Consider the following 282,077-nt stretch of genomic DNA (forward strand, 5'->3'; position numbering starts at 1 on the left):
CACAGGAAAGAGATCAATACATGAACACCTTTTCTAATGTATTTAGAAAGAAAAGGAAGTTACAAATGTTACTGCAGTGAGCCACCATGCTACTTTTTTTAATTTTTCCTTTTTCTTTTTTTTTCCTATTGGCAGGAATTATGTGTAGGCGTGAATGGAACTTCCTGTGGGATGTGTTTTATGTCAGCTTTATGATTACCCTCTATGGTATTCCAGGAGGGGAAAGGCACCTATACTTACACATACTGTCAGATAATCTTATAGTAATTCTGTCTATCTTTTCACAAGGATTATAATGGTAGTTGAATACTTAAATGACAAAGCACTTTACAAAGAAAATGTTACACTATCCCCATTTTAGGTGCACTGATTGTTTATACTAATCAACAAAACATGCCCAGACTCACTGTTGGGCCCACACTGATAGGCATGGAGCAGTTTGTGTTCGCTGTGTTTCCCTCCAAAGTGGAATGGCTGCCATCTGCACATCTATTGGGAACGTCCTGGGGTTGTGCTAACTGCTGAGCAGCTCTGCCAGTTGGCTTCAACAAAACCAGTGCCAAAGATTATGTCAACTGTTTATAGAAGATTGAATTCCAATGCCCTGGAACATCCCCTCACAGTGTTCCATTTATGCTATAAATACAGAAATAGAGAAAGACAGTGCTTTTCCCAAGGTTGCATAGGATGCTATAAGCCTTAATATTGGGAGATTCCTTGGACGATGCAGTTCTATAGGCCACAGTAGAGTAAATACACCACAGATCTTGTGGGTGTGTCTGAGTTTTAGCGTAGAGGTGCTAGTGCTGTCCCTTCTCTTCACACAAAGACTTTTTTTTCATTTTATTTCTTCAGTCTTTTCATAGTCTGGAAGCATACAGTAAGCAAAATAAACTCTTGGATTGGAAGCAGCTGAATTATACCAGGGCTAAATTTGTGTTGCTATATGAACCACCTTTTAGAAAAGGGGATTTGCTGAACTGTCCTGTGGCAGTGGATAACCAGCTAAGCTCCAAGGCATGAAGCACACTATTTGAAGCAGTCTGGAAGATTTAGAATATTTGTTTAGTTTGGGTTCACTTAAAATTTCATTTGATTCCAGTTGTAATTCCTATTCCAATAAATCAAGGCACTTAAATGCTATTGTGACATAATGCTTTTAGGTACCTGCTTTACTAGCAAATTTCAGAGAGATTCAGAATGCTTGAAATGGGATTTTGATGAAATATAGGTACCTTAGCTTCAGAATGCAATGCAAAATACCTTTTCTTGAGCATAGCCTTAATCTTAAGAACCTAAATCCCCTATGCATGCAGGAAATTAAGGGAATGCACACTTAAAGGCATGGGTAAACTTTTAGCATGGAGAGCATTAAAATCCACCACGTTTCAGTCTGTTTTTGCCTATATGTCTAGCTCTGAGTTCACCACAAAGCACTGCAGCTGCCATCATGAGAATGTGGCCCTTAATGGCAGTGACACTTCTGCTTGCCACTGAAAATGAGCTTTAGCTTTGGGAAGCACCTAGATCCAATGCTCTGCTCACCCCAAGGGCATTCAAACCCACAGTTTTCATTAATATTTATATTCCCTAACCACCAGGGCTGGGGCTGTCAAAAGGAGAGCTGGGCGCAGACAGGAACACAGATCTGGAGCAGGAAGAGAGAAAGCCTGAGGGTTTATCTGGGTGGGTGAGGAGGGAGCATTTAGAAATCTCCCATTTTGTGGCAAGTGCACCTGCCAGTCACTGAATTATCACATAACGGAAATCCTCACCTATGCCTTCTGTGTCTGCTTTGGTAAAAGCAGTACTCAGCTCAGCCTAGGTGTCTCCCTTAGGAGAAGACTCTGAACTTCAAGATAATAAAGAAATGCAGGAAAGAGGAGAGGGTCAGGAGCTCCGACTGCACCTTGTGATTTTTATTCAATGCACAGGAGCACTGCATCACCTGAGGAGATGTCCTACACCATCCGCTGATTGTACCAGGAGCCAACCCACCTAATTCTAATGCTGTTAGTCACTGTAAAGGCCATGGGTACTTCTTTTAGGGATGTGTGGTCTATGGTGGATGCTGAAATGTGGCATCTCAAGGTGACCCCATGCTTTCCTCTAGGTACTTTAATGTCATGCAGCTGGAACAGGGGCCTAGCACTTCTGTTGTGCCCTGAAACGTTTTATGAGTTGCCATACATTATATTTCTACAGCACCAAAAGAGAAGTGTGCTGCTGTGAAGTAATACGTAGTGGTGGTCCAGCTGAGATCTTCAGCTTACAACTGACTCCTTTGGAGAACAGAAGATCTGTGGCTGCTCTGATATTATGCCATGAAGGCAGCTGCTGATTCTCTTTTCTGACGTGAGTCAAAGGTACAGAGCTAGTTTCATTTAATTTTAATTAAAGGTGTAGACTTTGTGTAATTGCTGGAAAAAAATAATGAATGTCTTGAGACGTTATATTATTTTCTGACTTTATTTGCCTTCTCCTTCCACAGACATGCATGTACATGTTCACATAAATACCCAGGTGCATCTCTTCAGTGTGCCTCAGTAGGCTGCACCTCACTATTTACATCAGGCTTTGGACTAAAAAAGTCCTGAAGGACAATAATTCCACTGAAATATCTCCACCAAGCCCTTACAGCAGTGTAGGACAAATGATTTCATCTCTCTCTGGATGCTCCAGAAAAAAAAAAAAAAAGAAGAAAAAAAAAAGACTGAATTCTTTTTGTCAAGACTTGTGCCCTTCTATCTGCTGGGACAATGCCCAAGACCATGTAGGATCTGTCCCAATTTAAGTTATAGGGAAGCTCAAACAGAAATGACAGATAATATAATCTTGAGAACATCAGGTGTTATTCTCCATTCAGGTCTGTGGATGTGTTTATGTGTTTGGTACTTCTGCAAGTTGGTTGATTTATTATGCTTATTGTGGTATCTGTCTTCTTAATTGGGTGCTAAAAGGCAAACAAGATTAGATTAAGCTAGAAGTTACTGAAGTATGATTTGTTGAACTTAAAGTGAATTAACAAGCATATGACTGCTGATTCTAATGGCAAGAGCTTTTTGTTTCTGCTTCTCTGTCATCAGTGCAGTTGGAATACTGAATTCTGTTCTTCAGCTGTAAGTGTGTGACTGAAAGGGTGCAGTCGGATGGTCAGAACTTTGGTTTGGTGTCTTTGTGTTGGTTTAGGCAAACTGTTTCCGAGCCTAAAGGAAAAAAGTCAGTAGAACAAATGAAAAATGACAATTATTTTCTTCTGTACAGAAACACTCTCCCCAGAGGACTATTTGCATTCAATACTTCAGTTTCATTGGTTTTTCTTGAAGAAATGGTCTGTAAATCTCTATCTTATACTTCTGGCTATTTTGTGCCTGATAAATCCTTGAATGAATCTATCAGAAACATATTGGCACATTTAAAGAAAAGGTCTGGAGAGAGCTAGGAAACAGATGTGTGTTAGCTGGAGTAACAGACAGTATACAGCATGCAAAGCACAGATAATGGTGATTAAAGTCCCATGCAGAGGATGCAGGGGTCCACAGCTTCAGCAGCCTATTGAGTCCTTACACCATACTCATCAGCTGAACTCAAGTAATCCTTTGCCCTAATCACACAGGATAACTTCCACTTCTTCCAAACTTCTAGAACATCACTGACGCCAGCAGCCAGAGCCTGTTTACTTCCCTTGTCTATGCACACGTAAAAATATGCTGCTAGTGGATCCTTGAGTTTGCAGTTTGGGCTCCTCGCTGCTTCCCAGCTCAATCTCTCTACTATCTTGTCAGGATCTTGGCAAGGGGCTGCTTCAAAAGCTGCTGTGCATTTGCAGGGCTTCAGATTCCTTCTGATTTTTATCTTACTCTGTGGACAAACTTGCCCAGTCATTAAAAACTAACCTTTTTCACAGGCTGTGTGATCTAGAAGTGTGGAACAGCCGCTACAGTCTAAGTACAGCTAATCCTGCTGCAAGGTAAACCTTTGGGCTAGCTAATTTCCTGAGGCTCCTCTTGATTCTTTCATCCATGGCCTTCTGGTCAGCTACAAAAACATGTGTAGGGGAAAAACACCATTCTGTGCTTTACATAATGACAGTTGTGCAGAAGGATGCTAGTTCCAGCTCCAGAAGTATGGGAAAAGAAGCATTACAGATGCAATCTGCAGAAACCAGAGATTAGCTATTCAATTACCTCCTGGTCTAAATGGTTCTATTAATAAATTCTGCTAATTAATACCAGCTGAGAATCTGGTCTCCAAAGTTTTCATCTGCATTAAGTTCTCAGGGGTGGGATATATTCTGGGAAGGACATGATCTGGATTTGTGGTAGCATGCCTGAGTGATCTGACTGGTCTCAGTACACAGCCATGTTTTCATCTCCAGAAGCTTACTCTTCACATACTGGATTCCATTTTTTTTTCATCTTTTCAGCTTAAGATGTACTTTCTCCTTGCCACCAAATCCTTTATTGGGATAAACTTCTGTTACTGTCAGTGTAGACTTGGGATTGTCACTGAAGTGTCACTGTTGGGGTCTGGCATCCAAGATAGTCAGTGTGTGACACCACCTTCTTGGAAAGTATGCAGTTAAGTAGGACCTGGCCATGAAACATTTTCTTATACAGAAGTCAGCCTGACAGCTTGCTTGGGAGGCAAGGAAGCCAGAGGCAGCTGAAACTTTGGAACTCCACGCTGTTATCCATCCTTTTTCAGTATACCCACGATGACATACAAAAAATACAAGTTTTATGCAGACTTTATTCTCTCACTCTTTTCTCTTTGCAAGGTCATTCCTAGCGTATTAGCTAGCTGTTTAACCAGCTCTTTTTACTCTGAAATGCCAAACTGTGCAAAATGTTGAGAAAAATATGACTGTCCCTTGCTACTAACAGTATGTACGGGGATAAGATCTTCTTAACAGTGTAGGGTTGAGGAGTCATAGTTTATATGGGATAACTAAGGCCTGATTGCCAGGGGACTAGAACAAACTGAAATAAACTGAGGGAGTTTTCAAGATATTTTAGATGAATCTGCATGGAGATGCATGCATTTTTATGTCCTTTTGCTAAAAGTCATAGTCAAAATGTCAACAGTGGTGGGACTGTTTGCTCAGCCATTTCATTTAAAAGCTGGTAAACTGAGATGTATCTCAGTGCAGTTGTTTAAAGATAAATGTTGTTAAAGAAACCCAGAGCTGACTGTTTTATTAGGAGCTCTGCTCGTATTATTGTCCTGCCTTATTTGAAGTCTGCATGTTCTGCCTCATTATTGTTTGACATTATCTGAAGAGAACACTATGAGTGATGTATAGTCTCTACTTAACAAAGTGCAACAAAGAAAATAGTATCTGGGCAAAATCACTCTTATATTTCTTTATCACTTGACCACGTGGGAAACAATACATTAATTTCACAGCAAGGAAGGAAAATACTCTCTTCTCAGTACATTTCAGATTTTTCTTGTCTAAATAAAAAGTTTATAGATTATCCAATAGCAGAAATGCTCAAAGGTTCTATTCTGTTTTGCTCTAGTTGTAACATTCAGGCTCATAAAAAGATGAAGTGAAAATTGTGTGGGTTTTGTTTGTTTGTTTGTTTTGTTTTTTGTTGTTGTTGTTTTTCTTGGAATTCACCAAATGTTAGAAAGGCTTGTGCTAATAGAAAGTCCTATTGATTTAGGAAACATCAGCCAGCTAAACACATGTGCAGTAGTTTCGAAGGGCTAACCAGTCTTAAATTGTTCTGCCCAGCCATTTTGAGTTCTACTGCATGCAATATGCACAATATACACACAGCTTGAGAATCAGAAATGTGTACAGCATTCCAAATGAAAGGATGTGATATCACTGTTAGCATGGATCTGTTTCCTGGAAGGAATGCGACTCCATCAAGGGCCAAGAGGTGCTTGAAAGCAGGTTCATCATTTGTTCTCCAAACTGTTGCATCAACAGCTGGTAGGAGAGCCATGTATCTGCAAAATGGCAGAGAGGCAGGCATGAGCTTTTCTATTCCAGTTGCTGGGAGGTTTTGCTGGCCACTTAGCTCTCTTATAGGCCATATTTCCATTTATTACGCTCTTTCTGAGAGCCTTTTTCTCTAGCTGCTGGCCTGCATCTTCTTGTAGTGTAGCTGTTATTTTCCTGAATGTTGGTGAAGATTTGGAGTAGGATGGGGAGAAGGGAGAACAAACTCATTACAGTGAGGGTTTTACTGCCTCCCTCACAGTTTCAGAGAGCCCAAGTTATGTGCAGAGCAAGCTGGAGTTAGTTAAAGATCTGAGTCTTGTCTCTCCAAAATGCTTACTTGGTACAGGAAAGAGACTTGCTTCCTGAAGTATAGGAAACAGTCTGTGAGTCGGTCTTGTGTCCACTGGAGAAAAGATCTTGCAGAAAAATCCTTCCCACAGCCTCCATTCAGCAGATCCTACTCCCTTTCCAGCTGCTAGAAAGGGGAACAGGCAGCAGCCAAGACAAGAAACCTCTGGGGGTGCCTTGGCTAAGGGAAGAGCAGACTGAGCTCAGTGCGGCTGGGGCAGTGGAGAAACATGGACTGTGACAATTACTATCCCCTACCCTGGTGCTCTGTTGTGGGACATGCACATTGTCTGTCCAGGCTGCACCCTTACAAAACGCCCAGCCCCGGGCTCCTCCAGTGCTGGGGAGGCTGGCGGTGTGCTAACCATGCTAACCACCGGCGCCTGCTGTCTTGGCTCTTCTCTACACTGCTTGTGCCTCACGCCTGCCTGCCTCCCTGAGGGGCAGAGTGAGAAGGGCCTCCCTGGTGCACCAGTGTTGTACTTATTTGCAGAGCTGGCTAAATGCATGGTATGTTCATCAGCTGCTTTCTCACAAGCAAGCCACTCCCAGCAAGCTGCAAACCCTTAAATTCTGCTCCTTGTCTGCTCATCTGCCTACATGCCCTAATCAATAGGCACCATCCTTTCTTTAAGCATCAACAAGTTGATACAGAGCCTCCTTGCTCACTGAACGTAGCACTCGTGCCACACAGGCATGCTCTTGCCTGGCATGGAGTTTACACAAGAACTTTCCCACGCTGTCTACTTCCAAATGCAGTATGTGGAAAGCAAACTCTATCCACACGCCCTTACACTCCCCAGAAACAGACTCTCTCTGCAGCAGAGATCTGCTGGGGAGGCAATAATGAAATTAAAGCCCTGGTGGAGAAAAGCAATGCTTCTTCTGCAGTGTTATCTTCTGTGGGATGGTGGCCAAGCAGTACAGAGGAAGTTGTTAAATTTATGTTGTGCACGTAATCAAGAGCTCTTCAATCTAGGAGGAGTTCATGTCCTCCTAGCCTAGATAGAGAACAATTTATGGAGGATGAGGAAAGATAATCTTGTTAATTGTCTTTTAATAATTCTTACTGTTTCATCTCTATCTGAGATATTTGACTAAGCCCCTAGGGCTCTGAGTTTCATGAGGCTACAGGTTCTGTCAGGAAGGATGCACAGTCCCTGCTCCATGGGAGACCTCCATGGGAGAGCTCATGATCTGACTCCTTGTTTTGTTTCTTCTGCTTTAGGCTGCCTGCATGTGCATCAGGAGCATCAGAGTGGAGTACAGAAGGGAAACGAGCACCAGCTCTCCTCTTTTTTTCCAATCTTGCTCATATATCAGGTACATAGATTGGTTGGACATAAAAACCATGATGAAGGAAAGAGAAAGGAAAAACTGGAAATGGGATGAAATACACAGGAATTTGTTCAGGGTAGGACATGCCAAATTAACATAGTGACTTTTTTTTCTAAGATAACTGACCTTTTCAGACAAGGCAAATGAAGTCAGTCCATCCTAAGAGGTTGAAGTAATACTGGAAAAGTGAAGATACAGAAGAAATGGGAATTTTAAAGTGAGGAGAGCACTGACAAAAAGAAAGATAATGGTGGGTTATAATGAAATGAGAACAAACACACCAGAAGCAATTACTGGTAGAAATCCTCCAGGGCTGGACTTGGACTTTATTTAATATTTCATTCCCAGCTGTGGCACAAGAAGCCAAAAGAGGACAGTGGCATTAATTGATGAAGCAGTGTTAAGTATTGTCAGTAACGGAGCAGGTGAGATGCTACCCACAGAGAACTTGTTGGTTTGAGCAATAAGCAGTGGTGAGTAGCAAAATAAGTTAGGTGAAATGCAATGGGGAAGAGGGTAGGCCCCGATCTGAGGTTTTCTAATAAGTTCTCTTATAAGCTAGCTTCTCCCCTGCTGGAAACAGAGGTTTAGTGGGGAAAAGATCTATGTGTTAAAACTCAGATGCAACCAAGATTTGGGACACCTTGTCCCTCCCCTCCACTCACAGGCTGTTACAGCAGTAGCTGTGGCTCAGGCCTTTGCTGACATGTCACCTTCCCCGTTGGGTGCCACAAATGAGGAAGAAACTCTAGCCAGGTATGACAGTTGGCTTTTTGTCAGTTCCTTCTTCCAATGCATGGAGATGGAGCAGTGGTAAAGGCTCAAAGCTGGCTGTGTAAGGGGGAAGATGTTCAGTTCTTGGGCACTGTTTGCTACAAAACAGCCATTTCCTGTGGGGAAGAGATGACTGGATGGATGGGAGTATGCTGTGTGTTGTGATCTGGAACACAAGCTGCGTCATGCTGTATTAGTCAGTCATGGCATGACTATGAGCCACCAGTATATGGGAAGCATAGTTCTAGCATGTTACAAAATATAAGACAGCAACAGAGAGAAGGTGGGTTTCATGGCCTGGTACAGGAATTCTATCAGATTGATCTGATAGAATGTGTTCATTATTGATTTGTTTAAAATGCAGAGAGGGGCATCATGAATGAGCAAGAGATGGAGAAGCCATTGTAAGAGGACATTCAAAAGTGTTATGCTTGTTTCACTTAGCAGGAAGAGTTGAAAGGAAATGTGATGTCTGCCCATCAAAGAGTCTGGGCATCTGCAGTCCGGATGGAGGTGAAATAAAACCGAAAGTAAAAGACAGATAAGGACAGTCACACAGATAAATCAATGCTTCAGAATAGCAGATGTGGAGCCCCATAGGATTGCTTTTTAATAAAACAGTGCGGCAAGCAACTTAAAATGTTTTAAATGGAGATTAATTTGTTCATGAGAGTTTGTACTTCAGCTCATAGCTGAAGATAGGGCTCAGGACAGAGGTCCCTTCCTGCCATTCATACTCTGGCTCTTTGTGAGTTGCTATTATTTCCAGTTGTGCATGTTGTTGAAGATGTGAGATTTCAAATGAACAGGTCTCATGGCTGACCTCAGGTAAAATGGAGGAATATTCCTCTCTTCCTCAGACACCAGAATCATTAGGAATATCACAGAGACAAGGAGGAGATCATGCATCTCCCATTTTAATGTCACTGAAAGAAGCCACATGGCCATTAATTCATAAATTCTATACCAAGTTCAGCCAGTGCATTGCTTGGACATGTGTACATATGTACCCATGTACATGTGCAAGACTGGTAATGGCCAGGACACACTGGATTGCCATTTCAGCAATTTCAGTAAACTGGCACTTAAGAAATAGAAGGAGCATACCATGTTTTTTTTTCCATACCAATACTTGCACATGTTCGCTCTGGTGCTTCCTAAGTCCCATTTTGGCCAGAGCGTGTATGTATCTTTGTGTACATACATCTTCACACAGTTAGTTGTATTTACATGTACAGATAGCTACAGTTAATGTGAGAGTGAGAAGAAGATGCTTAGGTTCAAATACAGACACACTTATTTTACATGTTGATGTTATAGGACATTATATTTCCAAGAATTATACTGCCTCCCCATCTGGAGAGACACAGGATGGGCTGGAAGAGCTGGGTTTTCCCCAGAATTACAGATTGCAGCCACTCTTGTATTCCCTGGATACTTTTGTCAGTCACAGGCCTACCTGCTCCTCTTTGGTGGGTACCTTTTTTTCATTCCTTCTGGAGCTGCAACCCTGGAAATTGTGCTGTGAAGATAGCATGATGGACAAGTGCAGCAAAGAATAGGAAAAGGTGTATGTGCTTATGTGATTATATCCTTACAGATCTTAATAAGACCCAACTTTCAAGTAAACATGTCAAATCCACAGTGTGATACATAATTATGCCACACACACAAAAAAAAAAAAAAAAAAGAAAAGAAAAGAAAAGAAAAAACACTCCATTGTTTAATTTAAGGAGCTTACTTAAGCTGCGTCCACACTTGCCAGGCTTTGTTGTATCATTGTAGCTAGCTATAATAGTAGATGGACAATTCCTAGCACACAGAGTAGAGATCCTGTTTTCTAGGGCTGGCATCAGTTTTCCAACCTCTTCCAGACAAATCATAATATTTCCACTGCTCCAGTGCAGCTGCTTGTACAGCTGTCAGAGACATCTCTGTGAGCCCCCAGTTCTCACCATGCCATCCCTAAATGAAGATGAACTGTAATAAGGACATTTGCCTCAGTGAGATGTACTACTAAATCTAATAGATGGTATTCACAAGCCATGGTATTCACACCTGCAGAAGCAATAAAGCTTTTACAATTACTTGCATCAAATTTTGAAAAATTAGGGTGGGCTAACTTTTTTCCTCTTTCTGCCTGTCTTGGTAACCCTTTAACTTTTCTGGCTGACAATATAAAACCCAGATAAGTAGAAATGCAGATGAAACAGCCCGAGGCAGCATAGAAGCACTTCAGCTTGGAGAGGCAGATGTTGTCAGGGCTGTGAGAGAGCCATGTAGGAGGAAGTTGGGAGCAGTCTCTAATGAGAAGATGCTACCAGGCATCTTATCATGCACATGCATCTGGGTATGTGCACGTGTGTTCGCCTGTATGTGCATGCAGCAGAACTCACTTGTGCCTGTGTAAGAACAGCTAGCAGACCAAGGCTGGCATTTGCACAGATTGGACAGAGTTCAAGAATATTGTTTACATAACTTAATTATTTTGCCAATACTTTATGGATCCTCTCAACTGGGAATGGCATTTCCAACTAGCTCAAGTTTGCTACACACAGTATATGTGTGACTTGTTCCCCCAAGATTTTAGCTGGAGCACAGAAAGAGGCAAGGTGAAAAGAGAAATTATATGATGAGAGACACTTTCCTACCACTCTGTAATTCTTCTGGTGGGACAGGAGCTATGAAAGACAGCATGTACATCTATGGTCTTTATTATTTAAGTTCACCAGGATTTTGGTAACTTCAACCCATAGCTTCTTTCAGCACATATTACAACTCTTCTCCCCAGAAATTCTTTCAAATAGATTCCCATTTATCTCCTTCCTCTGCTGCAGGAGGTGCTCAGGCTATCTTCACACAACTCCTACACAGACTGTGGAGAATATTTACAAGCACTCTCTCTCACACATCTTAGTGCATGCTCAGCTCTTGTTTTTTTTTTTATTGTAGGAGGTTACTATTTTGGGGAACTATTTAAGTAGCTCCCAATAGGCTTTGCTCTAGCTCAAACTACATCTTATATGTTGTGGGCAGGCTTGAAACATAACTGATACGACAATGCAAAATGACTGTGAACTTTACATTCTCAAGGACACACTGACCAGGGCTGTTCATTTCAGAGCTGATTGTGGGAGCAACTTGACTATAGTTTCCTGACACTCCAACAGGCAAGAAGAGGGCTTGAACACCTGTGAGTGTGTATGCTAGGAATACTGTTTCAAAATATATAAACTTATATTCAAGAGTCTGAATATTTATTTCTGAGCCATAAACTGTCAAAAAGCCTTAGGCAATCCGCTTTCCGTTTCCTATTTGTAAAATTTGCAGTCTTTCTGGGTTAGTGGGACACATTTGGATGTTGTGATGGTGCCCATGTATTTCCCAGAAAGTTATTAGGATGCAAAAACACAATGCCATGATGCAAAAATACAACGCCATGATGTTACCTTTCCTGCCAGGACAAAGTGTGATGGGCAGGAGCACCAGAGCTGTGTCCTGATTGCTTTTGCAGACAGCAGTTTTTTGTATTTATAGCTCCATCAAAATGCACTTAGGTAACGTATACTTTATGTATATACATGCTTCAACTAAAATTCCCAGTGATTAGATAGAACGTTATTTTTCTATTCTCAGTGGCATCTGAACCTGTGATGGAAGCACGCCATTACTGCTCTGAGTGTGGCCATTGTGATGCAATGCTCCTCCCGTAGGAACTCAGTGCAGACTCACACATCTTACACAAGCCACTGAGGTGGTGTTGAATGTAATGATTTATGACCACTGTTCAGCCCGCCTGAACTCCCTGGGTGAATGAGTGACCTTGAGTTACTGGATTTTGGACTCTCTTGCCAGTTCCTTGAACTGTCCCTCAGATAAAGTTTATTGTGAGTATGTGTCTTACCCAATCCAGAGGCAGAAAAATGTGTTTAGCTAACTAGCTGCAAGATATTCTTGACATTTTTTTCATTGCTTGACTGAAGCAAAATATGACCTTAAAAGCATTAGTAAATACTGAAGTTTTCATGTAAACATATCAGATATACATCTGTGTTTTCCTTGTTCTCTACTGATAATAGAGTAGTTGTAGAAGGAAGGCATGTGCGTACCTTCCACTCTGTGGGCTCCTTTTCATCCTTTCAGCAGTGGCCTTTATCTACCAAGAAGTCTTTCAGAGAGCTTCTTACAAAGAAAGGAGACAGGGCACAGAGGTTTGGAGAATCTTAGTGCTGAACTTAGAATCACTGAATCATAGCATCCTAGAATCACTGACGTTGGAAAAGACCTCTAAGATCATCCAGTCCAACTGTCCACCCATCACCAGTATTTCCCACAAAACCATGTCCTTCAGTACAACATCTAAATGTTTCTTGAACACCTCCAGGCACAGTGACTCCACCACCTCTCTGAGCAGCCCGTTCCAGCACCTGACCACTCTCTCAGAGAAGAATTATTTCCTAATTTCCAACTTGAATCTTCTCTGGCACAGCTTGAAGCCATTCCCTCTAGTCTTATCACTAGTCACAGAAGAGAAGAGGCCAACTCCCACCACATTACAACGTCCCTTTGGATAGTTTTAGAGAGCAATAAGGTCAACCCTGAGCCTCCTTTTCTCCAGGTTGAACAATATCTGTTCCCTCAGACAATTTATCTCAGCAGATAACTTTTGACAGATTTGTGAAATTGGTCTAGGAGGACCAACCACAAATATAGTACTGTAATTTGATTTGTGGCCAGATTTACCTAGATTCAGAGCAAGTTAGAAACGTGCTTTAAAAATGTATAGAAATGTTTGGATGTTGGAATTTTCCTTAATGTGAACAGAAGTGATGTGTGAAGACTCAGCAGGAGGAATAAGAAGCAATGAGAGAAGTGCTGAGAGATTAACTTCTAGGTGATATCATGTGAAGAAACAGACCACAGAGCCAAAGGCATCCAAAGTCTGTGGTCACCTTGCACTAACACAAGCTATAATAGGTACAAAATTCACTACTTAGTATGTCCTGCTCCAAAGGTAATTGTAGTACTCTGAATGAAGCAGGATAAACATGATATTCTGCAGGATAATCCCAAATGTGATAGTAATAGTGGAATATTAGCCAAAGGCTCTGAATCATGGGAAAGCAGAGTAGGGTAAGAAGAACAGGGATTAGGTAAGAATCCCAAGTTGGTACTTGGTATATCTCTTAATTTTCACCAAAGAGCTCAATACTAGGTCAAAGAGGGTTTATGCTATTCACAGAATCACAGAATCACTAAGGTTGGAAAAGACCTATAAGATCATCCAGTCCAACCATCCACCTATCACCAATGGTTCTCGCTAAACCATATCCCTCAACACAACATCCAAACATTCCTTGAACACCTCCAGGGAAGGGGATTCCACCACCTCCCTGGGCAGCCCATTCCAGTGCCTGACCACCCTTTCAGAGAAGTAGTATTTCCTAATATCCAGCCTGAATCTTCCCTGGCGCAGCTTGAAACCATTCCCTCTAGTCCTATCACCAGTTACATGAGAGAAGAGGCCGACCCCCAGCTCACTACAACCTCCCTTCAGGTAGTTATAGAGAGCAATAAGGTCTCCCCTGAGCCTCCTCTTCTCCAGACTGAACAATCCCAGCTCCCTCAGCCGCTCCTCATAAGGCCTGTGCTCCAGACCCCTCACCAGCTTTGTTGCCCTTCTTTGAACCCACTCCAGGGCCTCAATGTCTTTCTTGCAGTGAGGGGCCCAGAACTGGACACAGTACTCAAGGTGTGGCCTCACCAGAGCTGAGTACAGGGGAACAATTACTTCCCTACTCCTGCTGGTCACACTACTTCTGATACAAGCCAGGATGCCATTGGCCTTCTTGGCCACCCAGGCACACTGCTGGCTCATGTTTAGCCGAGCGTCAACCAACACCCCCAGGTCCATTTCCTCTACACAGTCTTCTAGCCACTCCACCCCAAGCCTGTAGCGTTGCTTGGGGTTGCTGTGGCCAAAGTGTAGGACCCGGCATTTGGTCTTATTAAACCTCATCCCATTGGCTTCAACCCAACTATCCAGCCTGTCCAGATCCCTCTGTAGGACCTCGCTACCCCCAGGCAGATCAACACTTCCAGCCAACTTGGTGTCATCTGCAAACTTACTGAGGGTGTACTCAATGCTCTCATCCAGGTCATCAATAAAGATATTGAAAAGGACAGGCCCCAGCACTGACCCCCGGGGAACACCACTCGTGACCAGTCGCCAGCTGGATTTAGCTCCATTGACCACCACTCTCTGGACCCGGCGGTCCAGCCAGTTCCTTACCCAGCCAAGAGTGTACCTGTCCAAGCCACAGACTGCCAGCTTCTGCAGGAGAATACTGTGGGAGACAGTGTCAAAGGCCTTGCTGAAGTCTAGGTAGACTACATCAACAGCCTTTCCCTCATCCACCAGGCGGGTCACTAGATCATAGAAGGAGATCAGGTTGGTCAAGCAGGACCTACCCTTCGTGAACCCATGCTGGCTAGGCCTGATCCCCCAGTTGTCCAGCACTTGCCGCGTGATCTCCCTCAAGACAATCTGTTCCATAGCCTTCCCTGGCACTGAGGTCAGGCTAACAGGCCTGTAGTTCCCCAGGTTCTCCTTACAGCTCTTCTTGTAGATGGGAGTCACATTGGCAAGCCTCCAGTCTTCTGGTACTTCACCAGTCAACAAGGAGCGTTGATAGATGATGGAAAGCGGCTCGGCTATCACCTCCGCCAGTTCCCTCATCACTCTCGGGTGAATCTCATCCAGCCCCATGGACTTGTGACAGTCCAGTTAGAGTACCAGGTCTCTGACTGTTTCCTTCTGAATCGTGGGTGGTTTAGTCTGCTCCACAGCCGAGACTACCAGGTCAAAAAGTGGAGTACCCTGAGGATAACTGGTCTGACTTTTAAAGACAGACGTAAAGAAGGCATTCAGGACCTCTGCCTTTTCCTTATCCTCAGTAGTCACATTCCCAGCCTCATCCAGTAAAGAATGGAGATTCTCCTTAGTCCTCCTCTTACTGTTGATATATTTGTAAAAGGGTTTCTTGTTTCTTTTTATCCCAGCAGCCAGGTTGAGTTCGAGCTGGGCTTTTGCCTTTCTGATTTTCTCCCTGCACATCTTAACAACTTCTCTGTACTCTTTCTGAGTTGCCCGTCCCTTCTACCACAGGAGGTAGATTCTCTTTTTCTCCCGGAGCCTCAAGAATAGTTCCCTATTCATCCATGCTGGTCTCCTTCCCTGCCGGCTCATTTTGCAGCTCAGGGGGACAGCCCGCTCCTGCGCCTGTAAGACTACCTTCTTGAAGAGCAACCATTTGTCTTGGACCCCTTTACTTTCTAAGACTGAATCCCAGGGGACTCCCCCTACTAGTCTTCTAAACAATTAAAAGTCCGCCCTCCGGAAGTCCAAGGTAACAGTTTTGCTGTTCTTCCTCCTGGCTCCACCAAGAATCGAGAACTCCACCATCTCATGGTCACTCTGTCCAAGACAGCCCCTGACCTCCACATCTTCCACCAGACCTTCTCTGTTTGTGAACAGCAGGTCTAGCAGGGCAGCTCCTCTCGTAGGCTCTCTCACCAGCTGCATCAGAAAGTTATCCTCCATACATTCCAGAAACCTCCTAGACTGCTTCTTCTGCTCTGCGTTGTATTCCCAGCATATGTCAGGGAAGTTGAAGTCCCCCATGAGGACAAGGGCTGGCGATCTCACAGCTTCTGCCAGCTGCTCGTAGAACACCTCATCTGTCTCTTCATCCTGGTTCGGTGGTCTATAGCAGACGCCCACCAATATGTCTGCCTTGTCAGCCCTTCCCCTGATCTTTACCCATAGGGATTCAACCTTATCATTCCCAGCCACAAGCTCAGTAACATCAAAGCACTCTCTAACATACAGAGCCACACCACCACCCCTTCTTCCTTGCCTATCCTTCCTGAAGAGCTTGTAGCCATCCATTGCAGCACTCCAGTCATGGGAGCAGTCCCACCATGTTTCTGTAATGGCGACTAGGTAGGTCATAGCTTGCCTGCCGCACCATGGCTTCCAACTCTTCTTGTTTGTTGCCCATGCTGCGTGCATTGGTGTAGATGCACTTCAGCCGAGCCCCTCGCCTCATCCCTAATCCCATTGCTGCTCCCCCAGGCTCATCTCTAGCAGGCCTGGTTTTATCCCCTACCCCCTTCATATCTAGTTTAAAGCCCTCTCTACAAGTCCTGCCAGCTCTTGGGCAAGGATCCGTTTCCCCCTTCGAGACAGGTGAGACCCATCAGCAGACCCCAGGCCAGGTGCCGAGTAGACCGCCCCATGATCAAAGAACCCAAAATTCTTGCTTTTGCACCAGCCTTTCAGCCACGTGTTTATAAGGTGTGTTCTTCTGGTCATCTCAGCATCCTTCCCTGCCACTGTAGGAATACAGGCAAATACTACCTGTACGCCTGCTCCTTCAACTAACCTCTCCAGTCTCCTAAAGTCATTTTTCATAGTCCTCGGGCTTCCATCAGTGACCTCATCACTGCCAGAATTGATATTGATATACTGGGGGCTCTAGCACCACCAAAGCTCACACTTTCAGGCATACTCTATTGCTGAGGTGGAAATCGGGGAGCCTTCAGAAAATGAGCTAAGAGTTTGTCCTTTGGGTGCTGCTACTTGAGTCTTTACCCACAGCATTCCAGATCCTCCGAGCTGCCACAACAGCTCGATATCAAGCCGGAGTTCATGACCTGGCAGCTGATGCCACGTGCTACAGAGCAGTGTGACAAGCATGCTGGTTGTATAGAGTGTGTCCATGAATGTGAAACTCAAACAACCTCTTGACCCACAATCCACCTATGTTTCAATCCACTCCACTCAATCAGATAGAAACCGCTTGCAGCTATGCAAATAGTCCATCCTACCTGTCTTGCTGGCCCTCACTCTGCCTGACCTAATTAGTGTGGTGAGTAAATAGAAGAATGAGGTCAAATACAGGTCTGGATTTTCCTTGAAATGGCTCCAGATAGGGCCACACTATGCTTGATGCTGTGGTGACCAAAGAGCCTGCTCAGGGACCAGTGCCTGCAGCTCCCAGAGACCAGATGAACCAGAAGGGGCTGGAATAGTTATCAGCACCTGGAACCTTGGGCTGAGGGTTAAAATGAATAAAATACTATCTTTATCCACCGATCTATATAGCAATCAGTATTTCCCCTTGTTTGAGCTCTGGACTTGTGCTCACGCATTCCTTTGCTTCAGATGCATTTCCAGGGCAAATTACAACAGCATCTGACATAGCAGGGGTTTTTTAGCATTGCAGCGGGCGCCAGGCGAATTTTTCTCTAAGTATTAAGTCAAGACAGTCTGCTCGGGAGGCAGGCAAGCCCGGTCAAGTTCTCATATACTCTTTCTATGGTATGCAGCCAAACTGTGAAGTTTTCCAAGTATTTTAATGAGAGTGTTTCAGACTTTTTTATTAACTTTTAATGCCTCTTCTGGCAGTTCTAGCTGCTTTGCTACGGGAAAGGCCAAGCAACTCTCCTGTACCACTCCAGATAAATAGGACTTAACCACAAATTAACACATATATCTTGTACTGCTTCTGAAGGTAAAGGCTCCAGGATCTGTCAGTGATATGCTGTTTGCAGTGTAAAGTTGTGGTTTTGCTCTGTAAAGCCCCAGTCGGCTGTGGATGTAGGAAAAAGGGCTCCTTCCTAAATGCCTGGGCACTGGAGGCAACTCGGCGAAATGCAGGGGCTGCAGCTTCATTTGATGGGCTTGTATGAATGGGACTGGGGAGCAGACTGCACTTTGGGGAAGTGGAGTAGGGTGGCAGGGAGGGAAAGAAGAGATCAGAGGATAGGCACAGAGCATGGGAAGGAAACACCAAGGCTCCATCCTGCTCTTTGCCAGTCTGCTTCTGAATTAGGAGATGGGAGAAAGGTTTCAGCAGTTGTGAAGTTGAAGGGTCCATAAGACACTGACCTGCTTCTTTCGGAAATCTGTTTCCAGATCCCTTTTGGTAGCAAACTTTAAAACTGGGATCAACATTCATATTTCTGTATAAAAGAGCCTATTCTGATCCAGGCCTTTAATTACTCCCATTTTACTTAGGAAGCAACAAGGATATAACATCTACTTCCCCAGAACACCCAAGCCAGACCTCTAGACATTATTTCAACACATACTTCCAACAGAGACAGGTCGGGCTAGAGGTATGTGCATCCGGTGAGTCTTGAGTTTTGTTTAGCTGAATGTGGGAGGTTTTGTAATAATGAAAAACCAGGCACACGTAAATGCAGACAGACCATTGCTTCACTGTCATCTATTGCTTTGACCCTGATACTCTCTGCCTGGCTTCCCCCAGCAGGATGGCATGTGACTTGTAGGTTGATCAAAGAAACCTGACTGCAATGAAGCAAAAAGCTGCACAAAGAAGCTGCTTTCTCAGTTGCACAGTGCATAGAGAATAATTCTGGATTTACGCAGTGATTTGGCTTTATTCTTTGGTAAAGATGAAGTCACACAGGTCTCGCAGATATAATTACCAATATGAAGTTCTGCTTATTCTGCTACAAACCTTTCCCACACTGGAGGATAACTAAGCTGGACTAGTCTAAGGCACCTTCTTCCTACAATCACTTTATCTGCCTAGGCTTTTACCTATGGAAATCACCTACTTATCTGAGATGGTTATACAGAAATCAAGTCCATGAGCAGCACTTAAGCACATGTTTTTATGATAGCCATATCCACCCACAAGATGCTCCTGTGGTTTCTCAACAACAGCACTAATAATGACATGACAATTTTCCAGGTGATACAAGCGCTTCATGGGAAGCACTCACATCTGATACTGGCACCTGAAGTAACTCTTGCCCTCTGCATTGTGCATTGTAGGGCTGCTTAGCAGCAGTTCTGGCCTCTTGTGGTGTGGCTTATATGCAGGAGCTGACCGCCTTTCAGAAACCTGTTCATCTACAGTGCCAGCACAGAGATGCTGGACTTGCTCTGGATTTGAACCAACTTGGCTGAAGGACAGCAAGGCCCACTACCATTTCAGTCTTTTCATACCTGTGTCCTAGATACAAAATCTTCTCTTGGTACTCTGCACATGAGAAACACCAAACAAATGGGCTGTCCTGCTATCTGCTCCTTGCCTTCTTCTGGAGCGACACAAAAACAGAGTGGTATCTCAATTTCGTGTGGCAACTGGGAGAGATTCCTGGAGGCTGGAGGAAAGCAAATGTCACTCCTATCTTCAGTAAAGGTGAGGAGGGCCCAGGAACTGTGGGACAGTCAGCCTCACCTCAGTGCCTAGAATGGTGATGGAACAACTACTGAAATCACTTTTTGAAACTGTTTCCAGGCATGTGAAGGTCAGGGAGGTGATTGGGAGTAGTCAGTATGGATTTACGATGGGAAAGTCATGCTTGACCAACCTGATAGCCTCCTACCGTAACGCAAGTTTGCAGTTCTCAGAAACTGGAAGGAGTGGCTGATGCCCCAGCTGGCTGTGCTGCCCTTCAGAGCAACATGGACCACTCCAGAGAGCTCAGCGCTCTCCCAACTTCCATACCTGCAGAGAGGAATGGAAGAGGATGCCAGTGCTAGAGTGCTTGCTTGCTGTGTTTTGTCTTTGTGTGCGTCGAGCAAGTAACAAAGCTCTAAGAGGATTTTCCAGTGGGGCCCTTGAAGGATTTTGAAGAGTTTGTTTTTTTCTGTTCTCGGCTTATCTTGAAAAATCAGTCCTTCTTCCTGGATATTCAATACTTTGATAGATAACACAGGTGTAGATATAAGTATGGACAGTCATCATGTTTTCTCTTCACTTGCCAACTTGCATGCAAGACTTGTAGTAGTTCCTCATGCAGGAAATCATTAACGCCAGCTCCTTAAACAGCAAACTTACGTGACCAAAGTTGCCCGCAATTGTTCACCTTTGATTTCAGTATTTAAAGTGGAGCATTTATGGGTTCTCTCATTTCCTGCCCCATGTCTCTGCTACAATTACAGGCACATTGGCTGCACTGCTCCTGGCCAGCTGCAAGCATGGCAGGTCTCTAACAGCATTGTTAGCAGGACATGAAGATGGAGTCATTGGGATCACTGGTTTGTGAGATGCTGCTGTCCAATGAAATGTGTGGAAGTGCAACATTGGTAGATTTTTCCCCCCTCTAGCTAGCTACTTCTAAAGTTCTGGCACAGGCAGAAGAAGTTATAAAGCATTATAACAATGATCACCAAGAATATGAAGTGCAGCACTTTATTTGAAAGAAATTAAAACCGAATAGAAAAAAATAAAATCATTTCATAGAGCACAGATAATAAAACAGTATAAATTAATGATACATCAGCTGTGGTCACTTCCTGAGTATCGAATCTGGTGGCGAGGTTTATACAGCAATGTCAAAGCAATATCATTAAATATTTTACCAGTATTAAAGTGCTTGGAAAAATGTGTAGGTTTTGATTTGTAGGTTGCCTTTATTTGTTTATATTGCTACAACCAGAATTTTCTATATTTATTTATTTTTTAATGATATAGCAGTTGCACAACTTGCAGTCCCCATTGTGTTACCCCTGCTGTCATCCAGGTAGACATGGGGGTTTCTTTCCACATCTAACCTGTCTAATGGGCAGAACCAGCCTGATATTTCTGCACGTCATGAAGGGCTGGATGTGCACCTTTATCTCTGTAATATCACAACATTGTTATGTTTAACATAACTTACAGCTGCTTTACAAAACTCCCATGATGACACCTGGATTTGCCACGTAACTTGTCCAGGGACTGTGAGAGGACAATTGCAACAAATCTGTTTCCACGAGTGCTCTCTCTTACTGTAGGTCAGCTGATTTTTACCCAGTTACCTCTTCCATTTTCTCTTCTTAAAAATATGTTTTCAAACCAGCCATTGTTTCAGGAACTCCTGCCATTTGCCACTGCAGTGTTCTGCTCCACTGTCAGAATTCACATCAGTGAATTCAGGCCTCTCTGAGGTGCCTGGGAATGCCATGCTCTTCTACATGCTTCTTCAAACTGATCTTCTGAAGAGCTTTAAGACTTCCCAGGAAAGGATTTCAGGCTGACTGGATGTAGCCATCACTTGCCCTCGGGTGGCTTTCCCCCAGCAATGGCTTTTAGTTATGTTTTCCAGTCCTAAGGAATTTCTCTTGAAATTCTGAAAAGGTTTGCTAAAGCATCTCTAATTTCTTTGCCCATTTCCTTCAGCATGCCTGCATGTAGTCTTTCCTTTTTTCCGCTTTTATGGATCTCAAGCTTTTTATTAACTATTCCTGATCTTATCTCCTGGTTTCATAATTCCTCATCATTTGCTCTCAGTAACCAGATCCTTGCCTAAGAAATTATCTGTTCTCTTGTAGGCAGAGATGCAAAGTGTTAATATTTTCTTTGCCCTTATCGTTTCTCCCCAATTACTCTTTAACATCTTTATAAAAGAAAATGCCCTCTCTGTCATCTTCATTTCTTTTCCCTGCTTTCTTTTTCAGATGATCCAGCCTGATCTAAATATAGTGCAACACACTGGTGTCTCCCCCATTCAGTGTGTTCAGCTGTGACTGAGTGCCTTATTGCTCCACTGCGAAGTGCATTGGCAGAGGCTGCTCGCACATGGCCATGATGAGGCACTCCCAGATCTCCGGCCAATGTGTGTGAAGCTCACTGGGGTTTTTCAACTCAGTGCTTGTGAGACCAAAGCAACCAAGGCCTCCTTGAAAACGTGTTGCCCACCTCTGCTTTTCTCCTTGCTCTTGCCAGCTATTTGTTCAACTGGGCTACGAATCCTGGGAGCCTGAGGCAGGTCCTGCAGGGCTTGGGGCACCGGGGCTGGGGGACAGCCTGCTGAGAAGCACCACCTCTGGGCAACAGTTAACCACCCTCTCCATGAAGTAAATTTTCTTAACATCCCATCTAAACCTCTGCTGATGCAACATAAGGCTGTTGCCTGGCATCCTGTCACTTATCACCTGAGAAAAGAGATCCAACAACCTCCTTACTGCAGCCTCCTGCTGGGTGATGAGATCTCCCCTCATCTCTTTTCCTCTGGACTGAGCAGCCTTAGTTCCCTCAGCCACTCCTCCTAAGTCTTACTAAATGAAACAAAGGCCTGTGCAGTTATGTAATTGTGCACGTGTACATGCATGGGCTGTGTGTCAAGGGATGTCTGGAAGCCACTGGCTGACTCCATCAGGTGCCACACATATTATACAATCATAGAATTACAGAATTGTAGAATCTCAGAATGATTTGGGTTGGAAGGGACCTTAAAGTTCACCCAGTTCCAACCCCTTGACATGGGCAGGAATATCTCCTACCAGACCAGGGCCCATCCAACCTGGCCTTAATGCCTCCAGGGATGGGGCACCCGCAGCTCCTCTGGGCAACCCGTGACCTCATTACCCAAATATCATTAACTCCCTTTTTTATTTTGCAAAAGTAAGCAAGCTGAGAGAGAAAACAAATGCACTTCCCAAAATGTGGCAGCAGTGGCCACAGACGCTTGCCATTTATCACTCATCAGAGGGCAGACATGGGGTAATGGTTTTCAAAGTGTCCCTGCCTCACAGAAGCCTCCAGCTGGCACTTACTCCTGGCAGCCAGATCGATTATTAACAACGCAAAGCCCACAGGAGGTCAGGTTTGCTGTGCAGCTGGGGGCTGCTTTCAGAAGGTTTGTCACTTGGCTGGGTTTTGGTGGGTTTTCACATGGGAAGAGACAACGTCTGACGCCAGTTGCAGCAGCCACGTGGGAAGTCCTCAAGCAGAAGGTGCTACAGCCCAGTGCTCTTCATAGCGGCTGCCACAGCTATGGCAATAGCAGAGCACGCGGATGCCCAGCAGGGAGATGTGGAGCAGCACTGTGGGGCTCCTGTGGGTCTGATGCTGCTTGCGAGGAGCTGGGGAACAGCAGAGCTTACGGGGGGCGAGAGGGAGTGGGAGCTATGCTGCAGCATGCCAAATCCTGCTCTGCATAATAAGAAGGAAAATTGGCAGACAGGAAAATGCCTGTGAGCAATGGAGGGAGGGGGCTAAGCTGTCACGGGGTAGGGGGGGGGACGACATGATGCTATGCAGAACTATTTCCAGAATAGCTCTACATGTGTCTCCAGGAGTGGCAGCTCCCTCAGCCCATCTGCCCCACCTCAGGCTCTTCTCCACAGGCTGTAGCTCCAGATCAGGGCTGCTCCTGCAGCGGTATCCATGGGCTGCAGCTCCTTCACACCACATCCACTGCTGCACCGCGGGCTCCTCCATGGCTGCAGGTGGAGATGTGCTGTATGCAATGCCTGTGGGCTGCAGGGGGATGGCCTGCTCTTCCATGGGCCTCCCCTGGGTTGCAGGGAGCTGCTGCTCTGTGTCTGGAGCACCTGCTGGAACAGCTGGGATGCGATACTCACTTGGCTTCCAGGTGCCTGAGATACACCACGTAGGCTTGAGGATGAGTGGCTGGAAGACTGTGAAGAGGAAAGGGACCTGGGGATGTTGGTTGATGCTCAGCTGAACATGAGCCAACAGTGTGCCCAGGTGGCCAAGAGGGACAATGGCATCCTGGCCTACATTAGAAATAGTGCGGCCAGCAGGAGCAGGGAGGTGATCATACCTCTGTACTCAGCACTGGTGAGGCCGCACCTTGAGTACCGTGTTCAGTTTTGGGCCCCTCACTACAGGAAAGACATTGAGGCCCTGGAACGTGTCCAGAGAAGGGCAACGAAACTGGTGAGGAGTCTGGAGCACAAGTCTTATGAGAAGCGGCTGAGGGAGCTGGGATTGTTCAGTCTGGAGAAGAGGAGGCTCAGGGGAGACCTCATTGCACTCTACAACTCCCTGAAGGGAGGCTGTGATGAGGCGGGGTTTGGCCTCTTCTCCCAGGTAACAAACAGGACCCTTGGAAATGGCCACAAGTTGTACCAGAGGAGGCTTAGGTTAGACATAAGAAAGAACTTTTTCTCTCAGAGGGTGGTCAGGCACTGGAATGAAGCCTTGATGTCCTGGCAGGCTTCACACCTGTGCATGCAAATGCCCATCATTAACCTATAGAATCACAGAATCACAAGGTTGGAAAGGACCCGTAAGATCACCTAGTCCAACTGCCCTCCCATTACCATTGCTACCACAAGCACTAAACCATATCTCGTAGCTCCTCATCCAGGCGCCTCTTGAACACTGCCAGGGACGGTGATTCCAACACCTCCCTGGGCAGCCATTCCAGTGCCTGACCACCCTCTGAGAGAAAAACCTGACACAAAGCACACCACGGTGCCAGGGCCTAACAGTGAGTGCTTGCAGGGATGGGTGTGGATGGATCCCACAGCTGTTCTGTAGCTGACACGCATCCCATTCACATAACGTGCTGCAGCCAAAGTCATCTCCTGCACTGAAGAGCCCAAGGGTGACAAAGACAACACACCTTTATGGCCAGGAGGCCTGTGCTACCTGGCAGCAGCTGGGAGCTCCCTGTCTCCTGGCCAAAGGAACTCCGCAAACAGGCAGACACCTGCATGCTGTTGGCAGCTGGCAGCTTGCAGAGCATGGACATGGCCAGGGAAAGGGCTGGAAGGGAAGGGGTTGCTGGGGAAGGAGCTTTCAGCAGGGTAGCAAAGGCCAACACTGCATCGGTGCATTTCTAAGCAAATCCAGCACAGAAACTCAGCATGCTCTGGACCATTGAGGCCTTGTAGGAGTATGTGAAAGTAAAGAGGTGCTGAAAAGCACTGTGGTTCACAAGGGGGGCCTGTGTGCAGAATTCCTGTCAGCCAGGCAGAACTATATGATGCACCATGGCTGATAAATGGCCCCACAACCACGACCTGAGGCTCAGACATGCCTTCACGCAGCTGCTGATGCTGCTCATCCTGCAGCTGCGGGAAAGCGAGATCTGAGAGATAGGATCCAGGAGGGAAGATGTACAGTCAGACTCTGTGCTGACTTCATGATGAGATGACACTGGCACAGCGGGAACTGTCACCTGTGATACTGCTGTTCAAGAGAAAACTGAAAACAAGCCTGCTCAGCTTGTTGCAAGCTAAAGTTGTACTCACTGGGGCTTTACAGTTTTGCAAAGTCAGATGTAGCAAGAAGCTTACCTCACTGAAGAACTACAGTGGAGTTATGGAGGAAGCCATTCTGGACCAGACGTCCTCCAGAAGAGGTCCCTTCCAGCCTTAACCATCCTGTGAAACACGCTACAGGGGGTCCCACTGATTATAGCCCAGGCCAAGGTACAAACATGGCTGCTGCCAAGTGATAGCCAGAGCAACCTGATCTAGCTAAAGGGGTCCCTGTTCATTGCAGGGGATTTGGACTAGATGATGTGATATATGGGAGGAGGCCCCAGCAGACCACCTGGCCCTGGTCAAGTTCAGCAGTGCTGTGTTCTTGTTGCTCCCACATCATGGGGTTGGGAGATGGACAAGAAGAGCCAGACTGGATGGCCATAGCTCAGGCACAGGCTCTTCCTTCCACTATGGGAGAAGTCAGCAATAAGTGCACTTTCTCAGGTGACAGCAACTAAACACAAATCCTCACCACCCTTTTACCTGGAGCTATTTACTCATCTTGAAGCACTGTGCTAACACAGCCTGCTGCCAAAACCCAGCTCCTCCTCCATCTCCCAGTGGGGAGAAACACAGTCCTTGGTCTTACCCTGACATTTCCTGAGAAAACAATCATTCTTCCACTGCTGACTAAATCTGTTAGCAGCTGCCATCTCCATGACCCTGAACAGGACATAAGAACAGGGAGGGGACAGGGAGGGATGGAGCAGACAAAAAGGCTACAGCAGCTTTGGGAAAGTGAGATGGGATGCCAGAACCTGTCCTTTCTGCAGCTTATGGAGCCTATGGCTGTTTTCAGAGCTCCCTGAGCAGCACTGGCTGTACAGGGCCTTCTTGAACCCTATGTGACCACTTATTGAATTAACCACAGCAGTTTGTTTTACATCACCTGTGCATCCGACCCAACTTATCTAACAAGCTCTACAAAGCTATTGCACTGCCAGCAATAAAAGTGATGGGCACCCATGTCTTTCACAGGTTGAGTTTAAACAAGGCTGGTGATGGATTTTACAGCTTTCAAATTGCTTCTGTGTACTTGTAAATAAGTGTCAGGCATAGCATTAATTGTTTAGGGCTGTTTTTTGTTTTACACCGCTGTAAAGCTGTGACTTAATGCAGAGCAGTCCTTTCCTCCAGGATTCTGGCTGTGCTCCTGGGCATAAGGAGAGATGGGCTGCAAAGATTTAGTGCCAAATTATTTACAAAACCTGTCTGAAAAGAGCTGACATTTCACTAAGTGTATTTGAATAATTAGTTCATGAATTAAAACCTCTCAGGATTTTTTTTCACACTGAAAAAAAAACATTATAAACAATAAAAACATTCTTTAAAATCATCCAGCCCGTGATCTGGGGAAAAGATGACATATTCTCAAAGTGACTTTCATAGCTTAGCTTAGCTTAGCTTAGCTTAGCTTAGCTTCTCAGCTGTACAACTCATGGGGCTTCATTCTGCCTTTCACAGAGTGCACTGATAAAGACCATGAGAAGCTTAATGGGGTACTCAGAACAAACACAGCTGAGATGGTTAGCATGTTTTCCATTTCATAGTTTTAAGGCTTGATTTATGCAACAGCACCTGAAAAAGGGGAGGAGGGGGATGATGGAGGTGTTCACCAGTGTCATGTTACCATTGGCTTGGGATGGAGGGTGAACCTGATAATCCCACAATGTGTGCCTGTGGGTGCCTGCGACATTGGGTGCACCTGGTTTACAGCCCAGGAGCTCTCCTTATATAACTGTCCTTCACAGCTGCCTTGGGGTAAGTGCTGGGGTTGGCACAGGCTTCGGAGGACCTGGAACATAAATCTCTGTAAAGAAGCACACGGATTTTCCTCTTCCAAATATTTGCTATCCCCTGAGTGAGCTGACTGTGCAAAACTCATCCTTAAGAGTTTGCTGCCTTGGGCAAGTGTCCTCCTTCAAATGAGTGCAGTGAGATATTCCAAGACCAGTTGAAATTTCTTCTCAAACCCAGTGGGCTGCATAGGACCTCAAATATCTTCTCTGCCTGTGCGGTCTGTCTGTGGGGATGTGCTGTAGTTTCACAGATAACTGCAGCTATGGAGGGAGGTTGTAGTTAAAAGTCTGCCATGACTTCTGTCAGCTATTGAAGAAAACAGGCTGGGACATGTCAGGTGTCTGCTCAGGCCTTGCAGGAGGCTTTCATCCTGTGCTGCTCAAGTAAGACAAACTATGAGATCACTGGTTGCTAAACACTTGATGTGATTTCCCAAGGTTTGCCTCCATGGTAAGTACTCTGGTAATTTGGGTAGTGTTGACAGAAGCACTGAATGTTACCCAAAGCACTTAGTGATTTCTTTTTAATGCTAGCTCCAGCAGAAAAATGGTAAGAAGTTCACCTCTCCTTCATGGCATTGTTATGCTTCTAATGGTCCACAGAAATCCACCTTCATGTCCCATAGCTATCACTCAGCCTGGGCTGCCCTATTGCTCCTCTTCCAGCTCTAAGGACAGGATGAGAACAACCAGATTCCTGGACAGGATCATGTAGCTGCCAGCCCGAGTGAACTGTGTTGAACTATGCTCTGTTTCTTCAGCAGCCACAGTTTCAGCAGCCTGGGAATGGATCAAACTCATGACCCTAATTCTTGGTCTCCTCCGCCTTTACATCTTTTATGTTAATATTTTTGTCTTTTAGCTTAATATTTGAAAGTGATTTCAAATTGCATTTTAATACAGTATTCTGAGAGTGGAGCAGTGAGATCTTCTAAAAAAAATACATATATCATTTATTTTTTCCTTTGTGACAAAGGAGTCTTTTCATTTATAAACCCATACTTTGGAGACTCCATATTGTCTTGTATTTGCTCTCAAGGAAAACCCTCTATTAAACTTCCCTGTGTAACTGTTTGTAGTACTGTTTGCCAAAAGGCTCACATTGGCACGCATCTGTTCCAGGATCAGCTTCCCAGTTGCTGCTGGGGAGGAGGACTCAAAACCTGGCCAGTAAATGCTCAACGACCCCATGGACTTCTGCACTTGTAGAGGAGGAAACATCACAGCTGCTGGGGCACCCATAGTGAAAAAGGCTTAGGGACTCTGGAAAGAATCATTAGCATCATTATGATTGGAAAAGACCACTGAGGTCATCTAGTCCAACCATCAACCCATTGCCAACAGTTCCACTGATCCATATCCTTAAGAAGAGCTTGGAAGGAGAAAGAAACACACATAGTGGTGGTTACCAGAAGTATAAGTACCTATAAACTGCCCTTTCCATTTTAATGATGAACGAACAGGCATTAATTGGTGATAATTGTCATCCAGCTTTACACTTTCATACAGGGTTACATACATTGCTTATAGTCAGAAGGAACATTTATGAAAGCATTATTGATAATTATGTAATAAAACTTCTTAGCTGCTGGCGTTTTTACAAAATTTTGCATTGAATATTACTCTCATGCAACACAAAGGTTGTGTCTGTGTGCAGTGTGTGTGCAGGGCATGTGGTGGTAGAGAGGGAAGGAGTACTGATGGCAGTGCTGATCCCCTGTACCTTCCTTTTGCTGGGACAACAGACCCAAACAGCACAACTATTATGAACACCTACACAATTTTCAAAGTGAGAAGGGGCTCATTGGCTTCCATTTGACAACGTGTGATGCTGATAAGCACACACATCTTTGGAGGACTCAGGGACCTGCCACTTTAAAAGGAAGCTCAGGCTCAGGTTATGCTGAGGTGTTACTGAGTTCGTCTGTCCTAGGATTTTGTTTAAATTAAGTAATTGCGGAAGTTGGCAGAAAGCAGCCACGGGGGGTGGAGTTGCACAAGAACCCATCTGTGTGTTTACTTGGGTGTGGGGACTCGTGTTTGCTCTTTATTTCATAGAATTGAAAAGATTTAATAAATTATGCGTGTCACTTGGAGTAACAAATCCTCTACAACTTGAACTCTTCCATCACAAACTATTCCTTGGGAAGGCATTACTCCTTCACATTGATCTATCCCGACCTGAAGGAGAGGCTGTGCTTTTGTGACCATCTCATGGATGCTTCTCATCCCCCATAACCTCTGTTACTCCTGGAAAGGAAGGAACCCACTGAGCCAGTGTATTGGTTTATTGGTTTATTTCCCACAAACGCTTGCCATCAATAGCTGGGCTGCAGGCAAACAGCACACTGTTTGCTTTGTCCCTACAAGCCTTGTGTGAGACACGTTCTGCATGTTAGGATTTAATCACTGATGGCAGTGTATTGGTTTTGTTATACACATAGCTTCTCTCTTCTGTTTCTCTTTTCATAGAATCATAGAGTTATAGAATCATTCAGGTTGGAAAAGACTTCGAAGATCATCCAATCCAACACCTACCACCAATACTGCCCACTGACCACATTCCTCAGTGCCACATGTACACGTCTCTTGAACACCTCCAGGGATGGTGACTCGACCACCTCCCTGGGCAGCCTGTGCCAATGCACTACCTCTTTTTTTGAGAACTGTTTACTAATATCCAACCTGAACCTTCCCTGGTGCAACATGAGGCCATCACCTCTCATTCTATCCCTGTTACTCTGGAGAAGAGGCTGACCCCCACTTCACCACAACCTCCTTTTGGCAGCTGTAGAGTACAATAAGGTCTCCCCTGAGCCTCCTCTTCTGAACAATGCCAGTTCCCTCAGTCACTCCCCATAAGACTTGTGCTCCAAACCCTTGACAGCTTTGTTGACCTTCTTGGGATACATCCCAGGTCCTTGCTGTCCTTCTTGTTGCAAGGCACCCCAAAATGAACACAGTACTCAAGGTTTTCTACTACCGATGCTGGTACATAATTAAGCATACATGAGTTACCTTATTCACTGAAATAAAACAACCGATGCTGCAGAAAATCTGCTGTCACACTCCCCGTGTGCCCTGAAAGAGTGGTGGTTCTGACAGCTGGGAGCTGCCAAAACAGAAGCTGCTCAAGCAGATGCTCCTGGAGGGCTCATGTACCTACCAAGCTCCAGGCAGTGCTGGCAGGGCCTCCCCTCCATGATGCATTTCAAGCCTCTACACTCCCATTCCCACTACTCCTCCCAGGGATCTCTTCCAGTAACTTTCTCATCTTCTAGTTGGAGGCCATCTATTCTTTACCACCTTCAATGTGTTAAGGTTGGTACTGTCCTGTGCTACCAGTGCCCTTTAATTGAAATTGTTCTGTTTGATTCCTGGTAGCCACTTCCTTGAGGAATACCTCCTCCACTCTGCACTGAGCAGACCCAGGACTCCTATGGCTGACTTCCTGTGCTCTCAGTCTTCTTGGGGGCCTTTCCCATTACCCATGAGCCTGCTGCCATGAGGCCATGCCCACAAGACCCACCACCCGTTCTGCAGCACCCCCTTCATCTCCTCTGCCTGGAGGTGCCTTTTATCGGTGTCCAGTTGTTTCTCACTGCCATGCCTGCAGACCTCGCTGCCCAGCCACCACCTCCTGCTGAGGAGCTCCCAGACCTCTACAAACTTTGTACTAACACACCCATTTCTGCCATTCCACTTCTCCAGTTTCATGTGCCACCCAAAATATCTAGTTCTGCCAAATGAAATGCCATTCATGGTCCAGATTACATCTAGGAAGCGACTCTCCTGTAGATGCATTCCTGGTAGCTTGTTTCCTCCCCAGTAATCACAAAATCACCAAAATTGGAAAAGAACTCTAAGATCATTCGATCCAACCGTCCACCTACTGCCAATATTTTCCCCACTAAACAACATCCTTTAATACAACATCTAAACATTTCCTGAACAACTACAGGGACAGTGACTTCCCCACCTCCCTCGGGAGCCCGTTCCAATACCTCACCACTCTTTCGGAGGAGAATTTTTTCCTAATATCCAACCTGAATCTCCCCTAGCGCAACTTGAGGCCGTTCCTTCTTGTCCTATCACTAGTGATGTGGGAAAATGTAATCACAGAATCATTAAGGTTGGAAAAGATCTCCAGTTAATGTTGGGATCTCAGGGCAAACCAGAGTCAGAAGGTAGAAAATGTGGCTCATGTCCATAAATATGAAAGCAGATTGGACAAATATTGTATTTTTATCTATTGTTACTGTCACATGTAGCAGAAGTATTTTGGCTACAAAGTTCTTAATCTGTAAGTCTCAGACTATTTCAGAAAACTTCTTCACAAAGAGCTGAAGTCTGGTGATTGCCAACTCAACCCAAAGTCCTTCCACGCAGATCGCTTTGTGTCCTTACTCTGACCAGACCTATGGTTGTATGAAATGATCACTGAACCACCTGCTCTCCTCAGGTCCCCAGAACAGCTCAAAAAGCTGCTGAGAACTGGGAGTTGTTTGCAAGGCACTGGGAAGAGGGAGAGGCCAACGAGTGTTCAGTACCGCTCCACTCAGCTGCCACCCACTGCAGAGTGAGAAGGACTGCAGAAAATAGCAACAGCCACTGTGGGTTCAGTTATGAATCATGGGAGGGACCTTTCTGTATCTGGTGACTCGGTGCTATGGCGACAAAAGCTCCACAAACACTTCACAGAGAGTAAGGTCATGTGTTTTCTGTTACTTCTCACGTAGGGTAGTGCTGCCTGGGAATAACCTGTGGCGGTGAATTCCTTTGAGTTGGTCCTTTTTCAACACTGCTCTTCTAGAATATGTTTTGCTGGGGTGAGTCTCTCACCCTATTTCAGATGTCATCTCTGATCCACTTTATCTGGTGGCTCCTTATTGCTAGTTACCTATGAACAACACAGCCCTTGTCATATTCTCTGGAGTCCCCATATCCGCCCTGAAGTAGCGTCAAACTTTGTACAGAGCCTAAATAGCAGCTGGAGCCACCGTGCCTTGTAACATGCAGGGGCTGACTCACTGCAAGCTTCATGCACGGGTGGGATGATGGCCCTTCATGTCAGTGTGTACTTCCAAACAGGACAAGAGGTCACTATGACCGCACAGCTGAAGTGAGAAGGGTGACTCCCAAACTATCCTCTTCTTCACCCCTTTAGGTGTCCATGTAGAAAAGCATTTGGCACACTGGCTGTTCTTCCAATCTTTCCAAATTCTTCATATCACATTTGTTCCTGAGTCACCTTTAATCAATGCCACTCTTCAAATGTTTACAACGGCTCTGGCGGCTGTGCTGATATAGCAGAGAGCAGCAGTAACCAAATGGAAAGATTAAATTCCTTGTGTTCACACTCCTAAAAAAAATGAAGGGTGAAGAAATGCTCTTTCATTGCCCCCGAGGTTGGTCTCTCTACAAGTACATTTCCCATTTCCAGACACCAGAGGAGCACAGAGTTCAGTGCTGACCACAGCTCAGCCTCTCCATGCAGCTCTCTTTGACATTAACAAGGGGTGCTACTGGGACAAAGTGATTTTTCTAGGTAACAGTCACATCCTGCAGACATTCAAACAAACAAACAAAAACCATAATGCTCTGGATGTCAAAAGTAGAAAGGAGTTCAACTGGCGATCAGACAACTTGGCAAAACACGCTGACTTAGAGGTTCGAAATGTCAAGGTGGATTCAAGCTCCAGCTGAGGAAGTCTGGGGCAGACTAGGAGATGTGGGGAAGGGAATGGCACTGTTCACTTCTTGCCTCGGTGCCTGGATGCCTTTTATTTTCTTTCCCTCATCAACACAGTTGACATGATGACTTAGGCCCCTTTCTGGAGCAAGCGCACCATGCATTTAATACAGCTCTTCATGTGCATGCATGGTCAATTTTCACTCCCTACACCTTTATCCACATTGCCCCCAGCCCGCCTGCCCCACAGTTACATGATGAGGGGAGGTGAGGGGCTGGGATGCTATCAGTACGGCACACTGGTGGGTGCAGGGTCCCCACAGGTGGTGCTGGGTGGTGTCAGCAGGGGGGGCCTCCTGTTAAACTCTGCTGGCATTGGGTTGAGGATAGCAGCATCAGTCCTTGCCTCGGTGCTACTGTGATGCTTGCTTGTGGTATGAGGAGCTTGGGAGAAGTAATACGAACCCTGCTGTTGTGTCAGACTTAATGACCACTTATTGGCCCATGCACTGTTGAGCAAAGAGACTCCCTCTTAATGAAGGTCAGAGTAAATAACAGTGTACAAATGATGTTTAATGGCTCAAAGTGATGCTGAGTCCTTTAAGATCAAGGTAAATGGTCGCTAATTATACTTGGATTTCTTCTTGCTCAAATGAGATTGACCAGTACACCACGAATCAAGTCCTTTCAGCCAGAGAAGATATTTATAAGTAAAAAATACACAATTTTTATTGAAAATGAAAAAAAAATACTTTGTCATCTTTGTGAAATAAAGGTTACAATGAAAGACTGTGTGGATAAATAAATACAGATCAGTAATATGCATGTAACTAGTAACTTACTATCTGTGTCTCCTCTGGCTAGGAAGATGGGACACACTACTCTAATTCTGCAGGTGGAACTACAGAGACCAGGAAGAAGGATGTGGCTTCTCCAGTCACACAATGGCTTGCTTGTCAAGTACGAAACACCTGAGTGGAAATACACAAACACAAAAGCCTGTTCATAAATGGGAATAAAATGCAAAAAGAATCAGCAAATTTTTCTGTTCCTATAACAGAAGGGTTACCTGTTGTGAGGATGAAGTATCAAATGTTGTATAACACCTGCCACATCCTTGACAGTCACCATCACTTATCACGCTGGTTCCCCCTGGGGGACACTGGGGGGGCTGTCGGCAGAAGCTGGAATCGGGGCTGTTTGTCAAGGAACGGTTTTATTTGATAAACTCGTTGGCACTTGGATTCCTGCTAATGGCAGAACTGAGGAATGAGCACATCAGCAGCGTAACCGTTTCTAAGCTGACTGCCAAATGGTTTCCCCGTTTTGCATTTATACTGTGCCAAGGGAGCTTCTCAGACCTGCTATAAGCCCTTCCTTTACTCTCCTATTGCTGGACCATGAAAAAAAGAGGCAGCTGCTTCCCCCAGTCTCTTTGTCAGCTCGCCTTCTATCCCACTATTTACCTTACTTCTTTACCTTGCAAACAGCTCACCTCTCGGAGCCTGAGCTAAGCCCAGCCCTTTTGTGCCCTGCAGTCATCGCTCCATCTTTAGGGGAAAGCTGATTCCCAGGAATGCTGTGCATGCACATACCTATCTGGGCGCTGCACCCACACCTGCCCACCCGCTAACCCAGCGCCCGCTGGCCCTCGCAGCCACATTCCAGCCAGCAGAGCGATTGCTCGCTAATTGTTACCTGTCAAACAGGTAAATGAGGCTCTTGGGCCAAGTCCAAACAAGCACATATTCCCACCAAATCCTAAATTTGCAAAACTTTAACCTTTCTGCAGCCCCACTGATTTTCACTGAGACTGATCAGAAAGTATGACGGGTGGAAAAAAAGCTCAGCGTTCGGCTATTTGTTGTGACGAAGCTCTCCTACACGTCGATACCTGCAGCAGGGCATAGCAGGCACCCAATGCACACAGTGTTTGCGACGGCTCCCACACCACGCGAGCGGCCTTCCAAGATCACAGCATGCTATGCTGATCCCAAAACGGCATCTGGATGGCGAAGGGATTAACATCTACAAACTCTAGGGGCTGGAAAAGTGAGTGTGCATGCAGCCTGGAGCCACGTGGGAGGGCTGCGAACTGGCATTTCCTGCTCCATGCACCCAGTTCAGACTTGCTCTGCTGACTGCAGCAAGAGGGTCTGTGCTCCCGGGCGCAGGCAGCGGCCTGTTACGGTCGCACAGTCTGTGAAGATGGCTGATGTTAGCTTCCTGAAAGGCCACAGAGGGAAAACGGTGCCAACCAAGCTGCTTCCGCCTAACGCTCACTCCCCGTGTCTACCTCTGCAGAACAGACGTTGCCCCGCAGCAGCATTCACAAGGAGGCAGCCTGCTCTTGTGGTAATATATTTCACGTGCATCCACGTCAAAGTGCATTAAAAGAAAACCCCACAGCTACAAATCCCATTAAAAACAGTGCAGGTGTCACTGCTTTTCTGTGCCCCCCTCTTGCAGGCTCCTGGCTCGGACTGCAGGCTCTCTGTGACCAGGGCCGTGGTACCACACATCCCCACACACGTGACACCACCTGACGGCACTTCTGAGCCCGTAACGTGACAGCTTCACCTGCGTGGTGCATTGAGTCCCTCAGCTGTCAGGGCCTACCCGACAAAGAGAGAGGGGAGAGTAAGTGGTAGAAACCAGTTGTTATTGGTAATAACAGAAACATGATCTCCCCAGCAAGATGGTAATCTTTCCCCACAAAGGCTGCAGATACCTCCATGGTACACCTGATTCTGACCCGTCTCTCACCTCAACTTTATCCCAGTTATTCCAGAATGCTTGGATCTCCCAGGCATTGCTTCAGACTGTAGGCGAATTCTACATTGGAAGTAACCTGGCAAAAGCAGTCATTACGCCACTGGAAAAGCAAATGGGTTTTTAGACTTTATTTGAAGATGCATTTAAATATATGTTTTTCAACTTAACAGAAGCTCTGGAATGAGAACTGTTTTTTGGAACAGGCTAATGCTTTGAACTGATTTTTATTTTTTCTTAGCTGACATGAGAACAGCTGTACTTGCACAGCTTCAGCTCATCCCAGCACCTTCCCTAAATGACACAAGATTTGCTCAGAGGAGATCCTGAGAGTTACAGCTGTGGTACCAGGTTTGAAGGAGCTGAGCTGAGCTCTGGGCTCCTGCAGACCCAGTGTGTCACCCACAGATTCCTACAGAAATTAGGAACTCCTCTGCAGTTTCTTCTCTATGATTCTCTCCTTCTTTTTGATTTGGGATTCCTCCTTTTTCAAATCACAGCGGGATTAAGCAAGCTGTCTGATCTGCTCCTTGCTCCTTGCCAGGCTCTGGCACAGAGTGCCTTCCAGCCTGCAGCCCTGTCACTGGGTTCCTATGCTGCATGGGTTGCTGCACTCTGTATCTTCAAGCTTCTACTGTCCAGGAGTGCCTGAAATCATTACTAATGGTTCCCGAAGGTATTTTGCTTAAGATAAAAGGGAAGATACCTTAAAAGATACAAAGCACTTCTGCTTAAAAAACACTGTGTGAAAGCTGACAGCTGTATTATTACTAATACCCACCTAGAACCAGTTAGAAATAGCTTGGCCAAAAAATATTATTCCTGTTTTGACAAACGTACTGAACGATGAGCATGATTTCAGGAATCTGCTGCTCCACAAAGGCTATTAGGACTCCTAGAGCAGCTGGGTTCTCTGGGCTGCCCTGCAAGATGGGCAGCTTATCCACAGCAGAGGTGGCTGCCCAGGGCTGTTGTCTCTCTTTTCCCTAAGGATTTTGTGAGGGAGCAAAATAGTTTGAAGTCTGAGGTTTCTTTCAGACCTGTAGAAGAACTTCTATGCCTAAAAGTCTGTTTGCTTTTCCCAATCTTCTTCCCAGATCATTACTTCTACAACATAGCTGCTATATGAAGGGGGTCCTCTTCCTTTGTTAGCTCTCATTGGGGAGACTGTGGATGACTGTGAGGGTTGGCCTCTTCTCCCATGTAATAGTGACAGGACAAGAGGTAATGGCCTTAAGTTGTACTGGAGAGTGGGGATCCAGATTGGATATGAAGACAAATTTCTTCTCAGAAAGAGTGGTGAGGCAGTGGCACAGGCTGCCCAGGGAGGTGGTGGAGTCACTGTCCCTGAAAGTGGTGGAAGAACCGTGGAGATGTGGCACTGAAGGACATGGTCAGCGGGCATGGGTTGGCTGTAGGACTGGATGATCTCAGTGGTCCCTTCCAACCTAAACGATTCTATGATTTAGCTTTTTCTCAGCAGCTGAAGAAGAGAGTTAGCTGTCTGGAAGGCTGGTCAACTGGAGGATTAAGGAAACCAGGCTACAAGTGCCCATCTGCTGATTGCCAGAAGAGCTGACTTAGGCCATCAGCCCACGCACTGCAAGTTACTGCCTACCAGCATGGGTTCTTCACATTACCCACTTCTGACTCCAGCTTGTGCAAAACAGCATTACTCAGAGCTGGTAACACAGGAAAAAAAAGCTTTCTAGCTCCTCTAAAGCTCACAAGTGAACCTCCCTGCTATTGCTACTTGGTGTCTTTGTGAAGTGCAATACCGGTTGATTTAATTGAGAGGGTGTGTAACTGTAAATACAGCTTTAAATTGTTGTTTAAGATTTGAAAAAGCAAATGTGAGGACAAGAAAACATGCTCTTCCAGAAAGTTCCAAAACCAGCATTCCCGAATGAAAGTATGAATGAAGGATTCTCACCAGTGGAAAATAATTGAGCAAAATAGATGCAACCCTCATTAAACAAAGCCCTGATTAGTTCAGTGGTGCCAGTGATGCAACTGATTTGTACCATTTTGCAAATCTTTCTTTTTCCACAGGTCGAGCCCTTGGGTTCACGTAACACAGGCAAGTTATTTGAAGAACTCTTTGATTCTTCAGTTGTACACCAAGGAACAGCTTGAGAGGGAACTACTGGGATGCTGACAGACGGATTGTATGTTTTTTAAATGTCATGATTCTAAAGCACCGTGCAAGGAAGGGGCTGTGACTGCCTGTGTGCACTCACTGCAGAGTCCAAAGCAGGGTTTGAGGCTCAGGGTCTGCAGACTGTGTTCTCTCACCTGCTGCAAACACAACATGAAAGAGGTAAAAAGTCATAAAACAAAACTTGTGCATGTGTTAAAAAGGGATGGGAAAGAGAACTCAGGCCTCAAACACCTTTATGTTTGCTGTGGCTAAAGACACAGCAAGCATCTCTGACACTGCTTCTGTGCATTATGGGGGACTTCGTTACATTGCTAACACTATGTTATCTTCCTACCATCACACTGCCTGCTGCCCACAGCAGTTTCTTTACTGCTGGTATCAAGGGCAAGAACTGATTAGACGGGCAGAGGTGCCTGTGCTCGGGGGTGAGATAGTTCCTAGCCACTAATTAGCCGCTAATCCCGTGCACCGAGGTTCCCACAGACCGTGAGGGCTTCCTTGGGTGACTTTTCAATTAGCATCATAACACCCCGAGCTTTGAATGCTTTGTGTATATTTATCTTTGCTTGCCATTGTCAGGGCCAACGAACGGGAATTAAACCAATTTAAGAGCATCTGTCTATTATTTGGCAGCTATTAGCCTAAATTGACATAATCCTCCTCCCTGCTGAGAGATAGATACATTTATATTAACCTCGGTGTGACTTGCTAGGATTATTCCACAGAACATGCGAGAAATCGTACAGATACCGCTAGGAAAGTGGAATTTTATCACGTACAGGAGACAAGTGCCCTTATAGCACCGCTAGCGGCAGCAAGCTGGGCCGGCCGAGGCAGGCAAGCGTTGCTACTGGCTACTGCCCCATCGCTGCTGGAATGTTAACGACTGCTTTGTCATACCGAGGGCACCTAACAGCCATCCCACCCAGCTCAATAGGCACCGCAGCCCAACTCCGTTCAACGCAGCCCAGGGCTGCGGCCGGTGCAATTCCCTGCATTAATGGGCACTCTCTGAGCAGAGGCACTTCAAAGCACCCTCCTCAGGCTCAAAAGGCTCTCCCCATCTCAGTACGATGGGCTGTTTACACTGAGTTAATTGTCGTGTGTGTAACTGGCCTGAGAAGATGCTCAGATAACCTCGGTCTGCCTTCCCCTCTCTCAGCCTTGTTTGGAAGTTCTGGAACCCAAAGGGAACAACAGAGAGGAAATCATGCCTACCTGCCCCCATCTTGCCAGGCTGGGTTCTGAGGGCCAAAGCATCTTCTTTAACCCCAGGCACAGCCGACAGAGCTTGAGCCAGCCTTGCAATCACTTCCAAAGCTCAGAACAGTGATGCAGTGCAAAGGGCAACTCAGAACGACCGACATTCTTCATAGCACTGTCATAAAAACCAGGAACGTCTCCTATACACACATCTCTTGAAGGAAAGATGGCCATTTAACCTGCAATGTAGAAAATACCTTCTTGATTGGACAGCTGCTCTCATTCATAGACTTCCATGAAACTCGGTGGCTTCACTGGGACTACGGCAATGCAGTGCTGTGCACCTGCAGAAATTCACTGCTACTCCAGCCACTGGAGGAGGCTGACAGGCTCAAAGAAACAACTGCTGCAAGAGCTGTGGGTGATGCTATGTCTCTGCAATGCCAAGAGACATCACACGAGGCAGCCACATGTCAGACTCCAAGAGAAGAACTGGGCTGGGCGAATGCTGCAATTAATTTCTCATGCTTACACCTGTAAGGCTTTCATTCATCCCAAACAGAAAAGACTGCTTTTCGTGAGCTTTCACAACTGCTAAAACTCAAAGCTAAAACTGAGTTACTGCAAAAAGAGGTGAGTCTGCCTACAACTCCTGTTCTCTTGCTTTTGTTGTTTCCATCACTCCCACAGTTTGGGAATGGAGTTTTACAGGGTCAAACCAGCCCACTTACTTCCCTGAAAACTAACCCTATTGAAAGCAAAGACAAAACAGCTGTCTGGAGGGTGAAAGAGCAAGGTTGCTGATCTGACAGAAGAGGAAAGAAATGCCTTATCTAGGGTAAGGAGAAAGCTCCTTTGGGCAGTCACATATTCTTCCACTAAGCTAAGTCAACCAGTGGCAACTGGAATGCTTTCAACCTGTTAGACCTCCCAGAAAAACCCATGCTTTGTTCAACTTCATTGTAAGAAGGGGGGTTGAAGCATATTGTTACCAAGACATTCTCATCCCTTACCTTACAAACAAGGTTGCAGGACAGCCAGGATGACAGGACCTTCTGACATTCTTCTATGTGCTGCTTTTTTCTCAAGTTGCTGCATGTTCATTACTGTGACCTTGAGGCTATCAGGGAAATCCCCATTACTTCCTGCTCCACTGTGCTGTGATGCCAAGCTCAGTGCTCACTGCCTACACTTCATACAGGAGAGAAATAAAGATGAGAAAGTAAAACCTTGGTGGGGATGGACTCCATTCTGCCTGGGTTAAGACCTTTCCTTGAAGCCAACTACAACATTGCATCATCAGCTGTCCTGTGTAAATACTGGTGTCAGCTCAGAGTTATCCGTGCAACCTTTAAATTCAACCTGTGTAGCACAGAGGCTAAATCAATTGCTCTGATAAGACAAGATGAAGGCATTTGCATTTAAAATCCTACATTTCACATGTGGGTTGTCTATTTAGTGAGCACTGTTCATTCTGAATTCTTTCCCTTTGCACTCTATCTTTGTCTTTGCTATTGATTTAAGCTAAAAAGGGCAAGGCCAGGCTGAAAAAGGCACTATGCACTCTCTGAGGCATTGTCTGGGAGGCTACAGGAGGCTGAGGCAGTGCTTTCAGAGAGCAGTCAGTTAGGGCTAAGGATCTACAAGGCACTCAATGCTCTGGCGCTACTTTGTCAAAACATGTAGGCTCTGCCTGTACAGTTTAAAAATAAATGCATTCTAAACTGAAGAACTTGCTGGTTTCATGGGAATGCAGGCATACTTTTGAGGAGTTGGGCTGAAGCATTTAGCAAACTACCTGTCTGCTTCTGGCACCAGCCTGAGAGATGGGCAAGGGCTAATAAATTCCTAGTTCTGCAGATTCTTCACAAAACCTTTGGCAAAGTGTGTTGCTCAAAAATCTCACGTACAAAATGGAGAGGTGCTGTACCTACCTCCTCATATCTGCCTTGTGCTCCTCCTTTGAGAGCTCCACAGGTCAGGAACTGTCATGGACAGCTGGTATCTGGGTCAGAACTTGAGCAACTTCACCAAAGCTTGAGCAACTTCATCCTGATACCAACCCTTGTCTCTGCCCCAGGGCACAGAGCCTGGAGGCTGTCAGTCTGGCCTCCCTCTCATACAGGTTTACTGGAATGACACAGCCAAAGCGTATGAGTTTTGCCTCCCTTTCCAGGCAGCTCAACTGTGGTATTAATTAGGAGTGATTTATACTCCCAGCAATGGTAAAGCAGAGCTTGTCTTCCCCGGAGAAGTTCTAGTAATGAGAGCGAAGTTTACAGTGAAATAAAGAGCAACACACATATCTTACTCCCTCCCTACCCTGCAGGGCTATTGCTCATGTGTGGGAGCTCAAGAAAAAAGTACTAAAGAAACGTAAATGTAAATCTGCTTGCTTTGCCCCTCACACCCAAGCACACCATATAAACAAACAGCCATTGCCAGATACTCTGTTTTCTAGTCAAATAAAGAGAAACAAATACTCAGCATCTCTGTGGCTGGAGCCATACAAAACTTCTTCACCTTGCTTAGGAAGAAGCTAAGATTTCCATCCACTTGGGAAAAAGGAAAAGAAATAAAAATGTAAAGAAAAAACACAGCTGTTGTAAATCCTGCTATTAAAAAAGGGACTCAGAGAAACAAAGGTAAGGTTAAAAATCAGCATATGCCACAGTCATGGGACGCAGCCAAAGGAGACTGAATAAGCTCCTAACTCCAATCTGTTAAAATACAATATGAAAATCAATACTGGGTTGGGCAGCATAATAATGCACACAGGTAACAGTGATAGTGTGAAAGCAAAATCAGGTACAAAAGAACTTGGGACCTGCATGTCTCAGTATGCTCCACGAGCCCAGCTCCCAGTCTGTCTCTCCCAGCACAACAGCACAGGACAGGACAGAGCAGTCAGCACACCTCCCTGCCTGGCAGGGCAGCTCCACCAGCAGAAATCTACTTTCACAGCAGAGACTTAGCAGTGATAAAGCAGGCTTGTAGGTGCATGCAGGGCATGTGCGCTGTACAAACATGGTATTGCTGAGATGCTGCGCCTGATAGCGCAGGCTGATGGAGTGACTGCACGGATCTACAACTGGGGGCTTCCCCATGCTACAACCTGAGCGATCCTGAGGCTCCTGAGCAATGAAGAACCAAACCCAGACAGCAGAGAAGGACAAAGATTATGCTGATAAGCTCTAAGCCTACACTGCCCCAAAGCCTGATGGAGTAACACTACATACTCACAATACTGCCTTTATATTTCTGAACAAGATCAGTGGGACTGCTTTCTTCTGAAATACTGCTCTATTTCAAAAAAGAATGGCAGCAAATAGCAGAAGGACTTATGCCTATCCGTAAAGGTGCTTTAACAGGAACAGAGACACGTGGCCTAGTGACCCTTCCATAGAACAAGGCACAGCAGAGATCTCTTGGCTCCAGCAGGGGCTCCTTTTGTGCCAGCAGACCATCCTCTTTGCCCTCTGCCACAGGGACAACTGAGCAGCAGCCTCAGGGCGATCAGCCTCCCCTCTTCTCAGCAAGCCTGGAAAGCTGCCTTTTCCATTCCCTGTGATTCTTTAAGCACCTTGCTACTTGATTAAGGCATCAATTTATTTTGAGGAAGAAACACATTGCTTCTAAGCAAATCCAAAACTTTGTTTCCAGCTCCCATTACCCTGATCCGAAGTGTTTCTGTGGAATCTCTGTGCTGAATTTACTCTAGTTCCCGAATGTGGGAAAAGTAAACAAGCAATTGTTTATATGCCATCCTTCACCTTCTGCGCATTGGAACACCAGAGCCTATTTTAGGACATACTGTTACAGTAAGAAGAGATGCACTCTTCATCAGCTTTTGACGGCCTCTTATTGCAGGCTGGGGTGACAGATCTGTGGAGCTTCTCTGTTTTTTAAAAACACTCAACTGATGCAGAGACATATGAAGCTCTCAGAGATGTGATCAACATGTGAAAACCTATTTCAGATTCCTTTCAAATGATGCTCTGCAAATCATAATGATTCAAGACAGACTGATGAGGGCTAGGAGCAGAAGCCCCAGCAGGCAATGCAGAGTGCCATTCCTGCTCCCCTGTGAGAGCTCTTCAGCCAGGAGCAACCATTCATCCAATTGTTTGTTCAACTGTGTCATTGAAAAAAAGAAAAAGAAGCTTTTAATTATGAAAATAAAGATGGCTTTCAAAGTACTACTGCTGACAGCCAACCAAAAAAACCCAACCCCACAACAAACTACGAGTGTTCAATGAGTAATTCAAGGGAAAAAAAAAAAAAAAGGATAGACAACTATTAGGACAATTTTCTTCTGACATTCCTCAGGAACTCTTCACAACATAAACAAACTATAAGCATTTCATCTTTCTCCCCAAATAGCTCAAGTCAGGATTACTCAAGATGTGTCTGTGAAGCTGCAGATTTGTTCTGTGATGATGGAGAGATCCTGGTGACTACCACAAGAAGTGAGACAAAGCATCACAAAAATGCACTCGATATTCTTCTCAGAGATCAGGTTATTTATGTCCCACAGCTCTACCCCATTGTGACACAGTATCCATTTCAGCTTAATTAAGGTATTTATAAGTCCCAGGTCCCACAGCACATCAAGCTGTCTTCTAGAGATGTTTTCTTATTCTTTTTCAGGCAGAGTTTTTCACTAAAAGCAAAACCACAGCCATTAGGTGACCTAACCGTAGTTTCCCCTTGTCTCAAAACGCTTGGCTGAATCACTGGAAAATACTATCAGAGATCAAAGCATCTGCAGAAAAGTTATCCCTGTGTATTACATTCTGTTGAATTGGTTTCAAACCGGTGAGTAATCTTTATGAAATGGATTGGTACTGCTAATCAAGAAGCTAATATTCCAATCTATTGTCAGACTTAGCTACCTCCTCAGACGTCTCCATGTCTCAACCCAGAAAGGAGTGCCACACTCTGAGGTATTTTCACCACTAAAAATGATTTCTGTTTTAAGTTGAAACAAGGTTCTGTGAGCAATACTGCCTAAGACAGGCATTGCAGATATGTAGGCTATTTACATAATAACTCTGGCATCTTTCAGAATCATGAACTCTACACTCATAATGAGCAAATAAAGCCCCCCCTTTTCTTCTTACATGGTTCCGTGTTGCTCTGAGGGCTGTATAAGACATGCAGATCAGCATTTCAGATAGAAGTGGCACGTGTAGCCCGATGCCTTGCACTGTGGCCAGAAGTGCTTGATCTTAGAATCATAGAATGGCCTGGGTTGAAAAGGACCTCAAAGACAATCTAGTTTCAACTCTTCTGCCCTGGGCAGGGTCACCAACCACTAGACCAGGTTGCCCAGAGCCACATGTTCCATGGTCCTCTGTGCTGCTCAACTGCTGTTGCCATGCATGATGTGAAGGCATTGGAGAGCTCCAGGTTCTTATAGAGATCCCAGCTGAGCTGTCTGGGAAGCACAACAGGCAGTTTCCAGGCAGCAGGTAGTTGCCACTAGTCACAGAGCCTTCCATTCTGATGGCACTTCCATAGTTTCATTGTGAAACAATACAAGTAACCCATTGTTACGATTTTGGTTACTTAGGATTACTTTCTTTACGTTAAATGTTAATAGTGTAGCATAATCCATTATCAGAACATACAAATGATCCATTTGGAGTATAGGGGAGCTGCGCTAAAATCTATTTATTTTCCATTATGTGATGGCGTCGTTGAAGTCAGTTGAAGATCAAGGTCTATACAAATTCCAGTAAATATAGTTTCATATAGAAGATAACTACAAAGGGAGGGCTATGGAGAGGATTAACAGTAAATGCATTACAAAATTAGTAGGTAGGTGGTTGGCTTTGAACTTACTGCAAGAGAGCATTTTATATCAACAGCCATCAATGACAGAGAAACACACAAATAAAAATACGTGGTAATCACTGCCTACTGCAAACACTTGTTTTCAAACATCTGCGCTGTCACTGAGCTGCCTTACAACGCTGTTTTGACATAAATACTTCTCTAACATCTTTTATCACACAGACTTCTTTTAATAGTCTTCTGAAAGATATTTTAGGTACTTACTGCAATTAGTAAGCTGAGCTGAACCTTGTTTGTGCACCCTACTTCCTCTGCCCAGTGCTGGCAAGTCCAAACAGCGCTGATGCTGGCTGCTATGGAACACATCACGTAAACACGAGGTAGATGGTTGAATTCTACACTGAATCCTTACAATAACAAGCAAAAAAAAAAAAAACCAAAAAAAAACAAAAAAACACACACCCTCCTAGCTTCTATACATAGAAGTAAACAGCATGAAAAAAATGACCTGCTCTTTTAGATTGTTCCTGTACACTCCAAAGACAACTCCTAGACTTATAAAAATATATTGCATGACCATTTTATTGTTGGCCTACACAGCCTTTATTCTACGAGAAGCAAGACTGGCCTGGCCTGAAATAATATTAGATGATTTTTTCAGTGACTAACAGATTATGGAGCTCATGAAGAATGAGCACTGGGCTGGATGAGACAGGACCTGTTTGACCTGCTCAGCTGGACGCTCACAATTGAATTCCAGTTTGCAGTCTGGAACAAAATGCTCATCCAGAAAATGATGAGCCCAATACCTACTATCTACTTAAAATAATTTTCAGGGTATATTTTTCACCTAAGCAAGTCTCAACTAAATAAGCTGTCATCTTCAACAACGTCAAACCAAGAGTTCATTACTGCATTTTCCACTTCTGTTCCTTACTTTGACCTTGAACACTTCTGCAGCCACTGAGCAGTAATTCAGTCTCCCAACTGCTACATTGGAAGCAATCTCTCCTGAGAGCAAGCTGCTAAAGGCGGTTTTGTAGTTGACCCAGTACTAGAACAACAAATTCCATTGCAGTCTGAGTTACAGTTTGGGCTTGGTCCAGGACTGCAGATGGCATCAAATGCTGTTTTCTTCCCTGCAAAATCATACATCAGTAGAACTTGGGGAAGTTGACATTTTCAAAAGTGTTCATCACTGATCTTCCTTTCCTTTTTCCTATACATTTCATAGAGGGAAAAAAAAAAAAAAAAAAAGTGAAAGCCACACATCCAAACGTTTCCCTTAATTTCAAAAAAGTAAAAAGGGAAAGAGGATACCTGAATTGAGGTTAATCCTATTTACAGCACTCAATTAGGGTAGCCTTTTCAGGTCTCAAAAGCCTCTTTCAACATAATATCAATATTTGTGAATGAAATCTTATCATTTCTGCAGTTAGCAGTAAGGTTTCATTAATTTAAACTGTGATAGGACTCCCATTATTCCTGCAGAACAGCTCACAATACCTCATGATAATATGCCTGGGAGGCTCAACTTGTTTTAAGATGACATAGTAATTCTTTATACAAAACAACAGCACTATTTGTAGAGAAAAAATTACTCCTCTTCTCTTCTTTGCTTTGCAAAGTCTTATAGCTTCCTCAAAACATATTCTACAAACTGACTTATACAGGCATTGTCATGAATAACAGCCTACAAACTGAGAAGTTCAATACCAGTATCTGCTGTCCACAATTCAGGCCACATTAGCAACTTTTGATGGGATTTACAGATTGCATAATGATTCTTCTTTCCTGTGACTGAAAATGAAGGAAGGCTAAGTAATACTTTGTGCTCAGTCCAAGCATCATTAATCTAGCTAAACTACATTTCTAATTCTGTTAAGTTAAAAACATAACGGGGAATCTGGCAGAGGGATTGGAACAGATGATCTTTTGAGGTCCCTTCCAATTCCTGACATTCTGTGATTCTGTGATCCTCACGGGACTACACCTGAGCTGACTTAAAACTGAGCTATACTGATTTGGCTTTATTTGGTTAGTTACCATGAATATAGGTAAGAGCTGAGAAATAGTAACAATCGTTTGTGCCTGACTGTGATCCAGTAATATCAAAGACTTTAAGGCGTCAACCTTGATTTCCACTGCACTGAAAGAGGATCAGATCTCCAGAACGCAATTCTATGTGGTTACAGACACATATGCATAGACAAACATACAGAGGTTGCTCTGAAAGTAATGCGTCCTATTTATTTCCACGGAAACTACAACACAGAATAACACTATTTGATAGAGCAAATTCCCAGCTACAAAACACTATTTTTCAACACAGCCACCACCCTTAGCTGATTCACATGGAATGAGCTGGTTGAGGCACTCTTCATTTTGTGGGCTGACAGCTGTGCATGGCCATCCAGAATGTGGCTTTCATGTCATTGCTGCCACTACTGAAACGCACCACCCGCCGCCTCCCTGTGCTCACATCCGCTGTCAGCAGGTGCCATTTTTCCTGCATGGAGGAATTTAATTCCACACCTCTGCTTCATATGGACTTTCATGTCAGACACCATTTGTCAGATTGCCCTTCTACTGCTATCTGTCACGTAGCAAAAACACGTAACGGATGTTGGTGGGAAAGTTCAGCCTCTACTGCCATACCAACATCCACATCTGATGCTGTGGGCCAACAAAACAAAACAAAACCAGAGAATCAAAAATAGGAGGCATTACTTTTGGAGCAGCCCCCACACTTGGTTATACAGATGCTTGTTTCCGTGGGCACCTTTCCGCTGTGTCCTCACCAGCAGAAGCAAAAGGTAGAAAAATCCCTCTGCTAGGCCACTAAAAATTCATTCAGCTACTTAACCTTCCCGCAAAGGTCACCATGCGATATAACGGCCTATTTTCCCTACACGCAGCACTATTCGTAAGGCAGAGGGAAGCCCGGGAAGATTCCCGAGGTGAGGAGCTGGGCGGGGTGCCGACCTGCCCCGCCGGGGGGACGGGGATCGAGCGCAGGCGCTTCCTTTCTTCTCTGGCTTCCGAGCTGACCCGAGGAGCCCTCGTCCTACACTTTCCCACCATTGGGTGACAGCCGCCGCCCCCAGAGCTCCATCCGTCCTTTTGGACATCGTGGCGCAGCGCGCGGTTGTTCCGCAGCTCCGCGGTGCTGAGCGCCGTGCGGGCGCCGTGCAGCTGCTGCGGGCGGCCGCGCCTCGACCGCCCGCGCTCAGACCGCGCAGCGACGGGAGCGGCACCGCCAAGCCCAGCCGCTCCCGGCTGAGACGGAACCGTCGGAAAAAGCCGACCGGCACAAAACCCCTCCAAACCGGCAACAAACGCCCCGTCCAACGAGGAGCCCGGCTGCCGACCGCTCCCCGAAGGCCGCGGCGCCCGCGGGGCCGTTCGTCGGCAGCCACCGAGCGGCCGCCACCTGCCCGAGTCCCGCCGCCCCGTCACGCCCGGCCGCCCGCGAGGCCTCCCCTCGGCCTCGGCCGTGCCGCCTGCCGGGGGGCCGCCACCCGAGCGCCAGCGCGGCGCCGGCCCTCCCCTCGCTCTCTCCCTTCGCTCGGCGGCGGCCCCGCGGTGCCTCCCGGCGCGGCGCGGCGCGGCGCGTTACCTGGAGCTCGGCGGCGCCGTACCTGCGCGCCTCTTCCAATGGCAGCGCACCTGCCGCCCGCCCCGCCCAATCAGCGCGCGGCTCGGCCCTCTGCCCCGCTCCTTTAGTGAAAGAATCCGACGCCGCTCGGAAAGTTACCTGCGCGCGCCCGGCCCGGCCGCTCTCCGCGCCGCTCCCCACATGCGAGGGGGAGGGGGCTGGGGCCGTACCTGCGCGGCGCTGCGCTGCCCCGGCGGCGGAGCGGGGCCAGGGGGGCACGGCAAGCAGAATTACCTGTAGCTCTGGTTCTGCCGCGCCGGGCGTTCGCGCGCACCTTCACCTGCACAGACCTGAAAGTCCAGTTCCACCGGGGAGACCGAGCGCCGGGAAAGGGGAGCGAGTTCATTGGAGCAAACATGTCACAAGAGACGGACAAGTAAGTGCGCCCGGCGCGGCCCGACCGGTTGGATGTGTTCCGCCGGGCCGAGCAACGCGCGGCGCCCGCCGCTCCGCAGCGTGCGGATCCGGTTTGGTTTGTTTCGTTTCTGCCTGACTTTGGTCTTCTTTCGGGGGACGGTCTTCTCCCCCTCGCCTCCCCCCACCTCGAGGATCTCCACGCAAGGCTGCGGGCGCCGAAGGCACGGCCGTGCGCTGCCGCCCCGCACGGAGCACGAGGCGCCGCCGGCCCCGCGCCCTGCCGAGCCGTGCCCAGCCGTGCCCGCGCCCTCGGCGCTCGCGAGAGCCGCCGGCCCGGCCTCGTGCCCGGCGGCCCCCGCTTTGTTCTTCCCCGTAAGGCCGCTGCCAGGGGACGCCCCGAGGCCCAGGCGCAGGAATGCGGCGCGGGCCATCTTGGTTGGGTGCGGGCGTCGGGCGGGTAACGGGCGGAAGATGGAGGCGGGAGGTAACGGGAGGGAAGATGGAGGCCGGGCACGGCGGGACGGCCGCTCGCTGCCGCCGGTCCGGCCGCGGAAGGTGCGAGGCGCTCCCGCCGCCTGCCCGAAGGGCCTTTGTGGCGCGGGAGGCGGAGAGGAGGGGCCTGCGGCGGGGCGAGGTGGGGAAGGGCGCGGGGCCGCCTGCGGGGACGGCGGGGTTACTGGCGGAGAGCGGCAGCGGGGCCGGCCGCTGTGCCACGGCGGCGGGGCGAGCTCGGCCGCGGCCTCCTCGAAGGTGGCCGCTGGCGTGAAGCGAGGCCGAATGGCGTCGGGAGCTGGGAAGGGAGCTTGGAGCTCCGTGAGCGGCGGCGGGAACGAACGCCTGCGGAGGCCCCGGTGAGGGCCGCGGTGATTGAAGTGCGAGGCGGGGAACGAGGACGGAGCTCCGAGGGCTGCCGCGGGGCGGGGAGGATCCGGGTGCGCCGAGAGCTGCGGGGCACGGACGCACATCCCTATGGGCGCAGCCCGGAGCTGTGGGAAGCTGCAGCAAGGCCTCACTCACGCGCGAGACTACAGGAATGAGGGCGAAAGTGCTTTTCCTCTGGGCCTCGACCGCAGCCGGCCCCAGGGCTGCCCTTCGTTGCGCAGCATGGCGTGGATGTAAGCTGCAGATGGTAACACCGGTCCCTCTGTTCTCGCTCCCCCGATGGTGTCACCACCGAAGGGACCCGCAGACAGCAGCACTGCCTCTGTGCGGGCGGGCCCGCGCTCTGCCTCTGGTTGGTTGGAGAGCTTGAGAAAACTTAGAGGTGAGGGTTTGGGAAGGAAATCAAAAGTAAAGAAATCCCCTGAGCTCTTTGTATACAAGTGTAATGTGAGAAGACAAATAGATGCATTTTTAGAAAGATGACCGAGTGGAATGAGGAATTAGATTAAACTGAGATGGTGCATGGGTAGGTTTTTTTTTTTTTTTAAGGCTCTTATACCCTATGGAAACCTAATCCAGGGAGTATGACATTGTGCTCCTTCACATGGCCCATTCTTTATGTAAAAACAAACCTTCCCTACAGACAAGGCTGGACAGGGAAGTCGATTACTTAAAGGTCAGTTGATTTGTCAGTGTTGGGCATGTTTTCGTGCGGTTTGTGCTTGTAAAGCACTGCGGCAGGCAAGTGGTCGGCGAGGGACACAGAAGGCAGGAAGGGCCGTTGCAGTGCTGCCTGCATCATCCTCTTTAAGTGAGAGAGGTGGTGGTGGGGTGAGAATGCTAAAGAGCAGGTCACTGGATTCTAATGCTAACTGAGGGGGCTTGGAAGGGGAGATTATCCCTAAGATACTGTGCATATCTCCCATCTTTCCCCTTAGCTGTGCTGCTTAAGCTGGGTCTTGCCTGCTTTCTTCCTTAAACTCCTATCAGTTAGAGGAGATAAGACATGGTTTCACATGCATTTCTCAGAGGTAGTACTGACTTAAGCAGGCTGTGACCACTTGCTGCTGCCTCCCTTTGCCTCCCCCCCACCTCCCCAGCGATGTGAGTAGAGATGTTTGTGCAGCAGCAGAGCTGGCTAAGGGAGTGCTGGGCCAGCATAGCCTGGCCTGCCATTGGCAGATATTTTTGACTTCTTTTTGACCAGCTTCTTGTCGGTCTGGCTACATCATGCCATCCAGTGATGTTCTAGGGCATCAGAGGGAGGGCAGGCAAATGACTGGAGCTAAAGACAGAGCTGCTTAAGCTAGAAGCTCTGCAGAAGGAAATGTGGTTCTGCCTTTCTGTGAGTGTTCTGGAGACCCATGTGGCTGCCCGTTGTTACCCATTTCTCAGAGCTATTGCAAGGGAGCTTTGAGTTGGCAGGGCCAGGGAGCATCCTCTTGGCAAGGTGTCTGCATTCTTGGGTTCATGACTGCATTTGCAAGCTGAAGGTTGTGCTTGCTGTAGTGTGCAGAAACCATTAATCCCTCCAGAACGCAGCGAGAACTAATTTGGTGACCTTGGTACTTGTGAGATTTAACGGGGTGCTGGATTGCCGCTAGCCCTGTGAATGAGGAGCAACCCCACAGAGCTGTCCTATCTGTTCCCAGTCTTGGGTGAGTGGCAAGTCCCTCAGCGGCTGGCACTGATGCTGCATGATGAGTGGGGTTGGAAGCAAGCCTGAGCGTGCTGACCTTGTGGCTTCAGCCCCAGCTGGTCAGGCTGCAACATCTCCAGGATGCAGAGAAGCGACTGAGGACAGGGGGCAGATGGCGTTGGGGTGTGATCAGACCAATCATGTGAAAGAAGGCTGGGGGCAGCCCAGGTCTGCACTGAGCGTGTCCATGTGGGCAAATAACTGGGGAGGGTGATGCTGAATGTGGAAATAAGTTCAGACCTGCTCCCATGTGTCATTGGAAACATGTTCCCATCCTGCTTGCTGCTTGGCAGCGTGACTGAAGTCCATCTTGGACTCTTAACAGAGTAATTTTGTTCTGGTTTTGTGTTTCTTCCTGGATGTAGTTGCTACCTTCGTACTATTTAGCTTAAGCATACAGTACTGTAACAGCAAAGGGCATTTATGGTTTTCTGTGTGATTCTGGGAATTATACTTAATTCTTTCTTTGAGGGCCAAACCTATTCCCATCAACTCATGAGGAATAGCAATTAGGTTACAGACTGCTAATTTTTTTTTTTTTTTTTCCCACTGCTGAGAGTCTGGATAGAGAATCTATTGAGATGAGTTTTCCAGTGTTAATCATCAAGGAATGAATGGAGAAATGAGAATTTAGAAGTGTTAAAAGCTTGTACTTTTCAGATATCAGACTTGTTCTCATGGATATTCCCCATGAAATAACCTCTTTGCAGAGAAAGTGGAAAGTCAGCATGCAGAACATTGCAGAACTTAAAACCACAGCTTAGCTGAGTGGAGTAGGGGTACGAAATGGTTATTCAGTCCTGTAACACAGGGGTCCCTCAGTGGTGAGACTGGCTTGGGATCAGAACAGGAGGGAGAAGGGGGTGTTCCCAGGTCACTTCCCTGGCTGCAGTGGTCACATAACCTCCTCCTTGGGCTGGGATCAGTAGGGACATCGTTCTTGGTTTGCGGGGACATGTGAAGGGGAAATAATATTAACCCAGCTGACACTTGTTGTCAAAAATTTTCACAAATATTAATCCAGTGCAGACCATGATGGTTCCCAGAAGTATTTTTTTTTCTGTGATTACAGATCAACCAATTAACTTACCTTTCTTGCACATGCACGAAAAAATGTTTTGAAATGCTGATTAGGAATTAATCACAGGATGAATTTTCACCTGCTTTCTAATCAGTGATTGGGACAGTAGTAGCTAATTGAAAGGAATGGACTAGTTGGCTCGGATGGCCCAGTGTACAGGGATGCTGTCCTGTTCCTTAATAGCACCAGCTTCATAAAGAAGAGAACTGTTGCTTATGAAATATTTAACCACTGAAACCCTATTAAGTGCATGTGAACTGAGGAGAAGTCAAATATTGCAACATACAGGTAAGCTGAGAATGTCTCCAACCTGAAGATTACACATCTGCATAGTTCTGTTCATTTTCTAGTAGTTTGAGACAATGGTGTATTTCATATTTCTGTATTTTATTTGCTCTGTAAAGTATACTTTTGAGTTTACTTTTTTGTATTGTGGGTAATCTTGCCTCCTAGGATTGTTCAGCTGTTGAATTTGTTTTCTTTCTGGCCATGTAAAAGATTTTGTATTCTGAAAATCTAGCGATCTGTGCTGTCAGTGCAGCGATTCCATTTCCATTAACTCCCATGGGGGTAATGAATGAGTCAGGGCTGCAGGGTCAGTGGGCAGGTTAAACTGTGGCAGGTCAGGGAACTTTGCCGTGACCTGTTCTTAATTTTAAAGTCTGCTGCTGTTTTTGTAGGCAGCCAGAACAGCCTGTGTGCTGTGTGTGTGCCTGAAGTACGCTGCTGAGCAAGACCAAGTGTGGCCCGATACGAAGCTGCCAAGTAATGCTACTTCTGCTCAACTCTGTGTTGTGAGCTCCATTTTTTTTTTTTTTAAGCTTCATTTTTTGAGGAGATGTCACAGTGTTGGTTTTTTTTTTCTCTGTTTTGGCATGCTTAGTATTTCTTTCAATGTTAATGAATCACCAATTTATTTTAATCTTTTAAATCACTTCTACATGCTTAAGTTATTTTGGTTTTGAGTAAAAACAAAACTTCTAAAAAGCATCTGATTGTTGAACTAGTCTTTGTCCATTGATTTGTGCTTCAATTAATTTCACTTCCTCTCTGAGTGTTCTTTAAAGGAGGAATAATCCATTTTAGTCATTTAACATGCTTGATCTAGCTCAGGTTGGTCTTGCACTCAAAAAGAATGATTGCCCAGAAATTGCGAGGATCCCAAACCTGCAGTCATTAGTAGGCAAAATTACTCTGCCTCTTTAATGGAAGCTCCTTGGTACAGGTGGCTGCTTGGGCCAATGTTGTGTCTTCTGGGCTGCAGATGGTCTCCTTAGTTTGGTTCTCCTTCATCCCAATCATCTTTGTATTGATAACAACCCCTCTGGATTGAGTGCAGTGCATTTTGGAGACCTGTTCATGCTTCTGGGGAGGATGTGATTGCTGGCTGTGGAAGATGAAATACCAAGAGACGTGGGCTGGGATTTTTCTGTTCGTTAAACACTTACCTTCCTTTGTAGCTTAAACAACTGTCTAATTGAAGCAAAGATGTTGCTGATGTTTTAATTATGACCTTGGCAATAAATCCTGAGGAGTCAACACTTTTTTAAAATAAAACTTGCAGTGAGACAAATGCGTATGTGTAGTTTTCTTTTTAACCCTACGTGTAGGCAGAACAGCATACAGATATTAGTGAATTTGGGCTCACCTCTTCAAAACAAATGCTTTCAAGCACTAGGAGGACTAGGGCTACATTTCATTTCCACATCTTTCTATAATGAGCACGGGCAGGAGTGTGTATCAGTGATCTAAAGTTTGTTAACTTACCCAGCTTGGGTATCTGCCTTTTAGATGTTTTTTTCTTTTTTTTTCTTTTTTTTACGTGGTCACCATAGTCAAATTTGTGCCCATGGATTTGTAAGTACACTTTGTAAGACGTGATATGAACAGCTGCTCTGAATCTGCTTTATAGCAGTGGCCTCATAGCTGCCTCGAGAGTTGTGCAAGTGTAAGCTAATCTTACAGAGGGCTTCAGGCCCATTGAAACACCAGTAAATGATCACGCTCTGCCCTCCTTCGTTATGTAAAAACTGAAGGAGGAGTTCCAGCTCCTAGATGTGGCTGAAGTGGGTTCCCACATATTTTGTCATAGCCAACAGCACATGGGTGCTGCTGGAGATCTCTGCCTCTTTGTACAGGAGGAAAGCTGAAGCAGGTTGGTTTTCATCCCATAAAACCCCCAGTTACAGCATTCTTCAGCCTGGTCTCTGGTCTGGACAATTAAGGGGTCAGGAACCCAGGTTGCAGTGTGGTACATGTCTGCCCACAACGCAGCAGTCTCTCTGGCTTGTGTCTCATAGAATTTGCATTCCCCCCAGGTTTCCATGTTGTAGACAGTTGCCCTGTGCACTTTCTTATCATCCAAAAAAAATGAATTTATGATAAGTATTCTGTGACCTTGATGTGCTGGGCTGGGAGCCAGGACACAACAGTCTGTCTTACCTTTTCCAGTTATTTGACTGGCATTACAATTTGTGTACTTTATAACAGCTGTGTGGACCAAAGCTCATATGTGAGCTCCTAAAGCAACAGTTTGAAGAAGGTACTGCATACATGTACCTGGTGCTCTTATCTCACATGTGTCAGAACAGGCAGATCTCTGAGACAGGATTCCTCCCAGTCCCCTACTGCCATACACGTGCCATATGTGGCGTGCTCCCTTCAGCACCTTGCAAGTATGGGTGGTGGAAACCCTCATATCTTACATGGGGGAATAAACGAGTCTGTAGGGCTATGTAATAGAGCACTTTGATTCTTTTTTCTTTTCTTTAGTTTGTTCTTGGAACAAACACAGTGTCCAAACAAGCAGTCAGATCCCAAGGAATGCCCAAGATGTGTCTGTTTTCTGTTTCAAGGGTGAATTTCCTGGATAAGACAAAAGTTGGGGGCATCTATAGGAGATTTTGTTCCCCACAACGCTGTCTGGAACAATGTGTAATGCTGAGCATATGGTAGGGGAGAGTGGGATGGTTGTACAGTTCCTACAGTTCCACATTGCATCTGGGTCCATCCGTGCACTTGGGTTCAGGGTTGCTCTCAGCTACCCCTGGCATCTGTGTACATTGAATTTATGAAAAAGGAGACTGAGTATGCGTGAACTTTGCAAATCCAGTAGAAAGCTTGTGTTCATCAAAAAGGGAAAGGAGACTGGCAGGCAGGAAACCTTGTTTTTCAATAAAAAGCAAGCTGCTCATCAAGCTGCCTTTTTTTTACCACTTTTCCTGAGTGTACTGATGAACTTTTATGGTTCCATCTTAAGTTAATTTACAAATTGCATTGAGCTGTGTGAGATTTCATCTGTAATAGGATTTTGTAGTGCCAACTGCTGGCTGTTGAAAGTTGCTCATCTCCGATCAGAACGAGGACTTGAAAGGCCAAGCCCTTAATGTGTTGCCCTCAGGATGGTTGGGTCCTGTACAGTGTTCCTCTCCAACTCGTGCTGTGGGATTCCAGATACTGCAATGAGACAAAGTGAGCCCAAGTTTGGATGTCTCTATTTATATGCTACGTTCGCAGAACTTAGTTTTATAAGCCTGATACAAACTAGAACATCGCTAGTGAACAGTTTGGAGAAAAGGATTTTGCAAATTAAGGGTTGTATGAAGCTTAGTCATAAATACTGAAGTGTCAGGGCAGTCTGGCCCCTCCGCTAGCCCACGCCTTGGGAAATGGCTCCATCCTTGCCATTCTATACGTTTAGATACATAGCTGCCAACTGCTGTTTAACAAAAGACAAGAAAAGCACTTGGCATTCACTGGGATCTCATGGGACAGCTGAAAAGGAAGCTTGTGGCTTTCACCTACCAGGTCTCCTCCCTCACTAAATTTCACCTCCACAGTAGATGTGGTGTGGTGTCAGAGTGCACAGGCGTGCCGCTCTGGCTGTTTAGCTTGTATCCTTGCAGTGGGCAGGCCTGGATGTGGGAGAGCATGGCTGGGGCCGGGCTCCTGGCTTGCACTGGTAGGCATCGGGAGGCTTTGATGTGCCTGGTATCTGCTGCACTTCCTGTCCTTTCTAGCCAATTGAAGGGGATATTGTAAAGTATGGCTCTTTTGGTTAGGGGGAGGCTGGTCTTCTTGGAGCTGTGCCTCTGTCACATCTGGGTGACCCGATCCTGGAGGTTCGGGAGCTGTGGAACAGCAGAGGGGACACGTGCACATGCTGCAGCCTCGGTTCTCCAGGCAAATGTTCCCTCCATACAAACGACCTTAATTAATAGAGAAGTTTTCTTACAGCGAGCTCGGTTGTTTTGGCTGAGTGCTTTGCGTACAATCTTTGAAATGATTGACTATGTTAAATCATGATAATTAGGTCTGACCATTAACCTCCCACAAAGCTGATTAGAGCTGGAGGTGGGGGGGGGAAGGGGGGAAGAGGAAGTTTTCTATTTTTCTTAGTACTTTTGTTTCAGTCTGTTTGCAGAGTAAACACGACAAGCGTGTGGGTTGATTAGCTGCAGACCATCTCTCTAGTCAGAGGAGGAGTTACTGAGTTTTTAAATGTGAAAACCTGGGGTTTAGGGAAAATGTGCTCTGGGAGGCCTTGGGCCTCTGCACGCATGGCTTTGTGGTGCCTGCCTGCTGACGTGCAGGCTGCTTGCTCTGGAGCTCCTGTAACTTCACTTCCCAACGCAGTCACCCATGACACCTGTGTGGGACAGCACTATCTTCTGATTGCTGTAGGATTGGCTTTGCTGAGCTGGGGTAGTGCGGAGCAGCTCCTCCCCTCCAGCATTTCTGCGTCTGAGCGCTGTGTGGCTGTTAGAAGGTGCTTCCAAAGGGTATCTGCTGTCTGCCTGCAGTTCGTAAAGCAGTTACGACTGCTGTGTGGGTAATAGAGCTCGGTGCAACCAAAGGCAATGCTGACGGTGAGCTGCAGGCACTCCGTGTGAGCTGGACGTTGTGTGCTGTGCAGTGCCAGTGCTGCAACTGAAGGGGAGCTTTGTTGAGGAAAGGAGAATCCTTGCATGGAAAATGAGCAGCGAGCCAGAGAGAATTGGCTATTCCAGAGTGGGGACGGGCCTTCAGCCACCCCTGGCACGAACAATGGGGCTGCTGCAAATCTGATTTGAGCCGCTAACAATAATGCATTGAAAAGGAAAGCAGACCTCGCAGGTCTCTCTGTCTTTCCCTGGGTCCCTACTTTGTACTTAAGTTTTTGTTTGCTCTAGCAAACCCACGGCAACATAGATCTATGTGTGAGTACAGGGAGGGTGAAAATCCTTAGAACAGACAGCAAAAGGTCAGGCAGAAAGAAAGGCCCTCAGGAAAGAAGGGAAGCTTCCAAAACTCCAGGTATTTCAGATGAAAGGAGAATATAATCTGAATTGTAATCACTGCATGTATTTTGTGCAGCTATGACGTACTCTCTTCCCCCAGAATTCATAAAACTCTGCTCCACGTATCACATAGATTATTTTGTTTTTCACTGAATAAAGAAGCCTGTAGCCAGTGCTCCTGCACCATGGAGATAGTGATCTCACCCACCCCCTCCTCTTCCCCACAGGCCAGGGGTCATGCTCTGCTTCACGTGGAGCCCACAGCTGTTCCCGTGGCTGAGGTCAGGCAGTGGGCTGTTGGTTCTGGGGCTCCCTGCGAACAGAAGCCGCTGCATGGCCCTCCCATAGCGTTGTGCAGCCACCATGGTGTGGCCTGCAGAGCTGGCACTGTGATAGCTGCAGGAGAGCAAAAAGGGAAAGCTGGATACCAAATGGTTCCTATGTAGAAGATAGCAAGAAATGGCTTATAAAAAGCTACAGTGTATTCAATTATTTATTTGCCGTTTTTGGATTTGTATAGGATAATCTGTTAAAAGTTTCATTCATTGGGATCTGTGTAACTCGAGCCGTAGATCTGGGCAATGCTCTTATATGTGCAGCAAGCACCCTCTTCTTTCAGCTATTGCTCCGCCTGTCTGTTGCTCTGCTATCTTGTGTAATAGGAATGCTGCTTTTTTTTTTTTTTTTTTTTTAATCCATGAGATATTGAACATTTTTACAAAAGCAGATTCAATTATCTTCATTTATGTTTTCATTACACTGGAAATTCCAGCTACATCTGCAGCAGAATAACCTCTCCCATTAGACTTGTTGGTACTGGTCAGTTTGTACTACTTTCCGGATGGAGGAAACTGCTCTATTGCTAATCCCATTTACTAATGGTCTTCTGTATATTTACAATGGATCTGTAACTGCATCTGATGAGTGATAAAGTGGGAACTGAGCTCAAATATGTTGACTTATTATGTTCCAGCCACTAGACCCTTTGCTCATACCTTTGTTATTGAAAACCTGCCTGAAATTATTGATGAATTGCATTCCACAAGCAGAAAATAGCTCAGTTATAGGGTGTACCCTGTTATTAAATACTGAACCAGGCTCAGTTTAGGTGAACACCAGACTAGCATTACATACATTTTACTTTTTTTCCATTTGTGTCTTACTGTAATGGATTTTAGTTAATTTCATTTTTCCCAATCAAGTGTACAGCTAACAAAAATATTGATGCAAAATTGTTCTTGTATTGTAACTTCCTTTTTTTTTACAATTAGTTTTAAAATATCTCAATAACTCTTAACTGTTAAAATATATTTGCATTATTATCAGGGGTTAAGTTCTTAAGATACCTAATATTGTTAAATATTTGTGTCACCGAGTTTATTACAGAGACACTTGCTTGATGTAACATGTCACTTTCATTTAGCTATGTGATGTTCTTTGACGTGCCTTGTGAATTACGAATAAAGTAATCCCTCCTGGATCACCATTTTATTCTTCCTGTCTATGCAGTAACAAGCGACTTGTGGCCTTAGTGCCAAATGACACTTCATTCAACACCAGACGAGCCTACACCAGCGAAGATGAAGCCTGGAAGTCGTATTTGGAGAATCCCCTAACAGCAGCTACCAAGGCCATGATGAGCATAAATGGTGATGAGGACAGCGCTGCTGCCCTTGGCCTATTATATGACTATTATAAAGTAGGTAACACCATCGGTATTCCTCCCTGCTGCATTGGCAGGGGCCCACTCTTGTGGGGCATCAAGAGCCAGTTTTCAAAGACACAACTTGCTACACGTTGTTTTATTTCTGATACTACGTCAAGTGTCCTTTCCACTTTAGGAAGCCTCCCTGAGGCTGTTCTCAGGTATTTAGTTCTGGAGAGAAAAAACGAAATCAGAATTCTCATATCAAATGTGCAGGCATGATTTCTTCTACGGTACTGCATTCTTCCTCTTACCTTGGAAGAGCCTTGGATGAATAGTCCTCCTTTATTTGATGCCCCTATACTTGCAATACTAGTTTAGAAGTGGAAAAAAAGGAGACCTTGTCCATCTGTAGGTTTGTCTGCTTTTATGCTTCATTCCACAGATGTTTTAATTTGTTCTTTGGCTGGAGTATCTCTCATCTGACAGTTTCCCATGTTATTTTTATTTGTACAATGATTGCAGTAGGCTGTGTACAAACATACAGTGAGGTCTAGCCCTTGCACTTGAAGTTTGCGGTCTAAATAGAAAGGTGGAGAACAGAAATGGAGCTGGACACAGAGCTGACTCAATGTACAGGGTAGGCATTTACATATAATTTCAGTCTATTATCTGGTTTAAAGCCCAGGGCTTTATCTTCCACTTTGATACCAACTTTCTTTTTCATATATTTCATAATATAAGGCTATGCCAAAGGATTCTGCTGAAGTTGGAGGAGAACCCTACAGGGTACTTCTATCTGTAATGCAGAAATGTCACTCTGAAAACCAGGCTGACCTCTTTGTGCTCTGGAAACAAAATCTGTGATGCCTACTAAATGCTAAAATCTGGAATTGGGCTTTTCACTTAAACTAGCTTTGTACTCCTCAAGCCATTGATGTCTGACGTGAACAGATGACCTTCTTTGAAAGCCAACAGAATAACGCCAGCTCCGCTCTTAATTCATGAAGAGGTGGCAGAAATGGATATTGAAAATGAAAAACCTCTGCTGTTAGTATTTATTAGCATAAATGCTTTTGGAGAATAGGTTTCTCAGTCTGCTACAATTGGTAGACGAGTGTTGAGGAGAGTTTATGAACAAGATGCCATATGCCAACATTAGTGTTAAACATTGTTTTATTTCATTACTGATTGTATTTTGAGAGATGTTCCATTCTTTTGTCTATTGCAATGAGTAGGGAAGGGTTTTTCCCGGTGAGAAAGAGGAACGGTCCTGTTCTCTGCTTGGCAGAATTACCAGAATCTGTGAAGTTAATGTGGACTCATACAATTCAGGATGTGTACGACCATCTGGAGTACTGGCTTCTGTCCTAGCTATACCCTTGAATCTAGCAGTTCATTATTCTGCTGGATTTTTTTGTATAAAAACAAGAACAGCTCTTTCCCTTCCCAAAACAATGTTTCAGTAAATATGTCTGTCCCCAGTTCCAGACAGTTGCAAGAGCTCCAGGGGGTTCAGATGGAATAAGCTATGTTAATCTCAAAGCCATTTCTAGCATTCAGTAATTGCCACTTCTGTCTTAAAGTGAGAGAAAAGGATTGCTCTTGATGATGCTCTCAAACAGGAAGTTAGAACCTAGCTTCAAGCTCTGTGCCACACTGTGGAATCGTAGAGGAGGATTTCCTATTCACAAGACTCTCAAATTGCTCTTATTTATCATCTGGTTCGTTTATTCTAAAATGCTGGTAATGGTGGTTTTTTTGAAGTGCTTTTCCTTGTCAATAGGAATTATTAGAATATACTATTTTTTTTTCCTACCTTTTCCTTCTTCTTCTACTGATTTTTATCTAAACTGACTCCCTCTTTGGGGATAAATATGTGATAAATATGTGAATAGGAATAAACAGGTGTGAGCTGTGGCTTGGATTCCACTTCTAAAATTCATGAAAGCGGTTTGTTAACCAGAAGGACACTGGATAGGGAGAGAGGATGTCCCTAAGAGGAGGAAAGGCTCTGGCTCGCACTTCTAGACTCTGCTGTGGTCTTGCAGATACAGTACCTTAGGTACTGTAGTGCACTGTAATATTGTTTTTTTCCCTCTAAATACAAGTGTTTTCCTGATCTTTTAATAAAGTATTTAAAGATAACAGGCATGACTTTAGCCCATCCTTAGGTCTGTTCTTGCTCTTTAATGATGAATTAACTGCTGTGATGGTGTGGCTGTACCATCTCTTGGAAAAAATAGATGAGAAGTTTTAGTTCCAAAATTGCTGGTTTAGCAGAGGAAAACACAGCTAAGGCAGCAACTTTGCCCTTGGTAATTTCATTTCAATGCTGACCTCAGAAAACCAGTATGTGGGAATCTGTAAGCCATTTGGTGTTGATTTGACTCTGTCTGGGGGCCAGATTTGACTTTATTCTCATGGCTGCCATTGCACTCAGCAAAGCAGAAGTCAGTGTTCTCTGATGACATGCCAGCATGCCCTGACCTCTTCTCATGCTAGTGAAGAGAAGGATTTGTACGCTTCCCCTGGTACAAGTTCTGCATCTTTCCGACTGCTCTGTAACAGGAGGACCTCACAGCTGGCTCTTGTGGTTTAATTGAAAACTTCCTCTGAGCTACAGTGTTCTTCACACAGTGCTCACCAAAGCATCCCCTTTTCATTCTCATAATTTGTTAAGCAGTGAAGTCTGTGTGTTTGGGAATGTAAGCTTAGATTTTGACTTTGCTTTCACCTAGTTTGATATTCCAGAGATAGACATGTAGGAAAGAGCTTTGCTCCAGATTTATTTACCCAAGAACTAGAAGAAAGCCCCACAGTCTCTACATTTTTTCTCTTTGAAAATTATCTTGTTCCCAGTAAGTCTCCCAAAGAAAAACAGCTCCTTGCATCTGTGTATTAGACAACTCTTGGTCTTTCTAGTTGTTACAGTAGAGCTAACTGAAGTTACAAGTACCTGACAGTTGCATTTACCTGACCCCATGCCTGATGTTGTTCTCAGGTTCCCAGAGATAAAAGGCTGTTGTCTGTTAACAAAGTGAATGATAATCAAGAAGACCAAGATAAAAGGTACAGTATTATTCAAAATCATACACCCAGATACTAACAGTGTTGATCAGTTGTGAACTGAAGGAGCAGTGATAGCTTGAAGGTCTCTGGTTTTCTTCCAAAAGATACAAGAATGAAGACTATCCGGGAAAGCAAACTTTAGTTCTTACTACTGTCAATTTATTAAAAAATAGAACAGGATTATTACATACGCAATTTGCAAAGTAGAGAATTTTCATAACTTGTGTTTTATTCTTCCACTGCTGCTGAGATTAGTAAAGTCAGATTACATTGACAGTTGGCTATTGACTGCTTTTCCTTCAATTTTCTTAGGGCAGAAACTGAGTAGCTTGGCTTCAGTAACCCAGTGTGTATAGTTTTATTTGACATAACTGAGTGTCTACTCATAATCAAATAAAGTAACTATTAAAATCATTCCCTGAGAAGTTCTTGTCACTCTTCTCAGATTTCAGCCCTCCTCAGCAGGCTGGAAGTTGTAGAGTCAGAGGAACCTGATTGCCTGATTCCTGTTTTAATTTAGATCTGTGCACAAGGGAGAGCGTATATTTAATGAGAAATAACTAATTTTTTGCTATGCAGAATTTCTCAGCGTAGCTAATTTTGGACAAGCCTATGCATCTGTACTAGTATGCGTTAGGTGAAACTTTAAAATAGGTAGTAGTATAAATCCATTGTTTCAGAACAGAATGAACATTTTTTGTGGAACAGTTTTACTTCTACTAACCCCAGAGAAACTCCAAAGTTGAGTGTGATTGTCAAAACTGGCCTCAAGTGAAAAGCTTGAAGAGAGAGGAACCCTAATGTCAGAGCACATTTCCTGGGTTGAAGACAAAGCAGAATGTTAGACCTACTAAAAGGTTTATAGGTTAACAATTTTGTGTCAGTGCAACTCCTGTGAACAATCTGTTTGTTTTCAACAGTGACCACAGGCAGAGACGTGGGAATGCTGCTGGAGGTTACCTTGCAGCCAAGATCTCGTTACTGATCTACTCTGATACAATAGGATTCCTGTGCTTGTTCTTTCAGAAGAGCATTGGTATCCGAGTCACACAAGCAGTAGTGTCTGGAAAGAGCATACAGCATGTGGATTTTGCTGTTCCTGCTATTTCACATGCAAATTTTCTACTGTTAGTAGTCCATACCTTGTGTTACTCTTTGTGCCTTTTTGTGCCTAAGGGTTGTTGCACTCGTAGATTGACTTCCCATCCAAATTATAAGCCAAGGCAAGTGTCATCCCAGATAGGCAGAATTGATCATAACGAGTCCTACCAATTATAAGTCAAATCGAGTGTATCGTCTTTCCCAAGCTGTTGAAGAGTTGGGAATCCCTCCGCCTGCTTCACCAGTCGTGTGCCTAGGATTTGTTAATGTACTACTTGTTATGGCAATGGCTTATCAGTGTCGAAAGCGCACAGATCTCCTTCCCTGCCATCTAAGGTCATTAAGCTATTTAAGGAGGAGATTTACTTTATCTGGCCAGTTCGTAATGTTTTTGTTTTTGTCTCACAGAAATTGTCTCAGTTCCACGGAAGCTCAGAGTAATTTGAGTGGGGGAGAGAACCGTGTGCAAGTCCTGAAGACGGTGCCTGTTAACCTTTCCTTGAACCAAGACCCATTGGAGTCATCCAAGAGGGAGTACAACACAAATGTGTCTGGCAGCTCCACGCCAATTACAGGGACTGCGGTGACTGTGATAAAAGCAGAAGAGTTCACCCCTGTTTTTATGACCCCACAAGCACACTACACGAGAGGAGAAAATGAGGAGCACCGAGGGGTTATTTTTGAACCGTATGAAGTGTCCAACATTGCTCCCCACACCAATTATCTCAAAGATGATCAGCGCAGTACTCCTGACAGTACATACAGTGACACCTTCAAAGATGGAGGAACAGAAGTAAGTTTTTGATCTCAAATTAGCATCTAAGAACTCAATAAAAAGCTGTAAACAAGATAAGGGATTTGAGCTTGTAAACAAGATAAGGAGACTTGAGCTGTCCACAAAGGCCATTGAAAGAACAGTAATGTTAGTTTTAACAAATTCAACTCTCCTCTTTGTCGTGTTGACATCTGTTTGTGCTGATTGTAGGGGAAAATCATAAGGTGTTTCAGAAGACAGTTTTTAAGTTGTTTAGTGGAAACTTGAAGAGTTACAGTTACTGATATTTTGTCTTGGAGGATATTGTAGCAAGTAGAAGATAGATACCATTCCCAAGGAAGATCAGTTGTCCATTAACTAGATCTGCCTTCAGACCTTTTCCTAACTGTAAGAAATAGCACCCATTTTGTAACTGGGAAATTCTTGATGTTCTTCTGAAAATGCAAATGAGCAATGTCTGTTTGCTGCTAAATAAACATAATTTATTCAAAAGCTGTCCATTACACTAAGCTCTGCTCTGCAACATCAGCAAGGAGGTGAAACTAGTCGGATTAGGGGAATGGAGAGATTAACAGGCAGGGAAAGACTAAGATGCTTGTATATGTAGGGGAATGATGAGGAGAAGAGAGAGAAGGCTTGTCACTATTTTACACTGTTTTGCTGAGACAAAGTAATTATAAAACTAGCCTTAGTATGGTAAGTACCCCCTGGCTGCTTTTGCCTGCAGCAGAATAGTCCAAACAAGTCAGAACTTCAGAAAGGTAGAAATGGTTTAAGGCTGACAGTGCTTGTGTGAATAATTAGATGTACTAGGTGGTAAAACTCTCCTAAGATTTTCTTCTCCTCCTCTATGAAATGCTACAAGTAACAAATGAAAATAGGAAACAAGCCACATTAAGGGTAATTTGGTCTTACTTGAATGTTGGAGAGGCTTGTTATATGTTTGTGTACGTGTCTGTTAGAAAAGTAAATTGTCTCCACGTAAGCATCGTGAATGAGGACATCTGGATGTGACATCCATTTTAAGATAGAGAAACCCATTTAGGTCAACTAAATGAATAATTAATGGGAGAATTTAGATTGCCAATGAAAAATCAGTAAAATCAAACCTGGGATTAGAAACACAGTTCTGCATTATCAAATTGCATTATTTCAGCTATTTTTCTTTGTTACTGGTTAATCATTCTTTATGGACGTCTGGTGATAATGCACACATGGCTTTCCAGGGGAGCAATTGCAGCTCAGCAATTCCATTATGCTGATTTGTTAGGGGACGTTGTGCTGGAAAAAGGCAGTCCTTGCTGTGCACTGTCATATCAAGCATGCACAGTGGTGGTGAGCAGAAAGGGAGCATACCTTTTGCCGTGCATCCCAAACTCGATATTATGGTGTCAGTAAAATTTTGTTTAATGTTTTTTAAAGTTGCTGGTTATTTGCACAATGTCTTTTAAAGCAGTACGATACTTGTCATCTGGGCTTTCTCTGCAGCCTGTGGAGAAGGAGGCAGCTCACACCTGATTGCTTGAAATGGGTGGAATGAATTCCAATATGGCATGCACGCCTCCATCTTAACTTACAGGGGGACTGAGCTTTAGCCAGATCTCCCCTGTAGCTGCTTTAAATTTAAGTGCTAATATGGGGCAGTTTTCACTGTAATTATCTCATCATGGTTTAGATTTCTTGTAGTAGCTAGTGCATGTGGATCCTTGACTTCTCATTTTGAGGAAATATTCCTGGCTGATACATAATAACTTTGCACTTCACTTCTATCATACTGGATATCTGTTGTGATGCTTCTGGAAACAAAACAGTTTTTTATTGCTGAGCATTGATCACAAAATAAGTCCTGGAAATTAAATGTAATGATCCATCAGCAACTGAGAATCACTACTCGCACAGTAGAGTACAAATGGGCTCATATGTTCAGGAAGGCAGAGTATAAATCCTTGATCACTCTGCACAAAAAGACTTCATTTTTGAGAATTCTATCTCCTGATGTAATTTTTGTTTTGACAGATGTTTTCATTTTGTAATGACTGACTGAAAGTTTTTGTTTATCTAGTAAAGTGTGCGTTTCGCTCAAAGGAAATATTGTATTGAAGGCAAAATACTTTCACAGAACCACAGGATGGCTGAGGCTGGCAGGGCCCTCTGCACCCCTCTGGCCCGCCCCTGTTCCAGCAGGAGCACCCAGAGCAGGGGGCCCAGGCCCACGGCTGGGTGGCTTCTGAACATCCCCAAGGAGGAGATCCCACAGCTTCTGGGCAACCTGTGCCAGTGCTCCAGCATCACACAGCACAGCAGTGCTGCCTGGTGCTCAGAGGTGGCCCCTGTGCTCCAGTTGGTGCCCATTGCCTCCTGTCCTGACATTGGGCACCTCTGAACAGAGCCTGACTGTCTTCATTGCCGTCCTCTCTTCAGATATTTAAGGAGACTGATGAGATCCCTCTGAGCCTCCTTTTATCCAGGCTGAGTAGCCTCAGTTCTCTCCACCTCTTCTCACAGCTTCAGGCCCTTGATCAAAGCCTTAGCCTGCATCACTACACCTACTCAAAATAGCATACAGCAATCTAAATTTGTATCAACATTTCTTTGTAAACCTTAAGGACAGCTGGCCACACATAATTTTAAATAAAGCAAAACAAAACAAAAGACACCATGAAGTCTTTAGGAAAACTGATTTCTTCTGAAAGTCTGCTTATCTTTGAGATGGGGTATGTTTTTACAGGTTTGTTTTAGAATGGATTAATGTGCAAGCAAGGGCTACAGCAAAGCAGAAAGTGTTTTTCAGCTGCATTTCTCTTGGTTATGAAAAACTCCAAAAGCTTAGTATAAATGAACTTTATCAATTCTAGTGTAAAGACCATTTAGTCTTCACTTCAGTTTTTAGGGATTTCAATTTTAAATGACTGATTTTTTTTTCTGGAGGATTCTGAAGTAAACGCAGTTTTGCTTTTGCTTCTACTTTTTGTTTGTTTGTATCAAACTATACCTAATTATTGTTTTTATTTTTCAGAAGTATCGCAGCGTGTCAGTGGGGGCTGAAGAATACATTTATGAACAAACAAGGTATGGCATCAGCTTTGAAATATGTTGGCATCATCATATAAGGGTTATCAAGGAAGTGCTCCCTTGTCCATTTCCCACCCTCCTTTTTGTCACCCTGGGACACTTGCAGACCTCTCTTGACACTGATCAGCATTGTTCTTCCCTTCTCTGCATGTTAGTTTTCAAATCTGACCTGTGTGTATCTTCACCTGTTACCTTGGTTTGGGTTGAAACTTTTCTCGAGCCCCTGAAGTTACATGAGATTAAATCTGTTCAGAAGAATTCTCCAGATAAAGGGGCACGGCTTTGACAGCTGAGTCATGGAAAATCTTCCCCACCTTTTCAGGATGGCAGGTTGCACAGCTCTGATGTCTGAGGTGGCTGAACTAACTCTACTGACCTTTTGAAATTTCTGTCTTTTGGTTTTTTTCTTCCAACTTTCTTAGTTACTCCTTGTGGGTTTTCTGGGAAACCCTCTGTCTTTTTACAATGCTTGTTATTATATTTTAAGTTTACTTATAAAGTCAGTAAGGCATTTAAAGCCATGTAAAAAACGAAGAGTTTTTATAAGTTTTGGAAAAAAAAATTAAAAACTGAAGTTTGAAAGGAAAACTGACCTTCCTGCTAAGGACAGAAAAAATGCATGCACAGAAAGGGCAGATGCTGCACAGTCACTTAACTATGAGAGATTGCTATCAGTAACATTTATAAGCCAATGCTTAATTTTAATCTCATGAATAGTTCTGTTTATATCTGAGAGATTATACATGTTTTAAAAAACAGGAACATGCCTACATTATTTTTTTTCCTTGAGTAGGCACATGATTGCTTCTGTAGCAGAGGTTTCTTAGAGCCTGATCTTTTTTCTGAGCAATATTAAAACAATCATTAACTTCAGTGTGCTTGGAACTGAATTGTTGTGTGGGCAGTACATATGAAGCAGATCTGTAGCAAAGAGTGCTACAGACTTAGACTGGCTGTTTATAAAATCAAATCCCAAAGCATTGGCCTTGCAGTTCTCAGGCATTCAGTCTTTTCTGCTATGATGCAGGTCCTCTTTGTACTGTAACGTCCAGATACACACTAAGGAAAGAAAAGTCTTCTTTCCTAGGAAAGTAGTTGTAGGTGCTCAGACATTAAAGCTTCAGATTGAAAGTGATGAATATGAAAGTAATTGAATACTTGATATAAGAGTCCTTAACTACATGGGCTTTAGTTAAAACCCATGGTGAGATTTAGAATAGCATTTTAACCATTTGAGTGGCTGAAGTAAACTCCTGCTATAGTGCATGCTCTGGTTTGCCAGCTGACAGCAAGAAGAAATTTCCCAAGTAGTAACACAGAGATTGCACAACTGGCCAGGGGCAGCCTGTCTGGGGTTTACTGTTAATGGAGATTTAAACTTTTTGTGCTTTAAGATTTGCTCCTAAAAGTGAAAAGAACTAAAGCTAGGTGTTTTCTTCTGATTCACTTTTAAAAGAAAACTTGTAAAACCTTAATTGCATATTTTCTTTAAATAAATGGACCTCCTGCCCCTCCTCTTTGTATTGTTTCTCTGCCTAGTGCTTGAAAATAGCAGTTGGACTTTCCGTTCTTCATGTGCATCTTTTGCAGCAAGTTTTGTTCTGTTTTTACTGAATTTCTGTTTCTGTGGCGCTACTAAGTGTAAATGTCTGTGGAGGTAGGTGATTTCCTGATTAATACTGTAAATTATGCTTCATTCCCTCTTGGCATTTGATACTTCTGGTGGGATATGCAGCCTTGTTCTTTATGATAGTTCTTGGTTCTTTCCAGAGAAAGTAAAAATGAGGTCTTTGATCCAAGATACTTACAGTTCAGACAGTTTTATGCTCAATTGCCAGACCTGATGAAATCGAAAGAAGAAATCTGCATTTTTCAATACTTGTGTGACATTTTCCAGGCATTTTGTTTGTTTCCCAAGCCCTTTGCCACGTGTATGTACTGTATGAAATATGTAATGTGTGGGGACAAAGAGGAAAGGAGAAAGTGATATGGAATTCATTGTTGTTTCTTTCCCTGTCCTTTCAACAGCACTTTTCAGTATACACTAGAAGCTACCAAATCTCTGCGTCAAAAGCAAGGGGAGGGGCCTATGACCTACTTAAACAAAGGACAGTTCTACGCCATTACGCTGAGCGAGACGGGTGACAACAAATGTTTCCGGCATCCGATCAGCAAAGTCAGGGTATATTCCAACTTCTTTCCTAGATGGGAATGGAGCTCTTCATATAAATGTAGTTGTGGTTGGTTGGTTTTGAGTTGTGTTTTTTTTTGGTTTTTTTTTTTTTGAGGAACAGGACAGAAAAAGCGTACTCTTATGTCTAATTTAAAGGTGGAAGAGTGATATTGCTGGTAGTCTCAGTATTAGAGTTAATTGATGAGTTGGGAGCTAATCAATTATATATGCATATATATCTACCTTAGTGTATGATTTTGGCAGAATGATCATAGCACAAATATTGCTACTGGCACTGGTGAACTTATCATTCCCTGATTAAAAAGAAAAATCAGAGAACTGCCGTATTTGCTATGTAAGTCCATCTTTACTTGTGTACTACAGTCGGTGCTCTCCAGTGTATTTCAGATAAAATGTGAAGAACTGAAGCCATCCTTTATGACACCAATTTTTAAATAGTTACACTGTATAAGTGTGAGCTTTCACTTGATGTCCACCTAGAAATATGCCAAAATGGATGATTTGCATCTCAGATTCTGAAAACAAAACTGAAGCCGGGTGTTCAGCAACATCTGCCTAGTGAGCAAGCCTCCTCATTTCCCTGGTGATGTTTTTGAGTAAGCAAATCCTAACTCAATAACCTTGAAATGAGCTATGAGCCTCAGAGTCGATGCCCTGCAAATTTCACCCTGAAGCTGGAAGGGCTGCATATGTATGAGGCTGCAAAAGTGTTTCCATCCAAATAAATGTTCCTTAAAAATGTTGTGACTTTAGTCACAGGAACCAATGAAAATCAACATGAGCAGTGAAGCAGACAACAAACTATATCATAGAATCATAGAATCATTTGAGTAGAGACCTTTAAAGGTCATTTTGTCCAACTCCCTTGTAATAAACAGGGACATCTACAGTTACACCAGGTTGCTCAGTGCCTGATCCAGCCTGACCTTGAATGTCTCCAGGGGTGGGACATCCACCACATCTCTGGGCAACCTGTTCCATATGCTTCTGTCATACATGAAGTTTAGTGACACGCTTTATAACAAGAGGCAGTGATTTGTAAACCTGAACAATAGTTAATTTTTGGCCTGGTTTCCTAAGGGCATGAGCTTGATGATGGTTTCACTGTTGACTGAATCTGGTATAAGACTTCCCTACTGCTGAAAAGTCTCTGCCTCTGACATCCACCCTTTGTGGTGCCAGCTCTGCCATTTCTATAGCTGAAAAAGGAGTTGGGGATCTGATCTGGCTGTAAGCCAATCCTTGTAAGTTTGATTCACTACATATACATATGAGTTTTGAAGCAGCAGAAGAGATGGACTTTGTAAAGGAGAGATTTCTTCTAGGAAATATGTGGTTTAAAGAAGATTATGGAATCACACACAACTTTCACAATCCTGTTGTGTTTACCAGGCGCTCATTCAAGCAACTGATTAATTTATTGCCAATTTCATCCAAACCTGACAGAAGGGCAAGATGTTTGAAGGTATTAAGCTTCTGCAAGTTCAATGTATATGGTTCCTAGAAGAAAAAAAAAAAATAGCGCTCCCCTTGATGATGAAAAGCTACAGTCTTACAGTCTGAGCTGCCAGTTCTGGTTAGTGTGTGAGCTGGCCAACTGGCACATACCTGCTGGCCAGTCAGTATGCATACGCAAACTCAAGACTCATCCATGTCACGTGCTGCTTTTTACCCATTCAGCAATAAGACAAGATGTATAATGATGTCAGTTAGCTTTTGTAGGTCACAGAGCACATGAACGGTTACAGTGGTGAACGTGCATAGGGACATAGGTCATGAATCAATTGTGATCCAGTTCCTTACTTACAGAACAGCTTGTTGTTATTTTTATGAGCTTGGTGACTCAGGGTTAAAGGAAGAATAGGAACAAAAGAAGATGTGTAAAAGTGATTTTGTTGTTTTGTTCTCCGTTATTTCTTTTCTTTGCAGGTTACCTAGCATGAGCACTCTTTCATTGTTTTGTATTTTTTGTTTTCCTTGACTACAGCAGGGCTTTTTGAAAAAGCTTCTGTTTCTCATGTGCTGTTTTGTATAATGTTTCAATCTATTTCCCTTGAACCCCACAGTTTAAACAAAGGGAATCCAGAACTTGAACTGAAAAGCTCAGTGAAATCCAGCAAATATTCACACTGAGTTTGTCATTACGTACATGTATGCAAGAGTTTTGCTCCTAAGAAGGATATTTGGACATGTTAAAACTGTACATTCATGGAAGAAGATGAAGAAAAGCATCAACATTATCACCAGTCATGCTCAAATACTTATATTTTGTGGAATAAAATTTGCTTTAGGTTTTGGTGGTTGCAGGAACTTACCTATTACCTTTTTTTGTCAGGACATTATGTAACAATTATGTTACCCACAGAAAGCTTCTCCTTTTAACTCCCAAAAGGTACCAAATGAGACTTCTCTCTGAAGTTTTTGTTCCTCCATTGCATTGTCACCAGTATTCCATGCACAACTAAACTGCCTTTTGAAATTGTCCTACCTTTACTCCTAGTTAAGTCTGAGCTCCATTAAAACACAACCACTATTTTAAAACTACGTTTCTTTAGTTGTGAAATTTTACATGCAATTGCAGTATTGGACTGTAATAAAACCAGTGATCTTTTATAATCCAAGCGCTGTGGGAGGGCAGTGATTAGAACTGTTGTGTTTCTGACTATTAATTACATATTAACTAATGCACCCTCTGCTGTTTATTTTCTTAGAGCGTGGTCATGGTTGTTTTTAGTGAGGATAAAAACAGAGACGAGCAGCTGAAGTACTGGAAATACTGGCATTCCCGGCAGCACACAGCAAAGCAGAGGGTCCTTGACATCGGTAAGTATGAGAGAATGTTTTGGAGAAGACTGCAGAGTGTGGAATTCTCTGGTGCCTTTCACGGAGATGTGGTGAAATATGTTGGCAATGGCTGTGTGGGTTACACCCTAACTTTTAGCAATGACTTGTCCCTGCTAGGAAAGACTGTATGGTCTATGAAGCAGGAAGGAGACTTGCAGACGAACAGTCCTCAGCAGTCATGGAGTAAAGCTTCTACTTGCAAATGTACTTAACAGTGTTCCCCCTTTTGCTGAGAAGTTGGTGTCTGTGCCTTCTCAGGAGTGGCTGGAGCATTTCCTTTTGCTTCTCTATGACTGGTCCATTCTTCAATCCAGTACCAGCCCACATAACAGTTAAGTTAGCAAATGTGACAGAAAGGCTTCCAAGAAGATGTAAATGTTTCAGGGCTGTGTTGCTGCAAGGGCCTCACTGCTGTGTGGCCTGAGACTTAAGATGCCATCATTATGGTGACTGCAAATATGCACCCAGGACTCTTCCACCACTTTGTCAGTGTTGGAGAAAAGTGAGGAAGAGATGCTGAGCTCTGGTGTGCTATCCTGAGAGACCTGTTTACTGTTCATCCTGTCTAATTTGCAAGCCCATCTTGATCAGAACTGCTCTATCTGCGTGCTTTAGAGATTAGAACACAAGAAGAGCACGTACCTGCACAGGAGCCTAAAGTTGAAATCTGTGGGAGTGTCTAGACATCAAGCAGTTCTCCCCTCCCACGTACAGTTTACACACGCAGCCATCTGTGGCTGATCCCGGTCAAAGGAGATGGTGAGACCAAAGCAGACAAAATCTATCTTGTTTTCACTGCCTGAGGGAACCAAACCATTGAATGACAGGAAAGAGAGGGAGCAAGGGGGGGGAGGGAAACAGAGAGAACACTGGAGAGTGTACTGTAAGACTTCATGGGGGACCAAACACCGCCAGCACTGGGAAGTGGTTCCCAGAATGGTCCTACTCATGCAGTGCCTTTTGACTTTCAAATGCTGCACCCTCCACTGAAGTTGGCATAAATCAGGTGTGTTTGGTCAAAGCCACTGGTCTTCTATTCCAGCATCTCCTCACTGCCTCTTGTCTTATTATCATGGTTCTGGCTGAACAGTTTCCCCAACTTCTGTTTTTCTCCTGTGGGGGTATTTAAGGCAGCAAAACCTCCACCTCAGCCCAGATGACTCCTGTCATGACACATGGTAAAAGAGCCAATATATTATGTCACAGCTGTTTCTGAAGGCTGCCTTTGTGCTAGTCCCTACAAGTTTATGGTGCTAACACATACCTTTGAAGGGATGAGCTCCTTCCATTGCTGTGCCAGCACCTTCTGGCACTGCCACATCAGTGTTTCATCTGTGGTGTGCAGCACACATCAGTCCTCATACCCAGCAACTCAGCTTATGGTACATATTCTGTAAAACAGTGCTTTGAGCTGTGTGTTTACCCGTCTTAAAGCAAATGTCTTTTATGTTGCCATTAATTTGAGATGAAATAGATCTGTGCTGACTTTTGAGGCACTGTGGCATGTTTCCTTTATTTGGACTGCAAACATGAGCAAAGTGCAGTGGAGGAGTTCCTGATACAGACCTGAGAACTGCGAGAGCACAGTTTGTTCACTTCAGCACTTTCAGATGAAAGGCTTGAATGCTGCTCAGGTAGTGCTATCTTGAGAACATCTGAAATGCAGCTTTAACTTAACTTATTTTTTAAGCACATTTTGTTTCGCTTATGACTTGCATTGTGGATGTTGTTAGGATGTGAGGGCCCCAAATGCATCTTTCATATAGGCATCAGCCTGCATTCAGCAAAATCTTCAATTTTTCTTATGGGTTGATCTAAATTGACTTTGCTCTGAGGGATAGGCTTGATACCGCTAACTTCGAGTCCCTCCTAGCCTAAATCGTTGTGTCATTCTATGCAGATTTTCCTTTGAGTTAAGAATTCAGCCCAAGGTACTGGGAGAGCTCCTGTAAAGGAACACTGCATTAATGGCCACACCCTGTGTAGTTAACGGAGAGAATTAGGTGTTCATGAGCCAGATTAGCAAGTACCAGGATACTCCCTGAGGAGCCATTTAAAGGGCCTGGATGGAGTTTTGTTAAGGGCAGGGGTGTGCATCGAATCTGTCTAATCCTCAGAGGATGACCTGATGATCTCTGCTGGTAGCCCTACTTCTCTGTTCTTTGAGCCCTCACTAATTAGCAGTATACAGAGGGTTACACAGCTATTAGGCGCCTTTCAAACTATATATCTGGGAATAGCCATTAACATGTATACTTTATTTCACAAAGTTTATAAACATTCATATTATTTTAACTTCATATTTGTAACATATATTTAACATCTGCGAGTCCATTTTAGTTGTTTATGAGTGCACTTTACATCCAAAACATGACTTAGCAGCAAAAGGATTACATGAATATGAAATATTCTAGTTCTGCCTGTTCAGTCCTCAGGCAGGAATGACTCTGCTGCTTGTGCTGCTTCTTCAGTGGTTCAGGTCTGCTAGTCTTCCTTCTGTGTATCTTGGAGATCAGAGGCAATAAGGAGGCTTATTCCCTCACTTTGGACATGCAGGAGTTACTGCTGTATTTGTTTTGCGTACTGTCTGGTGCTCTTTTTGATAGGAATGGTGGTTGAATGGATTAGATTCTGTGTGGATCTGCAGATGCATTGATATTAATAGGATAATTATATACTTAAATGTAAGTAAGTCCTTAGCGCTTGAAGACTTAAGCAAGAAGGAATTTAGGCTTTTAGCTGTTGAGGATTTTTGTGAAGGAGCAGCAGTTCACTCTTGTTACCAGCGGGAGTGAGAGGTATTGCTGAATTTCCACACTGCTGTGCTATGACGTTGGATCTCTTTTAAAATGAAATGAATAAAGAATATTAGGTTACATCAAATCAGAGTAAGTACTGTAAATTGACAAATACTGGAGTTTCCAACATGAACATAAATAGTGATTATGGAAGCAATACGTTGGGATTATCTGTGCTCCAGAGTTTTACCTATGTATTTTTATGCGCTGTATAAAAAAGAGCTACTACAGTGGTATGTAACACATGACAGATATTAGCTCTTAATGTTGAAATCTGTTATTATTTAAAATGCAGCTTACCCACCAAAATGGGAAATAATTCCTTTAGAGCTGTTATCTTGTATACTGAAGTACCTCAATTTTGTGTTTTTGTTAGCTTATAGCAGTAGAAGAAGAAAATTGTAGTCACGCTAATAACTTTCAAATATCCTTGGGTGTAAATGCTTTCATAATCTATTGAGGATTTTTCTTTGCTTATCTGCAAATTGAAGGAAATGGGAAGGCATTCTGCTTTCAGCAGCATGTCACATACACAGTCCATGGGATTTGTGTGTGCGCCAATTGAGGAAGCAGGTGTGTGTGCTGGGGGAAGGGAAGGGCTGGTGGAATGCTCTGTTCTGACAGCCTTTTATGAGAAGAAAACATGTGTCTTTACAAGACATCTTGTTCATGTCTTTCCAAAGTGCACCTACACAGCCCACTCACATACAGCAGTCAGCTGCACGAAACACTTTCTGATGAATCATAAATTTAAGGGGTGGGTGGATGTGTGCACATGAATATTAAACTACTGTGTCTTCTAATTCCTCTCATTTGCATTCCCATACTGAATTTAGATAGTGAAGCCACTGACTTTGGTTTGAAAGGGGATTTGAGTTCACAATGGGAATGAAGAACACTTCAGACCTCCCAAACACCACACGCAGTTGCTGCATCACCGAATGTTTTATGCTACGCCTGTGGTCAGAGCAGTGAATTCTCACCATATTCAAAATCACTCGTAGATCCCAGGCACAGTTTCACTTGCTCACTGAAACGCCAGCGCTTCAGATGAGAGAAAGTATGGTGGTTGAATGACTCCCATATGTTAAATCATTCCTACAACAGTATTTTTGTTATAAACGCTTTTAAAACAGTTATTACCTGTACATTGTTTTTAGAGACCAATAGTTCATCTTTGGAAGGGCAAAGGAAATTAATTTTGAAACTACTTGAGAAATGCATTCCATGTGTTGAATACAAAAATATCCTTAATGTAACTGAAAACAAAGCGAAGAATCAGCATGCTTCTGAAGCACAGATTTAGGCAAATGTTAGAGTGATTGGGATTGCCAGGTTATGTAACTTCAGCTTCTCAGCACTGAGTCTGATTAAAGCCCTCAAGGGATTCTGAGGAAATGTGTGGATCCCAGAGAAGGTTGGAGCATTTTTTTTTACCAAATCTGGAGGTTCCTTTAATCGAGCAGACATTACCTCTGTACAAACAGGACTTTCTCTTCATCTGCTATCAGAGAGAACAAAGTGTGTTTAAACTGGCAAAGGGAACACAAAAAGGGACTTATCTTTGTTTTCAATTAAAGAAGAGTGGCAAATTTCTTCCTTACATGCTTTTTTTCACTGTTACTGTTTGGTTTTTTATTATTATTTAAATTTTTTGGTCATCTTTGAAATTCAGACTCCCTCCCTCTTGCTTTTTATTCCTTCTGTAAAGCTGCTTAGTTGGTAATAAAACGTCAACTGCCACTTGGAAGTAAACAAGGAGAGGATGCAGACAATTGTGGTCAGACAATACATCTTTTACATTTTTTGTTGTCCATTTTAGTATCATACATACTTTGGAAAAAGGATCTTTGTTTGTTTTGTTTTATAATAGAGGTGCAGCACCCAGTGCAGTAATTCTTGAGTAAGCTGAAACTGTTGGGTGAGAAAAGTGCACTGCTGTTAGCTTGTTAGAAAGCTTCCTTAGGATTTACCATGAGGTCATTTATTTATAGCAAGCCTTAAACAATCCTTTTAAATGTTTTAATAACTTTTAGTTAATTTTGAATTCTTGGCCATTGCCTCACCAAGATAATGAATGCACCTACTATTTCCCACTGCAATCACAGGTTCTTTTTAGAAGAAGCAGTATTTTGCAAGAACAATAGCAAGTAATGTACTCGAGTTGCAATATATTACCTCTTTGCAATTAAGCTTATTAATAACTTGATGTAAATAAATATAGTAGGTAGTTCTGATCCAACAGAAAACACAGCTGTAAAAGCAAAGGTCTGTTCTGTAGTTGTACTATGAACTGTAAAAGAGAAAGTTCAAAGCTTTTTTGTGAGACTTTGTTATTTCTTGCAGCTGATTACAAAGAGAGTTTTAATACCATTGGGAATATTGAAGAAATTGCCTTCAATGCCGTGTCCTTTACTTGGGATGTCAACGAGGAGGCAAAGGTAAGGAAAATCCATGCAGATTATATCCCTTTATAAGTATCATCCTTCCTCAGTCACTGCTGCACTTTTTTTCTATTAAACAAGGAGAATAAGAAGGGAAGGGAAGGTGAAGGTCTCCTGAAAGCCAGTCAAATGGTCTTTCTCTGACCAGACGGATTCTGGCCATCCAGAACAAGGAAGATGGTTTGTCAGAGCTGTCAGGATAACACTGATAACTGCATATTTTGATAATGTTACACAGACCATTCTTGTAATTGGGAATGAACATATTTTTGAGGACTGATCCATTGTGGTTTGTTTTGTTTTTAATGGTCAAATACCCTGCATTCGGATTGTGAATGCTACAGTGAACCTGTAAACCAGACCAGCAAAGCATATTATTAAGTGCCCTGTAGGTAAGGCATCCGAAGAGTAGCAGAGTGTTTCAGCTGCATGGACTAGGGCAGGAGAAATGAAAAGCTGCAGTAATTATAAGAACAAGTTTTCCTCCAGAAAGCAAATAGCAAGGGAAATTAGGCTGCGTAAAATGAATGGGGTTATTGCAAGACTCTCTGGGTCTCAGACATAATAAATTGACGATACTGTCACTCTTGATACTGTTTTTGTGTTTAACCCTGCCTGTGGCTGTGGAGTTGCAACTTGATGATCCTAGAGGTCCCTTTCTATTCAAGCCAAAGTGCCCAGCATTCAGGATGTGCTAAGGATCAATCAAATACGAAGACATCTTCATGAACAGTTCCCCACTGAATTTCTAACAGAGCAGTGTCATCTTTGTGAGACTGCAGAAAATGCAGTGTGGTAGCACTAACACTCACTATCCTGACCTGCTGATTGACGGTGCTGAGCTCTGTACTGACAGGGATTTTCACTGTCAATGTAAATTTTGTTAGAATAGAGCACTACATAAAGAAAAGGCAGTAGTTTTGAAAACTGACTTGCTCTTTCAGAAGGTAACCTTTATGAACAGTTGTACTTGGCCCAGTTGCTAATAATGCTGTATTTACTCACATAGTGATTACATTCTCACCGCCCTAGACACTCCCCTGCTATGTGATTCCATTTCCAAATACAGAGGTACATTGTCCTCCAGTCAAAACATATGACCATTGTATGCATGTGGTCATTGTGCCAGCAAATGCAGCAGTTCATTTGGGATTTCCAACATGATTGACTTTCATAAGGACCTTCACAGAAGCACTAACAGGGCTAAAGCATGGCAGTGCCATCTCTTCCTCCCACCAGTGATCACCATCCCATTGCCAAGCTGGCCATTTTTAAATACATTTGCATTTTCAGCCTCCAGATTTAGCAAGAAACTATGTTGGTCAAGAGTTGAGAAAGTTACAGCCATGGATGTCAGGTATTATCCTCGGCCATTTTGTTCTAGTATTGCACCACTCGTTCCTTCCTCAGCTGCCAAAACACTGCGAACACAGCTCTCACTATGATCACTGAAATATAACATCGGAGGATTTTAAAACAATGACTCTTATTGTTGCTGGTGTAAAAAAGTGTCGAGTAAAATTTGAGATTGCCATTTGCATTTCTGCAGGACATAGTGATTAAAATGCATATTGGCTTATACTTTTTCTTATTTTGAGGGGTGGTTATCAGATACTTAATCTTTTAGGTGCTTGAATTGCGAAAGTCTTGATAAAAGTAGGAGGATTCATTACATTATTTGGTTACCACGCATAAATCAGGTTGTAGCAGTAAGCTTGTCGTCATCCTGTGCTGAAGAGTTTCCCGTGTACACGTACACATACAGACATGCACGCTCTTGTTGGAGACTTTAATAAAATAACCAACTGCAGTCAGTCTGGGGATTCCCATAGGATCCCCCTGCAGTGTTTGAAAGGTATGGACTTGGAGTCACGTCACTGAAAGCAGATTTTTCTCCAGCAATTACCTCATGCAAGAGAGATGAAGAATTTCAAGCCCTAATTACAGACTCTCCTTGCTTAAGCATTTTGAATGATGATCTTTAAACTGGCTCCATTGTTTCTGCTCAGTGTTGTTTTCCCTTTTCACCACAATTTCCAGATTAAAGGTAACCTCACAGGCACAAAGACCTTTCTCTTCTGAGTCAGACAAAAGCAGCACAGAGCAGTTCTTTCCAGGGCCTCTGAGATGCGATGTGATGAAGCGCTCTACTGGCCCGGGAAAAAATAAAAAAATAGAGCAGGCTTTAGAACTGCACAAGGGAGTGATCTTAAAAAATCAAACAGGAGGAACAGAAGTCACCTAGCCAAATATCCCCACTCCTGGGAGACCAAATCCTGTATCTGGGAAGACTTACCTCGAGCATCAGGCTTCTCAGTGCTCCACCTGGAGGGCAGCTGATTTAAAGCCAGATATTTTTCTCCTCCTACACTCAAGCTGAATTATACTTTCCTCCTGGAAACCTCACAAGATGAGAGTGACAACCAGAATTTGCCTGTTAGCAGTCAGTCTGCTTAGGAGTTATAAGGCAGCATCTCAGTTGCATCTTAAGTGAAGAAATGTGTGTTTAATGAATTCAGGCAGAGGTCTTTCTATTGCCTCAGTAGCATGGAAGGAACTGGGGTATTGCCTCTTTTTAGAAGGGGTAACCTCTTTCTAGAGGTTACCGTGGGGCTTATTGTTCAGACTTGGGATATGGGGAAGTGAAGGATCTACAGCTGTCAGACTCTTTGAGACAAAAATACTGTGTGATAAGGAAATAATGATAGGAAGTAAAGAACATTTTTTGTATGGTCCATCTTTGTTTCACTTATGTATTTACTTATGTATGCAAGCACTCAGCATTTATGGGCAAAGTGATTTGTTGGTTCCCTTTAGCTGAACCTGAGCACCATGTTTGTTATTTTAAAAATAATTCTTTAAAGGAAGGTGAGGAAACAAACAGCAGTTAACAAGAACTGGCTGACTAATTTCATCATCTCTTAAAAGTCTTTTTATGATATGCTAAGAGGTAGGTAGTTGCCTTGCTGTTGCTGTAATGAAGGTTTTGCTGCAGTATTTGGCTGCTTGACAAAGTTTTAGTGGAGGCATTTGAACAGAGAGCTCAGCTTGCTTTTTGATAGACATACCTCTGCACGCTTGCAGTTTTATTGCTGGCAGAATTTAGTTTGCAAGGAAGGTAATTAAGAAGCAGAACACTCCTAGCAAAATTAGGTTATTTTTGTAGTAAATCATACCAGCTCTTTGAGATATACCTTCTTTCTAATTAATACTTTTCTAATTTAAAATGGTTAGGGTGATGTAACCTTTGAAACAATACAGTATTTGTATATTTTTCTGGACAGTGCTTTTCCATCCTTGAATTCTGAGGTGTGACTTCAGTGAACAGTGGTGAAGAAAACTCACTTAAAGCAGATAATGAATACTTTTCAGTGATAGCAAAAAATTACTGACTTATGCAAAGACATCCAACTTGGACATGCAGTAAACAGATAAGTTGGTGGATATGTTATTCATGTAGGTGTTGGCACATAGTTTTTGGTAGTTGTGTGCTGTGCAGTTGTATTGATATGTAGATCTCTAATTCAAAATATGCTGAAGCCCATGGGAACCTTTCCAGTTATTAAATGACTTTTGGCACAGCCGATGCAGTAATAAGCTGTGTTTTCAAAGAATGAGTGATTTGGAGGATTGGGTTCTTAAACATCATGGACTGCAGTGAGCTATGATTCCAGTGGGTGCAGATGTAAAATGGAGTTGATAAAACAGTACAGTCTGTAGCAGCAATTTGTAATGCGACAGTTCATATATCTTTAACACCAGTAGGAATATGTAGGAAAAAATTTCTTAAAATTATAGAATATCTTAGGCTGGAAGGGACCTTAAAGACCATCTGGTTCCAGCATCTCTGCTGTGGACAGGATTGTCACCCGCTAGGTCAGGCTTACTGAGGCCCCATCCAACCTGGCCTTAAATGGATGGGCTATCCACATTTGGGCAGCCTGTCCTAGTTCCTCATCACCTTCCAATTTCCCCTTTGCATCTAATCTAAACTTCCCCTCTTTTTGTTCAAAACCATTCTCATTGTCCTGTCTCTATCAGACCATGTAAAAAATCAGTGACATTTTATCTTTTTATCTTTTTATCTTCATCTTTATCTTTTTAATCTTCATATAAGATCCCTTTAAGTACTGAAAGGCCACAATGAGGTCTCCCTGGAGCATTTTCTTCTCCCAGTTGAACAACCCCAGCTCTCTCAACCTTTCTTCATTGGAGAGGTGTGCCAGCCCTCTGATCATTATTGTGGGTCTTCTTCGGACCCATTCCAACAACTCCACATCTTTCTTGTGCTGGGGGCCCCAGACTTGGATGCAGTACTGTAGGTGGGGCCTCATTAGGGTAGACCAGTGAGGGACAGTCCCCTCCTTCCTTCGCCCTGCTGGCTACACATGGACATAGAGCTGTTGACCACAACTCTCTGGTTGCAATCATGCAGCCTGTTTCTTATCCATTGAATATTCAGTCCTCTTCAAATCCATCTATCTTGAATTTAGAGGTAAGGATATAGTGTGGGACCGTGTCAAAGGCCTTCAGAACTCCAGGTAGATGACATCAAATGATCTTCCCTGGCCCAGTGATGCTGTTATTCCGTTATAGAAGGCTGCCAGATGGATCAGGCATGATCTGCCCTTGGTGAAGCCATGCTGGCTGTCTCAGATCACTTCCTTGTCTTGCATATGCCTTACCATAGCTTCCAGGAGGATCTATTCCATGGTCTTCCTAGGTACAGAGATGAGGCTACCAGACTGTATTTTCCCGGATCTTCCTTTCTACTTTCTTAAAAATGAGAGTGATATCTCCCTTTTTCCAGTCCCCGGGGACTTTCCCTGAGAGTCACGTATTTTCATACAAGACGGAAAGTAGCCTGGCAACTACATCAGCCAGTTTCTCCAGGACTCCAGTATACATGTTGTCCAACCCAATAGATTTGTACACATTACATTTCATCAGATGATCTCGAACACACTCCTCACTCACAGTGGGAGGGATTTTTGCTCCCCCAGGGACAATTTCCCAGAGGATCTAGAAGTTCACTCTTCTAAAGTTCATCATCCTGACTTTGCTCTTTGCCAGGCCATATTCCTCGAGATCACAAGCTCAGCCAGGGTGCGGTTGCTGCAGCCCACACTGCCTCCAATCTTAACCTCTTAAATGAGTTCATTTGCATTGGTGAGCACTAAGTCCAGTAATGCTTCTTTGTTTGGTCTATCCAGTACCTGGATCAGGAAGTTATCCTCAACAGACTCCAGAAGTCTCCTGAATTGCATGCAGTCTACCGTTTTGCTTTCCCAGCAGACATCCAGGTGGTTGAAATACCCCATCAGGATGAGAGCCTGCAAGTGCGATGCTTCTTGTTGCTGAAGTGCAAAGGCTTTGATTAATAGGGGATAAGTTAATATTTTCTTATTTTTGAAATTTGAAGGCTGGAGAAAAAACTATTTTTGGGGGAGGAATTAGTTCCAGGAATTATGTAGTATTATACTTGTCATCTGCTTTGATAAATCATATCTGCAAGTGTAAATGTGCATATATATCTTTACTATATATATATATATGTTTAAGCATGCAAATATATCTAAACATCGAACATCGAATCACTAAGGTTGGAAAAGACCTCTAAGATCTTCTAGGCCAACCATCCAACTACCACCAATAATACCCACTAACTCACATCCCATAGTATCTCTCCTTATGCTAAAGACAAGTTAACCCATGCGAGCAAATCATGTTGAAATTTCACTGTAGACAAATGGTTCAGTAAGTATGCATCTGGGATTCAAGGCAAATGGCATTTTTATGTAGTTGCCGGGGTGTGGTGTAGATTGAGGAAGCTTCAAAAGAGCAGTGTAAACATTTACTAGAGACATTTGTATTGAAATAAAACAAAGATCTTACCTTTGCATGGGATTTATAAGGTAACGGCTGGCAGGAGAAACTATAAAACCACAGTTTTTGTATGTAGGAGGAACGATGGGATTGATGTTAGTAATTAAAGAGACAAGTCGTTTAACCTCTTCTTGCTACAGTCTGGAGGGATGAACCCTTTTAAAACAGGGCCATTAGGATTTTGCAGAGAACAGTCACCAGGCATAGCTTCTATGCATTATCAGTATCCAGTAGAGAAATTGCTTAAAGTTTCTGATTCTGTGGATAACACTCTTTCCTCCCTTCTACACATGGCTCTTTCTGAGCTGATGGAAGTCAGAAATGTAAATAGTAATAAAAAATTTATATTAGAGATTTCGTAACTGCAGACCTTTAAAGTGTGTAAACTAAGAAACCACAGCAGGAGTCACGTTGGCTGGATTAAATGATAAAAGGGGAAATGTGTTTCTGAGCCTTGCTTTCTTAAGGCAGGTTACTGTATTTGGATCTTGTACATCACTAATTACACTGCAGTGTTTAACAAACAGCCAGTAATTCATGTAATAACAGCTACATGTAAAGGAGCTCAAAAGAGAGTGCATTTTTTAGGCATGCTCTTTTACAATCAGAAGAGTTGTCATTATCTTAGGCCATTTTTGAAGCTTTCTCAGGCACCAAATGTTTCTCCAAATTAGTTTTTCATTGCTAATAGCATGTCTGAGCTGGAAACTCGATGGGAGGAACTCTATCATTAATTGCTCTAATCTCAGATACGCTGACTTTGTAGAAAAGGCATCATTATAGTGACAACTCAAACTTGATCCTGAGAGCAAAACCTTGCTAAAATCCAATTTGCAAAGCAGAAAAAAAGTTTGTAAATGAATTCAGGTACAACCATAGTTGCATCCATTAAAATAGTTCTAACTCAAGTGTAGACGGGGCCCTGGAGAAAAAAAAAGCAGTGATTGCTACTCCTGCTAGTGTCAGTTCTACTTAACTCTACGCTATCTAACCACATAACCTTGCTGTGCAGGAGGCCAGAGCAGGAAGGCTCTGAGAGCTTAGTGCCTCCCCAGAGCTGAGGGCCTTCCCCTGCTTGAGGCTGCCCGTGGGGCCACGTGCTGTGCTGCTTGCCTCAGCTCACTGTGAGCTGGTGGCAGGGGCTGCGCTGGGGGGGCGAGAGGAGGGCTAAGTACAGGGGGCAGAAAAAATACTTCACTCAAGTAACACAACTCTGTCATCTTCCTCTTTGCTCTGCACCCTCCCTCCCCTTTCCAAACTCTCACTCAGTGTTGTGCCCTAAAGGAAAGCTAGTAGATTGTGAGGGGAGAGAAAATTTTTACAACAATAAATGATATGTGTTAATTCAAATCCATCTGTCTTTCCATGGGGCACAAGTGAGATGACAGAAAGTAGTGTACTCTTTGTGCACATAAACCTAAAGTGATCATCACTCCTCAGAGAGCTCCTGATGTATTGTGGTGTCACGATGACGATATTAAATCTCGCAGCACCAATCTGTTATTCTTATGAGTAATCCACTATATGAGGACTCTCAAAGCCATAAAGTCTGTTTTGCCCCATCTCTCCTACTGTGCTCTGTATGCCTGGAGGCAGGCAGTGGGAGAGGTGACACGCAGAGGATGTGGTTGATGAAGGTAGGACAAGACCTTTCTTTGACTTTTGGCTGAGTGTGCAGTAGGGGTGGTGGATGCAAAGCCTATCTGTCCTTTCACACTTTAATGTACAGTTTGGAAAATCCCACTGTAGAAGTATGTGCTGAAGCACAGCGGGGCAGGATTGTTTCATGCCAGACCTCATTCCAGTGCTCTGTGTTCACACTCATTTTAAAGCACTGCCTTGATGCTGTAAAGGAGTCTCAAGGCAAATGAAAATTCAGGCCATCGTATTTCAAAGGCATATGCACCCATATCCACACTTACCTTTGGATCTGGAGGAGACCAAGTTGTAATTTGAAACAGAAATAACACTATCAGTTTCAAAATCAGAGTTTCACCTAGGGCCCTTCCCCACCTCCCTCCTCTCCCCACAGTTAAAGTTCAACTATTTCATTTGTAAATGCAGCCCTGCGATACCATCTGAAGCAGAAATGCAGAGGTGCTATTAGCTCAGTCAGGCAAACAAGCTGCTCTGGCTCCATCGTAAAAACCTGCCTGTAATGTACCTTCTGCCATTAAGGTAAAGTATCCTCCACCAGTTGCACCAGAGACCTTTATTCTGAGCTCACCTTTCTTTTGGGGATGTTTGCATTTTGTTCATTCGTTTTGGGTTTTTGCCCTGTTTATAGTCAAGCGGGAAGACTTCCTTCATTCTTGTGTCCTCCCAGACCCTGGGGGCCATTGGCCTCACCTTTGCCTGGCAGGGTGTGCATTTGTGGTGTTCCAGAGCACTTCTCACTGTGCTCATCCTGCTGGAGCAGCTGCATATCAGTGTGGCTCAGGGAATGCACACTGAGTTTTTTCTGTCCTTTTTCATACTTCCCAGTGCTTGGTTTTTTTTGTGTGTGTGCTTTGTTGTTGTTGTTTCTTTTTTTAACTAAGCACAAGTGGAAAGTAGAATTATTTTAACACACAATTGGTAAAAATTCGTATGTAAAGCACAAATTCCTCCCTGGGAAGAACAATTGCTTTTTTAATACAGTTTCATCTCTCATATTTCATGCACGCTGCCCTGACTGAAAGATCTTAGTGATAATGCAGATCACAGTAGCAGCATTCTTTACACCAAAAGCAGCTTGGAGGTGGGAGACCCTTCTGCCAGCTTCTATATGAACATAAGGGAGAAGCGATAGTTCGTACGCCATTGTATGTTTTAGAAAGCAGATGATAACTACTGGTTATCTGCAGATGTAAGTATGTGTAGTAGGAAAGCATGAGAACAGGTTTCTGAAGAACAGACAGGCAGAGTTTGCCAGGGATTGAAAGCATTGTCGGGTTTCATAGATGCTTCATAGAAGCGGTGGGCTTCTGAGAAGAGGTAGGAAGTAGCATTAGAAATGTTTGAGGAGCTTTCTCCCAGTTTGACAGAGAAGGCGAGATGCTTTTTGGACACTGAAGAGAGAATGTGAAGGACCCTCATAATGAAGATTAGGCCTATCTGGTAATGAGATGGAAGAAAGAGTATTGGTGTTAGGAGCATGGAAAAAATCTTTGAAAAAGTGTAGGATTTTTGGTTGGCCACACTGAATGTGAGTTGTGAGATGTCAGAAGAACAAAGATGTCAAACCCAAAGATGGCTGGAAAGAACAATACAAGGTTATCTCACTGTGTCTGTGTTAACAAATAGTATAAACGTACAGATCAGGTTTGTGGAGTGGAACAAGTCAGGGCTAAAAAACCGACATCCATGTGAGACATATTTTTGGAGGTTTTATCTTAAATTATCTTTAATCAGTTCCCACGAACTGAGCAGCCATTAGCAGCTTGAGCATCCGGGGTGTGCTTCTGGGTCATTTCTGCCCTGACTCTTCCCAAAAGAATCCAGTTTATGCACACTGGCTCTTTGAACCAAGACATGGTAAGTTGGGGCAATCAAGTGATTCACCTCAGTCGGGAACTGAAACTAACTAAAGCATTGATACATGCCTTAAAAATTCCCCTTCTCAATGTGGCAGCACCTTTGGACTTAGGACAGAAGTGGAAAATAAATAAATGTGTGAGTTGTCAGAATGGAGATACTGTCTAAATTAATATTTTTGGGGGGAGATCTGCTCTTCCCTATTTGTTTCCAGAAGTTTAGTGGTTGTTTGCACCTCATTTAAGGTCATCTCTCTGTCACACAGATTTTCATCACAGTGAATTGCTTGAGCACAGACTTCTCTTCTCAAAAAGGTGTAAAGGGGCTTCCTTTGATGATTCAGATAGATACATACAGCTACAACAACCGCAGCAATAAACCCATCCACCGAGCCTACTGCCAGATCAAGGTTTTCTGTGACAAGGTAAGTGGAATGTACAATTACCATGGATAAAGGAGGCACCTCATTTGACAGTTTGTTATTATTGCTGTATTTCAAATCTAATACAAAGTTTTTCTCCCCAGTGAATTATGTTTCTTGGTAGAATTTGGACTTGATGTATCACGAATCTATGAGGTTTTCACCCAGTTATTTTACTGCTTTGCAGCCTCTTTGGCCCTGATTCTTTGGCTTGTGAGCAATAGTTGGACTGTGCAGGGACAGCATACTATAGGTCATGGCACACAAAGATCAAAATAGTCACAGAATGCACTAGGATGCATCTCTGCTTGAAAAGTCAACACTGACCATAGGATTATGCAAGTGCCATTCTGATGGTGTTATACCTTCTCCTTCTAACAGTCAGGATAGGCAACTTTGTGGAAAGATCTGTGATAGAGAAATGTTTTATTCAATAAAGGTTTGGTAATTTGTCTTTAATGACACATTAGAAAGTCCCAGTGATGTAGCATGGCTTCTTTACTTCTTGATTACAAACAGCTATTCTGAGGGCTCGAATGAAAATTTTCATCATTGGAATTTTCTTATTCAAAACCAACTGCAAAAATATGTTACACATTCTCATGTTGTGTTTCAGTATCTTTTGTTTCTTGCTCATTTCTTTTGCATAATTTATTCCTTTACAGTGGTTTTTTTCTCATTCCTTTGTAGGGATTGGTAAAATTTGGTGGGATACTTTTCAATATCAAAACATATATCACGTTTTAATGAGTCTGATAACGTGATGGTCAGCTGTCTATATCACCAGATAGAAACAGTTGCTCTGAAATGTTATCTCTGTGATGACAATTCTTAAATGTATAGCATGACTACATTTCGTTTGTGCTTAACGCCTGGCATCCCCGCTGGGAAGGATCTTCCTGGGGAGGGTTGATGCCTGGATTCTCGTCAAGGTTCCGGGATTCAGGAGCTTGCATCTATTTATGTGACTTGGAAATTTATCCAAATTAGTCTTCCTATCTTACAGATGGGAGCAGAAAGTCAAAAAGGCTTGCCCCTGGCAATACATGGCATTAACTTTGTAATGGAAAGGGCAGGAGTTCAACTGTTCCAGGTCTTTGCTATTGCTCCTTCCCCTTTTTCAGTTAGTTCTGTTCTTGTTGTCTTGACAACAGGATCTTGAGGGCTAATTGGTCAGTTGTATTACGGGAGTAAAAAATTTTAAAGTAATGAATGTAAATGTATGCACCGAGGTCTTCTTGCAGTCAAAGTGTTACGCTTTTAATTGTAACTTTGAATGTCAAATATTTGGAGATTTGAAGGTACAGATAGATATTAAAAGCTCCGTAAATATCAAAGTAGCAAATCATTTTCATCTACCTCTTTTTGAAAAGCAATTAGAAAAAAATTGAATTATTAAAAGAAAGAAAGGAAATTCAGAGCGCACACTCATCAAGGGTGACCCGCAGACACAACTGGTGGAGATTTTGAATAATACATGCTCACTGCATCTATTGGCTTAATTGGTACTTCAAACATCCAGATGAGGAAGCAGGAAATTAATGTTAAGACTTCTAATCAAAACTGTCTCAAAGTAGAAGAAGAGATCACAGGGGTAATTAAAGCATTATGCGTATCAAAACTATTGAAATTTGGAACTGGAGGGCTCAAGGGTATTGATAATGAGATGTGTATCATATAAAATAAATGTATACATGCATACACACACGCACGATGCTTTTCAACTTAAGGCGAGGCTGAAAATGAATTAAGTAAATAAAAATGAATGAAAATTATCTAGGTCAATTCATATGACAACTGGTGTTCGTTGGCACTTGGAAAGAAGCTGAAGCCCAATTCTCCTCTCACTTCACACCGGCCTATCTTTATTGACATCAGTTTGTCATTATGCTTTTGTCCATCAATAAACGGTTGGAGAATCAAAACTCCTGTGCCAGCTCAGAGTGGCAATTGCACTCCTGTCCACATGGGAACCATCCTGTGTTTCTCACAATGCACATTGCACTCAACTGCAGACAGCTGGTGGAGCTGGACGTGGCCATCTTTTCCAAGGTGCCAGAATATATCCTGGCAGTGGCTGACACCATGCTGGGTGGAGGGTCGCTCCTCCAGGTCTGTTACTCGCCCTGTAGTGAAAATGACAGGACTTAGTGGCTGCTTGGTGAAGGCAACAGAGCAAAGACGATTTTTTGCCCGATTCCTTGTCGTGATTAATTAAAAAAATATTATAGAGCGATTGTAAGCAGCAAGCATATAATCATTTGATACATTTTAAAAGTCTGAATTGCACCGTTATTCCCCAATCTGGCAACCACAAACAGAAGCTGATAAGAAAAGTGATTGATTTATTAAAATTATCTGGATTAGGGGAACTGCAGGGTAAATTCCTCCACTGAAGTTCTGAAATGTATCTTAGTTTGAAACACTGAAGAAGAAATATTTGTTTCCGTCTGTTTTTGTAAATGGTCTGTCTGCAGCTGTGGTGCCTCTTTCAGAGCAGTAGATGTGTTTATCCTAGTTAAAACACAGGTAGACGTGTGTAGGTTTTAAGGCAAACATTGCTGATAAACTACATCCTTCAGCTGAAACATGGCATACATGCTGTGGAAAAAGTATCTGAAGAAATAGAACTACATCTAGCTAAGTAGCACATATTTTCTGTTTATTAGTATTCACTTGCACACTTACTGAAATTTAATATTCTTTTACATTTAAACTAGAAATCCACACAGATCCAATGTATTCTTTATGTAGCATAAATGTATGCAGATAAGGGCTGCAAGTGGTGTAATCATTTTTGTTCCCTATTCATTCTCCAACCTTTTTTCCGTGTTTATTTTCTAGTCGACAGTCTTGAAAGCAGCTGTTACAGTGCACGTTTTGTTTTCTCAGTGCTAATCCGCTTTGCCCTTGAGGTCTTTTTTATCACATGCAGATCTCTTATGCTACATTAAGATAAGAGAATATAATTTTTATTCCTTAAGTATGTTGTCAAGGAAACTTGCTGCCAGCCCTATTTATATATTGCAAGATGCTTTAGCCACTGAGTGTGAAGGAACTAGTAATTCAGGGACATTCGGATTTTCTGTATGTGATTACTTTGCTAAAAAGAAGCAGAAGCACTTGATTGGGCAAATATCATAACACTCCAAAGTAAAAGTGGAGTTGTTTTCTGTGGATTGTTAAAGGGTACTGAGCAACTGTATAATCCTGCTTGTCTTCAGCTCTGGAGAGAAAAAAGCTGGAGTCTATGGGTCTGTCCTACCAGGTGGGAATTCTTTGGCCTTAATCTAGAAAAAGGTGTACATGTGAGCATTGTGATGGTGATGGGAGTGATCCTTAGGATGGTAAAGGCTTTGCTGGGCTGGAGCTAGAGTGCTTCACACCTTGCAAGACATAACCTTAGAGGAATTGAAGACTGGGGGGAAAAAAAAGCACAAAACATACTTTGAATCAGCTGAAATTCATAGGCTGGGTTTTGCTAATTGTTGATGGTAGTACTAGTTGCACTGTAAGCATTCCAGACATCAGTGAAAAATGAAAAGCTCCCTACGTAGTTTGGCTGGTCAGAGCCTGATTTATAGCTCCCTATGACAGGGTTATTTCTTATTCTGTCCTGATATGCAATTTCTGATTTATTGAATATGTTATATGCCTCAGCTGTGAAAATGGTCCAGCAAGAATAGTGCTGTGCAAAAATCCTGTTGTAGACCATTGTCTCAGCACCTGTAGCAAGCATATACATTATGCAGGCTTGGCTGGCCCTACACAGTGCCTTATGGGCTGCTCCTTGCTCAGAAGGGCCAACAGGTGGTCTTAGGAGCCCAGAAGCAGTTCCAGCCTGTCTCACCTCCCACTGTGCCTCTTAATGGTGGTGTCAGTGAATTATATTATGCAAATCTTTTAAACTGCCAAGCACTTCTCTATCTTACCCAGCATTTTTAGTGAGAACCTTTCCATTCATGTCAATGGGCTTCATATCCAACCTGCCTCAGATTGTTGGCTTTCTCAGGAATCTCTGTCACCGCATTGCTGAAGTGACACCAGTAAGTACTGGTAGGCAAGGAAGGCTACCATGCTTGGCAGTCACAGGGGACTTGGGTGTCTCATCTTAAGCATGTGAGAACAAAGCTGCCATACTTTCCTGGGCTCATAGTTAAAGAGACAGTTGAGGAAAATCCGAAAACATACATTCTTTATTGTGTATAAAAAGCTGAGTCCTCCTCAGCTTCTGCTCTCCTGAAACAGCTGCTTGCTGCCATGTGAAAAAAAATTGCTTTCAAAGTCCGTCCCAACACCTGTGAGCAGTCAGCTGTGACACTGAGAGGTAGGATTGAGGCCTTTAGAACACTGGCAGTGGGGCATATTTTTGCCTTTGTCAAAGAGTAGGAAGCCTTGTAAGCAGTTTTGCTAAGAGCAGAACTCTGAGTCCCTCAGAGTTCACACTACACCTGTGGCTGATCTCTGTGAGAACTGGGCTGGGGCCTGGGTCCAAAGGCAATGTTTCTGCTGGACACCTTCATGTTTTTTAAATAGATGTTTCTTCCTCCACTCTTCCTTTGGAAAGTCATTGATAGTTTAAAGCCAGAAGCAGATATTTTCTTTAGTCCTTTTTGAGCTGGGTTCATTGGCTTACGTGTGAATTTTGCCTTCTTGAGAAAAAAGTTTTTGCTTTCTTTTAGAGAAACTTCTAATTTTAATTCATAAAAAATCCTTAAGTTTTGCATGCCGGTAGTCTGGGAGCATATGGATCTTTAATAGAGTTCACCAGATGACTATTCATATTTGTAAGGTAAATTAGGAGAACTTCAAAGGAGGTGTTACTGCTTTTTATTTCAATAACAACTTCTATTTTCTAAACTTACCAAGAAAGTATTTACACAACAGGGGCCTGAAACTTCCCAGGAGTTCCTAGGACCTAATGGGGTAATGCTATGATGCTTTCCAGTTTCTCCAGGGCTTCTCCCTGTTTGAAATACCTGTAGGTTTCTGTAATGAGCCTTTGCATTGCAAACAAGCTGTTGGTGTAGTGTTCTTGCATTGGCAAATCTCAAAGGACTTTATAGAGCTGGCCAGCATAAAGTAATCCTGCCCACAAACAAGGTGGGTGGAGGGGAGTTTAGGGAATAGCTTAGCACAGACGTGATCTAAAATGACAGCAATCCTGCAGGTGCTTTATGTACACACATGAATTATGTGGCTTGAGAGCTCCATCCTTTGCTGAGGTGCTGGAAGCACAAAGCCCTTTGTGCTGGGTGGTGGCAACAGGCCTCCTCCAGACCTCATGCTGCTCAAGCCATTGGTCCCATCTCCTCCACGCCAGCAGCAGTGATGCACACGGGTTTATTCCTCTTCCTGACTTAAACCCTGGGGGCTGCTGGATGCACCAGCCCAAGTTTCAGATACAGGTGCTTAATACAGAGTGGGCTGATCGTCCACACTCCCCAACAGCCTGGCTGCATTTAGCTGTAATGAGATAACCATTCTCCATTTGTGCATTTTTGATTGCACGACATGATGCTCTCAGTGGTTCGTTCCTCTTGGGCTAATAATATCTGTGGGTTGTCTTTTTTGCATCAGGGAGCAGAAAGGAAAATCCGAGATGAAGAAAGGAAGCAGAATAGGAAGAAAGGCAAAGGTCAAGCATCCCAAGCCTCCTGTAATAACTGTGAGTAAGATGGGCCTCTCTGTTTTGGGCTAAGTCTTTCTTCGCATGCCCTCTCTCATAGCTGCATTACTTTGTGATCCTCCTAGCAGCTGAAGGAAAGCTGAGTGCACTCCCTCTGCAAAAAAAGAGTGATATAACTTTCTTCAAAACAATGACTGACCTGGATTCCCAGCCAGTTCTCTTCATACCAGATGTTCACTTTGGAAACCTACAAAGAACTGGACAGGTAGGAAATAATAATGGGACGAGCAGGTGCCCACCTGCCATCCGACTGCATGTGCTCTGAGGCAGACTATTTAAATACAAAGCACTGTTATTGGTGGTTGCTTGTTTCAGCTCTTGGTTTTGGTAAATGCGGCTCATGGTGAATAATTTAGCTTGCAGGAGTCAAATGTTTTTCTTAGTTCTGTGTGCCCAAAAATAAATTTATACTTCATTAATAACAGACTATTTTATGTTTGTTATGATTTTGTCATTCTTTTGCTAGTACAGAATGGAAGAAGAAGTCAAGAATTTTGAACTAGTATGATTTGTAACTAGAAGTCTTTTTTGAATGTTTGATTTGTCTTGATGAGATGAAGTGCCACCTGGTGGCAGAAGAGATCTCCCTGTCTGGAACGACTGAAAACAAAGACTAAACTCATTGTACAAGGGTAGGCTTATGAAACACTACTGCCCATTCTCTGTAGATGTAGCAACTCTTTAGAAGGAAGTATACAGTATAGTATGGGAAGTAAAATTCCATCATACTGATGCGTAATAACACATATTTAGTTTTGGCTTAGTGCTGAAGTCATGGAATCATTATCACTAGTAAGTATGAGGAAGTATCCTGACCTGATTTTTTAAGACCTGCTTTATTACTTGGTGGGAAATTGCAGACCTGAATTTTCAGGTCAGCTCTGACAGTTTTTTCAAATATGAGCTTGTTATTTATTAGCTTCTCAGGAAGTGGAATGAGATATTTCTGTATGTGTTTATAAAGATAAATAGTAGATGATGCAACTTTACAGACATCTCACAGCAAAATATTAAAACAATGAAGATTAAATGATACGGAGTTTGAATTCTATTTATTGTAAAGCTGAGAGGATTGCGGTAGAGCAGAGCACGAAGAGTGCAGACATTGCAATCACAGCTGTCACTGACTCGCTCTCCCAAATTGGAAAGACACCCACTCACATATCAGTGCTGGTACCTTCTGTCCTCATGGCTTTCAAAACAGAGTGTGGATTTGTCTCATAACAGAAGAAAGTGGAAGCATTCTTCAGTGTATGTAATCCTGTAAATAATTTCCCAAACAACTGGAAGATGCTTTAGGCAATGTTCAGCCCTGTCTTCTGCTCTATAAGTTGTAATGTGTTCTTGCTAGCCTGAACTTTTAAAATTGCATACTGGGTAATATTAGAATGGTTTATTGTGACGGTGTTTTGTAGCTCCTGGACTTCAAATGCATTTCATATACTGCAGCATTCAGCTTTACACACACCTCTGAGCGTTAACCTGTACAAACTGTACAGGCTCAGAAGTCAAACCTTTAAGTGACAGCCAGATGTGTGCTGCATCTCATCAGGGCTCCAATGCCCTGCCTTCACCCCACACTGGCTCAGTAGTTCAGCAGCTGAAATACGGGTATTCTTCTTGGTACAGACCCACACTGCAGGCATCTTATGAGGAATTTGGCTGACTGTTGTGTAAAGCCTTCTGTCATGGGCTTGGATTTTATACTGCTGCTGCTACTGTTGGCCACATTTGTTGCTGTTGTAAATCTGGTCCCACTGAGTGTGAGCTATGCTGATTTAGACAAAACTGTGGTCTGGACTTGTTCTCCTGCCACAGCCTGTGCAAAAAGAAGATCATCCGTACCATTAGCAATTGCATTTCCATTTGGGCTCTGGTTTAATATTGGTCCTGATTGTTTAATTAGGTTTTCAGACAATATTAAATATGTATAAAAAGCTTTTGAGTGTTGTGGCTTAAATCATATTAAGGATAATTTGAGTGATTAGTGATCTGATTTAGAAAATCGTAAAATAAATGGAAAAATTATATAAAACAGAGGAGAGGACAAAGTCTGTCAAAATACTTTGATATATTTCAAATAGATGATATTCAACAACAATTTTTCAAAGCTGCACTTTATCCTGACCAAAATTAGAACTGGAGATGTGTGTGTTTCATAGAAGATAGATTTTTAACAGATCAAGAACTGCAAACCACTTCTCTCTTCTCCCATTTGAAGCTACTTTGTTAAGCATGTGTCAGTTTTTGGAATAATTCTTTTTCTCTCCTTCTAGGTTTACTATAATACAGATGATGAGAGAGAAGGGTAAGACATTTATTGTTTCATCGGCTTTGCAGTTAGCAGTACAAATTCACAGAAAGCAGGCATAAAAATATGAACTAATACTGATCCCACTCTCCCCCTTTCCTCATGTTCTCTTATCACCAATGATAGGTGAATATTTTGTAGAAATGGTAGAGAGAAGGTTTAATGTATAGCAGCTTAATTTTCCTTTACGTGAACTGTCTTCCTTTTATGCCTATTTTTTCTTACATTTCTCTGTAAAACAATTTGAAGATCTGTAAGGTTCAACACAAGGTTAGGGCAATATATTTGATAATAAAGAGTCTTATGTAATGGTCTTCAAATAATCATAAAACCATGAATTGTTTAATGAAGCACTAAAATTCACTCACATTCCTGGAAGCTGTTTAACAGCACTCGTGTGCATGTGACAAATAGAGCAAATGCAGAGCAAACGCCCCAATATCAGAAGAGAAAGGAAGGAGAAGACTGGAAATGGGAGTGCTCACTGTCTGGCTTTAGAGGGACTGGAAGAATTACAGAAAGTCTCTAAAATAGAGAGTCACAAAATAAGGACTTGAACATGTGTGGCTGGAGTTCAGCCAGTATTAACTGTGAGGCATGCATCCCTCACGCCTTTCTAAGTTGGTTGAATCTCAAGAGATCAGGCTCCAATCAGAGAGTTTGAAGACAGACAGTTGAACTCACCAGTGGTCACAAAAGGTGGATTGTGGTTGTGGTGGCTGAGCACCAACAGCTAACATTGACTTCAAAACATGAGGCCCTTTCTGTTCCTTCTGTGAAGCTGATGTTCTTCATAAGGCTCACAGTGGAATTTGAGCAACAAAGGGTGTTATTGCACTAACCACATAAGCCTTAACTCTCTCGTGGCCATCATGCTATGAGCCCTCAGCTCCCTGGCAGGGCCTGTCACAGCTTTGGGCTGGATCTGGCTCCAGGTTTTACTCCTTTTGAAACTCACTGTGTTGTGTGGCCTTGGACTTTAGAAGTGCTTTTGGTGTTTTCTAAGGCTCTCTCCAAAAACAGAGAATGCAAAGTGCAACTTCTCCCAAAAGAGATGAATGCATATACAAATGTGAATTCACCTCTTTACTCAGTTGCTTCTTCCTCACCAGCTCTTCCAGTGCCTAAATATGTATTTAAACAGCTAAGAGTCTTGAGTGTTTTCTAAATAATATGTCACGCTGAACATATTATTTCCTGTCACCTGTCCCAGCCAGTCAGTCTAGGCAACTTGAGAGGCTTGGAGAGTTCAGATATGCATCAAAAGCTAAATCTATACAATTTCTGGTCTGTTACTTGAGTAGCTAGCAGGTCTTTTGCCAGAGTTCCTTTGTACTTTGAGTGATAACTGCTGCTGTTGTCTCTTTCCTGTTGGTGGGAGCACAGTTTTCCATGACATGGCCCCTGTTGTATGTCTTCTAGTAGCAGTGTCCTGGTCAAGAGGATGTTCCGACCTGTGGAGGAAGAGTTTGGTCCATCCCCTTTGAAACAAATGAAAGAAGAAGGCCTGAAAAGAGGTAATTATCAATTCTTAGTGGTTAAAACTAATGCTCTGGAAGTCCTACTCTCAGACAAGGAAAGATGCGTCTGGCTTAGACAAAGACAGTTGTTTGATGCTAGTACAAACATGGTACAGATAGGAGAAGATACCATCACACCTGCTCAGTATACAAGGTGGCACTTCAGCAATTGCTAATAATGATGTAAAAGCTGAAAATAAAAAGACAGAACAATGCACAATCTCAAGAAGGGATCAAGACACAAGTGTATAAGATGCAAAAAACTTAGAAAGTTTCTTGGCCCTTGGCCAAACTACATAGTTCGGAAATGTTCCAGTAGCAAGTCTGTGTTTGTTTATTTTTAACTTCTGCTCATCTTTTCTGTTCTGGCTGGGATCACAAGCAATATGCAAGATACAGAGACATTACACAGGCAAGCTTGTGTTGTCTGCAGAGTGAGATTAGTATGAATGAAATCTCAGAACTTTTCTACCCAATTCGAAATGTAAGGCATGGAGAGACATCCTCAATTTGACATAGCTAAGTTATTTCAAAGTTTGTTTTCCATAACTGTTTTTCACTGCACTGAGAGAATACTACCACAGTGCATTCATTTCATATGCTCTATCAGTCTAACCCATTTTCAAGTTCATACCAGTGCAAGTTAACTTGAATAACATTGAAACAGTGGTTTAGGTAGACTGTCAACTTTGCATGAAGATAAGGATGAATGTATGGTGGTTTTGTCCACAAGATATGTTTTGTGAGCAGTATTTTACAGTAGGAAGTTATATGTGATAATGCCTTACTCTGCCATAGTTAGGCACTTTGAAGAATATTTGCTAATCTCATCAGTTTTGTCATGTAAGGTTACTGGAGAATCCTGGGGTTTGACCAACCCATGTAGATCAAGATCATTAATTTTTTGAGGTTCACCTATCAGTTTGTGAGACAGCAGGGCAACAAGGTAAAGAAGTGAGCTCGGTTGTTCTCAGCTACACCATTTGTAAGACTCAACTTCCCATAATCCTGTATTTGCAAATGTTCTCTGTTGGTGAAGGTAGTATACTTGAACCAAGGGAAGCATACAAGATTACAGGATGGAGAGTGGTGTCTTCCTAGAATAAATGTAAACATATTCTTCCTTTAATTAATCCTTCAATGAATAATATGAGATCAGCACTGACCACAGGCTTGCATCTGGTTGATTCAAGGCGTTTATGAAACTCACATTATCAGTCTGGGCTACATCAAGCAGAAGGGGACAGCCACAAGGACTGCATTAAGAACTGTTTTTTACTGCAGTTTCACCTGGGTTTCCCAGCTGGAAGCCTGGAGAGGTGCCTGCAGGGAGATATTGCTTTTCTTTGAATATTCCTGTCCTTTGCTGTGGTAAGTTGTTTTAATATTGTCCAGGAATTGCAACTATTTCAAGGGGAAGATGTGAAAGAAAAAAATGTTTTTCAGCTGGTGACAAAACTGTGCTAAATAATTAAATCCAGGAGAGGCATGGAGTCAGAGAAGCTGGAGGATGCTCTCTTCACATCCCCTTCCTGTTCAGTATTCATTGCAACTTGGACGATACTGGCTGGAGGCCAAACCTCCTCCAGCATGGCCTTTGCTCTAGTGAACTTTCTGCCATCAGGAACCCTACATCTGGGATTGTACTGATGGAGAGCTCCAGCTGAATCTGCCCACTTAACAATACTGTCTTTGCCACAGGAGTCTCTGGGCATTACTGTTCCACTGTTTTTCCCTGGTCCAGCATTTCTAGAAGCTTGGGCCCAGTTGGGGTCCAAGTACAAACGAAGAGTTGGAGAGACAATGTATTGTTTCCCCTCTGCCTCTTGGAGCTAAGTATCAGGGGACAGCCCTCAAGAGAATAGGGATCTGAAGGGGGTTACAAACCATCAGTGAAACAAGTTTCATATTCTCGCACAGATAGCTGCATCTGTTTGAATGTATCTTTCACGTCCTTGGTCTCTGTGGAAAGTGCCCAACACAGAAATGTAGAGGATGTTAATCTGCACTGTCTGTGCAGATTTCAATGGAAGTTTCCCATTATAAATCCAGCAGCCCTGTTACAAATCAGGTTGGTTTCCAGTCTTGTCATTCTCAGCCTGTCATTTTTTTTCTCTCTGAAGTGTTGTGGTAAACACTTTGGGTTCAAAAAAAATAAGGTTTTGTGAACTATCCCTATGAATACATTCTGTAACTCTTTTAGCTGAAGAATTGGTATCTGGGTGATCAGTGAAAACTCCAAGTGTAAAAAAGGAAAGCCTGGTGACAGCTACCAGCCCTACTTTCCTCGTCTAAAATGTGCCACATCTCCATCCAGGGATATGTTGACAAAGTGCTCTGGTTGCTCAGTGTGAGGCTGGGCATTGGTGACAGCTGTGCTCAGCTTGCCAGTCTGAGTAGACGACTTCTTGTCCCATCACATTTTTAGTTTCCTTTTTGCCATGTCTGCTGTTGGTTTTCCACCTTGGCAGATTTGCCAATTGAGATCCAAGCTGTTGACGCTTTCAGAAGAGCTGTCTGACATTGTTCTTCCACCTTCATATTTAAACCCCCCTGTTGAGTGGCCAGACTTCCAGAAATCTCCGAGATACAACAGCCTGCCTTGCATTCAACAAAAGCTGCTTACTGGTGTGGAGTTTTGTGAATCAGCGCTACTTTTTAAGTACCTGAAGATAAATTTGTCTCTTCTGCTTTTTGCAACTCCTTTTAACATCTAAAGAGCATTAGGGAGTATTGTGGGCTGCAGAGCTGACAAGAACACTGAAAGCCAAGTCCAAGTAGTGCAGAGATTAGGAAAATCTGAATTTGTCTTACTCTGTCAAAAATAACTCACTGCCTGATGCAAGATATTTTTTCCCCCAAATATTGCAGTCTTTGCTTTTGAAGTAAGATTGTCAAGGTGGCATGGAGGTGGTGACAATAGGTTCATAGGCTATTAGTGCTGGTTGAGTCACATCATCACACGAAGGTTTGCCGGGCTGCTTTGGCAACTGGAGCAGAGGTCAGTCTGAAGAACAGCTCACAAAACTGGGCTATTTTTTCACGTGCATCTGCTCTTTTTGTTTGCAGTGCAGGAGGATTCACAGGGACCAGAATAACGGAGCACAAGAGCAGGGAGGAGGCAGGATTTTAAGGCACTGCTGCCTGCAGGAGTCATTTAAGGAAAAGCGTGCTAGTGGATCAAAACTGGGCTTTTCACACCTGTTATTGGGAAAAAAAATCCAGTATGTTTACTAATCCTGGCTCTCTGTGTGTATAATAGTGATTCAAGTTGCCTGTTATCCTTGTAATGGATCCTTCATTCAACATAATATTCCCTGTGATGCCAATCACAACAGAGCAATTTAAAGCTGAGTGCTTGGTTTGTATCATGACCCCATCTTTAGCCTCAGACTGAGGGTTTTTTCCTCTTTTCAGACACGTTTTTAGTTATTAAAGTTGGCAGATGTTTCAGATGTTTGAAAAGCTGAAAGTTACAGGACAGCCCTCTAGTTGCAAGAAAAGTATTACTGAAACAGTAAATATGTCAGTACAAATAAAAATAATATTTGAAATGAGTGCTTGCTCAGGCAAGTAAGAATATCAAAATCAATCAAGTTTTAACTACTGCTATGAAATTTTTTTTCCTTTATATTCTGACCATTGTTTAATTTGTGACCCAAAGTTATCTCAGCTTCTTTGACATTAAAAAGTACTCTTCCAAATGCCAAATGCAGGTAGAAAGACTACTACCACAGGTATGCAGAGCCAGTTTGTGGCTAATACTTTTAAACTGAAGGTGCAAGAATTGCCATTATTCCTGACACCTGGTTTTGTAGACCAAGACAGGAAACTGATGTGGACAGCCATATTTTAAGCCTTATTCTAATAATTTGAAAACATGGGCAAAGAAGCTACAATTTGCTGCAAATATGCCTGAATTCATGCTGGTACAGTATTAAGTTTTGTTTATTTCTATTTACTTTATACACGTCTGTTTTGCTTTTGCCAGATAACCAGCAAGTCTCTCTGACAGAGATTAGCATTTATTTTCCTTCTTATTGCTTCTTGTCTGTGAGGCTTGGCTACAGGTGACCTTTTTTGTACCTGCTTAGTTTGCTTTTGCCGTGTAGGTTTGTCTTTTTTTTTTTTTTTTAATGTCTTTCCCAGTCTTTTGGATGAAGTTTGGAGAAGATGCAAGTCAAGAAAGGAAGACCTAGCTTGCATTTTTTGTCACAGGACCCAGATATAAAGCACCAACATTTTTTTTTTTTTTGGTTGTGTTTTTTTTTTCTCTAAGTACATGGAGATTTAAATTTCTGAATGCCTAGATTTCCCACATTGAACTAAATTCATTGCATTTTCCTTGTGTGTTTGTTCCAAGCAGCCATGGTGTGTTTTCCATGTTTGGATCACTGATGATAGGAAATTCCTTTTTTCTTTTTAAGTGCAAACCATTTTCAGCATTTCGTTTTATCTGTCATGGATTAATATTTGTTTTTTCTACTCAATGTGGGGTGTTTCAGCTGTTCAGTTGGCTGGACTTGCTCCAAGTTCGACTTTTTTCTGTTTCAGTGCTTTTATATGTGAGAAAGGAGACAGATGAGGTGTTTGATGCCTTGATGCTGAAATCACCCACAGTAAAGGGGCTAATGGAAGCGGTAAGTATCCAACGTCCTTACTTTATCTTTCTTAGTAAGGAAATCTTGAGACTCTCAATGTGTTGCTGAGATAAAATATAATAGAGAGATGAAGCGATTCTCAGATATATTAAAAGCCTAATTAGTGCTTTTCGGAGCATACCTCTGAAATGTTGGCATGTTCTAAACTGAATGCTGTCAGCAAGTTACTGAGATAAAATAGACTCACAGAACTGATTTATTGGAGAGCCAACCCTTGAGGAACGGCAGTAATTAACCAATGTCAAGAAAATGGGGAAATAAAGGCTTCATTTTCTGAAACACTTCTTTTTGAACTGCTGATTCAGAACCTGTTGAATCTTCTGCAGTGTTCATTGGTGCATTCAGAGCCGTCTTTTAAAGAAGAGGCCCAAGGATGCACTGTTTCCATGTGAATTTCATCTGGCTTTTGTGCAGTGCTGTCTTAGCACACATGGATAGGTCATGAGCCAATGCAGGCAGGTCATTCATACTCCTGTCTCACATGCCTTATCCAGCCCTAACTCTCAGTGTGACCTGATCAAGCCTGTCTCTTTGTCAAGCTGCATCTTTGTCTTGAGTTTTTACTTGTTACATGTTATCTGTGGTTGTGAGTGAATATTTTTATAGTTAATACTGTTTATATGAGCTGATGGCTAGTATCTGTGTGAAATTTGGTGAAGGACGGGTGAAGAAGCAATTGTGTGTCTCATTGCTTAGGTGGGAAACTAATATGAGACTGACCTGTAGAGAGAAACTGCCTGGCCTGAGAAGATGGGAATTGGAGGAAAGTGCCTCTAGAGAGTTCAGCTGAGTGCTAGAAGTATATATATTTGTACTTGCATAAAATCATCAGTGTCTTGTAGCACGTATCAAACATAGTGCAGTAAGGCTTTAGTTACTTAGCCAGAAGTACAAGACAAAAAGATCTTGTGGTTTTTGGGATTGTCTCAGCCACCTACTAAATCAGGGTATCTCTGAGGTGAGTCAGCTGTGTTACAGAAATGGCCTAATGATTCTTTTGCAAAAGCTTTCTGTTAGTGACTGCAGAATGCACATGTATAATAATAGGCAGGCTTCACTTGAAGGGGCTGCAATCTGATTCATGGTAAAACTGGAACGTGATATTATCTTATCTTTATATGAAAGTTAAAAGTAAGTTTTAATTCTTCCATAACACTTCATGCTAAAGTTAACATTTTATCTTCAGTATTCTGTGCCTCTTAATGGCTGTATCCAGCTACTCTGTAACATAAAAATAAAGCTGGTCCAGAAACAGGAAAGGTTTCTGTATACTTCTGTCAGCACAGCTGCTAATTCAGGGCACGTTTTCGGCACCAGAGAAATCTAATCTGTTGTAAAATTTCCCAGATCATAAGGAATACATTCATAAAATTTTAATTCTCTTTGGTAGGATATAGTAGATAAGTGAATGCCAAAAAGCTGTCAAATTACATACTCTTAACTACTTTCTCTGCAGTCTTTTCGACAAATAATGCAATTTTGTAATTGTGCACATCCTAAATACTCAATTTTAAGTTCAGTGCAAGGATTCAAGAAACTGAGGATCTGGTGACTGACCAGGTCCAAATCCTGCTTTCAGAGTCATCCAGATTCCACCCGAAGAGGTGGAACTCTTTGGATCACAGTAGATGCTGCCGTCTAACATGGCAGAGGATGATCTAAACTGGGAAATTCAAGCATCTTCCAATGTCTTTCTAAAATTAAAACCAGCTGAGTTCAACAGAGCTCGCTTAGACCACAGTTTATTGTACATGTCTATATGTATGTGTTCTTCCAACCTATTTAGGGCAACAGAGAAGACCACTCCATAGGAATAAATTGGCAGAGATATTTTTCTGCATTCCTTGACCAGCCCAGGTGCTGTCTTTTGTGTCATCCTGACTTGAGCAGAAAAAGCATTTCTGGTGGCTTCTGCAATCAGATGTGTGCTACAGACAGAGTTGCCATGCCAGGGGGCTGCAGCCCAAAGAGAGAACCAGCCTCTCATTTCAGTATCACTCTGAAGGAAGTACCACAGCTTCAGGCATCCTAAGGCAAGCAGAGAATTCTCTGCTCAGAGTATTTCAAAACAGAGATTATAAGGGAAAATATTCCAAATAAAGATATATTTAATTACTGTATTGTAGCATTCTTGGGATCAGACAAGAAATCCTGTTTTATATGGAGGTTGGCAGTAGTGTTTTTCCCCCCAGTTGGCAACAAACCTGTTTCAGAAAAGGGTGTTAAGTGAGATGCCCTAGCAGATGCTAGCTCTCTGCTTTCTCAGATTCTGCAGCAGGACTTAGCACATTTGTACTGGAGACTTGCTTTCTGAGCCTGTGAGTGGGAGGCTTTCCCATTCTCCTGCTTCAAGCCATGCTTCCACAGCTCACCATTTAGTATAATTGGTTGAATCCTTAGGGGTTCCTGAGAAATGTGCTTAGTCAGTTAGCTGGAAGTCTTTCCCAAAGCTCACTAATCCCTTCATATCATATAAATCCCACACCTGTTACAGGCAGTATGACAAGCAGGACTTTCTTGGCCCTACCACTCATAGCTTGTGTAGGAAGTGGTGTCCCCAGGGTCCCAAACCACTTTGAGCAACATTTGATATGCATGAGTATTAGGCATGCCAAGTATCCTAGGAAAGTTTGATGCTGGAACGTGCAGAATGCTATATATTAACTGCTAGTAAATCTCTTTGAGGAAAGAATATTTGTATCAAGTCTTCAGCACTGATCTTTACAATATCCTTAGGCTTCAGAGTTAACATGCCGAAGATGATACAGCATTTCCCCATATTCACACAGGACTTGTGACATTTTCACATATCTCCAGCACTGTATCTAAAAGGGCAGTGAAACATGTTGGCACAAGTAAAACTGAGGTATGGAGTGGGTAGGTCTGGTGAACCCCACCAGATACTCTTTAAATACATCATCCCCTGTTAGCCACAGATAGAAACTGCAAGCAGAGGAAACTGTTGCCGGTGTCAAAGTTTCATTGGCTTTTCATATCTTGGAGTTATGCTGTACTTCCTAAATACAAAATTCTGTCTTAGGCAAGATGGCAGTTATACAAGTATAGGTGATGTAGGCAAGTATAGGCTAATTAATTCTCTTAGCTACGTCTGCTGTCTGGATAGGAGCTGTGTTTGAGGTTCAACCTGAGAGTATTTGAATATGTCCCTGGTGCTGAGTTTTATTCATTGCTTGCTTTTCATTTTCTGTTTCATAATTGCTTTCATTTACTCTTCTAAAATATGACTTTTCTCAATGGCAATCTGAGCACAAACACAAGGAAAGGATTTCACAGTGACGGATGTTTGACAGGTTTTAGTGGATTTTTAATTGTGCATTTCAGTTCTCTGATGCAGAAGAAAAGAGTCAGCTATTTAGCTGCAACCTCATTTAACCTGGGAAGAGCAAGAAGCTTACTTTGCTTGGCAGTAGCATAACACAGTTCATTAATCACTGACTAAAAGGTCCTTTTTCCATAATTATTCTTCCTCTTGGGACAATCCTCTTCTACAGTGTAAGTGGGGAGACCCGTTCCCTGAAAGAAAAGTCATAATTTGGAAAGGAAGCTCTCAGTTCTCAGGAACATCAGCTCCAGGAATGCACCACAGGTTTGTTTTAGAGTGAGCCAACACACTGCTGCAAAGCAAGGCAAAAACATTGCAGTGAAGGGCGCTTGCTGACGCCGGCAGTTTGTTGGCTATATTCTTCATTCAAAGTTTTGCTATATTGTCTACTTTATCATGTGAATGGATGTAAAGGGATTGATTTTAAAAGTCCTTTACCATGTTAACAGACTTCTCTGAGGCATCTCATCTTGTTATGGGTACATTCGTGATGCTTTGTGATACTAGTAATTGAGCCACCTCCCCAGAAGTGGAGTGGGAGTGGTCTGTGCAGTACCATGGCCTCACACCTGAAAAGGTACCCAGAAGATACTTCTCAGACCAAAGGAGTGCCATGAAGGGTCCTGTTAGCTTAACAGATATTGAAATGTCATTGAGAAATAATAGATGTCCTGTTGTGTTGCTGCTCACCTGTCTTCTGCCTTGGCTGAGGAGTATTTGCTTCCATGAGTGCAGAAAATCAGAGTAGGGAAAGGCAGAAAGATTGCTGAGGGGATTGAAATTCCTGGGTAGAATCTAAACCTGGGGAGTATGTTAATTCTCAAGCAGATCAGTAGGAAATGCTGAGGCAATGATAAATCATATCTATGAAAACTGTAGTCTCCAAGTTTCTGGATAGAAAAGTTAGTATTTTTTATGAAAATTTTTAGGATTATTTTTCCTCAAATCATCCTTAAATGAAGGTATAATGTGGTTGTAACTTTCCTCTTTCTTGAGACTTTTTTTCATAGTTATCCTGTCAAAGTTTGCAGAGATAATGTTTAAATTGCCTTATGTAAAGCGAGAGGTGAGGTGCTATTCCTCATTAGTCTTTATTTCTTTTGTTTTGATGATTTCAGATCTCTGAGAAATATGGATTGCCAGTGGAAAAAATTGCGAAACTTTATAAGAAGAGCAAAAAGGGGTAAGTAAGCCGTAAGTAAAATAACTATGACAGTCAGGGATCCCAACTATGCCTGGGGCATCATTATACTAGACAGTACAAACACTTCTAGGAGACCTGCCCACAACCCTAAAATCTTACTGTCTATGGAAAAAGCAAGTGAGCAAGCGGTAGCAAAAGAAGAAACATCCAGCCTGTCTCTGACTGGCATTCATAGGCTTACTGTGAAGGAGCAGTATTTATGTTTGGAAAATGTACTTGCGTAAAGCCTGTTTTACAGGCTATATACTTAACAACATTCTGGAGAGTGGTATGGGAAAGGCACAGCCTTTGCTGTGAATGCAGCATGGAGTTTCCCTGCAGCATTAGGAAGAAATGGGCTGCTGCCTGAATCTGAAAGGCAGGCAAGCACAAGGGAGAATGCTGTTTGCTGCAGGGCTTTCAACTGAGTAAATTTAGACATGAGCATCACAGCTGTGGTTTTATAATGGCTAGGCTACTACGCTTTAAATAAATCTGAATCTCTTTATTTTAACTTTTTGTTACTGCTAAATAACATCAATATTCTAGCAACATCATTTTAAGTAAGTCATTTATTTTTGGTTCTAACTGTAACTTAGGGCAATGTTTTGTCTGATGATTTCTTTTGCTTTTGAAAAGACAGGTGAGTCTTGTCATGTTTTGCTTCTTTCATACACTGTTTCCAAGTGATGTGTTTGTTGGAAGAAATCCTTTATGGTAAAGAGTGAGGAAGACAATCCTATACGCTTGTACTAGTACTCTTGCACCCGAGCTGAGTTCTGTGAGCTGTGTGCACAGCACCAATTATACTGCTTTCCCATGTCAGTGACTCACATCATGGAGGAGGAGCAGCTTGTGTGGCATGGCTGGGGAGTAGAAAAAGATGCACTTGGGGGATCTGACACTGCACATAGGAAATGCTGGCTGAGTCTGCACAAAATCTGGTGTGCACCTGCAGGCACACTGAAGTGGGTAAAGTTGTAAAGTCCCAGCCCTGACACATATCTAACTACTTTCACAAGTTGCAACCTATAATCCAAAGGATAGAAGGGACTATGGGGCAGACCTTGATGATAATTTCCCATCTCGTCCCTGTACTGGCACGTGCTGGAGTCTCTTATTGTTTCATGTTGAAGTCAGTGGAGTGTGTGCATGAGTGGAGTGCATGGCTTTCCCTTTCGCTGTTCTGGTATGTGAAAATACTGATTTTTGCCTTTGTCACCAGTATCCTGGTAAACATGGATGACAACATTATTGAGCACTACTCCAATGAGGACACATTCATCCTACACATGGAAAGTGTGGTTGAAGGCTTCAAGATCACACTGACTGAGATCTAGCCTCAGACAGAGCCCTTTCATAAAGAACCCACAGCATTTCATTCTTCTTGGAAAGCAGAAGATGCCTATGGAAGTTGACAGACATTGATTAGAGAAACTGTTACAAGACTGCTTTGAAAATATTGTCCGTTCTGCACATGCACACCTATTGCATACAGGCTTGGGTTCGTCAAGCACAAGGCCACTCATGTTAACCTGGTCCCTTATTTATTGCTCCCCACTCTCCATTGTACAAGCAGTTAGCAGCCCCCAGATTTGTAACCAGATGACCCACTGCAAATGTGAAATGCAGCATTTTAGTCCATGCTTTAGTGTGGATAAGCTTATTCTAAAATATAGTAAGGAACTCTGCTGGTCCAGTTTCAGAAATCTGATATAAATCACTTTGCCAGTAGTTCTCTCCTCTCGCTAAAAACTGGTGCAGTGCTAAAGGTGGGGAAAGTGGCTGACAGAGTTCACTTGCTCAGACCGATCCATATCTCTCTCTAGTGTATAGTCTTGCCAAATACCTCTGGTAGTTCTCAGCATGTAGCAATGAGGACTTGTAAGTAAGGCGTTCAGCTACAAATGTCACTTGTAAGTAAATGGTAAAGAAACCATTTTAACTTTGTATATAATGTTTATAATATGCAATAATATATTTTAACTACTGTATGTGGGCACGTTTATTGCCACTATGTTTTTGTATGTATTGGGCTTAGGGTTTAACAGAATATTTCCTAGAAGATTAGATTTCTGCAATCTGTTAAGGAGTGTGTACTGAGAATCTGATAACTGTCTGCATTTGTGCACTCCATCCCTGCCCACCCAGTTTTATACTGAAATATTGGCGCAAACAGTGCTACAGCATTTGGAGTGCACTGTCACTGTGGGACCCACCTTTGGTGCCCTGGTCCCAAACACAGATACCTGGGTACTCCATCCAGCTTTCACCAAATCATAGAGGCACCCGTGTGTCTGGTGTGTCAAGAAGCCTGTTCTCTTGGTGAAGCGAGGGCTCTCAAAATGAGCCTGTCTCAAACCCCAACAAACTGCTCATTAAAGCATTCCTTTAGACTGCAAGAAACTATAGACTCATCTTCTTAAGGGAGTTTGCTCCTGTATCTCCATGGAATGATTCTGTTTTGATTCCCTGCGCAGTTCAATGAGGTAAAAAGTTGGGCTTGATGTAAATATTTTACAGGCTGGATCTGAACCTAGGGTCAATTATGCCGTCACACCATCAAGTTCCATATCTGTCGCAGGAATTCTGAGAGAGAAAGGCTACAGACTAATCATACCAGGAAAGGAGTCCAAGGCCTGAATGTCCCCAGCAAATGTAAACCTAGCACCTATCTCTCTACTTTCCAGTTCCTCTTCCTGTCTTAGATTGCTCCTCACACAGTGAACAGTCCTGTAGTTTTCAGTTGTAAGCATTTCATTTCCCATGCACTGTGCAGGGATCCCATGAGACAGGCAGAAATGTGAGGCCTTTCCTATGAACAACCTTTAGAGTTTTATTAATTCCTCCTTCTAAACACTCTTATTCACTTAGTCACAGTATTTTTTTCATTAGCTGGTTAATGACGTAAAGAAGCACTGCTGAGTTTAATGGGGCTCCTTCTCTAGTGGCTTGAGCTGTGGGAAGCTATTTACATCCAAGCAAAGTAGTTGGAAAAGCTAACTAATCTGATTCTATCATATTTCTGCGTGAACTGTCTTGCAAGATCTTGCAATTTCTTAACTTCATTAGTGATAGCATCCCATTAAAATTTGATCTTCAAATACAAATGTCAAATGTCAGGTACAAATGTCAGGTACCTGTCAAAGCTCCTGCACTATCAGAACCTATGAAAGCTCTCTGCTACTTGTGTCAGGGCTATCACATTCAGAATCCATATGCATCTGGAAAGCAAAGTGTCTGTTTTGTCTGTCTTCTCTTCCTTTCTACTCATCTGTTGTGTGTTCTTTCTGCTCCTGATGCAGACTTGTGTAGTAATTCCATTGTCTTTTTATGGATACATACTCCAGTAAAGATGCTTTTGCTACATTGCTTAAGGATGGACATCTTAGAAATACAATGGATTTAGGGTAATTTCATTTATTTCTGCTTGACTCAGACTCAGATAAAAAGTCCTTGCTGACATAGCCCAGATACTTTTCCACTCCCAAAAAGCAGGACAGTTTTGACAGGTGGCATTAAGAACACAGGACTTGTGAGCAATGCTGTTGGTTCTTGTATTTATCTCTTATTTAATGGTGTTTGGGATTCCAAGGAATTTAACTGAGATTTCTCAGTTGGTCACGATGTCCCAGCAAAGGCTGCGTGCTAAGCTCAGTAGTAATCGCATGCAGGATTTGAGCCCAGGTTCTGCCCCTGTCAGTGCCTGTGGTCTCTGGGGCTGGGTTGTGGTGTGCCACATTAGGGGATGTCAGTGAGAATCTGAGGTTCACAGAGAAGGATGGGACTGTCCTGGCAGCACCAGCACCCTTGTTAGTACTTTATCCTTGTATCACATAGAGGTGGAACTCTATTCTTTGCTAATTAGAGCTAGGTTCTGCTACATGCTGCAACGTCCAGCTCTGAGGAGCAGTATCATAGAATCACAGAATGGCTTGAGTTATAAGAGACCTTGGAGCACACCCACTCTCAACCCCCTGCCATGGGCAGGGCTACCACCTCCTAGCTCAGGCTGCCCAGGGCCCATCCAGTCTGATCTTGAGCACCTCCAGGGATGGGGCACCCACAGCTCTCTGGGCAGCTGTGCCAATGCTGAACAACACCAGCTCCCTCAGCCTTTCTTCATAGGAAAAGTGCTCCAGCATCTTCATGGTTTCCTCTAGACCTATTCCAACAGCTCTGCATCCTTGTTGTACTGGGGGCCCCAGGCATGGATCCAATACTGCAGGTGGGGCCTCACGAAAGCAGAGCAGAAGGGGACAATCCTCTCCCTCACTCTGCTGGCCTCTCCTCTGTTGGTGCAGCCCACAGTTGGCCTTCTGGGCTGCAAGGCACACTGCTGGCTTGTGTCAAACATTTGTTCACCAGAACCCACGGTATAGGATCAGCAAAAGCTGCAATGCTCCAGGAAATGCTGGAGCTTAAAGAGCAGAGCTGCCTTTCCAATGCCATTTTAGGAGCTTTAGGTCAGGCACTGTCCAGGGAAGGAAAGTTGTTTCCAAGATTAACTGAAAGCTTTTCTAAATATATCTCTAAGTGTACAAATTCCTGGTCAGTAGCGAGAGAGCTGATCCTCCTGCCTTTAGCTCCATCTTACAGTCTCAGTGGAGAGAGCAGGGCTGAGGAGGACAGATAGCACTTATCCAGACACTAAGAATATTTTAGAACAACTACTGGAGCTAGTTAGGGATGATCTTCATTAACTTCATTTACCTGCCGGGGCCTGAGGACTTTGTTTTTCTGTTCCATATGCTAAATGCATCACAAGCATCTAAATAATTATGAAACGTAAATCACCCTGCACCCGGTCAGTTTAGTTACAGCATCAGCTGCCACAGAAGCTCTGAACCTCGGTGCTGGTCATGGCGAGCTACAAGCTCTCGGGGTTCACCACCTCTGAGGGTTTGTTGCTCAAAATCAGAATATCGGTGCTGGGGAAGGGCCAGCACCAAAAATGCAAACTTCTGAAGGAGGGACCCATTCAAAGGCCACAAGGAGCATAAAGTTTCTGTCTATGGTTTAAAATGTATGTGTTGCTTTTGTTTCATGAAGAAGTCTGATTAATGCTGTGTCTTCCAAATATGAAGAGGTAAATGGAAGTAAGATTTGGCTGTCGTTTAGCACCAGACAGGAATGTCTTTGTTGCCTCCTTTTGTCGCACTGCTATGGTTGTTTACTCAAGGGAACAAAACTCATTTCCTTCTACAAGAGGACAGGCTGGAATCCAGTGCAGCCTCGAGGCTGCTCAGCATCGTTTCCATACAAAGAGCGAGAGTAGTGCAGTGTCTGTAGATGCTGTGTGAAAGACTGACAGAGAGGTGCAAAAGGCAGAGTAGCCTTCTAAGCTCTGGCCTTTGTTCCTGCTGTAGATTTGGCACTATGTCCGCCCTTTTGATCATTTGCTATAAAAACCCAAATCTCAGGCTTTGTTTTCCTTTTACACAGTCAGGTGCTTATATCCCCAAAATGTAGTGCATTCTTGCAGCGAAGCTTCATTGATGTATGGTAGCGTTCCCATCAAGGTATTTTGGAGGATTTTTTATCACTGAATGTTAACTACAAAGAAAATAGCTTCTTTTTTCTTTTTCTTTTTCTTTTTTTTTTTTTCTGCGTGTTCTCATTAAGTTTTGGTCAGTGAAATTCAGAGATCAAGAGCCTTTCTTGAACATTTTCCTCTTTCAGTCTGTGGACGGATTAAATGCTATAAATGAATTCAAATGCTTGGTAAAAACTCAGCCCTCCAGCTGTCACAGAAGCTGTATGTTGATTGGTATGAAACTGGGAAGGAATATCTTAGGGCCTTAAATGTAAAGCTTATGAAATGTTTATATGCTCTTCCATTTCCTATGAATTGAGACAAGATACAAACGAGTGTTTGTGCCAAAGTTTGTAACAAGCCCTCACTTTGACAAACAACAAACTATGTATAAATAGTGTGCTTTTATATTAAGGAGTAGCTCATGTAACTTAATAGTGTTGCAACTGGGAGAGGGGTTTGATAAACTGTAAATACAGTTATTTTATTTTATTTTTTGTACATTTTTAAGAAGGAAAAAAATAAATATTCCGATGTATGAGATAATATTTCTGTTGCTGTGGCGTGGGGATGGAGTTCCTATGAGTGAGCCCAGAAAATGTACCAATAAGAAGAAAGTAGGAATCCATGCTACAAGAAAACAAGTGCAGAGACTGAAAAAAATAATCACCAAACAGTGCATACAGCTTTTACACTTTTAGGTAGTGCCTACTGGTGACACAGATGTGGTGTAAGAGTAGTGGTGTGACTTCAGCCCCAGTCCAGCTCCCCTGGAATAGATAGGTTCGGGTCAGCTTTCCATCAGCAAAATGGATATGAGTTTATTAATCATTCTCTCTCTTCCCTTGTTTGTCCCAGATTTTCAATCTGTAACCAAACAAACTTGGCAGAGGAATCCCAACAGAGGAAGTACACTTCAATGGATTTTTTGTGATTAATAGGGAGAGGAAGGAAAATTAATCTGTTGTACACTTCAGTAGTATTTCAGTCTTCCATTTCCTAGGTGTACACATTTTCTTTCTTCCTCACCACTTTTCTGCAGAATATTTAAGTGTCAATGTGAAATTGTCCAACCTTGGTGGGAAGGACTCACAAGAGTGCAGGGACAGGATTATCAGATTCATCTTAATTATTCAAGTGCAAAAACTCTCAAGTGGAAGGAGGAATCTGATCTCAAACAAGTGGGTAAGAAAGAGGATCCCTTTTGATGCACCAGATCTGGCTCTTCAAGCAAAGTAATCAGGAGAAGAGTTGAACTCCTGAGATGATTTAGGGCAGAATCTTCTTCCCTGGCAGTCTGCAGCAAGTCTAAAAGTCTAGGAAGTCTAGGCTGGGCTTGAGCATGCCTGGAGCCCTCAGATCACCTCTGCTTTATAGGGTTTTCCATATCAGCAGGATTTTGCATCAAGGTACAACCAAAAGCGATGCAGTCACCTGCTTCCTTTGTTGGCTGGACTTTGCGGCCCGTGTTCATGTCACCAAGCAGAAGCACCTCGTTTAAAGGGGACTGGTGTCCTACAGTCAGTGGAGAGACACAGAGGTGGACATTTTTAATAGAGGCAAAGGTGAACTGCTGGCTTTCTCCCATCCTGATTTCCTGGCATGTTGGAGCGTCCTGGGAACCCAGTGGAAATTCTGATAGTAGCACCTTTGTGAGCACGGAGCATCCACGTCTGCTCCTACTGTGCCCTGTGTGCCGAAACCACAGATGCATATTGGCCCATGTCTCTTCCAGTAAAACACTTTCATAAACTATTTTGATTCCCACCATTTATCTTTTTTTTTTTTTTTTTTTTACAAATGAGAGCCAGGAGGCAAAAACACCTAAGCTGTGAAAGCAGCATGGGGCAGCCATGTTGTGTTACAGGGTGGCAGAGATCGGAGCTGATACCTCCCACTCAGGGCAAGTCCTGGCTGGAATGAGCTGCTGTGGAAGAGCCAACCCCAACATCTCCTTTCTTCCCAGAGAAGATTCCCAGGCGATGAGGGAAGAAGTCAATTCGCCAGCAATCTCAGCCAGTGCAGAGTGCAGTTGTAGAGCCAGTGGCTCCAAGAGTCAACTTAGTCCCACCCGTTGCCATCCCCACCAGAGGGGAACTCATCCACCTGCGTCTGGGTTGAGGAGTGTTCTCGCAGCTGCCAAAGATTTAAAATAAGGGCTGTCTCTTGGAAAACCTGGTGTTTCCTAATCATTGTGAAAAGTCTTTGTCATTTTTTGGTGTATCACACACTGAGGCACATGGTGCTCCATAGCTCGGTGTGTCTGGCTGACTAGATGACAGCAAAAGAGGTTTTTCTTCCAGATGCACTGGAAACCACAGAACCCCATCCCCTTCTGCAACCCCTCTGCCCGCTGCCAGCCCCAGCACAGCCCTGCTCCTCTGCAGCCAGCGCCTGTACTCCAGCAGCAACCAACAGGGGTGTGATGCCCTGTTTCTTACATATTTCACAGACTGACTGGGCTCGTCAAAGTAATCCCATTTCCTGGGCGCTGCCTGCGATAGAAGTTTAATAGTGTTTTATAGGAAGTCATTTTACTAAGTGGCTCTTGAGATGCTTTAGGGGCTGAGTGCCCTGCCTGCAGAGGCTGTGAGAGGAACAAGAAGTGCTGCCGCGGATGGGAACCACCACAACTTCAGCAGCGCCCCGTGTTTCTGAGGCAGCTGGGTGTGCTTCAGCTGCCCATCAACTGGGAGAGGGCAAAGCCCTTCCCTCGTGTAGGGTTTAGCTGAATTTTTAGAAGAATGATGGTGGCCTACAGCTTGTGCCTCATAGAAGAAGTGCTGAGGCTGCTGTGTTTGTGCAGCCCAGAGCAGAGGAGCTGAGGGGAGGCCTGATGGCGGCTGCAGCTCCTCACAGGGAGCGGAGGGGCAGCGCTGAGCTCTGCTCTGTGTGACAGCGACAGGGCCCGAGGGAACGGCATGGAGCTACCACTGAGCAGATGTTCCATCAGCCATCATCCTCCGGCCCCTTTCAAGCTGATATTAACACACCGATTCACAAATAAGTTGGGTTTTATTGATCTGAGGTGGAAACAAGCAGTGGTTTCAGTTACCTCCCAATGGTATTTAAACTACTTTTAGCATCCTGGTGCTAATCCCAGCTCCAAATTTAACCCAGGTAAAAATGTGAGGAGCTTAAAGCAAATGCCTGTGGCTGCACAAGGAAACAGCCGCCCTTGGAGCGTGCAGCCCTCCCACTGCAACGTGCTGCCTGTGCCCATGCACGGCTTAAGCCCTCACTAAGCTCTGGAAATTGATTTAGCTGGACACAGCCCAGCCGTGGGCAGGAGGGGGCCGTGGAGCTCCAGGTTGGAGAAGAACATCACATCCACGTAGCTGGCTGCAGCAGAATATTTATTAGTAGGAAAGAACATTTAGGGGATTTCAGTCGGAGAATTTGCGTGAACCTTCAGTATCCACCATACACTGGTTGTCATTGAGATTGTTCAAGGTTACATATTTATATAAGAAAACAAAATAATTCATATTTAGGTGCAATCAATAATTCCAGTATGAAAAAGCACCATGTCACAAAACAGTTTACAATACAAAATTCTTCAAAATCTAACATTTAAAAACAATATTTGTTCAACAGTAATAACAATACAGTAAAAAAATTCTTATTATTTCCCTTCAAACAATACTGCTTATATATTTTGGCACTGGAAAAGAAACTATCACAAACGCGCCTTTTAACCACACAATGCTGTTTTGTGAGTGTCTATATAATGAAGAAAAACATGCTTTGAAGTCAGTCACTTTGTCAGGTGCAGTCTGAGCTGCTTTCTCCTTCATAAAATTAAAAAAGAAAGGAAGAGGGATCAGTAAGCTGCAGCATGTCTTGCCTTTTGGCCCAGGACACGATCGGGAGAAGCATCTCTCTCAGAGCCAGCCCTGCCCACAGGATGGGCACAAGGCCCTCTGAGCCTGCCTAGAAATGTGGATCAGAGCCCTCAGATGGCCCTGTCCCACAGGAACTGACCCCAGACTCTATGGTAAGCACCCCAATGGGATTCTGACCTCACACTTGCAGCTCAGGCTAACATTTAACTACGTTGCAGTTTTAGTCCCAACTGTTGTCCTGATGCGGCCAACAGTGTCAACCCAAATGGAGGTGATGCAGTGGGGCTGGGTGCTGCTGGGAGGGACAAGGGCTGGGGATCGCCACGTGGGTCTCACATCTGCCCATGAATCAAAAGCTTGAGTCTGAGAGAGAGAGAAAGCCAGAAGCGCAGACTTTTTGGGAAGTTTCCACTCAGAACTGACCCCTGTGAAAATGGGAACGCAGTACTACACGTCAAACAACGGTGCTGTGTGCAGTTACAGCCCTTGGAAAGGCTGATCCTAGTGAGCATGCAGTCCTTGGTGCTAGCTCTAAAAGCCAAACGAGAACAAAAAAAAAATCATTTTCAATACTTTTTACATCTTACATCAAAGATGCCACTACAAAAACACAATAGTATCACACGTTAATTAGTACAGTCTTAAAAATGCAAACCAACGCTGGAAAGACTTCCATACATTCTGCATATCGTAAGTACAGAAGAGAAGAGCTTCTCGAGAGGAGAGGGCAGTCAGAGATCATCTTTTGGGTATTTTTCTGAGGAAGTTGCATGATACAAATACATTTCAGCATAAGAAAACTTTGCTGTGACACTAAAAATTCAGACAAGCCCTAGCTGGCAGTGAGCAGCGGGGATGGGGTGCGTGCTGGGCCACAAACACAGACAGCCTTCTGCCACACGGTCTCCTCCTTTGACTTGATCATCTGCTCTCCTTGTGGGGGTGGGGTTCACATGTCACCGCGAGTACACCTTCCTACTGCATGCAACAGCACACAGACAAACCCTGAGTGCTGCCTGCAGCCTTCCTGCAGGTACCACTGCCAGGTGTCCCTTTGGCGGTGCAGCCCAGTGAGCATCGGCTGGAGTCTCAGAGCATCACCGCAGGAAAACACGACAGAAGTGGAGAGAGAAGTGAGAACATCATGATAGCTATAGGCAACCACACGAGGGGCACAAACAGTTTGAGACAGCCATAAGAAAATGATGCAAACCAAATTCATTTCACTCATAGTTGTCCCTCTCCTTTCTGAGTTGCAAAAGTCTTTCTTAGGATATGTAGGTTTGCTTACACAGAATTCTTCTAGAGAGGTATTTGACTTTGCCAAGACACAGGACGTGCTGAACTCCGTGCTGCTGCAGTGAGTCTGCCCGTGGCAGCTTATTTAAAGTTGGGTTTGGTACCTCTGCTCTATGCTGCGGTGCAGGAGCAGCCTGGGGGCAGTGGTGAGAGAGCTCTCCCCATGAACTCAACGGGAATGGGACACTTGGACTCATTCAGCTATTGGCCACTCATTAGCCTCTGCAGCATCAGACTTACTTGTCCAAATGTACACAGTCAAATCTACATCTATTTAGTTTTCCATCTATTATGTTATTCACTGAGCAATATTTAAAAATCAAAAGATCAAGTGCTTCTGTCAGAACGTACTCACAGCGGTCACGTTGGGTTCAAGTGCAAAATAGCACAAATAGAAACTACCAGTGTGTGGATGGAAGTGGAGTGAGCAAGTGGTAGAAACAAGCATATTGAAATGCAACTCAGTCCTCTTGCAGGAAACATGCCAACAAAAATAATCCCTAACTTCATTAAGCACTTCATTTTTAGTAGGCACTGCGAGCCCACCTTGCTCATAATCCTCTGGCACCGAGACTTCTGCCAGTGCAGGGCTGAATCAGGGAGGTTCCAAAATAAATAATAAAGCAAGAAAACAACTGAAAGATGAATAAGGAAATCTACCAGAAAGTGACAAAGAAACGCAATCTTGTAGGGCACACTGATGGCTAACATGCTTCACAATGGCATTAGTCACCTCCCTCAGACCCTCACCACATCAAAACTCTGGGGTTTGGTTTGGTTTGGTTTGGGGGGGTTATTTGTTTGTTAGCCTTTTCTTTCAGATCCTAATAAAAACTGCTTGGTTGTCCTGGAAACAGGAAGGAGTTCATGATAGGGAATGAAAAGGTGGTGCTGGTGGCAAGGAACTCCGAGTTCTCCCCCAGACAGCCGTGTGCAATCCATTAATCTTCCCTTTAAGTGCAGCCAATTAACAACACAATCGAAGATAAGAATTTAAGAGGATTTTCTCAGGTGGGTTTACTAATCGGCATCATCCCATTCAGTGGGGGAATGTGAGGCCAGCCCTGAATACTGCTCAGACCCAGTCCTGGCAAGGAGAGGAGCAGAGGTTGCACCCTCAATACGTGCTTTGGACAGGCGGCAGGAAGAGTTTCTGCCTGACCTTATTCTATTTTGCCAAAATTATCTCTTGGACCACAGCATCTGGACGCTCCAGGCAGCATCAGGGCACCGCATGCTGCATGGTGACGCATGGGAAGACACTGTTCCTGCCGGGAGAAATCAGCCCTCTGTGGAATAAACCATGTGAGCAGAAAGCAATCACTGGTCAGGTTCAGCCTGCAGTGCCTCAGCAAACACATCAATGGTAATGAGAACCACATTGTTCCAGAGGTGCGGCGTGTTCTTGAAATGTTTAATACCACCACTACTTAATAAGAGTAAATAAACAGTGTGGTTGGCAAGGTGCATGCAGGAGGGCCAAAGGCTGGGAACCAAACAGAAGCCGTTCTGTCTGAATTAAGCCTGGCTCCTATGGCTGCCATAGGCACATGTTTGTTTTCCATTTGTAGAGAGAGGGTGGGGATGGTAGCTGAGAGATGGGGCAAGGCTCAGAGAGCCTGAGTGCCTGTCCCAGGAGGGTGGGGGCATCTCTGCCACTAGATCAGGGCAAGAGGGGAGGATCTCAGCTGTGTCTGAGCCGTGCAGCAAGTGGATGCAATGGAAAGGGTGGCCAGATGGCTTCCTTATGCCTAGACCCCAAGTCTCCAGCCTCAGCTTGTGGTGACCCAGGAGGTCCTGTGGGCTGGAAAGGACAGAGGAGCTCTTCTGTGCTGCCTGTAGCTAATGGGGAACTCCGCCCTGGGCTTCAGAGCCAGGTCTAAAGGTAGTGATGCAGCTCACTGTTTGTCACTGGTCTTGTCTTTGCACATTTCTCACGACAACCCAAGTTCTATTTTTTTTTTCCTTGCTTCTTGTGCACTAGCCAACATTTTACAGGTGATATCTTGATTCCAACTACACATTAAATAGCAACGTATGGGGGCCATGAGGAAATCTGACCTATGTATTCCCAGAAGCCTCTCACATCTGGCTTGCCTGGCTAGTTCTGGTTAAGGTATGGAGAGTATTTCTCATGCTGTGAAAATCCCTCTCCCTGAAACAATACCTATCTTGGTATGACGTTTGGAACCAACAGCAACAAGAATGAGCCTGGAGCAAGGGATGTTGCCAACTGAGACACCCAGTGTAACCAGGGGTGAGTTCTGCAAAGGACAAGGAAGTCCCTTCACATCTGACATTGTTTTTCTGTTCTCAGTGCAAAAAGAATCTAACAACCACTCCAGTGATGATCCTGATTCCTAATGTCAGTGCCTTCCACACCAATCTACAGCCTCTTTTTTTCTTCAACGCATCTGAAACAGCTGTTCTCACCTTCACTCGCCTGCAGACTGTAACCCAGCTCTGAGAGTTAAATGGAGTTTCCTCCTTGTCCACCACGGCCAAGAGGAAAGCTTCTGCCCAAAAGGTTTGCCCGCAGTTATACTCAGAAGTGGAACCAACAGCTCCCAGGAGCATATGGCGTTTCCTAACTGGGGCACAGTGAACAGCTTGGCTGCTGCCATGCAAGGAAGAGCAGAGCTACTCTGCTTCTGCAGCTGCACATTCATGCTAAAGGTGCTCAAAGAGTATTTCGCTAGCACCTCTGACTGCATGCACATGACGGAGCTGCTCAGTTAGAAGATGCTGTGTTAGCCCTATCTCAGAGCTGTGGGGCTGGCATGCTGCTGCTCTGTACCCTGTCTGCCTGCTGCACAGTCAGTGGAAAACTCGGAGCTCTGCTCAGCTGCCTGGAGCTTGCCAAGTTTCTCTGTATTTCTGAACGCAAGTTCTGCCTGCGATACCAAGGAAACTGCCTTCCCCCACTTCCAGACTCCTACATGAGATCACACCCGGTACGACACACATCTGAGTAGTTGTGCAAATGGCAGGTAGAATGTTCTTCTCCACTGTCCTTGCACCAGTTCCTGGACAACAAATTCCTGAGGCCGAAAACCGCTTGGTTGAATGAAACCTAAGCAGCACTGTGAGACAAACACAAGGAGGTGCTGGCACGGCTGGGGACAGGTCTCACCCAGCCTTCTGTCAGCTCACTTTACTTCACATCCCTTCACCAAGCTTCGAAAGGAAGCTTTAGGAGGGTGCCCCCTTTATCCCAACTGTGCTACATTGCTGCATGTAAAGGTTCCCTTCCTACAGCCACGTGTCCCCGGGGACCTGCCACTTGTCACCGTGCTGCCCTGCTCACATGCACCGAGTGGTGCGTGGCCAGCAGCCACACGCTCAGCTCAGCTCAGTCTGCGGATTAGGTCTCGACATCAGGTTACCACTGCTCACTGAGTTTCCATGAGTCAGCTTAGCCCAGGTTTCTGCCCATGCATGTGCTTTCAGCCCATGGCAGATGCAAGGTAATACGACTTACTTAACTTAGTCTGCAGTACAAGAAAACCAGGCTAAGCCCCAGCATTGCACGTTTTCCATCAGCAAGAAGGGCACAGCTCAGCTCATGGGGGCTGGGGATGGGTGAGCACGTTGTGTGCCCCTGGGCACCGCTTCTGCACACAGACCTCTTTCAGCTGCAGAAGCCATGCACTTCTGGCTTAGTGTTTTAAGCTGCAGTGTCCTGAAAATGGGGATGCCATGCTTTCTAGCAGAGAACAACACAGGACAAAATGCCTCAGCAATAACGTAAAAATTCTAAAAGCTCCTAAGAGGAACAGCACAGCAGCATTATCTCAGGAACATTCACTGCTTTGAACTCAAAGGTCTTCAAATAATGTCAAAACAGATCTTTCCTTGGCCCCTCTCAAGCTCACAACAACACACACATGCTGGTTTTACAAGGGTTGCTTGGCATCTTCTGGCCCAGAACCTGGCAAGCTGGGAATGCTGAAAAAATGGCACTGGCATTTTCTGTGGATGAAGTCTAGAGGCTGAAAGTACTCATTAATTCATTTGAATGATGCATGAGTGAAGGAATTACCTTTCCACACAAAAATACTATTAGACAATGTTTCTACAAAACTGAGAGATGACATGCAATAGCACATACAGTCTGCTAGCCTTCCTGTCCAGAAGTATTTTTAACTGATCTCTTGAAAGCATCTATCTTGCTGTGTTATTTTATATGGGATGTGTCGTTTTGTTTTCAAAAGGGTTATAAAAACAGTAATGACTGCAAACGTTGATGGCAGCAAAACAGAAAGCCCCAGTGCTGTGTGCAGCACCACAGTTTTGCTGCTCTGAGACCTGCAGATGCTCCCATAACCAGTTCAGCTACTGCTCACTTTGAAAGTACACGCAGATGCAGGGAAAGAAAGGGACAGTAAATAGTTTAAAACAGTACCAATCATCAGCAGTAGTCAGGTAAAAGAATAACTTTAGTTCAGTCTGTAAATGCTTATACAATACTTTTATCTCCAGCTAAGTCCTCTGCAGCTGTAAGCTACCTCTCAGTCTTCCAGACCTTGTGAGCTTTGGAAAGCATTACATCTCCTCTGGTCTGCGGTCACACCGCAGGCTGTGCTCTCACACCCAGGCTGTACAGCACCAACACGTGAAATCTCCAAACTACCAAGAAAACCAAACTGAGATGAGGTTCTGGGCCAGAAACGTCTCATAAAACTGAAAAGAGATGGAATGCAGCCACTTAAATGAGAGGCAAAGTTTTAAAGTTACAATCACATTTTCAAATTCATCCCCAGCAAATGCCAGCTTCTGTGGGCCTGGGCTGCTCTGGAGCTGGAGGCCTGCACTGAGCCTGGAGGTGCTCTGTAGAATCTCTGCTCGTGGCAGCAGTGGGGAGGTGACAGACACAGGTTTCTCCTAGGGAAGGGGAGGCTCAGGATCTCCTTTGCAGGGTGAGATTTGTTCACAGGGTATCTGACGAGGGTCAGAGAGCAAGAGCTAAGGAACATTTTCATCAACTGTAAGGGTCAGTGCAAAATGTGCCTGTGATGCTCAGAACACCTGAAAGCACTAAGTATTGCAAGCTGTTCATGTCTGTGCACCTGTGTGCTTCTACCTTCTCACTTTCCCCCACACATCTCTGCTCAGGATTTTAATTAGTGGCACAGGAATAAACTTTCGGTTGGCTTTCTGCGGTCATTTGAGACAAAGGTGTGTGCCTGAACATATTTACTGAATGTAATTAGCCACTCACGATCGTTTTGGTACAACCGATTAACAATGCCATTTTTAATTTATTTTTGTTTTATTTTAATATGCTTTGCATATTAAACCTGGCAAAGGAAATGATCATGAGAAATAAAGTGTTGGAATTTCTTCTCTCTTAGTTGTATATGCTACCTAGTGTTCAACAAAAAATTATTCACACTGCTACTTTTTCATGACTTCTAGTTAGTGAATCATCATCTGCAAAGCAGACTTATTTTACTTAGTTTATTTTAAATTAAGGCTACTGGGGATTAGCATCTACAAGGTCACTTGACAAAACGCCAACCTTGCCTGTCAGGCAAAGGTCACACTGCCAAGCTCATGGCTCCCCATGGCTGCGCGTTGCCCACATGGACACCTTGCCGGCAGGATCACAGAGCAGCCTTCAGCTAATGACAGATTAACGCCAATTTAGTCAGCATAATGCCTCCAGTCACTAAAGCCTTTCTGTTGCAGCAGCACTTGTACAGTTACCAAGAAATCCCATGTCTGCGTCCTAGCTTGGAAAGCAGCAACTCTGACCGAAGGACAAAGGTTTGCAGCAGCAAATTTCAGAACTCCTGCATCTAGGCGAAAAGATAAACATTCAGCATTTCTCTCAGAACTGATCTTTTTTTTTTTTTCGTTTTAATTTTTATATATATAAATATACCATAAAGCGTACCATTTCCTTGTTTTAGTACAGACTTTTGAACTTCACTGAAATGAAGGAAATATAAATGCTACAATTTTATGCTTAAAACAAGTTTTGATGACAGCCTTCCCCAAGGAGCAGGCCTGGAAACTGCATTAGCTATGTGGAGAGAGACAAAAACACCCCCAGAATGTCGTACTACACGAGAACATTCAAAATAGCTGTTTTTCTTCGGTTCTAGCCGCTTGCAGGTGTACATCGGTTCCTTGGCTGAATGCCCGCTCTCCTTAGCAGAAACTACTTTATTACTAACCTGTAAATTTCACATTCAACATGTATCTCCCTTAAATTCATTGTCAATACCCAGTTTTTAATATCCATGTCTGCCTTTGCTGACCCCAAATGGCAAGAGGTATCGTCAGTTGTGGATTTTGGGATCAGGACTGCAAATTGCTGGATTTTCAGATAAAGCCATGTGAAATCAGCCACTGTAAACCAAGTAAAAACTGTTGATTGCATTATTTTTTTTTTCTCCTCCTTCTCCTTTACAACCTTGGAAATGTTCACAGCATTGAAACAATGAAGCGTAGGTGCAGGGGTGCAGACAGCACAGCCCTCACCAGTCGTGCACATTCATCATCCTGTCTTTGAGCTTCACTGGTGCCTCCTGGGCAGGAGAGGAGATCTCAGGAGAGTCCTACCCCATCATAACCCTCTTGCTTCAAACTCTGCTACACTTTCAGGTCCTCTGGGTGAATACTCAGCTACTAAGCAGCAACCCAAAACCTGTCATTATGTCTTGTTGCCAAGGATTTGTTGTTGGTTTTGTCCTTCTCAAGTGTACTTTCCAAAACAGACACGTTAAAAAAAAAAAAAATCTTTAAAACAATGATAACACCACAATATCTGTTTAAAACAGTACTGCTCGTGCTCTGGACAAATCGTAAAGAGCAATTCAGCATTCTCATAATTAATCCACAACAAAAGAAGCTATAAGATGCCACAAAAGAAGGCATAATTGGCCATACAGAGGCAACACTACCATGAATGTTGTTTGGCAAGGAAAAAAAAAAAGCGGATACATAATTCATCCAAAGACTGGGTTCAGAATTGCCCGGCGCTGCTGGGATCACACTGCAGGAGTCTCACTATTGATGGGTCACTCTTGGCGCCTCGGATGAACTCTTCTAGGGAGAGTTTTCCTAGAAAAGAGACACGTTGACTTAGCATGCATGGATGGTCACTGCACACCTGCCAAGCCTGCAGAGAAGAGTGGTGGAAGGAAAGTGGCAGGGAGCAAGGGAAACCCCCTGGGGGTGCATAGCAGATGGGTCTCTTTCTCAGAATGCTGGTTTGGAGGAAAGATGGAGAGAGGATGGTGGCTGCACCCACAGAGAAGCACTTTCTGTGGGGGCCTGTGTTGAGTAGTAAGAAGCAGGTGATCAGGTGAGAAGACATGGGGTCACATCTCCCCCAGCAACATCTTGTTCCTGATGCCTTAAAGAAAGGCAGAAGTGTGCTCAAATCCTCCTATTCTGAGGTAGAGTTGAGCTAAGGCCAAACATTCAAGCCCTGGTTATGACAGAGGTGAGACTGAGTCACCTGAGAATCTCACACGAGGCTTGTGCTTGCTCCCACAGACCAGAGACCTCTCCTTTTGCAAAGAGGTCACAGCCACACTGATTTTTCCCATAGTTCAATAATTTCTTGGGTTTGTTTGTTTGTTTGTTTGTTTGTTTGTTTTTAGGAAATACAAGTTACTTTCATACAAAGTACTGAGAAGATGAGGTGCATGGCAGAAATGCAGGGAAGTTTCACTTGTTTTAGATTCAACAACCACCCTACCAGGTGAGAGCATACAACAAGGGCAAGGCTTTTTAAAAACCTGAAATACAGGCAAATCAGTGCTTGACTCCTCAGTGGAAAAACCTAGGTGTTTATTCTGAGACAACCATCTCCTAGTGTGAAATCAATGAACTGACAAGAAAAAAAAAATTGTGTGAAAAATTAAAGACCGGGATGTGGGTTTCTGAGCAGTGTTTCTGAGAATCACACGTCTCTAAGTCCCAGAGACAGCAGGGCAGCCTGCCTGTAAAGGGGTGAGGAGAGATCCTTATGCACCATGGCTTTGCCCATAAGGCTAGAGCAGAAGCAGTGAGGTTGAGGGGTTTCCTGGCATCTTGGAGGGAGCTTACCATCACGGTTGGTGTCCATCTGGCGGAAGATCTTCTCTGTCCTTTTCTCTGGTGTTGACTCATCTTCCGGCATCTTCATTACAGAAGAAACCATCTTATAGATTGCCTGTGTGATATGACACGAGCAAAGAGCTGGTAAAAAGCACATTAGGTCAGCGTAGGGGTATGCTTACCACCTGGTGACCGAAATAGGCAGAAAATACCCTGGAAACATTAGCTGGGACATGTTCTGTGGATGCTGAAGGGAGACACAAGTATAGGCAGCTGCCCTCTTCAGTGGGATACTCATTTAGGAATTAAAGTGGTTCCTTATTTAGTCATAGTTGAACACAATCTCAGTTTGGACCAAGATTACATTTTCACTTATGAGAACAGCCTTTGGATGAATTTATCACTTGGAAAGCACTTAGGCACTGGCAGCTCCTGGAACCTGGGGAGCAGAAAGACCACCAAGGTCTTGTCCCATGATCCAGCCCACCTCCACGCTGTGGCCTGCCCAGTGCTACAGCCTATCTCAGTCCTGCAGCCTATCTCAGAGCTGGGGCCTATCTCAGCACTTCAGCCACTCAGGCTCCATCTTCACCTCTCCTATCCCTCACCCCACTTTGTGTGCCCATCTGCCTTCCCCACCCTCGGTCAGCATCCTGCCTGTGGGAGGGCAATGACTCATCCCCGCCTTTGCTGAGTCTCACAAATAAGGAAGGCTTGGCCAGCTTGTATGCCTACAGAGCTAGAAAAACCCCATTCATAATTTGTTCCACACAGAACAGATGTCTTGGTCCCACCCATTGTACTTCTTTGCATGGACAATTCCGTTAGTCACACATGATCCCAGCTGCCCCTAAAAGAGAGGTGATGTTAATTTTAAAACAAGAAGCAGTGAAGGTCTCTTCACCTCATCCTCTTGCCCTGCAGGCTGAATCATTGTTGCAGGACCCAGAAGGCTCACTGAAGCTCCTCTGCCTCACTTTCTATCCATGAAAGCACTCTGCCTGCCACACTCCAAACTTCTGGCCAAGGATCCCTTGGGAACAGCCCCAGGAGTGTCTCTGCCTGGGTTCACCAACTGGAGGACACTGCTGAGCAGCACATTCTACTTGCAGACCAATGAGCACCCATTGCCTCAGCCATCTCACTGGCTTCTTCTCTGAGGGCAGAGCCAGCTCACCTTTCAATTGCCTAGCCTTTAAATAACTTGAAGCATAAGCACCCCAAGAAAGGCATTTATCTGTTTAATTAAATATTCATCACTTAGCACAGTCAAACATCTGCTCTTTCAGTTATGCCACCAATGCCAAGGCTGCAAATTTCCTCATCTGCCATTTCCTGAGACTGTAATGCTGCTTACAGACCAGAACAGAATAACAATTCAGCATGGTCAGTTGGCTGAATAGGAAGGTGGTGAACACTCTTTTATTCATCATAAGTTAGGCTATGGGAATGCCTAAAGGGTCCCAGGGGATTCAGAGTGCAATAGTATAAGCTGCAGAACAAACAGGGATGCTCTCCACTCAGCCTTGACTATCAGATGACCAAGAGAATAATAGAAGGGATGCACATGGGAGCAAGTGGACATCAGGATGAGGGAGATGCAGGAAGGAGAGAATAGAGGAAGAAAAAAAAAAGGAGAAGGTGGTCAGTAAGAATCTGCACTTGCCTCATCCCGATCAGCATGTGAGCCTCTCGGGTTAGAGCAGAGAGGAGGTTCATAAAGCTGCCATGTGTAAGCATCTTAGGCTGTCTAGCTTTTGTCTGAGGGAGGAAGAGGTGGAGAGGTCATTCCCTTGCTCAGGGTGAGAGGACGGCAAAGCAAAGAGTCTGTATTGAAAGTGTGGGAGGAATGCCCTGGAGCAGCAGTGCAAGCATGTTTACTTTGGTCAAAGTAACCATAGTAAGAATATGCAGATTTTTAGGACAAAAAAAACCTCTTCAAGATGACTTCATCCCACAGGGTCCTTTTCACAGAGGCGTGTGAAGGGAATAACAGATGAGATATTCTAGGAAAGCCAGATGGGAATAACATAGTAAGCATTCCTTTCATGCTGAAAATGGTTCCTCTGGACAAATTCTTCTGTCCTTACTCAGAAGTTCAGTGGGAAGTTTTCCCAAAGTAAAAGCCAGCTAAAACTGATTCAGAATCTAGAGATTTGCCCCATATTAATTCACTGCAGCTACACAGAGCTTTTTATTACTGGTTTGAAAGGCAAGTCTCGAAGGAAGCTGGTTTCATGCAGTAACCCTGTTACTTGGCTGTGCCAAACCTGGGCTGCATAATCTGGCTCTGAAAGGCTGTGGGAGCTCCAATCCACATGGAGAACAATTGCTTGGCCTCACAGCACAGGAATAGAAAGCCACTGGTACCTGGTACACAGTACGAGGTTTGGAGCTGGTCATTTATCAGTTCCCAGGAGGACTTCTGCCAGGAAGGCCTCTTCAGCTCCCATGCATCCCTGAATGCCACTAAGAAAGGGTTTTAAGACCGATCACAGGCTCCAGTTTCATCCACTCTGTCTGGTTCTTCCCTGAGCTCTTCCCTGTCGTGTTCCACCTGCATTTATATCAACTGCAGTGAGTGTTTTAGAGCAAGTCTCACCTCTTCACCACACATTGCTCCCAGCTGCTGCTCAGTGTAGAGTTAATGGTCCTGCTAAACACTGTCCAGAAACCTCTGTGAGGACTATGATTTTTGCTGGAGCTGGCAAAGTGTCAAAGTGCTCCTTACAGTGATGGCATGATGACAGCACAAATTTTGAGGCAATCCTTTTTCCTCGATCAAAATTAATTTGACAGCTAGAAATCTCACGAAGTGAATAAAGAACCTGAAAAAATTGCTCTCCTCTTAATCCTTCTGGGATTGGCAACCCTGCACATAGCAGGAATGTTGAAACTAGATAATCATTATGGTCCTTTTCAACCTAGGCCATTCTATGATTCTATGATTCTATGATTTTTGATACTGTGTTTACTGAAAGCTGTATCAGCTTCTACTTCTTCCCATATCAGCTTTGTTTCCTCCTGGCCCAGCAGGTGAAATGGATGTACTCCCTTTTGTATTAAACTGAAAGTGTTATTCTCACCTCTTGTCTTAGGACTCTTAATGTGAATCCCATGATTCCACACTGTGAATAAAATGCACCCCCAACACAGGGCTTCCATATTTTATTTGAAGCTTTATTGCAAGAGATTCTTGCCAAGTTTCAGCCAGGGGAACAAAAACAAAGCTTCTATCTGGTTTGCAGTTATTTTTGAATGTTCTGAGCTATTTAGATTAATGGTAAACACATGAGAGATGTGAAAAGCATTTCTAGAGCAGGAGAACCTGTAGCAAGGTCAGTCAGGAGGGCAGACTATGAAGCTGTATGTTGCAGATGTGCTGTGACTGTCAGTAGTATTAGAGCGGCTTCAAAAAATTGTTCTGAACTGTTCACAGTGCTGTTGGTGGTACTAAGAAGGAAAATGTATGTAACCATAGGCTTTACAGATAAAATGGCTGTGGAGAAATGGCTTTCCAAGCACAAAGAAAACAGACTGAAAAAATGAGAAGCTTTCCATGCTTCTCTTCCACATTATTTCAAATGCAGTAATCCCAGGGTACCTTGGAGCTGTAAATAGGGGCAGCATTTTTCAGAGAAACTACTATTTAAATTGGTTGCATTTTTTTCCCATTCATTTTGATATATTGTCTCAAACAGAATCTAGATGAAAACATAGTAAACTCTGCTATATCAATATGCAAATGTATGCTAGATAAGGGACTTGTAATAGGTTCCTCCGAGACATGTATCAGAGATATTACAGAGTTCTGCTTTTCACAATCAGCAGCTGAGGGCATCCACAAAGACATTCAATACAGGATCCTGTCTTTCCATATTAAAAAAATGATCATCTTTCATAAATGAAAGTGATAGTTATTAGCTGCTTTTTTATAAAGCTGATCACTGTACACCAAAGGAACCTCTTGATAAAGCAAGAAATGGCACTTCCTGCCTGATTTCAGATCTCAGCTGAATGTACTTTCAGAAACCGTGCAACAAATCACAGAATCACAGAATCATAGAATGGCTTGAGTTGGAAGGGACCTAAAGGATCATGACACTCCAACCCCCCTGCCACAGGCAGGGCTGCCAACCTCCACATTTAGTACTAGACCAGGCTGCCCAGGGCCCCATCCAGCCTGGCCTTGAACATCTCCAGGGGCAGGGCATCCACAACCTCTGTGGGCAGCCTGTTCCAGCACCTCACCACTCTCTTGGTAATCCTACCCAACATGGGGCTCCCACTGCCTCCTACACTGCAAGTTCACTTTGAGATGGCAGCATGGTTGTAAAAGATAGTGCTATAATTTGATACCAAGATGATGACAAGGAAGGCCAAGCACGCTGGTGAGCAGGTTTGTGGTCACTGGGAAAAGCTGCTATTTCTGCTGGTCCCTGCTTGGATCACTGCAGAGATCCCAGCCATTGATACTTTAAATTTGATATGAACACACTCTCTGTACCAGCAAACCTTCTGATTTGGGGATGTATGTTGCTACTGGGCACTTAGGCCTCTTGTAAACACTTGTTGGCAGCCTTTGGTGTGTCTCCTCTCAAGCAGAAGGCACTTGCTTGGGCTGGGATCCCTTGGTCTTTGCTTTGTGTTTTCTTAGTTCTTTGGGGTTTCTCCTTTTATTTTTCATGACAAGAAGTATAGCTAGAAAAAATGTATTTGGCAGCCTGTTATCCTGCCCATGGGGGTGGAAGATTTGAAGGAATAGAATTTCTTCTAATGCAAATATTCCACTGCACTGAGACTGGGTGGTGTCTGTTCCCTCAGAGCAGCCCTGCTCCAGAAATTGGAACACAAAATAAAATTGGTGGAATACAAAACAACTCTACATTTGCAACCAAGCCTGTAATATCTGTTATTACTGAAGAAGTGTGTTTGTTACTGTTTGGAGGACACAGAAGATCCTGACAGAAAGACAAGGGCATCACACATTACACTGATTCCATACACACAGCTTGCCATCACAGGCTGTAATTTGTGTGTATTCTTTTCCCTTCATTTCCAGTACAAATACAAATCTGAATAATACAGTACATAGCGAGCACTGCAAAATTACCAATGAAATGAAGGATCTGATAACAGGATTTATTTTTTTTTAACAATGCTGCATTACACAGTCTCAAGCTGTGTAAATATGCTTCTGTACCAAAAATGTTTTAAAGCTTTGAGTAGAGTGATGTCCCTCAAGGGCAAAAACATGTTAGAGAAAGATAGAATGAGGTGGGACTCCTAATAACAGCACAAGAAAATGCATCCAAAGGAGTAGTGTATGGAAACTTCATCTGAGCAAAGAAGGTTTATCTGTACTGGCAAGTTAATATGAAGATAGCTGGTACTGCATTAAGTATGCAGACCATGCTGGAATTAGACAGTTAGATGTGTTTTAAAATACATGGGCTGTTTTTTCATAACAACATGATTTCAAAGCAGATTTCTTATTGAGGGAGCCTGCCTACCTTAAAAGTAGGCTATCTGATTAATCTAAGATACCTACTTGGTCCAACTGTAATTAACTGTAATTAGTTGGCAGTGATTTCCCAGAGGGCAGAAGCACACTGATAGCAGGCTAACTGCTGCGCTCCAGCTCAACACAGCTCCTGGAGGAGAGCTTCCCATGCAGTCTATCACTCAGAAAAACTTAGCTTGGATATCAGATGCTGTAGGATGAATTGTGACAAACCTTTGCCAAAAGAAATAACATTTTACATTCAAGCATTTACAGAGAACCCAGAATCAACCCCCAATGCTGCCACAGTTTTTCACCCAGCTCTCATTCTGGCATCGCTCCATAATTTCTTTGGAATGAGGGAGGCGAAGGGGTGCCTTTGAGCAGCACATACCTGTACGATTTCCAGCATCTCTGACTTACTGATGTAGCCGTTCCCATCGAGATCGTACATGCTGAATGCCCACTTCAGCTTCTGCTCCAGTTTACCTCTCGATGTTACGCTCAAGGCTATGATGAATTCTCTGAAATCTATTGTTCCATCTCCATTGGCATCAAAAGTGCGGAATACGTGTTCCGCAAACTTAGAAGCGTCCCCATAAGGGAAAAAGTTCCCATAGATTTTTTTAAACTCCTCCATGGATAAGTGTCCACTCGGGCAGTCTCTCAAGAAGCCCTTGTACCATTCCTGGATCTCGTGTTCTGTAAAGTCTGTACTTTCTAGCAAATCTTGCATGACTTCAGGGCGTAGCTTGCTGTTTTGCTTTCCCATGTTGGTGTCAAAATGTTACCTACAGAGGAAAAAAACCCTTCATTTTAGTTATAATAGTTATTAACATTTGAAATTATTAATAACAATTAGCTTGAAGGCTGCAAAAGAGCAGTGTATTGGAGTTTTCTGACAATGGTTTGCACTTGGGAATCAACTGAAAGTTTTTACAGTGTCTCCTACTACAAGTATACTCTGAAAAAACTAACAAGCCTCTCCTACATGTTATTTATTTTGCACTTTCACAGCATGGAGAACTGTCATTACACTGAATTTATTGCCATCCTACTTTCCCTTTTAAATCACCATGTAAGCAATGGATGATGTGAGGTGCATGCTGACTGGTAGCTGTGTGCTGCAGCACATCCTCCAGCCAACCCAGCCAGCTCACGGACCTCACCCCAAAACGCTGCTTTTTATTTTATTTATTTATTTTTTTGTTTATTTGCAGGCTGCTGCATATATTTGTTTTTACTTGGTTTTGCTCCAAAATGGGATCAGAGTGCACCTACCATGGGCACAGAAACCAGGAGCTCCAAAGAACTTCTAAGCACATCTTCATGAGTCAATCAGAGCCACCCATACTTTGCCTCTCTTGTTTGGCATGGACCAATTCCTGTTGTATTTCAAATGCAGATAAAATCTGGGAAGATTTTATGAACGGTGGATTCCCCTGCCCCAAACTATGAGGGAGTTTTGTTTTTTTTTTTTTTTTTTTTTTTTTGTTTGTTTGTTTATTTAAAATGCTCCTTGTAGACAGAAATTTATTACTGAGTAATAGTAGTCTGGGTGGCCATGACTCTTTGAAAACGAACCTTTTTTAAAAAAGGGAGAGAAAAAAAATGAAGTATCCAGACAAAAAATTGGAAATTCATTTCACTGAAATTAACCATTAAGAAAAAATCTTTTATCTCCACCATTTCAGTTAAATCACTTTAATTATATCTTATTTAAGGCAAGTTGCTACATATCACACTGTGCAGCAGATTTACTAATGGTTGAGGTGTTTGGATTTTAAGTCTCAGAGCCTGAGTGCATTGGCTCCAAAGGACAGCACCTTCATTTTTCCTGGAAGTTTAGCATTATACCTGAATTGTGGGAAGGTACGCTTTGTCGACAGAAATCTGCCTGAGAATTTATCAGGGGAATGACAGTCACAACTAAAATCTGATGTGTGGACAAGTTAAGTGGAACTGCAAAATAATTTATACAAGACTCCCACGCTGTTGTCAGAACGGAGTCTCTGAGCTGCTGAGATGGATTTGTGAACGATGCCTGGAGTGGCAAATGAATGTTCAGTAAAATGTCCTTTCTAGATCAAGGTAATACTTTTAAAAAACAGAGAATAAAACAGAATCATTAAGTGACAGCAGCAGCTAGTGAGAAATGTACTACTATTTGAAGCTCAGCTCCTGCCTCTCCTATGTGACACTGGAAAAGAGAAATAGGGGCTCCCTCTAACTGATGTTTATTGCTTCCTGTGGAAAGAAGTTGAATTTGTACAAGGTGAATTTGAATTCCTCAAGGCAGCTTGAGGACTGTCTCCTTTACCTCTTATGATCTTGAACCACAGCAACCTAAAAGCTTTATTTCTCAGAGATGAGATGGCAGGATCCATCTTAGATCTGTCCATGCCTCCACAGGCTCCACCAGCTGCATGTCTGAGCTCCTAGAGCTGGTGGAGAGGATGCTTCCTGCTCATGGACAGGACGTTGACACACTGAGGAGTCCTGCCTGCTGGGAGCTCCTCCATCTCCTGCCCACCTCCAGGGTCTGCACGACTAACTCAATCCAAATGATGTCTTTTCTTCTCAAAGGATCTCCAAAACACTTGGAAAGTGGAAGATGCTACCTCAAAGATAATTTTTTTCTATTACCTTTCCTACTGATGAAAACCTACCATACAGTTCTTCAGTCACCCAAGTTCTTAATACCCTGAAAATGTCAGAAATGTCCCTGTTCTGTAGACCCAGTTCAACAGCTGAGTGTTGTGTTGCCTTCAGTGGACATTGGTTGGGATCCCCAGTAAACAGCATGGGAGCAAGCAGAGCGTACAGATCACATTAGACACACTTGTGCTAAGCAAAACGGCAGGAGCAGGGTCTTCCATCAGGATAGAAAAGCACTTGGGCAAGTGAAGCAGCAAGTCTTAGTTTAAAGCAGCATCAGTTTAAAAAAGCAATCCAGCAAAATCCCACAGCAGTTAACATCTACCCATGCCTACAGCCTGCAGCCGCCCCACAGCCCCAGGGCTACATGCTCTGCAGACATTGGAGGGGGGAGGGAAGATCTCTGAACCACGCACAAGCCAGCTGCAGTGGGAGTGAGCTGGCATTAGCAGCATAATCCCTTGCTGCTTTTTAATACCTCAAACATTTGAGAATGCAGAGCACAGCCTGCGCACTTCCAGTCTGGAGTCTTATGAAAATAGAACCCAGTCTCTGGCCTTCATGAGATAACCAACACTGTGTTTCAGACCGAAAAACAATCCATTTATAGCTGATAATGCATTTTTATCAAGGAATCAAAAAAAAAAAGACAGGATAACAGAATGCACTGCATTTTATTGGTAGCTGCAAAACATCGCCATCAGAAAGAAATCTGTTCCCCAGGCACGAAAGGAGAACCAATAGTATGTAGTTCAGCAAGGTATGGAAACTCATAGCCACTGTGATACCAGGCAACGCAGTCAAAAGCCATAGAATTATTCTTGAGCCCACTTGCAATGAATTTGTTTCATGGTCCTTGCCCTCCAATTTGTTCGTTATTAATAGGTGCTGTTCTAGGAGCCATAACGATGGGATTTATTGTGCCCATTCCATCAACAGCAGATCAAAATGCCTTTGCAGTCAAGTACGGAAAATCCTTGAGGACACTCAAAGATCCTTATAATCACTTTGTAAACTGCTGCCTGCCTCTTCAGGATAGATTGGATTACGGGCAGAGCGCAGTGAGCTAAGAGACTTCCAGTCAGCAATGGCAGCAATAAATGCAAAGAATGAAATAAATCTGAATCTGCTCAGGCATTTTCCCCACATTTTATCACCTTTTGTAGATCTCTCAAAGTTCTAATAAATTGTGAGGTGCAAATAATAAAAGCAAGTAAGTAGTGAATAGCAATCAGTAGCAAAGGAAAGCACCAAAAATCCTGAGAAGTAAACACTGGAGGTATACAAAACAAAGAGATTTGTTTTTTAATGATTATGTTTACTTGCAGTTTCTTCCTCTGATACAACAATGCTGGATTTAATGGATATGAATGACTTCTGTGTGGGACAACATGACTCAATAATATTGTGATGTCTTATTTCTGAGGACAATATTATTTGGCAAATTATTTGTTGGTGGTGATGCTTTTATGGCTGGAAAGGTCAATCTCATTTCAGCCCACAGAAGATCAGAAAGGAAAATGCCACTGCTGGGTGGTTGCTATGAGAAGAATATGTTTGCTGGTTACTGTAGGAAATACCATAGAGAATGCTCCATACATCAAGTATTTAGAGCTAGGTCTAATCAGGCCTAGGTGTGGAATTTTTCATGAGACCGAAGACAGAGCTTTTCAACCATCAGAATGCCATGGCAATTCCAAGAGTAGTGATGGGTTTCTCCAGGATCACCTTTCCGTGCAGCACAGCACACTGCACAGATGACATCGGCGCTGATCCAGCCTTCCCAAGCACAGCCCTGACTGGGCAACAAACCCTTGTTCTGCTGCTTTTATTCCATTATATTTTTTTTTAGAGCAGTATCTCAGAACATATTTTTTGAAAGAAAACACAACTTACTACAAATCACACAGGGACTTCAAAAAATATTCATGCTGATTAAAATTCTCAGCCTTGCCACTTTCAGTTTATCTGATGATATTGGCAAACAGCAAAAAAATGGATAAAATTCACAAGCAAGATTCATTAAAAAAATCTGACATTCTGTTATGAATATTCACAAGGAAGAGAAGTAAACAGACTTGCAGCGCAGTATAACAAGTACACCATGCCTAAAACATCCAGCACGGTGTAGAACCTTATTGTCCTCCAGCCCCCCTCAAGGGGACCTTCCCCTGCAGAAGGTGCCCCTTTGTCAGCACTCGCTCCTGGGTTTCCTGCTACAGCCCCCAAGAGAAACCAAGGACAAGAAATGACAGCAAAACCTTTATGGCTCTTCTTGAAGTGGGGTGGGCAGCCCAAGGAGGAGCAGCTGCACAGTGTTCGTGAGTTGCAAACTTGGAGATGCTTATGGATATTGAGCATCAAAAGCCCAGGCTTTTCTCCCTGCAGATTTACCCCTGTAGAGAAATGTTACAGCTGCTCCACATCATCTCCTGTTTCTTTTTATCATAATTCCTTCATGCATTTTAGCAATGAGAGCTGGAGAGGGGAGTGGGAGAGGACAAGGAGCAGAAAGTCACTGCCCCTGTCAATAAATGCTATTGCACTACTACCAGGATCTTCAGAATCAGTGGCAGATGCTAGGTAACAGCTCATCATGTTACTCTCAGCAATGCAGTGCTGTAGACACAAGCACTCAGAGGATTAATGCCCTTGTGCCCCCTTGCACAGAGAAGATGTCTGAGTCCAAACTGCTTCCTGCAAGGCTGAGCGTGTGGTACAGGAAGATATGACTAGGTGTATTTCTGCTATTAGAAGCTGAGGGGAAAGATCACATTATGCAGATATGCAAAGTGTTGTGCAGTAACTCCACTTGTGTTCATGGTTGGTAACACTTTCCATTTTAAAGCCCTGCTCATATAAACTTATCTGCTGAAGAGAACTATTCCTGCTCTTGCTCATATAACGGGCTCTGTCTCGCCATCCCAACCCATCAGGTTTGGGTTGCACAGGGACATCAACCAGATTTGCTCTCCAGCTGCTTGCTGCTGCCTGGGGAGCAGTCAATCCACACAGATGCTGAGGTCAGAGAATCATTAAAGCTGGAAAAGATCTCTAAGGTCATCCAATCCAACTACCAACCCACTGACTATGTTTCTCAGTGCCACATCCACACTTCTATTTAAAATCTCCAGGGGCGGTGACTCTACATCCTACCTGGGCAGCCTTTTCCAATGCACTACCTCTCTCTCTGAGAAGAAATGTCTCCTAATACCCAACCTGAATCTCCCCTGGCACAACTTGGGGCCATCACCTCTCGTTCTATCAGTGTTACCTGGGAGAAGAGGCTGATCCCCACTTTGCCACAACCTCCTTTCAGGAAGCTGTAGAGAGCAATAAGGTCTCCCTGAGCCACTTCTTGTTCAGACTGAACAATTCCAGTTGCCTCAGCCATTCCTCACAAGACTTGTGCTCCAGACCTTTCAATCTCTACCACTTCAAAAAGCAGCTCAACAAGAGCTCTTTAGGAAGGTTTTCTACTCAATTAGGTATAACCTCTGTTTTCATATAGGCACTGACAAGTAGTGAAGACTTCCAGAGAAGTGACTACTGGAACTGTGCATAAAGAAGTCCACCTTCCCAAGTCCTACAATGACCTTCCGAGGGGTACGTAGCGAGCCTCAATCCTATGCTTCCCTGTGCATGTGAGGGGACTCCAGCCTCCACACTTGCTGTGTGCCTGGGATTTATCCAGAGTACTTTGGTAAGTGAGAAGAAACCCATCACCCTATGAGCTATGTGAAAAATAATGCAGTATGTGCTGATTAGTCATCCTACAGAGCTGCCCAGCAAAGGCTTCACCCACCCAGCACAGCTTAACAGTAATATTTCCAGTGCTGAATGAGAAATATGGAGATAAAAAAGATAACAGAAATAAAATAAAAGAAGACCTCACACAAATTTGGCTAAGCCCTCTTCCCAGGCTCCCAAAGAGTCTCCCTATTCATTTAATTCTTTCCCTCATTGTTTAAGAACCCACTACAATAAAAATCATGATGGCACGCATGTACTTTTTGGTTCATAATTATTCTTCTATGGAGAGCTGAGGAATGGCAGTTCACCATAGGCTTTGTAACAAATAAAATACTGATTTTTTCATTAATCCATTTTAAAGACCTGAGCCACCTCAGATCTTTAAAATGACTCTTTGTCTTGGCAGACTTGAGATGACCCTTTTGTGCATTAGATATTTATATAGATTTGATTTCTTCAAACTCTACAGAAGGAGTATTACTGCAGAAGTATGCTTGCCTTTGCCCAATATTTCAAGACCAAGGGCACCAGAGACTTTGCTAACACAGTACATTAGGATGACCATCCTTAAGAGGACGTTTTTCCAGACTTTGCCGCATTCAGCACTTTCAGTAAACACAGAACACTTGCAGCATTTATAAACACCGGTGCTGAGCTCACTGCAGGGGAGCTGGCAGAATGTCTCAGCCTGTTCCAGCTGGGGTGGCTTTATCTCACGGCGTTCCTTCCAAAGGAGACCATATATCAAGATATGAATGACACACATTTTGTACAGCGATTTTGTCTTCTTTTATGAGACCAGCTTAGAGCCTGAAGTTTCTTTGTTTAACAACTCTGTTCAGGACCATATTTTCTGAAATGCTGGAGGTCACATTTTTCAACCACAGTTTACCTCAGCCTTCTCAGCAGAAGCTCATCTTCTGTTTGGACACGTGTAATAGGCAGCTTCTCAAAAAGCATCTGTAATCAGCAAGCTGAGATCTCTCAGAAAATAACACCATTTATTTTGAAGCCTGACAAGAGCCTGGGCACTTTAGGAGAGCTTTCCTTCTCGCCTGCCTCGCTGCAATTTGCCCTTATCCTGATTCTCACATCTCAGCTACATCAAACGCAGTTTATTCTCCTCTCTTCTGAAGTGCTCCTTCCCTTTGTGTAAGGCACTCACCAGCAGTAACATAACCCTCCCCAGTGCACCCAAGCAGACCCGTCATCAAATTCACCTAGCAGCAACTTTATCGGGTTTCTAATCTGTCCTACATCTCACGCAGTCCCTTTATGTAACTATATATGCAATACCTTGGTGGGAGGGAGTGGAAACTGAAGCAGAAAGCTACTGTTGCACAAAGTAACAGGAGAAGCTGATGTGAATTCATGATCTTGATTTTTTATCTTGGTAAATAAATAGCATGTGACTCCTGAAGAGTGACATTTGTGCTTACTCTACCCTTAAAAAAATTGCTAACAGATGGTCTCCTATCCCACAGCAGAGACTCAGTGTTGACAGATAAAATGAAAGTATGATACTGAAAAATCCTGAGCCATTAACTGCCAAACGCGATGTGTTTAAAGATGGAAAAAGGAATGATGTTCTACCTGGAAAGCAACTGAGGGTTTTTGTTCCATATTGAAGAAATTTCATGGAACTTTCTCAGGGAAAGTAAGCAACAGGAGAATGGGAGTGGGAAGTCTTGGCAGCCAGGACCAGAACCTTGTTAAGGAGGTGGAAACATGAAGCACAGAGTTAATGCTGGAGTTTACCACTTCATGAATACGAATGTCCATGACAGCACCTAGCACTGTCAGTGTGTCTGAACTTGAGGGACCTAAGGAAGAGACGACATTTAATACTAAAGTAATTTTGTAGAGATTGTAAGAATTTTTGAGAACTGCTTTCAAAGAACTTTTTTAACTGCAGAGAAAGCACTGGTTTTTTCACTGCGCACGTTGTTTCTAAGAATTCTTACATCCTTGTATCTGCAAGATGAGCTTATGAGCAGCACTGGGTGAACATTTTTTTCATTTCCATCCAAAAGTGCAGCTGAGTTGACATCAAAATGCTTTGTGGAAATGTGTTGCATTCCAAAAAAAATTCTAGAAAAATGTCAGAATTAATCATTTTAACTTCATTTCATTTTAACAAAGCTAAAAGTTTCAAGGTGACATTATTATTAATTTTGTTTTGACTTTTATATTAGATGTTAAATTTTGTACTACTATAGTTTTGACATTATTGATAACACAATTTATTACCAGTGCAATGAAATAACTCAGTGTTTCCAAATAATTTTTAAATTCCATCTCACTGGGAAATTTTGATGTTTTGTTCCAATTTGTAGTGAAAATAAATATAAATGTCAAAATTTCCTGTGGATCGGGAATTTCAAATTCTAACCAGCTCTAATCAACAACAAAGCCATCTGCTTTGTGTTAATGACTTGGGGCAGTATGTAATACTGCAGAACAGGGTGATTTTCTGTTGCTCAGCATCACTTGTGGAAGTCAATGACATATGGCATGGTTTTAGCTCCTAGTTGCTTAGGGAAGTTTGAGGCTAGCCACTTCTATTCTTCATTCTATATTGCTATATTAGAGGAATTTGTCATTGAAACCCAAGATTTTCCTGTGAATGTATGAGAAAATATCTTCCCAGTGACATATGGCGCAGCCTACAGCCCCTACATCTGAAGGGATCTTGCTTAAGCAGCTAGATCCTTTCCAAACCACAGTACAGAAAATTACTTTTATTTTGCAAAGATTTTAAACTGATAATTTAAATAAAACAAGTTTCATAATAATTTCTTATTTTTTGAAAATTAGTAGGAAGACAAATCTTTGTGTCTCACAACTTCATTCAGATGAGTCATAGCTTGATTTCTATTTGAGAAGTTAGGTTGACATGATGAACTTCAGTACTAAGAAAATACTATAACATTTTGATACTAGTTTAAGGCAATATCTATGCTATTTTTTCCTATAAACTCTTCCCTGTATTCCCAACTAAATTCTTCATGTTGCAGGCAAGTTATTGAAAAAACAGTTGCCCCTAAAGTGGTCCAAAAATCCAGACTACTTGCTCAGCCATAACCCTAACCCATAAAATTTGCTGCATCACCTGAAAAGTTTCTTGTCAACAAGAATGCAACTAGCTTTACTGATGATGATATCCTCTCTTGTTCTTGATGATACTCATGCCACTCACCAGGCAGATGGTGGATGTGACTCTTCTCAATCCAACCAGAATTAAAATATCATCAGTGGAGGAAATGTTTTCCAACTAGAAGAAGGGAGATTTAAAATGGATATAATTAAAAAGTTTCTTACAGTCAGGGCGGTGAGGAACTGAAACAAGTTGCCCAGAGAGGAGGCAGATGCCCATCCCTGGAGACATTCAAGGTCAGGCTGGAGGGGCTCTGAGCATCCTGATCTGGCTGCAGGTGTCCCTGCATATTGTAGGGGAGTTGGACCAGATAATCTGTAAAGGTCTCTTCCTACTCAAACTATTCTGTTTTTTTTTTGAACCTGTAAGCATGAGATTTATCCTTCGTAGCCATTTCAGCATCAAGAAAACTGTCGTATATATGAGGCCTGCACTGCTATTGCTGACAAGTTTTAGAGAAGCTCTATGCCCATTTTTAGAAAATAGCCAACATTCCCAGTGCTCTCCATGGAGAGGTGAACTCTTCACTTAGCTGTACTCATTTGCACCCTCCAGGCACCTCATTTCTCACACAAGCAATGGAAAGAGGGAAGAGGTAAAACTGAGCAGAGCTCAGATCCTCATGACATGTCCTTGGAGTACCAGCTTCTCTTCATTCTGTAAGGCAAGTGGCCTGGAATGACACCCCAAGGTTCTGGGGCAAACAACTAGCATTTCATGCGGACACACTGCTTTCTCTGGCACCTACAAGCACAATTTGTGTACTATCTTTTTGAAACACTTAGTTTGGGTACGATATAACAGCTGCTAGAAGATCTGTGCTCATTTTGTAAGTAAGAATAATGCCCAGTCCTGACAACATGCTGTGAAAAACAGGTCCATGTCATACCCGACTGCTGTTTCTTGTAAAACATAGTGTGTTGCCTGATTTTAGAAATTACTCAACAGGAATGAATTTGAAGCTTGAACAACATCGTAAAGGTCGGTAAGCAAACTGCCTTAAGAGGCATAGAAAAACATTTTACAAATTAAGTGCAAAAATAATTTCCTGAATTCTGTGTCCATCTCTCTCACACACGTATGGACATGTTGTATAATCAGTATCTTCTTACTATTGCTTTTATCATTAGGCAAAACGCTAGCAGTTCTTCATATTAAATGTAAGCAGTGGCTGCTCATATAAACAATACTGTTTTGGGAAGGAATGCTTGTAATTATATCTGTCATGCAGTCACAGTATAGACAATTTAATTTTCCTGCAGTAAAATAAAAATAGTTGTGTATGTAAAAAATCAAGACATGTCCATATCCTTACATAAGGTGCAGTGGGGAACACCGTATAAAAACTGGAACTGAAACTAGGCTGAAAAATCTGAATTATCTGTTTGAATGTCTTTGTGCTACCACTGAAAATCCTTTTCCATAAACCAAGATGAACTCCTCCAAAAATGAATGGGTTAACAGTATTTCTGCCTTCATTATTTACATCCTCTGAAGACAAAAACAAAGTTCATCAGATAACTGGTTTTGGACAAATGAATTTTTGTTTATCACGTGAACAACAAACAATTTGTATTACTTTTGAAAAGTCAAAGTCAAAATGAGACAGCATCTTTCTAAAATTTAACCTCAGGAAAACAGATTTTACACAACATGAAACAGTCACTTCCTATAGACTGTAAATAAACAAAAATCCTGTTCCTATTACATGTTTGGGCCTGCTTGCTTTTGCCTCTGCTATCCTCAAGATTTCAATTCTCTGAGATTTCATTTTGCAATTCTCTTTTCTTGTACTTGACTTTCAGCATCTTTACCCATTTTTCTTCTCTTAAGGATTCAGTTTACCATGTTACTGTATAGAGCTCCATTCTTTCTTTGACGTTTTCTCTTTTCTCTTATCTCTTACTTTACTCTGCTATTTCTTAGCTCCTCAGAATAAAACACATCATTCTTACATTTTCTGTTATCTTTGAAAACATCCATGCCATATCATTTCTCTTTACTTTTTCTCTATCTTTCTTTCTGCTACTAATGTTTCTTGGCATTGATGTTTCCCACATGTGCAGAAACAGTATACAAAAAATGAAGCATGTCACAATCAAAGCAATAGGATATGGAAACCTTGGAAGGAGAACATTTATAGCACAAATTCTACATCTCTCTCTCTACTGAAATAACCCAAAGGAAATAAGCATTTGATTCCCAGCAAACTATTACCACTTCATCCACCATAATTTCATCTTGCTCTTTTTGTCTTAATGGTGGATTACCAGTAATGCTACCACTAGGAGCAGTTTCAGAACTCCTTACAGCACCACCACTAGCATTTCATTCACATATTGGTGGTCTGATTTGTTTTCTTGGGAAACAACACTCCTCAGACATGGAAAGAAGTGGAAGTACGTGTGAGTGGGAGAGATTCTGATTAGATTCCATTCGCCTGTAGCTAATGGAAATTTTATCTCTTACGTGATGGTCAGCAATACAGATCCATTCATGCGGTCTGTGCATTTGCACAATCACAATCTTAAAAATAGAGATCTCAGTCTCTGACCTTATTAGTTCCAATTTCTTTTCTTGTGGTGCACCCCAAACAGTCTTCTTTCAGCAGTAACCTTAAGTTCTTGCACTCTTGGTATCATGCCTTAGGAAAAAAAGTGACCTCATACTTGAAATGTCTGCCTCTTCCTGTATGCTACACATAGCTTTTAAGATGTCCTGAAAGCATCTTTAGTTTAGACAATTCTCTCTTCACTGATAATTTGTGTCCCAACCAACTCCCCAAACATTCCCCACTTCCACACATTTCAGGCAGAGAATATTTCCTAATTCTCTTCTCTACTACCAATGTTATGAAAATCAGTGAAGATCCACAGCTGAGAAATAGCATAAATGCTAAAGAATCAGCCCACTGTTTGCAAAGTGCCATATAAAATCACCATACAAATTACTTATTCGATAATAACAGCACATCCTGTTCCACCAAACATGTCTCATATCTTAATGTTCTAATGACTTCACTGGAAAGTCACTTAAATCAGTGAGCAAGGCAGTGATCCTCCTGTGAATTGCCAAAAGAATCCTCCAAAAAAGATTAAGAAATTGTTAACTATGAAAGTGTATAAAGAACTTCAGATTTTCAACTTGCTTTTTCTGTATTAAATGAAGGGTGCTCCCCATGAGACTTACTGCTTTTTCATGAGCGCTCTAGGAAAATGAGACATTCATGAAGAAACAGTATATATGTCATGCAAGGTGCTCCACAATCTGTCACTTTGTTAAATTCAAAGAGGGATGTTTTCACATTAAGTCTCCACAGAATGATAAAACAGTCACTTATCACCAGTTTACCACCCAGCACTTTATTAGATTCATTTGATCTCAATCTAAATGAAAGATGTAACTATCATCATATCAGGAGCACAATTCAAACCCACACATCGTTCATTCATTTGTGATCAGATGGGAACTGGTTGCAGTGATCTCATAATGCTTTGTGAAACCTTTTATCACCAGAGCTTGTCATTCCTCTGATGTTTTGAAGATTGGCTGTGCAGTTGGTTTCCAAGTATTCAAAAAAATAAAAAATAAAAAATAAAGGGGAAAGGGAAAGAAAAAAAAAACCCACACATGACAACCTTGGAGAAATGCCAGAATTTTCTTGGAAATTTCCTTGATGAAGGAGTAGGAGTGAGATAGAGTAATATCTTTGATTTTGGCAGCAAATCTTTCTTCTGGCAACTTCATTAAACAGTCATTCCCACTTTATGATTTATCAGCACAGAGCTGGCATTTCTGAGTGTGACTGATGATCCTCCCTCTGCTAACAAAATTAGAAACATCAATAATTCTTAGATTAATTGCTCAGAAAATTTCCAAGAGGCAAACATTTCCTTATTTTTAAACCCTTGTTTTCTGCTGTAGTCAAAGCAATAGAGGCCAAAGTTCAACTGAATGTACTCCACTTAAACGATGGGATCTCTCTATTCTGAGATTTATATGTGTGCAGAAACGTGCGCATCAGTGCTATGTGGGTGGGGAAATTCTGTGGTGAGCCCTCAGTTCCCAGACCCTGAATACATTCTGACATAACTCACAGTGGCCTGGAAGCAGGCTTGCTCTTGTATCTATATTCTCTTTCAAGTGAACATGGAATATGTGCATGCTAGGACCTCTTATGGGGATTACCAGGTACAAGAAATATGAGTGTGTGGAAGAGGACCTGTGTTCCCAGGTGCTGGCTCAGCCATAATGAAGTTCTGAACATGACTCTGACTGGTAAAAAAAAAGTCTGTATTAGCCAAGATGTGAATATCCATGCTTGCTGGTGTGCTGGCACAACAGCAGTAGCCACCCCAAGCACGGAGCTGGAAGCTGTGGAGCTGCCAGGAAACGATGCAAGTCTCCCCACTTTTTCCCTATTGATCACGTAAGGAAATAAATGTCTTTCCAAATAAGATCTGTGTGCACTTCTACACTCCTTGAGATGATGATCCAAATGCATGAGATATGCATTTGGAAATCTTGATTCAATTTCAGACTGGAAGTCTATTTTTGCACTTCTGGAAGGATCCTCATGCTACTCCTCAGTAGAGTGCCATAGGGTAGTTCTCAATGGCACAAAGGCATGGGTCTTCATCTTCCTTTGCCAATTAAATGGATTGAAAGGGATCAATACTGCAGCACTGCATAAAAAGCCATTAAAACACTGCTAATGAGCCAAATTTGTGGAAGAGGTTTTCCCAGATCTTTTATTTGACTATACCTAATAAGGTAAAAGTGAATGGACTTTCACAGACATCTCGAAGACTCATACAAAAGCAGTGAGCCCCAAAGGAAATGTTATATTTTCTCCATCTAGATTGCAACTTGTAACCTCATCAGCTTAACATGAAAGATGCACTCCATTTTTTCCCAGTATATAAATTAATCTAGAAGAACCTTTATCTACCTTACAAATCTCTTAGGGCAGATATGTCCCTGCACTCCTGTGTTTGTTGTCTGTTTCCTTACTGGTGACAATCTAGTCCAACTCCCCTGCAATGAGCAGGAACACCTATCACCTGATAAGAGTCTGTCCCCTTCTTTCTTATAGCGCTGCTTTAGATGCTGAAAGGCAGCTCTCAGGGTTTCCCAGGGCCTTTTCTTTGCCAGGCTGCACAGCCCCAGTTTTTCCAAAGCATTATCAGTTAAGAGGCTTGAGTTATTCCCCTATGCACACATCCAGGGCATTGTTTTCCTTTTACCCCAAGGCAGAAGGTTGTCAGAGCTGGGCAGCCCAGGCCAAGCACTTGACCGTGACTTGGGGACGAACCCTAAATGCTCTCTGCACCAAGCAACACGTGTGGCCTTCCTCTGAGCACAGCATGGGCTGTTCAGCTCCTCATGGAGTCACTAGCACAGACAGCTGGTATTTTGCACATTCCGCCTAGAAACCAGTTTTATTATTTGTTAAATAAACATCAGCACTTTTAGACACAGGTTTAAAGTGGTTTCAAAGTAAACAAGAAGGTTCAGAAAAGATGAGGCAGCTCAGGGTTACCATTGCATTATTTGTTCTTCAGAATACAACTGATGCTCAAAGAAAGCAGACTTTGTATGCAGTAGTAGGACCAGAGAAACAATTAAAGGATCTACATCTTGATATGATGTCTAAATAGGACGATTCTGTCTCTTATTTCTGAGACATTTGATATGTAATATTCTGAATTACCGACATACTAATGGTCATTGTGATGAAAGAACAGTGTGTTTAAATTTGTATAACCTTCTCTATAACAGATGTACATGTTACACACCAGATACACACTGTTTTTTCCAGTATTGTTTCCAGACTTCATATTCAAACTTAAGCAAAGCAAATAATTGATGCAAAGAGGGACAAAAATATTATCACCAAATTCAGCAGTATGTTGTTTCCTAAAACAAAGCAACATATTAGCTTTGAAAGTAGTCTACTCCCAAAAAGCATAGTTCTGTTGACTTTTCTTCTGCAGAAGCCTATCTCAGCGGCTTACCATTGTATTCTACATTCTGTGGCCACTTGAGAAATCTCATTTTTCATCTAGGCATTCTGCATCTCTTATATTTTCTAACGCCATTCATTTCCAAAGCCAGCTGATAACAAAAGTGAAATTAACTAAAGTTAGATAGAAAAATATCTAGATCATCATGTCCACAGCAGAAAATAATGCTCCTCAGAAACACACTGAGATCCTACTTAAGGTGCATGGTAATCACCACAGAACAAGAATGCTTGGGTGCAACTTATCATTTCCAGAAATTATACACAGATGGAATTACCCAAAATAGGAAGTTTTCCAGATATTTCCTGAGATGTTCACAGACCCATAGTTGAGTAAATAGTAAATATGAACTTATGGAACAGTAATATGTGTCTTTTTGTACACTCACACATTCTCAAACTGTTTAGGGAGGAGAGCCATGGTGAGATACAGGGAAGTTCCATAGGTTTGTAAATAAAAGCTCTCCCATTATTTAAGGAAGCACTGAATGAAAGCTTCAGGGATGCACAGCTTCTGAATCACGAGTAGATTCCTCTCAAAGCAATCTTATTCACAAAGGGATCCTGCTAATGAATTTCTTGCAACCAGTTCCCAAAATAAAGAATTAAAGAAAGTTACATCTCATTATATTAATATATATGTTCTGATGATATAAAAACAGATGCAAGCTAAAACATTTGAGAAATGAAAACAAAGATCACCTAAATTCTAACCTTCTCAGCATTTGGCTGAAAATTCACCATTATATCTTAATGTAATATACATGTGTGTATATAAAAATGCAACATATATGCACAATATAACTGAGTTCAGCCATCAAAGTGGCTTTGCACAGAACTGACTGCACCTTCACACACCCTTGGAGCTGCAGGTCTTCTGAGTGCTGCAGAGATGTGAGTAGGCAGCATGCAGTGGGAAGCAGATGCCACAAGCTGGGCACTGGCCTTTCTTCCGTGGTTACAAATTAAAAATGTGCCTTAAGTAAAGGACCTTCTATAAATGTGCTGCTCATTGGATGGACCCTTTCTTCAGTGATGACACACTGGAACAGGTTGCTCAGAGAAGCTGTGGATGCCCGATCCCTGGAGGCATTCAAGGCAAGGCTGGATGTGGTTCTTGGCAGCCTGGTCTAGTGGTTGCTCAGAGCAGGGGGTTGAAACTAGATGATCTTTGATGTCCTTTTCAACCCAGGCCATTCTATGATTCTGTGGTTCCGTGATTCCTTTCTTTCTGGCTCCACGGATATTCTATTTCTGGTCTATCTAAGTAACATTATTTCTTTCTTACATCAAGGCTTGGTAGCATGGCATTAAGCTCTGGCAACTTTTACAGTTAGTTTGCAGCAAGATATTATTCTTGTAGAAACAATCAGTTCCCAAGGCCCCAAGTTCACACCCTTGACAGATGGACTCAGTGCCACCAGGGAAACAACACTTCCTCTGAGAAACAGGTGAATGGGAAAGCATAGGGAAAATAGAATTTTGGGTAGTGTGTTACAGGCATGAAATAGTGGGATGAGACACATTTAATTACATAGACTGTATGGACCAAAGCAACTTTTACAGTAATACAATGGATTGCAACTTAGCTAAACAATTGTGCAGCCAAAAATAAAAAGAAAGACCTGACATTCATTCTGTGCCTGCTGAAAGCAGCAGAGCCTTCAACATGCAGCCTGCTCCTCCTGCGTTCTTTGCTCCCTGCTGCCCAGGGCAGAGAGGCCTGGGGATGCTACAAGTCTCCATTGCACAGAGACTGCAAAGAGTGGCTCTACACAGAGTGCACTTCTCACTGCGTGGCTCTCTGCAGACACTGATCCTGATCAAAACACCCTACGTCAGCATCTCCATTTCTATGTGGAGTTTTTGTGAGAATCCCATCCTGGATTTCCCACTGTAGGCTGCATTCTGCTTTTGTGGAAAAGGAAATGCTGTCTGTTGCCCTGTTCTACATAAGCTTTACATCAGTATTCATCAAAAGAATCACTGCTGAGATTGTTGAGGGTTTAATTTAAATTAGCATCAGTACTGGCTAGAGCAAATTCCAACATTAAGAAGAGCCAGGCTACAACAAGAAAACAAAAACTCATCGCTTGTCAAAAAAGTGATACCTGGCAGCTTCAAGTCAAGAATATATGTACTAAAGGGTGGAGGCAAGTGGCTTTGAACTAGAGCAGCCATCTTCAAAAGGCAACACAGAGCATGAATACACAGACAATCACTCTTTTAGGGCATTCATCTTTCCAAATCTTCAGTCCGTCAAGGAAGTTTTTGATGGAGAGCTACAGGTCAGTAGGAGACAGGCCCTATTCATTTCGGCACTGAAAATAAAAGCAAGATAAAAGTCAGGTCTCTCCACTGAAACCTGCTCAAGTCAAACAGCTGTATGTCCCTGCTCCAGTACATTTGACCTTGGAAGTGCACAGACATCAGAGGCTGTCTTCTTAACACATTTTTTTCAGTAGAATTCAAGTTGTACAGTAGTATCAACAAGGCTCATCACCTACCTCGTACACGACCACTGTGGTGATGAGGGAACAAGTTGTTCTTTTGGCTTGAGACTCTAATGGGGAAGTGTGAACAGGGAGAATACAAGCTTCCCACAAAATGCTGCAATCACCATCACTTAGAGAGTGAGCGTTATACATAGGCCTTATGGTACTTTCCACATTCACATTTCTCATTAGCTTTGGCTTTTAGGAGTATTTCTTAAATCTCAAGGACAAAAGAAGCATAAATCATTAACTTGCCCTGAGGGCAGAATGATCCAGTGGGACAACAAATTCTGATTTCATAAAATGAACCTTGCAGAAAGCAGAGAGCAGAAATTTGGGCTGCCTATGGCCTAGCATTATATGCCCAGTCATTCTGTATATCATATCCAAAATAGGGGTTTGGTGCCTTGTGCCGAACCTTTTAGGCAACCTCTGGTAGTCACAGTCATCAGTGTGTCTCCAGTGAAGCTCAAGGAAAGAGATTTCTTCTCTTAAAATGGTAAAATTTCCTGTTGTAAATCCAAAACAACAGACTTTTCCTTGGACTTCCCAGAACTGTGTGCTCCTGGGCAAAGAGCAATATCAATGGCTAGGAAGGGTTTGAGGTAAGACTTGGGTGCTCCAAAGGCCATGGTAACTTTATTAAATAGCCCAAGAACAACTGAGCGGACCACATGCACTGCAGTCCCATTGCCTGAACAGCTTCCTGGGCACTTTTTGTTTTTTCACAAACCAGAAGTGCTGTGATGTGGTGGTTGAGAAGCTTCTTGTGAGGTCTTCTATTTTGATAAATTGTCAAGTTTTATCCACACAAAGTACTCCTACACCCACAGCACCAGGAAGCTTACCAGGAGAGCCTGAAGGACTTGCTCCATCCTTTGAGATGACAATTCCCTTGGGACTACTTTTCTGAAAGAGTGGTCAGGCACTGGAATGGGCTGCCCAGGGAGGTGGTGGAGTCACCGACCTTGGAGATGTTCAAGGAACGTTTGGATGTTGTGTTGAAGGGCATGTTCTAGTGAGAACTATTGGTGATAGCTGGATGGTTGGACTGGATGATCTTGTAGGTCTTTTCCAACTTTGGTGATTCTATGATTCTATGAATGGCCAGGACGAGTATTCCTACAGCATGATTTTCTCCTGCCCCTAACTACTGCTGATATCAGTCTTCAGGATGTAAAGCAATTGGTTTCCTCGCCCCTACTTACAAGTTGTAGATGTATGGCATGCATGCTGCACATATTAATTGCCTTTTGTTATTTTTCTCTAGGAAAACTATAAACAATAAAAAAAGGATTCTCTACTGAAGACTTTGAATATCAGCTGTACTTCAGCGAATGGAATAAGAAGAAAATAATTAAACATCTGCTCTTTCACTCCTATTAGTGACTACTAAATAGCCAGAATATTCTGAAGGTTGTGGCCATGGCAACAGACAGTAGTTTAGGAAAAGGAAATATCTGCAGCTATAATTCAACATGAAGATTGCTCATCTCCTTCCAAGAGTTGGAAGTTTGCAATCAGAACTTCAATGGGTGCTACGGCTATGATTTCTTCATATTTATGTTTATTGTGAGACACTATCATTTATAAGAGCATAAAGTGACTCAGGTACCAAATTCAATCTTACTTGAAGGAAGAAGAACTACTGCTTTTTGGCAACAGACTGGAGGATTTGCTGGTAAATGTTTTTGTAGACAATGACGGAGTGCTGTGCTGGAAGTGGGCCAGATCTTCCCTATCATGGAGCTGACTGGCTCCCTTAGGTGAACAAAGTCATAGCTGCTTACACCAGAGCAAATCCCAGCAGCTGGCTGCAGACTTTCTGCAGGACCCCAAAGAACTGAGTCGGGAGATCTTGGTTCAACCAGGAAAGAACTGATGGATACTGATGAGAGTCCAAACAATCCTAGGCCTGCCTTAACCAAACCTGCTTACTGTCTGAATACCTCCTGTGCCCAAACATCTCCTTTTCACTCTCCTGCCTGTGGCTGGGGAGCTCCTTGGGCATACAAAGATGGAGGGGAAAATGGTCTCTCATCCAATTGACCCCAAAATAAAAACCACAGCTCAGGATGAGCTGAGGCAGATGTGGCAAAGGATGACACAAATGTTCTGCACCCGGAGTTGTTAACCAGATTCTTGCTTAGTCCTCTCTCCTTTCTCATGAGCTAACTAAAAGGTTTGAAACTGCTTTCACCAAGAGCCAGTAGTGAAGGAAAGGGGTTTTCTGAATGCAGAGGTTATGTGCAAGTTTTATGCAATTGTGGGTCAGCTGTTTCAAAGAGGAATTGTAAAAAATGTTTGTGTTGACTGAAGAGTCCAGGCAAGACGCAACTGCCTGATGTCAACCACAGTTCATAAAAAAACCGCTGACACTCCTCTTGGAAATGCGCTCATGATGAAATGTACGGAAGAAATGTCTGAAAATAGACAGAGAAAGCCCTGGGGAGCTGGTCATGGTGAACTCAGCTAAAACCACCAACAGAAGGCTTCCTGAAAACCTGATCTGGGGCTACACCTACAGCTAGGTGAACCCCAGCTGCTGTGAACAGGTAGTAGCTGCTTTCTGTATGAGAAATAACCAGGGACAGGATGGGAGTGCCTGAAATGTTATATTTTTTGTGTGATTGCCTTCACAATGCACTTTAAGCACTCAGAAGGCACAAACAGAATTAATTTATTTTGATTTAAGTCATATAGAAGAAGTGTGCGTTTGCTTATAGGGGTTTTCACAATAACAAGGTTCTACCATCAGTTAACTATGGATGCTTTTAGCAAATCATTTGGAGTATCATGCATTTAGATCTTCATAAAAGAAGACAACCTAAGATCAACACAATAATTTATTTTGACCTGATCAATTAAGCCCCCAAATGATGTTAAAATAGCACACACAGAACACGTTAGAGCCTGGAATGTAAATGTTACCTTTTAAAATATGAAGACAACTAAAAACAAAGTCTGGAGCAGCCTGCAAACTTCCCCAGCATGACCAAGAGAAATAAATCTACTGCTACCAACTGTACATGGACTTAATGTACATGGTTTTTAACAATGCCATCCCTGTAGCATGGCCAGATGAACAGCTTAATTCAGTTAGTTGAGTCACATAAGAGACTCCGTCCTGCTAGCAACACAGGGCAGCTTGATCTTGAGTGAAAATCAGTGGTGCATTAAGACCTGAGATGTTTTGTGAGGGGACACATGGCTGCCTCTTTGTACAGCTGCCCCATGCACACACAGCCACTGCTTTCCCCAGGTCCCAACCACACCATAGCGCAGTCATCACCGTCTGAGGCTGCAGAGATGGACAAGGTCAAGGGCTCTCCTTCCCTGAGATCCAAGATGTCATACAACTTGAAATGACCAGCCCTTAAGTTTTCATTGTCAGCTGCAAAAGCTCTCCCTAAATTGCTCCCACAGCAGACCCATGGGTATTGAGCAACACCCAGTTTCCATCCAACCTCATGCCATGCTGTGTTTCCACACATCCCTTTACCTCCTGCAAGCCCAGTGAGCTCTCTGCCTGCTACAACCATGCCGTGGGTTGCTCTCTTCCTCCTGTTTCTTATCATAGAATTATAGAATGGTTTGGGTTGGAAGCCTACCCAGTTTCAACCCCCTCCACCCTGGGCAGGGCTGCCACCCACCAGAGCAGGCTGCCCAGGGCCCATCCAACCTGGCCTTGAATGCCTCCAGGGATGGCGCATCCACAGCTTCTCTGGTCAGCCTGTGCCAGGTTCTGGCTTGCTCTTCAACCTTCAGCCCACAGGACTGAGCACCTCCTGTGCCATCAGTACTCATTTCCTAGACCAGGACTAGGTCTCCCCAGAGCAGAGGGAGAGGGAGATGCTTCTTGTTACTCTGTTCAAAGAGTAGAGCTCCAAGCTCTACTCCACATGGCCTTTCACATGAGCTGCTGAGTGGCAGCAGATGCTCATACCCACAGGGAGGGGAGTTTTAGTGCTGCTCTATTTCCTTCCCTGCAAGATTCAGAGAACGAGCGATCACCTGTGGGAGGGCTTTCTTTTCTGTTCCTCCAAAGCATTGGAAATCGAATGGAGTGCACCTCAAGGCCACACTTCACTGGAGCTTTTATCTTTCAAAATTAGGTTAGCAGATTTGTTTCTACAGTGGCTTAATGTCAGAGAACATCATCTGTGCACATGATGGACTGGAATATGAACGAATTCTGTCAATATAGTGACTGCCTGAATCTTATTGCCAGGTACAAGGAATTCAGCCCTTCCTTTGAGATGCTAAGGAGGAGGGGAGGAGAGGAGAGGAGAGGAGAGGAGAGGAGAGGAGAGGAGAGGAGAGGAGAGGAGAGGAGAGGAGAGGAGAGGAGAGGAGAGGAGAGGAGAGGAGAGGAGAGGAGAGGAGAGGAGAGGAGAGGAGAGGAGAGGAGAGGAGAGGGGAGGAGAGGGGAGGAGAGGAGAGGAGAGGAGAGGAGAGGAGAGGAGAGGAGAGGAGAGGAGAGGAGAGGAGAGGAGAGGAGAGGAGAGGAGAGGAGAGGAGAGGAGAGGAGAGGAGAGGAGAGGAGAGGAGAGGAGAGGAGAGGAGAGGAGAGGAGAGGAGAGGAGAGGAGAGGAGAGGAGAGGAGAGGAGAGGAGAGGAGAGCTGGGGGCCCAGCTTACATTCAGCCATCCCTTTACCACAGAAATGTCCAAAGCCCTGCAATGGGTCTATCTGTGTCCCATGTCAGCTGAACTCAGGGCTGAACTCAGGATGGAACTTCCTTGAAGGAGTCTTCCTCTGGACATTGACACTCAGAGCCTCTGGTGTTGCTTGAACAGAGCAGTGGGACTAGACTGGATCAGAGCATGTGCACAGAAACACACTGAATGCTCCAAACCTAGAAACAACCGTAACAAGTTGGATCTCATGACAGGAGTTCAGGAGGTTTTAGTATCAAGTCCTCCACATTACTTATCTACACAAAGCAGCAGGGATCCAACTCCAGCTACAGGAATCTGAATTTAGCTGTCTCCATACAAGCTGTGGAAGATTGCTGGAGTCTGGGGAGTGATTGAGCAAACCCCAAATTCATTGGCTGATTATAGGCAAAAACAGAAATACTGGAGGACAGTTTCACAAAACTGCTTGGGTAGAACACAGACTCATTTTGCTCTACACCCAGTGTCAAATGAAATTATATCATTTGTTGTCTTGGAGTTCCTTAAATTTATCAGAAAGAGCTGGAAAATGCAGCCTTATGCCAAATTAAAGCCTTTTCCGCCTGATTGCTCTGTACAGGAGGCAAATCCTCAAATCAATTGTTCCTCAGGCTGTGCGAGGACAACTGCCCACCAATAGAGTTAAACGGAGCCTGGAGTGCCAGGGGAGCTCCTGCCCTTGGTTTTAGATTAGCTTAGATTTCGGGCCCCAAGAGGAAGGATTGTGAGCCAGCCCTCCACATGCAATGGTGAAAGCCTGTTTTTCAGATCCGAGAATACTCTGTTAATAAAAAAGCAAAATTATCACTCAGGGAACAGCCTTAAACAAAGATAGATTTGATTTTTCTAAAGGTGTTTCCTTATTTTTTTTAAAGAAGAATCATATACTCCTTATTTGTACAACACATTCAGAAGACCTTGCTAACAGAGAGATACCCCAAACCTGATTTTTCAAAGGAAGGAGGGCAAGAATTTCTTTTGCTGCCATCAAAAGGGCAGCCAAAGATTCAATAATCTCCGCTCTCCTATTTGAGTCTAAAAGAGATGGAGCTCTGTTCTTCGGTTTGTGGGATGTCATCAAGTCCTCCAAAAGCCTCTAAAGCCTTTGGCACAGAGAAGAAAAGAAGACAGTCAGATCTTTGTGGGGAAATGCAGGGAGATGCTGGGGGAGAATCTTGCAGTCTTAATTGCAGAACTATCAGGAATGTTGTTTTAGGACTACAGGATATTTATAGTCTCACCCATTTTGAATATAAAGGGTACAAACATCATTTTTGCTATTCCTCTAAAGGCCAATATCTAGGCAACACAGGCCAGAGCACAAAAGAATTTTCACCCCATTCCAATTTCCCATAAAAAAAAAACCCACGTACTAAGCCTGAATAATGAGTTTAGTCATTTGAATCATGAATTTGGCTTTATAAGACGCTGGGAGACTGAAGCAGAGCAAAACACGTCTGCTAACACCCTGACTGGAGCATCACAATTGGCAAGTCCTGCTGAAGAGAGATCTCAGACTAAAGTTGTAGAAATGTTAGGGGTTAGAACTGAAGTTTCTTGGCTGAACTGACCTTATATGGAAGCTTCACAGAAAGCTTGGCTGCACTGGCTTTCAAACCAGCACACAAGATTGTGTTTCTAATGGATATATAAGTGTATACATAAAGCTTGATACAAAACCATTTGGGTGAAATCACAGTAAATAATTCCTTCTGGAGTGGTGTTGCACAGAACCAGACAGATGTTTCGCCTTTATGGGTAATGGTCTGAGGTGAAAGGGGAATTCTCAGGTGGAAGATGATTTTACAATAGAGTTCTTCAAGGAGGAGTCTCAGAACAGATCTTATTTAACATTTTAATTAATCACCATAATGCATAGTCTCAGAGCAGTGCCTTTGCTGATGGCACCAAGATGGGAAACACCATCAGCTGGAGAGCAAGGCGATCACACAAGAAGAATAGAATGACAATCATGTCTTGGAAAGGGATCTGAAATCACTGGGGATGCAGTGAAGGGCAGCTAGGCCAAATAAGGGAAAGGAAAGCCTGAGCAAGCAGAAGAGACCAGGAGCACTCGGCTGTTTAGCCTAGCTAAAGAAAGTCCAGGAGGGGATATGTTTGTAGTCTATAAATACATCTGAGGGGGTAAACACTAAGGAAGGAGAAAAGCTATTTAAACTGAGGGACAATGCTGGCACAAGAACAAATGGGTATAAACTAGCCATGAATAAAGTTTGGCTGAGAATGAGAAGCAAATCTCTAACCACTGGAACAGAGAAGTCTGTGGAACATCCTTCTCCTCAGATCACAAGACAGAAGGCTTAGCTCATGTGAAAAAGAATTTTGAGAAATCCACAACCTGAGCTTTCACGACAGTGTTAGCTGCACCAGGCTGGATGCCTCAGGAGAACCCTTTCTGCCATATTCTCCTCTGGAAGAGAAAGGATATCTTAAAAACCAAACATGCTTCTCATTGCAGGCAGCACAGCAGGTGGCCAAGAGCAGAGCCAAAGATTGGGTATTAGGAAAAATTTCTTCTCAGAAAGTGTGGCAAGGCACTGGCACAGGCTCCTCAGGGAGGTGGTGGAGTCACTGTTCTTGGAGGTGTTCAGGAAACACGTAGATGTGGCACTGAGTGATGTGGTCTAGAGCACTCACAGGCATGGGCTGATGGTTGAACTAGATGATCTTATCAGTCTTTTCAACCTTAATGATGCTATGATTCCATGATTTTAAGATGATGGTGATACCTCTGCCTGCTCCTGTAGTGTGCATTCTCAAGAACATGGTGCAGAAGAATGCAAGAACAGGGCTTTGAGCAGGTGGGCAACAGCCAGGGCACAGCTGATAGCCCAAGAAGTGTTGGTTCAGGCATTAAGGAACATAAGAAGTAGTAAAACAGTTATTGTGGGAGATTATTTGAAATTAAGTTCTAGAAGTAACCCAATAAAACTCATAGCTAGTTGGGCTTAACACTGGAGTCCAGAGACTTTATGTAATATGTTATCCCAGTTTGAGAAATAAGCTTTTGTGTTCTGTAGAAGGGGAACCAGTTGCTCAGTTTCAGTTCAGTATTGATAAGGCAGATGGTAGCCATTTTATTTTTAAAGTCAAAACAGGCTTTCTACAAAGCTTTTTTTTCCTTGATGTGATCCCTTCCTCTTCTACAGACAACACAGAAGCACTTTAATATCATACAGCTTTCTCATCTTAACATCTCTGACCACTCTACAAAGGCTGCAGGGCCACATCTGCATTGCGGTGTTGGCTGAAGTGAAGAGGAGTTAGGAAAGGAATTTCTACAGCACCTGAGACTTTTTGCATCAGCTGCTGCTGTGTTCCAGGACCCCGTGAGATCTGTTTTTGAAGATCCCAAAGAGCTGACCAGGTCCTGGGGCTGGATCTGGAGAGACTCACAAAGGGACGGGACACAGGAGGGACACGGCTGGAAGCTACTTTCTAGTCACTGCAGCATGACAGGTATGTCAGCAGAATGACATAACAATGATGCTTTCATGTGACTTCTCTGGATGTCTCAAGTATTATAAATGAGTGCTTTAAGGAGCGCTGCCCCTGCAGTGAGCAACACCAGTCCTTGGGATGCTGCAGGGTATGGGAGATGGTTTATTCTGCTTTTAGCTATCAGGTGTTTCTGTGCATCTATGCCAGGAAGTTAGCCTGTACAGAAGCTGTCAGCTACCTGCCTAACAGGGCAGCACAGAATTGGAGGGGAGCTGTTGCTAAAGGACACACAGCTTTGGGTTGAGTTTTTTCATTTCCTACCCTGGAATTGCTGCTCTGGATGTGAAACAGCAATAAAGCACAAAACAGTGGTGAATGGCAACAAAGCACTTCACTTTGTGAAATGGAACCTGGCCCTGCTCATGGGGCTGCAGAAGGAGAGGGGCACTGCTGTCCCCTGCTACCTGCTGAGCTCACTGAGGGCAGCATGAGTGGAATGGAACCAGTTGGAGAGAAGATCAGCAGCCAGAGCTCTGCCCACAATTTGGTATCACACCAGTATCCTCAGGGCAGGAAAAAATAGCTGAGAACAGATACCACAATGCCTCACAGATTCATCTGACGCTGATTTCTCTCAGGGGACATGTAATGTAGTTACGCACTGTTCCCATTAGATGCCCCAAACCTAATTAGTTTATGTAACTGCATTAGATGGAGAAGGTGCATGTTGCTGATAGCTGCTCAGTGGGAGCGTGCCGTAGATCTTCCTTTTGCCCACTTAAAATTAAAGTGATCTTTGTTCTATATTAGATTCAGCATCTCATAATGAAATGCAATAAAGATTCCTGGAGTAAATTGCATTTTTCCCAATATGTTTAAACATATCTTATTGATTGGAGGAGGCATAGTTTTAGAAGTAATGTGCCTAAAAAAGCACCTGAGCAGCCCACACTCCTCCAGGCAAGCGAGCACGTCCACAAGCAGTGCTGATCCTGTTGGTGCTGGGTGGCTGGAGGCTAGCGGCTGTAAGGCTGGCCAAGGGAAAAACACCTTGTCTGCACAGATAGAGTTAGCATGTTGTGAAACCTTGGTCCAAATCACCCATCAGCAAAATCAGATGGCTGAATTTGGTTGGTAAGGAATAGTGAGTGGTGATCTTCAGGGGAGAGACTGAAGCAAATGATGGCACAGAACAAGGAATGCAAATGATGCTGTGGCACACAGACAGTTGAATGGGCATTTATTGAAAGATGTGCTTTTAAACAGCCTGTGCTTTTAAACAGGAGCACATTTTGGTTAAAAACCAAGCAGAGTTGAGGAACTGTACATTAGAGCCAGATGCTCAATGGAACTGGAAATTTAAGAAAGGTTTTGCTTTTTTTTCCCCCTGATGACGCCTGGAAGAAAAGCTTGTTTTTGGTTTTGTGAAAGAAATATTTCCCATTGTCTTTCAGAGTGCCATTTCGGTTTCACTGGAGAAGCAGCTGTGAGCATACAGGGCAGGATGCACAGGGCACATCTTCAATTACACCTCTCCTTCCCTGGGAGACGATTGCTCAGGGCTAATAAGGATTAAAACATACTCAACAACTCTGAAAAATGCCTTAATGCTCACCTTCCTAAATCCTTCTATTATTCTGGACAATATGAGCTCAGCAATTTCTGTTTGCAAACAAAAGGGGAAAACTTTGCTGTTGCATGCGCGTGTCTGGGGTGTAACAGGGGAAGTAAAAATCCAACTGACTGTGCTTGGAAAGCTGTGGGGAAGGATGCAGGTAAATGGTCCCCTGATTTTCTCAAAGCCCCATAGACACAATTCTTCAAGGACAAAAATGTGGCTGTTGAATACAACAGAAATAACATAGTGGGGGAAAACTGCACTGTGACATGTCCTTTGCTTTTTTGTCTCTCCCGACACTCAGGTGTTACAGTGAGAGCACAGAGGCATCACTTTCCTCTTGCAGGGTCCTCATACCTGCTATTAGGCACATTACTAGCATTGCAGAAGTGGGCAGTGCTGATGTCTGACTGAAGAGGGGAAGGGCATTTAATAGGTTTAATACAGATGATGGCAATTTACGTACTCTGGAGAAACTGGAGTTTAGCACAGGATACCCAAATCTGCAATTTTCACATCTTTAAAATAAATGTAAGCAAATGCCTCTGAGTGCATTCCTAGCACTGAAAAGCCAACAGGCAGGGAAATCCCCTCTTCCGTCTGCTAAATATCCTCACCCTTCCTAGGAGAGACCTTGTGCCATCTGCCACACAGGACAGGCCCAGCTGCTCAGAAAGGGTACTAAACCCTCCCACATGGGAGTATGGGACTTGGCCAGGAGCAAGCTGTGCCAGGGATAGGGAGCAGTTTCAGTCCCTGAGCTCCAGTGCTGGAGATGTTCCCTACTGAGTTTGGTATGAACATAGCCACTGCATGGCTATTACTGCAGGACACCTGATAACTTGTCACGTGTTTGAATATTAATGTTGAAAAAAAAACAAAACAAAACAAAACAAAACAAAAAAACAAACAAAGAAAAGCTAACATTTGGTGAAGCAGGGAAGCAAGCTGTTACCTCTTGGTAAAGGGGTGTTGGAAGGGAACTGTGAGCTAGATGGCTTGAGGCACTGCTGGTCCAGTCCCACCACACCCTGGATTTAGCAGCAGCACCCATCTGAGCCGCAGTGACTCGTCTGGGTACCCTTCACCTGCTACATTTACAGTGACTCTGGGGCTTTCCATAGAGGCTGCTTCAAGTGGGGCTGAGCCGGGGTCCTGCCTAGCAAAGCTCCCAGCAGGGAATCTGCTCTCCATCCTCCCTAGGTCTGTGCAGGGACAGCAAGAATGGGAAGCTCCTCTCTCCCCACACAGTATTTGCATGCTTGGACGGCCACGGTGAAGGCAAACTGTTCAGACATAGCACAGCAAGCCTCTGCCATGAACACTTGATTTTTAGGTTCTTTTTCTTTAGGTTCCCATGTTTCGCCTCCAAGTCCCCACTGGAAGGCTGCCAGCACCCATTTCTGGTGCCTGAACATGAGGGACATGGTGACAAGAAGGAGATGCCCCGAGCAGCCTGGCTGGAAACCCCAGAGCAGCTGCTCCTCTGGGTCATTTTTCAAGCATTGGAACCCAAAGCCACCCTGGGGCTGCATCCCAGCTCAGTGGGGTATGAGACAAAATTGCTCCAGTTGTGGGGAGCTGCCACCTGCCCTGTGGTCTGCCCTCAGCTTCCCATGACAGGTCAGCACAGGCTCAATGCAGACACACATGGGCATGCAGCCGTCCAGCTCTGGCTGCAGATCCCCTCTGCTCCCAGTCCTGGCTGCTCCTGTGGTTTAAAATGTTATTTTGGGAAAGAAGTGAATAATGGGAACAGCCCTGGAAAAGCACGGGGAATTCAGCAAACAAAACAAAAGTAGCTATTTTAGACATGGCCCCCAAGTATAACAGTGACTTGCTTTAACTCTTTTCTCTCCTGAAGACTGTCCTCAAATACAACTGGAAGACAATTTCAGGCATGTACAAAATCTATTCCTTAGATTCAACCTTCAGGAAGAGGTATGAGATACAGAAAGCCTTTGCTTTGTGCAGGAGGCTGGTACCCTCCCGAGTACATCGCTTCTACTTTTACATAGCTCCGCTTTTCATCTCTTGCTTCATAGGTAACATAGACAGCAGATGGCCCCCCTGCAGCAGTGCCCGCTGCCCCATGCTCCTGAATCACTCAGTGGCCAAATGGTAGCATAGGGGACTGAGTCTACCAGCACCAACCCTGAAATGCCTCTTGCAGCTCAGGTTGGGGATTCTGATTAGGGAAATCCTCTAACACAGCAGGGGAGAACAGCAATTCTGATCACGTTCTCAATCTTTGGAAGTAAAATAATTGAAAGTGAAGGATCCTACTTGTTCTGTCAGAGGTGTTCAAGCAAGAGAAGACGGTGGTTAGGCTGAATGATGCATCCTTGGCCAGCCAAAATCCTGCACTCTTCTTGTTCGTATCAATCTGTGAAAAAAGTCTACAGAAATGCAGAAATGTCCTTCAGATGAGGCTGTTTTAGAAGGGTCAAAGCGACTCCATATGAAAAACCTCATGCAAGAGAAACAGCTATGAATAGGACACTTGACAGACGGGTCCAGCGGACAACAGACCGTGTTTCTGCTGAGATATAATTGCTCTAATTGGGCTTGGGCTTGCTAAAATTGTAAAGTTAAAGAGGACTCTGCAATCAAGCTGCCATTCTGCACAAAAGAATAGTGTTGTGATAGAAACCACACAGCAGTTGGGGAAATAATCAGCAGCTTTGTGCTCACTGCCCCCAGCATCTCCGCCTGCCGCAAGGAGCAGTTGCACAGCAGAGCAGAGCACTCTGCCTGTAGCTGGAAGGGCACAGGGCTGAGTTGCTTCAGCTTCTCCAAGAGGTGCCTGACTGAAGATCATGTTTAGGATGAGCTGGTCTGTTGTGGCAACACCAGCAAGGAGAGAAGCTGGCCAGAATGCTCCTGTCTCTCCTGCTCCAAACCTCGCAGCCCTGGCGTGCACCTGCCTCCTGATGTCCCCGGGCAAGGCCACATTGTTCACGAGGATAAAATTGGCCTAATTACCTCCTCTCTAAAAAAAAAAATACTTTCCAACTTTGTGATGATGCCATGCAGCTCCTGTCCTCCACTCACATCACACATACCAGGTGCAGATGACAGGATGTGCATCACCCAAATTCAAGTGATGGGGCAGGTACTCTCCTTTGTACCAGCATTGTGTGGCCCTTGGCATGGCAGAAGGGTGACCATCTTACAAAACCCCAAGGGACATATGGGGAGAAGAAAGCACTAAACACACCTGACACTCAGAAACTGCCTTCTGCTGGCTTTGCTCTGTGCATCATGAGCTCTGCTCCACACACCAGCATCCCATGTACTGGCAAGGTGGTGGAAAGAACTTGCCACAGGTGATTCTCTCCCTAGCAGTGTTTGTTTCCTGAAGAATAGTAGGGGATTGCTCAACATAAGCCAGATTAAAAAGAGAGGTTGTGCTTGTTTCTAGACAAGTTACCTATAAACCAAATATTATAATAAGCATAATCAATGAACCCTTAAGAATTGCCATTGCAGCTAAAACATTGTGAACAAGTACAGCAAAACATCCCAAATGTTCAAAAGAAGAGAAGCAGAATTAAGCCCTGTCCTCTGCTCCTTCCAGCGAGAGGAGGTACTGCTAAGAATTTCAGGCTTCAGACAAATTCAAAACAGCATTCAGCCCAAACTACAAGCTTCTTGGCTTTTCTGGGTGTAAATCAAATCCTTACGTTATCTCAGTGTCATTCTGTGGCTGCAAGCAATTCATCAGCTCCCAGCACAGCCAGACTGAACTTCAGTTAACAGGCTCTGAGCACTTCAGCTCTCCGTGATTGGATGTTTCTGTGGAAATGAATCTCACACACAAAAAAATTCCCAAAGATCGGCAGAAAGTCAACAGTGCGTTGGGACCGCAGAATACAGGACTTTAGAACTTGGAGCCCACCCCTAGGATTCCAGTGTTTGATGAAGCTGTAAAAAGGGCAGTGCTCCTTCACAGTGCTGCCTCTGGGAAATATTGCATTCAGCAATTCCTGAATTACAGTTTCTAATTATATTTTCATACTGTAATGCTGTCTGAAATGCAAATCTGATGACAGAATAATTCGATCCATGTAAAATAATTACAAAATTACTGTTTCTCAAACCTCAACTCATACTCCCTGCCATTTAAGAAGATAAATTTAACAGCAGCAAAAGTACAGCCAAAACATATTAAATTTTTCAAACTGTTAACTGACTGTTATCTGACTATATCTGTCTGCGTAGACTTTGGCTCACCATGGAAGATTGCTTCTAAAATATGGCTACCAACAACATTCCAGAGTGAGGATTTCTGTGCTTGGAACCAACAATGAGGTCAATTTTTATTTTGCATTCAGAGTACCACACGCATGGCATCTGGCTTTAATTGGAAAAGCAACTGTTGATTAAAATGTCAACTCCCTACTGCTGCTTAGTTATCATTTAAACCAGTTGTTGTTAAAGTTGATGCGGGACATTAAATTAGCAGAACGTGATGATTTTTAGCAGCGTGGAAACCAGCTTCTGCAAGATGTAACTTAAGAGCCTGAAACCCAATACAGCTGCAGCAGTTCCCACTGTTTGACAATTCCCCCATAGGGGGAATTCAATTCCCCAAGGAAATGCTGCCTTGAGTAGCAGCTGGGACCTTTAAGGTGACAGCAGAAATCACCTTCTGTATGAGAAACAGAGGAAGGAGTCGGTGCTCTGCACTGCAGGGATTATTTTTTGTAGGTTTTCCTGTGCTTCTAGCCTAAATTTAGATTGTCATTGACCATCAGCTCAACCAGATCAAGGTAGAGCACACTAAAGGCTCGAGTGCATTATTATTACTAGGCTGGAGGCATCAACAGCTTGAGTCTGTTTTTAATTCCCCTGACTGCATTCAGTTGCGAGAGAAGTGACTCAGGGAGAGCTCAGCCTTGCTTTCAGCCAGTCTCACCTAGGTGAAGGGCTCCAGCTCCTGAGTAATTAGTGAGCTGCTCACCCCTTCTTGTGGATGAAGGGACTGTGGAGGAGATGCTGTCCTCACCTCTATGTGCAAGTGAGTGACACATGCAAGTACCAAGGCTGACAGGAGCTATGGAGTCTTTTGGGTGTCCCCAGAAGCAGGTGAGATGCCACCAATCCCATGCACACGCCATTTATTTTTTATTTGTGTTGGAGGATTTCAAGCCCAAGGAAGTTGGTGATCCTAGGACCATGGCACTCGGCAGAAGAGAAGGGGTGGGCTGCAGCCCCCTTCTTGCTCCTCAGTGATGGGAAGGAGGCAGGGACCCAAAGGTTGCTTGGTCTTTTCTCACAGTGGGTGAAGGGCTGAAGGGATGCTCAGTGTTCTGCTTGCTGGGAATTTCATACCCTTCTGAGGTAACCCAAGTATTTGATGAAAGGGTTTGTTTAGAACTGACTAAGAAAACAAGAACACAAAATTACCAGGAAGAAGTACATGGACCAGAGAGCGCTCTCACACAGATCCCTTCCTCTCCTCTGAGCAGAGATCCATGCCCTCTGCATTCACTGCAGGATCCCATGCCACAGGCTTTCTCCTTGCTGTCCCTGCCATGCCTGCCCTGAGGCTCAAAGAGGGTGGCAGGACGTCCAGAGCCAACAGGACCCAATGAGAGGGGACAGAGCTGCTTACTCTGCCAGGCAGGATGCATTCTTCTGGTGACATGGATGGCAGTTCATCATCCTTGGGGAAACTAAAGAAAGATATGCCTGTTAAACTGGAGATGATGAACACATTTTTAAAATATTTCTAATGAATATCACTTGAGTGAATGCTGCTTCCATTATTTTTCTTTTTTTTGCAGATGTTTTTGGGGTGTCTGCAGGTAGGGGGGGGCATGGAGCATCCCTGTGGCGACCCAGGGCAGTCCAGCAGGCGGGTGCTGTCAGTCCTTGTTAAACCCACTGCGAGGAAGGAGGGGGGACTTCGCATGCACTGACGCATGAGAAGAATTTATTAAACACAATTTAAAATATTTCAGTTGCCAAAACATTGATAATTCGGACACAAGAGCTATATTGGAAGGAACAAATAGTGCCAAGCAAAATGGCTTAGAGGCTTCAGCTGCAATTATCCCTATTGGTCTGTTAAGCGTGCCAAATGTAGTGAGATCCAGAGCACTAAGCCACAACTTTCCTTACAGAAGAGCTTTCAGTGTTAATCTCTGCCTTGGCTCCCTTTCTGAAACAATTACTTCTGTTGCACTTAGTAATATTAGGGTATTTGTACGCCGTTTTTTCTTATCTTTTATTGTGCCGTGCCTTAAATATTTGTGCAGTTCTGTGGTCATTTCAGAGCGGCAGCTGCTTTAGCAAATCATTACCATTATCAATAAACCCTTTGAACTTTGGGAGGAAGGGAGCAGGAGTATTTAATTAGGGAAGATAAGAGCAGTCTAACATACTTTTCCAGGAAATAACACACACGATGCTTCAGCTGTGATCTGTCCTCAAGGCGAATATGTGTGCTTGCACACAAACTCCGGCCGTGGCACCAAACTTCAGCAGCCCTGGAATCTCTTTCTGCAAACAGGCTTCTCTCAGCCAGCAGCGTAACACAGACATACAGCAAGATCTCTTCTTTTTAAAAAACGCCCAAATAGCATTTATTTTCCTATTACCATGGTGCTGTTCGAGCCGCTATTCTTTTTTTAGCTGTCCCAACCACCCGTAACCCACCACGGAATAATTACAAAAATAAAAATAAAAATTCTTGCATGTGACATAAAGCCTGCGTTACAACCACGTTGCTCTCTTGGCACATATTTCAGACACACTCTCAGGAAGCTCTCGGTCCTTCCCTCTGTAAACATCACTGAGCCGAGTGCCGCGTGCCCCCGGCCAAGGACAGAGACCCGGAGCAGTGTCCAGAGCCTGTGTGGACACAGCCGGCTCACAGCTCCAGCTCAGGGACCCGGCAGCGAGCTGCTCCCCACGCATCCACTGCTGGCCTCCCACTCCCTACAAGCTGGGGACCAAACTGCTGGATGGTCAGTGTTAACAAAGCAAAAGTTCCAACAGAAGTGTAAAGCTGTGATGCCCAGATCAACAACGTAGCAAAGCATGATTTCTTTAACTCCCAAAAGGATTCACCTAGAATCACTCGCATTCATTTATATTCCGAAAGTGTCAAATGAGAACAATATCGTTTTATTCTGCTTTCACGGATCATTAATCTTAATCTAACTCTGCTTAGCAGTCTGCACGCAGAATTAGTGACTAGAAGCTGCTTTGCATCTATCTGATAGCACCGGGCTCATTTATCACAACAAACTTCAGCCAAAACAAACAAGTGAAAAAACACCCTCACAATAAGCTGCTTTGCATCTTTTTTTTTTTTTTTTTTTTTACTTTTTTCCTTAAAAATACCTGACGAGAACATAAAGCAAATGGTTACCTCACACTGCAGAAATGCAAGTTTTTAATAGTCCATGCTCTGGCAGCCCCTGAGAAACAGCAGCGGCGGCAGTGGCGGCGGCGGGGATAAATCCAGCATCCACTGGGTTCTCACACAGCTTTGGCTGCGCGGCTGAAACCACAGGCTCTGCCTCCAGCTGACGTCAAAGCGCTGTCACATGGCCAGATGAAAGCCAAGAGAGCACTGGTTGTCGTGGCAACCGCAGCACTGCTCTGAAATTATTTCAATAGGTCATCTGTCACACGGGGGGCACGTCTCAAGCATCGTGGGCGCCCCGACAGTCCAACGACCCCCAACCCAACCGGGACTCACCCTGGAGAGAGCACGCCTCTTCCTCTTCCTCCCACATCCCTACATGCAGCTGAATAAGCCCTTTTCTGCCCATGCAAAGGGGCACACGGGCTGGAATCCCCACACGGGGCACCCTCTGTGTGTGTGGCCATTGGGATGTCCTGGAATGGGGATGAAGCACAACCCACCTCTGCACACCCCCAGTCCAGCTCCCAGCTTTGAGCTTGCCCCAAATCACTTTGAAATTCTTTTGGAAAATTGGAGTGGCCAGAAGGATGGACAGACAGAGGGAAATGTGGTGTTCATCTTTCTTCCATACCATAAAGAGAAGCAGTGATAAGGGCTCGTGGGGTTATTGCAACAGAGAAAGGTGGAGTCAACTGTCTAAAATATGTGCCTTAAAAAGAAAATATGCTTCATTAATTGGAATACCTTTGGCAGTCTAGAAGAACAAGAATAGTAGAATGAATTTTTAAAATTCCAGCATATACTATATGTATCACATATAATAATTAAGCCACCATGGAAGGCATGTCAACTCACACGAGTTAAACTGTACCGTAACACACTTTCTTCACTTAATGCAGCTCTTGTACAACACTTGCACACATTTGACGGCGATGTTTGTACAACACAACAGAAAGTTTGGGATCCTGGGTTAAAAAGAGATCGCTTCGTCTCTATCAGAATCATAGCATCATAAAATGATTTAGGTTGGAAGGGACCTGAAAGACCATTGAGCTCCAACTTCCCAGCCACGCGCCACCCACCAGACAGAGCTTCCCAGGGCCCCATCCATCCTTGCCTCGAATGTTCCCAGGGATGGGGAATCCGCAGTGTTACTTAGTGCATTGCGACCTAACTGCTCTTCTGCCAAAAATGTATGCACGTGGGGGAGAATTTAAATGTTTGGGCTCTTTTAAACTCTATTTCACAAAGCTAGATGATATAACACATGCATTTTAACAGCACAAAACATTTCAATGGCATTTTGCTCATGCTAGGGAGAGGCTAGGCAAGGACACCACTCGGACATACCGAGATGAAAACAACAGCACTCATTCCTTGCAGGCCTGAAAATCCAGCTGAAAGTGGTAGAAAAGTGGATATTTGCTGACTTAGCTTCATTTTTCCACGCTAAACCCCCAACGCCAAATCTGTCTCTTTGGAGGCGTCAATCAGCCAAGTGAGCAGAAAGCGATGAGACACGGGCACTGGCTGGAAAAATGCATAAAAAAGATATTCAGGGACTGAAGACTGCTGAGGAACAAATGTGCTTTGTCCACGTGGGACCACGTTCCTCATCTCGCTGCAGGAAATGGACTTTCACACAATAGACGGGCTGCTGGAGCTCCTCTGCATTATGTACTGTATCTCACAACATATACATAGCTGTCTATAACTCCTGAACATGTACATAGCTACCTATAACTAGTGGGAGCACCCTAACAGACAGACATCTGGATAGATGACATAGCTTACACCCAGTCACAGTACCACTAAGTGAGACCAGATCCTGCTTTTTGTCCCGCTCTTGTTTTGGCTCTGCAGAGCTAACAATAGATAACATTTGTTTGCCCATAAACCAGAAGACACACAGAGCGCAGAAATACTATCTGACGTGGTCTTTGAACCCACAGAAAATCTCCCCCGGTGTCAGCCAGTGAGGCAGCCTCACTCTCAGAAGGGAGCCCCATCGTTTCAGCAGCTGGGAATTCACTTGATGTTTCTCTTACAATAACAATACTTAGAAAAGTGCTTTATCTTGGAGTCTTCCCTCAAATATCTATGACTTCTACTGCTTTTAAAAATAAAATTAAAAAACAAAACAAAAACAAAACAAAACAAAACAAAAAAAACAAAACAAAAACAAAAAATCCCCAACCCAGCAAGCAGACATGATTTTAATGTACTACTTTAAAAAAACCTCTGTGTTTTGCTGGTGACTGCAGCTTGCTGCTTGAAAGGGGGTAATGTTTCCATTGGCATCAGAAGAACAGATAAAAAAGAGACAGCAAAATGTCATCATATTGACTTTTGCTCTTGTAGAAAAACGGGGTGGAAAAAAAAAACACAGGAAAAGACATTTTAGTTTTCATACAGCTGACATGGCATTGCAGGCAAAGGGGGGTTTGATAGAAAAGCAGTCAGCACAAGTGGCTCAGCCCTCCCCATTCACTGAAGGTGGCCCAGTGAAAGAATTATTGTTCAAGTCAAATCAGGTGGAAGATGGTTTCCCAGGAATGCAGCACTGTAAGAAAATCCTATGCTCCCCATATATGTGCCAGGACTCTTAGTAGCATTAATTCCTACTCCCAGGGATTGTAAGCAGTTCCTCATCCAAGAGCAATAATTTTGGGTTTCCATGCAACAACCTGGAGCAGATCTGGAGGCATACGGATGGGCAGCAATCATTCCTCCCCCTGCAAACACCTTGGGTGTGTGCTGCACAGGGCTGCTGGAAGGCTCTTGCACCATGTATAATAGTAGCAAGTGTGCTGAATGGGAAGCATCCACACAGGGATCCCAACTCATGGGCACTGAAGCACTGAGGGAGGCAAGTTCAAACACATGAGAGCAGATGAAAAGTGAACTAAATACTCCTTAGTGTAAAAAAAAAGCCCATCAACTAGTAATTGCAATCAGCACCTTCTAAGGGACCATCCAGAAGATTGACTGCTGCTGAACATGAATGCTTTTCATTAACTGATGTGTTTCATCGTGTGCACTTGTTTTCTTTCTCATGTGAGGGCCACACTGAAAGAAAGCAGAGAAAAGCCATTTGGATCAGAGAAGAGTGGATCACTTGGCAACATGTGGGGGGAAAATCACTTTGGATCAAATAAAGCGCTTTGAGCAAGGTTATTTGGAGACAAAGGTCTTCATCTGAAGTGGGATTCAGCAAAGGGTTGTTGGGCAGGGGAGACCACCACTGCATGCAATGCAGGCAGTGTGAGCTCCTGAGAAGCACTGCTCCCTCTGCTCTCAGGCCCGGCACAGCTCACCCATCTCCCATTTCAGTGGCTTAACCACACCTGGCTCACTTGCTCTCAATTTGCTGATTGCTTCAAATGCCCCATCTTCTCAAATGGAGAATAACTGATTTGCTTTTTTTTTTTTTATTCTTTCCCTTCAGATGAAAGTAATATTTCATGCAGTGAGTTACTCCCTGAGCCCTCTTGCCAGGACCTTTGGGTCTCTCACCAATATTTGCTGATTGTCTGGTCCTTCAGTGTCTCTTCCTTGTTGTGTGGAAGTCACATCTGAACAGCAGAGATATTAAGATCCTGACCCAAAGTCATCTAAGCACATGGATAACCTTAGGTTGGCTGGAGCGTTACACGTGTGCTTAAGAATTTGCTGGAGGAGAGCCCAAGTGCCTGACAGCCTTGTGAAAATCAACGGTGCACACAGAGATAGTGAGTGCAGAAAAACAAAGATACAGGGTAGAAATATCCTTTTACTCCCAAATAAATCTTTCTTCAGCAGGGAGAAAATAACAGAAATCTGTAACAGGAATTCAGTCATCTGTATTTTTGTCCCACCTATATTGAAAAGGAACGTTTCCAGCTTTTAAAAAAAATCTTTGCAACATTTATCTCAGTTGGCAAATGTTGTATGTTTTTTATTTTTTCTCATTTTTCTTTGCCAGTGCTTCCACTCCCTCATTTTCCTCCACTTTTTTCTTCCCCCTATCCTTGATCCACTGCCATCCACTCCTGTATAACTTATCTAAGTAGTTACTGGTATTTAATTTGTCATAACTAACTACCATCCTGCACCTTCACATGGAAACACTACTGTACAGTCTTGCTAAATTTACCAACATATAAATGGCCTGATTCTTAAGATTAATTTCAAAGCACTTTTGATATAGCATCTCAGTGCCCATGTTCAGGAATTCTGGTGTCACCTTAATCTTTCTGAAGACACCGGTACCCTGTCACAACACATCCCATTGCCCTGAGGATTTTAGAGGCAGATGAGCAGTGGGGAGACCTGTTTTCTCTCTCTTTTTTTGATCTCATCTGGATCAAATATGGATGTAGGGAACAGTTGCCTCTACTTGGTTTCCCTGCCAGTCTTGATCAGGACATCTCTGCATCCATCCCATCCAGATTGCTCAGTGCCGCCTCTGGCAGCTGGTCCAGGCTCCTTGCTTTCGGAAAGGTGTTTTCTAAATGGCCAGGCTTTGTCATGCCCTTGACTTCTAAATAGTGGGCAGACAGATCTTCAAGCATATTGACAAAATGAGGACAGAAATAATCCCTAGGGTTTCACTCTCAGAAAGGGGAACACCCTGCTCCTTCATGCACTGTTGTTATGCAGCTTTTCTGGCAGCCTCTTCAGTAACTTTGTCTTCCACAGATAATGGAGAAAGGTTTCCTATTGTCTGTAACTGCAAAGAGATAGTAATGAAAGCATTTTTGGCATCGGTTTTCTGGCTTGCATGAGTTGTCTTTGCTTTTTCCTTGATAGTACACACTTTTCCCCTTTCTCCATTTGATACCCACATGGTAAGTGGTGATAAATTTGTGATAAATGTCCTGAAGGCAGGAGAAGGAGACAGAATGGATATCATTCTGGAATGTGGAAGATGCCTGCTACTTCAGCATCACCTCTGCCAAAGCAGATCCAGTAGCACTGACCAACTGCATCCCTTGGACAATCCTCATTTTTACCTTCCCCAACACTCCTGGCTACCTCTGCAGGTCTCAGCACCTGTGCATGCCTCCCTCCCGTTGCTGTAAGACACGAGGACATCGGTTGGTCCAATACCTGTGGTGCATGCCCACACTGCTTGTACATTGTACAAAGAGCGCTGGGGCCGCTGTGTTTGTGCAGCCCAGAGCAGAGGAGCTGAGGGGGGGCCTGATGGTGGCTGCAGCTCCTCACAGGGAGCGGAGGGGCAGCGCTGAGCTCTGCTCTGTGTGACAGCGACAGGGCCCGAGGGAACGGCATGGAGCTGTGTCAGGGGAGGGGCGGGTGGGGGTCAGGGACAGGGGCTGCACCACAGGGCGGTGGGCATGGAACGGGATGCACAGGGCTGTGGGCACGGCCCCGAGTGCCGGAGTTCAGGGAGCAAGTTTGGGCAGTGCTCTCAGACACTGGGTTTGGATTTGGGGTGGTCCTGTGAGGAGATAGGAGTTGGGCTCTGTCCTTGTGGGTCCCTTCCGACACTGGATGGTCTGCGATGATGCCAATAAATGTAGGTGCAGGGTTGCTCTCATACTGTAGGCCCTGCAGCCACAGCACTGTCTGATTCTGCCAGGGGAGGTGGGCACACAGCAATGGCCATGACCACCCGTTGGGCCTCCCAGCTGGCTTTGAACCTAGTGGTTGTTTATGTGAGCCTGAACATAAAAACAGGCTTGCAGAAGCCAACAAGCTTTCTGTTGGCTTTGGTTTACTCTGGGGGCACATGTACAGAGAATTTGCAGACAGTTATGAACTCACTCTGTCCCCCGTTTGAACTGACTGGAAGCCACATGAAAATTGTTTACAAGGAAAAAAACACACACACACACACAAAAGGAAACCAGGAAGGTAAGCACACTCAGACAATATTTCGTTGCTGTAGCGCTCAAGTAAAATAGAGCCAACAAGTGCTTGCCAAAAAATCATGTAGAAATACCCCAAGAATAAAAGGAAGCAAGCTAGGAACAGCCAAACTCTGCTAGATCCAGTCAGTCTTCTTCTTTTTTATTTTTATTTTTTCCTAATATATGCTACATTTAGTGCTCTCATCTGTTCTAGTTAGGAACTAAAATTACGTCATACTTGAACCTCAAGTGACAGGCCTCATTGCATGGAGCACCTTTCAGTCCTTGCTGGGGCGACACTGTCCAGTCACAGCAGATGTCCCCGGTCTCCTCACGGGAGTGACAACAAAGGCTGTTTTCCCACATTATCTCTGAGTGGGATAATGCAAGTCACCCAGCTGTGCTAAATCCCAGCAACCAAATGCAGCAAAACAAAACAAACTGGAGCAAACTTCAAGCTGTCGCTGTAAGGCAAGGGGCATGGCCTTAGTTAACCAGATGACCAGCCTGGGCCTGTGCAGCCTCCATGACACATGCTGGCCTCAGTAGCAGTTGGAGTATCTATGAAGTTGCCATCTTCTTCTTTTTCTTTCTTTTTTTTTCCTTTTCTTTTCTTTCTCTGTTTCCATTATTATTATTATTATTATTATTATTATTATTATTATTATTATTTCCTTTAGAAGGGTGGATTCAAGTAGAAGTCTGACAGTTTATTAGTGCTGAAATCTCTGAACTGCGTAGAATCCGGTTCTGTCTGTGAGGAATAGGTAGTTTAGAAACAGGTTGAGTAATGGCTTGACCTAAAACACAGTTAACTTTGCAAAAGAAATTCGCCCATGTAGATAAGTGCTGTGAGCTAGCACAGTGAGACAAGAGTGAGGAGAGAAAGAAAGGTAGTTATTACTCAGAGTAGTGTTCAAATTAAAGATAACCTTAGTGTGGTCCCAAAATTAATTAAATCCTTCATCTCTACTTCCAGTAAGAGTAGATGACAGTGAACAGAAGGGCAAAGACAAGGTAGCTAATTAGGTTCAGAATATGGAGATGAAAATTTTCAAATCAGAAATGGAATACTATTTGGAGGATTTCAATGTACCTGAATTGAAGGACCAGATGATTTATATTTCAGAATCACAGAACAATGGAAGAGCTGGCAAATGAAACAGTAACTCTGGTAGCAAATATTTTTAACTAATATTTCTACTTTGTGATACATTAGGGTGTCTGTAATAAAGAGATTCCAAATAATACTCACAAATAGGGGCCACTTTATCTGATCTATGCAGCATGCATCACATAATACTTTAACGGAAGAACAAACACAGAGGAAGAAAATACAAGTTTGTACCTTTACTTTTACCACCTAGCTACTTAACACTGCTTTCTTCAGTTCTGCATAGTGTCTGAGCCAAAAATTGTTTTCTGGAAAGGCACAAGTGCATGGAGCAGAGGTCCTTGCTAATCCCAAATACATGCTGCCTGTCCCATAGGTGCTTCCCTGTGGACATAAAAGTAGGTGATAATGCGTCTCCCCATGCACCCTACTGCTGGATTGATCAGACTCAGGTCTGAAATTTTACTTCTCAAGGTAAGTGGAATATTTGCCAAAGGACACTGATTCCTTGAAACTACAGTTCACTATAAAGGGGAGGAACAGCTCAGGTATTTGACTTCTCTTAACTTCTTGCATTGTTATTTCTCTTGAACCACTTTTTTTTTTTTTTTTTTTCTGTCCTGGAAGAAGGCAGGAGAATTCATTCCTAAAAGGCAAAAGCAAGTTCCATTAGGCTGGTAACTATTCACCATTTTCAAATGTTGTCATGGAACATTTCATAACTAGGCAATGCAAAAACAAAAACAGTATAAAATGACCCTGGATTCCTCTCCTGGAAATTCTGTGTTGGAAAATGAATTGGATGAGGGAGATTTTCACATTGCCAAGGGGCAAATTTTATTGGATTTCAAGTCTTTGGAGGATTAGCAACAATAAACAGAGAGAGCATACTGAGGGTACACAGTAAATGGCATCTACACAGCAAAGTCAGTGCCACCCTGACACTGACAGCAAGAGTGAGATGGAAGTAGTTGATCAAAAGAAGAGGGGAAGGACAAAAGAAAAAGCAAAATGTCATTGTCTTGCCTTATGTTCATTTGCCTTTAATTTTGAAAACAGCCAGCAAAGCAGACACGCTATTAGAAATGCATTACCAAAATGAAAACAATGCTAATGGTGGCAACAGTGAAAGTTCCTAGGATCAGCAGAAACTCTGATTCCCACTACTTATTGAAATAAGCCCATTTTGCTATGAAAGGGGGCAAAGAAAATGAAATATATATATATTTCTCTGTATACACAGTGTTAAAGCAAACTATCTGATTATTGCTATCTGATTATTGAAGAAGTATTATTTGGAGCTGGTGACTGAGTATTGCTGACAAAATGGATCCGTTTATACCATGCTGCTCTGCCTATCTTCTTGTCCTGCATTACAATTTCAAAAACAGAAGTAATCTTCACTTAAAATAAATTGTGACCCAAGAGTGAGACCTGATTTCTTCTAGAGTCACAACTTATGACTCCTGTATTCCCCACTGTAGTGACTCTAAACCCCATGTCCCCTACAAATTTCTACTGCAAGGCTTCCAGGTCTCTCCCACACCTGCAGAAAGCTCCAAAACCTTCCAGTTTTTCCCTGCTATTTTCCAAACTGCTCCTAAATGGCCCCAAGGTCATTCCCAGGGCATCTAAGCCAGTTATACTCTAGCTTCAGCTTCCCTTCTACTCCACCTCAGCAGTTTTGGTCATGCCAGATGGACCAGAAGTTACGCTGGGAACAACCCTGGACTTCATTATAAACATTACAAACTGATTAAACTGAGTGAGGAAGTTCTAAACTCTCCCTGCGCATACTTGGGTGAAAGATTGTTAATTCTGATTTCTTCAAAAAGCTACTGGCTTGCAGCGTCTGATGCATGGACTCAGATGTGAATGATCCAAATTGTTTATTACAAGTTCTCACATCACTTATATACCTTCACAGGTTTTCTTTTTCTAGTTTTCCCATCCACCCCTACAACTTTCCCATCCACCTTTACATGTCAACGGAGCATTCTACAAAACACTCTTCAACCGTTCACACAGGCGCTTATCCAGTCAGAGCCGTGAGACGTTCTCTCTTCTTCTAGAGGTGTCCTTGGTTCTCATGCTGTTTATCTTGCTCCACAGCTTCTGCTCTGAACAGTTTTTCTTGTATTCCCACACTGGTTTTCACAAAACATGGAGGAACTTGGTCTCCTTGAATTTTCCATGCTTCTGCCGGTCAAAGTGGATTTGGACAGTGATTTTGTTTGGAGGTCAAGATGAATTGCAGAATCATAGAAAGGCTGAGGTTTTCACAGACCTCTGAATCCATCTGGTCCAATCCTCACTTGAGCAGGGACACTCAGAGCAGGTTGCTCAGACCCACATTCAGATGCCATTTGAAGATCTCCAGTGAAAAAGATGAATACATGCTAAGAAAGACAGCATGCTCAAAGAAATCCCAATTTGATTGGCAAATAGGGTAAAAGGAGCTATCTTCCTTTCCTTTTAATATCCAGTATAATGGATCTCAAATGTGGTCCCCAGCCTGGTGTTCTGCCCATTAATACCTGTGCTGGAGCTGGGACTGACTCTCCTGGGATACACAAACCTCTTGAGATCCTGGATGTGGTACCCAGCCTGGTGTTCTGCCATCACAGTATTGAACAGGGCAGTTATTTTTATCAGTGTTACCAACAGAGACCCTGTTGCAGAAATGCAATACAACAGCGGCTTCCACTCTCTGCCAGTGCCTTCAACATGCAGAGCTAACTCCTTGCCCAGATAGTCCAGATATCATCAATAACAGGATGAAAGACTGTGGGAAGGAGCATGGCTGCAGCAGAGGGCACACTGTGTGTCTGAAGCGATGCATGCTTGAAAAACTGGGTTGCAGTGAGTATGGTGATAGGGCCCAGGTGGGATGGGCTGGGGTCCCTAGCAAGACTCATCTCTCTTAAACAAGGAACAGGAATGTAAACAGGTCCACACCTCAGGACAAGGTGAGTAAGAATGGCTTAGAAAACCTTGCAAGAGTCAGTAATATTACACTGTAATGCCTAATCCAGCAGCTCCAGCAGCCAGTATCAGCCTTTCCGCTGGCATTAAAAATGGTTTGCTAAGGGCCTGAGTGACTAACTAGTATAATAGGGGCATATTTTCAAGAATAGGAAAAAAAAAACCCCACAACTATATTCAGTCTTCCTTCAGTAATTAAGATGTGTGTGTTATCACTAAGTGTTTTGCAAACATGCTGGGTCTGACAAAAGAGAATCAAAATTGCCTCCTTTCTTAGCCAAAAAATGTGCATCTGAACAGAGGTGAGGCTTGGAGAGAAAGGGGAGCAAGTGTTTCTGCAAAGTAAATTCATATTTTAAAAAAGTCACGTGATGTGAACACAGCAGAAGTTGAACAAAGTCAGAAAACTTTGTAATAAAAAGTCTCATTGAAATCCTGATTTTGTAATCTCATTAGTCTGGAACTGGCATAACCAAATCTTTTCATGACCTTCAAGTATTAGAGTTCTACAATAATGTTCTGAAATGGGATTTCACTGTATTAACTTGAAATATATTTAAAGATATGTTTAATGACAGACCCTAAAGCCCACTTCTAAAAGCTAGACACGATCCAAGGCCAAGTGTCTCAGTCCTTGCTGCCATCACAGACAGGCATCTGCGGGGAGCAATTTGCCCTTCCCTAATGCAGCTGCAGACATTCTGATGTCACCTGTGTCCTGTATCTGTCTTCAAAATCCACGGAAACCAGGATGAGGAGGCCAGGGTCTCCAGAGTGACTGCACTACAATGACTGTGATTTCAGTTTGCTGCTGAAGAGTAACCAAGGAGTCTTATGGCCACAGGGGTGGTGAGAGCTGGGACTAAGGAGGGGATGTCACAAGTGGCAGTGGTTAGAAAAGCCAAGGGCTTCTGTAGGAATTATGGGGATGCTTATCTGCGTGGCAAGGGAATGCCTATTCGAGCAGGACACCATGGTGCCAAGTGAAGGCTGCCATTAGTTTGCTTTTGCACTGGACTTCATACTTCACTAGGAAATGGTGATTTTCCTTGTCAGTGTGGTTTTGTTAAAAAATCACAGAATATAGCTACATTCTTATGAGGCCTTCATGACTGAGCAGATATCACAGATATCTTTTGTATTCAGGAACCCTCACTGCTTTTTTTTCTGTGCTGAAGCTACAGTCTGAAAAGCAGCTGGGGACCATTTTGGGGCTTTCTGACTTGCTCTGTGAGCACTTCTGCAACATCAGGCTATCAGCAGGATCTTCACCAGGCAATGTAGACTTACAATCCTTCACAAAAAAATGAGAGCACTATAATGCTGTGTGAAACTGCATGAACACATCAGGAATACACGGTCTATCTCTCATTTCTGAACTCCCATATAGTTTTCAAACCTTGACCTTGCCACTCCTGTGTTTCCTGACTATTGACTTCCCTGTACTTATTCCGTTTACCTAAGCAGACAAGTATGGAAAGGAAATGAATAAAAATTTGCTCCTGATTTTTTGTTTTAATGAGCACAATGACAAGATTAAACAAATAGTTTTAATTAATTTGTTAACAAATAGAGAGACTCTCACAAATACAAAACGCTAAGGATTTCAGTGATCTAGGAGTATTTAAAGATTAACTAGGCATAAAATATACAAATGATATTTAACAAATCTAACATATACAATTAAGATGTATTTTACACAGTTTCCAGGTGTAGTGCTCAGGGCAAGTGAAAGCCCCAGAAACCAACTTTCCCAGTGCTAGAGCTGACCTTACACAAGCAGAACTGATAGAATGGAGTAGTCCATGGGGAGGTAAGGAGCCATGTCCATGTAGTGGGAGTGCTCCTGAGCCAAGAGGTGTCAGCACCCACACCATCTTGGTTGGAAAAGGACCAAACCACACAAGCAGAAGTAAAAGTGCCAGGAAACATCCACTCTGACACTGTGACACCCACTTAGCTGGAAATGCCTTAAAGACAACTACAGGTCTGAGGTTTTCTACACAGACGAGTCCATGTTGTCATCCTACTGGTGTCATGGGCACCAGAAGGATGCTGAATGGAGGATCTTTGGGGTCCAGGAAGCCTCTGACTGCGCATTCCCATGTGGGATGCTGCAGAATGTGAATGTCAAAAACCCCAAACAGGGGCAGCCCAACGGGGATTTTCAGGATCTAAATTGTGGATTTGGATGTCCACTTCCCTGCTAGGGACTGCTTGAAGTGATGAATTCTTTAGGTGGGTTTGGATTCAGGCTTATGTATAAGTAGTGTCTTCTCGTCTCTTTCCTTCCTCGGCAGCTCCTGGGTACAGACACCCAGCAGATGCTAATATTGGTGAGGAAAGGTATCTCTGGAAAGGCTGATATGCATGAGGCCTATGTTATCTTCTCCAGGGACGCTCCAGAGGTTACAGAGCAGTGTTTGTTTACATCTTTCTCTGCCTGGGATCAAAATTCCCTTTCCCAGAGCAAGTCTTGTTACACATGAAGTGTAAGAGGTGATGATCAGGGGGCAGACCATGTCCTCTGGTGTGAGGAGCTGTGGGTCTGGGACACCATTTTGTCTGGCTGAGGAAGGTTGTCAGAAGAAGGTTCTCCCTCTCTCTTTACTTTTCAGTAACAGCTTACGTTATAAAGGAAACACACAAATGAAATAGATACTTTGATTGGTATTAAACATGCATATATAAACACTGTATTTATAAGACAGATGTGCATTCAGCTGAATTACTTTTTTGACTGCATGTTACCCTTATGCTGCTCTTACCTCTGTGACTACACAATACAAAATAGACACGAAATCACTTGTTTTTACATTATTGTACCTCAATCCACCTGTGTGATTCACAGAATTACAGAATCACAGAATCACCAAGGTTGGAAAAGACCTACAAGATCATCCAGTCCAACCATCCACCTATCACCAATAGTTCTCACTAAACTATGCCCCTCAACACAAAATTCAAACGTTCCTTGAACACCTCCAGGGTTGGTGACTCCACCACCTCCCAGGGCAGCCCATTCCAGTGCTTGACCACTCTTTCAGAAAAGTAGTATTTCCTAACGTCCAGCCTAAATCTCCCCTGATGCAGCTTGAAGCCATTCCCTCTAGTCCTATCACCAGTTACACGAGAGAAGAGGCCAACCCCCAGCTCGCTACAACCTCTCTTCAGGTAGTTACAGAGAACAATAAGGTCACCCCCGAGCCTCCTTTTCTCCAGACTGAACAATCCCAGCTCCCTCAGCCGCTCCTCATAAGGCCTGTGCTCCAGACCCCTCACCAGCTTTGTCGCCCTTCTTTGAACACGCTCCAGGACCTCAATGTCTTTCTTGCAGTGAGGGGCCCAAAACTGGACACAGTACTCGAGGTGCGGCCTCACCAGAGCTGAGTACAGGTGGACAATCGCTTCCCTGTTCCTGCTGGCAACGCCGTTCCTGATGCAAGCTAAGATGCCATTGGCCTTCATGGCCACCCGGGCACACTGCTGGCTCATGTTCAGCCGAGCATCAATCAATACCCCCAGGTCCATTTCCTCTATGCAGTCTTCCAGCCACTCCTCCCCAAGCCTGTAACATTGCCTGGGGTTGTTGAAGACAAAGTTCTGGACCCAGCATTTGGCCTTGTTGAAACTCTTCCCATTGGCTTCAGACCAGCTATCCAGCCTGTCCAGATCCCTCTGTAGGGCCTCGCTACCCCCAGGCAGATCGACACTTCCAGCCAACTTGGTGTCATCTGCAAACTTACTGAGGGTGCACTCAATGCCCTCATCCAGGTCATCAGTAAAGATATTGAAGAGGACAGGCCCCAGCACCAACCCCTGGGGAACATCACTCGTGACAGGTCACCAGCTGGATTTAGCTCCATTCACTACCACTCTCTGGGCCCAGCCTTCCAGCCGGTTCTTTATCCAGCCAAGACACGTGCTGCCAGCTTCTGCAGGAGAATACTGTGGGAGACAGTGTCAAAGGCTTTACTGAAGTCTAGGTAGACTACATCAACAGCCTTTCCCTCATCCACCAGGCGGGTCACTAGATCATAGAAGGAGATCAGGTTGGTCAAGCAGGACCTACCCTTTGTGAACCCATGCTGGCTAGGCCTGATCCCTCAGTTGTCCCACATGTGCCGTGTGATCTCCCTCGAGACAATCTGCTCCATAACCTTCCCTGGCACCAAGGTCAGGCTAACAGGCCTGTAGTTTCATAAAGTAGATTCATAAAGTTGCCTCTAGGATTTCCTTCCAGAGGAGTCTCTGAGTATTCATCTGCTGTGATGTAAAAACCAAAAGCCTTTGCAAAGCTCTTCCTGAGCATCACTACAGGATTTTGTTCTGAAGAGGCCTACAGTGCCCTCGAATGACCAGTTGGATTTCCCATCTTCACCATCAGGTGAACCTGATAGAGACCACTGCAAGGGATAGTGGCACGGCGACAAAGAGGAACCACACACAGGGCAAGAGGCTACAAACACACAGATTTCTCAGCAGAAATGGACGGCAGCTGCCAGCTCAATGTTGGTGCTGACAACAAGAGAGAAATTACTCAAAAGAGGAAGTTGGCTCATGCACAAGCAGAAGCTGAATGAATAGTGTTTTTCATTTCCTAGAAACGTCACCTGTGGTTTTTGGTGGAGAGATAATGTCAATGACAACATGGCTTGCACGTAGCACATCCTCATTCTGCTTTTTTTAGTTGGTAGGGAATGGATGGCCTGGAGTGCAGTGTCTCTATAGAAACAACTACACTCTGATGCCTAACCCAACAGAGTGGGCATGGGTTATCCCACTTATCTGCTTTTCCACTGCCTCAGCATAGACCTGAGGAAGAAGCATGGCAGGGTCTATGCCAATGCAGCTCTAGTGTAATGGGACACTGGCTGGCTTGGAGCCAGCCCATGTGGATGACTGCAGGGAGGAAGAAAAAGAATAGGCTTCTGCAGTGCTGTGATTCAGATGCTTTAAATGTGAGCAACATAACATCTCCTCTTCTCTGGCATACAGGGTGGTGGGAAGGGTGGGGAGTGCTGATGTAGTGGCACTTTGAGAGATTTCATCTGCTCTTCAAAAGCATTTACAGCATGAATGTGCCTTGTCCTGGCTGCCTGAGTGAGAGACAAGGGCTGCTGGTGGGGGTCTGCACTTGTCCCAGTCAGGATGTGTGGGGAGGAATGAGAGATACCAGCAAAGCAAACATCGCCGTGTGTGTGTATGCAGCATAAAAACAAGCATGTAAACAGAGCTTGTTCCAAAACAAACACCTGCAAAATAAACACAGAATGGCCATGTCTTAAACAAAATTAAGGGGAATGTTGCAGCAGCCAGCCACTAGCCCAAAGCTGAGTCAATCCCCACTCCTGCAGGTGTTAACCAAGCCAGGAACACTTCCCTCCAGGAGCACCTGTGTGTCCCTCTGCACTGCCAGGGCCACTGCAGGGGCTGGGAAAATCTTGACCACTCTGGGGTGCTCTGGGTGCAAGTGCAGGGGCACAGCTGGGCCTGGGGCCACAGCCTAGTTCTGCTGAGGCTGGTACATAGGGCACTATTTTCCTCCAGCACAATGCTGACCCTATTCTGCAGACATCACCACAGCAATGATCCAGACCAGATCCCTTCTTTCTTCCCTTTAAAGACTTTTTCCATTGTATGTTTCATGCCATGCTGGGGTTGGAAAGAGTCTGCCTGCTCTGAGCTCATACAGCAGCATGCAGTCTGATCCCTCTACCTTTACAACCCAAATCCCAGTGCCAAGACCTGGCTTGGCCTCCTCATTCCCTTCCATCTCTCTTCCTTCTTTCAGAGACACAACATGAGGTGAGAAATTCTCTCCTCAGTCCCTCACCAAAAAGCCAGCACTCAAAATGTATACCAAAGTATGCTCTACAATGACTGAAAGCAGCCCTGCAAAGAAGAACTGGGATACTGTTGATGATAAATAGAACATGAATGTGCCACAGATGTGTTCTTGCTGCCCAGAAAGCCACCTATATCCTGGGTTACATCAAAAGCAGCATGGCCGGCAGGGAGAGGAAGGAGATTGTTCCCCTCTGCTCTGCTCTTATGAGGTCCCATCTGAAGTACCATGTTCAGGCCTGGGGCCCCCAGCATAGGAAGGGTATGGAACCTGTTGGAGCAAGTCCAGAGGAGGCCACAAAGATGCTTAGAGGGCTTGGAGCACCCCTCCTGTAAGTGAGAGGATGAGAGCTTTGGGATTATTTACCTAGGGAAGAGAAGGCTCTGGGAAGACCTTGCAGCAGACTTCTAGTACCTAAGAAAGGGCCTGAAAGAAAGATGAGGAGGGACTCCTTGTCAGAGAATGCAGTGATAGAATAAGGGTTTCAAGCTAAAAGAAGATTAGATTTAGATTAGATATAAAGAAGAATTTATTCACGCAGAGGGTGGTAAGGCAGTGGCACAGGCCCAGAGAAGCTGTGGATGCCTCATTATGGGAGTTCAGAACCAGGCTGGATGGGGCTCTGGGCAGCCTGATGAGAGGTGTTCTTGCTCACAACGGGGGCTGGAACTGTATGGTCTTTAAGTTTCCTTCTAGCCATTCTGTGATTCTATAACTGTGCCCACACTTGCTGCAGTAGTGAGATTTCTGCTCCCATTCTTGCATTGGTGCTGCTCAAACAGCAGCCAGTTCAAGATTTCCTGTCTGAATCGTCTCCAGAGTTCAGAAGATTCTTCTGAATCTTCTCTATCTCTTGCAGATAGCTCCCTACCATCTGCAGGTTGGGGTAGTGGGTGTCCTGCCATGCCGTCCTCCAACCTCTCTGGGGGTTCCTGATGGGACGTGGTGGTCCAAGCAACACATCATGCAAAAAAAAAACCACCAAAAAACAGAGGAAATTTGTTTGCATGGCACCCATGCTCAATAAGTGATAGGCAATTTCACTGTTGCTTCTCCTGCTTATGGACTCTCTTGAGAAGAGTGAGCTTTGTGGTGAAGTGCCCTGTAAGCTGAGCATCAGAAACAACTGGGTTTTCTGCTTCCAAAAATCAGAACAAAGTAACCAAACCTTTGTTATGGGGTGAATCACAAGCTGCAGCAGACAGCTGAGAAAGAGGCTGCTCTGTATTATAGTTTATATTATAAATCTTACATCTTGGCCAAGGTCTGTACAAGTGCTCATGAGATCAGCCACAGATAGCAAAACCAGGGACCACCTCTGCAGTGGCTTTTAAAAAGAAGAGCTCTCCTTGTCCTGTATCTGCTCTACACCTAATGGACTGACTGCTCTAAAAAGAAGCTTTACAGAAGATGCTATTATAAAAGGAAGAATTTACTTTATTGTCACAGAAATACATATTATATCTCACTATTTCCTAACTCCTAAAGTATTTCTGGTTTATGGTTGGGCACTTGCACTGTAAATCAAGATGCAAGAAGTTTCCTTTTCATGGCAACCTCTCCAGCTCCATACTCTTTTGGCAAGCAAAGCACAAGGGCCTGCCAACCCGCTTCTTCTTTTCATATCTCGTGGCTATTTAGCAGCAGTAACTCATGTTAATGAGGTTGTACGTTTGCTCATTCCCTTAAAAAGTAACACCAGCTCTCTCAGATTGCCCCTCATCTCTGTGCAGATGCTGCATAGTCCAGAAGCAGAACAAATGAGTTTGTTCACATAACTTGGCCACTGCTGCAGATGTGTCTGCCTTTGGATGGTTTGCTTAGCAGCTATCCTGTGTTATGAAAAAATATGACATTAAAGTTCAGCCACATCTAATACTCAAAATCCTCTGTCACGTTAACTCTTATGGTATGGATTGCTGAATTACAGCCATCGCCAAAACTGGTTCTAAATTAATCTGACTTATATGCAGGAAATGTCCTTATTTAAGAGACGGGTGAGATTGACACAGCTTTTTTTTTGCTGTTATCAAATTCTCAGGGTCTACCATTAATTTGCTAAATCAAACATGGTGATCAAATTCCCTTAGATGGTTCATCTCCTTTTGGTCTAAAGAAACCAAAGCTTTGTACACCTGAAAATAAACACCAAACTGTGCTCGCTGCTCCAGCCAGATGGAGTTATTGACAGTACCATGGTTCAATAAACTTGGTGTAATTAAAATGAACATTCTGCTCAATCTGCATTGCATACTGGAGGTGCACTGCTCAATTTATTTTGTAAAATTATTCAATTTAATTAAGAACAGGAAAGTGCAATATTAAAGCAACTTTAACATTTGTGCAATGAAGCAAGAATGATTTTTCCTTTCTGGAGAAAACCACACAACATGAGTCTCTCCTCAGCCAGACACTTGTTTGCTTGCACAGCCACCAGCTGAAGCTGTTTGCATCAGCAGGAAAGCTATGGGTAAATCCAAGAGGCAGGACTGATCTGGGATCTCCCCCTTTCATGGATTGCCTTCCTTGCTTTTATAGAGCAGACAAGATACCCTCTAAGGAAGGAGTTTTTCCTTGGGCTCTTACCAAAGGACTTTACAGAACTTCCAGTACTTAAAGGAAGCTTATAAACAGGAGAGACACTGACTTTCTACATGGACAGACAGTGATTGGACAAGGGAGAATGGTTTCAAACTAAAAGAGGGGAGATCTAGATTGGCTGTAAGGATGGAAATTTTTTCCTCAGAGGGTGGTGAGGCACTGGCACAGGATGCCCAGAGAGGTTGTGGATGTCCCATCCCTGGAGGCATTCAAATCTAGGCTGGATGGGGCCCCGGCAGCCTGATCTGGTGAGTGGCAACCCTGCCCACAGCAGGGAGGTGGATCTGGGTGGGCTTTATGGTCTGTTCCAACCCATGCCATTCTGTGATTCTGCGATTCTATGATTCTGTGATTCTGTGATTTACAGTATGTAGTGGCACCACTTGAAGAGGTGCTCAGGCCTGCCATTATCTTGTGTGCAATGCCACTACTGGAAACCACAGGTCCATCTGTCAGGAGAGAGAAACAAGACACTGTCAAGAAGCAGAAGAAAAAGCACAGGCAGTACTCTGCTATGGTAAAAGAAGAAAAGGAAGAAAAGTTTCAAGCACCTTATGGAGAGGTGCTCACTTGGGCACTCCGTGCTCACGATCACTCATGATACTGCCAGGGCTGTGCAGGCCTCCCACAGCACCAGGCATTTGTGTACAAAGAGAAGCCTTTTCTCATTCTTTGAAAATCTGTATTTAAAAAATGAAGACTATATTCCTCACGCTCCTTGTCACAAGCCAACTTCCTCCAGTACAGAAGAATTTGATGTACAGGTTGGCTTTTCTATTATCATCAATTACAGAAATTTTTCTTCCAAAGCTTCTGGGAATTGTCACTATTGGAGACAGGTTCTGAGTTAAAAATACTTAGTTTCAAGCCATCTTCTGATTCCTGTCTTCCTGCCAGTTTGTGTTTGTTTTAAATAAATACAAACTGTTATCTATAAATAATGGACAGAGTAAAAAGACCTTGAGAAGAACCTAAATTCAGCATCTTTAATATCTGTGCATTTCTGCTGCAGTCTCTCTTCGGTTTTGATGGAGAGTTTCTGTTTCTCATTTCCTTGGGGTTTTTGAACAGTAGTATCATATAATATGTCATCTGTTTACTGTAATGGGAAGCAAATGTAAATATTGAGAAATCTGATAAACAATACTGCAAATTCAGTGCGCAGCAAGTAGACATCTGAAAGCAAACCCTGAACAGTCTTCTACTTTTCAAGGAAGGTTGGAATTCACCTGTGGAAATTAGAACATTCATACCCAGGCTTAATCCAGGCCACAAAGCTTAACAGAGGGCAGAGAGGGGAGAAACAGCTTTCGTGACTGAATTTATGACTTAAACATGCTGCTGAGACACTGAGATGTAACATAGATGAGCAGTGGCAGAGAAGTCTGAAACTGTTTGAATTCTTGTCTTGCCCTTTAGCCTGATGTATTTGGGCTGTTGGAGAGTGTGTGACTGTACAGAGAGGGAAATGTCAGTGTGAGCTTCTGGATAAACCTTTGCTGGGGCTTCTTTCTTGCTGGAGGCTGAAAGGGACAATAAGGAGGGTCTGGCGTTTACTTTTGCTTTTGCACTGCTGCCTTGCAGCCCCACATTGCTGACCTGCAGGACTGGTCCTGCAGCAGAGAAGTCTCATTTTACTGATGACTAAAGTAATGAAGTGATTGTAAACACTTACATTAAAGAGAACTGCCACTGGACACAAGACAGCCCTGTCTTTTTATTTTAAAGGAGACAGGTTGGAATTTGTTTTGTAAACAGGGAAATCATTGTGAAGACCTCCATCGTCCATAGCACTTACCACTGTGGAAATACAGGAAGATATGCCATCATCACCAGTGGTGGGAATCTGCAGTTGGAGCATCTCTTTTAGTCTGTGAAACATGGAAATAGAGGTTGCTTGTCTGACCCGTGAGCCCAGCACCGCCAAGGTGACAGTGACAACGTGGGCAGACCCCTGGAGCAATGGCATTTAAACCAGTACTGAAATGCCAAACGGAGAACCACAGAGCATGAGGTTATCCTTCAGCACTGATGGACAAGCAGCAGCCTGATCCATCAGAGGGGCTGTACTTAAGCTCCCATGCTGCTTAGAGGGAAGGAAGAGGGACTGTATCTCCTATCCAAGGACTTTGAATTAGATTTTAGAAAGACAGTCTTCACTGATAATGAATTTGTCTGTGCTTTTGTTTCAATTCTGCTTAACTGACAAACAGGCAGATCCACTTACTCCAAAATATCCCACAAAGATTTACAGGGAATAAGAGCCCCAGCTCAGAGCCCTAGTGCTGCAATGTTATGTTTCTGTTATTGGTGCTGCAAGCTTCTGTTTTGGATAAACAGGCTTAAAGCTGTAAGCACTTAATGTGCCAGCGACAGGCTTGAGAGCAATGCTTCATTAAAGAGAAGGAGCAGAGCTCACAGGTTACCTCTCCTCTTCCCTTGGCTTCCACCATTCAAGGCTGTACCTCCATGATACAGAAACATGCTGATTAACACCAAGACAAACACTCACCACCATGTGAGATGAAAGAATGGGTTTTTTAGTCCCCGGGGTCTAAGAAAGCACAGTGCAGGATGAGCCCCTCCTCAATCTTGAGCAAGCTGTGCAATCTGGGACATAAAGCAAAGTATCTACAAGAATGATTCACCAAATGGCTGTGGCTGGCAGGGCCCTCTGTGCCCCTCTGGTCCCAGGCCTGGAGTGTCTGCCCAGGCCCATGGCCAGGCAGCTTCTGAATATCCTCAAGGAGGAAACCCCACAGCCTCTGGGCAGTCTGTGCCAGTGCTCTGGCACCGCACAGCACAGCAGTGCTGCCTGGTGCTCAGAGGGAGTCCCTGTGTTCCATTTGGTGCTCATTGCCTCCTGTCTTGGCACTGGGCGCCACTGAAAATAGCCTCAGTGAGTCCTCTTAGAACCAGGTATTCAGGTTTTTATCAGGTATTTATGGACAGTGGTGAGGTCCCCCGGATCTTCTCCATGCCGATCAGGCCCAGATCTCTCAGCCCTTCCCCATAGGAGAAACACTCCAGGCCTTTCAGAATTTTGGTGACCCTTTGTGGGGTACAGTTCTTCATCGGGTCCTTCCAGTGTGTCCAGTTCTCTTTTGTACTGGGGTGCCCAGAACTGATCAGTTGCAGTCTCACCAATGTGAGATAGAGGGGAAAGATCACATAACCAAAGGCACAAAGCCCCCGTTTGTATTCTCTCAGTCTTTCAGTCTCCCCTTACTGTTCACACTGAAATCAGAGCAGCTCCGACCACTCAAACCCACAGCCTGAGGGCTGCCTTGCTTTGACTCTGCTGATCTCTCTTTTGGCTTCACCCAGGGAAACCATTTGAACACTGAACTTCAAATATAATTTCACAGGCTGGGCCATGAAGTCCTTATGGCAGAGACCAAAATGCAGGGTCAAAACAATTAAAGATATGACTTGGGATTTTTCATTTTTATCAGAAAAGCTAAAATTCACATTACATGTGATGTCATTGTGGTTCTGACACTATTCTATTGAGCTGGCATTAATTACAGACTTAGCAACACATTCCGTGTTCCTGAAAAATGACAAATGTGCTATGGAAATTAATTGAAATACCGAAAGCAAAATAATAGCTGAAGAATAACCTGTTTTTCAGCTTTCAGCAGGAGAGCATGTTTTCCTGAACTATGCTGCTTATTCAAATCCAAAGCAAGTTGCAGGCTAAAAGAATTAGTTGGAATGCAAAGTAGAATAATTCTGTCCTCATTCTCAGAGAAAGCATCAAACATGTTTAAATGTCATTCTGCAGCCATTGATTACCCCCAGTCAGTCATCCCCTCACAGCAGCAGTGTGATGAGCTCTCACCCAGCAATTGTGTCCCAAGGACAGGCTCTGTGCTGGGCAGCTCAAATGCTGCCCTCTGAACACTCCTTGGGAGGAAGGTGAGGCTGTGTAGGCAGAGGCTCCTAGAGTCCGTGGTGGAGCTAATGGGATGGCCAAGAGTCCATAAACACTTCTCCGTGCTCATTTGAGTGTGAATTGCCCCATGAAAGGGAGATTGCTGAGAGCTGCGGCCCATGCCTTCACGCTCTCCCAGCAGATTTGCTATGCTTCAGAAGCGAAACACTTTCTGCTTTTGAAACTGAGCTTTTGATAATGACCAAAAAATGGTGAGATGTTTGTTCAAGATGGGGTTAGCCTACTGAGCAATGCTGAAGCTGAATGCATCTGATGAATAATGGAAAGAATCAGATCATGCCCGGCCTGGAACATTCTTTTTTAATTGGCTATTTCAGCACAGTAAAGGGCTAGGGGGTATATTTTCTTCATCAGAAGACACTGATTTTGACAATTTATTATATAATATTTAGTAATGGGACATACAACAATAAATGTTTGCTTTGGAATAGTAAACGGCAACCTTCATGATCACAGAAGTAGTTTCTCTCCTTCCTTCTTAGCCAGGATTGATGTTATTGAATATATTGTACTGAGAGCATTTATAGATTCTCAAAATTACATTACATTTTTTACTCAGCTAAGTTAGAGCCTTGTGCTTTATAAAAGATGTCTGACCCATATTGATTACTGAAAAAAAGAGGAAACATTTTATTAAAGAGAAGAATAAGCTTTTTGTTACTGTATGTCACTGGCAAATAGAAGAATTAGACTGTTCCCTTCCTACTGCACTTAGCAGGCTCAGCAGGTAGATTTGTATGCTGAAATCAATATGCTGAGAGGTTATTTGGCAATTTAGCAGACGCAAACTCTACAGGTTAGGTCACTAAGTGGATGTAAATTGTCCTTGTTGCACTGAAATTTGTCTCTCCTTTGCTGCCAGTGGAGCTGTAGGGTCCATGCTTTGCAGTGCAGAAGCTGAAGGCTTCTTCCTGCAAAGGGACCCATGCCTCCCGGCACGACATGGCTGCCCAAGCTATTCACAGCACAGCTTTCTCACCACTTTGAGTCCTCCTTGTTATTCTGCAGGGAGAAGGGCGGCATTGGTAACATGCACAGAGTGTGATGGAGAAATGGTCTAGAGGTGAAAGGACAAATGCAGTTTTGGGTGATCCCACCCATAACCTGGCACCTTGTACAAATGGAGCACTAGTGTGCTTCTCATTTTTATTTAGCTCACTTGGCATAACCTCTGATCCCTAAGTGACAATTTCCACTGGGCAGTTGTGGTTTCTAAATGAAATAGAGCCTGGATCATAACACTTGTGGTGTTACAATCCCATCTTCATGTGCCAACACTTGCCCCAATGGTAATCCATGGTATAACAACACGCTGAAAGCTTTTCTAGCCTCAGTTATGGGATCCAAAAGTCTGAGCCTGTCTCAGTCTTCTGTAACCATCCATAAGAGGGAGCTAACTATGGTCCCATTACAACGTTCGAGCAGGGATCCTCAGTCCCCTTCCCTCACAGTGGCAAAGGCAACTACAGCAGTGCTGAATGCACAGATGAAGGGGCAGGTCCTGAGCAGGAATCAACAAGTAAAACCAGTTCATCCTTGTGGCATGTTTACCAGAATAATGAAACAAGTGAAAGTCACCAGTTCCTCCAGGAAGGCTTTAAAGTGCACCAGGAAGTCTAACAGAAAGGTCCCCAGATGGTTTGTGTGATCTTATCAGCACTCTCATGAAAAGGAAGAAAGCAGACCCTAATAACCTGAGGCAGCACCCTTACTCTGGGCATGACTACATCCATGCATTGCCCCCTCCACCAGGCACTGCTTCCCATGGATCCCTGCCATCCAGGTCCACCATCATTTCCCAGTACTACCCACTCAAAGACAAGCTGGGCCTTGCGTGGGGTACTTCCAACACCTTTCTTTCACTGTGCACAGAGAAAATAGAGAAAGGGAAGAAAACAAAAAAGAAAAAAGTGCATCTGTGATGCATGGTTTGAAGAGAGAGCTCTGATGCTGCTCTGTGGGAACCCCTGGTTAAGATTTTCCTTTCTCTTGCCTGTGGATAACAGGGTTTGACCACCTCTTCAGGAGGGATCAGATGGTCACGCTGGGGCAGAGGTAAGAGAAAAAGCTCAGCAGAGAGAGCAGCCGTGAGGCTCAGGAAGAGGCTTAGGTTAATGAAGACACTGCTATTTAAAGCTGGATGGGAAGACAATCCCTAGCAGAGGATTTATTTGAATCGGGTCAAGATAAGATTGGGGTGAATAACCTGGCTGCTTCCAGACACACCGGCTGCTTTCCTCTTTCTTTTGCTACCCAACAGGCATATTCAGTATGCACTGAGATGACCCGTCTTTGGCTGCAGCCACCCACATGCTGTCACCTCCCACTAACCCACCTCCTCCTTCCCTTTCTTGTTTCAAGCAACACCTTGTGCTGAATACTTCCTGCAACAAAGAATTTCTGGGATTAAAATAAAAGCTCTCTATATCTGTTCTGACTATATGCCAGGCATGGGTCCACTTCACCCCCTTGAGTGGCAGATGCCAAGCCAGGACCACCATCACCACTGATCCCCTGTGAGCAGCGCATCCCACACATCCTTGGAAATCATCCTCCAACTTCTCTTGCATGGTGTTTATGACCAAGGACCCAGCACCGGAATGGAGCACGGAAAATGTCCCCCACCCTACATATTGAGGACAATGCTTCCTCTGCCTTGAGGAAACATACCCTTGCTTAAACATACCCTACAGATCTGTGCTCAGTATACACTATATAGAATGTATTTTATGGGGAACCTGGCTCTGTTACCTTGCCTGGGTGTTCTGCAAACATCTGAAAAAAGAAGCAGCACCTCTGTCCATGATATTACTCAGAACAACATCTGCTAGTCAAAGCAAGTTCATCTGGTTGACTGAAGGTAGGGTTGCAAGTAAGCAGGAATTTCAAAACTGGACTGGGAGTGTTTATTTAATTACTGGGAAAAATGATTTCAAAAGAAACACACATCCTTCATTCTGTATGACAGAATCACCTCAACTTAGTAATTTTCTGATTGATGTGGTCATTTATTCAGGTCACTAATATTCTGCCTTAATGAAAAATCTAATGTTGATAGCATTAATATGCTAATTACCCAGTAATTAAACTTTAAAAGACACAATCTTATCAGAGCTATAGAGGTTAGGTCAAGCTCCAGACTGTGTATAGAAATTTGAATCTGCAGTTAGGTTTTACATGTCAGGAGAAAAAATATTAATAGCGATTAGGAAAATTTATTTCCTGCTTGTAGGGAGCAGGCAGCCAATGGCAGGGAACAGTTAACATCTCTTCAGTGTTGGCTGTGTCTTATAAAAAGTGATGTAAGTCTCTCTTTCCCTGGTGTCTGCACAGAAAGATCCCTTGGAGTGAGGTTTATGGAGATGCTGGGGAAGGCTGGCTCTTCCCTGCCTGCCCCAGAAGGAAGGAAGCACCAGAGATTGGTGCTCAGCAGGTGTCCTTCCTCCTGCTCCAAAGGGCTGTACCAAGATCACCTCCTGTATGGAAGCAAAACTCACAAAGCAGCCTCACCAGGCCAGCCTGGTGGTTCTTGTCCACACTTGCATTATAAAACATAGTACTATAAACCCTGTAAAACCTGTAAAATCCATAAAACACTTAAAACTTATAAAAGTTCACTTGCAAAGTCCAGATGGTATTGCCAACTTCATCCAAGGGATTAAAGCACCATGTGTCCCAGGAGCTGGGACACAAACAGAAGTTGGTTATTAGCATTTAGATAGGCTGTTGGAGAAATTTAACATAAGGGACAGGAGAATGGAAAGAGGGGCTTTTGCTCCCATGTCCTCATGTTGTGCAGCATCATGGGTACAGTCACAAACACCTGTCCTGGGGTGTTATCTGGCTGCTCAGTGGGATCCAGGCCCTTTTCTCTGTAGATCTTGTCTGGATAGTCCTGCATTTTCTTACCAACACCATCACAAGGGGAGCTGAACAAAAGGTTAATTATTTTGATTTTTGTAGAATCATAGAATGACTTGAGTTCGAAGGGACCTCCAAGATCATCTAGTTCCAACCCTCCTGCCACGGGCAGGGTTGCCAACCACTAGATCAAGCACTAGATTTTGTCTGATATGAGGTGCTAGTCCACTGGAGAGTAGCTGCTAGCCTTGATGGCCATGAAGGTGGAGTTCTGTACTGTTCCTGAAGCACCCTGAATTTCTCACTTATTTCTAGTGCTCTCGCAGGAGCCCATTTGTGATTTGGTATTGACAGGTAGTATACAGCATCTATGTTAAGAACTGGAGAGATGACTAAATCAATTTGCAAACATCCAGGAGCTGTCCTGGATTTCTGCCCAAATGCTGAGCAACTTTTGAAGGTAAATGAAAAGCTGGGTTCATGGAGGAGAGAAAGAAAGCTGCAGAAAAGCAGTTGACCTCAGAGAGAGGGAAGAAACAAGGTTATGCCTATGCATGGCATGGGGAGAAAAAAGGAAAGGACCAGAGGAAACCACCATCTGTCTGAGACAAGTGGTCAAGGTGTTACATTTCCCACAGAGGATGCAGACAGGGACTAGCTGCTTCAGAATGAGCATTTCCTCAAGTCAAATGGAGCAGCTGGTTCAGAGGAGTGGGAAGCTGTGTGGGTGGACACCTGAGGTGCAGCTGTCACCATGTGACATGGCTAAGAATAAGAAGAGTCCTCCCTTCTGATTTCCCCTGCTGTATTCTGGTTCTCTGGGCCTGTTGTCTGTCTGATGGAAGCACGAGGAAAAGGCTGGAAGCTCTACCCAGTCATGGTGGCCACATAACAGCAGATCTTATGGCCTCTGAGGCCATTGATCACTTTGTATGGGTTCTATCTTCCACCAAGGCATCAAAACTGTCACAGGTACAAGCTAGGTACCAAGGACCAGACCAAAGTTGCTTGGGGCTTAAATTACTGATGTGTTGGTGTGATGTAGAGCTAAGACAAGTTGCTATGGCAACCCCTGAGAGAAAGCAGGAGAACTTGCCATGGGTCTCTCCCAAGAAAGAGTGAAGACAGATACGATCAGAGACAATATCCAAGACTCCAAGACTGTCATTGCCTGTGACATCATCCAGCATGATCCTGTCACCCACAAACCCTGCAGAACATGGGGAGACCTGCGGGCATGTGAAACACTGCACCTCACCATGTCTCTGATTCGCCACCTTTCGTGCCAAAATACCACTGCTACCATGCCACACACTTCTCCCCCTCCTCATCCTCATCCTCTTCCTCCTTCTCTTTCTCCTTCACTTGGTCCTTCCCACATCACATCCCCGCAGGTGGGAGCACTGGGCACAGCACAAGGTGGGTGTAGGGTTTGATTCTGGGGGATGAATCTCCCACCCAGTCCTGGAAACAGCAAGGAAGAGCATTGCTACTGCTCTTCTGTGCAGAAGTGGGGAATCCATGGGTACCCATTCCTCTCTCTCCAGGTTGCATTTCACTGCAGTATATATTTGGAGACAACTGATGTGATGTTAAAAATAAACTGTACTTCAAAAGGCAGATTTGAGCTATAAAAGGAACCTTTACATTAGTGTTAGACTGTACTGTCTTTTCTTTGTGTGTCAATTCCTAAAAAATAGAACACAAGACTGTAATCTGTATAGCAATATATTCAGAGTTCATACATCTATCTGCATCAAAGGATACCCAAACAGTGAGGATCTACTTCTACTAGCTTCATCCTGGAAAGATTGATTCATTCTAGGAACAAATCTCCACTGTAAGATAGAATCCTACAAAAACTGTCATATGACTGATTTCCTGCAGACATAAGACATCTGTTGGCCAGTGTGGCAGGGGGACTTCTAAACCATAAGAAGGAAAAGCACCATCAAAATCTCTATGCACATCAAAGTATATTGACATTTCAATACAAGCCATACATTCTGTGTTTCTTTAACAAGCATCATTGTTTCCAGAAACATTCCTTCAAAAATCCTTCCTCCTTGTGTTTCTGGATTATATTTTTAGAATGTTAAAAAAAAAAAAAAAAAAAAAAAAAAAGTGTTCTGAAGTGGTCAATCTTTCCTGCAGGATGAAAAAGAGAGGGTTAATTTCAAAGGCATGCAGTCCCATTCCAAAACTAAAGCCAGACTCAGTATCTCAACAATCTCAATGATGCAATTCTAAAATTATCAAAACAGGAATTATTCTAAAGTTTACTGAAAAAAAAAAAGCATTTTGTATGCCTGTGAGGGGCTCCTTCCAGCACAAGCAGCAAAATAGAACATGTGGGCAATCATAGGAAAGAAGGTAGGAGGTGATCCTGCTGGGTAGCACTGATGTTTTGACAATAAAAGAGAGACCTTGTCCAGGAAAGGAGCTGGAATATCATAGAAAGAGAGAAGGGAAACTGACGGTTGGATGGATAGAGCAGATTTTCAAAACACTGAGCTAGAAAAATGGCCTCCAGAACAGGGTCTGGGAGAGTATTGGTAGGGCAGTAACGTTGCAGTGATTGAAACATTTAAAAATTCTGGAAAGTAATTTCAGGAGAGAGAACAAACAGGCAGAAATGTGGAGAAGTTGCATTGAAGGAATCTGCAAATTGTGGGCACTGCCTGGATGTGAGTGCCTGCAGAGACATCCAGACTGAGGGTGATGGGCAAAATATAAGTGCAAGGATGGAGGTGCCCAGTAACTGAGAGAGGTGTAGCTTAGGGAGAAGACCAAGATTTCTCTCTTACATATCCTGAATTTGTATTGATGACTGGAGGAGAGTTACAACTATTAGAGCAAGTAGATTTGAAGAACAGATAGAGATCCATACAACATCAGCCAAAGGAATACCTTCCAACGGCCACATTCCTACAAGAGATGTCACTTAGCACTGTCCCTGAAGTTTCTGTGTCTCCATGTTGGGAAGTGGGAACATTCAAAACTGGAGTCACCAAGGTAGAGTCAAAATACTGAAAAATTACAGAAAAATATGTCTTCTCTGCACTATCTTCACTTCCCAAACATATGACAGATGCATTTGTCTCCAAACTATGTCATGGCTTCATTTCATAGAATCACAGAATCACAGACTCATTAAAGTTGGAGATGACCATTAAGATAATCTAATCCAACCGTGTCCACTTATCCCCACCATGTCTACTAACCCATGTCCTTAAGTGCCACCTGTACATATTTTTTGAACACCTCCAAGGATAGTGACTCCACCACCTTCCTCGGCAGCCTGTGCCAATAAATTACCACTCTTTCTTAGAAGAAATGTTTCCTAATATCCAACCTGAACCTCCCTTTTTGCAGCTTGAGGCCACTCCCTCTCATCTTATCATGAGTTACCTGGGAAAAGAGGCCGACCACCACCTTGCTACAACCTCCTTTCCACCTTTCCTGATCCACAAAATGGGAAATGAGTTGTGTATGCATTTTCCCTTGAGGTTGCAGTGAGGTCACGGTCCCCATGTACAACAAACAAGAAGGGAAGCACTCTTAGGCCCCTTTTAAACACCATACCAAATATTATCTCACAGGGTCATGAAATCAACCTTGGTAGCTTAGTCTGATTTTCCAGTAGGACCCACTGGGCAGCTTGGTCCTAACCATGTGCTCTTCAGGGGGCTAGTTGCTGCTCCCTTTCAGGACAAGACACTCTGCAGTCTCTACGTACACTCTACATGTTCCTATCTTCAACAACAGGTGTAGGAGCACAGGGAGATTCAACAAATGACTCTCATCAGTCTCATTCAGAAAGTTACACAGGGAAAGGACTGGGGAAGGGACTGAAAGAAGGGTAAAATTGTCTGAAGCAGGGCAGAACTCCCTTAACCAGTAAGACTCTCCCCTTCTGTCTTGCAGACTCAGTGCATTAGAGGGCTGAAGCACCTCTGCTATGAAGAAAGGTTGAGTGTACTGGGCTTATCTTGGAGAAGAGAAGGCACCGGGGAGACCACATTGTGGCCTTCCAGTACTTGAAGGGAGCATATAAACAGGAGAGGGAACAACTGTTTACAAGGGAGGATAGTGATAGGACAAGGGGGAGTGGTTTTAAACTGAGACAGGGGAGGTTTAGGCTAGATATTAGGAGGAAGTTTTTCACTCATAGGGTGGTGACACACTGGAACAGGCTGCCCAAGGAGGTTGTGGATGCCCCATCCCTGGATGCATTCAAGGCCAGGCTGGATGTGGCCCTGGGCAGCCTGGTCTAGAGCTTGGCGATCCTGCCTACAGCAGGGGGATTGAAACTAGATTATCTTTGGGGTCCTTTTGAACCCAGGACACTTTATAATTCTGTGATGCAGACCTAGTGGATGTAAATCTGAAAGCAAAGCAAGGACATGGCCCCGCAGTGACTGCTGGCTTCACACAGAAGCACTCAGTGGCACGCCTGGAACTCCTAACAGGAACCACCTGCTCTCAGGCCTGCCAAAGACTTATAACTCTGCAATGTATTAGCTGTTCTCACATATACAAACATTGAACAGTCTTTTTAGAAGATGAACAAACCTTCCTGACTTCCATGTAGATTCAGGACTGGTTTTGTTTCAGAGGAGGCAGATAAAATGTACTAAAGCTAAAGAGCATAAGTACATCTGGAACACAAACATCTTTTGTCACAGCTTCAATGGTCTATTTGTGTCCTGAAGGACACAACCCCTGGCCCCTTGCATTGTTGCTTCCATAACAGCAGGCGAGCACATGGAAACCCCAGAGATGTGCTGTGTGCTGCTCTTCCCAGATCTGTTCAGCTTGAATGGCTGGCATGGCTCATTTAGAGTCGTGTCTTAGCACTTCAGTCCCACTTGTGAAAAGCCAAAAGCAGTCTACTGTCCTCTCAGAAAAGCAGAAATAATTAACATACAGAACAGAAACTCAACTGCCCCTTAAAATCTGGGTTATAAGAGTGATCCTTCTTAACCAGGCAATCTGGTCTGTGTTTTCCTAGCTGCTGCTTGTCATTCTGATATATTGCAATTTTTATTTATTATGAGGTTTATATGATCGTTATTGAAAAAAATCCATTTATAGCGTAACATGCAAGGAATGATAAAAAAAAATTCATTACAAAGGGTCATTCAGCAGAGCTCAAACTGATAGGAATTTGGCTAATGCTTGTCCGCTGAGAATATGTTCGTGGATTTGGCCTTCCCATAGCACTGAGCATCGTTGTCTTCATCTATTCATCACTTTTTCATTTGGGGAGCTCAACACAATACACAGAACAGTTTTTAAGACTTGTATTAATACCAAATAGAACCAAATGTCTTCAGAAGAACTCGGGATTGTCACAGACCATCTTTGAGCAGCGCTGGCAGCACGCAGATCGCTGTGATTGCTGCTTGAATGCACACTGGCTTCCAAAAGCATTTTGCATTCTGAAGCCCATTGAAGCTGAGTAGAGCCAAGAAATGAACAGGAAGGCAGCATTGTGAGGACTTTTCCTCTGCCCTCACACACAGCTTGCAAAAATGCAACAGGTGTTTAATTGCATCTTTTCCAAACCTCAGTAATTGTGCCCAGCTACATACACTGACCTTCCCACACACATACATGCAGTTTATTGGGTACTGCCATCACATAAACTGATAAATGATAAAGAAAACTTTTTTCTTCACAAAAGCATTTTATTTTTGGTTTACAAAGACACTTTTTAAAGTGCCCCCATGTACAACCCAATATTTAATTAGCAAGTTTGTGAGTCTGGCACAGGAAATTCAGAGAAATACCTTGGAAACATCATGGAGACACTGTAAATGAGATTGGGAAAAGAATATTACTATTCAGTAGAAAATGCTCTCACATCATTTCATGTGCCCAACTCAGCTCAGACATTCACGAGTTACTTCCCTCTTCAAAGAAATCACATATTTTATCACTCTTCACCGTGTCCATACCATTATCTGTATTTTGGAGAATCAGCGAGGCGTCACAGGATACTTTTCAGCTATTTATCCATATTCATAAGGCTCCTCCCAGAGGACCACAATTAGGCTGGAGCTGTGTTTTACTCTGCGGCTGAATTCCAATCTCTCTGACAGGTTGCCCAAGCAGAGCTGATATTATTAACATTGCCCAAGATTCTCATTATGAGATGCCACAGTGATATGCTCAGATGGATGGCAGCTCTTGTCCCTTCAGGCTGCACATTCCTGTTCTGACTGCTATGGGCTGAAAATTTCTTCTTTCTGGAGGGGGAAAAAGAAAGCTGCTCTTCCTTTTTTTTTTTTTTTTTTCTTTTTTCTTTTTCCCCTTTTTGACAGAGATGGGATTGTGGACAGTCTGCTTTTCCAGCATTAATTTCTTGGTAGTTTTTCTTGTAAGGTTCTGCCCTCCCAGCTGGATATGTGACCCAGCTGGAGATGTCAATACCAGACCCATCAGCTCCATGATGCCTGCCGCCCAGGCACAAACCTGGCCTGAAAAACCACACTGCACATCCTTAGGAAAAGCTGCAAAGTCTCAACAGTGGAAGCATTCCTGGGATCTTGTCCTCAATATGCTTCCCATCCCATCCCAGCCAGGTGTGGGTGCCTGTGACCTGTCTGGAGCACTTCCACCTGCCCCAAGAAGAGCAGATACCCCAAGAACAGCAGGGCTTGGTTGGATCCCAAAAATGCAGCCAGCTGAACCATTCCTCCAGGAGCATAACCATCACTGAAAACATATGGGTACAAGGTGATGTGGGTGGGATAGGGTGGATGTGATCTGAAACATACTACAAATACTACTGAAACGAGTGGAAAAGTTCCCTTTGGCTTCAACAGGCTTTGGATGGGATCCAGAGAGCAAAGGAGCAAATCGTGTCAAGAGAGGAATGCAGAATCCTGAGAATAACTAAGAACAAGCAGGAATCCTATCAGAAGCTGATTCTGCTGACAGAATTGAAATAACCATCTGAATTTATGGTGCAAGAGAAAAAAATACAGAAATAAAAGCTCCAGAAAAAAAGCTCCATCTACACTGAGCCAGGTGGGATAACCACATTTGCAGTTAGTTCACCTGAACCAGAAAGTCGACTCTGGTAACTTCCGTTGGCTGCTGCTTCAGGGGAAAGAGGTTGGGAAACTGAAGGAGGAGGCAAAAAAGTTGAAAATTTCTTCTGAAAATTAGACACTAAAAACACCTGACTGAGATCAAGCAGAGCTGGTTGGCCCAGACCTCCTGCTGCTTTTGTTGCCTTTCTCTGCCATGCGCCTGTGTAGAAATGTATGGGTGGAGGGGTGTCGTCCCAAACTGAGTGTACCTTTTTATCACTACAGCCACGTAGGCCTGCAAGATTTCATGTGGGGCCCAAGGACTGAGAAAGGGTTTGAAGGCCTCACACTCTCAAAATGGAGGTCATGAACAGGAGGTCAAAATATTCATTTTAAAGAAATGCTTTCTGAGAACCTGATGCCATTCCTTCAAGCTTAGCAAATCAACACTCGGCTACAGTCTGCTCAACTGCAGTTGATTACTGTATTGAAGTTATTTGATAAATTAACAGGAACATCTGGCTCCTGTTAACTCCTCCTAGCTTTGTGCTTTCTGCTGATGAGAGGAGGGATCATATTCCTTTCTCCCAGATATCTCAGGTCAGGTTTTGTTTCCCAGTCTGTCCACATCCCTCTGACTGACCTCTGAGTGACCAGCCCCACCCCACGCAGCATTGTATGTCCAGTTTGCTACTGGGCCGTGTACTTCCTCTATCACAAACTTATTCTCCAACATATCGGTTGCCCAGAGAGGCTGTGGATGTCCCATTCCTGGAGGTGTTCAAGGCCAAGTTGGACGGGGTGTTGGGCAGCCTGAGCTGGTGGGAGGTGTCCCTGCCTAGAGCAGAGATGTTAGAGCAGCTTGAACTTTGAGTCCCTTCCAACCCAAGCTATTCTGTGATTCTATGATATTCCCAAAATATCAGACCTTCTCTAGTGATTTCTCTCCCTCAGCCAACTTTACTGATACTTTAAAGCCTGATTGTGTTTCATGTACACCAAGCATTTTGCCAAGGGTCACAGATTTCTTTAAGCAGTGGTAGGAAAAAATCCTATTAATCATGTCTGTGGCAATCAAAATTCTGGTCAGGGAAAGTGAAATGTAATTACTCGCTTTCATCAGGAAAGTTGCTGCCCTGCACCTGAGTTTATTACCAGACGGCATATCTGATCTGAGGATAGAAACAAAATGCCACCAGGTGTCAAAGGGGAGAAAGAGAAAATTTGCCCAGCTGGCCCAGTGCCTTCTCAACTCCCTTTTCCATTAATTTGAGTCAAGCTGCCTCAAAGGGTGCGGGGGAATGTAAATGGTGAAGCCTTTTTTCTGGCTGATAAGGCTGTGCTGCTCACCTGGGGTGGCCCAGTGGGGTGGCAGAGCCTGGCCCCTTCCTTACAGAACAGGGCATCACGCGTACACAGCCTGCTGTTTAGCACACAAGATCCCTTATCCATTTTTGGGAATTGGGAAAAAAAGGGGCAGGAGGCAAGAAAATTTGAGCATAAAACTGGCCATTTAGGTCAGTGTTTTACCTTGGGTGCACAGTTGGACCTTTTTATTTTCCTATTTAAAAGGGCTAAATCTGGTCTTCAATAAATATGAATATTTTCTTCACTACCAGAAATGTTCCCAAGGCTCAAGCTGTGCATTTTATTAGCTGAAGCTGTTAGCCTTAGTGTGGTTCATAACCATAACTAGGATAATAGAGCGTGTAGCTAAAATAGTTATTGCTCCCTTTTGGAACTGAAAAGGCCATTTCAGAAGTTTAAACAGCTTTGGATTTATCAGGAAAGTCTTCCCTGAGCTTTTCCCCTTGCCAGGAAAATTCCATTGAAAGAAATCATCTTATAGGCTCCTCTGGAGAGGACTGTGATGGGTTATTTCTTCTGGAGAGATGCTCCAGGATGGGGGTGGCTGCAGAAGGAGGCTTCAACTGCCTGTGCAAAAGCATCTTTATGGCAAAATTCAGACCAGTGAAAGTGAACAAGTACAAAACTTAACCAGTTACTATATTTAAGATGACTGGCGCACTTCAATGAACCTAAAAGGAAAATATCAGAATATTTAAATTCATTATCCAAACTGAAGGACCCCTTAGCAAAAATGGCCTCCTGGAGGCTGAGGTATTCAGCCACCCAACCACCACCTCATCTGACAGACAGTGAGGATATTTGGATTTCTTTATCGTGTATATATATATATATGTATATATATAGTGTCATAATGATTTATTGACCCAGTGAAATTTATTTATCTGAGATCCTTGGTTATCATGGATTCACAGTGTTGTTTTCTTCATTAAAAATGAAAGCTGTTGAACGATCAGACAACACTGGTGATAAGGAAGGTATCTGACCAAAAACTGAAGCACAGAAAAAATCAGTATCAAAAGCCTTCCAATCTGATGGTATCAGAAATCTGAATATTAAGATTTGTATAGTAGCACAATGGACTAATTACATATGACTTTCATAGTGCATATATTATTCATATTATTTCAGACAAAATAAGAATTAAAAAAAAAAAAACATAGCTAAATGAATTTCCTTTCCAAAATGAAATGAGCAATTGCTTGCTGGAGCAGGTGAAACAGAATTACCAGGGCTTTGAAAAAAGGGAGAAAAACGGGTCTAGCAAGGAGATTGAAAAATCAAATGGGTCAAAATATTCACCAGCTTTCTTAACTTAGGTATGAAACCTAAGTACCCTAACAGCACACAAAGCACTGTGCAGAGCTCATGGATGTCTGTTTAGCACTAGGAGAGCACCAGGTGAGTGGCTCCTGGAGGATTTTGTGTACACCACCCCATGCTCTCATCCATAGTGAGCTGAATGAATAGGGATTGCTGTGGTGGGTAAGAGTAGCTCCGTTCCCTGGGACTCTTAGCAAATCTGTAAGAGTGAAAGGATTTAACCTGTGTTGTTTTGGGCCACTGACAAGGCAAGAAACATCTTCATTATTTCCCACCTTGCATCCATCACAGGGTTTGCTCCAGGAAAGAGAAAAAATCTCTGTGCTGATGGGATAACTCCAGGAGCTGGCTTTCATTGCAGAGAGACTGCTTGTGGGTGGGAGAAGCCATTCACATCAGACTCAAAATGAAATGCAAGATTCAGTCTCAACTGTGTGGAGCAAGGAATGCATATCTGTGAAGAGAACCCATACCCTGAGAACAAAGCTGTGATCCTTGCAAGAACAAGTACAGCTCTACTCTGTGATCATCCAGCTGTCAGTGTCTTCTCTTGTCCTCTCTTTTTTTTTTTTTTTTGGCCATGTGTGGCTTGCAGACTAGAGATGTCATTTAACCGTATCCACAGATAGTTTCTGGTGGTATCAAACACAACTATAGCATTTCAGGGGAACCTCCACTCCAAACCAGGGAATGCACAATTTCCCTGCACATACACAATGCCTCTGTTATCTATAGTCTGTATTACTGCTGGGTGTTGCTGGGATAGGTACACACACCTACAGGGGAATATGAGATCCTGTTTTACCCTTTGTGTGGGACAGGTTCCCTGCTGCTGTATGTGCTCTTTTGGGTATTGCAGATGGGAATCCCATTTCCAGATCATTTCTGCTCAGTGCCTGCATGAGAAGCCAGCTCAGCAGGAGAGCCAAAGCCTCCTGGGGAAGCAGGACCTGCTCTTTTGTCTGTCAAGCAAGCCAAGAACAAAGGAGGTGAAGGACAAGGCCAACGTCTGCAATTAGAAAATGGGAGGAAGGAAAGGATCAACTTTCCCATAGTATTGATTTCCCAAGGGCATCACAAGCTGGGCTAACTTTCTCCTAAATTTTTAGCTTCTCACTTCCAATTTGCTGCTTTCAGTCTTCAGCACAGGCTCTGGGCTTCCCATAAATAGGATGAAACAAGGAAAGGAGAAGTGGGAACAGTCCAAAAGTACTGAAAAATCGCTCATTTCCTTGCTTGGAAGATGTTTCCCAACCACTTCTACCTATCTATCCACACCTAAACATTTTTTTGTCCCCAGACTTTCCTCTATCCTGGGCATTTATTTCTATAGAAAAGGCTGACAGATTTTTAAGGAAGAGATACTTGGCTCAGACACAGGAAGATGCTGCATGAGGATTGGCATAAATCTCTGCTGCGTCAGATCAAAGCACTTCTGTCATCTGTTATATAGCATACAAAATTCTCACGAAAGAAGTACAATATCATGAACAACTCAGGAGCTTCCCACAGTACTAAATGTTTAATTACTCTACTGCTCATATGAGAGCTGAGCACAAAAGTCAACTCCCCTGAACTAAGGAGCAAAACAAGGAGCCATGCTGAGACAGCAGCAGGTGACAACGGGATCTGTTTAGCAGTCCCCAGTGACAGGAGTAATGCAGCTTCCATCCCAGCCTGGAAGCAAATGAGATCTAGTTTTGCAAGGAACAATTCAAAAGATTTCAAATATTATGAGACATCACCTGGAATACTGCATCCAGATGTGGAGTCCTCAGTAAAGGAGAGCATACACCTGTTGGAGAGTGTCCAGAGGAAGGCCACCAAAATGATCCAAGGGATGGAACACCTCTCCTACAGGGACAGGCTGTGAGAGCTGGCGCTGTTCAGCTTGGACTGTGAGGTGGCCTGATAGTAGCCCCTAAAGGGGGGCTATGGGAAAGAAGAGAACAGACTCTTTGGCAGGATCTGTTATGATAGAACAAGGGGAAATGGGTTCAAACTTAAAGAGGGTAGATTTAGATTAGATATAAGAAAAAATTCTTTTACAGTGAAGGTGGTGAAGCACTGGAACTGGTTGCCCAGAGATGTGCTAGATGCACATCCCTGGAGACATTCAAGGTCAGGCTGGACAGGGCTCTGAGCAACCTGATATAGCTGTGGCATCCCTGTTCATTGCAGGGGAGTTGGAATAGATCACCTTTAAATGTCCCTTCCAACTCTAAGGATTCTATGATTCTGTGATTACTGAAATACATCTTTGAACACCACCTGCATAGCCTTGATTTTTTTGTAATCCTTAAAGTAAGAGCTACAGCATACTAAAGTCTAAGTTAAAACTTTTGGAGGCCTCTTTCCTCGTGCCCTGTAGTGTTGTAGGCACAATACTGAGTTGTTATTTGCTTTAAAATGTGCTTCTAATCTTCCTTAGGAGGTTAGGTTCTATCACAGAGTCACAGAATCATAGAGTTTCATGAGTTGGAAAGAGACTGCTAAAGGCCATTCTTGTCCATCTCCCCAATTATCCACCAGATGTATCCCTAAACTCTGCAGAAACCTTAATTTTGCAATCATCAAATAGGACTAGCTATTGTAGGTGGACAGTGTGGGTGAGAAAAAGCCAGGCTGGCCACAGCTGGCTTTTGGCTTAAGCCTTCAGCCCTGCACCTAACTCTTTGCTGCTCTGCAAACACAACAGCTCCTTTCACTTCTGTGTAATGTCACTGGAGTAAGATAAATGAGCTCAGCTCCTTCTATAAAGAGCATGCCATTTTTCAAGTCCATAAGTCTAAGAGAAAGAAAAGGAAAGGTATCAGGCTGCCAGCAGCACTCAGAACCGAATTTTGCTTTGTCTGGAAACAATACAAGATTCATATGCAAAGCCCAAAGAGAACACAAAGCTGAGGGCTGGGTGCACAAAGGGTTCTGCAAAACCCTGCACACGATCCCTCTGAGTCCACATAGACACCATAAGGACTGCTGGTTGAGGAAATCCCAGGGACAGCCACGGCTTGATAAGATAATCCAGGAGAGAGGGAGGCAAGCGGGTGTCAGACAAAGGGCAGCACGCGATGCATCATGCGGCACAGCGCGAGCTGCAAGGAGCTGCAGCCAGCTGCTGAGGGCAAGCCATAGACAAAAGATGAATTGAGCCTAAATAATAGGCCTCAGGGAGGAGCAGAATCACCATGCCTTGAAGAGCAACACATTGAGTCTGTCAACCCCCTGACAAACGCCAAATGCCAGTGACTCCCCAACGTACACGAAGCAAGCAGTACTGGCTAACCTTCTGGAGGATAAATAGGGATTTAAGGAGCTTAGTTTGAAAAGTAAATCCTCAAAAAGAGCTGGTATCCGAGGTGTGTGCTAGATACCTGAATACTGACCTGACAGCAGCAGAGCTGAGAACTGAAAAAAGCTTCTCTGACAATCTGAAACAGTCCCATCAGGTCTGAATTTACTGAGACGTGGTGAAGTATTTGCAGAAGGCCATATAACAGTCTCTCCCTATTTACAACCCCGTGTTTAAAATCAGTAATTCACAGACTGAAAGGTTAGGAATAGCTTTTTACTACTGCTGAGATATGATGTCATAGTACCAATGGGGCTGGCACTTTGTTTCAAGGAATTACGCAGCACAGGCTCCATCACCATTATTTCGCTTCTAAATGGCTTACGAGCAGACTTAGACCATGGGCATGGACAAACTTGTGAGAAACCACCGGGGAAAGATGGATTAATATCCTGCTGCCACTCACAGGCCAACAGGTTGTTGCAAAGTGCTCATATTCTATGTGTCCAGAGTAATTCAGAACTTTTTGTACACAGGGCTGGGTGGCTGTGTTTTGGTCTTTGTCATCCCAAGTTTCTCTGAAAGTATGACAGGTTCAGATTGAAGGTCCCAGCAGTGCACACTTCTGAAGTGCCGCTTGGTGAGGTATTGGAACAGGCAGCCCAAGGAGGTGGTGGAGTCACCTTCCCTGGAGCTGTTCAAGATGTAGATGTGGGACACAGGATAGTGGACATGTCCGTGTGGGCAAGCAGTTGGAAGCAGGATATACAGGAGCCAAGGGCTGCACTGTCCTCACCATATGGGGGATGAAGTGATCCATCGTGGTGAATTAAAACATTGAAATTAGTTTATTCACCTATAGGTTTGCCCACTACAGGAAAAAGACAAGATTGTTCAGAGGTCCTTGGTAAAATGAATCCTGTTCCCCATAATCCAGTAAAACAACTAACAGTTTTTCCTCCCAATATCAGTCACAGAATTAAAGTTTCAACCTACTTTAAACTCATCTCAGACCTGGAATCTTCTGGACAGAGTAAATCTTCACTAATTCCATGGGAGACATTCATCTCTACAGTACTTATAGAATAATATTCTGAAGCATGTATACATACACTGTGGGACCAGAGCATGAGCACGGAGGTAACCTGCAAAACCAAGTCATGTTTAGGCTCATAATCTTTCATACCTTTCCAGACAAGTTTTCCCCAAACCTGCAAGCCTTTCCAGCATTTCCCAGTCTGTGTCAGTGGAGCTGAAATGCTGTGTCTGCAGGTTTACAGCCCTGTGCTCCTCCAGAACTTCTTGCTATTGGCAGGGCTCTCAAAAGCACCAAAGGTACATTACACTGGGGCCCCACTGTGTTAACACTTCTCTAGTGGCTCATGGATTTATGGCAGGTACTAGGAACCTTACATGTAGAACAGTTTTAAGAGCTGAAAGTCACCGGCAGCAGAGAGCACTTCAAAATCAATCCACACCATCCAGCACCCTCACTCTGAAAATGGTGTGCTTGCTTTTGGTGCCAAATACAAAAGGCCAACCTGGCAACCTTGCATACTCAACACTTTGAAACTCCTAAACTGATCTGCACACACAGCTGCTTCTTACGTCATCTGGAATCAACAAAGTGAAGCCTTTGAATCTCACGTCAGCAGTTTTAGTGCTAAAAAATCTTTGAAAATACATAGCTTTCTCAGGTGTACAGATCTCAGCTAATTTTGATGAAATTTACTGAATTATTCAGCATGAGCTCAATCCCAAGAATAGATGCTATGGAAAGGCATGGATTTCCAGTATACAACCTAGTCTTTTTAAAAAATTCTGCTGTGACCAGAGAATGAAAGTCCATGATCATCAAAATCTCTTCAGTCAAACTATCCAGAGACTGTAACAGCAGAATTCTCTGAATTTCAGGATGCTTTCCATGGTGATATCAGGAAAGCACATGGCTGAGAGCTACCAATGAGGAGGATATGGCCATGCTTAATTGAGAGACCAAAGTCTTTGCAGTGCCTTTTCTATAAATAAGAGTTGCAATATGCAAACCCCTGACAGTGATAGCTTTGAAGTACTGATTTAAAAACAAACAAACAAAAAAATGTATCTCTTCCTGTGATTAATTATTCAGCTCATCTAGAAAAAGGGGAGAAAAGAGTAAAGGAAAAAACAAGAAGCACATAGGTGTTGCTTGCAAATACAAGAATAAATCTAATAACTTTTGGAATTTCTGTGGAAATAAACAGGAAGTGTGGCTTCAGCTCATGTGAAAAGAATGTGCAGAAAATGCAAATTGAAGGTGCCCATGCAGCAACAGCACAGTCAGCTGCAGCCATCCACCATGCCATCACTGGTTTCTGCACTTATGACCACAGTCTGTGTACACATTTCTGTGGGTGGATGTCCAGTCTTCCTTTCTGTACTCTCATCTCCCTAAACACAGTGCAGGGTGTCTGCAGGAAGGGAACTATAACGTCAAAATTCTTACAGAGATGGTTGGTCCTCCCATTGCTGATGTGCAAGCTGATGCAAAATAAATAGCTAAAGTGGTACTAAATCCCTGAGGTTAAATGCTTTCATTTTCAGCAGCTTAAGAACAAGACAGAAACGTTTATATTTTACTATGCTAATAAGGATGGCTTGGATGCTTTTCTCCTTCACTGGGATGGCAGAAAGTTAATTGTAATCACTTTAAAGTACAGTATCACACAGCTCCCTTGGAACAAAGAGTAATTCCAGAAAGGAGTTGATGCTTTCTCCAATATTATGACCATGTTTAATTCAAATGTATTTGGAACACAGCAGGAAAATGTATTACTTCAAAATTGAACTCCTGCTGCCAAAGAACAAGTTAAGAAACTCAGCTTATCTTCCAGTTAAAGCAGATTGGAAAGAGTGGTCAGTATATGAGCCAAAAAAAAAAAAAAAAAAAAAAAAAGGATGAACCTCAATAGCTTTTCTGAAGTTGAAATCTTTTTTCTGTCCATAGAGTACTGCTGGATAGGAGAGCTTGTGAAGTAGTGCCAGAAAACCTCCTGTGGTGATGGGAACGTAACTGGTCCTGCCTCACCCACCGGTGCTGTGCTGGAGGAAAAAGGACAGAGAATGAGTCTTGAGGATTAGGGGACAGGAGCTAAGGAGGAGAGGAGTCCCTCAGGTCTTGCCAAAGGCTGGTCTGAAACTCTGGAAGGAAAGCACTGAAAGAAGCCAAACGGTATTTTATGAAAATATATAAATCAGAAGGAGATGGGTTGAATAACCTTTGGAAACACAGCTTCCCTGAAAAAGCATTGAAAAGGGCCATCATTTTGAAGAGTGGAATATAAAAGACCCATTTCTTGGAGGTCCATTTCAATCATATCAGGTAGAGCAAGTTAAATATAGCTGCAGAGACAGCTGCTGTACTTGAGCCCATCAGATTTATGGTGAAAATCCTACTCAGTCTCTCTTCCATTCTCTTAGAGCTGATATTTACAGTGAATAAAACACATAATTAGGAATGCAGTTGGCAAAAGCTGTGATTTATAATATTAAGTAATTACGCAGCACTGGACTGATTTGGCTGCAGCTGCATAATGAAATAGAACCACTTGACATTAAGACAAACTTTCCTGTGGTCTGATTTCAGCCACTATTCAGGGAGATACAAAATTTCTTCAACTGACTGGGGAACTTGGGCCAGACAAAAGCAGAGACTACTTCTGTCTACCATTGCAAAAGGCAGCAGGGCTATGCCCGCCTGGTTTGAGCACGTTGGCACTGTTGAATACTGTTAGCATGAGCAAAGTAGTGTTCCAGCCCACTCATTCCCCTCCTGTGGTGGGACAGATGCATCAACTGCACGGTTTAATAGCCTATGGGTACCTGGGGAGGGTCCTTGTGCACTCTCCGATTCCCTATTATGAGAGATGTCACAGGATGGCAGTGCCCTCTGTGTCCCTCTGACCCATCTCTGCTCCAGCAGGAACACCCAGAGCAGGGGGCCCAGGCCCATGGCCAGGCAGCTCCTGAACATCCCCAAGGAGAAGACCCCACAGCCTCTGGGCAACCTGTGCCAGTGCTCTGGCATCACACAGCACAGCAGTGCTGCCTGGTGCTCAGAGGGAGCCCCTGTGCTCCAGTTTGAGACCACTGCTTCCTGTACTGACACTGGGCACCACTGAAGGGAGCCTGGGTGTGTCCTCTTGGCATGTTCCCTTCAGGTATTTACAGGCAGTGATGAAATCCTCCTGAGCCCCCTCTTCTCCATGCTGAGCAGGCCCAGCTCTCTCAGATTCTTCCCACAGGAGAGGTGCTGTAGGCCTTGCAATATCTGGTGGCCCTCTGTTGGACTCTCTGTAGTGTGTGCAGGTCTCTCTCGTGTTGGGGAGCCCAGAACTGGACCTAGTACTCCACTACACCAATATTAAGTAGAAAAGAAGAATCACTTCTCCTGGCATACTTGGAACACTATTCCTACTGCAGCCAAGAATACCATTTGCCTTCTTAGCTGCAAGGGCACGTTGCTGGCTCGCATTCAACTTGGTGTCCACGAGGAACCTCAGGTCCTTCTCTGCAAAGTTGCGTTCATCTGGGTGCCCTTGGCACGTGCTGGTGCCTGGGGCCATTCCTCCCAGGTGTAAGACTCTGTACTCCTTGTCGAACCTAATGAGGTTCTTGTCAGCCCATTTCTGCAGCCTGTCAAGATCGGTCTAGATGACATTAATAATGATGTTAAACAGGACTGGACCCTGGGGAACACTGCTTTCTACTGACTCCAACTAAAGGATATCCCTGCAGGCACACATCCCTAGCACAAGGGATGGAAAGGCTCAGCACCCAGCTTCCTCCAGGTCTGAGGCACTCTAGGGCAGAGGGAGATATGGGCCCTGGACTCTGCTGCTTGATGGCTCTGGTGTGCTGGGTTAGCTCAGTAGCAGCCACCCCAAACAGAGGCACAATGGATCCCACCTTAAACCGAGCCTGAAACCATCTTCTCTTAATTTAGGGAAAGAAACAGACACTAGCTAAGATGATGGAGCATCCATGCCATCATAGTAATGCGTTTGTTGTTTGCTTTTTATCTTTGTTCTGTTAGTGATTTGTTGGCATTTAACTCTAATGGAGTCATTTTACCTCTTCCCATGGTCCTTCATGAGCAAAGAGGAAGAAATCAAAGGAAAAACAAAGTTGCATGCCCATCACGCACATGTGTAGAGTGCTACCAACAATTTTTCTTTTAAAAGATCCAAGCTTTGATGTCTAACATTTTCTATAGTTAAAAAACAATGCATTAATTTAAGTCTCTTCTCATTTATGCCCTTTAATTCCAGCCAGTTTAGATAACTGAAGTGTCTGGTTTAGTTTTGCTTTCTGCTTCCCTACGCTAACACAACGGTGCTTTGTTTGTGAGCTCCAGCCCTGCAAGCAAAGTGTTCAGATAAACGGTTCATGCCTGGAATTATTGAATGTTTGAGGAGCCTCCTGTACACAACAGAACTTTGAAGTCTTCATAAACATAAAAGGTATTATTTTAATCAGTAACTCACTGCTACCAACAGTAATTTTTAAAAGTTAATGTTTATTACAAGGTACTGAATTGAGATGCTGCAGCGGGTGCTGAATTGCAGGAATCGGATCTTCATTTTGGCAAGCAGGTTTCACAGAGCACTTTGTATTAGATTCAATCCCACAATCACTCCTCACGTCCCTTGGTCATTACTCCTCAGATGAAACACCAAGGAGACAGAGAATCCCCTGTGCTCTGCCTGCAGTGGGCACACGTTGTCAATACTGCTATTATAGCTACCTACACAGCCAGCAAGGGTTTTTTGTGCTGTCAGCGATCTGCACATCAAAACATGCTCAGAGCAGGAGTGAGAGCTAATGAGCTGCCTCCTTTGTGTAGTTTTATCAGAGATCAACAGACCCAGGCATATGAAAGGCCCCTGTGTAACTAAAGGCAGCAAGGGAAAATTTCTGATGACATGAAATATCAGAAAAGGAGTTGCTTTTTTAAGCAACTCTTCTACTGTAGCTGTTTATTTCTACCAGCTGTTTCAAGGTTCTGAGGAGAGATAACAAACATCTTTCTGCTCAGTCAATGTAAAACCCCTATTTTTATCTTCTTTTTTACCTTTTATCCCCAGTCTCAGCAATTCAGCAACAATGTTTGGAGTAGTAGGGGGAAACATTTAAAATGAATAAGATGAAGGCCAGGCCAGGAAAACACACCCAGTTGCTATTGTATTTGCCTTCAGCATCCTTCTTAAAGCTCACCTTCTCGCAATGCTTTCAAAACAGGCTATGCCTTATCACTGATACACTAAAGTAAACTTATTTCTGTCATTCCTGCTCTTTTTTTTTCCTACTGTCACCACTATTTCCAGGTTTGATTCAGCTCTGCTGCCCACCATGCCAGGTCTCTGATCAACAGGAGGTTCTCAGGGCAGAAATGCCAATGGGAATGGAAATGCAGGGTGGGTTCACTACTCTGAGACTGCCTGACCCATTCTTAAATCACTTCTTGCACTATTTTGCCTTTCTGTTCATCTGGGTATTGGCTTCCTCCATCCCGCATATTCCTTTCTGTGGGTTCTCATAGACAAGGAGAAGGAGGGATGGTGGGGGGATGTTCCAGGGCTTCTTGGTTTCTCAGCGATGTTGGGTGCTTGGCAGCATTCACTGGATATAATAGACACCATGATTCTGTCTGCTCCCCATACAGCTACTGAGTTAGGGGGGAAGGTGGAGAAAGCCATGGAAGGGAGAAACATGTTCCACTGCATCTCAGCTTTAAACTTAGAACTCATTTTAATGTTGCAAATGTTTGAAGTGGCCACCTTCAGAAGAAGAAGGAAATCATGATTCTGCAATATTTGAGTAACTCTGAAACTGCTCAGAGGCTCTCCTCAAAACAAAGCCAGTGCTGTCCTGGTGAAAATGATTATTTATAGCCTCAAAGACAATACCATCAAGTTAGAAGCATTCAGATCTCCACGAGAGCACTTGTTCCAGGAAATCAGAGCCAAGTCTTAACCTGGGAGGAAGCAGTTAAATCTCTGCGTGTTCAACCATATAAAAATCATCTCTCCTTTGAAAAGAGATGAGCTGGTTCTATTCCGTCTGCCTTGCAGACTGGCTCTTCCTTAGAGAAGCTCTGGAAGCTGTTTGAAGAACACCATTTTCTTGTAACTATGAGAAACCCCTGTTCTCTGTGTGTCTCATTGCAGCAGGCAATTCTGCTGCCGGAGATGTGAGACTAAATAAAAGCTGCAGGCTGGTGCCACTGGAGGGACAGTTTACAGCACAAATGTTTTGCTGTTTGGCTTTCCGAGGCAGCCTCTGGCATCTATGATGCACCAACAGGAGGAATTTTTCCACTAGCAGAGTTGCCCAGAGGACAAGCATTTAGCCTTTGGACACTCCAAATCTCACCTGCATCCAGGATCAAGTCAGCACAATGACATACATATCCCTCCAGGAGCCTGATGCTTCCATGCCCTGAGTACATGCAGCCCTGCAGGCAGAACTGCAGCAAGCACCTGACCCAGAGAGGAGGTTATCCTCTGCAGACTCATGCTAAAGAGCAAGCTGTTCTCACAGTAAGTGTCTGCTGTTTGCAAATCAGTTACTTTTCTTGTGGCCAATCGTGCAAACTCAACCTTGAAATGAGAAAGAAGTTTTATTGCTTCTCCTCCTACAATAAATGTCTCCCAGGCCCACACAGGTCTTTCCCACACATCAGTGACACCAGAGATTGATGTAGGGTAAACCACAGATCTGATTCAACTCTCATCAAGCTTTAAACTAGACCTAAAATGCCTTCCATCATGCACACAGGTGATGCTTCTGCTCTTCTATCCTGCTGAGTCTGTGCTGCTGGGAACCAATCACTGCCCTGATTTGGGACTGCCCTGTGGCTCTGTATTGGGCTGCCCAGGCCCTGTGGGCTCTCCCCCTCCGCTCCTCTGCACACCAGCTCCATCCCCATTTTTTATCTTGACACTGCACTTCTCTCTAGCCTACTCCTTGAGGGAATGCCTTACCTTCCATTGAAGATAACAGGGGCTTCTACCTCCCCCACCCCAGTGTATGATGGGGCTATATGGTAGGGAATTTCTGTAGGAAAACATCCACCTGAACATGTGCATTAATTCTACACTTGTGGAACTCCCCTTCTGTCCTGATGCATCCCCATAACGAAGGGTTAATTTTGATCACAGTACTTTCATGAGGAAGAAACCTCAGTGCACTTCATTTTTCTTTCAGGAATGACAATGCTTATGTCCCTCATTTCAGTTCTCTGCCACGCTCCTTGTCCTTCTGCAGTTTTTGGCTCCATCTTTCACACATGCTCGTGGTTAGTTCTGCTGTGACACCCAAGCCAACAGTTTTGCTGCCAACGCTGAGATTTTGTGGGTTCAAGTGGCAAACCAGGATGCATGGATAAACACATTTTTTTTAAATAAGCCTTCTTAGCAATTTGCTCAAAAACAGAAAATCAGGCACGCAGTGAACTATTTAATCAACATTTTAAACATACTGTTACCTCCATCTGGCCTGAGGATTCACCAGTGTGTGAGGTCTTGCCAGGCTGTTTCCACTATGTTACAACTGATGGTAAGAGAGAGGCATTTCCTCCGTACAGTGGTGTTTATTTATCACACAGCCTATACTCAGAATTGTGTTTCCTGAGCACAGAGCACACACAAACAGGACCACGTTCCTTGCTCGGCAGCCCATGGACCTTGCTGGGAGTGCCGTGCCCAGCAGAAACTCTGTCTCCTGGCTTGCTCCCAGCAGTTGCATGCTCCCAGGTCTCCTACTACAGCCTTTCAGTGACTCCATAATAAATGCATTCTCCTGGAAAGATAGGGAGTTATTTTTAAACGCACACACACTGTAATCAATCCATCACCCAGCCCCACGCTACCAGGGCCTCTGGGGAAACCTTCCACCCACATGGCTTGGCTTCTGCTCAAGCCTTGTAGGCACGGCCAGGTGCTGCACTGCAATTACACAGAGGTGTATTAATTGTGGCTGCCACTTAGTAAATGTGAGAACCAAACTGCCTTTTGCTTTGGCTTCTGCCAGAGCAAGAGGTCAAGGATGTGTCAAGGCATAATTAATGCCTTGCAATATGAAATACAACACAGGTGACCAGGTGAACCAGGTACCAGCCACTGTGAGACCTTCAGATGAATCCCATCCATCAAGAAAGGGCATGTAAAGACAGCTCAGGCTCTCTCAGATTATCTGCTGCCAAAGTAGATATCCATGTATTTATACCTACCTCCATGCTCAGCTCTGCACTTGCTTCACTTGCATTCAGGGAGATGAGGAAGGTATGGGTCCTAGGGCAGAGCAATAAGGAAGAGCCATGAGACCACTACTGGTTGCTGGTGAGCTATACAGGAGAGCTGCAAGTCTCTTGTGCTGAATGGGAAGGTGGGTAGGGGCTGAGGCACCGCTTCTCTGATATCCCAGAGGGAAGTTCAAGGCACTAATCTTTCTGCTCACCACCACTCTGATATCTGAACATAAACACTTGTGGAAGGAAATCAGGAGGCAGGAAAGGAGGAGCTCTTCTGGGGCTGGTCTGAAGCTACCAAAGAAAATCCAGCCCAGCACAGGCAAATTCAAAGCTGCTAAAGACTGCTTTTGTCTATCAAAACAGGAGGCTGCAAGTCCTATTTTAAGCTGTTCTTCAGAAGAAAATCCTTATATATTTGGTGAAGAGTAATATGGACACCGTCCCATCTACAGAGCAAGCACGAGCTTCTCCCTGACTCCCTGACTCAAGAGCTCCAGCCCCAAAGCACATCTACTGCCTCATGAACCAGGGAGCAGAGACAGCTCCAGGCTCCCATTGGAGCCAGATGTACTCCCTTCAGCACCAGTTTCATTTGTGTAGGCTGCCATTCCATCTTATAGGGCTTCAAATTTGTTATGGAGCAGAAAATGGTTTTCAGGGAAAAGCAAACACCCCATGGGCTTTCACACTGATTAAAACAGACTCTCCAAGGCAGGTCAGCCAAGGTATAACAGCGTGTTGAAAACAAGGCAAAACATTTCAAAGCAGAAGAGACTGGGCAAGTAGGAGTGAATACCTCCTAAAATGTAAGAAAAAAAGGTATAAATTATGGTGTGGCACTTTAACAAAGTACTTTCCCATGTAAGAATAAAAAAAGAATTAAATAAAATACTCTTTTTCAGAGCTATAGAAGGAAATGAATTTATGAAGATTAAAGTGAACTATCAATATTAACATTCAGATGCAAAAGGAAATGCTTTGCAACAGAGCTTCCCAGACCTAAGAGAGGGACACATCATCTGACAGCTCAGCATTCAGACTGATCCCTTCTCCACAGCAAAGACTGTTAGAATGAAATTGCTAAAAACATCCAAACTCTGTATTTTAATATTAAACAGATATTGGGGCCCAAAAGCCCCAAACATATATGTGGGATGTGGGGGGGTGCCATGGCTACTGCTGGATGGACAGTACCTGCATGGGGACAACAGTTCACCACATAGCATGACTGCACTACAACCATAGAAATAGAGATATTGCAAGGCTGTTTTTGGAAAGATGGCATCAAAGCATTAAAACTATATGGTTTCAAAATAGGCAAGGTTTCCTTGGCATTGATGCCTTGTCTCTCCAGCCTGCTGTCATTTGGGCTGGTGTTCTGGAGGCACAGAGCAGGAGCTGTGTCTCTCCCTGACGGATATTTGGCAACTAAAGAGCCACTGCCAGGAAAGGCAATCCCTGACAGAGTCTCTGTAGGGGAAAGTTAAGAACACTAATTTTAAAAGTGATTAGTTGTTATGATTTGGTGTTCCTGAAGATATGGCTCTAGTCTTAGCACAGCAAGTTAAAGCAAATACTGTGGAGAGATTCAGTCACGAAATCCACTTAGCTCCAATGCTGCCCATGCAGGGCATTCTTTTATGCATTTAGCCTTTAGTTTCTCAACAACATTAGCACCAGAATAAGGGCATACTTGGCACAGGAAAACACAAAACTTTGCTTCTGTGTGGTGCTCCTGCACCTTCCTTTGCTGTAGCAGGCAAGACAGCTATGTTCTTCCAGACCCACAGGGGATGTTGGGAAAAGAGGAAATGAAGGGAAAGATTTGCTGAGATGCACTGAGGTGCATCCCATATGAGTTTAGAGATGGCTGCTTCAATCCAACGGTCTCAAGCAACAAACCAGCCCCTACAGCTCCAGCACAGAGCAGTGCCAAAGAGAAGAGCCATTTTTAAACTAAAAATAATACCCAGAGCACTGAGAGTTGTACAGACACCCCCAGATCTCCTTTATTCAACAATGCTCAGAAAATAATAAGAAAAACTCATGAGACTGCTTATCATCATCCTTTTCCACATTGGGGTTCATTCCTCCTTTTTGGTCTCCAGCAGAATTTTGTAGGTGGCTTGGATGACCTCTTATAGAATCATAGAATCACCAACGTTGGAAAAGACTTCTAAGATCATCCAATCCAACTTTTCACCTACCACCAATATTTCCCAACTAAACTACATCCCTCAGTACAACATCACAAATTTCTTGAACACCTCCAGGGATGGTGATTCCACCACCAACCTGGGCAGCCCATTCCAGCACATAACCACCATAATTTTGTAGGTGGTTTGGATCACTTCTTATAGAATTATAGAATCACCAAAGTTGGAAAAGATTTCTAAGATCATCCAATCCAACCATCCACCTGGGTAGCCCATTCCAGTGCCTAACCTCTCCTTCAGAGAAGAGATTTTTCCTGGTGCAAGCAATCCACCAACCCAAGTCCAGGTGTCTTGCCCAGTTTCTATCCCACTCCTCTCTGGAGATCTCTTCTAAAAGGAAGAGCATAGCAGCCGGGTCACACACAACAGTGCTCTGCCCTCTATGCATTCAGCCTCATTTCACATGCTGGTGCATTCATTCTTTCATGCTATCCTACCCCATGAAACTACTGCTTTAGCAGGGCCAGTGGAAGGACCCAAAGGAGCAATCGATTCTTGGAGGGCAGCAAGTGGCTCAGTTTGTGGGAAGGTATCTCAGCCACACAGCTAGGATGAGAGTTGTGCTGCCCAGCCCCAGTGGCATGACTTTAGCAGAGACAGTATTGCTGGCCTTATCTTCAGCAAACATTCGCGAGTCCACATCCCAAAGACAGTCATGGGGATGAAATTCCCCCTGCCAATGTTTCCTGGGTGGGACATTAACTCTTCCCAAATTTTGAAATGTTTTTCACTTATCTGATGTGTGAAAGGCTTGAAAACAAAGACAAGAGAAGGAACCAAGACAGTGAGGCACGGACACAATCTCAAGTAAATAAATGTGTGAGTTTTTTTTCTTCTCCTTTTCAATCAAAATTGGAGTTACTGTCAACAACAACAGAAGATATTTCAGGAAGAAATGGGATTTGTTAAAATTTACTAGCATTGCTGGGTGTATCCTTTCATACATACTAATGGCTAATCCTCCTTGCATCCCTAATCCACTCTGCATGTTTGCTGTATCTGGTCACAGCACACTGCAGACTGAGTAACATGTCTTTGTCAATTACAAATCTAGAAATGTTCATACTCCTTGGATATTTTCTTAGATTCTTGCACAGGTTGAACAGAACCTTCCCCTAATGGATACACAGTATATATATTTATGTGTGTTTATTTATTTTGTATATACATACAAAAATTGTTATACCATTTCCTTTCTTACTGCTCATTGTAAGAGAAGATCCTGTCAGGGTGTCTGCAAGGTTGAAGGGGAGGAATTCTGCAGTGTGGCGGGGGAAAGCAGAGACCCCAGAGAAGAGCACATGGCCAGCTCATCCCCAAGGCTCCTACTGGAGGTAATTCAGATCCCACACACGACAGCTTCAGGAACCCCCTGAAGCACTGAGCAGGGCCTGGTCCCAGTGCCGATGGGTCCCGGTCCCAGCACTGCATGGTGTAGAAACATGGCCGCATCCCCACTTCCTGGGCTGCAGGCCCTGGCATGACTCTAGGGTCAGCATCTGGCTACACTTCCACCGCGACCACATAGCATGTCTGGCAACTGCCTCTTAAACTAACAGCTAATTAGATTTCTCTAATGAGACAGCATGCTTTAACTGGCTGGAAGAGGAGATGGGGTGGCAAGTCTTCTGGCTTCAGTATCAACCAAAATGAGTCATTGTCCCAGCTTTCTCACAGCTTCAGACAGATTATTTATGCATTTGTTTATTTAAAGTTTGTTCACATTTCTTTTTTAATTCAAAGAGAATGAGTATAATTTCACTGAAAAAAAAAATCCCATTTTAAGTATTCTAGTCTAGACACAGTTAGCTTGACAGCAAGAATGTGGGTGCAGGGATATCAGAAAAATTATTGTTATTGCAAAACATTGTTACTAGCTGTTTTTGCTATGCTGTTAAAAATGAGTAAACCAGCAGCTGTTATTTTTGGATGGGGTTTATTTAGAAAAGGTCTGAGTGCAGAAAATTGAAACCCGTGCTTTTGTATGCTGTGGATTTGCCGGTTGGAAGTAGCTCCCCTCAGCCTTTAGTATTCTCAGACTGACGTCTGCATCTGCAGGCAGATGTTACAGATGTTGAAGGAGCTGTATGCTTGGCATGGAGGCACTTTTCACAGCAGGCATCAGTGACCAGGAAGAACTAATAGGATTAAAAGTCACCTCACAGAGTCACAGGATCCCAGAATGGATGGGGCCCTCTGTACCCCTCTGGCCCATCTCTGCTCCAGCAGGGAACTCAGAGCAGGGGGCCCAGGCCCATGGCCAGGCAGCTTCTGAACACCCCCAAGGAGGAGACCCCACAGCTTCTGGGCAACCTGTGCCAGTGCTCCGGCATCACACAGCACAGCAGTGCTGCCTGGTGCTCAGAAGGAGCCCCTGTGCTTCAGTTGGTGTCCATTGCCTCCTGTCCCAGCACTGGGCACCACTGAAGGGAGCCTGGCTGAGTCCTCTTGGCACTCTCTCTTCAAGCATTTATGAACACTGATGAGATCCCCCTGATTCTTCTATTCTTTAGGGCCAGCTCTCTCAGTCTCCCCTCACATACCAAAGATACTCCAGACCTTTCATCATCTTAAGGGCTCTCATCACCCTAGGATCTTTTTCTTTCTTTATGGGGCATTTAGGCAGCCAATGACTGGCTGAAGTCCCAGAGACAACTAAGATGCTGTATCTCCTAGCACCCAGGCAAACAGATGAAACTCAGCTTTTAATGGGGCCACCAACATGAGGAGTAGAGACACATAAGGCTGAATCCATGTGAAGAGTGTAGGCTGCCAAAAAGATGCCTACTATAGGCCAGATTTTGGGTGAGTGAACAGCACACCTGCCTCAACTCCATAGCAAGCTCTTTGGCCTACGAGTTTGTAAAGGGGGTGTTTGTCAGAGCCACAGCACAAGGAGAGCTTAGAACTAAGAGCATGTGGGATAGCTACTTGTCTCACTCACCGCTGCAAAATCCAGGGCTAGGTGGCACCTTAACCCTTTCTTTCAGGTGCTGGAGCAGAGTCCAGCCACAATCTCATCCCAACTCCACAAGAGGTCTGCCAGCCCAGCATCTCTCCTCCACCTGAAGCCCAACAGAGAGAAATAGATGGGAAGGGTGTGCAAGATTTCTGAGGGATACCTGATTTCCCTGGTGTCTACTGCTGCTCCCACCTGGCTCTCTGCTAATATACAGCAGTTACTGTCCACACAGTACACTTTTCTAATTTCCTATCTGCAGTGGGGGCAGCCATAGTAGGAGGTTCTAATAACTGTTTTTACAAGACTTGGTTTGCACAGAGCCTTTTGAAGGTCACGCTGATTATTTCCTCTGTAACAAGCAAAGCACTATGTAATTATTGCAAATACCACCTGGTGAAAAATCACTTCTAGTCAATCACCTTGGCATGGGGACAACTGCTGTAGCCCTTTGCTGCCACAGCAAATCAAGCAGAAGCAATGATGGGTCTCACATCTCCAATCTGGACTCTTGTATTCCTCCAAATACAGTAAATTGGTGAAATGACTTTCCTGAGAGGCCAGTACATGAGCACCCAGCTCAGCGGGGCATGCAGAGCAGATGACGCAGTGCTGAGACACAAAATTCACCCTTGTCAAGAATGTCAGGTATAGAAATGGGACCCATCCCACCAGGCAGCCCTGGCTTAATGGTTTAGTTGTAGATCTCTGGTCCCATTTAATCAAAATCTGTGATGCTTACACACTGAGGTGAGTTGTTTCTCACATACTTAATGCTTGAATATGTGATGGCACTTTTAGGAAGGAAAATGAAGCTTAAGAGAAAGGATGATTCCATGATATCAGCTGCATTAACTGTGTTAATAAACTGGAGAAACTCAGGAAAAAATCATTAAAAAGATCTGGTTCTCTCTTCCAAGGATTGTATCATAAGCAATCAAAGTTAATAAAAACATTCATTTTAAGGAAATAAGCACTCATCAAAGCATAGTGATGAGCAGCAATATAAATACATCAATGGGAAAATAACCTGGCTCAAAAGGAAACTGTTGTAGTGCCCCATATTTACTAGAGGGCCCCGGACACTTTGCACTCATGCACAAAACAACCACCAAAAGTGCCTCAGGGCTTAAATGCATAATGGAAATACGTGAATTACAGTTACCTGCTTACTTACGTGTCTTCTCAGCAGTACTGGCAAAAGTAGATAGAACACACCAGATAGAGGCATCTAAAGTTACTTAAACACCAAAGAAAAAAACTTCAAGGGTTTCACGTGGATGGAAAGAGAAAAAGGCAATACTTTTGTGCTGTGCTGTTCAAGTGACTGTGCACATACCCAAAAAAGATCACTGCGTAATTCACTTGCATCACATCTGCCAATGCAACAGGGATTTATCCAACATGGGTTTCAGTATCAGCAGCAGCCATAAAAGAAACAGTAATAAAATTGTCAGTGCTTCAAGTGAAGCTGACACAAGGAAGTATCCATGTGCAGCAGCACTAGAGGAAAATCAATTAATACAGACCTCCCCTCTCTAACACTACTTTGAGTAGTGTTCAGGAGGCATTTGGACAATGCTCTTCATAACATGCTGTCATGATTTTATGATTTTTGTTACTGGTATTCCACATCATAACATCATGTAGAGTACTGGGAGAAAGAAAGTTATTGCTACCGTTCCGTAGACTGTCGACATTTCCAGGTATAAATGTCTCAGAAGAGAAGAACTACATCCCCCAGAGGACTTTGTGCTTCTATTCTGTTCAGAGAGTAAACTAAGTTTCTTATTCTGCAAAATTGCTGCCACAGTTTTTTCCCCTCTCATTTCCTTTTGCTCCCTTTCCCCTTTTCTCCTTTTAGGGCCGGTGGGCCCGTGGACCTGCTGTCCCCGTCACAGACACAGATCTAGAGACAAGACCGTGGCAGTGTGAAACACGTGCTGCAGTTAAGCAAGCCGCGTGAACTGAGAACTAACGAGCGTTCTGCCGGAGTGCATAGATAGGCTTTCATTGAAAGTACTGCTGCCTGCCGGTCCCTTGGCTGCCCTCACCCGCCGCTCAGAGGATCCCGCTCACACTGGCTCTGCAGCTCACACCCCGCACAGGGCCCAGGAGAAGGGTTTAACTGGGTGTAGAGCACTGAGAGCACTGGCTCTCGTACGGCACAGCGTGTGTGTAGGGCGTGTGCGAGAAGGGCAAACCATCTCAAAAGATGGACGCTAGGAACAACACGTGCTTCTATGTTCTTATCTTTTATTTAAGCCCCGCTAGAGGCGCCGGGGTGGCCGCCTCTTGCAGGGTAGAGGAGCGCGCTGGGCACTGCTGGCCCTCCTCTTTGTGGGGCGCAGGGACCTCCGAGCCGAGCGCTTCCTGCCCCGGCTGCGAGCGGAGGAGCCGTGGCTGCGGCCCTGGTCAGCGGGACCGGCTGCCTCGGGACCCGGCTCACCAGGACCCCCTTCGAGGGCCCCGCTGGACGTGCCGGGCAGCTCCTCTGCGTGGGGACCCACAGAGCAGCTGCATGGTGTGGCGCTGGGGGCAACGGTCTCCTGCGGGGAGGCAGCGGGACCGGACGGGGCCGCGGGGCCGTCCTCCTGCTCCTGGGTGCCGCTGGGGTCTTCGAGGCCCAGCAGCCTCCGGGCCTCCTGGCTGCACCGGCTCTCGATGGTTCCAACGAGAGCGTCGACGAGCGGTGCGGTGATGGGCCCCAGGGCGTGCTGTGCGCACTGCACTAGGATGTCCCTGTCGGGCCCCACCTGGCACAGGAACGCCAGGACCATGCTCTTCAGCCAGTTGATTTTCCACCAGCGCGGCTCCCCGTTGCGGCGGAGTTCCTGCTCCAGCCAGGGCAGCACCGGGTCGAGGATGTCACGTCTCTCCCGGAAAAGTGCCGCCCAGACCTCTGGCAGGAGGCCGCCCACTCTCTCCGGCTCTGCGGCCATCGGCTCAGGGGACGGTGGCGCAGAGGGTGGAGCGGATGCCGCAGTGCCGCTGGGGCCGGTGGTGGTGCCGAAGCTGACGGGCACAGGCACTGCGGGCGGGGAGACGATGCACTCCACGTACTCGTTGTCTCCCCGCACAGAGACCCGGATGGTCTTCATGGCCGTTCTGCACAGCGGGCAGCTGTCTCTCAGCCTTGCCCAGCGCTGGATGCAGCCGAGGCAGAACATGTGATTGCAAGGACTCGCGTAGGCGACGTCCTGTCGCACATCACGGCAGATGGAGCATGTCCATGCCTCTTCCGCGGCCATGGTCTTCTCACTGCAGCTGGCTGGGAGAACCGGGGATGACAAGCTGCTCTCCTTCACCGGAGCTGCAGCGGTGGTATCTCGCTCTGCAAGAGGGAGAGAAGTCACGGTCGCTCGCTGTCCCGGGGTGTGAAAGCCCTCAGCAGGCCCTCAGCAGGAAGCCCTCCCAAGCCCACGACTGGGCCGTCTTGTGCCCCCCGCTGGCACAGGGCCAGGCTCCCCACGGCACGTCCCCTGAGGGACCCAGGTGTCCCTGCACCACTCACCTCCGCTGCTGCGGATGCGCTCCGTAGGGCCCCGGCTGCCTGCTCTAGGCAGGGCCAGGGAAACAGAAGCGATACTGTGGGATCGGGCACTGAGATGCTGCAAGCAGCCCCAGGCACGACCCAACACAGCACAGCCAAATCCTCGCTCGACTGACAAGCCTCGCAGAACTGCTCAGCAGGGTCCAGGAACGAGCCAGACTGAGGCAGGCTCTGCCCGCACCCCACTATGAGCAATGAGGGCTAAGCAGTCACAATCCGCCATGCGGTGATGTCACAGCCTGTTGCTCAGGGACATCACCATGGGCTGCCCGTGCCCACCTCCTCCACCCCACCCCTGTTTCAGATGTTGCCTTCTTTTCCTTTTCCTATTTTGCTGTACCTTCCCCTTCATTCCTGCCCACCTCTTATGCTCTACGTTTGACGTGAATGCACCGGCCTTTCTTTTTCTCTGATTAAAACTACTCTCATTTATGTATTAACACAACTCTGACTGTGTATATATTTCCTCTTTTCTTCACTAGAAAACTGTCGATTTCTCTCTTATGTGTTATGTAGAAATCTGGTTTGGCATTCTCCTCTTCTTGCTTCAGGAATGCCCAGTTGATCTTTCCCTCGTTCCTCTTCTGTCAGCATTTTCCTGGTGCTTTTTGGGAGTCTCTTCCATTATCAGCATGGGAATATCCTTCTTTCTGAGTGTCGTGTCCCACCTGTGGGGAGGGGGAGTGTGTAACATTCATGAATTCCTTTTGGATGGCTTAAGGTGAAATAACACTCATGGTCCCTACATAAACATCAAAGTTAATGGGGAATTTACCTAGTACAGCTATCCTGTAGGCGTTGGCCCTCACACAAGTAGCTACCTATATCTACCTAGGCTGTGCAGTTTTATGGGAAATCAAAGTAAGCCTTGAGTTTCTTAACTTTTGGGAAATCTTGTCTTAGCAACTTTCAGAGGAATGAGTGAAAGGAGGAGTCGGGGGTGGAGAGGGCTCACCAGTCCTGGATCCTGTGTCTGATCTGCCAATGGGGATGGCAGGTGTGTAGAGAAAGCCCCCCCCCCCAGACTTGTACATGTCCTTACCATAGGCCCCAGTGCCTGGACTTCTGAAGCCTTCTCTTGTCCCAGTTCCAGAACACTGTTGAGATGCCTATCATATCAAGATAAGTGACACCCAGGCAGTCTCCTGTGGCTTAAGAGTCTCTCAGGGTACTGTCAGGGCTTGCACTACAGTCACTTGGGCTCATCCCTCACTGAGGTGACTGATTTTCCCTGGCAGTCCCTGAGGGAACAAAGCTGCCCTCATCATAAAAGAAGATCAAGTCTGGGGCCACCTGAGGAGCCTGGGAGGCATCCCTGGGACCCAACGAGTTTGTTCCACAGTCTTCAAGGAACTGGAAGATGGAGTTGATAAGCGACTCTCTATCAGACTTGAAAAGTAATGGCAGTCAAAATGTCTCCACTGACAAGAAAAGAGAATGCTGCACCCATTTTTAAGATGCTTATGAAGAAGGACAGTGAGCGGTACCCCCTACTCCTGACCCCTGGCATTGTGGTTGGCATCACCAGCAAGAAGGCAGATATCCACAGTGTGTAAGCAGTTGATGTGCTCCTCTGTCTCGTTCTTCCTCCCCGACTCTGGCTCAGGGTGTGCGGATATCCATGGTCAGGGTGACAAAGGGCATCTGTTTTATCAAGCCCTGAGTCTCAGTTATGACTGTATCGCATGCTGATTGATAAGAATTTGACCCAATCTGCAGAGGGTCTGCCCAGGTGACTGAGAGCCTGCGTAAATCAGAATTCCAGAAATCCTGCACGGCTGTAAGCTGTGCTGAGTACTAGAAATTTGCAGCTCAGGTACGAAAGTGCTGTGCCTCCCAAAAACAACAAAACAGCAAATCGGGCTACAGAGATTGAAGTTTCTCAGGTGGGGGAATTATCTCAAGCTTAGTGGGTACGATACCTCTAGGAAGAAGTGCAAAATAGAGATAGACTCAGGACTAAGAAGTGGACTTGAACATGGGTGGTACTGCACAGTTTGTCCATGAGTGTGTGTTGTGGGTGTACGACTTTTGTTACTGGTATTGCACATCATGTAGAACACCGGGAGTTAAAGAGTTAATGCTCCAGTTCCAAGGGTTGTCAATATTTCTGGGTGTATACCTGTCCCAGAAGGGAAGAAGAACTACATCCCCCAGAGGACTCTGTGTTAGCCCTTTCTGTTCAGAGGGAAGGATAAAACTGTTTGCAGATCACGAGAACGCCGCTGTTCCTTTTCTGCTCGTCCTAGCAGCGTGTGTGCTCCCTAGTCATCATTCAGCATTAGAGTAAGGCCTTCAGTTTTTGGACACCTTGACTGTACTCTCCATCATTTCGCTCAGTATCTGTATTAATAAGATTTTGCGGAAGCCTTCCCCAAAGCCAGAGAATACTGAGTGGCGGGGAATGTGGAGGGACCCAGGAGAGACTTTAGAAAGATGGGCATCTCCGGTGTCATGGGACTTTACTCCTGAACATCCGCAAGAACCTGAGAGCCTAGACAGATATTTGAGACTGGGATGTTGCGGCTCAGGCAGATCTGAGGAGGCACAAATTCTTGGGGGCCTGGCTTATGCTTATCGGGCCTTATTCAGTACTATCCCAGAGAGGGAGAGTCTCTGAGACAGCGTGAGAGAGTTTCCAAGCCCAAAGAGAGCATCTCTGAGCCAAGAAGAGGAATCTTCAGGTCCAGAAAGAGAGTCAAAAACCTAGTCAAGAAACAGAGTCTTCAAGCTGAAAGAGAGAGTCTCCAGGACAGAGTATGAATTGAGCGACAGTCTCCAAGCCGAGAGGAGAGATGTCTCCTCACAACCTGCATCATCCAGTATCTCAGCTGTTAAAAGAAGACATCCTCCTGCTTGAGCAAGTGACAACTGTATGACTATGTCTCATCTTGCCTTGTGGAATTACCTACATGAGCATGGAGAAGATATGAAGAAGTGGCATAAAAAACCCACTCCGCACTCTCATTCCCTTTTTGCTCCCTTTCCCCTTTACTCCCCCTTTTAGGGCCAGTGGGCCCGTGGGCCTGCTGTCCCCCTGTCACAGACACAGATCTAGAGGTAGGACCGTGGCAGTGTGAAACACGTGCTGCAGTTAAGCAAGCCGCGTGAACTGAGAACTAACGAGCGTTCTGCCTGAGTGCATAGATAGGCTTTCATTGAAAGTACTGCTGCCTGCCGGTCCCTTGGCTGCCTTCACCCGCCGCTCAGAGGATCCCGCTCACACTGGCTCTGCAGCTCACACCCCGCACAGGGCCCAGGAGAAGGGTTTAACTGGGTGTAGAGCACTGAGAGCACTGGCTCTCGTACGGCACAGCGTGTGTGTAGGGCGTGTGCGTGAAGGGCGAACCGTCTCAAAAGATGGATGCTAGGAACAACACGTGCTTCTATGTTCTTATCTTTTATTTAAGCCCCGCTAGAGGCGCCGGGGTGGCCGCCTCTTGCAGGGCAGAGGAGCGCGCTGGGCACTGCTGGCCCTCCTCTTTGTGGGGCGCAGGGACCTCCGAGCCGAGCGCTTCCTGCCCCGGCCGCGAGCGGAGGAGCCGTGGCTGCGGCCCTGCTCAGCAGGACCGGCTGCCTCGGGACCCGGCTCGCCAGGACCCCCTTCGAGGGCCCCGCTGGACGTGCCGGGCAGCTCCTCCGCATGGGGACCCACAGAGCAGCTGCATGGTGTGGCGCTGGGGGCGACGGTCTCCTGCGGGGAGGCGGCGGGACCGGACGGGGCCGCGGGGCCGTCCTCCTGCTCCTGGGTGCCGCTGGGGTCTTCGAGGCCCAGCAGCCTCCGGGCCTCCTGGCTGCACCGGCTCTCGATGGTTCCAACGAGAGCGTCGACGAGCGGTGCGGTGATGGGCCCCAGGGCGTGCTGTGCGCACTGCACTAGGATGTCCCTGTCGGGCCCCACCTGGCACAGGAACGCCAGGACCATGCTCTTCAGCCAGTTGATTTTCCACCAGCGCGGCTCCCCGTTGCGGCGGAGTTCCTGCTCCAGCCAGGGCAGCACCGGGTCGAGGATGTCACGTCTCTCCCGGAAAAGTGCCGCCCAGACCTCTGGCAGGAGGCCGCCCACTCTCTCCGGCTCTGCGGCCATCGGCTCAGGGGACGGTGGCGCAGAGGGTGGAGCGGATGCCGCAGTGCCGCTGGGGCCGGTGGTGGTGCCGAAGCTGACGGGCACAGGCACTGCGGGCGGGGAGACGATGCACTCGACATACTCGTTGTCTCCCCGCACAGAGACCCGGATGGTCTTCATGGCCGTTCTGCACAGCGGGCAGCTGTCTCTCAGCCTTGCCCAGCGCTGGATGCAGCCGAGGCAGAACATGTGATTGCAAGGACTCGCGTAGGCGACGTCCTGTCGCACATCACGGCAGATGGAGCATGTCCATGCCTCTTCCGCGGCCATGGTCTTCTCACTGCAGCTGGCTGGGAGAACCGGGGATGACAGATTGCTCTCCTTCACCGGAGCTGCAGCGGTGGTATCTCGCTCTGCAAGATGGAGAGAAGTCACGGTCGCTCGCTGTCCCGGGGTGTGAAAGCCCTCAGCAGGCCCTCAGCAGGAAGCCCTCCCAAGCCCACGACTGGGCCGTCTTGTGCCCCCCGCTGGCACAGGGCCAGGCTCCCCACGGCACGTCCCCTGAGGGACCCAGGTGTCCCTGCACCACTCACCTCCGCTGCTGCGGATGCGCTCCGTAGGGCCCCAGCTGCCTGCTCTAGGCAGGGCCAGGGAAACAGAAGCGATACTGTGGGATCGGGCACTGAGATGCTGCAAGCAGCCCCAGGCACGACCCAACACAGCACAGCCAAATCCTCGCTCGACTGACAAGCCTCGCAGAACTGCTCAGCAGGGTCCAGGAACGAGCCAGACTGAGGCAGGCTCTGCCCGCACCCCACTATGAGCAGTGAGGGCTAAGCAGTCACAATCCGCCATGCGGTGATGTCACAGCCTGTTGCTCAGGGACATCACCATGGGCTGCCCGTGCCCACCTCCCCCACCCCACCCCTGTTTCAGATGTTGCCTTCTTTTCCTTTTCCTATTTTGCTGTACCTTCCCCTTCATTCCTGCCCACCTTTTATGCTCTACGTTTGACGTGAATGCACCGGCCTTTCTTTTTCTCTGATTAAAACTACTCTCATTTATGTATTAACACAACTCTGACTGTGTATATATTTCCTCTTTTCTTCACTAGAAAACTGTCGATTTCTCTCTTATGTGTTATGTAGAAATCTGGTTTGGCATTCTCCTCTTCTTGCTTCAGGAATGCCCAGTTGATCTTTCCCTCGTTCCTCTTCTGTCAGCATTTTCCTGGTGCTTTTTGGGAGTCTCTTCCATTATCAGTTTAGAGGGAAATTAAAACTGTTTGCCTATCACAAGTTGTGTCTTTTCTTTTTCTGCTCATCCAGGTAACATGCTCTTAATGTATCCCAAAGCTCTGATGAGAAGCATCTTTAGCCCAAATATCTTGTTTTTAGTGCAGCATCCATCATTTGATCACATAAACCTCTACTTTGTTTGCATTTTCTGCTTAATAATGTAGAGTACTTCTTCATCTCTTTTGATTCCTTAAAGCCTCAGCTTTTCCAATTGAAGTTCTGATACAGATCTTCCTGTTGCCATGAAGGCTGAATTGCCCCAGACAAAACACTGCCTGACTGATATGTGGATGTTTTCAAATAAATCTCTCAACAACAGTTTAAAGTGTTTGTTTCTGATTTGGTAGCATTTATCTTTAATAACAATTTGATTGCTGTGTAACTAAAGAAATATTCTACTGAAGACCACAGACACATAAAGCCTCCACAAAATATCTATTCAGCATGACACTGGCAGATGTAATAAATCTCATTTAAGTGCTTCAGGGTTCTATGATGCTTTAAATGGCCGGGAGCTAGCCACCAGTTGTTATTGCACTCATTTATGTCTCTACTCTCCTTAAAAAGACAGAAACCTATAGATATCATCTGACATGAAATCTGAGCTTTTCCTGCTCTTCTCATGTGCATCAGAGTATGTTTTTTGTAAGCGTCATTTTTTGGTCTGTGAGATTTAATTTTTCCAGCTGCAAATTGTCACTGTCACCCACAGATTGGGTGTCCCAGTCAGACAAGCATCTAAATCCTGCCCACAATTTGTCAACTGCATTTTATTAAAAAATGGTTCTCAAGCATCAGTCCCCAGGCATGTTTTGTTTAGCATTTTAAGCTGCATATTTTGTTCTGAGATGACAGGTATCATTCCTTCACCTAGTCAGCAACCAGTTCTCCAGTTATGTGCTTTTGATTTCTCTTCATAGAGGAGTGATCAGTCTGTAAGATGAAAGTGGAAAGCATTCACTATGAGCAGCTGAAAAGACAAAAAAAAACCAAAGGTAACCTGCCCCTTTGCTTGCTCTTAGCATCATGCTGCAGGTTGAGCGCTTTTTATGCTGCAAATAAGCAAATGTTCCCATTCTCTACTTTGTTTCTTCGTGAGCCCAGGGCGTTCTCTTTGCTCAGATGCAAAAATCTGGGGGGAAAATAACTGGGTTGGAAATTGGGTTTGTACACCCAGGGCACGGATAGAGGCAGATGGGGCTGTGCCTGCTGATGCCCTGCTGGTGCTGCTGGTGCAGAGGAGCAGGGGGGGCCCTGCTGCCCTGGCGGGGTTGCAGCATCTGGGCTCATCTTTAAGCTCTGCTTTGTACTGCTTGGGTCTTTTTCATCATTCTCTGAATGCGGTGGAGATTGAAACCTTTTCCAGCCCTGGGCAAGCAACTCTAATAGCACTGCTGGGCTGAGAATGGTGTCCTGAGACCCAAAATGAAACAATCTAGAAAATGATTAAAAGAGAAGGTTGCTATGATCGCTTCAATTCCAGTGTCAGAGCTGCATGACACTCTGTTAGTCCAGGAATGGTATAGCCAATACACAAGAGCAAAATTGCATTTGAAAGTGCTTTCAGTTGTGGTGATAAGCTCTGCTATTGAATTGTGGTCAAGTAATTTAAGAGCTCCTTTTTAAACAGTTTTTAAACTACTTTTTTTTATTTGATAATAGCTTTTGGACACAAAGCACAGGATCATGGTGATGTGAAGAGCAGGCAAGAGGGAGCACTGGGAAGTGCGTGTTATGCTGGTGCTCAGCTCCAACGGCCAGGTCAGCATCAGTAAAAAGGGAAGGGCCATATTGGGAAATCCCAGGATGTCTCTGAAAAGAGCGAATTGATCTAAAAATGTATCCGTGCTAGCAAGTTACTATATGGAAGCAGGAACCAGTTAGAGAGGCATAAGCAACTCAATCAAAATATTAATAATTTGAATTAATATAACCTAATCCTCTTTCCCCCTAAATATAGCCTTCAGTGCTTCAACATCATGGTGTCCTCTGACACCACCGTGTCATCGCCATTTTCTAGTGGTGAGCAGGTGGGTTCACACCTTGGTGAACATCTTCCAAAACCCAAGTTTTCCAGGGAGCAGTGACTCAGATCAGCATCTGACCTTTTGTTTTCTCTTTCAAACAGCACTACACATGAATGCTGCTCACTGACACATAGCAGGAAGGCACTGATGGAGAGCTGCCACCTCTTGGATCTGGGACACAGGAGCTGCTCAAAGAAAACCCTCTCACGGTTGCTCAGATGTGCAGCCCACCTGAACATCCCTGTTACATTTTCTACATGAATGAACAACTCCTTCTGCTGAAATTTTCCAGACCTTCTCAGCCTCCAGCAGACATCTGGTCTGCCAAATTTTGGCCAAGCACTTAAGAACAGGCAAAGTCAAATGAAACAGAAGCTGAGTTGCTGTAATGGGAAGAGTTTGGCAGCTTCAGGACCACACAGCAGAGCCAGACATGCCACTCTCAGGTTTAGGACATAAGCACACAGGTCAAGGAGACGTTTAGGTATGTTTCTAAACAGCCATTGATATTCCTGGTGTGTAACGCTGTCAATTTTGCCTTAGGACTGGGGTAGGTTACTCTTGTTTTGCAGTGTACATGAAGTTGGATCTACAAGTGGGAATGCAATTAGAAGACATTAACACGCTTGCTTTTTGGTAAGGCTTTTTGTCTTATTAATGTTTCAGAACATAAACCCCAAATTTTTGTCCCTGGCTCACTACTCTATCCATTGAACACATGGATAGATGCATTTAACTTCATCACTTTTTCCCCAGGAGGTTGAGCATCTAACAACCCAAAGAGGAACAACAAACCCCACGTGGGGCCAGCACAGGGAGGGGACTGCAGAGAGATGCTGACCCATGGAGAAGGAGCTTGGAATACACTCCACAGCCAAGTGCCAAGCCTCAGTCGTGCTGGGATTTGGGCAGTCTGGGTCCTGCCCTTAGCACTCAACATGTTAAGTACTCGAACTTCCAGGCTGCTCTGGGGCCTTCCCTGGTGGACAGAGCAGCACAAGTCCTCGTTTGATCCAGGCAGGCACCAGCTCTGCAGCACACACAGGTTTAGGTCAGATGCAAGGCTTGACTGATTCTATTGACGCTCACCGGAGGCCGGAGCAAACACTGCTAAGTCTGGTTAAACACCAGCTTTCTGCCATTCCACCCTGCAGCCCCACTGCACCAAGGCAGGAGGGAACCCCAGCCAAGCACCCACCTTGGCGGAAGACAGCCACAGAGTGTGCTCAGGGCTCCCAGCCCCGCAGCAGGCTCTGAGCCCCAAAGCCCCCCACCCTTCCCCAGGCACTACGCTGCAATGGAGCTCCTTCAAAGCCCATAAGTTGCCAGATGCTTCACAGGCTCCAGAGTAGGAAAGCACAGCTTCTCTACAAATGAGCGCTGTAAGGAAGAAAAATATGTTGCGAGGTCATCTGGGTCTTGCAAACTCAACTCTGCATTCCTAAAATATTTTCAGTGTTAATAACCCTTTGGAGTACTATTGAATTTAACTCCTTGTAGCAAACACTTGCCAACTCTCATCTTGGGGTTTCAAACTTTTTAAGCCTCATCCTTTGGAATCAGGTTACTACCAAAAAAATCCAACACCAAAAAGTCAAGAATTCTCTTAGCAGATGGCTTCATGAGAGAAAATGTAAACAAACTCTGCAATCTGATATGAAGCAATGCTAGGGTCCAGACACTGCCAGTGCTTCCCTCCCTAAGTAAAATGTAGTGGGCTGATATTATCTGCAAAGGAAGTCAAATGAGCTGATACAAATTAAAGCTTTTTAAAGAAACAGGAAGCCTGGCATCATATCTACACTTACATCCCAGATTAAGCCCAGCCTTTTAACCATTTACTATCCTGGCAGTAAATGACGAGAGAATTATAAGTTGCTGTATAAATAATTAAACAAAGGACAGCAATTCTAAGATAGTGAAATAATGGTCTAATGATCAAGAGCATCCAGATATCAAAACCAAACACAGCTTCTCCACTGTCTCATTGCAGTCCAGTCCTGAGATTTTCTGTACGTTGTATACATATTCTGGAGAGCATGAACCATGTCTGCCAGCCAATTAAGAAGAAAGTTTGGCTCAGACAATAGAGCATAAGGCTGGACATGAGAGAGAGAAACATCGCTCCCAAAACGTTTGTGTGATCTGGAATAAAATGCACTTATTTCCTCATCTCTCCAGCCTTGCTGCTTTCAGCTTGCAGGGAACAGCTGCGGGCACAGTACAGCAGCCAGCATGGTTCAGATTTTATGACCATTGCTTGCTATTTATGAAAATAGTTACAAAATAGCAACTGAATCAATTATTCAGATCAAAACTCTATCCTGCAATACTCTGAACACCTTGAGTTCATATTGACAGGAAGTGAGAGTGCTTAGCACTCTGCATCACTGCATCCTGGCAGAAGGAGACACAATAACACGTTGCACAGCACAGCCATCTGGCATCTCATGGGCTTTGAAGGAGCTCCATTGCAGTGTAGTGCCTGGGGATGGGTGGGGGGCTTTGGGGCTCAGAGCCTGCTGCGGGGCTGGGAGCCCTGAGCACACTCTGTGGCTGTGCTCCGCCAAGGTGGGTGCTTGGCTGGGGTTCCAGAGACACTGACCTCTTGTTACACACTCACACATTCCCTGGGGCCTGGGGCACTGTGGCCCAGAGGAAAGCCTTGTTCTCCATCTTGCATTGATACAGGCTGTGCACACCTCCTTGCACAGGGGGATAGTATTGTGTCTCTATGGTTCTGTGATCCATGCTAGCAGGGAGACTTGGCTTCATCCCCTGTCAATGGCTATCGAGAGGTGACTTCTGAACTCTCCCTGCCAGGGATACTGTGCAGCCCCAGTGGGACTTGCCACCCCTGAGCAAGAATCCCTGGCCCTGCACAACTACTCACAATAAAAAAAAAAACACCAGAGAAAAGCCTTCATCAAGCATTAAGCTCTTCCTCTACAAAAAGAGAAGCACCTTCCTCAACCCTCTGGCCAGGACTGTGCCAAGGCTGTGTCACCTGCTATTTATCATTGCATGCACTGAGAAGGGAGTACGTGGACATGAAACAGCACAATGACCTAGATGAAAAACGGCGTAGTGAAATGCAAGCTTTAGTCCATGGCAGGACAGCTCTGCAGAGAAATTTGCTGAATGGGGTCAGCACGTGCCTTACGGGAGCAGAATGGTGGGCAGCCACCTCCCTGCTGGGCAAGATGATGAGAGAAGCATCGGTCAAATCTGGAGAGGAGGAGGTCTATTTGAATGTTTTTGTTTCCTGTATATTTGCACGGTCCATGTCTGCTGAAATTACATTCAGTAATTTCCCACCTCTGCTTGCTCCAAATGTGGTCAAGATTGCCTGCTGTCCAACCTTAGGACCCCCACCTGGGATCCGCAGGGAACATCAGGGCAGCCTGTGCTGGCCTCAGAGGAGGTGCCGTACCCTTCAAGCTGGCTGGGAGTTACACAGGCCTTCCTCAAGGAGTGTCCCCAGCATAGTCGAAGGGGCTCAGCTTCTTCTGGAGGTGATAGTCAGGCTGTTCCTAGGAAAGGGACAGGAGCAGGAGGCCTCTCATTTCAGTCACTAGCAGTGACTTTGATGTTATATACAATTTTGTTTTCTGCCCCTAGTAATCACTCTTGACAAGTTAAATATCATTATTATGGCTGCTCAGTTCAAGGTCTGTAGGTTGGTAGTCACTACAGTGCAAAATGATCTGGAGTACTTCAGTGAGCAGCACTTCCAGGACAGCTAAGCAGACGGGAGTCAGCATATCAGCAGCAGACGTCTGCAGCCTTTTCACACTTGCCAGGCATGCTTTATTTCGGTAAACAAAACAGCTTCCCCACCAAACAAACAAACCAGACCACAGTGATGCTCCTTCAGCCATTCAAACTTTCTTCTTTTTCTCCTCTGCTCACAGAAATACGTTCAAACCAAACTGCTAGTTCTGACAAAACACAGACGTTTCCTTCCTCCCTCATCTCCTGGTGAGGGTAGGGCGCTTGGTACCTGTAGCCATGCTGTGAGTTGTCCCTCTGCCTTTTCCCCACCGGTCACCACACTGGACATACCACTCCTCCTGGATCTCCCCAGCTGTAGAGATTGGAAAGCCACATAAAGGATATGCATATTATCCAGCAAGCCTGGCGCTCATCTCATATTGATATCTGAATATTGCTCACAAGCTTCTCGAGACCAGTTGTCCATACACAGTCCCAGTCCATGTGAAAGAATCTGTAAACATCTATGGGCCAGGATACTACAGACTTGTGTTCTGCACCACTCTCATTCCCCCTTTCCTCTCACATCCCATTTTAGCAAAACCAGTGCAACTGTGTGCAACACAATTGAATACAAGAGAATTTCAGATCTTTCAGACTATTTAAAAACAGTTGCATAGGTTTCATAATGTCATCTGTATCCACATTTACTCAAACTGGAAGAATCTGTGCATCAGACAAACCCTTCATTTCAAATGCTATTTGAAAGATGAGCAAGAAAAGCTTTTTTGGATCTGCAAAGACTATCTTGCACCATCCCTATAAATGTATTAGAATTCAGTGCACATCACTGAGCTAAGAAAATAATATTGCATCTCTATGGCAACCTGCAATGAGCAGCATATTGACCATCTCTGAAGACATTGGGAATTGCATTATTCTTGTGTTACGATGATTTCTACTTTGAGCATGCCTTGTAATTGTATTTCTTTAGGATTAGAAAAAAATAAGAATTGTGCATAACTGACCTTCCAGTCAAATGTTTGATGTGGTAAGCATTCATTTTTCTCTTTTCATGAAAGCATTATAATTCCATTCATACCATCAACATTTCCCTACACAGCACTGAGGAGAACGGAGTCAAAGATGCTATGCACATTCTTGATGGTAGCATAGAAGTAAGGCCAGCTGCTTCTCTCCCCCTTTCATCTTTGATCACTTCTACTATTCACATTTCCTCAACTGTTACAAAGCTGAAATTCCAGATCAGATGTTCAATGACAGGAAGAAGCCATGATTTACAAAAGAAGATGAGTTTGATGTAGAATGAAAAACAAGGGGGACAGTGTAAAGAAAAGGGCTTGCAGAGAGGCAGTGAGGCTCAAAGGTTGGCTGTGAGGAGATGAGGTTGCCTATGAGGAGAAAGAGCAGGCAGAGAGCAAACCCAAGAAAGAGATGTGAACAACAGGGCAATGGAAATTCGTCTTGCAAGTTCGTTAAATGCTTTTCAGCAGTTACACAGCAGGCTCCCAATGAGAGCAGTGTCTACTGATTCAGTAATCAGTGCTGCTGGGGCTCCTTGGCCGGACATGGTGATGTGGTGCTCACCATCTGCTTGCAGAAGTGAAGCCCTGGCAAAGGCGGCACAATTTTCTCCCACTCTTTGCACACATACCTCAATAAAACTGCAAGCTTTAGGAATTGCAGCCATCATGAAACAGCAGCTTTAAACTCTCATTCTTGGTGCATATATTATTCCATTTCTAACTATTTCATGGTTCTCCATTTCTCAGAGACACATCAGCCCAGGAGAGATGGTGCTGGGATAGAAAGACTTTGAGTTGGGCATGTGATATAATTCCTTATCTTTCCTTTTTCTGCACATTCAGTGGCTTTGGGACACATTTAAAATAAGTTATATTACAGAATATTTCCCAACAAAATTAAGAGACAAAGAGCAGAGAATAAAAAGATATTTTTAGTGATGAATTAAAGAAAGAGGTCCTTTTTTTTTTTTTAAAGCTGGAAAATGTTAGAATGCAGTGTAATTACATGTACTCAGATGAGAACCAGTGCAGCCTGTCCACGCCTGGCCAGCAGACAGCAAAGCAAACTTCCCGAGCTGCCTCCTCATATAACAGATGACCTACTTTATGTGCACAATGACTGCAGGTTTGGGCAGACTGCCTCCCCGGAGGAGGAGGAGGAGAAGGACTGCTGGTGCATTAGCAGAGCCTGTCCAGCTGGGACTTGGTTGGTGACTGATGGGAGAAGTAAGGGATGGAGCTGTCAGTTTGGTTCCATGGGAGGTGAGAATGTATTCTGCCTGCAACACTCAGCTCCAACACCCCAGCAGAGGAAAGACTGTTTACTGAGTGAGAAATGAGTAATTCCTGAGCTACTGAAGCAACTGGCTGAGATGGGGTGCAGGGGAAGGGGTGAGCGGTTGGGTATGTGGCAGTGGGTGATGGCTTGGGTGCATGAGCAAGAGGAGGGCAGTGTTCTTAGGGAGAGGAAGGAGAGGGCTGGCTGCTCATGGGGATGGGTCTTTGGAAGGGCTGAGTGTAATTAAGTGTAAGAATATGTGGGAGTAATGCTAGAGGACAACATGCCTGAAAAATGATGCTTTTGCCAGTGTAGGCATGTGGGAAGCTCAAACTCAGCTCCCATGGAAATGAGCAATCCCTGCTGCTTCTGGGTAAATCCAGCTCCAAACAAGAGCTGTACTTGCAGGTCTGTTGTGGCTGAGACCTGGTATGTGACTGTGAGATTTTATCCTCACCGAGCATCAATACAGTCAGAACTTGTGTCCTGTAAGAGAAATAAGGGCCCCCAGAAAACCCAGATCACACGCAGGTGGATGAGATATGCCAGAAGTATAGGAGACTTTATGGGGTATCAGAGAGTCAAACAGAAGAAAGGGAAGACCTGGGAATATACCTTAGAGAGAAAGCAAGGCAAAGCAAGGAAACTCTTCTGCTGAAGAGCTGCCAGCAGCCAAAGGCGGACCTGCAGCCACTGCTTCATTCCTGTTCCCTCTGGGGAAAAAACAGCCCATGTATACGCTCTTTGTATGTAACAAAGTTTTCATCAAACACCCAAATCCATCATTTTAATTGCTGACAGAGAAGAGCCCAAATGAGTGCAAACTTCACTGGCCAAATCGAACAATAAGCTCTTCTCATCCTTAATGCATCTGCACTCCTTTGGGCAATGCAGGGTAAGGCTTTTGCTACTTCTATAACTTAAGCAAAATGCTTGTAATTAACCCCAGAGTTGGACATTTGCAAAAATGAATGATCTCTTTGGGAAGAGCAGCATGGACTCCACAGCTCTGCCACTGCCCAGGGGACTTTTCTTGCAGACCCGGTGCCCTCCAGGATGCTGCATGTCCCACGGAGGTCACCAGCCTTTTTTGTGCATTTTGCACATTGACTTGTCAGAGCAATAAAGTGATATGATGAAAATCATTCCATTTAGTAAGACAACTGAAAGTGGTGAAACAGCTTCCTGTAAGAGTCCAGACCATTAGATGAGCAAAGGACTGAAAATTGAAAGCTTTTTAGTCTAATCCTGTCAGGCTCCATTCAGGTCAGGAGGCCCTGGCACAAGCAGTGCTGAGCTACGTCCTTTCCCACCTGGGTGGCCCAGGAAAACCTCAATTTCTCCAGCCACACTGTGGGTAAAATGTTAATTATCTCACGTATTTTGTGTAAAGCTTCTTGAGCAATGTGATTGCAGCTACTGGAAAAATGCACAGTAATGACTTCCCTACTAATGGCAAAAACATGTTTGAACATTGTCTCTTCGGATGGAAGTGTCATTTCTAGTTCTCAAAAAAAGGAAAAAATGAAATGATGTTGCTGGTAGGGAGCAGAGAGAATGTGCATAGCAATGTATGTGTATGTCATTTGCCAAGCAGGCAGAAAAACCAAAAAAAAATCCGAAAAATATACTCATCAGGAGTGGAAATCATAGAATCACAGAGTGGTTTAGGTTGGAAGGGGCCTTAAAGGTCATTGAGCTCCAACCCCCTGCCATGGGCAGAGTTGCCACCCACCAGCTCCAGCTGCCCAGGGAAAGGCAAGATGTGATGTGTCTGCTTTACCACTTAAATTATTTCACAGTATTCAACCCTGAGTGGCCCAAAGCAAAGATGTTTTAGGTGTGAATTACTCTATATAGCCCAGCAACACTAGGCAGCACCAGAGCTGCTCACCAGAAAGCTCACCACGAGCGGCCGCTTCCTGAGCCCATTAAACACTTGGGCAAAATTTATGGTAGGAAGGATTTTCACATCATTAACAAGCAGAGGAAATGTGTCTGAAACGTCCCCAGAAACCTATCACAGAGAGTGACTTTCACATCCTGACTTACTGAAGGGTGTTCCAACGTGACTGAAGGGATTCCACACTTCTGCCTGTAGGAAAGCAGAGGGTGGCATTTTCAGCCTCACCACAGTTGTAAAAAAAAACACTCAACATGGGTTTTGTGCAGGAGCAGAGTGGCTGCTTGCTATTTATTATCCTGCAAGGAACTGCTGCCTGTTGCCCTGAGCTACAACAAAAGGCCGATGAGAATTAAATTAACATCAAAAGAAGCAGAGCTGAGCCATATAATCCTTCATCATAGAAGCAAAGCAGACATGTAATTGTGTGCTCAAAACAAGTTAGATTTCTGCTCACTCACACAACCCTGCAGTGGCTACATCAGTGGTCTCTGCTCTTGTCCCCAACCCAGAAGTAACTACCACCAGAGATTTCCTATTCAGCCTCTTCCTTGATTCCTTATTTTCAAATGTAAAGAAGCAACACTACCCTTACAGCATCCACCATCATTTGCCACTCATCTTCTCCATGGCTCCTTATCAGTGGGAATAATTAGCTTGAGCACCAAAAGGCCATTGGTGGAACTGAAGGGACAATCCTGTGTCACTTAGCACAGAATAGAAACTCATTTTCTTGCATGAATTCCTGATACAATGCAGACTAACATACAGCATATAGCTTTGCTGCATTTTTCTCCCCAGATAAATAGAAAGAAATATATATATTTTTTTTGTTTTGATCATATTCTAGAATAAATTTCATTGGAGATTTGGAACTTTTTTTTTCTTTTTTTTTTTTAATGAACTCTGTATTCAGCATCTGTGCTTCGTGGATTAAAGAGAAAATTCAATCAGTTTGGTGTAATTGTTTTATTTACACCATTTTAGCCAGAAAATAAATGGCTACAATAATCTTCTTCTGAATAAGAAATTATGCGGTTCACACCAGGAGGGTAATCAGCAGTGAAAAAAGTAATACTGTCCTGACAAAGCTGGAAATTCATGAACGCTTCTGTGATGGGCAAGAAACCAAACACGAAAATTACCTCAAGCTACTCCGCATGAGAAAATAACAATGTTTTATTCATCGTCCCCTTTGTTTTTCCCTTCAAACACGATCTGCCCAGGTGATTAACTCACTCCAAAAACCCAATATAGAAGGAGCAGGCTCTTCCCTGTGGCTCCAGCAGAGCCCAGAATCCTCAGAGTTGTTGCCCCTCAGGGTTTGAAATCATTGTAGTGGACCCAAATGTCAGCTGTATCTCCTATGGATGTAGTTCGATGCGAGATGGGTTTGGTTGGACACCACCTAATGATGCTTCACCCAGTTAAGCATCTCCAGACCAGCACCATGCAGATGTGCCCAGCTGCACTCCTGTCCCCACACCACCCGCATGAGCATGATGAAGTCTCGTACTGATTCCACAAATCAGTCTCACAGCAGACACTAAGCAGGTTACTTACCAGGACCTGTGATCCTTCAAGAGCTTTGCCTGAACCTCTCAGAAAAGCGGCCCTGAAGAGGACGTGTGGCACAGTGCACTCAGCGCTGCATTTGCTGGCATCTCTGTTATCCTCAGATGCTCCAGTTCCACCCATTCTGCACCCCTTCCTGGCAGAAGCCCTTCAGGGTACTCTCTGGCTCTTGCTCAGGGTAACCCTGCCTGTGTGTCTGATCCTGGTGCTTTGCTGTCGCTTCTCTGCCTCGTTGCCCTATTTCTTTCAAGAGCACAACGCCCAGCCCTCCACCCCAACATAACTCAGCAAAGCTGCCTCTGCACCTCACACTTCCTGTGCCTCTTCTAACAGTCACTCAGTGGCTTCCAAATCCTCTGAAGGTGTGCAGGTAGAGCCTTGAGTTTCAACAATATTGATCACATCCATGCTGTGCTGATAGTCTCCAATCACTCATGGTAGAGCTGCAAGGACAGGAGGACATGAGGATTTTGTTCTGGCATGTAATAGCTTTGTATATACCTTTCTCAAAATGCTATTTCATAGAGGCATCAAAGAAACTTCAGCCTAGGCAAGAGGATTGTGTCACTTCAGAACCATTCTCTAGCTGAAATGGTCCAGATCAACAACAGGAAGGATGCTCATGGCAGAAGCCCATGAAAGGTACTCCAAAACCTACAAGGCACTTCACAAAGCTGAAGGTCCTCTTGATGGACCTGCAGCCATCCAGAGCACCACTTACCCAGAAAAAACTGGGGCTGAGTGTCCCTGCAAAAAGACACATTATAGGTCTGAAGCCAGATTGTCATCAGCACAGCTGGCTGCACAAACAGATGTTTGGCGTTAAGATATTCGAGTATTATTTTGGGAGGTTTCTGTGATAGAAACAGTGTTAGCTAACTAGGAATAACCTGTGCATAAACTAAAATAATCCACCAGACATTTGTATATAGCACATTCACTCAGCAGCAGCCTCCTTTACTCAGAATATAGCTCTGCAGGAACAGAGAAGAAACCTGCAACTGTCCACTATCCCCTACAGTGCCAGGAGCACTAAATGTCCTACACTACAGGAGGGTACTTCTTCAAAAGCAGCAATTGTCCAAGTGCCATTGCTGAGGCTCCAATGCAAAATCAGCATCATCTCATGGCAGGGAGGTGGCAACAGTCAGGTCAAGACAGGAGGTGGGTATATACCAGATTCCTGAACACCAATGTTTTCCAGTGTCACTCCCAAGAAGACCGATGGCTTTGCCGTACTTCTAGTTTTCAGAAATCAGCTCTTAAGGAGCAGCAAGAGAAATCAATACAAGACACTCGATGGGACTGAAGCTAGATGATCATCATAGTCCTTTTCAACATAGGACATTCTATGATTCTATGAATATTATGGCCATGGTGCTTTGCTGTTCCTGAGATGGGATGGGTTAAACCCAACACTTCAGTAGCTTTGGACATTTCCTTAGTGCAGCAGAGAACAGTACTGTGGAACAGAGGTGTGCATACGTTGCCAATGCCTCAACAGCTATAAAAAGGTTTCCATCTGCTTTGTTAAAAATAAGCTTGTTTACTCAAAGTGACTTTGAAGCAGAGACAAGGAGTATTGTAAACTGCTCTAGAAAAAGAGTGCCACTATTTATAATAACTCGGGGGGAAATTAAGAGGATGCTAAATGCTAGTGACCACCCCAGAACCTGTGGACAGGGAGGGTAGTGGTGGCTGTGATGTCCCTGCAGTGAGTAGTTAAGGTGCCCACTTTGCCATCACAGCCTGCAGCCTCCATCTTGGCCAGCAGGGTCTGGCTTGTTGAGAGACACATCTCATGTCCTGGGGGAATAAGATACTGGTGGTAAGTAAAAGTAGTGAATTGGCCACTGTCGAAGACTGCAGCCCAAGCACAGTGCAATAAAGTGCTGTCTGTAGGAGTAGCCAAAAAAAAAGCACAGTACTGGGAAGAATGGTGACCAGAAGAGATTGGACCTAGAATTGGTGGTGGAACAGAAGACCTGGGGTAAACTCCCAAGGACCATAAGAACCAGAGAACCACCTCTGTCCAATTAATTTCCCTGTCATGTAATGGGAAAGTAATGTGTGCAGAAAGACCCTCAGAGGCTCTACACAGATCCTAGGCAGGAGGTGACACCACAGCGCATGGTAAAAGGTGCAGGATCACATTTGCCAAGCTAGCAACCTGCCCTTGGAAGTACTTGACAAAGGCTTTGGCTCAGACTCTAGAAGAGCACCTGGAATAAAAATGCTTGCTTCCCCTTGTTCTGAAGTCTTTGCTGCTTCTCTCCTACATTTGCCATGCTATGCATTCAGTCCATTCTATTGCTTGGGCAAAATAAATTTATCAGTAGAGCTGCAAAGAGAAGTTTGCTAATTGAAAGATAAACACTCTCCAGAGAAACCTGCTCCGGGAAAGAGCTGACAAAATAGTAAAAAATAGCAGAATAGGAGTAACACATCAGTGGAAGAAGAAAAACAACAAAACATTACCAGTGTTGTAATAAACGCAGCCATGTCCAAACATTAAATGAACTTTATAACTATTCAGAAGACATAATTATTCATTTATTTGGAAAAATATTCTAAGTACTCTATTCTTATCTGCAGAGAAACAAGTTTGATTCTATCTCAGTGCGTTTATCAGATAAACACAAACCATATCCCACTGTAGATTTACACCACAAAAAAAATGAGCAACTGAATTAATGGCAATTAGAAAAAGTGAGTTTCACTGGAAGATTATGCCTTCTTTCTTCTCTCTTTCCTCTTCAGGCAAGCTTTCAAATAGGAACACCTCGTCTTGGATCCATTTTTTCCCAGAGGCTGATACTCTCGATTTTAATCTTTAAATCTCTTCAGCAGTGTCCTGCACACAGCTCATGAGTTAGCAGACATGCTCATACAGATGAAAGATACTATTAAATATTTTGCTGACTTCACAGTACTTTCTACAGTCAATAGGGCTAAGCACTGAGCGTCACCCTGCCCCATGCTTTCCCCAGCAGCAGACAAGGATGCAGCTGTTCTCCTGCAGTGGTTACAGCTCACAAATAAGGACATCTTTGCAGGTGCAACACTTTCTTTCTGCCACATGTGTGCTATATAGAAGAAGACACAATTTCATGCAAGTCTTCTACCATCACAGCCCTGGCCAAGGACACTGGTTGAAACAGCAGCCAGAGAGAGTTTCAGCACATATTCAAGAGTCACAGAATTTCAGGGGTTCGAAGGGACCTCTAGAGATCATTGAGTCCAACATCTCTGCTACAGCAGTTCCCTGCAGCAGGTCACACAGGAAAACATCCAGATGGGTCTTGAGTATCTCCAGAAAAGGAGACTCCACAGCTTCTGTGGGCAGACTGTTCCAGTACTCTGTGACCCTCACAGTAAAGTTCTTCCACATATTTGTGTGGAACTTTCTGTGTTCCAGTTTTTGGCCAGTGCTCCTTGTCCTATCACTACACACCACTGAAGACAGTCTGGCCTCATCCAGTTGCCTCCTGCTCTTTATATATTTATAAACATTAATCAGAACCCCTCTCAGTCTCCTCTTTGGCAGGTTGAACAGTCCCAGCTCTCTCACTCTTTCCTTTCTGAGGTCTGCCAGTCAGCCAGTTCTCAATCCACTTCATCTGAGAAAGAAGATCTTAAACTACGTATTAAATAACAGATGACAAATATTCAACACACTGCATTTTTCACCAGTCAGCTAAAAAGGAGATGAACAAGAAGAGGGTTCACTGCCAAGTTTTGAGTTCCTAGCACCTGCTGCAGAAACACAAAGACTGCTCGAAAACCATCTGTGAAAAAAAGCCTAACTTGGAGCCAGAAGAGTCCTTTTTACTCACCAGAAAATCTTTGACTGTACCTATAGTTCTCACACTGTGGAAAGAATACCCACTCCTGGGAAAAGAAGCAAATGTGAAATGAAATATAAATCAATTTTGAAAGGGTTGGACAAGGAAATAAGAATGACCTGCTGGGCTGATGACTGATGGCAGCATCTAAACCACACAGAGACCAGCAGATGGAAAACCACTGCATTCAGCAGCACTTACGGTGCACAGAGTAGAAGTCATACAGTATGTGGTTGCTCTCCCTCATTCTTGGCTGCAGAGAGTAATATCAAACAGGAATTTATTACTGTTAAAACAAGGACACTCAATGAAGCTCATAGGGGTTAAAACTGTGATGTTAATTATAGACATATAAACACTTTTGGATGTAGTATCTTTCATTTCTCCTCCTGTCTGCACACATGTGCACATCTACACACAGACTGACATATATGTAGAAGGAGGGCAAGTGGTGCAATCACATAGCATGTAGCTATATATCCAAATATATTTGCATCACTAGCATGTAGCTGCATGTATTACTTGAAATTTAGAAATGAGCTGCGTGACAGAAAGTCAGAAAGTCTACATCCTTGTATTGCAGCCAAGACCACTATTGGGATCCTTGCAAAAACCTCTATTACATCTGAGAACAACTTAGATTGGTTTATACTTCCTGCCTTCCTCCTAAACTGAGGGCTGCTTTATTTATGGCAGCTAATACACTGGTGCCTTTGGGCCAGCCTTGCCCTTTCCCAAGTAGCTGATGTTGACCACACTCCATGTCTTGCCTACAAGCTGCCAGGCTCTACCACATCTCATCCAGCTCCACATCTCATCCCAAATCCTCCAGTAGCACTGCTTTCCTTGGTGCTGACTGGCCTTCAAACAACCCTTGCAGCCTGGTGGTTCAGCGTAATGCAGTGTTTCAGGCACGTGGATTGGGCACACATCTGCCACACACGGTAAGAAAACAGTTCACATTTGGGTTTTGTGCAAAACACTTGTATCCAGGGCAGCTTTCACTATTCACAGTGAAACAGCAGTTTTAAAAGCCAGAAGGGAAAACAATTTAGCCAATATAGCTCAAAGCCTATCAAAGCCTTTTGCACTGCTCAGTCTGCCTGAGCATAAGCTCAGTCCAAAGCCATTCTGAAAAGAAATTCATTAATCACAAGCAGATGGGTTTCTTCCATCCACATGTGGATGGTGAGACAGGCATCGCTCACCTGGCTTCCACCAAGCTCCTCCATGACCCCCAGCAGCAGCTCGTAACGCAGCAGGTGAGAACTGCACTGAACACAGGTAATTTAGTGTGAACATCAGTCCCCAAAATGGGATCTTTCACTTGACGTCCTTTCAACCCTCACACAGCTCATGTCTGGGAACATGGGCCCCTGGTGCTTCAGGCACATCTCCACCTTTCCTTTCCAGCACAAGGGAATTTTCAACATTCTCTTGTTTGTTTTCTCTGTCTCCTAGCTCTTGGAAACAGCTGGAACTTTTAAACTTCACACAGAAGACACAAATCTGAAAGGATTGTTTGGTTGCTTCATTTTTGTTCCCGTAAGGCCATTTCCTTTGCAGACATTCAGGATGAAGCTAAAGCTGTCTTTCTATCACCAAGCAATGCCAACAGCCTTGGAGTCCCACCCACCTGAGCAGCACTGTGCATATGTCAGAGCATATCCCCTGCATATGGAGAACAAAAATAAGTGGCATTTATGTTTCATTATTATACCAGAGGAGGTCCCAATTAGATTTGCCATCTAACTGAAATAAAAATGCCATTTAAAATACTGAGTTAAAAGCATCACCCAGTAGCCATGCTGCAGAGCTATTTGCATGCTGCGGGATGCAGACAACAAAGAGGAGTCTGGCTTTGGGAATACAGCTTAGTTGAAGGGAGTGGTTGTGAGGCTGCTGGCTGGTCTCTACCATAAGCTGCTTTGGTGCTTCTGACAACTACTGCAGACAGTGCTCCTCTTCCGGCCCCACAGCCATTCTGTAAAATCAGTCTGCTGCATCCAGCTGCTGGCTCTGCAGGCTCAGCCTGGCTCCCAGCAAAATCAGAATGTAATAGGCTCTTGTCCTTACAACCAGAAAGCTCTGGAGTGTTGTATGAAGTATCTGGTCATGCTACGCTGCTCAAAAGCACTTTGAGGAGAGAGAAAAAATGAGATAAATGTACAGAGGGCTGCAGACATAGTTCTAGTTTATAAAAAACTACAAACTACAAAATGCCATTCTTTTCTGCTAGGTGCTGCTAACTATAAAAAAAGGAGATGTTACTTCTTCAAGTCTGAGTCTGAAGCGGATAATTCAGGCTTGCAGCTTTCTTCATGCACAGGTCCCAAATGCATCCCAAGGGGTGATCCAACACTGTGCTTTTTCTTCCTCAGCATACTCCTGCAGAAGTTGGCAGGTTGTGGCTGAGACAGATGTACTCTTCCATGGGTATAAAAGTGTCTGCATGGCTGGGCCTAGAGAGTGGTGGTGCAGTTAAATCCAGCTGGTGACTGGTCACTAGTGCTTGTTCCTTGGGGTCAGTATTGGGGCCGGTTCTATTTAATATTTTTATTGATGAATGCCCTGAATTGAGTGCACCCTCAGTAAGTTTGCAAATGACACCAAGTTGGGGAAGAGTGCTGGTTTGACTGGGGGTAGGAAGGCCCTACAGAGGGATCTGTCCAGGCTGGATCACTGGGCTGAGACCAATGGGATGAGGTTCAAAAAAACCAAGTGCTCAATCGTGCACTTTGGTCACAACAGCCCCATGCATTGCTATAGGCAGAGTGCCAGAAAGCTGCATGGAGGAAAAGGATTTGGAAGTATTAGTCAACAGCTGTCTGAACATGAGCCAGCAGCCCAGGTGGTCAAGAAGGCCAGTGGCATCCTGGCTTGTACCAGAAATAGCACAGCCAGAAGGAGCAGGGAGGTGTTTGTCTCTCTGTACTCAGCACTGGTGAGGCCACACCTCGAGTGCTGTGTTCAGTTTTGGGCCCCTCATGCAAGAAAGACATTGAGGCCCTGGTGCGTGTCAGTGAAGGACAATGAAGCTGTGAGGGGTGTGGAGCACAAATCTTATGGGAAGCAGCTGAGGGAACTGAGATTGTTCAGTCTGGAGAAGAGGAGGTTCAGGAAAGCCCTTTTTGCTCTCTCTCCCTTATTGCCTGAAGTGAGGTTATGGCAAGGTGGGAGTTGACATCTCCTGTATAACGGCTATAGAATGAGAGGTAATGGCCTTAAGTTGTGCCAGGGAGAGTTCACATTGGGTATTAGGAAATTTTTTTTCTCAGAAGGAGTAGTGAGGCATTGGCACAGGCTGCTCAGGGAGGTGGTGGAGTCAGTGTCCCTGAAGGTGCTAGAGAAATGTGGAGATGTGGCACTGAGGAACGTGGGTTAGTGGGAATGGTGAGGAGGGTTTGACTAGACTAAATGGTCTTAGAGGTCTTTTCCAACCAGAATGATTCTATGATTCTGTGATGCCACGATTCTATGGTTCTATGAAAGCACCAATACAAGGGCTTCTCTTCTCCCCATCACAAACTGCCAGCAGCAGGTTTCCCCCTGCTCTGCATCTTCTCATTTACAGCATGGAGAAAAATGCCTTTATTGCTTATTTTGACGAGACAAATATGTCCTTCATGCAGTCACCTGCACTTCTTCCAACCAGCGGGCAAGCCTGGAGACAGCCAGGAGCAGGGGAATGCAGCCAGGTGAAGCATGGAACCGTGGGCATGAAATGCTGTCGTTTCCATAACACTGCAGCTGTCATAACTGAGCTGGCAACGGCATAGACAGAGCCTGTATCCTCTTATTTTCCCTTTGCCCCCCTCTTTGCTTTGCTTTCATCCTGAGTTGTCGTCCTCTTCAGAAACAAGGTCAGAATCAGCAAAGCAATCTTGAGAGCTACCAGCAGCACAGAGCACCCCTTCCTGCCCTCATTTCTTTATTTGCCTCACATTCCCTCTCTGGTGGCACTGGATGCTGGCTGTAATTATTGGGCTGTTTTCTTTACAAAGCTTCTCTATAAATAAAACTTTGAGATAGGAAAAGAGGATTAGGTCTTTGTTGTTGTTAAAGCAAATTTTATGGTCTCAGCTCTAAATCTCCCAAGTTTCTCCTTCCCGACTTTGCTCAGTCAGTAGGTACAAAGTAAGTTTCTGTTTGACGTGGGAAGTCGGTTAGACTTGTGCAGCAGCACAGCCCCAGCATGATAATGGCATGGAGGCAAGGAGTATGTCTTGAGAAGAAAATGGTGACAAAAATTACAAACGTCTACAAATGCTTACAATCATGGCCTGTTTTCTATGGCATGTAGCAGCAGCTGTTTGAAGCCTGCCCAAATTGAGTGTTTGGGACATTCCATTAATTTAGGGGAAATTAAGTTGTTATGGGAAAAAAAAGGAGATTACAGGATTTTCTCATTCTCTGAACTCCCTAAACGAGCCTGATACTGAGCTGTGTTCTGAATGCAGGAGGGGAAAGACAATGTATTTCTGATATACACATCTCATGTACAGGCAGAGAAAACTTTGCCAAAGAGAACAAATTACATTATTGTTTAGTTGCTATAAAAATAAAATAATATATAGCAACAATTGTGTGCAACCACCCAGGAAGCACAGATATATAGTGCTAAGGAAAATAGCCTTAAAACACGCAGGAGCCGCTCAGCGTCCCGGTGCACACAATGGCATGGCACTCACTGCACTGCAGTCTGCAGCAACAATTACTGAGCTCTGATGGGAAAAGTCTCACAAGAATACAAATTGCATTTCTTTGCCTACCACAAGAAACAACCCTTATCAAAGATCATTCATCCCCTGTCACGGCCGCAGTGACTGCAAGTGAAAAACAACTGAAATCGAACAATGAAAACCAAGAAAGAATAAATTAAGAGATGTCACAAGCCTTTCCAAAGCAGCCTTTAGCCTAGTCTGGGATTGCCCTATTATGTGTGCTAGGTCAAGAGCATCTGAGCCTGATGGTGCTTTGGCCAAGGCATGCAGGATCACCCAACTTGGTGCAGGATGGGGTGTGCGGGGACATAATGCTGGTGCTGCAGGGAGGGGGAGGGGAGAAGCCCTCTCTGGGCACTGGAATGGTGTGTTTCTAAAACATTGCAAGACGTGCTGTGCTTTAATAAAAATCACTCCTCTCCTTAAATGAAACTGAGCACAGCAATCTGCTGCATCATTAAAACTGGCGCTTTCCTTCAGTGTTCTGGAGATACACTATGGGTTATGAGCAGCATAAACTCCAACTTCTTCCATTTGAGCAGTAGACATTTAATCTCAAAATAAAACAGCTCTGCAGCTCTACCATATCCCTATTCAGAAGCTACTGTGAGACAGACTCCTGTATTGCATAGGAACAAGATGTTCTGTCAAAACTATTAATACCAAATCTTGCAGGAAAAGGTGGACTGTTTTGGCAGAGAGTCCTCATTTCCAGTAGAGAATAGTCCAAAAGGAAGTCAGAGATCCGGCCTCTGAACACAAAACAAGGAGCACTTGTAAACAGTCGAGGTGTGTTTCCATGCTATGGTGGGTGAACCTGGGGCATTTTTTAAGCTTTTTCTTCCTTCATTCATACATAATCATATAAACAGCAGTCAATTGAAAGCTTAAAACAAACTATGTAAGTCTTTTTGAAAAACATTCCTTTGTTAATAATGGCTGAAGAGCTGGATGGATGCCTTTCAGGCTGGGCAAGCTGTGCTGCAATGATCGGCAGTCACTGGGGCTGATTCTGGGCACCTACCTGCCACCCGCACTTGTGGCATCAGACCCACGGGAGAAGGCAGCAGGGATGGCTGCTGTCTCAGGACACAACAGTTTGAGGCTTCTTTCCATTACCTGCATACCTCTTGAAGGAGCCAGTGAGTCCATGTTGAAGGTAACCGTTGTTCATGCAGACAAAAGCAGTGGCAGATGCTGGCTGCTGGCTTGGACAAGTTCTTAAATACAAAATAAACACAAGGATTCGTGGGTTTGTGTATTGTCTCATCCCATTCCCATCCAAAAAAACTAGATTACTCAGTTCTGGAGACTTCAATAAACAGAGGTTTTTATGAGCTAAACTGAGCAGGATTCACATGAAGCAACCAGAGGCAGTCAGGAGAGGGAAATATGGGTGATTTGCTTTTATCCCACCATTGGATTTGCAAAACACAGCCCCAGTTCCAATTCTTGTGAACACCACCAAAAAAATCCCAGGAAGCCATCACTAAGGCAACACAAACATCCTCACTAACCCTAAATTGTCACTTACGCATCACAACAGCCAGGCACTCTCACCCCCACAACATATTTCCCTTCGGTTCCACTGCACAGCCTCCCACCAGAAACACAGTTGATTCTCTTCAATAGCTTTAAAGATCACAAGGTCACAAAATGGCTCACTGAAGTCATTCTATAATTTACATTGTCTTACTTCAAATTTGCATTACTGCCTTTGAAAACAGGAAATTTTCTGTATGTTAAAAATATCCTTCTGTGGTGAGATTTCAATGAGGCTTTACTTTTCTTGCAGAGAAACCAAAAGACATTTTTGCTTTTGCTTCAAATTTAGTGATAAACATTCAACTGGAATGAATGCTTTTTATTTCACAAGTTGGGACACTGGGAATGAAGCATCAACTCATGTTGCCCCGATACACATTTTACCCTCCTCATCACGTTTTTCATTTAATACAGTCTTCTGGAGTCTCTGACCCATTGCAGACATGAATGCATGTGTGGGCTTGCAGTCCTTCACTGCAGCTGTGCCAGGCAAGATGGACATGCCCACTGGCATCCCATGGACCTGGGAACAATGTCAGCAATGTTAACATGTCATAAGCTGTGGTAATAGAAAAGGGGAAAGAAAGGATGCAAATGGCAGCTTACAAAACTTAAGGAAATTCACCCATAGCATCAAAAGGTAATACAGCATTCTCCCCTATGTCTGTTGACTAGAAGGGAAGAGGATTTGGGACCACATTGTTATTTTCTAAATGATGACATTCTGGAACTCCAATTGAATTCTGGTTTTATAAGCAATGCAGAGATCCAGCTTGGCAGAGCTGGTCTGAGCACAACTCACTGTCAGTGCTCCGGTTTCCAGTCTGTTCTGTGAACAGTGCTTTTCCTCTGCACTGCACCATACATCGCCAGGACACTGCAGGGAGATGGGCTGCAAACACTCCCTTCTGTCAGCTGCACTTCTCAGCATCCTTCTGCCAGCAGGAGATCGGACCTGGAAACTCTTAATTTCAGTGCATGAGTACCACAGGCTTTGAAAAATGAATCTTCTTAAGTAACCATTTAGCCAATGCGTCTCACTTGTTAGCTACCACTTTCTCAAACAAAAACTCCCTTCGTGCTGTTGACAATCATAATACTTAGAGAAGGAGAAGAAGGAGAGTTGCCATCTCTCTCTGCTCTTTTTCCTAGTGGTGGCCAAGGTGGGACATCTCGTGGCTCAGGGCACACCCACTGGATATCATTTGGGACTTAAGAAGTCTTTCATTTCCATCCCAAAGCATTAAGGTGTCCATCCCTTCCCTCATCCTTACCTCACCAGCAAAGCCCACATGAGCTCTCCTGCCCATCCTTGCTGGTTCTCAGACTCAGCTGCACCTCTCCATTGCTCCACCAGCCTGTTCCCCCACCTTCCTCCTCCACTTCTGCTTCCTTATCTTCACAAATTCCTCCCAGCTCCTCATCAACTTTGCTAATTTCCTGTACTCAGAACCTCTCTGCAGCCCCCTGAGCCTCACTGAAATTCATGTCTTCTCAACGTGTTTGTGGCCAGGTCTTTCCAAACTATGGATCCAGGAGAGACCTGGAGGCACCAAGGCTGACAGTCACGGGCTGGGGATGGGTTCAGCAACTGGGAGCAGGAGAATGAGAAAGGAGAGGGCAGGGTTGAGAGCTGGAAATGACTCCTGCACTCACCAACAGAACCACACTGCAAGGCAGACATGCAAACAGTTACACCAACCTGCAGAATGCGTATGGTGACACACATTCTGAACAAGGAAATGTCATCTCTTGCTTTGCATATTGTACATCTGTCTTTTACTAACAGCAGTCAGAAGCTGAATCCTCCTCTCAGGAGGGAGATGAGTCCTGGCACCTCACATCTCTCCTTACACTGCTGCAGAGACAGTATTTGCACATGGCCGCGGATTTCCATTCATTGCAATGACAAGAAAAGCTAAAGATGGATTTCAAACTGGAGAGGGGGAAGAAAAAGAGAGGCAGAAAACAAGGGTGCAAAGCATGTGCTGGCACATCAAGTCACAAGCCCTGTACCAGCTGTCTGGAGAGAATGCAGGAACTGAAATCTCTCGCTAATGTGCCCAGAGGACAGGCTTCTACCCACTTCCAGCAGCAAGTGCTGAGAATGAGCTTTGGGATTTCTGCCATTTTTACCCTTTGCTTTCTATGCAAATTCTGACTTTTTGCGAGCCATTCTTCAGATACATTCACTTCAAGTTGCAAATGGGATATTGTGGTTTCCCTGTGCCACATGGTCTGGATGGCCATAAAACACAGCCATTCCCATTGGCAGTCTATTTCTGCTGCAGCCTTCATTGCTTAGTATGCTGCTTTTCTTGTTCTGCTCCAAGCTGTGTTCTCATCAGCTGGGGAAAGCTGTTCAGCCAAAAGACGGTGCTTCCTGTCCATGAGCATGCAGCTAAAATTGATGGTCAAAGAGAAGCTTTTATTCTTCCTGCAGAAGTTTGCTCTTTTGCTGTCACTGCTGATTGCCATAATCACTATTGCTGTCAGGAACATCCAGGTAGCCGTGTCCTAACTCCATCCTCCCCGGAGCAGGCTCACCCAGAGCCATGTCCACATGGGTGTCCCCATGGATGGACACCCCCACGGCCTGTCTGTGAGGCTGTGCCAGCACCTGACCACCCTCACAGCAAAAATCCTCTGCTGGCTTGTCAGCACCTCCCACACGATGAGACCAAAGCCAAATGGGAGTTCTTCTGGGAGCTCATACATGTGATGTCTTTGCCTGTTCATAAAAGGTCAATGTTTATTAATTAGGGCTAAAAATTTCTACATTTCTTTCAAATTGGGAATTCTGAAAAGCCCTCACAGACTCTCGGGGAGCCAGCCAGGACAGAAAGCAGCTGCCCCTGGTCCAGCAGTGTTGCAACAGCCTGAGCAGAGGAGCTGCACCAGATGCTGGAATTACATCCTACTATGTTCAGTCTCAAAGCCTAACTCTACGCTTTGGAAGCCCTGTGAGATCCTCAGCAGCTCTCAGGGCTCAGGAAGCCATCCTAAAGAGCAGAAGATGTATCCAGCTGGAGGCAGAGCTTCAGGCCTGGGAGAATCTCTCTCCTACAGCTGTAGACTATGGGAACAATGAGCTCTCCTGCTTCAGGGTAGGCTACATACCCCACTACCTCAGGAACCCACCTGAGGACCTGACTGCAGGCAGCATGAGAACCCTGGCAGGAGCATCTCAGAATGAGTGCATGCAGATGGTTCTGGTTTCTTGGCTTGGAGCCTGGAAACACAGTTAGCTTCCAGGAGTGGTGGACTAGATGTGATGCACTGGCTTTCCATGAAGCTCATCCTGATTTTAATGAAGCACTTCCCTGTATTAATTTTATCAGTTTTATCAAATCAAAGGTGCTGTGAGTGAAATAATTCAGCTAACCAGCACCTTCCAAAGAAGATTCCCTTTGTACTCAGCACTGATGAGGCCACAGCTTTAGTGCTGAGCCCCTCACTACAAGAAAGACATGAAGGCCTTGGAATGTGTCCAGAGAAGGGTAACAAAACTGGTGAGGGGTCTGGAGCACAGGTCTTATGGGGAGCAGCTGAGGGAACTGAGATTTTTCAGTCTGGAAAAGAGGAGGCTCAGGGGAGGTCTTATTGCTCTCTACAACTGCCTGAAAGGAGGTTGTGGTGAGGTGGGGCTTGACCTCTTTTCCCTTGTAACTAGCAATAGGACAAGAGGTGATGGCCTCAAGTTGCGCCAGAGAGATTCAGGTTGGATATTAGGAAATATTTCTTCTCAGAAAAAGTGGTGAGGCATTGGCACAGGCTGCCAGGAAGGTGGTGAAGTCACTGACCCTGGAGGTGTTCAAGAGACATGTAGATATAGCACTGAGGGATGTGGGTTGGTGAGCATGGTGGGGATGGGTTGATGGCTGGACCACATGACCTTAGAGGTCTACTCCAACCTTCCTCATTCTATGAAGATCTGATAGGTGAGATAGAGTCCATTCACCTGCATCTGCACACCAAAAGCTTGTCGCAGACCTGCAGAGAAGATGTAGTTGTTTCCACAGAAGAAATATATATATGCACAATGATATATATATATATGCACATATGTGTGTGTAGTAGTCCAAAACCCTGTTGGATTGTTATCAACATTGGTCTGCAGACTCCTGTTGTCCCTATAAGGAGGTGTTTGGTGAATGACTCATTTCTAGATTTCCTCTTCCAGAATAATCATTTCAAACTGTTTTTCCCAGATGCCAGTTTAGTTTTCAAAGATGAGCCCTATTTCATTTTTGGCCCACCTTTTATTCTTTTTATTATTCCATGAGTAGGGGAATGCAGTGCCTACTGGATATCATGTGACTGTATAATCCTTCAAATATTTGTTTTTAATTATGATGGAAGACGTAGAAAAAGATGCAACTTCAGTCCCTTTGGTCATTCCTTGCATCTCGATTCCCTGTTGTTAATCACTACACATTGTTTACAATTTCTCAGCCAATTTTCCATCAACACGAATCTGCAAACTGCTCATATGAAAGCCAGCCTGAATTACTTCTTCAAGAGAGCTTTCCTCAGATGCCCAGCCAAGCTCAGTGCTCACAGAACTCCACTGAGGATAGGCCATTTACCCTGGGGATGCATTTGGAGAAGTGAGCCCGGTCCCAGAGGCTGTGACAAAATTCCCACAACGTGGCAGTGCTGTGCACAAGTTGGTGGCTCCCTGCAATACCCAGCAGCTGGCACTGCTGCCCATGTCCCCACAGCTGCCAAAGGCAGCAGAAAGGGGGGTACCACGTGCTTCCCTGTGTGCTCAGAATTCTGGACTGCGCAGTGGCAACCTCAGCTGTTTTTGACATTCTGCCACAAAATCCCAAACCCCAAAGCAAATGCTTTTGCCCAGTAGAGTCTGCTCTGATAAAACTTGTCTGGGCTCAGTTGTTGCTCACAAAGCTTCTTCCCAGCATAATCCCTCACCAGTTCTGTAGTCTGGGGGCTTCATCCAAAATTCTTGCACCAGTCAAGCCAAATTAAGACTTAGAGACAGGTTTCCATGGCAATAGTATATAAAACAATTATTAGAGATACCTCTAGCCATGCTCCTCTATCCAGTAGCAGCAGCTTGCTTCACTCAGATTTGTTTAATCCAGTCACTGGCACATTAATAACAATCAAAAGAAAGGAAAGAAATCACTAGAAAGGTGGTAGATGCAAACATCCTTTAGGAAAAAAATAGCATGGAGGGAAAGAATCTCATCACTGGAGGGTGTTCTTTCATAAAAACATACAAACCTGGAGCAAGTTATAGTCCCATGTGTCTTCTGAAAAGATGCACTCATTACATATCATTACATAACTCACAATTAGAAGAAATGTGCTTCCAGAGGCTAATTCCTTCCTTGCATAACTGACCCATTTCAATCAGTTTATTTACTTGTTGAAAAAGTACCTGTCATCTTAGCATATTTCCTATTGCCCTTTTCTTACAGGAAGCTAAGGATCATGCATGATTTTTTTTTTTAAATTAGCACACAGTAATCTGCTAAGTTCTTATAAATTTGTATACAACATTGTCCTTATTAGATAAGAAAACTGTCTTCCTCCCACCATGTTCATGCTGCCAGTGAACATCAAGAAACTGCCACATCTCCCTCGCTCAATGACAGATCCTGGTCAGACAGAAGGAATATGGCAATCCATGGAAACTTCATGGGGACCTTCAGCCCAGGAGCATCGCATTGCTTGCATCAAACAAGCCCAGGACACCAAGATGTGAGGTTAAGACCATTTGAAACCTCAACACCAATTTCTGTTTAATGGCTTCTGCTAATAAGGTCCATGAGAAAGATAGTGTCTGTAGGAAGAGTGAAGTAATCTTCCAGCACACTACAGCAGCTGGGGTGAGTAGGTAATTAAAATATTTCCTGTGTGTGCATTGACAGTGTTTGGGGATACCTCAGGGTTCAACAAGGCCAAGTGCCAGGTGCTGCACTTGGGTTGAGGCAATCCCAGGTATTTATACAGACTATGGAAAGATCTCCTTGAGAGCAGCCCTGCAGAGAAGGACCTGGGGGTCCTGGTGGACGAGAAGCTGGACATGAGCCAGCAGTGCACACCTGCAGCCTAGAAGGCCAACTGTGTTCTGGGCTGCATTAAAAGAGGGGTAGCCAGCAGGGAGAGGGAGGTGATTGTCCCCCTCTACTCGGCTCTTGTCAGGCCCCATCTGGAGTACTGCATCCAGGTCTGGGTCCTCAGTACAGGAAGGATGTGGAGCTGTTGGAACAGGTCCAGAGGAAGGCCACTAAGATGATCAGAGGGCTGGAGCACCTCTGCTATGAAGAAAGGTAGAGGGGACTGTGCTTCTTTAGGTTAGAGAATTGAAGGCTCCAGAGAGAGACCTCATTGTGGTGACACACTGGAACAGGTTGCCCAAGGAGGTAGTAGATGCCCCATCCCTGGAGGCATTCAAGGCCAGGTTAGATGTGGCTCTGGGCAGCCTGGTCTAGTGTTTGGTGATCCTGCACATAGCAGGGGGGTTGAAACTTGATGATCATTATGGTCCTTTTTAACCCAAGCCATTCTGATTCTATGATTAACAGCAAATAGCACTGTTGTTCCTGCTCCCCCTATTCACAAGGCTCTTTCTCTCCAAAGTACTGGGAGATGGGGAACAAACATTAATAATAAAACTCCATCAGACTCCTGACAGAGGTTGTGATATAGAGGAGTCAGCTGAAAGGAACAGGTTATTTCTGGTGGGTTCAGGTCTTGATGTTGCTGCATTAACTAACCTTAGAATTCTGATGTTGACCTTCAGGGATGTGAAACTCCTCCACACCCACCAACTTGAGATGAATTTCAGTTCAATGATCACTCCAGATTTTGTGACCAGACAGCACATCACAGCATTTCTGACAAGTGACCTCAAGTCCTCTGGCAGTTAGGACTCAAGGTTAAGGCTAGAAGACCACTGCCATCAGCCTGCAGAGGTCATGCAGGAGCACAGAAGCAGGGGCTGAGATACCTTGAGCAGCAGGCCATTACCCCTGTCCAGATCATAAAAATACAGATGCACATGTTCCCAGTGGGAATACAACTATACAAGACATTTGCACACAACTGCAAAGTGTGTGCTTCTGTGTACCTGCAGATGACTTTTTAGATTTCTCCTCTGACCAAAGTAAAGAAGTGGGAACATTCACTGTCAGTGTTACTAACTCCTATGGGTACATTTACAAACATATATTTGGACTTGAAAAATACTTTGCTTACATTACAAAAAGCACTCCCTTAATAAGGCACTTTCTTAATACATCTCCTTGTACTGACATGTTACTTTAAGCTCTCACGTTCTCTCCCTGTAATTACTTTCTCTTAAGCAGCTTTGCTTCTATGAGTGATGTTGGAGCTCTTGTCCATGGTACAAATGAACTCAGAGTCTGGGGATCATAGCTACATCCTCCTTGGATATTTAAATAGCACAGTAGCATCACTGCAGTTTGCAGCAGCAGATGCACACCGAAGTACTGCAACTATTTCTGCATTCTGTTCTCCCACTACATGTATTTTCCTGAAGGCAATTATTCCTGGCAATGCCTTAAAGCTCTGACTATAAGCACTGGTCAAAGCAGACCTGCCTTGAAGGCAGGACCAGCAGATGCGAAGGTCCTTCCAGTATGTAAAAGGAGCTTCTATGCCGGAAGAGAAATGACTTCTTACATGATTTGATGGTGATAATACAAGGGGGAATGGCTTTAAACTAAAATAAGGAAATTTGTATGAGAAGTTAGGAAATTCCTTCACTCAGAGGGTGGTGAGGCAATGGCACAGGGTACCATGGGAGGTGCCATCAGTTAAGGAGCACTGACAACAGGGTAGAGTTGGCATGTCACATTTCAGTTCAGACCCCTAGTACTTGGAGTGCTGTTTTCTTTCTCCATTTGAACTGTTCAACAAGCTGAACGGTTTCAATTGTGGACCGAGCTATTTTCCTCTATTATACAATCCTACTCATAAAATACAAATAAATAAATAAATAAATAAATAAGAAGAAAATGAGAAGGAAAAAAAAATCCTCTTCAAAGTGTTTAATGATGTGGGAAAAGCACTTTTTAAAAATTAAATAAAAAAGCACATGTCAATTCAGTGGAGAGTTATTATCTCTATCATTCACCTTCCTATGGGTGCTATCACCTGGTGCAAATATAGGTAAGTACGTAAGAGGAACTGGCTCCCATTTTATGATGAGACAACAGCCAGCAAAGTTTTACAGTGATGTTTTAATGCACAAAATATGCAGGCTTCTGTTTCGCCAGTCACAATGCTCAAAGCTGTAATTAATACACCCCAACTGCAAATTAAGAAAGGTGGAAATAAGGCAGTGAATATATTTAATTTGCACAGAATCTGGATGTACATTCTGCATGTTCATTCTCAACAGTAGTTAACTGAATATAAATTAAGCCATCAAAAGAGCTGCTAGTCCATTCCACAATAGCCACACTGTTTCAATTGAAATATGAAAGGCGACATTTTTCTTAAAAGACTTTTTTTTGTAGGATTAAAAAGCTACACTCTAATTTCTTAGCTGTCTTGACATGGTGATGACAGCTCCACAAACCTGAGTAATTATAGAAAATTGAGCTCTGAAGTTTGATCTTGAACATGCCATTGCAAAGGAATATCATGGACTGTTTTTTAGAAGTTTGCTTACATCAACCACATACAAGTGTCTGATGGGCATATATTTATCATGCTGTTGCTTGAGAAGCCAATGAAGAGCAAGCCCAAGGGTATACCACCTGCCTGACAAGTCTGGGGTTATTTTATAATTCCTGCACTTCCACAACCACCAGAAATAGGGCAGTGAGATGTAGTGGTGGCTTGGGGAAGCATCAGCCTGGCCATCTGTGCGTCCCAGGCAGGATGTAAAATGGAAGGTGCTCATAGACTCACAGAATCATTAAGGTTGAAAAAGACCTCAAGATCACTTTGTATGACTCCACTTTGGCAAATCTCTCCTATGATCAAAATGAAATCCAAATGATGAATTTATTGTAACAGAGAGATATAAAATAACACTTGTTTGTTCACTTGTTTTAGGAAAATCTAAGTGCTTTTTGCACAAATAATCAGGAAGTAGTTAAACCCATCCTTCACAGTGAAAGCTACAACAGACTTTCATGTTAATAAGGTAAATAAATGTCCTGAGTATTGCCAGTCTCTGATATTGGACAAGTTTCCTCTTATCACTGAATTATGTCCTAACTTAACCGGGTAGCCTTTAACCTCTAAGGACAAAAACTTCTTCCATAGCAGAGTTGCTATGCTGGACCCACGGAATCATAGAATCACAGGATGGTTTGGGTTAGAAGTGACCTCAAAGACCATTTAGTTCCAACAGCTCTGCCATGGGCAGGGTTGCCTCCTACTGAAACAGGCACCAGCTCAGGCTGCCCAGGGCCCTACCACACCTGGCCTTGAACACTTTCAGGGATGGGACATCTACAGCTTCTCTGGACTTGCTCCACTAACAGAATTGGGCAAAATCATGTTTTTCCTAGTCTGCCCTACCTAGGTCTCTCTTGGAAGTGTTTTTGGGAGTAGCTATGCCTGTGCCAAGTGAAGCATGGAAGAGAGAGAGCAGAGGAGAGCACTGCTGTGGTCAGAACCTTTCAGCCCACTGAGCTAAGAGGATGGAAAAAGCACTGCTGGGAGGTTTAGATGTTCAGTCACTGCACTGAAATGAACTTGGGAGCTCTTTCTTCAGTACTCGAATACCAAAAGGATTTACACATTTATTTCAAAAGGCTTCTCCATGAGAAATCCTCAGTTCCTCAGAGACTGAATGGGAAGAAAGCCTTCTCCAGCCCCAAAGTCTCAGCCACATGGCTGGGAAAGCAGTTTTGAAGGAATTCAGAGTCAATTATCCCAGCATCAAACAGGACTGTTTTGCATTTTTTTTCCTTTGGAACAACAAGGGGAGCAAGAAATATTTGAGGAGGGGAGGAAAAATACCAAAAAGCCACAGAGACACCATTTTAAGCAGAGTGTAAAGGAATATATGATATAAATACTAAACAGGTTGTCTGTGTTTGTGGAAGTCGATAAGGTACACATGTAGGAACACAGATGGAACATCATGCTAACACTTTTTCCACAGGTGTTAAAAATAATGACTGTAAGTACCTCTTCTTCATGGCAACAGGAGCTGTCTATGCTCACATGCAATCCAGCGCATATACAATCCTGAACCAGCACAGATCCTTCCCACTATACTTTTCTATTCCATCTGTCCTTCCTTCACCCACCATGGTTGTTTCTTGAGGCTCTGGGTGGCACAGAAACAGCCCAAGTTTCTCTCTAACGCAGTCCACATTCCAAATGAGCCTCATCCCAGCTCACGCACAGCTCCCATCATCTGCAAGCAGAGGAGGCTGCAGCTATTGTGGGCATTTTAAGGCAAATCCTGAAGGTCATATTGCCTGCAGCATCTGGAAAATACAGTAATGCTGCTCAAAATTCACTGGCTTCTGAGTTACTTAGTGGGCTCTTGGGGTAGATGTCTCCACCTTGGGATGCACAAGCAGTACTGGAGTGAGTGGAGAGGATTTTTGGCTCCAATACGTACCATGCCTCCTATACACCGCTGATCAAGCAAGAATATATTTCTTTTTCTCTCCTCTCCTCTCCTCTCCTCTCCTCTCCTCTCCTCTCCTCTCCTCTCCTCTCCTCTCCTCTCCTCTCCTCTCCTCTCCTCTCCTCTCCTCTCCTCTCCTCTCCTCTCCTCTCCTCTCCTCTCCTCTCCTCTCCTCTCCTCTCCTCTCCTCTCCTCTCCTCTCCTCTCCTCTCCTCCCCTCCCCTCCCCTCCCCTCCCCTCCCCTCCCCTCCCCTCCCCTTCTACCCTCCCCTCCCCTCTTCTCCCCTCTCTCTTCCCCTCTCCTTGCTTTTCAAGGAAAGAAAAGCAGCCAATGCAGATGTCCCCCCCAGGTTCAAAGACAGACTGCCATGTGATAAGCCTCACTGTCTCCATCAGAACTGTGTTTTACATGAACAGGTAACAGAAATATAGTACATTCAGACAAGAAAGGGTAGGAAAATAAAAACAAAATGGTGAAGTGAGGTTTTGAAAAAGAAGAGAAGGCAGGAGCTGTTTCTGTTATCAGTTTTGAGCTTGCATGTAAGACAGCTTCACCTTCATTATTCAAAAGACATCTCTGAAGAGTTCAGAAGTTTCTACAAACCTAGTTCTTCCTTGACTGTGGAAGCTGTTTAAAGCTTCTTTCAGGATGTTTGTTTCTCTGAACTGCATCCAGATTAAAAGCAATCCATCCGAAGGAAAAGGAAAACCAAGCACAAGTTAAATCTCTATCTTTATCAGGTACCTTCAGCTCCTATAATCCCTGTACTTCAACCTGCCATTCACTGTGTTTTCAAATGATAACTTCCTAAGAGATTTAATGAGGATTTACCCTACAGCCTACATTCCCCTTCACAGAAATGACAAGTTTCTGGTTCTCTCTCTTCAGAGTAAACAGCGGTCAAAACAATCATAGCTGATGCTAGGCACGTTTAACTCCAGCAAGGACTCTTCCCTAATATTCATTAACTGTCTGCTCTGATAGCTGCTCTAAATAGCCAGAAGAAAAGCCACCTCATGTTTTAAGGTTGGCAGCCAGGCAGCTTTGTCCCAACCCACGGGCTGTGGATGCAGCTGCCTCCTGGCATTGCTCCCCTGCAGTTGTTCATCTTTCTACAACATCTCTTCTGCAGAGGCATTTATACCCCATGCATTGGCTGAAAAACAGTCAGAATAGAGCTGGCAATAACATTTAAGAGGTTTTTTTCACTATCAAACTGCTTGGTAGAAATAAAACTACTCACACCCCTCCAAAAATTCCTGATTCTTCCTTGCAAAATATTTTGCTTGCATTAATTGAGCAGATCGTGTATCTGAATGTGATGCTCAGTTCTTTGAAATCGCCAGGACAAAGGCAATGTTAGCACAGCTCCGTTCAGTGCTCTCTTCCCACAAACACAAACAAATAATGTTTAGATATTTACCACTTCATTCACCTGGTGGATCCAGGGGACTGTAAACAAAAAATATTAGAGCACAGCACAGCTGCCATGATGGTGCTTCGTCAGTCCTCATATCAATTAATTTCTCTTTATGCAGAGCAGCAAGCTTGAAAAACTTGAGCAGCAGTATACTCAAAAGTACAGAGATTTTTTCCTAATTAGCCATGACATACCCAGCAGTGTCTGTCTGCTGGCATGCATGAAGCTGCCTAGCAACAATGCAAAAAAATCCTATGATGAGCCTCAGTGGATCACAAAGGGTCTGTTAAAAATGGTAATCTCTTGTCACAGAAAAGTAGAGATGGTTTCAATTAAGAACAGCAATTCTCAACTTGTTGTTTATATGCAATGAACTAAAATAACTTTCAAAAAGTATAAATAAATGTGAAAAGGCCATGCTTAATTACTTAAAGCTTTAATTTGCAGTACGTAATTTGCCATTCACATCTGTAAGCCTTTTGTTTCACTTAATGGCAAAAACATTCCAACTAGGTCAGACCTACACTTGAGTTTATACAATGTGGAAATCTCAGCAAACGGGGCTGGAATGGACTCAATATGTCTGTTACTCCATCCTGAAGCACCAAGGCAGCAGAAATTGCATAGAAACCATTTCTGACTGACAGCGCTTTACTTACCAGCCTCCCCAAACCTCCATAAGCAAATTCTGGAGCATCTCCCCTGGTGCTCCACTCAGCAGTGTGGCTCTCCTGGCAGCTGGAAACCAGTGGGGAATCTCTGACCTAAACCTGCCTTGTTCCAATCCTTCCTGCACCTGAACAGACATTGTGAACAGCACATTATACTGCTGTGTTTAGAAATGCTTATCACATGTTCCTTTAGTCTTGTTTTGAGTAAATAACCATAACTTTTCTCAGGCTTTCCTTACAGGTGTATTTTTTTACCTGGATTTCTTCCTGCCTCCTCCAGCTCTTTATGATTTGTACTGGCTCTCCCAGTGCAATGCAGCAGTGACAGCGCTGGGGGTGCACGCACCACTTTTCCAGGAAGGGCTGATCTCGAAGGACCCAATGACCCAGCTCTGCAGGGCTCTGCTGGAGGCAGCAGGAACATGGTGAGGGGCAAAGCAGCAGCTTCAGCTTCAATTGCCTCAAATGCAGGAGATGTCCATGAATTCGGCTGCAATCCAGGAAGAGGCTGAGGAGTCACACACATGACACTCAGAACAGGGCAAAGCCCCACAGCATGCCCCATGTTAATCGGAGCATCTGTCTTCCAAACTTCTGTTTTTCTCTTCTTTCTCCTAAAGGACTAAATCATAAAAGAATCACAACTAAATGCCTTTAGGAATTGGATCCTGGGAAAAAAAAGTCTCTGGCCCATTCTCAGAAGTAAAGAATTGCTTTTTTTCCTGATGAAATGATGTAAAGATTCAGATTCATACAGAGCATTAGCATAAACATCTATCCTAACTTGGCAGAGCTGCAAGCAATGAGGAAAGGAGTCCAAGAGAAGAATAAATAACATAACCTCAGTACCTGGGGTCAGAACACAGGGAAAATACTCCCTCCATTACACGAGCTAAGAAATTCAGTCTGCTCAAATAAGCACTTTCAAATTTATGATCAAATGCCAAAGGGGCAACTTCAATCCCGTTGGCCTGATTTTTGCATTTTATTGGTATTTTCAACAATTACCTGACAATGGCTAATTCAATTCTTTGAAGACAGTATCATTATGTAAACTCCAATTTTTTGCATAATTACAAATGGAATTTAGAGTAAAGTTTGGTAAATTGGGTTCCTTCTAGCTCCTAAGCAATGTGTGCATCATTATTCTGTGGCTGCGAAGTCTTGTTACATGAGGAATCAACTTTCTTGTGCGTATCGTAGTTTATCAGGATCCTTCTACAACTGTAGTTGTAAGGTGTACAGGAATATGCATATTTTCAGTTGTTTCAGGTAGTCTGTTTTTACACATTAAAAATTCCCTAGAATTTTTATTTTTCATCAGATTTCCACTTTAATTATTAGTGTCACTGATTTCTTACTTTGCTGTTTTTGTTCCTCTGTTCTTTTTGTTGAGGGTGGAGTTTTGACTGTAACACACTGTGGAAGCAGCAAGAAAATACAATCATTCTCAAAGGTCTAAGAGTTATCATCTACAACTAACCTGTCTAGCTGAGACCTCTGCTTTATAATAAAAAAGCAAAACTTTCCTACCTGCTCCTCTCCTCCTCCTCCAGCAAAAGGCCTTGGTGTGTTAACTTTTGTTCTACTCCTGATGGCTTCTTTGTATTCACCAAACAGGGTATTTTGTTTTTTTAAGACTGTTTAAGCAATGGGTTGCAAGGCACAGTACTCATGTCTGCATATTTATTACAGCAAGGGGAAGTTGTACACTCAGGGGCATTCTTTTTGTTGCTGGCAACATAATAACATTTGCTTAATTGTGTTTTATTAATGTTAATATGCCCAGAGGCTCAGGCTCTGCCCACACATTTTGGTAAATTGAATTAAAGGAAAAATGAATCAGAGTTAAAAGACAGCTGATTAATTTTATCCACTTGCTTAAGGGGTTTTAAGCCAAATGGTCTCCACATCTATTTTTCTTTAGAGAACAGACCTCATAGCCACGGGGCTAGGAGAGACTTGTCAGTAAGCCATTTTCATTGCCATGTGTCAAGGAGAGCTATTTAAAGCGTTGAAAGGGATGGCCATCAGGGAGAGGCACTCGCCCCCTGCTCCATGCGAACGGCGATGTTAGGCAGGGCTGGTTGCTCCCTCCTGCTGTCCACATCATATTGTTTTCATGCAGCATTTTTCAATGAAGCTCTCAGAACACCCCCTGCAGCTTGCCACTCCAGACCACGAGGACACAGGCGCAACGCAAATCTGCTAAAAAGGGCCATTTCAATTCACACAAAATCCACCCTATTAGCAGGTCTGTCTCAATTCATGCAGTAATTTAAAAGCCATTATTGCACCATTTAATAGGCTTTCAGCTAGTCACAGCAGAAATCAGTTCTTGTGACAGATTTCTCATCAGGAAATAAACATACTTCATTAGGGAAGCCTCTGCTGGACGTGCATTGATACAAAGCCTGGGAGGGAACATCAGTATAAGTGCAGAATTGCTCAGTACTGGGTTGTAGGAAATCAACTCTATTTCCCAGTTATTTAGAGAGTCTGGTTTGAAGAGAATCTATACAGAAACTTGGCGGGCCTTTCTGATAACCCTGTTTTCAATTTCTTCATGACTGCTTATTCAAAATGTTAATGAAAAATGCAAGTCAAACATCTCAAGAAAGAAGGATGTAAATCTGGTGGTTTGAGCCCCTCTGTATAAAAATTGAGGTCTCCCCACAGCCTTCTCTTCTCTGAGCTGCGTGTGTTTGACTCCCTCAGCCTTTTTTCTTAGGAGAGGTGCTCCAGCTCTCTAAGCACATTTGTGGCTCTCCCCTGGACCTCCCTCATGCTGGGGAACCGCGAACTGGACACAGTGCTCCAGATGGGGCCTCACGAGGGCAGAGCAAAGGAGGCAACCCCTTCTCTCTCCCTGCTGCCATCCTCTGTCGATGCAACCCAGGATGCTGTTGGCCTTCTGAGCTGCAAGCGCACACTGCTGTATCATCCATTAGAACAACCAAGTCCTTCTTCCCAGGGCTGCTCTCAAGGAGTTCTGTCTGTACTAAGATGTAGGATTGTCCTAACTCAAGTGCAAAACCTTGCACTTGGCGTTGTTGAATCTCATGGGGTTCACATGGGTTTACTTTTCAAGCTTGTTCAGGTCCCTTTGAATGACATTCTTTCCTTCAATTGTATCATTTGCACCACTCAGCTTGGTGTCATCAGCAAACTTGATCAGGGTGCACTCGATCCATTTTGCTCTCCCGTGTGTGTGTGTGTCACCTACACAACATCCTGGAGATTTTCACACAGCTGGGATATTTACAGTATCTACTAACTCCCATATAAGATCTCTGGCTACTGATAGGACACGGGCTTTCACGCCATCTTTTTCCCCTGCGAAGCCTTATAAGGTTTCTCTCCTACCTGGCCCCAGATTTACATCAGACTTCTGGATGTCTAATAGCTTTGAGGTGACTGCTTCCACAGAATCTTTGTTTGAAACATGTAAAAAAAAGTGACTGTGGATATGGGAAACATACCAAGCACTCTCCTCAAAGCCATGGGAAACAAGGCTAAGAATTCAAGTATACCTTGAATGATCAATGGAAAGAAGAAAAATTCAGAGAAAACTGTGTTGGGAAGATACCCCTAAGCTACATGTCTGCTAATAACCATATGGATATTATGTGGCATTCAAGTCTGATGACACAGAGCAGCTTTTACTGACTCATCAGTGTATTTAGACTCACTCAAGCTCTAAAGCATGGGGATCACAGCCATAATGAAACAGAAAGGTTATTCATCACTAATTGGGAAAGGTCTTGGCACTCCCGGGCTGTGCCTGGGAGTTCTTCGGGTTGCTCTGTGGCATGGCTGGGCCAGAGACTGTGCTGGCAACTGAAACAGCAAGCACATGTTCCCATATCACTGGAGTTCATATTTGGAGACCTCAAATTCTATTACAAGTGGCAAAAATTCTGGTCTGATAAGCACACAGCCCTGATGATATGGCAGAGGCCTCAGAATGGTGCTGCATGTCAAAATCCAATTGTCCGTTTTATTTCTTACATTTGGTAAGGAAAAAAAATGGATGAGTAGGATTTAACACTGCAAATTTCAGAATCTCTGCTTTGAGGGAGAATAAGTACGGAAAGTTTCAGACCAAGCAATAAGCTTGACAGACTATTAAGACAATCTTTTCAGATGAACACTGCCATGTCATGCTATGCCACGCTGCTGCATAGTGATGTGATGTGCTTTTCCTGCATGCCACAGGCAGAACAAACACCGGGACTGCTCCATACAAGGCAGGATGGGTACATGGAAATGAGGGAATGCTGGCTGCTACTTTGAAATTAAAATGGGCCTTTTGAGATTTCTATATTCAGAAACAGTACAAAACCACAACTTTGAATATTTATGGGAATTAATTTGTAGAAATTCTATTACTGATATGCAGAAATATTAATTTCACTCTCACCCACAGCCCCATGTCCCATTCCCATCTCCAGGATGTGCCCAATGTATGGGGCTGGGGCTGCCCGAGTGTCCTCACTGCACCCTGATACCATATTTTATTTTACTAAAGGAAAGACTGGATGTGTCAAGAAACTTCAGCAATCTCCAGCAGTATTTCAGCATAAGGAGTGACACCCATTCAGACTTCTACTATAGAAGAAGCTGAAAGTATGTGATACTATTCAAACTGCACTTTATTATGGGCCTCCCAACTTTTGTCTCCCATCTTTCACAGGTCTATCTCTATAAAATGTTCACCTTGATGTTGCTAAACAAAGGTGATCTCAAAAAGCACAAGAAGGAGGCAAAGTTATTTAACAAAACTGTTATGTTATCTTGGGTACACTGATTTTGCCTCCAAATTCATTGTAAAGAAAACAAATTAAAATGCATGAATAACAGGCTCTGAGTAAGGGGAAGACACAGCTGCCACCCACATTTCCCTCCTTGCAGGATGGAAATCTTCAGAACCCACTGTTGCTGAATGGAAAGCAATGCCATGAACACTCATGGAAGCACTGGGGGAAGCTGGGGCAGCTGTTGTTTTCTGAAGCTTCTTCCAGGATGCTCAAATGGATCCCAATATCAGCCCATTGCCCTTCTTGGGGGAGATATAAACGGGAGGGGAGAAGAAGAGCTGTCCAGAGATCTCTTCCTCTTTAAATTTACTTTATGCTCATTGCCAGGAAGGCAGTTGTTAGTTTTGCCCTATGATGTACGATGCAGAATACAAACACACGAAGTTCAAAATTCCATTTTCAGCATTGTAGCAGAGGCAGCCCGAGATCTCCTGCCCTGTGTTGGAGACAGCCCTGGTCTGCCATGCTGTCTGTGTAGCTGGTGGAGCCTGCAGCTGGTGGGCTGGGCTCGGTCAAGCTGCCAGGCCTTGGTCTGGTGGGGCACTGCAGTGTGGTCCCCGTGCCCTAACCCCACAGGAGCTGAGAGCATTTCCCAGGCCCCGCTGGAGATCCCAAGGATGCCTTCACAGGGGTGCCTGACATCTGAACTCGTCCTGCCAGACAGAGAGGAAGAGCTGTCATTTAAAAATAGAAGTAAAATTTCTACGAGGCCCAAGCATGCATCTCCTGTTTGCTTGTTTAAATTAATTCCAGCTGAAAAGGCAGTTCCCCCAACAGCTTTGAGTGACAGGAACTTCGTGCTGAGAAGCCCGTGTGAGCTTTGGCAGCGTTCAAAAAGATGCTTTAAAACTAACACAGAGCTGATGTCTCGTGGGAGCAGCCTTAGGCGTTGTCTTTACAGAGGGAAAAATGTGTCACGGCCGAGCTACTGTGCACACTTACAACACAGATGTTGCTCAAAGACAGAGTGCGGCATATGCACATGCATTGGGGAACCTGAACTGACTGCCAAGCACTGCCTTCCTCCCTGAGCTGCACCACAGCTTCAGAGGGACTGCCCCGTGCCTTAAGGATGTGCTGTACAGCAAAGGCTGCCACAGTCAGAACGGTCAGCTGAGCCACTGCCTGCCCAAATTTCTGTTAGCTGAGCTTCAGTCCTGACAGTGAGTTCTCTGTCTCATGAGACCACACTCAGTTGTGTGCTGGGAAGCTTTGATCCAGAGATACCTTGCTTTCCCTGTACTTTCATTCAACACTATTAGGACACGAGAAACAGCACAAAATGTAAGAAGTGATAAGATGGTTGGTTGATCATGGTATGTCCAGCAGCATTTGTTCTCTGATGTCTTGAACCCTTGATCTTCTTTCTTCAAGCAGCATCCTTATTGCAGGGAATTTCAGAAAACAGTGCTGGTCCTTTTCATAGGAGCTCCATGATTATCACTGTGTGATATACGTGTGTTACCAAGTGCCAATTCAGCAAGGGTCAAAATCTGGACCACAAAAAAGAAAGATGTTACCTCTCACTAAACACTCAATTTCTGCAGTTAAAACCTTTTAAGACAATTTACAGATCTTTGGCTCTAGGAACAGCTGCAGATTAGACAAAGACAAACCCCTGCTTATAGCAGCAAACTGATTCCTGTGAACTCCTGCCCATCATTAAGGAATAAAATGCCCCCAGACTAAAGATTTCACAAATCTTTATTGATTTAATGGGAAAAATAAATGGCTCTGCCTTAGGAAGCAGAGCTGAATGATGAAGTGACACTTCTGTTGGTAAACAAGAAAATCACCCAGAGCAGAAGTGCAGTAAGCTGTTGAATGTGTTGCCTTTCACTCTTTCCTACCATGTTTCGGTTCTGATCAAGCATTGCACAGAAGAGCACACCCCCAACATTCACCATCTGGACCCAAAGTTCAGATCATGCTGACCTTTGCTTTTGCCATACTGGAAGCCAGAGAGACAGCAGCTGGGCAGGCATCCAGCTGTGTAGAAATGGAGCTCAGTTACAGCCCCATTCATCCCTGTGTCCCATGCAAGCGGTGATGTGCTCCCCATATCTGTGATAGGTGGTGACAGGTAGAAAGATGTTCTGCTCTTCCTTTCACAGTGGAGAGCTGCAATTTGAGTCCTTTCCCATGTTATGCCTGTTCATAATACTTTCCTCTCAACCTCTCTACCCTGTGATCACATACATATGCTCTGCAAAACCCTAACAGCAGGACAACTCTGTGCTTTGCCTTGGAGGCATGAAACAGCAAAAAGAAGTTTTTACTCACATCTCTTCTTTTGCCTATAATCCTTTGAAAAACATCCAGAAATCATTGTTTTCTGTTCTTCCTTTGTGTTTAGCAGCACCAACATGACCACTGTATGTGGGGGTGGTGGAGCTCTGGGTCAGCTCTGCTCTTATCTCTGCTTTTTGCATTCCTGCCTACAGCCGCTAATACTGCACACTCTGCACATTATTTGTGCAGAGACTGAACATGTAAATACAGAGACTTGGAAAGGAAAACTATTTTTCAAGGTTGCTTCAAAAAGGTTTTTATTTATCCTTTTCATTCAGAAGCTTCCTTATCACTGGAAAGAGAGAAAGAATAACACTTGCAAAAACAGCAAGCTGCTGCTCATAGAATCATAGGGTATCCCAAGTTGGAAGGAACCCACAAGGATCACTGAGTCCAACTCACAGCTCCACACTGGACAGCCCAAAATTCAAACCCTGTGTATGAGATTGTTGTCCAAACACTTCATTTTCATGAATTTTGGGTGCATTGTGCCCCTCCCTATGACCTTCCATGCACCATTATTACGTTCTTTTCATGCAATTGCCATTTGGTAAATCCCATTTTTTCCCCACAGAAATTGATTCTACCATCTCCATTACGTGGAGATTTTTTAGTTCTTTTTCTTTAGGACTACCAGCAGTAAATGTAGTATTCTTGATGAAGGTCTCCCGTGAATGTATGGGTTGGCATGGATATCTGGAATTTTTTCACTCTTTAACCCAGCTTTTTTTTTTTTTTAACTTTTTTTTTTTTTTTTTTTTAGGAGCTGAATCAGATCCAGTCCTATCACCACAAATATTTCTAAACTACAGTTGAATCTTGGTAATTCCTACTGATGAGCAGTCCTACGTGTAGGCCTGCCCACCTCATGGCTAGTGACTTCTGGGAAAGTTATATTTCCCTGACAAAGCATAAGCTGATACACATTGCACTCTTCTTCATGATTTCTACTGGTGAGATGGAGTGGAAGTAAAAAAAAACACAGTAATCCCACTGGGATTTTCAGACTGTCAGATCCTCTTTCCTGTTGTAGTAGAAATAGTACATCCCTAAACCTACTGATCCCACCTTCTCCTTTCAGCAGAACAGCGTGGTCAGCCATGACAATCCAATACCTGAACTCCAAAATGGTACACTCAGCAATAAAATGGCTGATAGCTAATTTCTGTTGCCTTCAAAATACATGGTAAGTCACATTCATAGTGCAGCCTCTTTTATAGCCTCCTGCAGTTGCTTTGGTTTAAAAAATAATAATAATAATGTGAGGATGCACCCTTTGAATAGATTTCATTGTTTCTTGAGTAGACTTCATCATTCCTTGCATAGATTTTATTGTTCCTTTTGCGGACTTCATTGTTCCATGCTCTATTTTCAAGATGTCAAGATAGTACAGTGACAGACACCTCAGAAATAAAGCACAAATCACCACTTCATAGCAAGAAATTATAGAAACCAGCTGACTGCAGCATGGCGGAAGCACCCCATTTCTCAAGAACTCACCATTGCTTTTTGCACTGCTGGTCGCATGCACACCAAGGGAGATTTAATTTTGAAAAACATGGTAAACTCATCAAGTTAAGAGCATTAAAACGACATGGCTTTGAAAGATGCAGTTGTTTTTAAATCTGGCTGTACTAGCAGAGGTTTTTGAACAATACGGAAGTTGTGTAAGTGCTTTATAATCCTGCTTTGTAACTATTCAGAAAGTACAGTACATTTTTTCTTCTCTTCTGTTAAAATGCTTCTATGAACTGAAAATAAAGAAAAAAGATCCTTCAAGTATTTTACCGATTATTTTGTCAGATTTTAGAATACTCAATGCCACAATCACATGCAGCTCTTTACAGATATTTTAAACCAGTGAATTTACTCAATACATATTTCTCTTTAACATTTTGCTTGACTGGGTTTTGATGGGACTTGGAGATCATTTCTGTGATAGAATATACAGAAAATATACACTAACTACCAATGATTTACAGCTGTTACAGAAGAGTCAGTGAGATTTTGAGATCAACGAGACAGATTTAGTGTCCTATGTGAACATTTCAGAAATGAATCTGTTTGAATGTTTAACAACATATTGTTAAGGAGAACTGTCTACAGAAGATAAGGAGAAGGCTGAGGTACTCAATGAGTTCTTTGCCTCAGTCTACACTGACATGCAGGATTCTCATATTTCTCACATCCCTGAAAGGTACATCCCTGAAACTCTTGGTGGGAACTGGGAGAGCAAACTCCTCCCCACTGTAAGGGCAGAGCAAGTCTGATGCTGCCTCATGAGACTGAATGTGTATAAGCCCATGAGGCCAAACAATTTGCATCCCACGGTCCTAAGGGAGCCAGTTGATATGGTTGCTGAGCTACTCCATAGCTGTCAAGCAAAGTCGCCAGTGACTGGAAAAAAGGAAATATCACTCCCATTTATAAGAAAGGAATGAAGGAGGAACTACAGGCCTCACCTCTGTGCCTAAGAAGGTCATGGAACAGATCCTCCTGGAAGAGATGTTACAGTACATGAGGGATGAGCAGGTGATCCAAGACAGCCAGCACGGCTTCATCAAGGAAAGGTCATGCCTGACCAATCTGGTGGCCTTCTATGATGGAGTGACAACAGTGTTGGACAAAGGAAGGACAACTGATGTCATCCACCTGGACTTGTGCAAGGCCTTTGACATGGTCCTGCACCACATCCTTCTCTCTCCAAATTGGAGGGAAACATGAATTTGAAGGGTGGACTGTTTAGTGGATAAGGAACTGGTTGGGAGGTCACAGACAGAGGACTGTGGTCAATAGCTCTGTGTTCACATGGTGGTCAGTGATGAGTGGTGTCCCTCAGGAGTTCATCTTGTGTCTGGTACTCTTTAACATCTTTATCAGTGACTTAGATGATGGGATTGAGAACACCCTCAGCAAGTTTGATGATGACATCAAGCTGAGCAATGCAGTTGATACAGCAGAAGGAAGGGATGCCATTCAGAGGGACCTTGACAAACTCAAAAGCTGGGCCCACGTGAACCTAATGAGGTTCAACAGAGCCAAGTGCAAGGTTTTGAACTTGGGTCAGGATAATCCCAAGTATCTATACAGATGGGGAGAAGAACTCTTTGAGAGTAGCCCTACTGAGAAGGACTTAGGGTACATGAAGAACTTAAAATGAGTGAGCTGTGTGCACTCTCATCCTGGAAGACCAATGGTATCCTGGGCTGCATCAAAATGCATGTTAGGTGGCCAACACTAAGAAGGAGGGGATTGTCCCTCTCTACTCTGCCCTCTGTATGTGTCCAAATTTGGGGGTTCCAACACAGGAAAGATGTGGAGCTTTTGGAGAAGGTCCAGAGTAGGTCACAAAGATGCTTAAAGGGCTGAAGCACCTCTCCTACGTAGACCGGCTGAAGAGGCCGGGCTTGTTCAGTCTGAAGAAGAGAAGGCTGCAGGGAGAGCTCAATATGGCCTCTCAGTGTATAAACAGATGGTTAACCAATTTTTTAGACTGGGAGATAGTAATAGGACAAGGAGGAATGGTTTTAAACTAAAGTAGATGTGAGGGGAAGTTTTCACTGAGAGGGTGGTGAGGCTGCCCGGAGAGGCTATGGATGCACCATCCCTGGAGGTGTTTAATGCAAGGCTTGATGGGGCACTGGGCAATCTGATCCTGTACTTGTTCCAGTGGTTGGCAACCCTGCCTGCAGCAGAGAGGTTAGAACTTGAAGGTCCCCATCCAACCCAAGACATTCTATGATTCTATGATTTACAGCATAGAGAATATTGACATGTCAAGATCAGAGCACAAATGAAGAAGCTCCAGGGCATTTTAATTAAAAAATCGCTGAAATTATTACAGTTTGATGACATTTTGAAGTAAAACTGTAAATATGTCTTACGCAGTTGACTAACCCCAGTGAAGTGATGAATGTCTTGAAATCTTATTTAATTCATAGCAGTTTAGACTTCTTAGCATGATTCAGGATCACTTCATACTTTGGCTTAGAAACACGAGGCAATTTTCATACATAACAGCTGGAGCAATGCTAATGACTGTTCCTGTACTGAGCGTTGGAAGAGTTCTGTCAAAGGTTTAATGAAAAGCAGTGGGAACAAGTAAAATATCATACTCAAATGTAGCATTACTTTGAGAACAAACAAATCCAAAAATCAATACAAAGTAGCAAATAGCTATAATCAGAAAATGAAATCTAAAAACCACCTTTCTGTACTAAAATGTTAAAAAAGCAGATGCACCCATCAGTCTGCATTAGCCACACACTGCTAGGGACAGGGCTGAAATACTAATGAAGACAGCTTTCCCTTGCTTTGATTTAAGTTTAATAGCAGTTTATCCGCAGGATTTGGTAAGATCTGTGACCACATGCTGAAAACAGTTTTCACCATTGCCAGTCACAGGTACAGCTCTACATTCACTACAGTTTAGAAAAAAGAATCCCTAAATTTGAAAGCACGTTGAAATCTTCCAGTAGATTCTGTTTCTAGATTTGTCCTGGAGCCAATAATATATTTTTTCCCTCTTTTTTTTTTTTTTTTTCTTTCAGGGAGCTCTGCAGTTTTCCACAAGCACTGAATTCTACTGAAATTGCCACCAAGGCTTCATTTCCTGGTATTTCCACTCCATCTGAAGACAAGAACCAAAAGGGAAAATAATACAAGGCTCTTGTAGAGGTTGGCATGAAATAGCATTTCATCTTCAGTGAGCAGGATGAGATATAAGAAAGAGACGCTGAGGGAGGAAGTCAAAGCAGGTTGAGAAGAGGTGAAGGAAAGCAGCATTAGTCAGGATCTGGAGGAAGAAGCTGCCCTGCACAGTAGGCAGACTGTTTGTAGGTGTCTTCCTCTGAGGAGCGCAGATCTTCAAGGCAAGCCCTGTGAGCTCCAAACTACGCTGTTGAATATTTCTGCACTTCTCTTACTTCTTGATTTCCCACTCTAACTACATTAAATTGACTTTTTCATACAAACATCAACAGAGATGTGCTTTGATCTTTCTGTTTGTCTGAAGAAGCACTCAAGAACAGCCTATTCTGTCCTGCAGTAGGAGCCTTCCTCCACCCTCCCTCCTCCCTGCATCCTCTATCCACCTCCCATAGCCTCTTCTCTCCCCTCAGCCTGCCTCTTGGCCATACATCACTCACCACATCACTCCATGAACCTGCTGTGCAATGGGTAAGCAGGGCTGGCAGTGCCTCGTGCTGCTGCAAAGTGCTAATGAGCATCGCCAGCTCCTGCTGACATCAACAGGGATGATGGCAAAAGACTGATGTGCCCTGGGCAGGTGGCGTGGGTGGTTTGCTCTTCCCCTCCTCACTTTGTGATGTGATGCCATCAGCAGCCCCTGCACTGTGGCAGCTGGCTGCCCACCCACAGACCAAAGGTTTTGTTCTGTTTGGGTGGGAGGTTTCTATAAACCAGCAGTCAATGGCCAGGTCTTTAAAACTTGCTGGAGGAGATGTGGATGGGAATCAGTGTGCAAGCACAGAAAGGGCAGCCAGAAAGACATCACAGCGTGTGTAAAAAACTGAGCCACAACCAAAGAAAAGAACAAATGGATGAGGGAAGGATGATAACACCAAGGGACTGTGTGAAGTGAAAGACACCAAGGCAAACAAAATGAACATTAATTTGCTCAAGGAAGGTAGGACTGAAAGAGAAATTGTTGGGAAGAAACAGAAGAGAGCAGGAAGATGACACAAAGATAAGGACTGAGAGATAATGCAGGAAACCATGAGTGGGCGAGCATGTGGTGCAAAGAGAAAACAATCCACATGCAGGAACCAGGCACCAGAACAGTATGAAAACTGGTGCTCCAGCTGAGATAATCTTAGAGCCATGAATGGAAGGAGGAACGATGTGTAACAGGTAAGTCGGCCTTGTTGGTTGGAAAGCACTCTGCCTCATGGTACAATAGCATCAAGATGCATACTGGAGTAAAGAATAGTGTGGAGCATAGAAAAGGAATAACACGGCCAACCAGGTAGCACAAGAAGCAGCTTATCTGTGTAGACATCAGCCTGTTTAACACTTACACTGCTCTGGTATGCCAGATCCCAAGGGAAATGGAGACTGATCCCTTCTGGCCACCATACTGCAGAACATTCTGACTTCATTAATCATCCGGATTTTTTTCAGTTATTAAGCAGTATCAATCCTCCTTCAATTATAATATTTTTCAGATGGTCAAGAAAATGGATCAGCTGAACAGAAACAACAACCCAAGTCCCATGATTTTGGGGACTGGGAAGATAAGTTAAACAGACATCTCTTACGTAGCATGAAAATCTGTCACAGGGAAATATTTGTGGGCACAAGAGGACTTTGACAAAGTTTGGCACCAAATATGAGAGCACAACTGCACTGTGAGATGGCAAGTGAGAACCATCAGTAGCTTGGCCTGATCTGGGTGCAACAAACAGAAACAGATTTTTGCCATCAGTCTCCACCTTGGTTCATCAATGCTAGAGAGGCCTTCGGGCCTGGGCAGGTGGGCCTGGGGCAGAAGGGCCAGGGCAGCACTCAGCCATGGCACCTTCAGATCCACTACGTCATGTGCTTGTAGAGCTTGCCAAAACCACAGCAGTAACAGTAACAGAGGATAGTTTGGTCTTGCTTAATCATCGCAGCTCTCCCTTTGGATCAGGGCACACTGGGCCTTTGTTCAAGGGAAGAGCCCGATAACGCCAGCAGAGTTTCTGATCTTTGCAGTGGTGTCAGTGGAAATGAGATCAATTATTGCTCTGTGACGGATTTCTGCTTTACCAGTTCTGGGCCCAAGGAGCTCTCTCTCCGATATATTTCCAGATCTCTGTGTTTGCCAGATAGATAAGGCAGGCCTGCATATCTTTGTTTATCAAGCACAGTGTTGCTCATCAGGGTGTGGATTTCAGATAATGCTTTCACAAGTTCTGATGGCTCCGAGGCATTCAAGTTCCGCCTGCGTCGGATTTACTGCCTTTTTTCTTTCTTTTCACAACCCAAACCCAGTCTTAGAGATGGATGTATCTACCTCACAGCAATGAACACTGCTGAGCTTACTTTGGTCTTGCAGTTACATGCACAACAGGGTGTAAATAGGCAGCACCTGAAATCAAACTCTCCTCACTCTACAGCAGCTCTAGCTGTCCACTCAGCCATATTCAAGAAAAGGTGTTCAAAATGGCAGTGGTGCAAAAAAAGAATTGTTGGGGAAGCTGAGAGTGAAGCCTTGCTTAGCCTAAATGAGCAAAAGACAAAAGGTGAGAGGATAGCTTTCTTTAAATATCAATGGAGGAAGAGGAATATCAGGAAATAAAAGGAACTGTTCAGACAAAAACATTTCGCAAGAAAAAAAAAGGATAGAAACTGGTCCCAAGTGTATCTTGGTTGGAAATTATTTCTTTCTCTGTTGGAGCAATGAGGTTCTGGGACCAGCAAGTCTGTGAGCTATGGACTGAGGTGAACCACTCTGTGCCTGTGTGGTAGTAACATCCCTTCTGTCCTTGACTCCTTCTGACAATTTAGATTCAAGGAAACTGGGGTGGAAAGGAGAGGAAAGGACAAGAGGAATATTTCCCCTAAGTCAGCTAGGAAAAAAAAGCCACTGTGGTCCTCAAACAACAGAAATGAAATTGCTCTATGATTTCTCCTTCAGACACCCACTCTTCCCAAAATCAAAGATGCTGAAAGAGTAACATCAACTAATATGACTACTGATCCAGAACTCATTTAGCACTTACTGGATTAAATATTTTTTCCTCTTACTTACATTCATAATTTCAGAATTAACGTTTAATGCAAAGTCTTTTTTCACCCCCAAAATAATAAGATGCTCACTGCTGCTTCCAATTCTTCTGCCAACTGCTCTTGAATTTGCCTTCATTTTTTGTAAATATTTGAAGGGCAGCTATCTCTCTGTAAATAAAACAGAAGGCTTTCCCTGTTTGCCTTGGCTAGGATAACTGTGTTTTTGAACGCGGTTAATCCTCTGCTTTATGACTAAATAATATCCTTAGTTTTAATTTTTCTGCTGATTTTTTTTTTCTTTTTTTTTTTTTTTCATTTGGAAGGACAACAGGAAGACACTGCCAAAAAAATAAAAATACTCCAAAGAAGCATCTTCTGCAATTTCCCTAATTTTTTTTATCACTTCAACATTGCTTCTATTCATTTCTAAGACAACTCTGTGTAATTCTGAAGTTGGCAGGGAATGTGCTTGAAAGGTCACAATATGTCTTCTTGCTAAACTAGACATGACTCTTGATTTACAGCCCTTCACCCACATTCCAGAAAAAGAGACTTGCACGGCTGGGAATTGGTCTTAAAAGTCAAGTCTGAAAGCTTACGTGTGTCCTTCCCTCTCTCCCCCATAGACTCTGACAATACCCTGATTGTTCCAGGAGCTATTGTGCTCTATCAGGAATTGTGAAGTTACTTGCAACATTGTTATGCGGTGATCACTGCCTGCAGAAAACCAGCACAATTAAGAAACATTGCTGTGTTCATCAAATCCCCCTAAATCCAACCATACACAGAAGCCAGAGCTTTGCCCCATCAGTTACACCATGGCATAGCATTAGGGGCAAGTACTGTGGCCTGAAATCAGAGAAAAGTCTCTGTGTAGACCAGGCTGATGGCTCTGCTCTCTGGGAGAAGTACAGCATCTGTGTGTGATGGAGAAGAACACAAGGGATCCAGATGAAATAACCATCTTTGGGACTTGGGGAAAGCTCCTGGTTTCAGGCTGGTGCACCTCAAACCACCGAGCCCTGTGTGGCCACCCCATGCTCCTCCAGCTTCAGCTTCTCAGGCCATGTAGACAAGTAGGTATCATGAGCATCTTTTAAAGATGCTTCTTTGTGTGCCTCTCCATATATCCATGAACAAGATCAAAACAGAGGCATTCTTAGGAGGTTGGAACTAGATGATCTTTGAGGTTCCTTCCAACGCAAGACATTCATGTGAACTCCTGCCAGCCTCCAAAGCGTGCTAACCACTGCAGCTGCACACAGGGTTGTACCAAAATGTCATCATAGCCAGACTGGCTTTTTCTATGAACAACATATCTACACAGAGGTGAGCCCGGTTCATTTCTGAATACTTACTGGGGAAGTTGTGCATCTGTATGCTGTTGACATGTTCAGCAATAGGAAGAGTCCCTAATTGGCCAGACAAAAAATGGGTAGGAGTCATTAACATGTGCAGTGTGGTATCTGTGCTTCTCCCACTTACAGTGACCCTTTCCCTGCAGGCCCCAAGCTAGGGACATCACCTCCAAAATCCTTCCTATGACAGAGCATCTCCACTTCATTACAGAGTGGAAATTTAAGGACTCTCTTTCTGATGGTTTATTGTACTGAGTGAGATTTAAAAAGTGTTCCTTGGAAGCTATCATCACATCATTAATACAATTCAGCTGGGTAATTCATGAGATCATTTCTGTCACTTCCTGTCACCTTTAATAGCTTTCTACTGCTCCAGACCTTAGCAGCTTGAACAGCCACAATCATCTGATCAGAGCTTTGAAAAATATAAGTGCATCCGATGGACGTGCTGTGTTCAGCCTGTGATAAATTTTTGGGTCTTCTTAGCATTTATCCTGCATTCTACATTCAGCAAATCCAGTAGTGTCTGTAGCCAATACCCACTGGGGTCGTTCCCTACATCTACAAGTAGTTTCTTGGGCAGTTTTCCACCAACAATTCTTCACATAAAAATGTTATTGTAAATATTTTAAGAGGGAAAAAATAGAGTTTGTGCAAACAGAGATCTGTAGAAACAAAGTTTTGGGGGGTTTTTTTGGTTGTTTTTGTTTGTTTGTTTTTGTTTTTGTACTTAAACAGTACAATTAGAATTTATAAGCGATGTTACTGCCAACACTAGGAGCTACTTTTGTACAGAAAGACCTTTAACCAATAGTTCTGGGTTTACTTGTCCAAATTTCACTCCATCTTTGCTAGCAACCAAATATCCATAAACTAAAGAAAAAAAAAATCACAGTGCTGCAGCCATTAAATTTTATTATAGCAGTTTTGAGTAGTTGCCATCTAGGGAAAGAGAGATGCTTAATCTAAGAACTGAAATTAATTTATTTTACATTATCCTTCAAACCAGAAAACTACTTTGGCATACTAAGATTATTTTCATGTTCCCAGAGTGCATATAAATGTCACTTTCTGAAAGTCAGAGCTGGAAATGTAAACCACAAAAATCCAATACTGCTACCACAACTTTTATTACAGCCACATATCTTCATACTGCAGTTATGGCTGTTACACTGTTATTCCCTTACATCCTAAACATCTGCTGAGTGCTGGAGGTACAAAGGAAGATGAGGTGTCTGCCTCAGGGCGGCCATGCGTTTAGACAGATACCAAATCCCACCAGGAATGCAGAGGAAGCACATTCTGAGTCCTGTGATTATAGAATCATAAAATCGTTAAGGTTGGAAAAGACAACTAAGATCAGCTAGTCCAACCGTCAGCCCATCCCCACCTGCCTACTGAACCATGTCCCTAAGTACCACATCTACACTTTTCTTGAACACCTCCAGGGACGGTGGCTCCGCCGCATCTCTGGCAGCCCTGTGCCAATGCATTCCCAGAAAGTCATCAGGGGAAAGTCCGCCCTGCTGCACTGTAGCTGTTCTGTTGTAACCTGCCGGTATAAACATTGGTGTGAAATAAAAGCTTGCACGAGGAATTGTTCCAAAATCTCTTTGAGAAATGGTGATTAATAAATGGTTGGCTTGTTAGTTCAGCTCTGCAAACTGCCTCTTAGTGCATGTGCATATAGGAAAGGAGAGTGAGTCTTCTCTACTGACCCAGATATCCTGAGAGTAGGGAATGAGACTGGGAGCCAAGACCTGAATGTAGATGGCAGTTAACGCTCTTCAAGTTCTTTAACTAAAATCTGATACATAAATTCTAATTCCTGTACCAGATATCAAGGCTAATAGATGGCAGGGGACTTAAGATTCTGAGCTTAAAGCATGTAAATGTCACCAGGGCTTTAAAGGTGCTGCTCCTCTTTGCAAGACAGGCAACAGTAAAAAGTGTTTTTCATGCAGTGATTAAGACTTCTCTGTCATCTCTTTATGTAACCCTATTGCCAGGCAGGGTGGGCTGTTCACACAGGAATGTGCATAATCATTTCCGCACTGCTGCAAGAGTACATCTGATGTGTGTGGGAAGTGGTGCCATGGGAAGCTATCACAGTCACTGCTGAGCTGGGCACTGCAGCACAGTGGGGACAGGCTTACTCTGAGAGGCTGCAAAGCACTGAGATGTGTGATAGCATCGCATCCTCTCCTCTGCAGGGAGGGGACAAGGAGGGCCTGCAGTGTCATCTCCTGCTTCATGTCTAAGGGCTGCTTTTGGTAACAGCTCCTTTGCTTTGGCTATATTTGTCAAACCAAAAGGAAAGTAAATTGCAAGTAATTTGCATTAGGACAGAGCTATGAGAAAACTTTCACCTACCCAGGCAGAGTTATGTAAGCCTTGTTTTTCTTCAAATCATTTGCCAGAAAAACAAACCATTTGGAAAGGACTTGGGCTCTTTCTTCATGGGCTGCAATTCGCACTGAATCCACACTTCCTACCATTATTCCCCACTGTGTTTTCTCAGCCTGGCAGAAGACAGGAATTAACTTCTGCCCTGGCTGGAAAGGAGAATGCATGGCTGCAGCAGGGGCTCAGTACTGGCTTGAGCAGCTCCTGGGGGCAGCTGCAATGCTTTGGCTGGTGAGATTTCAGCAGGAGGGAGTCGGGCCCCTGCACCAGCTGGCACTGGTGGGAGAGGATGTGCCTTGGTGGAACTCAGAGATGTCCAGCAGGGGAAGGAAGCAGGAAGGAGTCTGCCTTGCAGGAGCACACCAATGTGCATTCTTATAAACCTTCAACACACCTGTCAGGGAGGTTTCCAGCATCACATTTGCTGTACAAAGAAGGGGGTCCTCCCACCCATGCCCAGGTCCATGCCCACAGCCATATTCATGCCCATGTCTATGCCCATGACTATGACAGTCCCCATGCCCATATTCCAGTTGATGTCCATGCCCATGCCCAGGTGAACCCCAAGCCCTCCAGCACAGACATTTCAGACTCATGCAGAGAAAGGCTTCTAGCTGTACAGGTTTTATCACAGCACGGAGACATCTTTGAGAAGGCAGAGCAGCTGCGTGGTAACCCTCACTTCCCACCTTTCAAAAC

The 282,077-nt window shown here is 44.2% G+C and overlaps 4 protein-coding genes and 2 long non-coding RNA genes across 16 annotated transcripts; 2 read left to right on the top strand and 4 right to left on the bottom strand.

Annotated features, from left to right (window-relative positions):
* Positions 1 to 12,065: 12,065 nt before the first annotated feature.
* LOC149918683 (uncharacterized) lies at positions 12,066 to 21,990 on the top strand. 3 transcript variants are annotated; one of them, XR_016465638.1, is made up of 3 exons: positions 12,066 to 12,306; positions 18,504 to 18,604; positions 21,903 to 21,990. It is a non-coding gene; the product is annotated as an uncharacterized LOC149918683 (long non-coding RNA). The 3 variants fall into 3 exon arrangements; XR_016465636.1 differs by lacking the exon at positions 21,903 to 21,990 and adding an exon at positions 20,406 to 20,813 and having other exon boundaries at positions 18,504 to 18,617; XR_016465637.1 differs by lacking the exon at positions 21,903 to 21,990 and adding an exon at positions 20,406 to 20,813.
* A 7,238-nt stretch (positions 21,991 to 29,228) lies between these two features.
* Positions 29,229 to 45,297, bottom strand: LOC116227655 (uncharacterized). Of its 5 annotated transcripts, none has more exons than XR_016465269.1 (3): positions 45,157 to 45,297; positions 34,027 to 41,223; positions 29,229 to 33,928 (listed from the first exon to the last, which is right to left on the bottom strand). It is a non-coding gene; the product is annotated as an uncharacterized LOC116227655 (long non-coding RNA). The 5 variants fall into 5 exon arrangements; XR_016465266.1 differs by having other exon boundaries at positions 44,217 to 45,297; XR_016465268.1 differs by having other exon boundaries at positions 34,027 to 40,284; positions 41,028 to 45,297.
* A 3,150-nt stretch (positions 45,298 to 48,447) lies between these two features.
* Positions 48,448 to 112,364, top strand: GRHL2 (grainyhead like transcription factor 2). 4 transcript variants are annotated; one of them, XM_090137851.1, is made up of 16 exons: positions 48,448 to 48,926; positions 59,358 to 59,547; positions 62,498 to 62,565; positions 64,075 to 64,459; positions 67,458 to 67,510; positions 69,542 to 69,695; positions 72,419 to 72,530; positions 77,696 to 77,790; positions 87,461 to 87,619; positions 93,197 to 93,284; positions 93,371 to 93,510; positions 95,582 to 95,613; positions 97,039 to 97,133; positions 101,691 to 101,776; positions 106,259 to 106,323; positions 107,549 to 112,364. In XM_090137851.1, the coding sequence occupies exons 1-16, from the start codon at positions 48,907 to 48,909 to the stop codon at positions 107,661 to 107,663; spliced, it is 1,857 nt and encodes a 618-aa protein (XP_089993977.1). In that variant the 5' UTR covers positions 48,448 to 48,906; the 3' UTR covers positions 107,664 to 112,364. The 4 variants fall into 4 exon arrangements, with proteins under 4 accessions (XP_089993977.1, XP_089993978.1, XP_089993979.1 ...); XM_090137852.1 differs by having other exon boundaries at positions 97,042 to 97,133; XM_090137853.1 differs by having other exon boundaries at positions 93,374 to 93,510.
* A 2,722-nt stretch (positions 112,365 to 115,086) lies between these two features.
* On the bottom strand, positions 115,087 to 166,110 carry NCALD (neurocalcin delta). The gene is made up of 4 exons (XM_031591095.2): positions 165,793 to 166,110; positions 130,956 to 131,352; positions 125,068 to 125,173; positions 115,087 to 124,074 (listed from the first exon to the last, which is right to left on the bottom strand). The coding sequence occupies exons 2-4, from the start codon at positions 131,331 to 131,333 to the stop codon at positions 123,977 to 123,979; spliced, it is 582 nt and encodes a 193-aa protein (XP_031446955.1). The 5' UTR covers positions 131,334 to 131,352; positions 165,793 to 166,110; the 3' UTR covers positions 115,087 to 123,976.
* A 55,456-nt stretch (positions 166,111 to 221,566) lies between these two features.
* On the bottom strand, positions 221,567 to 223,206 carry LOC149918684 (uncharacterized). Its single transcript, XM_090138356.1, has 2 exons — positions 223,022 to 223,206; positions 221,567 to 222,841 (listed from the first exon to the last, which is right to left on the bottom strand). Exon 2 carries the CDS (start codon positions 222,756 to 222,758, stop codon positions 221,778 to 221,780), a length of 981 nt encoding a protein of 326 aa, XP_089994482.1. The 5' UTR covers positions 222,759 to 222,841; positions 223,022 to 223,206; the 3' UTR covers positions 221,567 to 221,777.
* A 3,044-nt stretch (positions 223,207 to 226,250) lies between these two features.
* Positions 226,251 to 240,417, bottom strand: LOC149918685 (uncharacterized). 2 transcript variants are annotated; one of them, XM_090138358.1, is made up of 2 exons: positions 239,957 to 240,417; positions 226,251 to 227,539 (listed from the first exon to the last, which is right to left on the bottom strand). In XM_090138358.1, exon 2 carries the CDS (start codon positions 227,454 to 227,456, stop codon positions 226,476 to 226,478), a length of 981 nt encoding a protein of 326 aa, XP_089994484.1. In that variant the 5' UTR covers positions 227,457 to 227,539; positions 239,957 to 240,417; the 3' UTR covers positions 226,251 to 226,475. The 2 variants fall into 2 exon arrangements, with proteins under 2 accessions (XP_089994484.1, XP_089994483.1); XM_090138357.1 differs by lacking the exon at positions 239,957 to 240,417 and adding an exon at positions 227,720 to 228,814.
* Between the last annotated feature and the right edge of the window lie 41,660 nt (positions 240,418 to 282,077).

Source organism: Phasianus colchicus, chromosome 3 (genome assembly GCF_987193195.1).
Source record: "Phasianus colchicus chromosome 3, bPhaCol1.hap1.1, whole genome shotgun sequence".
Taxonomy (NCBI): Eukaryota; Metazoa; Chordata; class Aves; order Galliformes; family Phasianidae; genus Phasianus; species Phasianus colchicus.

Excerpts from the sequence above, each read along its gene's own strand:
- GRHL2 (XM_090137851.1), top strand. The coding sequence starts at position 48,907 with ATGTCACAAGAGACGGACAA. Across the intron at positions 62,566-64,074 it reads CAAGAAGACCAAGATAAAAG|AAATTGTCTCAGTTCCACGG; the intron begins GTACAGTATTAT and ends TTTGTCTCACAG. Across the intron at positions 77,791-87,460 it reads ATGTCAACGAGGAGGCAAAG|ATTTTCATCACAGTGAATTG; the intron begins GTAAGGAAAATC and ends TCTGTCACACAG.
- NCALD (XM_031591095.2), bottom strand. The coding sequence starts at position 131,333 with ATGGGAAAGCAAAACAGCAAGCTACGCCCTGAAGTCATGCAAGATTTG. Across the intron at positions 125,174-130,955 it reads AGATGCTGGAAATCGTACAG|GCAATCTATAAGATGGTTTC; the intron begins GTATGTGCTGCT and ends CATATCACACAG. Across the intron at positions 124,075-125,067 it reads GATGGACACCAACCGTGATG|GAAAACTCTCCCTAGAAGAG; the intron begins GTAAGCTCCCTC and ends TCTCTTTTCTAG.
- LOC149918684 (XM_090138356.1), bottom strand. The coding sequence starts at position 222,758 with ATGGCCGCGGAAGAGGCATGGACATGCTCCATCTGCCGTGATGTGCGA.
- LOC149918685 (XM_090138358.1), bottom strand. The coding sequence starts at position 227,456 with ATGGCCGCGGAAGAGGCATGGACATGCTCCATCTGCCGTGATGTGCGA.